The sequence below is a fragment of the Tenrec ecaudatus genome, chromosome 14 (assembly GCF_050624435.1).
Source record: "Tenrec ecaudatus isolate mTenEca1 chromosome 14, mTenEca1.hap1, whole genome shotgun sequence".
NCBI lineage: Eukaryota > Metazoa > Chordata > Mammalia > Afrosoricida > Tenrecidae > Tenrec > Tenrec ecaudatus.
Window position 1 is genome coordinate 91,261,505 of NC_134543.1, and position 288,358 is coordinate 91,549,862.

The window sequence follows — 288,358 nt, forward strand, 5'->3', positions numbered from 1 at the left end:
AGTGGTTCCCATCCTTCTTAATGCTGCGACACTTTCATACAGTTCCTCATGTGGTGGTGACCCCCAACCATAGAATTATTTTCGTTGCTACTTCATAACAGTAATCTTGTGACTGTTATGAATTGTAATGTAAATATCTGATGTGCAGGATGTATTTTCATTGTTACAAATTGAACAATTAATTAAAGCATATAGATTAATCACAAAACAATATGCAATTATATATTGTGAAATATTGATGTGTTTTCCGATGGTCTTAGGCGTCCCCTGTAACAGGGTCATTCAAACCCCAAAGGGGTCGTGCCCCGCAGGTTGAGAACCACTGCTATACAGGATTGCTATGAGTTGGAATCAACTTGATGGCTGTGCGTTTATGGGGAGAACCTTCCAGTATCTAGATTCTAGATCTTTCCATCTTTTAAATCAAACTTGAAAAAAAGCTCTGGGGTTCATTTATTCTGGCACTATCTGACTACTGAGAAAACTCTGACATTAAAAACTACTATAAACAGAAAATAAATGATCCTTATGATGAGCATAAATCCTTCTGATCAGTTGTTCCTGGGGGTGGGGGCGTTGAGGGAGAGCAGATTGACTATAGAAGCCAGAGACAACACTTGCTACAGTTTGATGGAGGTTGTGATGACCAGGTCTGTATGTTTCCAAAAGCCATTGAACTGTACCCTGAAAATGGGTGTGTCTTATAATTAAAGGTAATTTTAAACCAAAAATATATATTGAATGTGTTATGAAAGAAGAAAACCCAGGTAATCGGGATGGAGAGAGGCTGGAATGCAGCGTAAGCGAGTTGCCTGGAGAAAGCCTCTCTCTGTCTTAGCATGAAGGGGACCCACCCAGAATGAATCACACAGGTAAATGCCCCACTGATAGTGAGCATCTTTTCAATTGCAGTTTGTTGTTGTTGTTGTTGCTTTTGCCTATTTCTAGATCTTCTTTGTAAAAATATCTGTTCAAATTCTTTGCCTAGTTTTAAATTAAGTTGTTTGGTCTTTTGGTTGGTGGTGGTGGTGGTGGCTCACAGCTGAGGTCCCAGCTAAGAAATAACACCTCCTTTTTTACTGGCATTTGTCAAACCTGTCCCCTCACTTGCCACCTCCCAGACTAGTTCCTGAGCTAGATCACACATACTCAACTGTTAGAGGTCCCCTAGGGGCCTAACCTCCAAGGAAAGCCTCTTCATCCTTGAGCCAACAGAATTATTCAAAATACCCAGTTCCCAGGAAGCCCGTGAAACCTAGCTAACCCCTCCCTATTTGTACACACATGTCAGAATCTACAGTTCTAGCTTGCTGTTACCATGTCTCTGGGTACAGCCTCCTGTGTGGCCCTCCTGTCAGCTTTCTCTCACTTGGAAGTATTTGTAACAAAGAATTCTCATCGTTTAGAGTGTCTTTGTGTTGTCTCCCACCAGCTAAAGAACCAATAAGCATACATAATATCTTATCATTATTAAACATGAGTGAACTGTGAAAATATTATGCTGACTGAAAGAAACCAGACATAAAAAGCTACATATTGTATGAGTCACTTGCATGAAAAGTCAAGAATAGGCAAATCTGTAAATACAGAAACTAGGTGAGTAGTTGCTTAGGGTAGCAGATCGATAGTAGTAACTAATGGCTATGGTATTTTGAGGGGTGATGAAAATGTTTTAAAATTGACTCTGGTGCTGGCTGCATATATCTGACTACACTAAAAATCACTGAATTAGGCATTGCAAATGGGTAAAGTATATTCTATGTAAATTATATATCAATAAAGTGGAAGGGCCAGCAAACGATCCCTGAACTAACTACAAGCTTTTCTCTTGTGAACTGTTTTGTTCTGTTCTTTGTCAGTGGTTTGTTTTTGTTGTTTTGTTGTCTGGTTGTATACTGTTGCTTTGTTTTCCTCTGTCTTGTTTTCGTGCATGTTAGTGACTCCACAGGTCTGTCTGAATAGGACAGGCTGGATGAACTATCTGGAGGAAAAACAACGGGACCGACAGTTCTGGGGGGACTTGGGGTGGAGGAGTAGGGGGGTAAGGAACTGGTGTTAACAAACCCAGGGACAAGGGAAAAACATGGGACCCCAAATGGTAGAGAAGGGGGAGTGGCAGGCATGGTGGGAAATGATCAAGGGTAAGGTTGCTTAGAGAAGAGGTATACTCTAGCCCAGGTGGCGATGAAGCATGGTAGTAGGGCAGGAGGAAAGTCAAGGGAGATGGAGGAAAGAGCTAGGAGTCAAAGGGCATTCATGGAGGTCTAGACAAAGACATGTACATGCAAATATATATATGAGGATGGGGAAATAGATCTATGTGTCTATATATATAGGTCAAGTATTAAGGTGGCGGAAGGACCTTGGGCCTCTACTCAAACACTCCCTCAATGCATGAATACCTTCTTTTATTAAATTGGAACTCTATGATGCTCACTCTCCCGACACAACGGCTGGAGCCAAAGTGGGTGAACAAGTAAATGTGGTGAAGAAAGCTGATGGTGCCCGGCTATCAAAAGAGATAGTGACTGGGGTCTTAAAGGCTTGAAGATAAACAAGCGGCCATCTAGCTCAGAAGCAACAAAGTCCACATGGAAGAACACACCAGCCTGTGTGATCGAGTGGTCCCAAAGGGATCAGTTACCAGGCATCAAAGAACAAAACATCATATCATTGGCTGCACACCTCCATGATAGGATCGCTGAAGACAAATGGGTGCATAAGCAAATGTGGTGAAGAAAGCTGATGGTGCCCGGCTATCAAAAGAGATAGTGTCTGGGGTCTTAAAGGCTTGAAGGTGAACAAGCGGCCATCAAGCTCAGAAGCAAAAAAGCCCACATGGAAGAAGCACACCGGCCAGTGCGATCACGAGGTGCCAAGGGACCAGGTATAAGGCATCATGCAAAAAAACAACAACAACGATATAAGTGTATGTATGTGTATATATGTGTATATGTATATATATACCATATTAAATGAAGGGGGAAGTGCAGAGTGGAGACCCAAGGCCCAAGTGTCGGCCAATGGAGATCCCCTCATAGAGGGGTTTAGGAGAGGAGATGGGTTAATTAGGGTGTGAGGTAGTATCGATGAAGAACACAGCTTTCCCCCAGATCCTGGATGCTTCCTCCCTCCAACTACCATGATCTGAATTCTACCTTGCAGGCCTGGATAGGACAGAGGCTGTACACTGGTACATATGAGGGCTGGAGGTACAGGGAATCCAGGGTGGATGATACCTTCAGGACCAAGGGTGTGAGGGACGATGCTGGGAGAGTGGAGGATGAGTGGGTTGGAAAGGGGGAACTGATTACAAGGATCCACATGTGACCTCTTCCCTGGGAGAGGGACAGCAGAGAAGGGGGGAAGGGAGACTCCGGATAGGGCAAGATATGACAAAATAACGAGGTATAAATTACCAAGGGCACATGAGGGAGGGGGGAAAGGGGAGGGAGGGGCAAAAAAAAGAGGACCTGATGCAAGGGGCTTAAGTGGAGAGCAAATGCCTTGAGAATGATTGGGGCAGGGAATGTATGGATGTGCTTTATACAATTGATGTATGTATATGTATGGATGGTGATAAGAGTTGTATGAGTCCCTAATAAAATGTAAAAAAAAGAAAAGAAGAGAAAAAAATGATTAGGGCAAAGACTGTACAGATGTGCTTTATACAATTGATGTATGTATATGTATGAACTGTGATAAGAATTGTATGAGCCCCTAATAAATTGTTAAAATTAAAAAAAAATAATAAGTCCTGTGGTTAGCTGGTTAGGGCGTACAATTTAGCCAAAATAAATGGAATGTGACCTCCTCCCTGGGAGATGGACGGCAGAGAAGGGGGTGAAAGGAGACCCCGGATAGGGCAAGATATAACAAAATAACAATCTATAAATTACCACGGGCTCATGAAGGAGGAGGGAGTGGGGAGAGAGGGGAAAAAAAAGAGGACCTGATGCAAAGGGCTTAAGTGGAGAGAAAATGCTTTGAGAGTGATTAGGGAAAAGAATGTACGGATGTGCTTTACACAATTGATGTAAGTATATGTACGGATTGTGATAAGAGTTGTATGAGCCCCTAATAAAATGTTTAAAAAAAAAAAGTCCTGTGGTTAGCTGGTTAGGGTGTACAATTTAGCCAAAATAAATGGAATGAAATCCTTTGGTTTTATTCTTGGTTTGTTTTTCCTAGTGTCATCCAAGGGTCCCTGGTAGTGCAGTGGTTAAAGCACTACTGCTAACCTAAACCTACCCAGCTGTTCCTATCTGCCCACCCGCAGAGGTAGCAGTCTGATTCCGTAACTCTGTACTGCTTTGGAGACTCTACGGGATTGTTCGACTTCATCTTCCAGGATCACCATGTGCTGGAATGGACTCATTAGCAGTGTGTTTGGTTTGGTTGTGGAATATCATCCATGAAGAACCAACCCAATGCATGGCCTACCTGGTGTAATTTCAGGTTTTGGATTAGAGCAATAAATAATATATATAAATAATAAAATAGATAAATAGAGCAATAAATAGATAGGTGACAAACAAATAAATAAATAATACAAAACAACAGCTCCCTACCCCCAACAGGGAATAAAATTACCCAATAATTGGCAACATGGTATTTTGAATACCCTGGACAACCCTCCTAAATGAAATAAGGAAAGTTCTGGATAGCATTTATCATCAGCTGGCATGAAATTAATCTCTTTTTAAAAAGAAAACAAATTGTGAGGAAAGGGAGTGAAATGCCAGACAGTAATGGTCCAAATAGGCTGGGTCCTGCAGGGTCGGAGCTCACAGTTACTCACTCATCCATCAGCTCTGCAAGGGCCCTCCGAGCGGGTGGATGGGAGCGCCAACCCCGCATGAAAGCATGGCAAACCTTTCACCTCTCTGATCTCATAGGATGGATATATACTTTCTCTTTGGTACAGCCTCCCCATTAACATTGATATTTGGAGTAAAGACTCATCAAGTTCTTCTTGCTGAACCCCTCATCTCTTAACATCCTACGGTTTTCTTTTTAAAAACTGGAACCCTTATTCTATATTTCAGTGATGAGCGCTCCCTTTATGCATTAAAATCAAACCAGTTATTATAGCACAATGGCATTGACACTCGGCTACTGGGTATAAAAGGGGAGAGAGCTTCCCTTACTGCAAGATTTAAGCAGTTTTAGACAAGTTTCTTCCACTTGAGAGGATACTCAAGTGGTGTGAAAAGTGCTTCCTACACTAGAATTTGGGAAGTCAGTTTATATAAAAGGTCCCATAGTGTACGTCATGGTAATTATTCTTCAGACTCGTTACACCCTATATCATAAAATCGCCCATTTCTCTTACTTTGTTTAACTATTTAGGTCAGTATCTCCTTTGGAAGCTAAGGAGAAACTAGCTCTACATCTTTGGTATTTGGAGTGTTGGTCCCGGTGTCTTCTAGTTACTCATGGACTGTTAGGTTGTCTAGTCAAGACCTCCTCCTGCGTATTACTGTGGACATAACTGCTAGAATTCAACTTTGAACAGCATTTCAATGGGCCATTTCTCCTCTTAGAACACGTCTCATTTCATATCAAATCCAAATATGGATGCCTTTCAAGTTTTGCCACAACCTGGACCAAGTGACCCACAGTAATGTCACCAACCATGATTACAGTCCTTCATGAAAGTCCTACGATGTGCAAAGTCTGAACATAGTGTCAACGCTATGCATGAAATCCTAGGAGGAGGAGTTCCTGAACATCAAAAGTGGCTGAGTGGTGGAAGGTTGGTTGTTCAAACCCACCCAGACGCACCTCATCAGACAGACCTGGCAGATCTGTTATTGAAAGCGTTGTGGGTAGGTACCATCAAGTCCGTTCCGACCCATAGCGAACAATACAATGAAACCTGCCCAGCCCGGCGCCATCCTCACCACAGTTTCTATGCGAAAACCATGGTTGTGGGCGCTGTGCCAATCCATCTCTTGAGGGCCTTCCTCTTCTTCATTGCCTCTGCCACACCAAGCACGATGTCCTCTCAAGGGACTGGTCTCTCCTGACGTGCTCAGAGGACGTACGATGAGGTCTCGCCATTCTTGCCCCAAAGAACCGCCCTGGCTATACTTCTGCCAAGACGTATTTGTGGGCACTTTGCCTATTCTCCAGCAGCACTCTTTTGTCTTCCTTGGATCCACAATCAATGCTCATGGAAGCAACAGTCATGGGAGCAAAAGGTGCATTAGGTGAATCTGCTGCCCGAGACCTCTTTAGAAGATCAAAAAGCAAGGGTACTACTCTGAGGACTAAGGAGCACGTGACCCGAACCACGGTATTTTCAGTTGCCTTATACACCTGTGAAAGTTGGACCTTGAATAAAGAAGGCCAAAGAAAAGTCATTACATTTCAATGGAAAGAACACAGCTTATAAACCCTCTGGATCAGTTCTACTCTGACACACGTCGGGTCACCATGGGTAGGGGTTCACTTGCTATCAGGCAACCAGCAACAAAAATCCTATCAGCAACCTTGCACAAAAGATGCTATTATCTATCGTTCATGGTGTTTTGACAAGAACATAGCCCACCTGGGTTTCTAACCCCCAGTTCCTGTCTACCTAAGTGCTGCAACCCAACCCTCCCTTCTCAAGATGGATTGACACAGTGGCTGCATCCAGAGTCTCCAACCTAAGAACAGTTGGGAAGACGGCTCGGGCCCGGGCAGTGTTTCATTCTGTTGTACACAAGGGTCGCTGTGAGTTGTGACCGTCTCAATGGCACCTGACAACAACAGCAACAAAACCTGTTACTCTAGTCAAGTGACCGTCCACCTTGCCTGACCCCTGGCTCTGCCCACTCACACTGTTTCACACCCTCCCCCTTATCACGATGTGGTGCAAACCATGCGACACGTTTCACTGCAGATTAGTCAGCAGGCACAAGGAAGCTTGAGTTTACCTTGCTTACTGGGTATGTCCTTCCTGTCAAGGGTTGTAAATTTGAAAAGAGTCTTTGATTCTAAAAAAAAAAAAAAAAGTTCTGTGGGGCTGGGAGAGATACAGATGCCAGCTATATAGAGAAGCCAAAAAAAAAAAAAATGTATGTGGTCCAAAAAATGTGAAGTTGTTAGTAAGTTAGCACAAGTCAACCCATGCTTCCCTGGTGGATGGGGCTTATCTGAAACGGCATCCAGCCTCAGTAGTCTCTCTGCTTCCTCCCTGTTCTTCCTGCCTTAGTCCAGGTGTCCAGTGTGTACTAGTAACTACTTCTGGATCCAAGCCGTGGGTCTCACCTGCATTAGTAAAAGAGCCTTGCGAGAAGGCAGTCCTCCAGACACGTGGAGTGGCGGCGTGGCTTAGGAACCATGCAGTTTAAAGGTCGGCAAAATCAGTAGCTTAAACCCGCCAGTGGGAGAAAGATGGGGCTAAAGGCTCTGGTTGAGATCTCCAGTCTCAGAAACCCTGTCTAGTACCACTGTGAGTCAAAATCAACTTGCCGGTAGGTATGGTTTTTCTTCTGAGAAAAGCCAGGCAGCCTTGGCTTTTTGCCTCTCACTGCTCACATCTTTAGTCCTGAGAACGTCTCCGGACTCCCACCCAATTGAGACCTGATCTGTATTCACTGAAGTCAATGCCATCGAGTCCATTCTGATCCATCCAAACCTATGGACAGAGTAGAACCAGCCCTTTCTGATTCCAAGGCTGTAAGTACTGATGGCAGCAGAAAGCCTCGTCTTTCTCCCCTGGATCAGCTCGAATCCACCAGGAATCCTTGATACATGCAGTCAGGTTCTAAAGGTACAATGCTGGGCCCTCCCAAGGAAGGCAGGAGGACACGATGCAGAGGGTGTTTGTTCCCCCAAAACCCAATTACGTGGACTTGATTCCAGCTCAGAGTGACCCTACATAGCAAGGGTGGGAACATCTCGCCCACAGGCCATATAAGGCCCCCCAAATCATCAGTACCAGCTAACACGTGGCTCACCAAAGAGAAGCAGTTCCAGGCATCGCGAGGGGTGAGTTCATTAGATGTGTGATCAGTATGGCCCAAGAATGATATTATAAATAGCCAATGGCCCTCGGCAGAAAAACGAAACGTTCCCCTCCCCTGCATAGGGTTTCTAAGACTTTACAATCTTCTCAGGCGCAGATGGCCCCATTGCCCCCGCTGTTAGCAGGGTGAAAGAGAGAAACGGAGTCCACCATGGGCTGGGGCTAGGAAATAGCCGGGGTTGGACATTCTCTTGGTCATTTCTTGGTCGGCTATAGCGCTAATGGGCCACACACGTGTCATCAAGTTCACAGCGGGCCTGCATGGCCAGGGTAGACCACAGAAGGCAGCTTCTCATGGCGGCCCTCAGTCACAGCATCAGGTCGAAGGTTAGTGTGGAAGGCTTCCATGCGACAGTTTATAGAAGCCAAGGCGGAGTGGAGGTAGGGGCCCTGCTGTCTGTCCCATTTAAGGCTGTCGCCCATGGCACAAAGGGGAGTAGGCATGGAACACTTGCCACCTCTGCCCACGGTGGTTTTGAATCAGTTGGCAGGTGGGGGTTGTTGGGATGGGGGGGACTGCTTCTCTGCCTCCTTTCTTACTGTGACAAACACTCCATGTGCTGTGTGTTCTCATACAAGCCAAATTAGTGATTGGGTTCCTTTTTGTTTTTTCTTTCTAATCGCCTCTTAGCTACCTAGAAATTAGGGACAACCTGCACGGACTTAAGCCAATTTGCCGTGTTGCACCTTGGATTTAACGCAGCAGAGCTGGGTCTGGCGGGATTGTCGATCACGTCTCCGATCCGTTCTCTGAGTGGCAATCAAGAATGCAAACGCAGGCTGGACATTATTTCCGCACATCATACTTGTTAGCAAAGTCCGCCCTTTCTACTTAGAATAGAAGCCAAACTTTGTACACGGGCCATGTGATCTGCCCAAGGACAGTCACCTCTCCCAAGTCCCTCGGCCCACGCCTGCTCACCACGCATCACTCTCTGGCCACTTGATCTCTTCCCACTTCCTGGAACACCACACGCTCTCCCACGTCAGGATGCTCACACGCACTGTTTCGCCCTGCGTGTTCTGGGTTCATTTCTTTTCTTGCCATTCTTGGAGCCTCAGATTTAATGCTGCCTATTCAAAGAAGCTTTCCTAACCACCTTACCTCACCAGAATCCTCCTCTCCATTATCATCACAGGGCCCTGTTAATCCCTCCGTGGGCTCACGGCAAGTGCTGTCTGTGTTGTTTATGTACTTGGCTACCGCCTGTCCCCACACTACACTGTGAGCCACGTGAGCACGGAGGCCCTGTCTGTTTTATGTCCCCACCTTGTCCCCAGCACACAGATGACTCATCAGTTCATCAGCCAATCAAACAAACACTGCTCACAAATTGATGGGAAGGTTTTGATAAGGATCTTTAGGATGCTTTTTTCCTTCACAAAGCATCTGACCAAATACTGATCATAGGACAGGTACTGGGGTCTTAAAGGCTGGAAGGTAAACAAGCGGCCATCTAGCTCAGAAGCAACATAGCCCACATGGAAGAAGCACACCAGCCTGTGTGACCATGAGATATCAAAGAGATCAGATATCAGGCATCAAAGAACAAAAATTCATATCACTGTAAATGAGGGTGAGTGCAGAGTGGAGACCCAAAGCCCACCTGTAGGCAACTGGACACCCCCTTACTGAAGGGTCGCAGGGAGGAGACAAGCCAATCAGGTTGCAGGGTAGCAACGATGAAACATACAACTGTCCTTTTAATGCTTCCTCCCCCTCCCACTATCATGACTCCAATTCTACCTTACAAATCTGGCTATAGCAGAGGATGTACACTGGTACAGACAGGAACTGGAAACACAGGGAATCCAGGATGGATGATCCCTTCAGGACCAGTGATGAGAGTGGCGATACCTGGAGGGTTGAGGGGAGGTGGGGTAGAAAGCGGGAACCGGATTACAAGGATCTACATATAACCTTCTCCCTGGGGGATGGACAGCAGAAAAGTGGGTGAAGGGAGACATTGGACAGTGTAAGATATGACAAAATAATAATTTATGAATTATGAAGGGTAAATGGGGGAGGGAAGGGAAAAATGAGAAGTTGATATTAAGGGCTCAAGTAGAAAGCAAGTGTTTTGAGAATGATGATGGCAACAAATGTAGAAATGTGCTTGACACAATAGATGTATGTATGGATTGTGATAAGAATTGTAAGAGCCCCCAATAAAATGATTTTTTTTAAATAAGAACAGGTACTGGAAAGACAGTTCGTTCCTGGGGGATTGAATTATCGCTGAGAGTGCGTTCCCTTGAGTCTTAGACCTTCCCTTGCTGATGATGAGCCCGCTGGCCTCCTGGCAGGGAAGCAGCATGGCCTTAAGGGTGTGGGCTCGGAGCTGGAATCCTGGGTCTGCCAGTGACTAGCAGAGTGACTCCGTGTTCATCAAGAGAGGGAGGATAGTGATAAACCCAAACCCCGCCCCCATAGAGTCGATGCTGACTCCTAGTAACCATAGAAAGGGTTCTGAGACAGGGCATCTTTACAAGAGCCTCGTCTTTCTTCTGCAGAGTGACTGCTGGGTTTGAACAGCCAGCTGTGCAGTTAGCAGCCCAGTGCATACCCCACATAGCCACCGGGGTTCCCGAGGAGAGTGATAGACCCCTCCGTTGTTTTGTTGTAAAGTTGAGTCATGTCTTTGAAGGGTTTTGTATTGTACTGGCACCTAGTGAATACTCAATAACTAATCAATAATAGCATTACTGACTCCATCACCGATGAGATCAGATTGTTTGTATGTAAGGCAGTCCCTGAGAGAAGCACAACCATCTAAAAGCGACCTCCTAATAGAGAACCTCCTAAGCGACCTCCTAAGAGCGCTCCAGGAAATAGTAAAGGTTCCCACTATGTGCGAATTTTATTTCCGACTAAACGTAATACAGCAAAACATATCCTGCACACTAGCCCTAGCGGCATAGTGCTTGAGCGTTGGGTTTTGAACTGCAAGTTCAGCCATCTGAAACCACCAGCCTCTCCAAGGGGGTGCGATGGGACACTCTACTGCTGTAAAACACTACAGTCTCAGAAACTCACAAGGGCAGTTCTACCCCGTCCTACATGGTTGCTATGAGCCACAATCGACTTAATGGCTGTGAGTTTGATTTGGTTGTTGGTACACACCAGCCAGCCCAGCTAACGATGGCACTCTCTTATCAATAACCAGAGGATATGCAAGGACTTGGCCAGGACATGGTGGGATGGTAGAAGGTAGGGGTATAAAAAGAGCAATGGGTGTCATGCCTGCCCTCGATTTGTTTCCTTTCTCATCCACTCCAACTCTTCTTACAATCTGGGGGAAAGGAGAATGTCAGATGTGGTGGGGAGAACGAAAAGGGGAAAGCACCCAGGTGTCTGCCACTGGAGAATGAAACATTGCCCCCAAAGGGCCAAGTATCAATGGGCATCCAGCCACCGCAATGCTGGTGGCAGTCCGCCTGCTTTATATTTACAACTCTCCAGGAAGACAGATGGTCATTGTGTCTGACCACCTCCCGATCAGTTCAGGGAGTAGAATAACTTCCTCTTTACCCAAAAGTACAGATCATGGCCAGAGGCAAATTCACGGTTAAAAAGAACATACCTTGACACTTGGGATGAATTAAGCTAAGCAGTTCAGAATAAGATGTCAATGCACCTTGCATAAATATCTTGAATGTAATGAAGAGAGTTACAGTTTCTTGAGTCACTCAGCAAACCTCCATTGAGCAACTCACAGCACTGAATAAAGATATGAATCAGATAGTCTGTCGAGGATTCATAGGTGAACGAGCAATGATAACTGAATGTGGTAAGTGTTCGGTAGCATCAAATGCTGGGTGCCAGGGGGAAAGATGAGAGGCTCCTGATAGCTGTCCTTTCTCGATGACAGCTGATGTGTTTTCAAGTATGGATGCATGACCACCACACAGTTTGGGGTTGAGGTTCCAAGATATAAAATCTAGCCATGGAAAAAAATTAAGAAAAGATCCAAATGATAGTTAAAATATTAAACTGACCTTACTAAGAAGTGGAAGAAATCTATCCTAAAGATATCAGAAATCCTATCACAGTCACTTCATTCATGTGGAGTTGAATCAGATCCTCCAGGAGGGATGGTAGCACCAATCAGTCACATTTTAGTGTAAATACATTTTGTATTCAATTTCTGGCAGGGATATAAGACTCAGTGATGTTGTTCCAGCCAAACTCTCTCATAATAAGTACCTTATCCACACATACACACATTCCTTACACTTGAAATGAGTTTAAGTAATCATGATCATGAGTTTAACTAATGTGATCATGGTTGAGGGATATGAATAGTTCTGATACCAGACAGAATATATTAAGTTAATTATGGTGGACATAGGTTAAACTGTAATGTCTTATCATCCATCTCCCTTTTTACTTATTTTAAAGCTGCTTCCGTTTGGTTTTTTGGTTTTTTTAACAAAGTGAAGGGGAAATACCCCTGAGTTAAGCCCCTGGTGAATCCCCACTGAACATAGGCCAGGGCTGTGACTAGCCTGGCTATCATGCAGAATAGATTGGGAAGGGAATCATTGCAGAGGCGGTTCGGTTACAATTAACACCCTGTCACTTGATCTCCCTTACAATCCATTTAAATTTATTCTAGGTTTTGTTTTTGTTTTTTTACATTTTCTACTCTCTTTTTAGTTGAGGTTTTATTTGTTTTACTTTGTGGTTATTGTTATTCGTTTATTTTAATGAATGTTTTCCTGTATAAGAAATCCAGGGTAGGTAGCTTTATAGAGACAGTAGCTGGATCAATGATTCCTTGTGGGTAGGACAAGGGAGATTGTGGGGAAACAGGGAGCTAATCACAATGAACACAAGAAAGAAGAAAATATTCTAAAACTCTGGTCATTATTGTACGACTCTTCTTGATGTGATTGAACTATTGAATTGTAGGTTATGTGAATTACATCCAATAAAACTTTTGGGGGGAGATGAAATGGGTTTAAGGTCATGTATGCTTGCTTGGATGTAGCAACTTCATTTTCTAATTTCTCACTGCACGGCTTTAGGGCTGATGACACCGAAAGGGGAGGTGGGTGACACGAGGTGCAGGCAATGCTGTTATCTGTTTGTGGTGTCTGGAACTGACCTAGAGCAGAGGGTGGCGATGATGGGTCGAGGAATCAAAGAAAGTAAACATCTGCGTTTTGAAACCACCAGCCCTCCGAAGGAGAGCGACGAGGCTTTCTACTTCCACACTCAGTCACAGTCTCGGAACCCGCACAGACAGGGCTTCCCTGTCCTATGGCAGGGAGATTTTTTTTAAACGTTTTATTAGGGGCTCATACAACTCTTATCATAGTCCATACATATACATACATCAATTGTATAAAGCACATCCATACATTCCCCGCCCCAATCATTCTCAAAGCATTTGCTCTCCACTTAAGCCCTTTGCATCAGGTCCTCTTTTTTTTCCCCTCCCTCCCCGCTCCCCCCTCCCTCATGTGCCCTTTGTAATTTATACATTGTTATTTTGTCATATCTTGCCCTATCCGGAGTCTCCCTTCCCCCCCTTCCCTGCCGTCCCTCCCCCAGGGAGGAGGTCACATGTGGATCCCTGTAATCAGTTCCCCCTTTCCAACCCACTCACCCTACACTCTCGGCAGGGAGATTTTTTATGAATAGAATTATCTTATTCCCCTAGGGGATGATTGCTAATGTTCTCTAACATAAAATGACAATGATACCTCTCTAAGGTGAACCAGAGTCATATATAAACTAGAGATATGTGAGTGGATTCTAGGCCCAATCTGAGAACACTTAGTTTTTATGAGGTGGCCTGCTTGATGCTTGCTCTCATGGAGAGGTCACTGAAGAGATGGGGGCTTAGCACAGTGTAGTGAGAAACCAGATAGTGTCTGGCATTCGGAAAGAATAGCATCTTAGGTCTTACAGGCTTGTCTTCAAAAGTCACCATCTAAGTGAAGCATCAACCAAGTTCACACGCAAGAAGCACAGCAATCTGTGTGATCCAAGGATTGTAAATAACAAAATCAAAATCTGAAGAAGGGAATGGTATCAGAGTCTCAGTTTTGAACAGTTGGTGTGCAGAAGGCTATGGATGACTGTGGAAGCCCCAAATCCACGTGAAGGGTCCACACATGGATTATAATCCCCTCCGATTATAGTAGAGGGATGTGAACAGCCTAGTTATCAGACAGAGACCATTGTAAAGTCAATTCTAGCAGAAATCAACTCACTCACTGCCATCATGTCAGTGCCGACACATTGGCACCCTCCAAGACAGGGTAGAATTGCCCCTGGGCGTTTCGGAGACTGTAATTCTTTAAAGAAACAGAGAGCCCAGTCTTTGCTCAACATCGAGGCCAGCAGCCCAATGAGAAGCCACTATGCCACCAGGGCTTCTCTGATCGAAGGAGTTAGCTTCAAATGGAATACAGCATCATCTGGTCTCCATTAGACCCATTTAAAATCCAGTTGTTGATGTTTTTAAATTTTTAACCATTTTATTGGGAGCTCTTACAGATATCCTAAAAATACATAGTTCAATCACATCAAGCAGTATTGTACAATTGCTACCACAATAAGTTCCGATACATTTTCTTTCATCTTGAACTTCTTGATATCAGCTCCCCTTTTTCCCCTCCCTCCACCCACCCCCTAGAAACCCTTATTATTTTCCCCCTAAAATAGTTTTTATTTTTTGCCATATCTTACATGATCCAATATCTCCATTCACATACAATTCGGTTGCTCCGATCCTATCAAGCGGGGTATACAGTCATCAATGTTATCAGCTCCCTATTCCCCCCCTCCCTCTTTCTCTTCCCGTGCCTCTAGGGAACCATTAGGCCTGTGACTATTTCTGATGGACTCTCTCATGTACCTAACAATCTTAAGTATACAAATAAACATATGCAAATCTAGCATGATTAAGAAAGTAAAACACATAAAAACCACAATAATAAGGGAGGGAGTATTAAAAACTGGAGGATAGGTATATGATTCATCGGTGCTATTTGAAAGTTTAAAAGCTGTTCCAGTTTGAAAAGAGGTGAAGGGGAAATACGTATGGATTAAGCCTCCCGTGAATCACTCCGACGATGGACCGTGGATGTGAACAACCTTGCTCTCATGCAGCGTGCATTGGAAAGTGGATTGTTGCAGAGGCAGTTAGGTTAAAATTTAACATCTATCTATTTTGAAATTTGTCCTAGTTTTTAATATTTTCTGCTTTCTTTTTGATTGAGGGGTGTTTGTTTTATTTTGTTATTGTTATGAATTTGTTTGATGTTTTTCTGTACATGAAATCCAGGATAGGTAAAGCGGCAGCTACAATAACTGGCTTAATGGCAGAGGAGGTGGGAGGTAAGAACAATGAGTACAGAAAGAAGAAAAAGTTCTAAAATTGATTGTGGTGATGATTGCGCAACTCTCCTTGATGTGATTGAACTATTCAGTTGTTTGACAGGTGGATTATGTGCCAATAAAACTATTTTTTTTTAAGATTTTAAAAATATATATCCAGAGTCGTCTTTGCCGCCTGCTCAAGCCGGCGGCTCTGTGCGGTACCGTGCTTGTGTCCGGCTTGGCCAGCACCATGTGCGCTTCCCGTGACAATTGGTGCTGCGCGCGTTCCATGCATGAGTTTTCTGCCAAGGACATCGATGGGCGCATGGTGAACCTGGACAAGTACAGGGGTTTTGTGTGCATCGTAACCAACGTAGCCTCCCAATGAGGCAAAACGGACGTAAACTACACTCAGCTCGTCGACCTGCACGCCCGCTATGCTGAGTGCGGTTTGCTGATCCTCGATTTCCCCTGCAACCAGTTTGGGAGGCAGGAGCCAGGGAGTAATGCCGAGGTTAAAGAGTTCGCTGCCGGCTATAATGTCAAATTCGATATGTACAGCAAGGTCTGCGTGAACGGCGACGACGCCCACCCGCTGTGGAAGTGGATGAAAGTCCAACCCAAGGGGCGGGGCATCCTGGGGAACGCCATCAAGCGGAACTTCAAGTTCCTCGTGGACAAGAACGGCCGTGTGGTGAAGCGGTACGGCCCCATGGAGGAGCCCTTGGTGATCGAGAAGGACCTGCCCTGCTACCTCTAGTCCCACAAGCTCTGCCCCAACCCACTGCCCTGCATTACCTGGACCCTTCCCCTCGGCACCCACGACGGCCTGCCTGCAAACCAGCCCACTGGTGGGGCAGCCCCGAGAACCCAGCGTGCACCTCTGCCGGAGGAAGTCCCCAGGCCACGCCAGCCCCTTGCTTTGAGGGAATAAAACATTCGAATCGGATATATATATATATATATATATATATATCGGATATATATATATATATATATATATATATATATATATATATATATATATATATATATATATCCAATCTAATACACTTCCCTTTATCCAACCCCTCCAGACTCAGTCACCAAAGTCCATGCGAGGATGGATGGAAAAGGGGAGGGAAGAGAATTAAAGTGTGATACTAAACCCTTGCTTTGTGCTGGTTACGGTGATGAACGTCTTAAAGGTAGGCTGTCATTACATGCATATCACAACTTGAAGAGGATGCTTTTGGTTAGACCCTCTTTACTGAGGCTCAGAGAAGCCAAGAAATCTGCTTAAGGCCATTTAATTAGTCAGTGTCAAAATGGAGGTTTGGGCTCAAAACATTTTCACCCATAAGCCTAAGCCACATCAATATTTCAAGTTAGTCTAATAAAATATTATGTGCAGAAAAATATTGTTAAATTACACATGCGTTTTCTGGCATAACAATTTGTGCTGGTTTTTCCCCAAGAACACATATTAGGTAACTGATACCTTCATTAACATAAGCTGCTCTCAGAGGGGAGCCAGAAAAGAAAGGGAAAGTTTCAGGGTGAGGAGAGTGGTAGGGGGTGTTTGAAGCCACTGGTGTGTAGGAGTGAGAAATGCTGGGGAACCTATCACAGCAGTGGACCCTAGAGTTCAAGGTGTGTTGGGAGAGTGCTCACCTGGGGTAGATTTGCATTTCGCATCCCTACAGGAAGTCTCTGCTACCGCTGCATGATGCCTCCCCTGTCCCTGGCCTCAAACATTCAAGTTCCCCACGTTCTAAGCTAAACCTCACACGCATTAATCTACCTCCTTGCCTTCTCTACATGTACACTGGACCCCAGAGTCCATTTCTTATGTCCCACGAATGCCATCTTTATGCTCAGCTTCACCGAAACCTTTCTTTGAGTCTGTTCGTCTGTCTCCTCTCCCAACTCTGATTTCCCTGGAGGCTGCCGTAAAGCAATGCAGAAAAATAAGCCAGTGAAGATGCCGAGGGGCGTGTAGGCTCCATCACATCGTCAGCCTTCACCAAGGAGAGCAGGCCCAGACCTCTAAGACCCAGTACAGCTTCATTTGAACCGAAGCTCTTTATCCTCAAAGTCGACCTTGCTTCTATTTATCATGTCTTAGCTAGGGAAGGAACTGCAATAAACATCTTTCAGCATCAAGTTCAGGGGTCACTAGCAAAAAAAATACCTCTGCCGCCGCCTCCGATCTTTTTTTCCAAGGAGTGTTTTCCCTGTGTGAGTTTGGTTGGTATGGAAACCATCATGCTCTGCTCGGGGAGATATTCCTTATATGCAGATCCTGGAACAACTTAAGGCGAATGTAGACAACCTTTGCTGGTCTAGGTCTATTAGCTAGTAGGAAAGACCAGTGACATTTATTTAGATCACGTGAACCCTAAAGTGATCTGACTTACAAAAGGTGTTTCCTTTTGTAACGTTGGATCTCCTAGAGTCTGTGGTCTCTGGACCACACTGAGTTTTTAAAATAAAAAACGGGTCAATCACACATACCACTATCCAAAAGTTCTCCATCTTGCATCCTTGTTTTGAGGCAAGCCACTACCTTTCTCGGGGCCTAGCAAATCAGATCCATTTCTGGATTGTGCATATTGGGACCCTCCAACAGTCAGTCCCTTCCCCGCCTCCCGGCTACAGGCATACCTTCACTTTATTGCGCACTATTCTCAGAGGTTGCATTTTTTACACACGGACAGAGTATGAGAGTAAGTTTATAGCACCCTTCTCCCAATAGCATGTGCTCTCCTTGGGTCTCCATGTCATTTTTTGGCTATTCCTCCTGTATTTCATTTCTTTTGTAATGCTGTGTTCATGTCATAGATTCCACCGTTTTAAACATGCCTTTTATATATGCCTTGAAACACACACCCGGCCAAAAAAATGTGCAACCCACTTTGTCACGATATTCGTTTCATTGCGGTGGTCTGGAACCAAACCCACAATATCTCAAAAGAGAAGTCTTCTCCTGTTTTAATCCCTGGAGGGAAGGGGTGTTTGAGCCACTGTGTTCCCTTCCTTAGGAGAATCACACAGCTGACTCTCAGGAATTTTGATCACCGCCTGTGGTGGAGATGGTGTGACTCAGCCCTCGAGTCTGGCCAGGTGCAGAAACTTTGCTGTTACTTTGACCAGAACTGTATGGGAAGAGGCTCTTTCTCCCCGGGGCTGGTCAGCTGGTAGGCCACACTCTTCAACACGTGGACAGATGCCACAGAAAAAGCCAGGGGAAGAGTGGGGCAGCAATCACATTTATGAGGCCCTCGATATAGCAAATCTGCTCTCTCTCTTTCCAAATATTTCACTTACTTCAGTAATTTTCATTTCACTCTAACTGTACTCCCTTGAATATTTAAACAAAGTTGTATAATCACAATTACTTGATGAAAGAGTGGATGGTGGGGGCAGAGAGGGTCCTAGCGCCTATCAAAAACATCCTTTTGGTTAGGAAGTGAGACGAAATAGGATTGATACAGGGTTTCGTCTCTGGCATGGTAACTGGAGACACAGTACTGCGGGGTGGTGTTATTAGGTGCCGTGGAACTGATTGGGACTCATCGCTAGCCCATGTTTCAGAGGAGAATGGTCCCATGGGATTTGCTTGGCTATCCTCTTTATGAAAGCAGATGCCAAGGGTCTCTCTCTTGGAACCACTGAGCCGATTCAAACCACCAGTGTCTGCTAAGACATGCTTAAACCACTGCACCACCAAAGCTTCTTTCTACATGAACATAAGCAATTAATACAAGGAGCTTGGATGACAGAGGCAACTCATGTAGCATGTCCGGTGATCCCAGAGGACATCCTATTTTGAAGGCAAACTCCCCTCAGAAAGTGAGTGATGGAGTGCGTTAACTGTCGGTAGACTCTGAAGTTAGAAAGGATGGCTGTAGAAGCACTACTAGATTCTGTGTCAGAAAACACGGGTTCCTAGTCTGGTTACTCCACAAATTAACTGCGTGCGGGAACCTCAAAATGTTTATGAGAAAAACCCAGCAGCTTTTATTCCATTTTTTCAAGAACTTTTTGAAGCCTCCATGTCTAATACTCTGTGTTCTTTCATCTCATCAATTCCTTTATCAATAGATAAAGCTGTAGTAATAAAACCACCACCGCCACAAATATGTAGTCAGTCCCAACTTGTTAACTCATTGCAACCCTGTGGCACACAGCAGACTTGCTCCACGGGGTCTCCAAAGCTGTCAATCTTTAGGACGGCAAAGCCTCATCATCCTTCCACCGAGCACTTCGTGGGTTCAAACCACCGATGCTTGGTTAGCAATTCAGTGTTTAACTTACTCCACCACCAGGACTCCTCGGGCTCTAATAATTCGTGAACAATTCATTTACAGATGAAAGATGTTAAGGTGGATTGAAACCTCCCTTCCCAACCTGCTTTCCTAAAATTCATCAGCATGTCTTGTCTGCTCTCATCAGCCTGCTCCGGGCCCTGCACACTGGCCTCTGCCTGCGTTTCCTTCTGAGGACACCTCCTTTCTGCCCTCTCCCCTCTCTAAGTTTAAGCTATTCTTCAAGACCCAGATCGATGTCCACACATGCTGGAAGCCTGCCAGAAACCCCTGGCGCCCCAAAGGTAGCTATTTGTTAGCACATTGGAGGGCGAGGTGTTGTGGATGTGAACTGCTCAAGGGCAGAGCATGATGGATTCATGTTGACGCTGCCCCTAGTTTCCCTTTCTCCATATTCTGAGAGCCCCACACGCAGCACAATGACACGGTGACTTTCCCTCCCCTGGCTCTCTTGGCACTTCATGGTCTTCACCACACCCAGCCCAAGATTCCGACCTCTCAAAGAAATTAAAAGGTGGAAGGCTTCGGCCTCGCTGGTTAGCCAGCAGGATCTGGTGCCTGTAGATTTCTCTCACTTGTTTGAACAGACCCGCTGGTCCTAACGTGGTTAGGGGACATTTGGAATGAAGTGGCTGCAGCACTGACCTGTCAGGTGGCATCAGCATTTTCCCACTAACAGGTCTAGTCCCTAGGAAGAAGGCTGAGAAGTCCAAAAAAGTGAAAACGTAAGATAATATTTAAAATATTTGATTTTTTCATTACTGACACGTGTTTTCTGCAAAGTGGTTAGAAACAGCTGGAATGCCATTACGACAATTTTCAGCGCCATATCCAAAAGTCATTAATCTTATGACTGGTTTTTACTGGATTCCATTTCTTGCTGATATAAACTTAATCTACTTTAAAACATGAAATATAGTCTTGATTATATTCCAAAGTGTAAAATTAAAATTTAATACTGTAACTCCCAGATAAATCTCACCCGAGTTCAGCTGGAAGACCTGCTTCCATTAGAGATTGGGCTCAAAACCACCAGCAGTTCCATGGGAAAAATATACGACTCTCTCCATCCATAAAGATTTATACCCGTGGTTCCCACCCTTCCTCATGCCACAACCTAATACACTTTCTCATGTGGTGGTGACCCCCCCCAACTATAAAATTATTTTCATTGCTACTTCACAACTGTCATTTTACTACTCTTATGAATTGGGAAACCCCTGTGAAAGGGTCGCTCGACCCCCAAAGGGGTCGTGACCCACAGGTTGAGAACCGCTTCTTTACACTCTCAGAATCCCTAGGGGGAAGTACACTTCTTTGTTCTATAGGGTTGTTATGAGACAGTATTAATCCAGTGGAAGTTTTTCTGTTGGTAGTTCATCTGAGGAACGTCACAGGTCTATGATGCTCAACATTATAATACATACAATGTAATGTAATACTGCACATGGCTCATGGCATCGGAGGCATCAGTCTATGAGTTTACAATCTAAAGTAAGCAAACACCTGCCCCACATCATACCCAGGCCCCCCCCCAAAGAAACAAAAGGCTCTTGTAGGTTGCACGTCCTGGTCTGGTTTATTTATAAAGCAATAAATATTAGAAGCACAAATAAATGGCACATGTGTAAACAAACTGTACAGTGATGGATGCGAGATGAGGGAGGGTGGCTTGAGAGACTCCAAGAAGCATAACACGATCATCCTGAAGGTTAGGTCGACTAGGAGGGAAAGCACCTTCCTTAGAAGCATTTGCGGTGGACAATGGATGGGCCTGCCTCATCATATTCTTGCTTGCTGATCCACATCTGTTGGAAGGTGGACAGGGAGGCCAGGATAGAGCCCCCAATCCACACAGAGTACTTACGCTCAGGAGGAGCAATAATCTGCAGAGAGAAGGAAAAACGGGCATCCTGTGACCCTTCAGGTTCCCAAGCACCCAGCAAGCAGCGTACGGGAAAGATTCATGGAAGAAAGTATTAGCATTTAGCTCAGACTGAAATCTAATATGACCAGGTCAACTTTTATGGACCTCCCTCTAGCCCACCATTCCCATGATCAACCTGAAAGCAAACCCACGGCCTTTGAGTGGATGGCAACTTGCCACAGCCACCCTCCCTCCATCAGGTTTCCAGGACTGATGCCTTCACAGAAATAGAAAACTCCATCTCTCCCCCATGGAGGGTCTAGTCATTTCCCACTGCCAACTAAGCCGTTGGTGAGCCCACTGTGCCACCAGGGCTGCTACTGTTAATACCCAAGTCTCTACAAAATTGGGATTTTCTTAATTTCCATTCTCTGAACTAGAGAATAATGTAGCCAGGTGCTCAATGTCAGGTGAATTCTAGACCAAGTGTTGGGGACTTAATGTGTTCAAAACTCTATCTTTTTCTTCAAATACATATTTTTATCTGCTGCTTGAATGCACTTAGTTTTTTTCCATCTTGGGAATGGTGCTTGGAAACCCAGATGCCAGAAAAGTGAACAGGTGAATCGAATCACAGACAGGAAGTTAAGCGTAGGAGGAAAGGAGTTGTTTGGAATAACAGGAAGGCTTGCTTTGATTAACAGGAAGGCTTGCTTTGATTTTCCCAGGCACCGGTGTACTTTACCTTAATCTTCATGGTGCTGGGAGCCAGGGCGGTGATTTCTTTCTGCATGCGATCAGCAATGCCAGGGTACATGGTGGTGCCTCCAGACAAGACGTTATTGGCATACAGGTCCTTGCGAATATCAATGTCACACTTCATGATGCTGTTATAAGTAGTTTCATGTATGCCAGCCGATTCCATACCTAGGAACAAGATTAAGAAGAAAGAAAGAATGAAAAACGATCACGGTGTATTTGGTTGGCAGGTGTGGGGGAAGAAGATCACTGTGTCAGGGAGCTGTCATCATGGTCTCTGAAGCATATGTTCCCCTGTAAAATATACTGGACGACATTTGTGGAACAGGTGTTTCTCAAAAGTGCTGACAGCGAATCCACAACAGACGCCAAGAAAGGAGCAGCTGTGTTTAGCACTGAGACTGGAGCGAACCCTTCGGTAACCATCAGATGTCTGGGAGACACTTTGGAAAAGGACAAGACACGTATTTCAATAACCTGAGTGCGATTTCAATTTGTGGACTGAACTAAGAGCTTGGCAAGCTTCCTCTTGGAAACTTTATTCCTTATTTAAAAAAAAAAGATTTGAAAAATAAAATAAAAGGTTTGGTGGCAGCGGCAGGTCTAGTTGCTGGGAGGAATGCTATATCCTTAATGATGAGGAATTGAGAAGAAAAGTTGCCCTACTTGGTAGTTGGAGCCTATTCGAATAAGTCAGCTCTCTTAACCAACTCTGCCTCCTTCTCAAGAGATAGGTGATATTCAGCAACTACGTTGTCTGGTCCTTTATTGTGAAAGGACGTCAGTGATGTTATCTGTCATGGTGTCACTGGTGCGCGGAACACAGACTCTTCACTTAATGAGACATCGGGACTTGAGACTGAGTTGTGTGGGACTTGCCCTAGTTCAAGATCGCCTTCCTCCTTCCAGGACACCGCAGGCTGCCCCAGGAAAGCTGCCCTTGTGCTGCGGCCCCTACAACTCACCAATGAAAGAGGGCTGGAAGAGCGTCTCCGGGCAGCGGAAGCGCTCGTTGCCAATAGTGATGACTTGGCCATCAGGCAGTTCATAGCTCTTCTCCAGGGAGGACGAGGAGGCGGCGGTGGCCATCTCGTTCTCAAAATCCAGGGCGACATAGCACAGCTTCTCTTTAATGTCGCGGACGATCTCGCGCTCGGCTGCAGACAGGAAGGGGCTCACAGTCAAGCTCTGAAGAATGAAGTCAGTGGTGGGCAGGTGGGGGGGTTTGTTGAGGAGAGGAAACAACAAGCACACACAGAGACTGGCTCACCGGTGGTGACAAAGGAATAGCCCCGCTCCGTGAGGATCTTCATGAGATAGTCGGTGAGATCGCGCCCAGCTAGATCCAGACGCATGATGGCATGGGGCAAAGCGTAGCCCTCATAGATGGGGACATTGTGGGTAACTCCATCCCCAGAGTCCAGAACTATGCCTGTCAGAGGAAAGGGAGAAGAGCAAGGTTAAAGCCCGCTGCTCTAGCCAGAGCAAGGCCTGTTTCCAATCTTGACGGAGAAATCCTAGTCCTGGGCATTGATTAGGGTAAAATGAGATCCCTGCCCATCAGAGAGCACAGAAACCGAACAGCTGAGGCCAACAAAAGTCAATTCTTTTAAAGGTGGCTGTAGAGCCCCCCACCCCACCCCATGCTTCTAAATGGCCATCTACTGTATCAGGCGTGAGCGCATTTTATCTAAGCACGCAGGCCCTCTGTTGTCTAGCTTACACACATTTCTTTCCTTTTTCACTCAGCTTCTGTGAAGAATGCAGACTTTCTTGGAAGATGCTTGCCCTGCGGCTGTGATGGTGTAAATGACAGCTGCATGCTAACATTATGCAGAGCTTTTGGGGGTGACATCACATATCTTAGACAAGGGAAGACTCTAACCCCAAGTACCCTGGCTCTCTGAAATGATCTGAACTAACGTTGGGGTGCTACAGTTATGAATCTCTCAGCCAGGACAGCTGAGGAAGAGACCTTTCCTTTTTCACCTTGAGAGACCTTGAGGCAGCAATGACTTGGGAATGTGGCTAAGCTACGTCCCACAGCCCGACCATACCTGTGGTACGGCCAGAAGCATACAGGGACAGCACCGCCTGGATGGCCACATACATGGCAGGGACATTGAAGGTCTCAAACATGATTTGGGTCATCTTCTCCCTGTTGGCCTTGGGGTTCAACGGGGCCTCCGTGAGTAGGGTGGGGTGCTCCTCTGGGGCCACGCGGAGCTCATTGTAGAAGGTGTGGTGCCAGATCTTCTCCATGTCGTCCCAGTTGGTGATGATGCCATGCTCAATAGGGTACTTGAGAGTCAGGATGCCTCGCTTGCTCTGGGCCTCATCACCTACGTAGGAATCCTTCTGACCCATACCCACCATAACGCCCTGTAGGAAGAAACGAAATTCGTCCATGAAGCTTTGGACAAGTGATGCACTACCAAGTGCCCTCTAATCGCCATGCCAAGTATAAACGTATAAAGACTCCCACTAATCAAGGACTGTAGGACTTTACACCAAGTTAGAAAAAAATGCTAAGTCCTCCCCCCAACAGAGGTATATTTCTGTTGTTGAGATTGTAATCATGTGTGTGGAGGTGGGGGATAGGGAGGACCTGATTTCACCTCAGTTTTAAGATACCATGAATGCTTTTTACGGAATGTGTAATCTCACCCACGTCAATCGGAATAGAGATGGTCACATTTCAGAATGACTGGCTCAACAACACATGGTATCACTGCTAAGAGATTTTTGACATTCATCCAGTGAACATAAAAAGATGGACAGCTACGCCACGAGCACCCTGCCAGCCGGCCCAGAGTCACACTGCCTCGGGAGCCAGGCATGTCGCAAGCCTGCAGAGCCTGGCATTTCTCATGATCAACAAGGTGCTATCTCACTCTCACCATGACACTTCCTGCCTCTGGCCAGCTTACATTCTAAAAATGCACCAGCCAGGAGGGAGATGGAGTGCATCTTTTGGGAGCCCTGTGAACTGTAAGAGAGAGGAATTCCAACAGGGTACCGGTTGACTGGGAGAAGTTCTGATTGTTAGGTTTTGAACAGGACTGAAAAAGGAGGCTAGAGGAGAGACGGAGGGTTAAAAAGCCTGAAGGTTGGGAGAGGAGGGATAGCGCTGGTGGTTTTCCCAACACCGCAGCCAGACCCTTTGAGAGGTGTGTGATTGGGGTGGATAGAGGGAACGGGCACCTTCCTTGCTGGGGATTAAGTATTGCCTGTCCTGGCTTAGCCTGTCTTTTTCTTTTTTGACCGAAGTGTTCTCGGAACAGGCGAGGCAGGCAGTTGAGTCACGTCCTAGATGGCCGGGCTGAAGAGGTGCAGGTACGAGGGAAGGGACACTGAGTGGGCTGTGGTTGCTCCTGGCCCGGCAGGCCAGGCAAGGGGGGCCATTTACCTGGTGCCGAGGGCGGCCCACGATGGAAGGGAAGACGGCGCGGGGTGCGTCGTCGCCCGCGAAGCCAGCCTTCACCAGCCCAGAGCCGTTGTCGCACACCAGGGCGGTAGTCTCCTCGTCGTCGCACATCTTGACACGGCTTCAGTGGGGTCTGCAGGGTGCAGAGAGCAAAGTGGCCCGCGCTCAGTGCTGGCGGAATGGCCCTTATCTGGACTCTCAGAGGAGGGGGCCATGGGAAGCAGGTACTTGGAGCAAACGCTTGCCACCTCTCCCCGCTCAGGACCAAGTAAAGAAGAGGAAGGGGGAACCTCGGAGGGAAAGAGGTGGAAGGGAAGTCTGCCAGCAGAGAGGAACCTGCCAGGAATCTCACCCTCCATCTCAGGTGAGAGGAGGGGCCGTCCGATCTCCCGAGGAGTGATCAGCCCACTAAGGGAGCCTCCCCGGCCCTGGCCCTTCATCTTTCCGTCCTAACGAAACCACGAACAGACTGGGTTCTTGGGCCCCATCCCGCGCCCCCAGGCCCGCGCCTCTCTGCTGGAGCGCCCCGGTACCGCGACTCTGCGGACGCGCGGGGCTCTCCCGGGCGCCCGTCCCTCTGCCGAGATGGCCGAGACGCAGGGCCCGAGAAGAGGACGTCGAACAGCCTGGCGCGCCCGAGCCTGGGTGGCCCCGGAGGCCGGCGTCTGGCCCGGGGCAGGGCTCCCGCGCTGCGGGCGGGCGCTGACTCACCGCGGGCGCAGGTGGGGCTTGGCTCGGCTCGGCTCGGCTGGGCTCGGCTCCGGTGCGGCTGGCGCTGGATGTGGGGCGTGGGGCACGGGGCGCGCAGCTTTATAGTGCGCTGATGGACGGGGTCAGTTGGAATGGCCGGGGGCAGGGGTGGGGGGCCCGGGCCGGCCACCTTGCCTTATTTGGTCGCCTTCGCACCATTGAGGAGCACGGAGGCCATTCTTGGAGCCAAGGGCAGGGGAGAGGCTCAGCCCTGGGCCCCCAGACCATGTAAGGAAGGGGAGGGGGCAGCCAGGGGGATGGCCAAATAGGGAACTAGGGAGGGGCACGCCGCGAATGGTAGGGGGCAGGGGAAGACAAAGTGACGCCAGCCCACTCCCTTCCCGTCCTAGGGTCGGGTGCTCCCTGGGTGTGCTGTGGGTTTGTTCCTCCCCAGCCCACCAGCCTCTGAGAACAATGAGCCACTTACAAAGGAGTGGCAAGTCTTGGCGCCTGGCCTTGGCTTAAGGGGTCCTGGCAGCTGGGCCAGGGCAGCAGAGGAGGAGAGCAGCTTCTCCTCCTCCAGGACTGGGCGCTGCGGGAGGAACAGAACCCTGGTTGTCCTCGTGGGCACTAAGGGCACCCAGCAGCGCATTTGGGTGGCTGGAATGAGTACCGGAGTCTGGGCGCCCTCTCATTCCCACCCGCCTAATTGGCTCTCCTCGGGAAGCTGGGGCTGTGCTCTCCCAGGTGAGAAGACTTGAGATTAGTTAGCCAAGGCCACCTTAGTCCTCCACCTATGCATGGCTCGGGGTCTTGCCCACGGAAGAGGTAGAAGAGAGCTGCGTCTACCTGATTGACTTGATAGCTTGACCAGGTTTGGCTGGAGTAGGGAAACGGGTTTAGCACAGCCTAGAAATCAGCGCTGGGTGCGTCTTTGTGTCCTTCTGTCTTGCATAGGGTGGCTAGGGGTTGGGACCTTCTGATGGCGCCTAACAACAACAGACACCAGCTGTGCCTCATCCATGTTTGCTAAAACAGCCTGTGGTCCCTACAACCAAAAAGGAGCTCATGGCATTAAAGTGAATGAAGGAGCAAACATCCAAAGTAGCTGACCCACTTGCTGGCTAACACCTGAGTGTTTATCCTAGGGGCAAAACGCTTCTGTTTAAAGCAGAGACAAGACTGAATCGTCAAATATTCCCGTTGGAGTGATAGCAAAGAACCTAGCCTGCACACCTGCACCAAGTGTCGCCTGTGAACCAGCAGTAGCTACAGGTCCAGGGAATCACAGTCCCCGCCCCAGAACTGCAGAATCAGGATGTTTGTTTTAGCAAGATCTCCTCAGCCCTAGATGAGTATATGTAAATAGAAGTGTATGGAGCACTGGTATATATGACTGATATCAGCTCCTTCGTGGAGAATATATTTTGAAAGATCATGGTGCTTTTGAGGAGGGAAAGGGGAAGAGTGGGTGGAATGAGGAGGTAGAAGACAGAGGGACAGGCAAAAGCATGAGAAGGACGTAGGTCACTGGTTTGCCCTGGGGTGCCCTGTATCCTATGTTCCTACGGGTACTTTGATTTCTAAGGCTGTGGTTTTTCTCCAGTTCACACCAGTTAAAAATAGAAAACTGGGCACAGGCATAGCTCTTGAGAGTGGTCTTGGATTGATATGCTGAAGAGACCTGCTGATTAGAGCTATTTGTTCATACCAGGGAATGCTAGGCGTCCCCCTGAACTCCCCAACCATGTTTGGGTTGGTCCAGGGACAGCTTTACAGCAGGGCTGGGTGAGAGGACTGGCTGGGGTCACGCCCTGCAGCACAGTGGACATTTTGCCGCGAGTGCGCACTAAGAGAGCTTCCGTGCTACAGACAAATGTGAAGCAACAGGGAGAAAGTGGAGAGGGAGGGTATGAATGTGAGAACCAGAGAGCCATAGGTTCAAATTCTGCCTCTAACACGGTCTTTTTGGCAAGTCCCTTCTCATTCCTGAATTTTCCCTCTGAAAAGAGACACAACACCTTCTTTCTCAGATGACTGCACTGCTTACGATCAAATGATGTCACGTGTGCAGAAGACACAAAGCCAACGGTCAGTAGGACTGCAGTTCACTGGCATTGGTCCTCTCCTTGGAGACAGCAGCATGCACTTGTGAAGAATCAGGTCAACGCCCTTTATTCGAGAAGTGAGCGAATGAATCTATATGAGCCCAGAACTGAGTTAGATTAGAAAACAGAGCGGACTCAGACTCATGTGGCTACTACACCATTGAAGAGAGTGGGGAGGCGTGTGCTACCAGAGGGGGTTCGGAGGGAGGTTCAGAAAAGTCTGCCTATGAAGTGCCATTTAATTGTTTTAAAACCAGGTAGAAGTGAAATTCATGAACATTTGTATGGAAGACAGACTGTACCTTCGTGGGAACAGCTGGTGGAAAAGTCTCACATTGCCTGCCGTATGTTTCAGGAATCAATATTTATCTTTAACATATTTTTCACTGTTTTCTCACTCACTGTCTGAGTTGATTCCCACTCACAGCGACCCTAAAGGACAGAGAACTGTCCCTGTGGGTTTCCGAGATTGTAACTTTTTACAGCAGTACAAAACCTCATCTTTCTCCTGAGGAGCTGGTGGTGGTCTCCAACTACTGACCTTGCTGGTTAGCAGCAATGTGCTACCGGGGCTCCAGATGCTTTCTGTCCTGCTGAACTTGATTTTTTTTTTAATGTTCATTTCAACAAAGTGAACTGTTTAATTGCTATCAAAGTTCAGCAATGGCTCTATCATGCAGTTTAATAACCCACTGAACTAGGTGCCATCGAGCCAGTGCCAACTCACGGCAATCCATGTGTGTCAGAACAGCCCTGTGCTTCATGGGACTTTCAGTAGCAGGTCTTTTCGAAGCAGATCACCAGGTCTTACTTCCAAGGCACCTGTAGGTGGACTCGAACACCCACCATTCAGTGAGTGGGCCAAACATGTGCAATATCGAGCGTGTGATATAGACTGGCCTGCATCTCATAGCAAAGTACAAGTCTGAATCGACTGGAAGCAGTGAGTTTCTCGTTGGAGACTATGTCTTTTAAGGCAGGAAACCCTCATCCCTGCTTTGCCTGAGGTCACAGAGAAGGTAAAGTGGGTTCAAACACAGGCAACCTACCTGCTTGAAGTCCTGTACCCATCCCCACCCAAAATATCTTCCTGTTGACTTGGATGGCTCTTTCTCAGCGTCCGATGTTAGAACTTGGTCTCTGGCTCTCTCTGACTGCCATCAAGTTGAGAATTCATTACAGCCAAGTTGTCTGAGCTACCTAATGTAAATTCACATACCAAGGTTCCACCACAGAAGATTAAATCTGCTTTTTAAGTATGTCGCCCCCACCTCCTCCTCCAGGTGATTCAGACTGACAAACTTGGCCGCACTGCCTGGCTGCTCTCCCCCAGGCCACTGAGCTTTGCTGGATGCTGCCCACACCACCAGAGCCGGCAGGAGTCCAGCTTGGCTGACCTTGCACATGCCCATGGGACAGCAAAGCCAGGACGTGTTCCCAGGGCTCTCAAGGGCCAGGGAGGCCCTTCTCCTCAGGGACAGGCCATGCGGGTGACATGCGGAGGTGGGACAGTCCCCGGCGCCCTTGCCTCAGGGAAAGCCTGTTACATCCACCATCTGCTGGGGTCTGGAAAGGAACAGTCCAGTCTCCTCCCAGCACTGGACGCCTGACCGTCACGAATCTCAGCTGTTCCTGCTTTTGGAGGTGTCCTAGTCTTTACCAAGAAGCACGACACAGACCTAACCACCCTTCATTCTCCCCCCAGAGAACCCTCCTCGCCCTCTCCTGCCCCTCCTGCATTCCAAGGTCGGGGAGGGTGGGACAGACTCCTCAACTAGACCAGCCTTCTTAACCATTTCTATTTTCTTCCCCTACACATTTGTTCACCCCCACGGCCCTCTGCTGGAGCTGGGTTTCAGTTTTCATTAAAAGAAGCAAGTGACGTGACTGCGAAGGATGGAGGCCCACACACATCCTGACGCTCGAAATCTGATAGCAACGCCTGGCTAATCTCTGCCACATGCTGCCCTGTATTTCACACGCAGCCACCAAAGAGATTAACCCAGGGGGGAGAGTATTCGAACCCCACATGGATTCTATTCTCAGCAGATTCAGAGAGTCCCGGCATTCTGGCATGATAGGACCAACCACAACGGTCCATTGAATGTGTTTCAAAGAAAGAGGGTAGGAGAAGTGGGGAGGTCCAGGAGGTTCTGGGAGACTCTGCGAGCTCGTGGGTAAAAGGCTAAATGCTGCATTTTCACTATATGGGTTGGCTTTGACTCGACCGACAACTTTGGCTTTGGTTGAGCGCAGCTGCTTAAAGCAAGACCTTCTACTCCCATAAAGGGTTACAGTCTCAGAAACCCGCGGGACAGTTCTACTCTGTCCTCTGGGGTCGTTCTGAGTCAGAATGGACTTGATGGCTGTGGGTCGGGTTTGGTGAGCTGCGCAGATCACATAGGATTTCTAGGTAGACTTTTCAGTCCCTTAAAAGGAGTTCGTCCTACGAGAATGAAATGCAGATTCCTGCTCGGAAGGTATTCCTCTTAGCTCACATTTGGCTGGCTCCCCACACTGGCAGTAAGTCTATTTATGGGGTTTCCATTTTTCCGGTGTTACCTGCAGTGAGCCCGCCTCTCCTGGATGACCCATACGTGGCATTCTCCAACCGAAGCCTGACCATGTTAGGAGCTGGCGCAGGTGCTGCAGGGCGTGCGTAAGGGGGGAGCCCGGAGGCGAAGGCTGTGAGCGGAAGGTGATTGCAGACTGCCCTCTGCTCACCCGCCCCAAGTGTGAGCCTTCGGGTCCCAGTCAAACAATGGACACACGACTGCCAACACTAGTCGCAGCCACCCTGGCGCCTGACACTGTGCATCAACACGGGGTCAACTTCTAGAGTCTAGATGAAGCTGGCCTGATGGCCAGCCTCTGATCCATGTTTCTGTTCTTTCTAAACTGCCCATATTGCGGGGTTGTGCAAGAAATGGGTCTCAGCCATCATGTCAGCACATAGAATATGACGTCTTTTCTATGAGCTTCTTGGGAGACTTTTCTGCCTGGCCTTGCTACCAAGAACAGTAGCACTTCTATGAGAAACTGGCTTGTTTTCATCTGTGGACCCTGGATCAGTTGAGCGTCTGGCTTCTCTTGTATGAGTAACTAACACAAATCTTGGATAGACATTTAAGTGTCCCGAGTGTTGAGGTTATAAGTCATGGTGATCTATTTCCACACCTAACTTTTTCATTTTTCATTAGTCTTCTGTTTTTTGTTGTCTTTCTGATTTATTTTGCCTTGTTATTAAAAAGATACACAGCAGAACACACGCCAGTTCAAGAACTTCTACACCTACAATTGGTGACATGGGTGACATTCTTCAAGTTGTGCAAGCATTCCTCTTCTGAGTTGTTGCTTCCCCATTAACAGAAACTCACTGCCCTCAGAAGTTTCTTATCAAATTTTGGTGTTAGTGTGGTCAGTTTAATCCAACACAGATTGTTTCTACAAGAGCACAATGCACAACGCAGACATTCTTTTTTTTTAAATCATTTTGTTGGGGACTCTTATAGCTCTTATCACAATTCATACATCTGTCCATTGTGTCAAGCACATTTGTACATATGTTGCCATCATCATTCTCAAAACATTTTTCTTTCTACTTGAGCCCTTGGTATCAGCTCCTCATTTTTTCCTCCTCCCTCCTTCATGATCCTTTGATAATTTATAAATTTGTTTCATATCTCACACCGACTGCTGTCTCCCTTCTCTCACTTTTCTGTTGTCGGTCCCCCTGGGAGGGAATTATATGTAGATCATTATGATCGGTTCCCCCTTTCCCCCTCCCCAAACCTTCCCCATATCCTCCTGGTATCGCTACTCTCATTATTGATCCTGAAGGATTTATCTGTCCTGGATTCCCTGTCTTTCCAGCTCTTATCTCTACCCTGTGTTTCCAGCTCTTATCTGTACATTCTCTGGTCCAAATGGGTTGGTAAGGTAAAATTTGGGTCATGATAGTGGGAGGGAGTAAGCATTAAAGAACTAGAGGAAAGTTGTATGTTTCATTGGTGCTATACTGCACCCTGACTGGCTCATCTCTTCCTTGTATCCCCTCTGTAAGGGGATGTTCAATTGTCTACAGATGGACTTTGGGTCTCCACTTTAAACTCCCCCTCATTTGCAATGATATGATTTTTTGTTCTAGGTCTTTGATGCCAGCTACCTGATCCCATCGACACCTCATGATCACACAGGTTGGTATGCTTCTTCCATATGGACTTTGTTGTTTCAGAGCTAGATGGCCGCTTGTTTATCTTAAAACCTTTAAGGCTCCAGACGCAACATTTTTGATAGATGGGCACCATCAGCTTTCTTCACCACTTTTATTTATGCACTCATTTTGTCTTCAGCAATCCTGTGTGGAAGGTGAGCATCACAGAATGCTGGGTTATTAGAACAAAGTGTTCTTGCGTTGAGGGAGTACTTGAGTCGAGGCCCAATGTCTGTCTGCTACCTTAATACTAGACCTATAAATATATGCACAAAGAACTATTTCCCTATCATTAATATTAATATATTTACATATATACATGCCTGTATCTAGACCTCTATAAAAGCCCTTTGCCTCCAAGTTCTCTCCTCTATTTTCTTTTACTTTCCTCTTGTCCCACTATCATGTTCGGCTTTCATTCGGCTTTCAGTAATTCCTCTTGGCAGCATCACCCTTGATCAAGCCCCACCAGACATCCCATGCCCTCCTCACCATCGATTTCAAATCACTTGTTGTTCCCTTGTCCCTGGGTTTGTTGACACCCCACATCATTTCCTCCACCTCCCTCTCTCCTGTGTTCTGCCCGCCGGAACTGTGGGTCCCATTGTTTCTCCTCCATATTGTTTACTAGATAGACATACAGAGACAATAATATGCACAAAAACAAGACAAAGCAAAACAAGACAAGAATCCAAAACAAAACAACAAAAAAAGAAAAGCCTGTAAATTGTTTCAGGTCTGTTTGTTGACCTTTAGGAGTGTTTCCTGGTCGAATCTGATAGGGTGCCAAGCCTTGGCCTCAAAGTCCATTTCTGGGACTCGCCAGGAACATCATTGCTTTGCTCTCCTTCCTGCTCTGTTGCACGCCCTTAGTGTTTCGCCCTGGTGGGGTGGGGTCAGATCAGGCACAATCCCCGCACTGTGTCTCCACTGTTGTCTCCATATCAATATGAGTCAGTGAGGGATGTCGGGTCTCACTTGCAGTGGGGCTGGCCCCATGGTCCTCTCTGTGCATTGGCTGCTCTGAGCAGGAATATTTTCCTTGGGGTTTGATGGGTCAGGATGTATTCCACTCTCTCTCCTTCCCTCTTCGTTTGCTCCTCTGCTCTGATCAGATGTCCCCCTCTCCCTGAGCTGTAGCATCAGTGTTGTCCTCTGAAGTGCATTCTTTTTTTAATTTTTTTTTGGGGGGGCAGTTCCATTTAATTGGGATTGGGGCCGGTCCCACAGACCTCTCTATTGGTTCCCTGCTTCATGCCAATAGGTTGCATTCACATCTTGGCACATTGGGTTGAAGTCTGGTTCCTATCTCTCTCTCCTCTGGAAATATAAACAATGCCCTCCCCTTGGGTGGGTTAGTAAGGCAGACATTCTTAATTCAATTTGCTGCCATTGAATCAATTCCAACTCATAGCAATTGGTTAAGCTAAAGTATGGTTCAATTTTTTAACTCATTTTTTAGGGGCTGGGGGTTAAATGTATTTTCTTAAAATTTTTCTCAATTGTTTTACTGCATATAATTCACATATCATAAAATCACATCAAGAAGAGCTCTACATTTATCACCAAATCTTTTAAAAAATATCTTTGTACTCACTGGCTGCCGTTGAGTCAAGTCTGACTCATAGTGACCCTTTGGGCAGAGGAGTGCTACCCCTGTGGGTTCTGAGGCCATACATCTTTACAGGACAGAAAGCCTCATCTTTCTTCTTTAGAGCAGCTGGTGGTTTCAAACTGCTGACCTTGTGGTTAACGGCCCAATGCAGTAGTACCACAGGGCTCCTTATCTTTGTAAGGTGACATAAATATCTGGTGCTGTCAGGCCAGATAGCTAGAGAGAGATACAGAGATAGACAGACAGACGTGGGGAGATAGATACAGGTTGTTGAGTGCCATCCCATTGATTTGGGCTCGTAGTGACTCCATATGACAGAATAGAATTGCCTCAGAGGGGATTTTCTTCATTGTGATCTTCCGGGAACCAAATCACCAAGTCTCTCTCCCACAGAGACACTGGATGGGTTTGAAGTGCCACCCTTTTGGATACCAGCTGAACATTTAAATTTTTCACCCACCAGGGCGAGCTAGATAGATTTTTTTTTTAATTCTTGTAAAATGTCTGTTACGTCTGTTCCGACACATGGAAATACCGTGTGCTTCAAAGGGAGAGGTCTTGTGGGAAAGGTTGAGAGGCCTTTCTTCCAAGTCCTGGATGGAGTTCAAACTGCAAACTTTTTATTAGTAGCCCAATACTTACCCATCTGTGTCATTAAGAAACAGTAGATAGACAGACAGACAGAAAGATAAACTAAAACCAAACTCACTGCCATTGAGCTGATGCCAACTCATAGCGACCCTCTAGGACAGGGTAGAATTGACCTTGAGGTGGCTGTGGGAGCAGGTGCACTGTCATAGTGGCAAAATCAATCCCCTGTCTGCTACAAATTGCACATTGTTTTGTCACAAATTGTTACATAATCTTTTCAGAACCTCTAAATACAAAGCTGACTCACAATCTGACCTTGTGGAAATTAACTCCAAATGCACATTAAAAAAATAGTATCAGTTTCCCCTTATATAAAAATGAACTTATAGGAACCACGGGGGTATTCGAGATTGAAAATGATACAGTGATCACTGTATAGGGAACTGAGGGTCCAAGATGACCTGGTATATGACTGTGGGTTCTTTTCACCCCAATTACAGTGTATCAAGCCTAACGGAAGTATCCACTACCTATATAATAGCGTATCATCTTAGTTTTATCCTTAAAATCACAGCACATGTAGCTGGCAAACTACGATAACTCCCCCTATTATCTTATACCACGTGCTTCTTAGGATAAATCAGAACTACAGGATGGAAAAATACAAAGAAAACAACATAAATGAGCTAGTCTTTAAAGTCCTAGACTAGAGCTAAATGTGACAAAAAATTCATGAAACCTACTTATAGCCACTGAGCTGAGAAAAGACAAACAGCCTCCTATTCTGGTCATTTGCAAGAATGTCCACTTGTTCTTCAATGAGAGACGTGCAATGCAAGGAATCTCCGCTAAAACCATGCCGGAGCCCTGCTATGATCATCTAAATCATGTCTCCTCAACAGCTGGAACCGAAGAACACGATGCCGGGAGTGGCTTGTCCCTTGGGATTAGGACAGCCATATCTCCCTCATGCATCTCAGAGGGAGGGTTCTTGTTTCACACTCAGCTGTTGGACGCATTCAAAATTGCAGTCTGAAAACAGCAGAGGGCAATTCACAAACATAGAACTCTACCGTAGAGACACGTTGCTGGTGGCTTTGTTCTTCGGTGGGGAGTCTGTTTTAGGGAAAGACTTCCTAGCTCCTTTCTGGTCATTTTTTCCCAGCTCCTCATAGTTGGGACTAGAGGTGATCAATTCATTTGAACTTAATGGCTGCTAAATTTCACAAATTAGTAGTAATAAGGCTTTGCCTGAAGCCAGTTATCTACCTCCTCTGTAGGCAAGGGAAGCAATCCGAGATGGTGCCTCCCAAATGACACAAGTCCCAAACCTGCTCAAGCACTGAGGGAGATTTGGGCACTCACACAGAGAAGTGGGCCGATGAGGGCTTGGGGCACTCGAGAGAGAGAAGCTGGCCTTCAGGGACTGAGACTAGACTCCATCAGGGGAAAAAATCACGGTGCGGTAGAACAATATTGAATATGACCCAAAGGAGGCAATAGAGCAAGACATCACATCGTCAAATGAGTATCTCCAACGACTGGGTAGACGGAAAGTGAGGACACTCACTAGGGCTAAACAAGAAGTGCTCTCTATTCAATGAGTCCTTTTGCAAACTTTTAAAAAATATATACAACCTTCCAGGGACAGATTCTAGTTGCTTCTTAATATTTCCCAAGATTTGTGGCTCCACAAAAGACTCATGGTGCAGGCTCATCTCTCCACTAATGGGAAGAGCTCTCTTCTTTCTGTGTCCTCTGGTCAATGACAGCAGAGTTCAGAGACAGAGAGCCCCGAAACCCTAAACCCAGCTTGATCTCTTTGGCATAACTGACCACTTCTGGTGCCCAACAAAGGACCACATCACTAAGCTACTGGCTCAAGGCAGTGTGTAGGGGTGAGGAGAGGGGGTGGGAAGGCAGTGACCAACCTTAGTTAAACTATGCTCATTTGTAGGCCACCCCAGAGCTATAATAGAAAAGACAGACATAATCCAATTAGGCAGAAACCCATGTGCCTTAAGATAGCACCGATGTTGGGGTTCCTTGTGGAAGAGTCCACGGCTCAGGCTTGAATATCAAACCTTAAAATAACATTCCATAATTGATATATTTATATAATCAGGTTTCTTTGGTGATCTTTTCTGGACACGAGCCATTACTGTAATTAACGTGAAAAGTTAATTGTACAATTTGCCTACTTTCTCGCCTGGCTGGTGTGTGTGGGAACCTGGGAGAATCTGTCCTGAGTGAGCTTTCGGCTTCCTTAGTCCTACATATCATATAAATGTCATACGGCTAGATGAAGAGCAGCTTTCCCAAGCCCCTGTGCCATCACAGTCACATAGCTGTAGCTCTGGAAACCTTAAGATTAGGATTGGGCAGCAGCTCAGAGGAACAAGTAGTTCTTTTTCCCTCACATGTCTGTGAGAGTATAAGATCTCTGTAACATCTCAAAATATCACCCCGAGAATGTGACTGTATGTTCCTTTTATCAAGAGATGTGGCGCAGTAGAAAAATATAGTATGATTGTCATTTCCCAAAGTGCCCTTGACCTGCCTGGTCTCTCTGAACATTACTTAAATACTCAGCATTGACCAAGAAGACACTCATTTCTCCGTGATTGATTTTGAACGAAATCAAGGCTTGCTTTCAACTTTGGGGGAAACTCAAACATGCTCTGAGTCTCTCATTTTTCAAATAATCTCACCAAAAAATATTAAATTAGTAAACTCTTTGATTTGAAAAAATATGTTTTAAAGCTATATAGAATAAAAATAGAAAAACCAATTATGTAAATGCTGACATGAACAGCAGGAAGAATACAATTTTGTGACTAAATGTAGTTCTCTCAGAATCAAAATGTGGTTTAATTCAATCTCTTCATTCAATTGATACTTATTGAATGCTTCTTTGGGGCAAGGCATTGTTCCAGGTACAGCAGGGAATATTGGAATGAATGAGGCAATGCCTTCCTGCCAAGAAAATATTGATACTAGATTAGATAATACACAAACAAAGCAGGCATCGGCACCAAAGATCTGTGATTAGCATCATTTAAAAAAGGATTTTAAACAAAGACTGGGGAGGTTTGGGGAAAAAGAGAATCTTTCCCATCAAGGTACTTGAGCAAGACTTCATTAACTATAGATTTCCAGCTGAGCCTATAAGGATTAATGTATTAATAGGTTCCTCCCAGTCCCAGATCCCACTAATTCAGGATCATTTTGCACATAAACCAGAGAAAGAGACAGTTCTGATGAATGTAAGAGATGCTTCAAAAGTAAAAAAAACCCACGGAGAAAGTATTCACTTTGAAGGTTTTGTATGTTGTGCTTACTTACTGCAAGCAAAGAGAACTTGAAGTTCTTACTGACGAAGATCAACGATTATAAAGGGCTCTACATATTTGTGAAATTAGTTACATTTAGCATAAACATAACTTTTACACACATTGGGAACCCTTCGATACAGATTGCACCTTCATATAAGAAAATAAGCCCTTTATAAGTGGACTAATAAGAAACATCATGATAGCTGAAGAAAACATTGAAGCCGTCAGTGGCTGCATTGACTTGCATCCACAATCACGCCCCTGCAAGCATCAGTCAAGATATCAAACCACGTCACTACCTTGGGCAAATCTGCTGCCTAAGCCCTCAAAACCTCTTGAAAGTATTCAAAAGCAAGCCGTCATTTTGAGGACGAAGGAGTGCCTGCCTCAGATCATGGTATTTTCAGTTGCCTTTTACACGTGCAAAATCTCGACAATGAATCAGGAAGATTGAAGAGGAATTGGTGCCTGTAGACGATGAGGTTGGCAAAGCATATGAAGCATCTGTAGACAGCAAGAGGAAGGAACAAATCTGTCTTGGAAGAGGTACAGCCAGAATGCTCCTTAGCAATCAGGATGATGAGTACTTTGGACCCATTTTCAGGATGATCTGACCCCAGGGAAAGACATCATGCTCGGTCCAGTAGAAGGCCAGCAAAAAAAAAGAAGAATCCTTCAAAAAGATTCATTCACAGGGTGGCCACAACAAAGGGCTCCGTCATAGCAGCGCTTGTGTTGCCGCTGCGGGACGGGTTCTGGCTGCGGGACACGGGCTCACTCTGGGCTGGAGCTGACTCAATGGCATCTAACAACAGAAACATCTGTGTGAAATCAGTTTCTAAGCTTGTCTCTTCCTCTGCATGAAGGCAAAAGCAGATCTGTTGCTCCCACTTGGGGTAATTACGGTTTGTAAGGGTTACTTGTTGCATGTCCGCTGTGTCGGTCGTGTAGCGCCTGCTGCAGGTCTGAGGAGGTGACTGCGGTCCCACGTGCAGTCAGAAATGAGCGCGCTCTCGAAGGCAGCACTGCAACAGCCGTGTGCGTGAGAAGTGTGTGCGCGTGTTACTTTTCAGGAATTGAAACCTGGAAGGGGTGTGAGAGCAAGCTCTTCCCCCCTTTGCCTCCAGTGATCTCCAGGGAATGAGAGGTGTCCAGCTCACCTGCACAGGCATACCTCATTTTATTGTGACTCACAGATATCGTGTCCTTTATGCTACAAATGGAAGTCCTCTGACGAAGCTGTGTCAAGCACGTGTATTCACGCCATTTCCCCACGAGCATGTGTGCCCTGTGTGTCGCTGTGGCAGATTTTGGCAGATCTCACGATGTTTCAGACTTTTTCAGAATACAATCAGACACTGACTAGGCTCTACCGTATAAAGTACAATAGCTTTTACACGCGCTGGGAGACCAAAAGAAAAAGCGCACGTCTCGTTGGATGGTGATATTAGCTTTATTGCAAGGGTCTGGAATCAGACCCACAATTACCTCCAAGATCTGCCTGTTTCTAGGTGCTGCTGATTGCTGCAGGCTGTCACTAAAATCTCATCAGACAGGAAGAACACCCTACTGGAGAAAGTGTTAAGGGACAAGGAGAAAAAGATTGGTACTTTTTTTTTTCCTTCCATTTTATACTTATACATTGTTTGAATATTTTTCTAGATGCACATATTAATTTTTTATTGGAAGGAAGAATGTAATGTAACTTCCACTGGCTGAAGCGCCATCTGTCCTGTTGACGCAGTGGAGATTCCTACACCACAACCTCCGCACACTTGAAGGAAGATGACATCCCTGAGTGCTGTTTCGGATCTTTTTCACCAGTGGTACTATTTTTAAAATTTCATAATTGGGCTATAATCTGTCTCTGCTCCACATTTCCATGCGCAACAAAATCTCCTTTAGTCAAATTGGCTGGAGATTGGGTTTCTGGTTCAGTTGAGAATTACCATTGTGCAGAGAATTAAATTCATGTAAACACACCCACACAAAACGACAGAGAAGATTATTTAATTTTTCTTAGTTGCTTCAGAAGTTATTTAAAGAAAATTCTCACTTTGAAAACTAATTTTTGTCACACACGACGGGATAATAAACATGATGGATGTAGAACCTTAAAACTTGGGCTTAGCTAAAACTATAACATTCGAGAAAGTTGCTGATATAAATTAACTGTTGGTGTCAACATATCTGACATGTGTTTATTTCTGTTAAAAATCAAGGATAGACCAGATTTCTGTTCTAGCCAAATGGGAGGAGCCCCATCCCTCCCTTATGATGACAAAATTCCAGACATAACTCAACAGGCAAGTGCAGGAAGACTGAATGTTGGGAAGAGGTGCCTGCCTCTAGACCACAGGACTTGCCAAACAACATGGCAGTGAGTCCCTTGTTTTCTTTATTAAACGAGAAATCATCCCCAAACTGTTGCCAATGGGACCCTTTTCATCTCAGAGTTCACACAGGGTAGAGCAGCCCCTGGTGTTTTATTGACTGCTCTCTCTACATGAGCAGGTTGAGAAGACTTCCCTCCATGGCACTGCTGGGTGGGGATTGAAACAGCAACCTTTGGGTTAGTAATTCATTGCAAACTTTTTGTGCTACCCAGACTCCCATCTATCCCAGACAGGGTGCTACAGAACCCTCCAGCCAATAGGAACAAACCAAAGGCTACAAGCAACGCTCATGTCCCCTAGCCGAAGGACAACAAGAAGGACCCATCGCAACAGTCAGCTCTGAGGACAGCATCAGCCCTACTCCAGCCAAACAGTAATGGGAAGACAGTGTGACCCCTTCCCCCTGTTTTCAGTGAGGCTGAACGGGTGGGGGGGGCTGATCTTCCACCGGACCCTTGTCCCTTCACAAGCAGGTGGGGGTGTTCCTAGGCCCCAGCACAGCAGTATCAGGGGGTAGCGAACAGGGAGCTAATGTTTCATTGCCACCTCGTGGAGGAAGGCTGTGCCTGGATTATCTCACCAGGGTGGTGTCAGCAGGGCTGAGAGGTAATCTGTACCTTCACCCCCACCTGGCATCCACAAGACCTAACAAGGAGGGCAATTGAGAGTAACCAATACTTTACCCATTCCTGGTGCCAGTGGGACCTAGTGGGAAGCTGAGCACTCAAAGCCACAATCAGTTCTAAAAAGTGAGGTATTGAAAGGCAGGTCTACTTGACCTTCTGCTTTCCTCCACAGTCTCTCCCACCATTTGGGCTCTGGGCTTCTGCAAGGCCTGCAGCCACCATGTGGTGTGTGAGTCAGCCTTCTACACCCTCTCCCGGGTAACCAGGGAGCTTCGTGGGGAGCTGAACAAATAACCTCATTTGGAAGCAACAAGATGGTGCACATCAATTTCTCACTTTCCGTGAGGAAGGGCCTGCAGGGCCAATGGAGGAACTGACCTTCTTGCTCAGCCACACATCTGCAAGGAGACCATGTGAGTCCATGCTCCATGTGAGCTGGGTGTTGCTGGCAGGACCCAGAGGAAGTTAAGCATCCACACCCAACCAGCCCTCCACAGGGCAGGTACCAGCAAAAGGAAGAAGAAGCTTTCATGTGACCCAGAGTCTCAAAATATCCAAACTGTCTAGAATGTAATTATTTTTTTAAATCACAGTATGAAGGAGTAAAGAAAAGCCACAGACACCAAGACCCAATGCATCACATGTTGGAATTACCTGACAAGGACATAACGTTCAAAGAGCCGCCATGAAAATGCTCCAACGATTCATTCCACAGTCTTTTGAAGCAAATTTGAAAATGAGGACATCTCAGCAAAGAAATAGATGCTGTTTTTAAAAAGAACCAATGGAAATGATAGAACTGAAAAAAGACACGAACAAACCTTTACTAAACATTTAATGAAAGCACTGGATGAGTTATGAGGATGAAAATGGCCAAGGGTAGACTCGGTGAAAACTAAAGACAACGGAAATGAACTCTTGGAGACATCCAAGAAGAAGTGGGGGGTTAATTGTAGGGATAGAAGGAGAAGAGATGTCTCATCTGAAACCAGGAGGGCCAAAAGAAAGAACAGCAACACTTAAAAATACTGAAAGAATAGAACTGCTGTCTTCGAATCCCATAGTGCACTGTCATCAGGTCATTTCTGACTCGTAGAGACCCTATAGAACAGAGTAGACCTGCTGTTGTAGGTTTCAGAGACTGTAAACCATCGTCTTACAGGAAGAGAATACCTCATCTTTTTTTCTCTCTGCAGAGAAGCTGGTGGTTTTGAACTGCTGACCTTGTGGTCAGCAGCCCAACATGTAACCCACTCTGCCACCAAAGTTCCTTTGTGCCAATACATCCTTCAGGAAGGAGCGTGAAATAGCGATCTTTTATCATAGGTTCCGAGACTTACTGGCTTATTCGCACCCACCCCGCCTCTAACTAGCAATGAAAACACTTTTGTACAATAGCCTATAATCCAGGATAGTGTTGGTAATCTACTCTTGCGGTCTGTCTGGATCATTCCAGCCATCCCCCCACCCCAGGGGGGCAGTATCAACCACTTTGGGAATGCCAGTGAAGAGAAACTAAGAGAATTTGTTACTAGAAAACCTATCCTTAAATTAATTCAAAGAAGTTCTCAAAACAGAAAAGAAATGATAATAGAAGACAGATATCAGAAAGGTGTATTGAAAAGAGTGAATATAGTATTAAATAAATAAACTCTCCTCATGAGTTTCTTAAACAGTCTATGATGGTTAAGGCGAAAATAATAACATTATCTGATGTAGTCTCAAAACAAGTAGAGAAAATAGGTAAGACAATCATATTTTAAAAGAGGGGAAGATACAATTTAAATGGAAGTTTGATTTCTACTACACTCAATGTGGTGAATTTTCATTTGCAGTAGATGTGATAAATTATGTGTATATATTATAATACCCAAGCAACCACTAAAAACCCAACACAAAATAGTATTTCTGCAAGTGTATCTTTGGATTACAAACAAAGGACTCATCTAGAAATCCTAGGCCTCACCTCAAACCTACAGAATCACAATTTCTTGTGGACGGAGCCCCAAAATGGGGTATTTTAAAGAAGCCCTCATGGAGAGCTGGTTTCTGAGCTGTAATCTGAACCTCACACCTAAGAATGAAACACACCTTCTTATCCAACATTCCTTTCAGTGTAACAGGCAGTCTCCGGGTTCGGAAAGAAAGCTGTTTCTGAGTCTTTAAGAATTAGTAAGTAAGCTCAATTAAGTGTATACAGTTCCTATTTAGTAGTACTTTAGTGCAAGAAAAATCTCAAAGCCTATTCAATGATTTAAAAGCTGCCCAGGTAACATCTGTGATGAGGAAATTGTTGCCAGTGGGTGTTGGCACAATAGCTTCGGAGTGAGGTCAAGTTTACATAACATGAAGAGCCCCAATCTAATAACAATTAGTTCTTCTGACAGGGCCCTGCTTGATGCTTGATCTCATGAAGAGATCACAGAAAAAAAAGATGGGTACTGCAGCAAAGTGTGACAAAGAAGCTAGTTAGTACCCAGCTCTTAGAAAAAAATCATGTCTGGGGTCCTAAAGGCTTGTCTTCAACCAAACAGCCATCTGAGTGAGGTGTCAACTAAGTCCACATGGAAGAAGCACACTAGCCATTGTGATCCAAGGGCTGTACATAATAAAATCCAAATCCGAAGGAGGGAATGGTATCAACCTAAATCCTGAATACCCGTTTTCCAGAAGACGATAGCTGGCAGTGGAAGTCCCATGTCTACTTGCAGAGTTCGCACATAGCTCAGGTGAATCCCTTCTGAACGCAGTCCAGAGATATGAACAGCCTCACTACCAGACAGAGAGCATTGCAAAGTCAATTGTGGCAGATGTAGTTAGGTTTAAAGGTAATATCATTTGATTTCCCCCCCCTTTTTAAATCATCTGATTGGGGGCTCGTACAACTCATCACAATCCATCCATCCATCTATTGTCTCAAGTACAATTGTACACATGTTGCCATCATCATTTTCAAAGCATTTTTTCTCCACTTGAGCCCTTGGTATCAGCTCCTCATTTTTCTCCCCTCCCTCCTACTTTCTTCTCCTTCCCTCCCTCCCTCATGAACCCTTGATAATTTACAAATTATCATTTTTTTCATGTCTTACACTGTCCAATGTCTCCTCCCACCCCCTTGTCTGATGTCCATTCCCCTGGGAGGGGGTTATAGATAAGTCATTGTGATTGATTACCTCTTTCACCCCCCCCCCCACCACCTTCCCCTTCCCCTCCTGGTATGGCTACTCTCAATATTGGTCCTAAGGAGTTTATTTGTCCTATATTCCCTGTGGTTCCAGCTCTTATCAGTACCCATGTACATTCTCTGGTCTAGTCAGATTTGTAAGGTAGAATTAGGGTCATGATAGTTGGGGTGGGGGGCGGTGTGGAGGAAGCATTAAAGAACCAGAAGAAAGCTGTGTGTTTCATCAGTGCTACACTGCACCCTGACTGGCCCATCTCCTCCCCACAACCCTTCTCTAAGGGGATGTCCAATTGCTTACAGATTGGCTTTGGGCCTTTCACCCATTTTTAAATTGTTTCCGTTTGAAATATTTTCGGCTTTCTTTATGATTGAGGCATTTGTATGTTTTGTTTAGTCATTGTTGTTGTGTTTTGTTTGTTTATTTATTTGTTTGCTTGCTTCCTGTTTGTGTTTCATATCATTTCCTGCATGTGGAATCCAGGAAACTTAGATCTAAAGCGGCAATCACTGTATTGGCAGGGAGGCTGCTGGGAAATGGGTAGCTAACAACAAGGGGGATGAGAAGAGAGTGTTCTGAAAGTGGGTGTGGTGATGATCGCGCAAGTCTTCATAATGTGACTGAATGATTAAATTGTGTTACGTGACATCTACTCCAATAAAACTAGTTTTAAAAGCATATGTTAATGCAATTTTAAGAGTAACAACGGAAACACATGTTGAAACTACAAGTAGCTACCATTACAGATGGCTGAATGGCTAGAATTTAGGAGTGAGGCTAACAAATGTCGGACAGGAAACGCCATGTTGAAATCTTCATCCTGATGTTCTCTAGACAATTGAGAGCTTTCACCTTCAGTCTGACCTCAAAGAACCCTCTCTTCCCTGTCTCTTTCTCAACCCAGGCGCATGGTTAGACCCCTGTTCAGATGATCATCCAACCTTTCCTGCCAAATCATCTTTCTCTTTTCTTCTAATCTCTCTAGGCATCCTCACCCTGCCCACGCCCGAAACCTTTACCATGTGTTAGGATACAGAAGAGACGCCAATCTCCAACTAAGGAGAACATATAATCAGTCTTAAAAGGAGCAAGGACAACAAAAGGACACAGGCACGTTATGCGGCTCAGGGAGGCCATCAGCACAAGGTCAAATGGTGTCTGAGGAGTCAGTCAGGACACCAGCTCCATAGACTTGGAACAAAGGAATAGTCCCACATTCATGATTGGTGGCAGACCAGTACATCACAGTTACAAGGAGGACTACCCAAGCAGTAATGGGACCATGATTGGTACGTACACATTGGTAGATGGAAGGGCTGACAAGATTGGTCCAGGGCCTTCCGACCATGGTGGACATTCCACAGCATGCTAAGGACAAGACTATCTACATCCTCAGTTAATGACCAAAACAAGTTCAATGGGGGCTCAGTCCGGGTGGGGACTCTGGATTGTGTGTTGCCACTGCCAATGACGGCCTTTTGCAGACTAGGATGCTCAGAATTTAGAGTATAATAAATTGCAGGACATCAATCTGTTTCTCAACCAAATAATAAACTCCTGCCCCTCCCCAGCTCCATCTTCTAAGCATGTACAAGTTGCTTTGTTTATGTGTGAGAGGCTTTAGAAAATTTGTGGAAAAATCCAAAGAGAATTTATTTTTCCCATGAACTTTGCAAAGCTGCCCTCATAGATGGGGAGTCACAAACGGCCGAGCCGCCGCTGTCTTTCATGTCTTCTCCGTGCTTAGCTTCTCTCCTCTTTTGGAATGTGGGTTTCCAAAGACCAGAAACTAAACAGTGTTACTCCCTCACTGCCTAACAATGAGCTATAATTTTGATCGAGTGAAGCTAAGGAAAATAAAATGGTTTCATTTTTATACATTTTTGAAATGGAAGTTTGCTCTGTATGTTGATAAAGGGTGTTTTTGGGGGGCGGGGGGAGGCTGTTTAAGAATTTGGTGGACTTAAATTCAACTTACTGCCTTGACAATCTTGAAAAAAACAACATAAGAATTATGTTAGAAGAATTATAAACTTTCTGAGCAACAGACTGAGAAAGAATTCTTTTCCTAGGATAAATCATCAGGAGATCCTATTGAATCACGTTGGAGGAAACATTACTCTGTGTGTGTGTGTGTGTGTGTGTGTGTGTGCGTGTGTGTGTTGGGAGAAGGGTGAAGGGCTGTACTGTGGCTGTGTGTCCACGCAATGGAAACGAATTGAACTTGGGCTGATCCAGCAGGGGAAACCGGAGCACAAACGACCTGTGCAGTCCCTGCCGCTCTGCCTTGTCTTCAGACAGCGCTAGATTCCCTTCTTGTGCTAATTTATGGATTTTCTCTAGTAGAAAGTAGGATGTGAATCTCACCTCCAAAGTGAATTTGAGATATTTGATTTAGGACTCCACAGAACAGGGAGGAAAAAGAAAGAAAGAAAAAAAATCCAGCCAACTCATAACCAGAGTTAAAATGTCAGCGAGTCTTCAAACGTCTCCTAATGTCTCCCCGATTTCATCTAAATGAAACATCAGCGGTTGATAGGCGGCCAGGGAAACACCACAGCTGTCATTAGAAACGCTCCTTGGAGACGTGTCACGGTCATGTGTGAACCGATGCAGTCTGACTGCTTCCCGGGACACCTGGAGCCTGGAGGCATAAACGGCTCCCTTCCAGGAAAAAGCGCTGTACGCTCTGGCCCCTCTCCACCTGCCTGTGGTGTCCTGGGCGTCTGGCACTGGCCAGGGAGGGTCACCGGCAATATGTGGCCTGCTCCTGCCTCCCAGTTTTCAAAACACTCTTACCTCCTGTTCAACCAATTAGAGGGTCGTTGGAGATCATCAAGATTTTTCCTTTCTTCTGTTTATCTCAGGAAGGGGCGTCTGCCGCATTGGAAATGCTCCGTAGCCTCGATTACGTACATTAGGTTTTGTGCACTTTGAAGATCCAGAAGCAAAGGAGATTTGGGGTTGAAACCAAAGTCCTTGGAGCATTTGGGATGGCTTGAGCTGGCTGGCACCATGACATGAAGGGATCAGTGCTATTGCGGTTGCCACCCAGGTGACAAAGAGAGGCCAGAAAGCTCGCTGGCCCAGGGGAGGCAGACTCAAAAGACTATTGGGGCCCCTGGCAATGAAGACATTTGTGAAGAGGAAAAAGTGTGCACTATTTTTATTTAGTGTCCTTCTGCAGGCAGCTGTAGATTGCCTAAAGTCTCCACAGCTGGGAGTCGGCAATAGATAGATGATTTCTCCTAATATTTATGTGAAAGATGACACATCACAATTCACAATTTCAAGAATGTCATCCAGACAATCAGGGTTGAGCAGGGAGAGAGATTACTACGTGCTGGAATGGCCAAGGAAGGCTTCCTGGTCAAATCACAGAATGGAGAAAGCTTGCGATGTTTTCAATGGAAAGCAACCTGCCTGGCTCGGAGACTTGAAGGACATTGATTATTAGCTATATTTAACCATTTCTTTGTAACCAGAAAACCTATTGCCATGAGTCTGATGCATCGTGACCCCCAAGGACAGGGTAAAACTGCCCCATAGAGTTCCCAAGACAAAATCTCCACAGAAGCAGACTACCACATCTTTCTTCTAGAGAGAGGCTGGTGTGTTCAAACAGCCTCTTCTTCAACTATCTGCTGAGCTGCTAAACCACTGTCCCATCAGGATTCCCAAACACAACAATTACAGTGAAATGCAATCTACCTGTGACTACCACCTGACCCTAGAGGAGTCCACCATCGAGCGCCTTCTCTAGGCTTACATCCCGCCATTCACAACAGGTGAGGGCATCTTACCACATGGGCAAGTAGAACATCAGGACATTAGCACTGTCCAACCATCTTTGTTTCCCTAATTAGCTTCTGAGTTGGGATCCACTCAGCACAGCGTAACAACCGCAGAAGTCAGTTCATGATTTTATTCTCCACACTCGTTCACACCTTCCCCGTTCTTTTCAACCCTTCAGCGACCTCCTTCTGCAGAGCCAGGTCTGTGAACAGGAGTTTTAGAAATGAGACTAATAGATGAACCCCAGGAGCCGGATCATTTCAGTAGCATCAATCCCTAGGACTTCGTTTGTCACAGCCTTTCCTGAATTCCTCCTTCCATGCTGCGTACAAACTGACATCAGAGCTTTCTGTACGATCTCAGAGGTATGCTGGTAAACTGGTTTGCCAAAAACACAAAGCCTTGATTTGTAGCGTTCACTGATTTCTGTGGGATAAGTACTCCTGGTTTCACAACTAACTCACGAGCCCTGTAATATTTTTCCATTTTAATTCTCAGCCAAGTGTTCCCAACGGCCCCTGGGCTCTGGCCTTGGCTGGGATTTGGAGCTTGATAATAAGGTCACAGCACACCACCTGTCTGTTAGTTTGCCATATTGCAGTGGCTTGATGCTGGAAGCTCTACCAGTGGTATTTAAAATATGAGAGACATCACCCATCAGGGCAAGGTTTTGATGGCACCTCCAGACTGGAAAGAAAGGCCTGGTCTTATATTTCCAAATATTAGTCAATGAAAACTTTCTGGATCATAGCATAATACTGTCCAGTATGGTTCTGTTTGATAGCGCCATAGGTTGGAAGACATTCAAAACAGACAATGACAGCAACCATGGACCCCGCGATCAGGAAGATAGTGCAGGAATGTTTGTTTGGTTCTGTCAGACATAAGGTCAGCATGCGTCAGAGCCAGCTCAAAAATAGCCCACTAAAGCAAGCATGGCAAGCTGTTAAGACATCCTTCAGGAACGCCCACTAGAACCTCTAGGATATTGACCTACATAGTCCACTGATCACATAGTAGGGCTCACCTTCAACCTCTACGAAGTTCAATATTCTAAAAGAGCTGAGTAATGATAAGGAATCACAACAAGATGCATTCAAGAGTCTCTGTTCTCAACAAAATTCAGGTGCCTTTGTTTTGTGGCAAACATTCTGGATAACCTTGAGGATCATGGAAATCCCATAACATCTCATGGTGCTCATGTGACACGTGTCCTCGGGGCAAGAGGAAGTGTTGAACAGCAAGTCTGTCACTTTGAAGATGTACCTGCCTTATGGCATTTTCAATCATCTTGTATGCATGTGAACGTTGGACAATGAATAAGAAAGACGGCAGAAAAATGGATGCATCTCATTATGGTGTTAGCAAGAATATTGAAAACACAGTGGACTTACAGGAGAATAAGCCAATCTGTCTTGGAAGAATGACCTTTGGAGGGGAAGAAGATGAGACTTCATGGTAAGTACTTTAGACGTGTTAGCAGGAGACACCAGTCCCTGGAAAGGGATCTCATCCTGGGTAAGAGAAAGCGTCAGTGAAACAGAGGAACACAACCAAAAAGATGGATTGACACAGTGGTTACAACTGTGAACTCAAGCGAAACAGCAATGGTGAGGCGGGTGCAGGACCAGAGAGTGTCTTGCTCTATTGTACATAGGTTTCTACGAGCTGAAACCAACTCAACAGCACTTAAAACAACAGTGTTCTGCTCATTCTTCTGGCTGGAGTTATACTCCATGTAAAAGTCCTTGCATCAGTGCGCGGCACATTTTCATATATATACAATTCCCTGGTGTTATGGACTGAATGGTACCTCCAAGAATGTTATGTTGATAATCTAGTCCCTAAATGTGGCACTGTTTAGAAATAGGGTTTTTCCATTTGTCTCCTTCATGAGGAGAGGCCATCCTAAACCTAATCCTTTCTGATGTCACAGAATAGACACGGGCACCTATTGGAGGAAGATGGGCACCAGGTGGAAATACTTTTCCACGGAATAAAGAAATGTCAGAAACTGGCACAGAAAGAGAGAGAGCCTGGCTCTACCAACACCCTGAATCTAGATTCCTAAACTCCAGACCTGTGAGGCAGCAAACTCCTGTTCTCTAAGGCCGCCTGCTTGCTTTGGGGGGTTTTGTTGGTTGTTTGTTTTTGTCATAGAAACATCAGTTAACTAAGCTACCTGGGGACCCTATTAAAATGCAGTTTTCTAATTCAGGAGGGGAGAACCACTGAATGCCTTGGGCTGACGTCCTCTGGAAAAGTAAAAGCAGTGGCGCTTCGACGTGGTTATTGAGATTTATATCAAGGAAATGGTTCGCTCAGTTGTCGAGTCAGGCAAGTGCCAAGAGTGTGGGTCAGCTATCTGGCCGAAGGATTCTTTTGTCTAGAGTAACTGCAAGGGATGCTGAACCCAATACTGCAGTTCTGACAATAGGGTTCTGTTGACAGAGGCAAATAAACCCAAGGGTGGCAGGTAAAATGACAGGTCACTGACGATCGCCAGCAGCAATGGGGAATACAGTGGATCACTGGCCCAAGTTCAAAGAACAAGAGGCCAATGAGTCAGATACAGGATCCAGATCCCGCAAAGAGCAAGCAAGCTTTTCCAGAGTGTCTGCTTATATTGGAAGCAGGTCATGAGGAAATCTCATCAGAGGGAATTACTAGGTGTGAACTGCCAACCCTGGTTGCGCAGTGGTTCCACAGTGCGCTACTGACAGCAAGGTCAGCAGTTCTAAGCAAAGAGCTGCTCTGCCAGAGAAAAATGGGGCTTTCTACTCCTAACAGTTACAGTCTCAGAAGCTCACAGGGGAAGTTCTACCTGTCCCCTAGGGTCCCTGTGGGACAGTATCATCTCAATGGTAGTGAGTTTGTTTGTTTGCTTTGGTAACTGACAACCCACTGAGAATCTTGGCCCAACCTAACTAACTGACTTAAAACTTGAACTATCACAGCGAGTTTCTGCATTTTAAACACCTCCCAAAGTATTATCCGAGGATTACAATTTGAATAGCAAGGGACTATATGACCTCTAAAGCCCTTTCCCACTCTGGATGAAGAATCACCCCATGTAGTCACTATGAGTAAGACTCCACCAGTGGGATTGAGCGAGCCTCTGCCTAATATGCAGGGCTTTGTACCTACACTCAACAGTTCTGAGTTCTAGCAAAGTCTGTCAGTTCTTCACTTCCACTATAATTTCATGGATGTTGGCAGGTACTTTCAACTCAGTGCCAATCTTTTGCTATACCAAACCTGAAACACATTGCCCTCAAGTTGAGTCTCTTGGATCACTGTGATCTTTTTCCATACCTTGATTCAAGTCTTGACTGTATCCTATTCTGGGAGAGTCAACTCACCTTCTCTACTCCTTACTCAGTTCACTTTAAAATCACTTCTCCTGTCCCCTCTTCACTCCCACCCTGCCACCTCTATTCCCAGCTCACACCCTGTGATAGTTATATAATTTCAAGTCAACTTGAAGATATATTAAAGGGTAGGGATGGTATTCAGCCTGTCAATCAGGTCACAGGCTGGTGGTGTCTCCTTGTGGACATGGCCTTCTCATAAGGAGGGTCCTGGGCACCTCCTCCCATCTTTCTGCCTTCACCAATCTGCTGGCTGACCCTAATTGCTGCCAGAGCCACCGCCATTGGATTCACATGACTTTGAACTCTCTGGCCTGTGATCTTCCTTCATTCTGCATCATCGCGTGTGCCTACACAATTCAGACGTGGGACTTGGGGACTAGTGTCAGACTTATGGACTTGAGTTGGACTGAGCTGGGATGTTTCCTTGCTATACAATTCCTTCTTGATATAAATCTCTTTCTTACACATGTATGAGTGTCACTAAACTTGTTTCTCTAGTCAACCCAGCCTGACACACACCTACATCCTTGCCCAACACCCCGGTTCCGGACCCTCAGTCCAGTTTTAGCAGCACCCTGACCACCTGGGTGCTTATATTAATTTGGTCTATTTATATGATGTCATTTTCCCATTTGTGTTCTCATGCACGTCTCAGTCATATCCTTCTTTGCGTTTGCAAGGACATCTGACCCACAGACTTGGAACTTGCCCGCCTCTCCAATTGAGTAAGACAATTCCTTTTAAGCCCCTCAACAACATTTTCAACTATATCTCCCCTGAGGCAACTTAGGTAGAGCTCTCTTTACTCAGAGCCAGGTTTGTATCTTCAGGTTATAGGTGCCCTGCTGGCCAAAGGGTTGAAGTGCTAAGCTGCTCATAGAACATTTGGTGGGTAAAAACTACTAGCTGGGGGGAGGTGTGACAGTGCCTTCTACAAAGATGTACCACCTTGGAAACCATGGGGACAGTTTTACTCTGTCTCGTTGGGTCTTTTTGAGTTGGGATTTGATTTTGGTTATGTTCAGGTAGGATATTTCACCCCTTTAAAACAATGTATTCTGTTAAAAAGAAAGAGAATGAGAGAGAGTAAGATTCATAATGCCAAACTCAAGCAGTTGTTGTGAGAGGTACACGAAATAATTCATCAAGAGAACGTTATACAGTTTCTAACAAATATGTGTGACCTTCAAAAAGTTATGTAAACTCTCTGAGCCATGATTTCCTCAGGAGCCAAATAGGAATAACAGCACAGTGCGTGGGATGTTTCAACACACAGCCAAGAGCCCCTTGGTTCTCATCCTTCTCTGTGGGGGGATTTTAACATAGTCATCTAAAAATCCTATTGCTTTTTAGCTCCATTTTTCTATAAACTTGTTGAAGCCCCTCACACAGGCAGAATACTCCTGAGGTAGCCCTTGCTCCTGATGCAGTTTCTCTCCCCCACACTCATTGTCTCAGGTGCCCTTCCTTCTCTTCTTTCCCTTTACATCGGAAAGAGAACATCCTAAAATAAAGAGCGGAAGCATAGACTAAAGTCACGGGCCTCCCTTTAGTTTAGCTAGTAAAGAATGTCTCCTGAGCATTGGAGTCTTTTAAGAACTACATGAGCTCAAGTTGACAACAGGAGCTCTGAAAGTTGAGACAGAAACTTCCGGGATGTCCATGATCTCATCAGCCAGGTCCTCTCACAGAGTGGGAGGGCAGGGTGGGAGGAGAAAGCGTACATCTTTATTTCTGACCAAGGCCTATATATACTTAGGGGCATGATTACAGGTAACTGCATACGTCACAGGAAGGGGCTGTACAATGGGTATACACATCGCAGGAAGGGGGATGAGCTAGGGTGTACACTTCATAGGAAGGGGAGGGACTAAGGGATACACATGTGACAAGATGGGCAAACCCTAGACTCCATATGGCAGCCTAACATTGGTCATCCTTGAGTGGGCTTGACCTTGCCTTTAGGCTCTCCTTCAAGGAAACAATCCACTACCCGTATCAGAAGGGAGTGGGCCCTATTTAGGGTGGGACAGACTATACAGTGTGATTGCTCTAGATGGCCATCTCCCTAGATGCCCTTTTAGTTTAATTGTTCTCAACCTTGACTGCCAGGCAGGATCTCATAGGGGGATTTGTTTATATTACCAAAATCCAGGTTGGCCCCATTCTCAAAATGAAAACCAAACTCACTACTACAATGTCAACCAAAAAGACCTTATAGGACAGAGTAAAACTGCCCTCATGCATGTCAGGGACTGTAACTTTTTAAGGGGTTAGAGAGCCTCGTCTTTCTCCATCAGAACAACTGGTGGTTTCAAACTGCCAACCTTGCTGTTAGAAACCCGAGTAACCCACTATGCCACTAGGGCTTCTCTCTGGCCCCAGGCTAAACCAATTAAAACAGAATTTGGGGGTGTGAAAGCTGGATTTACCCATTTTATAAGCTGTCCTCTGCCCCAACAAAACACAACCAAATTGTTTTTTGCAATTGAGTCTTTTGGGCTCATGATGACCCCCTTGGGTTACGGATGAGAACTGCTCCATAGAGTTCCCTTGGCTTTATCCTTCATGGAAACTGATTGTTGCTAGGTGGGCTTGCTCCACTACCATGGGGATAATAGATGGATGCAAACTATTTGCATCACCCAGTGTGTCAGTCTGGGTAGACTAAAGAAACAAATCCAGAGACACTCATATCTGTATAGTAGAGAACTTTATATCAAAGAGTAATTGTATATTAAGAAAACATTCCAGCCCAGCCGAGATGAAGTCCATAAAACCAATACAAGCCCATATGTCTGATTCCAGTCTATAAATTCCTTTTTGGACTCATGCAACACATGCAATGACACCAAATGAAGGAAGATCACAGGCCTGTGGGTGGACAGTCTTGTGGATCCAGTAGTGTTGGAAGCATCTCAGCACTGCCGTGGGTCTCCATGTGGTTCCTCCAGCTCCAGGACTCTGGCTGGGATCAGTGTGACTCCAGGTGGCTTGTCAGCAGGAAGACGAAGCAGAGAGAGTACATGTCCTGCCTCCAGGGAGGAATACAGGAGTTCTGAGAATTCTCAGGAAAGGCCATGCCCACACAGCGGCCTCATTGGCTATGACCTGATTGACAGGTGAGACTCCACCCCTTTGATCAGGTTGACTGGAGATTATGTAACTGTCACACCAAGGAACCCAAAATAAACTCCTCAGGTGATGCTAATATAGATCCTAGATGGAGACACACTGATCTATCTACAAACTCCTAACCAAAAAAAACCCCCCAAACTCACTGCCATCAAGTCGATTCTGCCCTTAGCGACCTTACAGAACAGATGGAAACCCTGTGGGTTTCTGAAACTGTAACTCTTTACAGGAGTAGAAAGCCTCTCCTTTCTCCCTTAGATTAGAACGTCTGACTTTGTGGCTAGTAGCCCAATGCATACCACAAGCCAGACACCCCATCTGTTATTAAACTGGTAAAGAAAGACAGAGTCCAATGCCTCTCAGCAGTGCACGGCCAACCCTGAGCAGCCTCAAATACTAGCTAATTAGAGACCCTGGAGGGCCTCTCTTCTGATCTAAGGTGGAAGCAAGAAAAATATGACAGGGAAGCAATAACTATTTTCTTCTCCTATCAGATGAACTAACAGAAGGAGGTATTTGTTAGGTGATTACCAAGTAAGGGGAAAATTAATTCCAAGAAGGCAAAGAAGGGAGAACCTCAGAAATGCTAATAAAGGTAAATGGGTGTTACCCAGGAGGGGGAAAGTAGGGATCCGAGGTGGCACAGTGGTCAAGCACTCGGCTGCTAACCCCATCAGCTGCTAGGAGAATGAAACCGTCTGAGGGTAGCTCCACCTGCCTACAGGGATACTGTGAGTCAGAACCAACGACACCGCATTTGCTATGACTGGAAGTGGAATTACATGTATAATTACAAATGCTTGTGGGAAGGAGTTTAGTTTGTGTTTTAGGGTGTTGTCGGGGGGGAAATAGAGCAACTCTCTAAATCAGAAGTGAAAATACACTAATGAAAATATGTTTTAAAAATGTGAAATGATAAGCCAAAAGGTTCTAAATTGATGTTCAATGTTTGTTACATTAGTCATCAGTTTTAATAAAATGTTTATGTATTTTATAAGTGAGATGTTAGAAATGATCAAAATGAACATCAAAAACATTTTTCCAAGGTATTTTCCCTTAGCTAGCCATATACTCTTCTGATCTCCTCCCAGTTGCTCAGTAAGTAGGACACGCAATAACATAATTAAATTTTAGAAGCTAATACTTTTTTTTAACTATAATCCTTCCCTAAAGCCTCTCTAACTCACCCTGAAGAAATTGGCATTTGATTGGCATTTCATCATTATTTCTAGGAAGGCGGGCACTCGTCATATTTATATGTAATGTAATTATGGTGGCTAAAGAAAGTATGCCACATTTCAGCTATAACACAGAAAAATGACTGGTGTTACATGAAACTAATTTTTAAAAACAACTTTTTCAAGGGCTCAAGTAGAAAGAAAATGTTTTGGAATGTTGATGGCAACATATGTACAAGTGTCCTTAATACTACTGAATGATGGATCATTGTAAGATTTGTAATAGCCCCCCAATAAAATGATTAATTAATAAATAACCAATTTTTTTATGATGGGCAAATTGACAGTGGGTTTATTTTTTCAGCATAGAGAAGTACAGCTTTGGCTATGAAATTGTCAACAGAATAAACAAATCCTGACTATACCAGGGGTTCTTCTAAAGCTTTGTGAAGATAGGGCATTAAAAGATAATGGCATTTTCCATGAACTTCTGGAAATCCGCTGGTCTATGTATTGATGAAGTACCGAGTTTATCTTGGTCCTACATTGACTGCCATCTCCCTTGCCTTCTGGGCTGGAGAACTCCCCTGCAGTCTCTTCAGCCATTGGTTGATTCGCCCAAAAAATATTTATCAAGCACAGATGTCTCACAAGACACCACTGTAGACACGAAGGAAAACAGCCACCAGGTATGATCCCGGCCCTGTTCGTGGTGTTTATCCCTCTCGTTTCTCAAATGTCCTGTCTCCATCAGGATCATCTCGAGGGCTGAGAAAACACTAAGTAGGTCTGCTGTGGGGTTGAAGGGTGGGCATTTCCAACAAGTCCCCGTGTGTTATGACATGAGCACACTGAGGACTCCTGCTCTGTTCAGGGCATACAGGGAAGCGCTCTCACTGTCAAGTCAGTGCTGACTCAGAGTGACCCACTGTGGGTTCTGAGACTGTAACTGCTTACTGCAATGGAAAACCTCGTCTTTATCCCATGGAACTACTAGTGGTTTTGAACTGCTGACCATGCAGATTGCAGCCTAACATGTAACCACTGTAGCATCAGGGCTCCAAGGAAAACATAGATAAATTACACAATGCATTATTTGCTTGTGGCTGTGTTAAATGTGGTGGGGAGGGAGGGCACGATGAGTGTGTTAAATGTCTAGATTAGCAAAGGCTGAGCCTTGAGATCGGATGTAATACTTTATCATTTGATCTCCCTCTGCACTCATGTTAAAGTTGTTTCAGCTTTTACAATTTTCTGCTTTTTCCCCCTTTTACTATTTTCTGCGTTGGTTGAGGTTTCTCTGTGTTTTATCTAGTCACCGTTGCTGTCTCTTGCTGTGGCTCCTTGCTTCCTGTTTGCCTTCTGTTTGATTTCTTGTATATGAAATCAAGGAGAGGTAAATCCAGAGAGACAGTAACTGGATTAATAAATGTGTAGGGGCATGGCAGGGGAAGGAGGGGGAAATGGAGGGTTAACAACCATGAGTAGAAGAGGAAAATATTCTGAAATTGACTGTGGTGCTGATTGCTCCACTCTCCTTAATGTGATTGGGTTATGACATTGTATGATATGCTACAAAGAAGAGGGCTGGGTAGAGGGCTTTTGTGAAGAGTCTGGGCTATAGGGTGGGAGTTGGGTGGATGCATTTTGTAATTGAAATAAGGGTTTGGCTCAGGCACACACAGAGAGGATGTGGCCTGAGAGAAAGCTGATACTGGGCCAGCTCACTCAGAGCCTTATAAAACCCGCAAAATAATAGCCACTGCCATTGAGTTGGTTCTGACTCAACCAAGCCCAAAGGGTCTGAAGAGTAGTTGGAATACGTGTAATGATGGATTTAGGAACAGAATAGAGAGAACTAGCTAAACGACCACCCCTCAGAGGAAGGGGCAGTGCTGATGACCAATGAGAAAGGGAGGCTGAGAAGTGAGGGAGAAAGGGCCGCGATCTCTCTGGAAAGCTGGGGCAATGGAGACACTCTTCCAGCTAAAGCCCGAGTTGAGGTGGGGGCTGGGGGCTGGGGGCCGGTTGGGGGAGAGACTTGGCAACAGAGGCGTGAAGAACTGGGAATGGAGGCATGCCCTGAGAGGCACAGGAAGGCTCTGGAAAGAAAAACGAGCGTGCGTGCATTGAGGGCGGGGAGTTTGGAGCTGTGGAAGTAGAACACCAGGAACAACCCAATCGCAACAGTCTCAGGGAGGAAGGGAGGAAGGTGGGCACTGGGCCTAATGGTCGACTTCCTGGCTTGTGATATTGTCTGCCAGGCAGCTGCAGTGTCAGATGAAGTGGCTTGGGGCCCATATAATTTCTCATCATGAGGAAACCAGAGTAGTTGAGAGTTAAGCAGGACTTCTTGTTTTATGACTAGTGCCCAGATTCTGGCTTTGATTCTTGGACCCTAAGACCCCAAATCTAATACTGGTTTTCATTCTCATAAGATGGTGGCTATGCAGTGCTCTCTTCTTCTCCTTTTACTTACTGTGTACCAGGTAGTATTTCAGGAGCTTGGGTTTAAGTATTCCTCTTGAAACCGAGTCTTTCTGCCTGGCTGTCTCCTCTCTGCAGCCAGTTCTTTGATGAAAATGATCACACACAATCTTGAGTATTTTAAAGCTAAATTAGGTCTTTGGCATTATTTTATGAATTATGAATTTTGCCCATTGTCTACTGCGCAGAATTGGACTACCAGACACCAACATGCCCCATTAGTTGTCCTAACTTTATATTGCCCATGTCTTGACACTCACTGCCATCAAGTCAATGCCAACTCATAGTGACCCCTAACCCCTGTGGGTGTCTAAGACTGTAACTGTTTAAGGGACTAAAAAGCCCAGTCTTTCTCCCACAGAGCTGTGGGTGGTTTCAAACTGCTAACCATGTTGATCGCAGCAACATGTAACCACTACACCAATGTGTTGTGTCTTGACATGTCCCTGTGAATTTATCCAGTCCCCAACCATTCGGTGGTCCAGTCCACATTCAGACTCCTGGCAACCCTGTGTCAGAGCACACTTTTAGGGTTTTCACGGATTTATTTATTATTCATATGTTAAATGAGCTCAGTAGGCCTCTGATCTAAGGACTCTCTGCATGAATCAAACCTTCAACTTTGGGGCTAGCAGCCAAGCACAGTGGCTGCTTGAATGGCTCAGGGGCTCCAATCCATCCAATCACCAAGCCAACATTCTGACACTGGAGAACCTGAGTATACAAGTGAACAATGATCAGGCCAAGGAACTCTGATCTACAAGCTCTGAAGCAACCAACAGAAAATCAAACCTCAATTTCTGTGGCAATCAGCACAGAAGAGTCAAGACTTGGTCATTGACTTCCAGTTCCCCTAACCCCAATTCCAACTCAGGATCAAGTAGAGAAGCCAGCTACGCTCCCCAACAAATCACCTAAGACCTTCCCCTTCTTGTTGGCCTGCCCCTGGCTTCACACTGCCAACGACATCTGTGTGGAAGTCGCTTGAAGTCTTCTTTCTCTTTCTCTCTTTTCCCCTTTAAAGTTCTTCTCTCTCTTCCCTGGTTTTGAATCTCTGCCTAATGCAAGGGATGGTGGCAGCTCTGTTGTTCTGGCTAAAGAACTGTTGCTTTCTTTCTATTGTGCAGCCTTTGTGTTCCCTCAGTAAGCCACTTTGTTCGCTTACTAAACCCACTGCTATCAAATGGATCCCAACTCGGACCAACCCCTTTGAAGGTTTCTAGGTCTGGAAGTCTTTAAGGAGTAGAGAGAGGAGCAGCTGGTGGGTTTGAATTGCTGACCTTGACACTGGCAGCCCCATGCCTAACTCACAGTGCTAGCAAGACTCACACGCTAGTGGATAATCAATTAAAGTTAGGATCCTGTGTATCATGGATCTGCTGGAATGAAATTTATAACTAAAAAGTGTTGACAATAGGGGTCAATAGAACTGTGTTTTTAAGATGTTTAACATGTATGAAGATCTTTTTATAGTGAGATAGCCATGAAGCCCAGAACATTTCGCCAGGGCATCGGGGAAAGAGTGGAGGCATTGGGTGGTGCAAAGAGGTAATGCACTTGACGGCCAACCAAGACTTGATGGCTCCACTCCCCCAAGGACCCTGCCAAGTTACCGCTAAAACATCAACCGTGCAAAGCATGACGCTGACACACGAGGTGACCATGAGTCAGAATCAACTCGACTGCAAATGGTTTGTTGGTTGGTAAAAAGAAAAATGCCACCCTAGATCTGCAAGTCAGGCTACGCGCCTCGAAGCTAGACTAGATAAGGGTTACGTTTTTCATAATAGAGATGATGAAACTGGCAAACAAAATCTCATTAAATACGTGGCAATGAACTACCTAAGAGAAATCCAATTCGCTCAAAATAAGACAAAACACTTCGATTTTAATCTAACATTTCTCATGTGACTGCCAGGAAGGTTAATATTTAGCTCCTTAATAGCAAACTCTGGAAACTTGGTAGGAATTGAACAAGTTGAATTGAAGATTCTGCAGGTTTGCAAGCAACAGACTAGGAAAGATGGCTGGCTTCGGGCAGAGCAGTGTTTTTGTTTTTTTTTTAATGAGGTGAAGATTTACAAAGCAGATCATCAGTCTTACATTCAACAATTCATACTCATTCTGCTTCTTCTCTGGCATCGCAATCCCCTCAATGTAAACTCCCCGCCCCACCCCACCCCTAGTCCTCTTTGTCCCTGTGCTTCCTGTTTCCATGCCTCCTTCTTTTCTGACCCTCTGAATTTGCCATTGGGTAAATGCTGCCCTTTGTTTCCAAATGGCTGATTATTCCATCACAGGGGTAAGCAGGTTCCAGACTGCAGCTCACTGTTGGGATTTTAACATCCCATTTTTAATCTTATTGGGTTTTCTGCTCAAGAAGCTCCCACAAATACAAGGCAGTGAGGTCTAATGTGATATCATTTCAGCATATGGTTTTACTGCAGACATGCTCATTTTAATAGATATTTGGGGTATGTCGTGCTAAAAAATAAAATAAGAAAAGCTACCACCTACAGTCAACTACAGTTATGTTTTCTACTTAGTATTTTCCACTTGCCTACATTTCACTTTAATCAATTTTATTCTCTGTTGTCACACTATCATTTCACTGAACCAGCACTTACAGTTGATATTTATAAACAAAATGGCTAGTGATTTCAACAGCTAAGTAATCACCCTTTCTAACTGGAAAGGGCGAGACGAACCTTTGTTTGGGATGAACTTGTTAGCCACTGAAGACACCAAGGCCCTTTCAGGTTTACTTTCCTTTGGATAAAACCAGGGCTTAAACCCCCCATTGCCAAGAAGGCTATTCCAACTCATAGTGACCTTACAGGACAGAGTGAAACTGCCCCACCGGTGTCCAAGGCTGTAAACCTTTACAGAGGCCACTGTCCATCTTCTTCTCATGGATCAGCTGCTGGGTTTGAAAGAGAACCTTTCGGTTCACAGACAAATGTCTGATCACTGCTACGTGCATGCATTCCAGGATGTTCAGTGATCTTTGCACTTTAGAACTAGAAACCAATGATAGGAAGCAAAGATACCAGAAAAAGCATCTCCGTGTGTAACTATATCAGACAAATTGACAGCATCGCAATGAAATAAAATTCACTGTCCTTTGTTTTTTATTAATCAAAATACTGAAGTCATTTTATTTCTTTTTTGACAGGTAAATGCAATTCACCAAGTAGATATTTTTAGTCATTAAATAAATACATGGGGAAAATGATGCCAGGGGCTTAGGAGGAGAGCAAATGTTTTGAGAATGATGATGGCAATGAATGTACAAATGTGCTTTACACAATTGATTTATGTATGGATTTTGATAAGTTGTATGAGCCCTTAATAAAAACGATTTAAGAAAAATAACCACATCAATAAATTAAGTTTAATATGCTGAAAAATATAAATAAATAAATAAAAGACATGGATGGATACAAACTGTCACTAGATAGAAGATTAATGCTCCAAATTTCGCAAGTTTTAAAAGTTACATGGCTCGTTTCTCCCTGTGAATGCTTCCCTGGAGTCATGCGTGTATCTTCTAGAATGCCACAAAGATGGTGATGGTATTGCTCCATTAGCACAATTTTGTTTTCTTTATTAATTTAAAATATCTTTTCAAGTTTGTTCTTTCTGGATTTGGGTGATCTGAAGTGCATGCTTCAAGTATATTTCAGAAAACACAAACTGTCAAAGAAGAATATTACTCATGCAAGTAATTCTCCACAAAGTAGTTGTCTGTTTGGCCTCCCGGATCCTAATTCTATGTGTCCACACAAGAGTTTCACACTTAGGAGGCTGTTGACTGTGAGCGGCACCACTGATTCAATAACGGATACTTGGGAAAGAAGAAGGCACTCCGTAAAATACCGTCTATACTCGAATATAAGCCAACACGAGTATAAGCTGAGGTACCTAATTATTACCTGGGAAAACTGATTGACTCAAGTATAAGCCTAGGGTGGAAAATGCAGAAGCTATTGGTGAGTTTCAATAATCAAAACAAATGAAAATAAAATTACTAAAAATTGAGACATCAGTAGGGTAATGTATTTAAATACGTATTTAAAATAAAAACATAAATAAAAGGACAAGAAGTCATTTAACATTAGTAAACCAGCACAGTAAGTGGAAAATAGGCTCAACAAAAACAATAAGGTGTCAACAATGATATCTTGAGAGTACTATGCCCTGAGCTCAATCAGCAACCAAGCTAAAATGTAAAGAGTTAAAATCCTTCAAAACGGGATTCCTCATCATCATCCGTGTCCCAATGCAGAGCTTCAGCTGGGGTGAGGTCATCATAGACGCTGTCCTCAGTGAGATCGCCGTCATCACCATCACTGCTGTCATTTTCATACAAGGCGCAGTCTTCACTGCCATCCATAGCATCACTAATACTACATTTCTGGAAGACACATCGCACCATGTCTTCTGGAACGTCTTCCCATGCATCTCGAACCCACTTTGCTATTAACCTTATACCAGGCTTCATGATATTTCCTCCTTTTGTTAGTTGGGCTTGACCAGATGACATCCATTCATGCCACTGACCCATGTATAAGCCAAACCCCAGTTTTTCAGCACATTTTTTGTGCTGAAAAAAATGGCTTATACACGAGTATCTACGGTAGTTATAATGAGTACAGGTATTAAAACATTGAAAAGGTATATATTAAAATCCATTAAATAAAATTTTCTCATAGACAACATACATATGCCGGATGTATAAAATTTCTACTAAATGTGTACATTAGTACACACACATTTCAGGTCCTTATACATGCATATCTTATTTCTGATATGCTAATTCTGATAGGTATTTTGGGCATTTCATGCTCAAAAGGTGAACTGCACATATGCACAACACATCCATCAAGGTGAGAAAATCTCCACCATCTCAATAAGTATATTTTGGTCTCACATCCGGATTAGCACATCCCATTAGTGGAAGTACACATCCTACATAAGTGATGCAATTATCACGGTTTGGGTGCAATTTTCCCTTCTTTAAATATTTCAGTGCAAATGAGAATTTCAGTGTGACAATATCATGGGAAGTTTAAACTTAACCATAGTCAGGAGATTCCCAAACGGATGATCAACATTTAAATACCATGTGTGTACAAGATGGCTGATGGGGAAATAGCAGCAGTAACCCTTACTTTGATTTTCAATCAAGTTAGAAGCATTTAAAAATGCATGCACCTAACATAAAGTCTATGCCCATCAAAAGAGTGAAACGAGGATCCACAGGCTGGGAAAAAAATTGGCATCCACCTAACAAGTGACAGACTAATCTCGAAAATCTACAGAAAACTGCAACACCTCAACAAGAAAAAGATGAATAATCCAATTTCAAAATGAGAAGAGGGCATGAACACACAGTTCACCAAAGATGATACCCAGGCAGCCAGCAAACATAAGAAGAAATTCACGGAATCCCTAGCCATTCGAGAGATGCAAATCCAAATGGTGAGATAGCACCTCACCTTGATAACAAAGTTAAAAGCCAAAGTAGAGCCTAACCAATGCCGGAGAGGATGTGCAAAGATTGGAACTCATGCACTTCTGTGTGGGCCTGTAGAACTGCACAGCCGACGCAGAGAGAGAAACAGCGGGGAATATAAATAGCCTGTGAGTCAACAACCCCTGACTTGGTGAAAGCACAGCATGAGCACATCTATGCACGTCCATGTTCATCACAGTGTGATTCACAATAGCAAGAAGACAGAGATGATCTAAATGCCCATCAGTGGAGAACAAGCAAATAAATGTTGGTACAGACCCCCCCCCCCATGGAGCACTATGCATCACTGATGAATAACTGAAACTGTAAAACACTTCAAGACATGGAGGGGATTTGGGAGACATCATGCTGAGTGAAGTTAGTCACAAAAGACACATAATGCATGAGGCTATTGTCATCAATTTTTTAAAAATCAAGAAAAGGTTTTCTGGCCAAGAGAAACAGACTTTGATGGTGTGTGAAGCAAGAGGCTATAGGGTAGACAGGTGAGAACTAGCATGAAGGGGAAGATAATGCTCTGTAAGAGGGAGGAGGAGGAAAGGGGGATAGGGAAGAGCAAGCTATTGGACAGTTTGATAAGGTTGGTGTAATTATTGAAGACCAAAAAATTATGATCTGAAAAGTAAGCTCCCATGTAATACATAATAGAAAGCTTTAAAACAATGCATACTCCCATGTAAGCTACACCTCAATCAAGCCTCTTTATCGCCCAGAAACCCCCCCAGTGCCCACAGGCAACTATTCTTTTGCCATGTGTGTTTCTGCGTTTCATAGAAATGGCATAATAATTTATGTATTCTTTGGAATATAGCTTTTTATCACACAACAGATGTGTTTTTGTAAATCCATCCATGCTGTGCTGCACATCAATAATTCATTCATATTTACTTCTGAGTAATAATCCACTGTATACCCAAACCCCAAACCCAACCTTGTCTCACGAAGTGGCTGGAGGGTTGGAAACCCTGACCTTGGGCTTAGCAGCCTCCCAAGTAACTCAGTCCATGACCAGGGGTCCGTTCCATTGGAGAGATGGGAACTTTGTCTAGTAGATGACCATCTGGATTGTTCCTGTGTTTGATCTCAGTCTCATGTTCTCACTGGCTTGGAAAAAAAATATGTCTCATGGAAAAAAATATGGCCACAGCCTAATTCCTAGAACCGAAGAATATTACCATCCGTAAAGGAAGGGCCTTTGCAGATAAAATGAAGTGAGAGACCTTGAGGTGAGATTACCCCTGATGATGCATGTGGACCCTAAATCTAATAACAAGGTCAAGTTCATGTTATTAAAGAAACGGGGAGAAGGGGAGGCCAGGTGATGGTGGAGACAGAGATCTGATGGCATCCACAAACCAGGGATTCCCGAAGCCATCAAAAACGTGGAGAAGCAAAGAGGCATGTGCCCTCCTTCTATTTATGTTTAGGTTGATGCCCATCTTCATATTTTTTGTTTTCTTTTTAGGAAAATGTTGGGAGTGTGCCTCTGCACATAACTTCACTTCCGACTTTGGTCTGACGAGCTGTGTTATTCTGGGTACTTTAGAGAAAGAAATTCACAGAAACTCATGTATAAGAGAGAGTTTGATATAAAGATTAAGTGCGCATCAAGAAAACATCCCAACCCAGTGGTGCCCAAGCCCACAAGTCCAACATTAACCCATATGTCCGACACCAATCCACAAAGTCCTCCTCCATCTCACAGAGCAGACACAATGATGCCGACTGCAGGAGGAAAGCCGAGTCAGTGAATGTGTAAGCATCTCAGCGCTGGCAGGGGTCTCCACACGCTGCTCCGGCACCCAGGGCTGCAACGGAGTAGGTCCATGTGGCTTCTACTTGGGGATGTCTTGCAAGAAGTGAGCCTTGCCAGCTGAAGCAGGGGACCGGTTAAGGCAGCTGTACCCTGGTCCGACCATCAGAAAGCAAGAAACCTGAGAACTAGAAAGGCGAGGCTCACTGAGCCATGTATCCCTCCGCCCTTCAATTAACCCTACCTGTGTTTATCGGCCAGGTTGGCGCAGTAAATTAACTACCCGATGACCTGTGAGAGGATACATTTCTCTTGTTGACTCACCTGTTGCAGAAGCCCCGGAAGATCACACCTCATCCAGAAGCGGGTTGTAACCTTTGGTGGGTGTGGACAGAACACTCTTGGCTTTGTTTCCGTTTCCTGGCACCCCATCGCACACAACCTTTGCGCGGAGGCTAGCTTTTGCTTCACGGACTACAGTTGTAGGTCTGGCCTCCCTGGATGCATGTGTTGAAAGCACATGTTGTCTTCAAGTCTTGGGCTTTGACCGGCTAACTGGAACAATCCCGGAGCTTTCTGCATCTCCAGGAGCCCCAGTGGCACTGTGGGATCAACAGTGGACCTCGACCTACTGCAAGGACGGAGGTTCAAACCCACTAGCGCACCAGCGGCTCCTGAGGAGAAAGTTAGGCCATTTGCCCCTGTTAAGATTTACCATCTCAGACACCCTATGTGCATGACCGGAGTTGACTAGCTAGCAATGGGTTTTATTGGGGTTTCTGTTTCTGACCTGAGCAAGCTGGGGGTCTTCACTTGCTTTGGAGGTGGTGCGTAGGTAGGCTTCATTCTGTCTTCCTCTGACAAAGACATGGGGAAGATTTCTTTTTTATTTCATTTTAATTTTCAAAGAGAACCTTCTGAAATGGAGCAAGGACAACCACAGCAACATACCATGCAGCTGAAGGGGACCATTGCTTGAAGTCCGATGGGGTCCAGGGTTGGCTGAGATACTGGCTGCCAAAGTCGAGTCAGTGCGGACTCAGTGACCCCCTGTGGGTTTCTGAGACTGTAATTGTTTATGGGAGTAGAACGGCCAGTCTTTCTCCCTCAGAGCTGCAAGTGGTTTCGAACTGCCGAACGTGCCGATCAGCCCAATGGGTCACAGTACACCACCACGGATCCCTTCTTGGCTGAGGTACAGAGTTTTTGTGTTTTTTTTTTAACATTTTATTAGGGGCTCATACAACTCTTATCACAATCCACACATATACATACATTGATTGTATAAAGTGCATCTGTACATTGTTTGCCCTAATCACTCTCAAAGCATTTGCTCTCCACTTAAGCCCTTTGCATCAGGTCCTCTTGTTATTTTCCCCTCCCTCCCCGCTTCCCCCTCCCTCATGAGCCCTTGATAATCCATAGATTGTTATTTTGTCATATCTTGCCCTATCTGGAGTCTCCCTTCCCCCCGCCTTCTCTGCCATCCATCTCCCAGGGAGGAGGTCACATGTGGATCCTTGTAATCAGTTCCCCTTTTCCAACCCACTCACCCTCCACTCTCCCAGCGTCGCCCCTCACACCCCTGGTCCTGAAGGTATCATCCCCCTGGATTCCCTGTGCCTCCAGCTCCCATATGTACTAGTGTACAACCTCTGCCCTATACAGCCCTGCAAAGTAGAATTCGGATCATGGTAGTTGTGGGGAGGAAGCATCCAGGGTCTGGGGGAAAGCTGTGTTCTTCATCAGTACTACATCACACCCTAATTAACCCATCTCCTCTCCTAAACCCCTCTGTGAGGAGATCTCCAGTGGCCGACAAATGGACCTCGGGTCTCCACTCTGCACTTCCCCCTTCATTCACTATGGTATATATATATACTATGGTATACATATGGTACAGAGTTTTAAAAAGGACATAGAGGTCAAAGAAAAATATCACAAAAGCATGGCTAGGGGCAGATGGATACATCGTTGTTACTCATGGGACCCCTGAAGCGGGTCTGGGCTGTGATGGGGACATGTACATGAGGTTAGAAAAAGGAGCTTCCACAATTGGTCTGGGGGCTTTGGCTTAACAACCCCCAGTACCGTGATCTCTATCAAGAATCCCCCCAGGTGGGTCAGAGCACAGACCCAAACCCATCTGTAGACAATAGGATATCCCTTCGCAGAAGGGTCACAAGGCAAGGATGAGTCAACCAGGGTGCAGTCTAGCAACCATGAAACGCACAATATTCCTCTTTTTCTTTGAGGCTTTCTACCCACCCCCGTCTCCCTCCTCCCACTATCATGACCCCGGTCCTGCCTTTCAGTTCTGGCTACAGTGGAGCACGTTCACTGGAACAGATAAGAGCTCACGACAGGTCAGATAAAGCCCTCAGGAGCAGAAACAGGAGTACTGATACCAGGAGGGAGGGGAGGATGTGGGGGAGGAGAGGTGGAAGGGGAAACATCTCAATGATGGATGCATATCCCCACCCCATCCCCCACCATGGGGATGAACAACAGAAATATAGGTGAAGAGAGACGGCGGTCAGTGTAAGATATGAAAACAATAATAATTTATAATTTATCAAGGTGTCATGAGGGGGAAGAGGGAGAGAGGGAAAAAGAGGAGTTGATATCAAGGGTTCAAATAGAAAGTAAATGTTTAGAAAATGATGATGGCAGCATGTGTACAAATAAGCTTGATACAAGTGATGTATGGATTGTTATGAGCTGTAATAGCCCCCAATAAAATTATTTTTTTAAAAGAAGCCCTCCCCACCAGGAAAACCCCTAAGGGAGATTTCCCCTCCCAGGGGGGAACGCTTCAATGTGCTGTTTATTATAAAAGTTGTGTGCGGCTACGTGATACTTCCTCCAATCCATAGGAAGACAGGCCTTTCATTTAATGATATTACTGAGCCGTTATAGATAAAAATTATATAGATTTCACTAAAAGTAGTTTAGAGCCCTCAGGGGCTATGGGAGGGGCTTCTGTCTGGTTTCCTTGTCTTCTTTCTGAGGGCTTGGAGCAGCGGTTCTCAACCTTCCTAATGCTGTGACCCTTTAATACAGTTCCTCCTGTTGTGGTGACCTCACAGGTGGGCATATCTGTACGTGGGCAGACCCTCCTGGAGACGGATAGAGGATGGGGGGCTCAGTTCCTTAGACCATCGGAAATATGGTCTTAGGTGACCCCTGTGAAAGGAGGGTTTGCCTCCATCCCTCCAAGGGGTCGCGACCCACAGGTTGAGAACCGCTGGAAAGCAATCGAGCGAGGCAGGGATGCGGCAGGGCCAGGTCGTGGCCGCTTCCATCGCACGTGGGCTCAGGACGCGTCGGGGCTGACTCCATGGCGTCCAGCCACAGCAATGAGGCCCACGCGGGAAGAAGGCCCTCCACCGGCCAGTGAAGACACGGGGACTGGGATGGGCCTGAAGGTCAGTGAGCTGCTCCGGGGCCTGCCACCCTGGGAAGATGCAAGGAGAGCGACCAGAAAAAGCCAAGGAGCCTGGGCTGCGGGCCAGCAGCTGAAGCGAGGCCTTTGAGCAGCCATGACCCAGCAAGGCCGCTCCTGGGCAAATGCCCGCGGGGCCTCCCTCTTGGCCGGGGGCAGTCGCAGCTGAGCTGTGAGTCAGCATCAGGCGGCCATTCACCCGCTTTTGAAGCCAAGTGTCTAGTTATTTCTGAAGGGGGCAAGAAATAATAAATAAGTCCAACGAGGAGGAACTGCTGTGTTTCCTTCAGAGTGCATATCAAGTGAGTGACCCCATTCTGTGTTTTACTCCCACATGTGGTCCCCTGTGCCTCGGAACACTACTGTTACATTTGACAAAATGCATCCAATCGTTACCATCAACGGTGCCGGAGGGTAGCTGGAGTTCGCCCAGCGGTGCCCAGTGAGGACCGACAGTCCACTACCGCCCTCTAGACACGCGTTGAAGAAGACTCACTGACGAAGCCAGAATGAGCCAGCAAATCGACACACCTATTTCAGTAAGCGACAAAAAGGGGTCTTGTGTCACTTGAATCTTCAAGCAACCTCTAGCAGCAGCCCCCCTGGACCCCTCGAAGGCCTCCACGTGGCTTCTTGGAGCACAGAACTCTATACTGAGCCACCTCGAGCCCTTTTCCATAACCCAGAGCCTGCCCTTACGGGCAGTATTTCCATACAGGCACTCAGGCCTCGTGTTGCCTGGTGCAAATTCTGGCTCTCCCACTAAGTGACTGTGTGAACCTCGGATGTGTTCCTGGATCTCTTTATGCCTCCATTAGCGAACCTGTAAAATCAGAAATGTGCACAGGACCATGGGAAGGGGTGTCCCGGTGAGAATGAAGCACACGCCATCGTCTCTGCTGTACAGTAAGTGCCTTGTGGCTACCATTATCCTCTCCGGCCCTGGCCAGTCTGTGCCGCTCTTCTCTGACTCCGGTCTACTAAAACACCAGTCACCAAAGCAGAAGACCTGAACTGTACCAAGACTGAGAAGGGATGTCTTTGACCAAATCCTTTCAAATGTTTAAAATCATGCCAAGCTGATGAAAGATGACACACTATTGTTTTGGACAAGCTGCTGTGCCATTGGTTGGCGTCGTGAAGGGTGTGCGATATAGTACAGACGTCCTGAAGTGTTTTGACCCGATGAATGGTTCCTGGACCTTTCTGACTAGCAAGTCACACGTGTTCTCCTTCTTTCTCTCAGGTGTATCCAGACTGGCGCGGACTCTGGTCCAGAGCAGAGAGAAGAATGCATATAAGCAGCTAAGTGTATACATGGAGACACCAATGGTAATGCTACCATTCGAATAGATAATCATGTTAGAGGTATTGACGGTTATTTTTATTTATTAAGTTTTACTACATGCCTGCATATCCTCACGTATTTAATCCGCACAATACTCCTAGTGACCATGCCTTCAATTATAGAGATGAGGAAGTTAAAGCAGTGTTGTTAAAGGCCGCTCCCCGAACAAGGGAAAATCTGAGAGAGAATATGAGTCTGACGGACTCCTTGACCTCTAAGCCCCACTGGGATGCTGGACGAGGTGTGGCGGGAAAGCACGGATGAGCAGTGACCGATTTCATAAGGGAGGTAAGGAAACATCGTTGAGCAGATGCATTTGACCTTGTAAAATGAGGAGTTGCCATTCCAACAAGAGGGAGCATTTTATTACAAGAAGCCGTGTGTGAACTGAAGTATGGAAGCAGGATGTTTGGGGAAAGAGGACGGACCACCACAGAGTGATGATGGCACTGAGCTCATGGGCTGAGGCTGGGTGGTTCAGCTCTGTACCTATAAGTTGACTCATGATCATGCCTCCGTGTGAATGACATTCCCTTGGCGCACCTTGGACTACCTTTCTAAGGCTGTGCCTCCTGATATTTAATACTACCCTTCTGGACTGATCTCTGGTTTCTTTCCTTGACCATCACTTAACAGTATCCCTCCACTTGGACTGCTTCCAATAGCTCAGGACACTCGCTCGTCCTGTGCAGGCTTGAGAACTAACCTGTTACCATGAGCGAGTGGAGTCAGCCCCATCCTAGTGACGAGGCCTGAGCAAAGCTAGTCCAGGATTGTGGGTTTTACCTCCTAGCTAGGGTTCCTGAGATACTTGGATAGAATCCACAAACTCACCAATCATTACAATTCTCTGCAAAAGATATCATCAATGAATTTTTAAAGGAAGATTGGCCAGAACTCATTTTGGGTTCCCAATGGAAAATGTGACTTAAAACCCACCAAAATTCTTTGTTGTCCAGCACTGTAGCCACAAATGATACATGGCTATTGAAACTATCTAAAGTTACATTTTATTTTTTCATGCAAATAATGGTCCATGCAAATAATGAAATGTTACCTGTCTATAAAGATAAGTTAATTCTTAAAAAAAAAAAGATAAGTTAATTCCTGATGCATGCTATGTCACGAATTGACTTTGAAACATCAATCCAAGTAAAATAAACCAGGTCACTAGAGGACAAGTGCTCTAGGATTGTAGTTTAACAAAACAACTAGATTAAAAAAACAAATATATCTAGACTAGGCAACCGTAAGCAGACAGACTATCTAGAATATGCAAGTAGATGGGAGGGGGGAAGGGGACGTTGTTGCTTAGGGGACACTGAGGTCTTGTAAGGGTGTCTGAAGACTTTGGAAAAGGATAGTGCTGGCTGAAGAACGTGACGAACATAATTAATGCCCCTGAGGTGTACACCTGGTTGTTGATATGCAGATGTGTTGCTCCATGTTAGGGTGAGTAAAACATATGCTATATAATCATAGAAACCGTTATTAAACAAACATATTACATCGGGAAGGTATTGTTTCTGCACCTATCCTCCCTCGCGGTCTACACCCTTCGGATGCTGACACTGCTCTGACCTGTCCTTTGGAGAATGCTGCCTTTTTCCCCGACACCACATCAGAACGACAAGTCTTGACGCCCCGAGGGGCTCACATCACACTCCTCTTAACTGTTCTTTGGGCTTGGGGAACAAAAAGAAGTCTGAATCTCAAAGGGTCCAGATCAGGGCTGTCGGTGGATGGGGTAGTTTCCCAGAGAAATTCTTATCGCGGATAGCCTTTGCTGTACCACGTGAAGCCCTCCAGACTCCAAACCCACGGCCATTGAGTCAGTGCTGCCTCACAGCACCCCGACCCCCCAGCCCGTGGGGTTCCCAGGCCGTAACCATTGGCGGGAGTAGAGAGCCCAGTCTGTCCTCTTAGAACTGCTGGTGCCTTTGAACTTAGGACCATGCGGCCTGCAGCCCCAGGCAGCACCACGGCATCATCCGGGCTCCCGGGACGACACAGCAGTTGCGTTATCGTGATGGGAAACGAAACCTTTTTCTCTATTTTTCAGATTTCTTAAGAAACATCCACCCACGAAGCCCCTGTGATTGATCTGTTTCCTTGGAGAAAATCTATCAAGATCACCCCCTTTGACAGCTCAAAAAAAGTCGCCATGACCTTCTGAGCTGACCTTTCTCCTTGAATTTAACTGGCCCCACAAATCCCCTCGGAAGCCTCAGGTTTAACTGGATTTCTCCCCCAGCATCTCAATGACACTCAGACACGTATATGTGTATAACGGAGAGAACTTGTCTGCAGGCAGCTGTTCACCACAGACACACGTGCCAACATGATTTGTTTGAAATGAGCTTGTGCATGTAGGACCTGGATCCCCACTAGCAATATCTTGTTTCCTCTAGATATTTACCACAATAAAAGGATTCTTTGTTATCGCTACTCCCATTCCTGTTCCTGGATTCCCTATGTCAGGAGCACTTGTCTCTTATATGTATCTGTGTGCATGCTCCAGTCTAGCCTGCAGTGGAAGGCAGGCATACCAGGAGAGTTAGAGGGAAGGTGGGGAGAGGAGGGAAGGGGGAACCGATCACAATGATCGACACACAACCACCCCCCACCCCACCCCCAAGAGGATGCACAACAGAAACCATGGGGGAAGGGAGACAGCAGCTGGTGTAAGATATGAAAATAATAATAACTTATCATTTCTCAAGGGGTCATGAGGGTGGGGGAAGGAGGGTAAAAAGAGGAGCTGATACCAAGGGCTTAACAGAAAATATATGTTTAGAAAATAATGATGGCCACATATGTACAAATATGCTTGTTACAATGGATGTATGGATTATTATAAGAGCTATAAAAGCAAAAAAAAGAGCTACAAAAGCCCTCCGATAAAATGATCTTTTAATAAAATAAAAATTTCCAGGAGGGAAAAAAAAAGATTCTTTGTTTTCTGTCTCACCAGTCACATTCTCACATTCCAAACACAGACTCGGATATTGGACTGCATTTTTATGATTGCAGAAATCGTGATGGATCAGCGCTGGCATAGATAAATAGGAGGCTTTGGAGATACAGGATTTGAAAGGCTTACTGTAGCAGCAACGTGGGCAACAGACTTGGAGAGAAACAGCTCTGAGTCATGGAGACCTGCTGAGAGGAACTGAACTCTTGCAGTAGCAAGGGGGTAGAAAGGAGGTCATCCTTTTAAAGTCAAAGATCACTTGGAGGAGGCCTAGACCAGAGGATGCAGGCAGATGAAGAAGTCAAACACAACTCTCGAGCTTTCTGATCTGAACAGTGGTGTGGTAGTTACATAATCTGGCATCAACTTGCAAAGGGGTGGAGTCTAGCCTGTCAATCAGGTTGCTGCTTGATGACCTCATTTGGAGGCACCACGGAGATAAATCACTCACTGGAAGGCAGAGACAGACAGACTCTCTGCCTGTATTCCTGATGACAAGACAAGACACATGGAGCTATGCTGGAGCCCTGGAGCTGGAGAAGTCGCATGGAGACCCATGTCAGCGCTGAGATGCTTCCACTTCCACTGGATCCACAAGACTTCCCACCCACTGGCCTGTGGTCTTCCAGCATCGGTGTCATTGCATGTGTTGCATGAATCTGAAGAGGAATTTATAGATTGGTATTGGACATATGGGCTAATAGCACACTTATGGACTTGACCTGGATTGGGCCGGGATGTTTTCTCAATATTCAATTGCTCTCGTATATAAAGCTCTTTCTTATACACATAAGTGTCTATGAATTTGTTGCTCTAGTCAACCCAGACTAACACAAATGGTAAATACCATTGTTTCCTCTGCTCTCTACTGCTCTTCATCCACCTTGAACACCTGGGTCCTTACCCTGCTATTCCCTCTGCCAGGACTACTCTTCCTCCAGGTAGCCACATGCCTCTCTTCCACACCTCTTCAAGGGTTTGCTCAGTGGAGTCCTTCCCTCACAAGCTTGAGTGACGAAGAGATCAGGGTGCAATGAGCAGCCGAGGCAGGTGCGAAGGTGAGGAAGAGGATGAGACATTCTGTCAGTGCTGAGACCCATCCCTCCCAATCAAACGCCCAGGCATCACAGACCAGTGATGTGCATTTTTTACAGAAGGGCAGACTATTGACAACAGGTCTGGTCCTGGGCAGTATTTTGAAACAGGGTGAATTGCCCTTTCACACCAAGCACCCACCCATCCTTTTCCATTTTCCCTCTGGAAATGGCCTGAGCAAGGGGCTAACACGAAGTCCTGAGTGGGTGCCGTGTGTTGCCCAACCCAAGTGAGTCTCCTTTTACTGTGGGAAAGGCCCCTCAGCTAGGAGACCGAAGCTGATGAGAACACCTTCCCCCAGCCAGAGGCAGCTTTCTGACCAAAGAAAGCAATGTTTCAAAGATCACCAGCAAAAGGTAGACGCCAAGAATTCTTTAGGATGAACTGCCCGTTACTGAGAAAAAAAAAAATTGTGGGTAAGCATTCCATCCCCTCACCCTTTGAGCTTGTTGGCAATCAAAATGTTACTGTATAATGTGAAAATTCTCAAATAGAACTAAACTCAGGTCTATTAATATACATGATTCAAATTTAGCACTGCTTTATTTTCCTGGGCTATTTCTGTGTGGTGATTGCCTGGCTGGTTTGCAGCTTCGGAATACAAATGGCTTTTCTCCATAACTAATGGGGAATTTGGCAGGATGCTGCACACCCAGCCCTCACTGCGAAACCGTCAGCTAAACAGTGGTAAGTGCCCTTCTTCTGAATTACATAAGCAGGGCTGGCAGGAGGGGGGCGGACGCTCCCGGTCCTGCCAAGATGAAAGAGCGTCTGCTTGGTCTCTCTCCTGGCGCTTGAGGAATACTGAGTCTTCCTGTAGTAAATAATAAGATGATCACAAGCCCACATCACCTTGGCATTCTAAATTACACACACTCTGGCACAAATTAGGGATAAGGCTGGCCGTACAGTTCCCTGAAACTGGACTCACAGCAAATAAAAATGGTTTAAAATAATAGTCCCATAAATAAACTTATATCCATAGGGCCTGAGTCAAGGAAGATCTGCCTGAACCCAAACCTATAGCTGTCAGAAGCAAACTGCTGGCTAAAGAGCCTGATAATAGTGCCACCAAAAGAGAGGATTTTCAATCATATGTTAATCTCCCTGTGGTACAGCAACTCTTCTGATACTATCCCAGGAACCAGGGACCTCATTGGGGTCAGGCCCTCTGAGGGAAAGATTGCAAAATGGTTAGATTTCATAGCAGTTCAGAGGAGGATGGATTTGAGGGTCAAAATTCAAATCTCATTTCTCTCATTGACGGCATTTGGACCAGGAAGACTGGGAGACGTTTTCTTCTCTGAAGGATGGGGATTTAAAAGTCATGCCCGTCTCAGGACTGTTGAGAAGATTAACTGAGGTGAAACAGGGCAAGCAGAGGGCCTGGCAGATAGCTAATACTCACGGGTGTGGGACACAGTCCGTAGTGGGTCTGGAAGTTCATTGCCAGTGCCACTCATTGATTCCTAAGCATCCTCCTGGCTCCAAAGTCCCACTTGGTAGAATATCTCATGATCTTTCTTCCTGCCAATGACTTCTAAGGATATCGCCGGGCCAGGTGTGGAAGTCTGTCAGCTAGGGAAAGGACCCGAGTCCTCAGCGGAGTCCAAAGCTGGTGTTAATGAGCAAGGGCTCATGAATGGACTTCAACATGGCAAACTAAGGACCAAAAAAGGTTTAAACCTGGGTCAGAAGCAGAGTTAGTAGGAAGCCAAGAAAGGTTATATTTCAGGGCTCCTCTCTTGCATGGCCTCCTCAAAGACCTTACGTCAGATTTTGTGTTTGTACTTTTGCACTCTTTTTCTGAAAGATGGTCCTGAGAAGGTTATTTCTCAGGGAACCCCCCCCCCCCCACACACACACCTTTACCTGTCCCTAGCACACACATACGCTTGGAGCTTGACTGGTAGGAGGGACGTCCTATCACTCGGTTCACAGGGTTAGCTTTGTTTCCACATCCTCCCAACGAAACCCAGGAGCAGTCAGCAATCAGTGAGCAGGCTAGGGCTCCTAGGAGGAGAAATCCAAAGGGACTGGGGTTGAATCTGACCAAGCTGGATTTGTTGCTGCGGTGGTCAGGTGCCATCCAGTTGATTTTGACCCCGACACTGGCCGGCCCTGGGCCATCTCATCGTTGTTCCTAGGCCGGAGCCTATTGTGGCTGCCACTGCCTCCTGGAGGGCCTTCCTCTTCTTGGCTGCCCCTCCACTTCACTCAACATGATGTCCTGGTGCAGGGGCTGGCCTCCCTGATGACACATCTAAAGTATGTGCGGCAAAGTCTTGGCGTCCTTGCCTCTAAGGAGCACGCTGGCCGTACTTCTTCCAAGACAGGGTTGTTTATTCTTTTGGAAGTCTATGGTCCTTTCAACAGTCTTCACTAACGTCACACAGTTCAGATGTACCCATTTTGCGTCTGTCTTCTTTCGTCCACTTTCACCTGATAGGAGGTGACTGAAAAGAGTGTGGCGTGGAACAAGTGCAGCCTAGTCCTCAAAGCGGCCTCCTGGCTCGCCAACACTTTACAGAGATCTTGTGCAGCAGAGTCACCCAGGGCGTCTTTGGATTTCTTGACTGCTGCTGCCAGGGGTGTTGATTGTGGGTCCCAGCAAGACAAAATTCTCGTCAGCGTCTATCTTGTCGCCGTTCATCATGATGCCACTTACTGATCTACGTGTGAGCTGGGTGCTCGTTCTTCACGTTGACTTGTAATCTGTATCTGGCACCTGCTTCTTTGGACTCTTTCCCAGTTTCCAGGCTTAAAAAGGAAAATGATGCCAAATTAACACAAACTCTTCTAGTGAATAAAAGAAGAAACACGGCTCCATGCATTCATGAGGTCAGTGTCATCTACATACTCAACCTGATACAGATAATAGAATAACCACTATAATAATTATAAACCAACATCGCACAAACACAGAAGCAAGAATCCTGGTCAACATATTAGCGAATGTTATACAGCAGTGCATTTTTAAAAATCAGAAATGTACGGTTGCTTTCATAGTGGAAAAACCACTCACTGTGAGGACTCCTTCTGCAGTGCATCGTCCCATTCACTCATCCACTCACTCAGTGCCATCGAGTCCGTGCTGACTCCCTTTGGGTTGCTGAGGTTCTGCTTACAGGATGAGGAAGCCGATCTTCCTCCCGCACAGCTGCAGGTGGGTTTTGTGAGCTGCCAACCTTGCCGGTCCCAGCCTAATCCATCACTATCACACCCCTCGGCTTCCTCGTGTCTAGTCCTGATCAGTGATTCGACAAGACGCCTGAGACAACGGTGTTCAGGCCTGCTCTGAATCACAGGTAGCACCGGACTGTGATTCCCGAGAGAAAGGAAACAAGGGGGCGAGCCTGTCGAAGGGCTGCCTTCCTGCCTGAAGGTGCTGGCCAAACTGCAGCCCAGTGAGGGCGAATCTAAGTACAAGCGCCAAGCTCTCACTGGATTTGCGGCTTGGATCTAGGAAGGAAGGCTAAATTTGCTGAAATTTGTAGGGCAGTGGTTCTCAACCTTCCTAATTTTGCCACCCTTTCAAACAGTTCCTCATGTGGTGGTGACCCCCCAACCATAAAATTATTTTCGTTGCTACTTCATCACTGTCATTTTGCTACTGTTTTGATTTGGGCGACCCCTGTGAAAAGGTCGTTTGACCCCCCAAAGGGGTGCGACCCACAGGTTGAGAACCGCTGTGGTAGGGCAAAGCGTCTGGAAGGAGTTACCCGGAGGACGAACTCGAACAAATCTGAAGACATCGCCTCCAGACTTTGGTGAAATACTAATGCAGACACAATGATTGCCAGGGAGCTTTAAACTATTCCGACTTATACAAGCTGCGAAATACCTTTCCTTCCAGCCTGTGTGGACATAAGGAGCCCTGATGGTGTAGTGGGTTGCCCGTTTGACTGCTAACCACAAAGTCAGCGGTTCGAACCCATTCACCGTTCCACAGAAGAAGGAGGCTTTATGCTGCCGTAAAGAGTTGCAGCCTTGGGAACCCAAAGGGGCCCTTCTACTCGGCTTTATACAGCATGGACACAGTGCTGAAACAATGCGCTCGGTCCTAGGAATACTTCTGAGAATTCAGGAGGACCTGAATTGCAGGACCTGGCAGCGCTTCCTTCTGTTGAGTAGAGGGTCGTTCTGTGAAGATAGGCCTGGTTTTCCTTGTGGAAGTCCATGGCACTTTCGATATTCTTCACAAGCACCAGAACTCAAATGCATTATTATTCTTGGGTCCCTTGCTAAAGGTTCCATTTCCTCATAGGTAGAAGGCGATTGGAAATACCATGGCATGGGTCAGGCATACTTTAGTCCTCAAATTGACATGCATGCTTTTCAGCCCGTTGAAGAGGTCTTGTGGAGCAGACTTAACCTCAGCGGTCCGATACATAACCCTCTGGGCGAGCAGGGCCAGTTGATACCTGGTGAATGTAAAAGGCAGGTCTGGGCACCAGCACTCTTGGAAGCCTATTGGTAATTCACCGGTTCTGCCTTTGTTTAGAAACAACCTCATCAGGGTAATTAGCATTTTGTAGGCACAGATAGTAGGGCTCCTTATTAGCGTCCTTTCCCATTGTGCGTTTCCCATATCCTTTGCTAACCAAATACTAATTTGCCTTTCACCGCAAGTATAAACACTGTAAACGCTGAAGCACGCGTTTTACAGACTGGTTATTTCCTTTCCTGACTGGGGCAATCTAGGCTCCCCTCCAGTTTTCCAATCTACAGCTGAATTCTGTGTTCAATTTCCCTTATTCCCAGGGAGAAAGAAAGTGCTGTTTTCTCTACTTTGGTGTGTCTCAGACAGAGACGTCTCCTGAAGCACAGCTTGCCAACAGGCTTGCCTCCAAGTGGCTGTAGTCTCAGTCAAATATTAACGGTGGTGTCCTACAGATAGCACTCAGTCCAAAAGTCTCCCCAAAAACAAATGGGGTCACTTTGGGCATGTTGCCTGGCACCCAGTAGGTTATGAATGCACAAGAACTAGATCATTTCAAAGACCTCTTTTGACACAATTCAGTTCTGTGAAAGGGGTCAGAAAACAAAGTATCACCCAAAATAACCAGGTCTACTAGGATCCCTGGGCCATCTGAGATGGGAAGAAGCCAGCAGGTGGCGCTGTCAGAAACAAAGCAACAGTGAAAATGCAGGAACACCCAAAGTTTCAGCAGAGCTTCCAGACTGAAAATCGACTATGAGCAAGAAAGAGGCTGTCCACTTCAGAGGGATTAGCCACTAAAACCCTATGGAGAGCATCAAAACATTGTTGGGTACTGTAAACCTCATGAAAAGAAAAGAGATCACTGTGCCAGATGAGCCCCTCAGTTGAAGGTAATACAAAAAAGATTGAGGAAGAGCTGCCTTCTTAAAGTAGATTGACCATAATGGCATGAATGGAACAAAACCTTTAGGAGTAAAGCCTTCAGGACATTCATTTGCTGATGGGTGTAACTCAAAATGAGTCAAAACAGCTGCAAGCATCCATGAACAATTGGAACTTGGAATGTACAAAGTATGAGTCTAGGAAAAATAATTTTAAATGAAGTGGAAAGGATCGACATTCTAGGCACTGGTGGGCTGAAATGGACTGGTGTTGGACATTTTGAATCAGAAAATCGTATGGATCACCATGCTGCGAATGACAAAATCAAGGAATCGTGTTGCATTTATTGTCAAAAAGGACATTTCAAGAGCTGACTTGAAATACAATGCTGTCTGTGATAGGATAATGTCTATTTGCCTACAAGGAAATTCAATCAACACAACTTTTACAGATTTATACAAAAACCACTAAAGCTAGTGATGCAGAAATTAAAGAATTCTACCAATGTCTGCAGTCTGTAATTGATCAAATGTGAAATCGATATGCATTGATAAGTATTACTGATGGGAATATGAAGAAGGAATAGTAGTTGGGAAATATGCTCTTGATAATAGAAATGAAGCTGGAGATCATCTGATAGACTTTTGCAAGACCAACATATTCTTCATAGCAAATACCATTTTCTCAACAACACAAAAGGCAGTGATAATCATAAACTTATCCAGATGGAACATACAGAAATCAAACTGACTACATCTGTGAGAAGAGGCAATGGAGAAATTCAATCAGCAGCTGAAGGCAGGCCAGGTACTGAATATGGAACAGACCATCAATTGCTCATATATAAGTTCAGTTTGAAGCTGAAGAAGATTACAAGTCCATGAGAGTCAAAATATGACCTTGAGTCTATCCCACCTGGATTTCAAGAACAGATTTGATGCATGAGCTGTCAGATGACATCAAGAATGTCATTCATGGGACAAGAGGAAAGTAAAAGGAAAGAACTAGGAGGCAAAGGACATTTATAGAGGTCTACATACAGGTTACATGCACATATGTAAATATATGTATATATAACAATAGGGAGATAGATCTATGTACATATATTTATATGCTAAGTATTAAGGTAGCAGACATCGGGCCTCTACTCAAGTACTCTCTCAATGCAAGAACATTTTGTTCTAATAACCCGGCAATCTGTGATGCTCACCTTCCTGACATGATCACTGAAGACAAAATGCATATATAAGCAAATGTGGTGAAGAAAGGTGATGGTGGCTGGCTATCAAACGATATAGCATCTGGGGTCTTAAAGGCTTGAAGATAAACAAGAAGCTATCCAACTGAGAAGCAAGAAAGCCGACATGGAAGAAGTATACCAGCCTGTGTGATCATGAGATGTCGATGGGATCAGGTATCGGGCATCAAACAAAAACTGTATTATTGTGAATGAGGAGTGTGGAGTGGAGACCCCAAACCCATCTGTAGACAATTGGACAGTTCCTTACAGAAGGGTCACAAGATGAGCCAGTCAGAGTGTAATATGGCACCAATGAAATATACAACTTTCCTCTAGTTCAGTGGTTCTCGACCTTCCTAATGCTGCCACCCTTTAATACGGTTCTTCATGATGTGGTCACTCCCTACCATAAAATTATGTTCATTGATACTTCATAACTATAATTTTGCTACTGTTATGAATCAGACAACCCCTGTGAAAGGCTCATTCGACCCCCAAAGGGGTCGTGACCCATAGGTTGAGAATCACTGCTCTAGTTCTTTAATGCTTCCTCCACCGCCCTGCCCCACTATCATGACCCTAATTCGACCTTACAAATCTGGCTAGACCGGAGCTTGTACACTGGTACAGATAAAAGCTGGAAACACAGGGAATCCAGGACAGATAAATCCCTCAGGACCAATAATGAAGGGCAACGGACAACATAAAAGTGGGTGAAGGGGGACAGTAATCTGTGTAAGACATGAAAAAAAAGATAAATTATCAAGGGTTCATGAGGAGGGGAGGGGGAAATGAGCTGATAACAAGGGCTCAAGTAGAAAGAAAATATTTTGAAAATTATAATGGAAATATATGTACAAATGTGCTTGACACAATGGATGGATGTGTGGATTGTGATAAGAGCTGTAAGAGCCCACAATAAAATATTTTTTAATAAAATATATTTTTTAAAAGAATGTCATTCATGAAGAGGCAAAAGTCATTAAAATACAGGAAAGAAAAAAATCCATGTGGATGTCAGAAGAGACTCTGAAACTTGCTTAATCAGAGTAGCTAAGGTACATGGAAGAAGTGATGAAGCCAATGAGCTATACAGACAATTTCTAAGGGCAGCTGGAGATGATAAAGTAAAATATTATAATGAAATGTGCAAAGGTATAGTTAGAAAACTAAAAAGAACATGCTTAGTATGTCTTAAACAGAAAGAACTCAATAAAAAACTCAAGCCTCAAGTTCCAATATTGAAAATTGCACAGGCAAAATATTGAATACTACAAGAAACATCCAAAGAAGATAAAAAGACTACAGTCAGTGTAGCAAACAGGACTAGCTGATACTCAACCATTTCACTGGAGGCTCATGAGAAAGAGCTAATAGTGGCGCTGAAGGAAGACGTCCAAGCTGCACGGAAAGCATTAGCCAAAATCAAGGCTCCAGGACTTGATGGAGCACCAACTGAAATGTTTCCACAAGCTGATGGAGCACTGGAAGCACTCACTTGTCTGTGCTAGGAAACTTGGAAGACGGCTACTTAGCCAACTGAGTGAAAAAGATTCATATCTATATCCATTCCCAAGAAAGATGACCCGACAGAATGCTCAAATTATAGAACAATCTCACTGATGCAAGTAAACACTGTTCAAGATCATCCAGCAGTCATCGCAGCTGTGTAGTCAAAGGGGCTGCCAGAGGTTCAGGCTGGATTCAAAAGAAGACACAGAACAAAGGATGTTATTGCTGAGGTCAGATGGCTCTTGATGGAAAGCAGAGCATGCCAGAAAGGTGTTTACTTGTGTTTCATTGACTGTGCCAAGGCATTCGACTGTGTGGATCTTAAACTATGGGTAACTTTGTAAAGAATGGGAATTTCACACTTCATTGTGCTCACGGAGAAGTTGTGTGAACAGAACAAGGGAATACTGCTTGGTTTAAAACCAGGAAAGGCGTGAGACAGGGTTGTACCATCTCATTATACATATTCAATATGTATGCTGAGTAAATAACCCATGAATCTGGGTTATTTTAAGAAGAATGTGGCATCAGGTTTGGAGGAAGGGTTATTAGTAAAGTATCATATGCAGATGACACAACCTTGCTTGCTGAAAGTGAGAAATCCTTGAAGTGCTTGCTGATGAAGATCAAGATTTACAGCCCTCAGTATGGTTTACACCAAAACAATAACAACAAATCTTCGCTGTGGGCTTATAAGGAGACTTTTTCTCATCTTTGTCTCCCCCAAAGACATGCCAAACATTACATGCCAAACATGCCATTTGCCAGCATATGCTGGGAGGTCAGAAGCTTAAAGACATCCTCCCTGAAGGCAGTTGCCAGACTACTGTCTGGGTCCACCATAGGTAGAGCCTGCTCCCTGCTGTTAAGGACAATGGGCTACTTCTCCCTAAAGGCTTGAGGCGATTAGTTTGGTCTCAGTAGGTGGGGGTTACATCCTATTGATAATGGTTTCCATGGAGATCCAGAGAACAGGTCAAACCTGCTCAATGACATCCAAAGTTAGGCTGCCATCCTGAGTCCAGGATCCGCCCATCTTGTCACATGTGTGCCCCAATCCCTCACCTTCCTATTGCGTGTATATCCCTAGATTGTCCCCCTCATTGCTGTATAACCTATAGTGCAACCCCTTCCTGTGATGTATGTCTTTACCTGTAATTCATGGGCTTGCACATCCCCCAAAGATATATAAGCCTTGGTTAACAATAAAGATGATCTCTTCCCAGCCTCTCTCCCCCATCCTCCTCATCCTCACTCCCATTCCCTTTCCCCTTGTCCTCCTTCCCCTTCCCCTCTCTCCTGCCCTCTGGTCTCCCATCTCCACGTGGACCACCAAGCGGGGCTGAGGTGAGCATGCTACCATGAAAGGTGTCAGACTCCATTATTTCAATCTCTCTTCTATCTCTCATGCTCTATGACTTTATTATATATATAGCATCTACCATCTAGACCATTTTGACTCATAGCAACCCCATAGAAGAGGGCAGAATTGCCCCTGGGGTTTCTGACACTGGAACTTGCTACAGGAGTAGAAAGCCAAGTCATCTCCAGCAGAGCGGCATGTGGGTTTGAACTGCTGACTTCGTGGTTGTCCGTCCAACATGTAACCACTATGCCACCATCGCTCCTGAACTCCATGTAGAGAAAACCAAAATCCTCACAAATGGACCAAGGGGTGACATCATGAAAAATGGAGAAAAGATTGACATTGTCAAGGATTTCATCTTGCTTGATTCCACAATCAATGCTCACGGAAGCAGCAATTGAGCGATCAAAGGATGTACTGCATTAGGTAAATTTGCTGCACCACACCTTGCTGTATTGAAAAGCAGGTATGCCTGACCCAAGTCATGGATTTTCAGTCGCCTCATAGGCATGTAAAAACTGGATATTGAATACGGAAGACAGAAGGAAAAATGGATGCATTTGAACCGTGATGTTGGCAAACAATATTGAAAATATCATGGACTTCCAAAAGAATAAAGAAATCTGTGTCAAACCCCAAATTCACTGCCATCAGTCGATTCTCACACAAGCGACTGAAGTTACCAGCTCCAAGACTGTTACCTGCAATGACGGCACTGTGCCTTCCCTCTGGCTGTGCTGTTGAGTCAGCGTCTGAAGTCCACCAGAGACCTCCCAGTGTTGCAAAGCACTGGTTCAGAAGTCCCGGGTCAGTAGCACTGATCCCAAAGGAGTCCCCAAAGCATGTCTCCATCCCAAAGCATGTCTCCATCCTCCTCCAGGCTCCGTGGGCAGAGGCACAGCTAAGCATCTTTCTCATCTCTCAGAGGCCTAGCTAGCAATGCCCTACACTGTCTCAAAGTGGAGGGACAAAAATAGAGAGGAAGAAAGGTATTTACTGAGCTCCTGGGTGCCAAGCATTTTAAAACCATAACTCCATGAACAGTAAGATTTCTCACTGTTGCATAGATAACAGGAGAGGTTATAAAACTTGCTCAAGGTCAAATAGCTACCAACCACATCAGTTAAAATTTGACCCAGGTCTGGATGACCCCCATTTATCTCACAATATCACCCTGCTTCTTGCTCACAAGAAACTTCACTTTCATAGGAGCATAAAGGGCTCATTTCTGCTGTATTTTTTACTATCTAGGAAAACATCTCAACTATTTTTTAGCTACCAACTAAAACTGACAGTATCTGTAATGCAATTTACTAATTTCAACCTCTTTTTTTCTTAATTGTAAAACCCGACAAACTCTTCTCAAAGCCGAGTGTGGTGGTGTTAGGTGCCATCTGGACGGTCCATCTCAGTGCCCCTGTGTGCAACAGAAGGAACGAAGTATGGATGTGCCTCCCAGTTCTCTCATTCCAAAAACCCTAATGCTCACGTCTCCCCACTCATTTGCTCAAATCAACGACATTATATATTCTCAACTGCTGGTAATGAACTTTCTTACTCAGCATTTTGTAAAAAAAAAAAAAAAAAGTCAAGATACTTGAATCGCTTCATTTCGTGCTTATTATCTTGGCCTGCATTTGTTGTTTGCTTTTAAAAATAAACTCGGATAAAAAATAATAATTAAAAACAGGATGCAGAGCAATGGCACAAATGAGGCACACGGCCGGCTTGAGCACCTATGTCTCTGGTAATTAAATATCAAACTGTTGAGTTTGAGACAATTACAAATGTGTACTTGATTTAAAAAAGCAGAAACGAAACACAGGAAACCCAAAATGGCACTAAGTCCCAAACTTGGATTCCATTCCACGCTACCAGGGTTGTTACTCTGATCAAGCGACTTTCTGAAACATAGTTCACTGAATAAGAAATCAACCAACCTGTCCACTTGCTTATTTTGGCTACAGGTGTCATGTCTCATACATACCCTTAAAGGGTATATAAAAAAAAACTTTCTGCAGGGGCAGTAAATTATTTAATGTTACCCTTGTAGCTAAATTCTTGATTCTCTAACTTCTACCAAAAGGCCTTTCCCAGCAAGGGTCTGGCAGGAAGTCAGGGGAAGAGACTCATGGGATTCACAGGTAATTGCAAAAAGGAAGCCCTGGGGTGCTTTTCTGCTGCATAGAAAATGAGCTCTCTGAACAGCAAGAAGAGGAATCCTGATGACAGCAAGAGCCAGGAGTGCAGCAAGTTCTTTTAGACCCGAGATCTTTGCCAAGTTAAACCCTAGATCCTGAAGACAGCTTTACTATCAGAAAAGCAGCAGCAGAACTTTGAGCCGGAGCATGGAAGAGTCATGGACTCCCAACCCACAGTGCAAGTACACAAGTGCTTTTATGCAGGAGGCTGGCTTGTGGAGTGGGGTGCCTCTGGGCACTTAATTGGGAAGCTGAGTTTGCTAATCCACTCAGTTGGAGCTGAGGCTTTTGGGAGTGGGGTCTCTCTGAGCACTTAATTCAGGAGCTGGGTTTTTTGCTGACCCCTTGAGCTAAAACTGAATGACTTCTGGATGAAGCTTATAACAGAGTGGTATGCTCTTTGGGCACTGATTAGCAGACTTCACAGGACTTTGCGACGCTTTCTGACAAAACAACTGAACCCTGAGCATTGCTCAGTGGCATTACAACTTCCTTAATAAACGCTTTTATCATGACTTTTGCGTAGCCTTTGCAATGGCTATTAGAAAAAAGAAAAGTGAAATAGAGATTAAGGCAGTACACAATCTTTTCTAGGAAAAACTAATGCAGTAAGGCTTCTTCCACTGTTGCTTACTCTGACACTGTATGTTCTCAAATGAAAGTTAATAGTGTGCTACTCATACAGATGTCCACAGCCCCGCTTTCCATTTCTTAGAATGAGAAAAATGTAAAGGCTGCCTGACTAGATCGTTACTCTGAGTTGCTTCATCCCTGGGTTCCCTAGGCACATATGTCCCTGCTCTCACCGTGCATCGTTGTTCATTTCCCTCGATGCCTGTCAACATCTACACAATTGTGCTGCAGTCGGACACATAAAATGAGTCTAAACCATATCAAATAGCCTGGTAAGAGCTGAGCAAACTCCAGTCACCCCAAGTCTCACTAACTTGACCTGATGTCTTGCGTTTCGTTTATGTTATTCCTTCAAAATGTCAGGATCAGAAGCATTTCAACGATATAGGAGCTAGTTCTTTTGCTTTTATTTCTTCACAAATTCCCTGGAGACTCTCAAGTCTATAAAGAGATGTACTAGAGAAGTGGTTCTCAACCTGTGGCCGTAACCCCTTTGAGGGGCAAACAACCTTTTCACAGAGGCCGCCTGAAGCATAACAGTAGCAAAATTATGAAGAACGAACAAAAATAATTTTATGGTTGAGGGTCTGAACATGAACTATGTTAAAGGATTGTGGCATTAGGAAGGTTGAGGACCACTGTACTAGAGGGAGCCCTTCATGGGAAATGCTACCCTAAGCCATGCAGAACATCATCTTTAAAAAAAAAATTATTGAGGGCTCTTCCAGTGCTTCTCATAATCCATATATCAACTGTTTCCAACACATTTGTACATATGCTGCCATCATCATTTTCTACATATTTGCTTTCTATTGAGCCTTTGGTGTCAGCTCCTCTTCCCCTCCCAGACATCTTTTTCATAGACCTGCGTCTCCATGCCCATGGACCTTCAAGCAAAGATTCCTTGTCAGAAAGCATCTGTCTGACATCATCACCTTTTATTACCTCATTCATGGGGACAGTAATCTTGATGCAGTGCTTCTTAAACCGTATCAAGTACACATGAACCACCTGGTTACATGGCTAAAATGTAAGTTCAGAATAGGTGGGGTGGGGGCCACGCGGACTTTGGCATCAACGACACATGAGCATCAAGGCTCTAGTACCTCTGCCTCCTCTTAATTAGAAGCATCTTTTACCCAAGGATCTTGTGACTCCTGTGGAAAACTCAGAACCTCTGCACACCAGGGTTGCTTGCTGACTCTCCCTGTATACAGGACTTGATTCTACCACAACACAAGGGTTGTGGATGAGCCTCTAGAGCCTGCTTTCTGCCACATTCTTCCTGCTTAGTTGAAATCCTGACACTGCTAGGTCTGGGGAGACCTAAAATGTGCATGTCAGCAGAGCCTAAGTGACTCCATGATGAGGGGGCTTCAAAGAGCGTGGGAAAACAGCATTACTATTAATTCCATTGTCCACAAACTTTCTGCCCCCTCTGTATCTCAGGACTATTTAACTACCGTCTGGGGGAAGGAAAGGCATGGAATCTCTGATGGACTGGAGCTCTCCATGCTCTATGGCAAACAAGAGCGCACAAAAAGCTAAGGAAAAAAGGAAAAAGATCTCTAGCATCTTTTGATAAAAGCAACAATTGAGTTCCGTTTTGGACAACTGTTTAAAAGCTACTGTTCAATTTCAAAATACTCTATCTTTTGAGAAGTACCCTAAAATGTGACGTGTCTTGGATAGTCTACAGAAAATTATTTTTTTCAACACTTGATCTATTTTTATTGGCTCATAGGCATGTAAAAGTTGGATAACAAATACGCAAAATGAAAGAATTGATGCCTTTGAATTATGGTGTTGGTTAACAATTTTGAAAGAACCATAAACTACTAGAAGAACAAAGGTCTTGGAATGATCATTGGAAGCAAGGATGGCAAGATTTCCTCTCACTTGTTCAGCACCAGGCCCCGGAGAAGCACATCATGCGTGGAAGAAAGGAAGACCTGCAGCAGGATGCACGGATATCGTGGCTAGAGAATAGCTGGAGCTTAGCAACAATTGTGAGGCTGAGGCAAGCCTGGACAATGTATTCTTCTACCGTTCACAGGATCGCAGCAGGCTGGAACCAACTCAAGGGCACCTCCCAGACGGCCTTGGTCTCAGCTGCCAGGACCGCGCAGAGAGCCTAGAAAATTCTTTTAAGCGAAGGATGCCCACAGACAGAGTCGGTTAATGATGAAAACATCAAGAGGGTGGCTATTTGCTCTTCTGTGTGAACAGATAAAACGTGTGTGTGTGTGTGTGTATAAACATGACTTTAAACAATATATCCAAGAAGACAAACATTAAAATCACTTAATAAAAATAAAGAACACTGATTTTAATTAGTGCCATGGGAAAAGGCAGATGGAAATGTAAAATGCAAGAAGTAACTTTTCATAGACGTCTAAGAATAAAATGTCCTCCCCAAGGAAGTTACGGTTTGGCTACTTGGTCTCATCTGTGGCAGGTGCGCCATCCTGAGGGGCACTGGCCTCCGGGGGTGCAGTTACTGATGCTGCCACACTGGCTGTGGCCTCTACAGGAGCAGGGGTGGATTGCAACTGGCTGGCTGACGGGGGGTGGTCAACTAGATCTGGGGTGGTCTCAGTTTGGGAGGCTGAACTTTCTGGATTGGAGCTGGAATCTTCTCCAGCGGGCAGCGGGTCAGCTTGAACAGCAGTGGCCTCTTTTTCAGTTTCTACTTCTGCTTCTTGACTTTGGACTTCCTCACTTTCTTCTACCATAGCGGGAGGTAACTGCAGGAAAGTCTGATGAAAAAGAAGATCAAGTGAGTTCAAATGAGCCAGCACCCCTGGTTCACACAGCTAAGTGCTCACACTAACAGTATGTTTAGAGATTTCCCTGAAACCCTGAGTGACGACCATAGCCTAGGTTTCTCTGTGTATCATACTAATCATGAATGTATATGTCACATTTTCAGATAGGACACCTGCATGGAAAGCGGCTATGAGCTATTTTAGCAAAGAAACGTGCTGTTACATTTGTGGGCAAACACTGGCTGAGTAGGCCGACTTGCCACATGAACTCAAGCACGGAGCCCTGTGGCGAGCTGGGGAGACCAGGCACGGCGACAAGGCGCTAGCACAGAGGTAGCGGCAGTCTCTCAGTCAGAAACTGGAGCAGCTCCAGCTACTAGGCCTTCCCTCCCCCCATGGCAGCCCAGCTCTAAGGCTTGTCCTCTCTTTCCAGGGGTTATGTTGAACTTGTTGGAGATTGTAAAATAAAACGTTTTAAGATGCCATTTACAGTAGGCAATAAAAATACAAACTGCTTAGCCCAAAGATAACAAATGTGTGCAAGGTTCGTATGCTGAAAACTACAAAATATTAATGAGAAGATTCAAAGGAGACCTAAAAAAATGGAGACCATATTTTCATGATATAAGTTGAACTTCATCAAGATTTTAAAGTCTTTGAACTGATATGAAAATAAAAAGACATGTTACATAGTTGGAGAAAATATTAGTAAAACACATATTTAAATAAAAGATTTATAGCCAGGAAAACAATTCTTTAAATGTAGTAATAAAACAAACCCGTTTATAAAAATTCCCAAACACATACACAAGCTCTCTCTCTCTCATATACTTCTGACTCATAGTGACCCCAAAGGGCAGAGCAGAACTGCCCCCGCTGGATTTTCTGTGACTCTAAATCTGTACAGGAGTAAAAAGCCTCATCTTTCTCTTGAAAAGTTCTGGTGGTTTGAAATGCTGAGCTTGCAGTTAGCAGCCCAATGCGTAAACCTATTATAAACCTATTATAGGACTCCTTAAAAATTAAAAAAAAAATTGGATAGATGGATGGATGGATGGGGGGAGGGAGGGTATACAAATGGCAAATAGCCACATAAAATGATGGTCAACATCAGTAACCACTAGACAAATGCAATCACTACACATCTATTTGAAGAGCTAAAATAAATAAAGACAAACCAGTCCAAATGTAGGTAAGACTGTGGGGCTCCTACAACACTCACACCCGGGGAGATCAATGAGTACAAGCGCTTCACAAAATAGTAGGGTCATTTCTTAAAAAGGTAATAAACACCTCTGTACCATACTGCCTAGTTAAGATGGAAGCACATGTTAGTACGAAAGCTTTCCTGTTCCCGCAGGCTGACGTGAAATGGCCCACACCTGGAAAACACTCCAATGTTCCTTACGAGATGATGAGCAGGTCAACTACGGAGCATCTGTACAACGGGTGCAATAACCCAGCAAAAAAAAAACGAAGTCTCTGTTCACATAACAAATAAATGAATTTCAAAATAATTCTGCTGACTAACGGGACAGGAGGACAAATAAAACCGTATGTCTTCTATAATATGTAGGATATCATTGACATAAGTTTCCAGGAAATGTAGGCTCATCTTTTGTAACAGAAAGTGGATTGCTGGTTGCCTAGAGGCAGTGGGGAAGGTGGTGAGGACGGAAGGAGGGATTAAGGCCTAGAGGCAGTGGGGAAGGTGGTGAGGACGGAAGGAGGGATTAAGGCCTAGAGGCAGTGGGGAAGGTGGTGAGGACGGAAGGAGGGATTAAGGCCTAGAGGCAGTGGGGAAGGTGGTGAGGACGGAAGGAGGGATTAAGGCCTAGAGGCAGTGGGGAAGGAGGTGACGACGGAAGGAGGGATTACGGAGGGCACGAAGAGAATCCCGGGTAATGAACGAGCTCTTTTATCTTGAGCGTGGTGATAGTTTCATATAGAAAGACGTAGGAAAAACTTAGCAAACTGTATACTGGATAGATGTGGAATATTTGCAGGTCAAATTCCATACAAAGATATATGAAAAGTATGACTGTTATAAGCATAACAGTCGATATTAGTTTAGTTGGTTTTCCACATGGAATATTTTAAAGATTTATTATGTAAAAGAGAAGATTCTTCCTACATCAAGAAAAATAAAACAATGAATTTAGAGAAAACTCACCTGATGATAATGATGTGTTGTTTGCATTAAATGCAAGTACATGTCGTACACAAATCTTGCCATCTGGGGCATATTCTTTATTATCTGTACTTCATGAGATGGTCTCTCTCCGTTCTAGAAGGAAAACCAAAGTATAGCGTGACACACCATAGAGGCTACAACTTCAATGGAGGCTCAGGGCTCTATGTTAGGTAGACACATTGGTAAGGTTTGGAAGCCACGAGCGGGCATACGACATAACCAATATGGCCCTACAGCCAAGACTTCACAATGGGTAGGGAGCCAAGAGTCATCAGCTTTTTAATGACATTTGATGCTGGCAAACAAAAGATGGTTTCAGTCTATAAAGGTATGTACAAGAATCAATAGGAACTAAGCAATCATTTGAACAATGAGAAAAAATCAACATGGCCTAAAGTAGTGGTCACCAATACGGTTTGTGTCTTGTAAAGTCTTGTAATATACAAGACAATTTACAAACTATTCTGAACTATTTTTCCTATTTATACTTCACCATTTTATTAAAAATATTTCATAAATGGAATTTTAAACTATTTTTTAGTATTAACGCAGTCAACAAATGTTGGTGAAGAATCGTCTGAAGTGTAAACTGTGCGGTGTCCATCAGAACCACCTGTGGAGGTGGTTAAACCGCCGAGGCGTCAGCCCCGAGACTTAGCTGCGGTCCATCTGGGCTGAAATGTGACGATTCTCACAGCGCACCCTGCACTGTCAGGGTGGGCAAATGGTAAAATACGGAGGAATACACGCTCTGTACTTCTTCCTAACCTACTCTAAAATGAAAAGCCATTAAAATGTTCATAAAGTCTTCCTCTTCTTACTATAATAATTTAGAAAATCCCAAGACAAAAGATTGTACCTTAAAATGACAAATTATTTCACACACACAGCATTAGAAATAGTACATTGAATAGTACTTTGCAGAATTAAAAGGAGATTGTACTGCATGTAGCCAGAGGTCTCTTTTGCTAATTTTTGCAATCACTACAGTTTGTGCGTGTAAAGAGTGCCAGGCTAGCTATTGTTGGCTTTTTAATTTTGGACTCCCCGTGGTTCTGCTGGGCGCTCTCGGAAGCTGCAGGGCTGGCTGCTCAACCTTTCCAAGTCCCCAGCCTGCAGGCCCCAGCAGCACGGGTTAGCAGCAGGGTCCAAGGGTCTGGCCCGGAAGCCCTTCGATAGGAATCTCCGGTGAAGGAGGATGACAGGAAGACTCCAATGCTCTGTGACACACCTTCTAACCACAATCTCCTGCTTTACAGCCAGCCCGCAGAGGTTCAGAGCGTTAGGCTGTGTCCTGACCCGGGCCCGTCCCATCACTACCTTCTCACCCTTTCTCCTTACGCCCAGACCGGCAGCATTTCTTTCCTTTCCGTTGTTTTTTTTTTAAGGGAGGGAGCAATTTTTTAAAATATGAGTAGTCAGTATTACTTTATAACAAATATACATTATTTACTTTTTTTAAGGTAGCGGAGGGAAGCGTTACCGTGAACATTTAAAGATATACTATTAAATGAAAAATGCAAGGTCAAAAAGGGTGGTCCCTTCCACGTTAGTCAGAAGAGAAGAAACCACACGGTCTCTGTACTCGGTGACGGGGAAAGGAGCTCAAGGAGGGGCCTTAGAAAAGAAACTGACTCATGGACAGGATGGGAAAGCAGTGAAACCCAAAGGGCAGGCCGTGAGAACCTGGGTCTGTCTCGGCGGCCCTCCACTGCCCAGGCCGTCAGCTTCTGAGGGCAGAGGACCTAGTGGATGAGCAGGACGTTCCTGTCCAAAACCAGACTGCAGTTTATTTTTAGCATAAGGTTCTGCACCAAAACAACAACCCGTCTCTTCTCACACTTTGCTTTGTTGAAACCAACAGGAAAGTAGTAACTTTTAAGGAAACAAATGGGGTAACTTTGTGTACCCTCAACAAATGTGAGGTTACCCCGCATTCCCGGGAAACACAAGGTCTGGATGGAAAGTCATTTCCAAGGACTCTATGACAATCTAGATGTCCTCTGTGGAGGGCGCTCGCAGCGTCTCCGAAGTGGTCAGGATGTAAGCCCTTTGAGAAGACTCAGTGCACAGTTTGCTTGAAACTATCTATAATGATAGTTGACTACAATCTCACCATCAAGAATAACCAAACCAGCTGGCTCACTACTCCCAAGCCAGATGGCCGACCTTTACATTTCAAGGACTTCAAGCTGAAGCTGGTCTTATTCACAGCCGCTCATTAACCCTCTACCTTCCCTTCGTTCGCTGCAGAGGCGTCGCGAATGTGCTGGTTGACAATACTCAACGCTTATGTTTTCCCAACTCACAATTGTTTTTTAAATTTCTTACCCTTCAATAAAATGTTTTATTTTACTTTAAGCCGACTTGTGACATGCGCTCTGAACGTGTGTCTGGTTGTCAGGCGGCCTTGGGAGGTGAGAGCCAGGTAGGCCCTCCACCTCCTCAGACCCATCTGGGAGTCACTTGGGCGAGTCCCTCTTTGATTCCAGCACCTTCATCTTCTGTGGACTTTCCGAACTGTGTTGAGGATTTACTTTCTCTTTGCTGCACCTTTGTTCTTTCGTTTGACCTGTGGGTGTCGTGGGTTATGTGTAGGGCTGATAGCCACAAGGTCAGCAGATCGAACCCACCAGCTGCTGTGTGGGAGAAAGATGAGACTTTCTGCTCAGGTACAGATTGTCGGTCTCTAACCCAAGGGGCAGTTCGGCTCCGCTCTACCAAGAAGCAATCTATGAATCAGAATGGACTTGATGGCCCTGCGTTTGTTTTGTTTGACACAAGTGACTCTGTGGAGACCACGGTGATGGATCTGTGAGAAACAAAGTGGCGTTCCACTTTAGAAATCTAAAGTGCGCATCTGCCTTCTTCTGACAAGATGAATGGGGAAGGCTGCATCTAACCATGTAGAGTTTCCCTCTGGGACTCCTGATCATTATACGAATAAACTGTTTGGTCCAATAACTTCTGCATTTTTAAGTGGTTGGGACAGCTGTGTAAAGACATTAAAAACACCTGTGGCCACTTTCAAGATAATTTGACTTTGTTAAATTATATTTTCTGTGCAGTTAATTAGAAAAGAAAGGTTCTCAATCAAATAGATTCAAAGGAATGCATTTTAAAATTCATATTGGGGAGCTTTAAAATGGTAACAGGGCACTAACTTTGTATCCCTGCAAGTCATCATTTCTAAATTACAAAGTCAAAGCTGTGCTGTGCATCACCAACATTTCCTTCTCATTACTCACTCCAACTCTTTATCCCCTCTCCCTTCTCCCTCTTCTACTAAAGATCTTTCTAAACTCCCTTCCCACCTCAATGAGAAAGAAAGAATAAGCCTCTAGAGCAGTGTCTCTCCAAGTGGGTGACCCCATCCCCTGGAGTGTGCTGGCATCACCCAGAAAGGCTGCAAGAGCAGACGCCTACACTAACTGGACACAGCACACACCTGCAAACAAGATGCGACTGCATACGAGCATAGGGACTGTTCACTAGTCTGTTTGCAGTAGTGGGAGTTCAGATTACATTTATGTCTACAGTTCATATGGCCTGTGCTCAGAGTTCTCTCGAGAGTTTACAGTGAGCAGGAGTATCTCTTCCTGCATTAACTGATCCAGCATGCTGCTGTTAGGTACCCCCAGTTAGCTCCAACTCAGTGACCCCATGGATAACCGGACGCAGCACTGGTCAGTCCTGCACCAGCTCCACACTGTTGTTAACTTTGAGCCTTCTGTCGCAGCCACTATGTCAATCCCTCAGTTTGAGGATATTCACCTTTTTTATTTGCTGAACTTCAGCTTTTTTGCTGACCCCCATGATATATTTCTCTAGGGACTGGTCTCTCCTGATACCATGCCCAAAGTATGTGAGATGGAGCCTCACCATCCTCAGTCTGGTGTAGTTATAAACTACGTCAAATTTACGAACAAAAGACAGAACAAAATAAAGTAATGGTGCTGAAATCATAACAAATGCAACCACCATATCATATATAAATCTATGTATATATTTGAGCGAGGAGTGCCTAAATTTCCTGCTAAAAGTTCCAACAAACCCCAAACGAGTCATTATTGCAAAAAGCTTGGCCACTGGAAGAAAGATGGTTTTAAGTGAAAATGAAAACAAAGAACCTCCCTGGCGGGGAGTCCTCCAGCCAAGCCTGAGTGCCGAGGCTCTGGAGATAAAATTGAGGCTTTTCCTAAGGAACCCACTAAGAAACAACCCTGATTGTTAATGGAAAATACAAACACAAAATTCACTACTGTGACCATATCGGATAGAATGAATCTGCGCTCGTGCGTGTCCAAGGTTGTAAATCGTATGGGAGCAGAACGCCACATCTTCCTCCTGCAGAGCCGCTGCTGGGTTTGAACTGTGACCCCGTTAGCAGTTGCAAGAGTAACTCCTTATGCCACGCGGGCTCCTACTGCAAATGGAGTGCCTTTTAAGTTTATAGTTGACACCTGTGCCACCTTCACCCCGCAAGCCTACAAAATCGCTATAAAAACAATGGGGGTAACAAATCAGCTCAGATAGTACATCATGCACCATCTGTACCAGTGTTTCTCAGACAGTACATCATGCACCACCTGTACCAGTGTTTCTCAGACAGTACTTCATGCACCACCTGTACCAGTGTTTCTCAGACAGTACTTCATGCACCACCTGTACCAGTGTTTCTCACACAGTACATCATGCACCCCCTGTACCAGTATTTCTCAGGCTTGTCAAGATTCACACCTCTCCTCAGCCCAGAGACAACTGCTAATTTTCCCGGGAGAGAGCTTTCATCCAAACAAAACTGCCAAATTGGAATTCTATGAAAAGCGATAAATTTTCCTAAGCCTGTATACTACTTCTGAACACATTCTACTTTAGACAAAAAAAAAAAGAGGGGAGGGGAGAAGGGTGGGTGGGATGGGAGGGTATATGTTTTTCTGTAGGCATTTGCCTTACCCATTCAGGACTTGGTCCAACCTGCATCTCCCCTCACAGAAAGCCTCTCAGCAATTCTTTACACTTCGTTAGTCACCACATCTACTGAGGAGGGTCAGTTCCTGTCCACTGACCCCCGTACAGTTCAAGTGGACTCATCTAAACCCTTGGCAAAGATTCCCAATGCTCTCTCAAACAGGAAGCTCAATGTGACTTTGCTCCACTAACACGAAACTAACTTTCTTGAAGCCCTGTAATCTCTGACCTCGGCAAATCAATACCCAATTCCTTCTTGCGAAAACCAAACCAAACCAATAAACTACAGCAAAAACTAACAACGGGGTTGGAAGTTTAAGACTTGGCTATAACTAATAGATTCCTAGCTGTCCTGATCCTCAGTTGTTACTAAGGTCCCAGTGGAAGATACCCAGTTCACCACCAGAGACCCTTGTATCTTTTTCAGTATTCCTGCCCACCCAGACAGCCTGTATTCAAAAACACTTTACATGAGAAAGTCAACAGTTGGCACAATCTATAAAACATTAGGGGATACAGATTCCTCCACATACTTTCCTTGTTTTATGTGATGATTTGCATCACTTACAAATTCCAAAAAATTTTATTATGCTACAGTCCAGACAACACAAGGCTTAAGAAGGGTTCATCTGTTCCTCTTCCAAACAAGGAGGCTTGTTTAGAAGGCAGCTTTAATTTACTCAAATTTTTGGCCACAGGATGACACAAGGTATCTAAAGATAAAGTTGGAGATAGCTTAACTCATGGTTAAACACCTAGGCCATTTAATTTATACCTAAGCTATTATGAGAGAGTCAAAGAGAAGGTGTGTTATTTTGGCCTACCCACCCACTGCCATTAAGTCGATCCGACTCACAGGGTTTGCGAGGCTGTTTGTTAGCCATCCAATGCTTACCCAACGGTGCCAAAGAGAAAGAAACAATTACACAGCTCTCTAGGATTGGACGCTTTCTGCTGAATTCCGTTCCCATCTCATTCTTTTATTAGTTCATCCTTTACACGACTATGTAAAGTCTTCAGGCCCAGGTTCACTTCAAATTAACTGAAGATTGGCAAGCCTCAGAAACCTAAAAGCCTCAGGCTTTGGCTTCTGCTTTGAGTTTTCCTAATTATCAGCTTGATTTCTCCTTATTTGTTCAGGAGGTAAATAGAAATACATTAGGTTTCCTGGCCCAAATGTAGGGAGCTGTTTAAACCTGTGGGCTACTATATAATCTCCAACGTGGTCTAGTGGTTTGGATTGCCTCTGAGCAGTGGCTGCCACTAGCAGACATGCAGGATCAACTGCAGGTGCCATCCTGGCAATGTTCTTTGGCATTTACATATCAAATGCTGTGCCTGCCCGACTTAATTCTACTTGTCCATAGCACGATCCCCAGCAGGGTCACCTCTTATGAGATTATCTTACCTGAAGCTATCCTTAGGCTTCACCCTGTGACTCATTTAAGTCTCTTCTTTCTCCTGACAGAGGAACTAGTGATTTCCAGAAAAAGACTGAAAAGCAGACTCCTCTTGATAGTGAGAATTTAATTTTATCTGTGGATGATCTGTGACCTAATTCTACTAGTGGACACTCTCAAGCTGGGTATGAGGTTACAAATTCCACAGGAAATTTAGAATCAAGCTTTTCCTGAAGCAATGTTAGTCCAGCAGGCTGAATTAATTTCCTTTACCAGGGTCTACAAACCAACCAAAGAGAAGTCTGTGAATATTTTCACCGTTTCAGAGTTGTCCACATTTCTGTCCTACTGTGTCATATTGATAGCTTCTGGAACCACCATGAAAAACGGGACATTTGCCGCTGACTTTCAGATGCATCAGTACTGCCTCTGAAACTACTTCTGATAAAAATCCTTGCCCATCAGCCAATAGAAGTTGCTCACACAGAGGAAATCCAAGGCAATCGCCTTGCTGATGTGTTTGTACAGGAAGGTGCCTCTCAGACTTTAGGATCTTCATGTCCTAAAGCCCTCTTACAATGATCTCAATCGACAATCTGTTGAGAAATATCTTTTTGATGACCAACAAGCAGTCTCCCAAAAAATGAACTCATAACTTGGAAAATACTTGGCTGTTAACATCCAACCCTTATGTTTCAGGATACAACCCACTGAAGCGTACAGAAAAGGACAATCCATTCCCTGTAGTAGTAATTCTTGATATACACATTTAGTGCTTATGCAAGGCTTAGAGATCATTTAGAAATAGATGTGCTATCCATTTGTAATAACTTACTAATTGAAAATTGGTTTGAAGGATAATTGGTCTGAAAGATAAACCAAGACATTTCTTTCCCTAACAAATAAACCAAGGAGGGTCTGATTTGTTCCCCACAGTCTGAGGCGAAGGAATGTTTCTTACATCAGAGAAAATTCCCATGTTCTCTCTCTCTCTCTCTCTCACACACACACATACACACACGTGTATTAAAAATAAAAAACAAAACCCACTACTACTGAGTAGATTCCAACTCACAGTAGACCGATAGGCAAGAGCAGAACTGCTCCCTAGGGTTTCCAACATTGTAAATCTTTACAGGAGAAGATAGCCTCATCTCTCTCCTATAGAGCCACTGGTGGGTTTGAACCACCAACCTTGTGGTTAGCAGCCCGATGCTTTATTCTACTCTATCACCAGGTATATTTGAGATATGCCATGTTTAGAATGATAGAACAGGTTAGGCATAGGTAGCTATCATGACAGCCCAACACTAGTTTGTGTCTGAAATTAAGAAACAAAGGAAATAACCCATTAATAGAGACCTAGATTAGATGGTTTCTTTCATATTCTCTGGACTTTGGCTTGGTAGTCACAAACTTGATATTTGCAACTTATGCCATACTATGTCTACTACTGCTGATAGACTTGTCTATTACATCACTGCTGCACAAAAATCCTTAATCACTTCCTAATAAGTATTACTTTACAAAACAAGATAATTCCAAATTTTCTTCATGGAGCTTTGGTAGTGTAATGGGTTATTCACTGGGCTACTAATTGCAAGGTCAGCAGTTCAACAACGACCTCTTAATTTGACGTTGCTTTTGCAGTCCCCTCAAACCACCTTAGATGGTGCCTAGTTGCTCTGTCAGAACAGCGCCCATGCTCTCAATAAGCAAACAACCATTTCCAATCTCAAAGACCAAAGAAAAGCCCTTTGGAAGTTGGGTTATTCCTTTGTGGAGACTTATGACCTGCTGACCCTAATGATAAGATTCACATGTAACAAGGCGAATAATTAGTCCTGATGAAAAAGTCTCATACAGCAATTCATGATCACAAGGGGGGGATGGGAAAAGCATCTAAAACTAGCAACAAAGGTACTTGATTAATAGGAAAGAATTATGTTTACTTCCAACATCAGACTACATTTTGATTTTTAGCATAAGGTGTAGCTTCAAAACTACAACTTATCTTTTCTCTAAGTTTCCACTGCGCTTTATTGAAACCAGTAAATAAGTAACTCTTGAGAAGGAAGGAGTGAGCTTTAACGATCCTCAGCAAACAGAACGAGGAAGCCAACAATGCACTGCCAAGAAACCATATATACAGAGGTAAACAACTGTCCTCAGAGAGAATATACTCATAATTAACCAACCTGGTCGGGAAAGAAACCATTTGTGAACAATATGTACACAGCAGCTCCCAGAATCATCTCTACCCATGAATATTAAACCCCAATCCAACCCCCTGCTGTCTTGTAGATCTCTACTCACAGCGACTCTATAGGACAGAGTAGAACCCGTTCGTTGTGTTTCTGAGATGGTCAATCTTCGTGGGTCAGAGAGACTAATCTTTCTTCTGTGGTATAACTGGTGGCTTCACATAGCTGACCACACTGTTCAGCGCCCCAACGCTGAACATACCATGCCACCAGAGCTCCTCAAAATAATTCTATAGGCTGGCTCATTACCCCCAATCAGATGACCAATCATTACCAAAAAATATCAAGCCCCCAAACTGATCTTATCTATCTATACACAATTCTTAACCCTCTGCCTATCCTTTGTTTCTGCAGGTATAGAAATCTCCACCTTGACAAAGACAATGGAATACTGTCTTTCTCAATTAGCATGCTTCTTTGTTTATAATTCTACGATCAAACTCTTGGCTTTGCCCTTAAGCAGAGTCTGTGGCTTTTGCTCTACCACAGGATTCATCCAGTAGCTATGCACGTTCTCCTCCCAGAGCCAGAGAAGCAGTGCAGTACCTAATGACGACTAGCTCCACAGTGGATCTTCTATACCTACCAGACTGTGACCAACCTGTTCCATGTTTCTCATCTTTACACAACAAGAACACAAACTATGTAACAGCTGTTTCCAAGATGAAATGAGATGATGCATATAAGGTTAAATTGCCTGATACGTGCTACCTGAAATTATTTTTAGGTTAAAAAATAATCTAATTCAGTTCCTTAGTGTAAGAAGGACTTTATATGAGAGATCAGGTCGCTGATATGATGCGATGCTCCTAGCGGTCACCTGTCAGAGAATCCTGAATTGTCCCTATGGTGGATGCTATCGTATGCAATCTCTGTTAGAAGTCTTACCTTTCTCACAGTTGGGAACGGTTCGGTGGGAATTAGATGCAAATGAAGTGGACGGGCTGTGAGCTGGCTGAAGGCTGGAGTTAGTTCAAAACAGTTTTGGAAGAGGGATACTCTGGCAAAAATATAAAGTCCAAGTCTGGCTCTAGACATGGCAACCACTAAGCGACGGACATCCCTTTGGAAACAAAACAACAGCACATGTCAATGTCAGTAACATACCTACTAGCACAACGTTGTTTACTTACATATTTCACTCAGTATTTGTCAAGCTAGGGCAATAAAAACTTAATAGAAATATTCCATTATCTTTTCATTCCATTTTACCGTGAACATTTTTTTTACCATGAATTGTTTGAAGCCCCTCATACAGAAATAACTAAACCACGTAAAAAGGCAAAACTTTATTCCGAACCTCTATGGTTTTCCTTCTTTCTTCTTTTTTGGGGGGGACAGGGGCTATGATCACAAAATGCCCAATGTACTAATGAAAGGATACAGTAATCAAATCAGTACTATGTTGAAGTTTGAGTTTCAATAATCATTTTGCTTTTACTATCACCATTGGACCGATCTGAACAAGCCCTTTTTAAATTTTAAAATTCTTAGATTTCAGTTACTAAATGCCCAGGTTCTATCATCAAGGTTAATTTCTTTTTACTCATTAACTCATACCACACAGTTTACATATATGATAAAGGTACATAACAGATACACAAAAAGATAGTGTAATGGTGTATTGTGCCTTACTTTTAAATTCACTTTAACACTTAGGGCTCAATACTGGCTACCAGAGGCACTCAAGGGTTACATAAACAATGATAAACTAGTTAAACTGAATCATCTGACTGTACATGTAGCTGGCTATCTGATAAATGTCAGTTTTTTTGCACCTATCTTGAGTTTTATAAACAGTAGATGAAATAAATACACTTATGAAAGAAAGTCTATATTTTACAGTATATCTAATGTCACCTCTTACATAGAATGTTTTAGTGAGAAAAGATCATTTTAGTTTCAAATTCAGAGAACAGATTTGTTCTGTTTGCTTGCTTGAAGATTTTGGATGGCTACTGAAATGTGAGCGTCCTTTACAAATGAGCTGTCTTTCTTGAAGAAGTAAAAGTATGGTGATTACTTTAATCCCTGACGGAAGGCGCTACCAGGTTACAGAGAGATTACATTAACAAGAGGATGAATCTGTCTCGGAAGAACAATCTGCTCCCATTTGGGCTGTGTTCACAGAGACCTCGGCCCTGAACATTTTCTGGTAAGACTAATGGAAGGAATTACGGCTCGGTGACCCTGGATGGAGCTCTGGGGCATCATGGGTGGGTGGTGGGTGGGACAATATTTTAGTTATGTAAACCCAAAGAAGGGCCCCTCTGGCAGCAGCGGAAAAGGAGCTTCTTTTTAGAAAGGCTAGTCTCCAAATACATACTTGAGATTCAAATAAGTCAGCCTAGACACATCATATTTTATAATGTTGATGTCTTAAACCATGACATCTTTGCTTGCTCATACATCAGGGCAATCAGTCTAATGAAAGAGCTCACTAGGGTAAGCTGCAAATAGATCCTGACTTGATGACAACGCGACAAATGCTTTAAGAAGTTTCTTTTAAAAAAAAGTTTCTTTTCATATCCTCCAAATAAAATCATTAACTCTGCTTATAATTTTGCTAGCAAGTCAAATGAGACAAAAGTTTCTATAAAGCCAAATGACCACTTTGTAAAACTAAGATAATATTCCCATAAATCTTTAGCACACATCACAATAAATGATAAAAATAGATTATTTTCATTTAGACCATTCTTAATCCTCAAAGAACCAATGGCTCCTTTACCCTGTAACACTCAAGCTAAAAGACTGTGTGGGATGAAAAAACTCAGAAACTGAATGTAAAGAAAACTACTCCTAAGAGACTTTTCACCACTTTAACGCTCACCGTTTTTGGCATTAAGTGCCCAGCAGATGTAGGACAGACACATTAAAACTTTATGATAAAATGCTCTCTCTGATGTTGGTGAGAAGTGAATAGAGTCAGAAAGCTCAGTGGCATTATCCATGGTCAATCACACAAAGGATCTGACATTGAGCATCCTAATGGAAAGCACCCAAAGCTGTCATGGCAATTATCATTTACATGTTTCAGATTCAGTTCTCCTTACGGCAAAACTGAAGTAGGTAGTAAAGTTCAACAGTATTATGAACATTCTGCTCACTTACCGCAGGTGGCCTACTGCCCTGGTTCGAACTAGAGAAAGAAGAATATAATCATTTTGTTGACCTTGAAATCTGTCAACAGTTGTCACCTAGGAAAAAGGAAAATGTGGTTTCAAGAAACACCATAATGACGTAGGTTATTCACACGGCACTCCTGTTTCTATTTGCTTCTCTAAATGTTGATTACAGCATTATTTATGGATTTAGCACCCCCCCCCCACTCCAAGACAGCAGGGACCACGCCAACCGTATTACCAAGCATCGGAGTTGGAGGTCCACCCACAGACCCTGGCGTGTTCACTTATTAACAGATCCCTAGCATTCGCCTATGGCATTCTTCTGTCAAACATAAGCGAACAATCTCCACAGTCTTTTTGCTGATTTTGAAAAATGTGTGTATAAACAGAGAAGTTCAGGAAGGTTCTAGAATCTCCAATACTAGCACTCATTGAACACTTTTTCATGAATTCAACACACCCCAAACCTTTCTCTTTCAGTACATGTGATTTTGAGACAGGCTGCATGCAGGAGAAGGTACCGTGTTAATTGTCTGAGTCATCGGAAGCATTCTGGCAACAGCTATCAGCATAGCCGAGATTTGCGATCATCCCACAAGCACTACCCCTGTCCTTTTCTAATCACACTCTCAGGCCCAGGCCCGCACTGATCTGCTTTCCATCACATTAGTTTTAGCCAGTCCTCTCAAATTCCATAAAATGGACTAATGAAATACGAATTCTTGGGTGCCTGGCTTCTTTCACTCGCCATTTATTTTTGAGATCACCCACAGGTTGTAGGCCTTAGAAGTTTATGCCTTTCTATCGTCAAGTGGTAGTGCTTAACTGAGCCTATCACAGTTTGTTTACACATAGTCATTTAAGTTGTTGCTAGTTTAGAACTATTTTAATTAAGGCTGTAATAAATATTTTAGGAGCAAGTTTGCATTTGGAGAAATTAAATTACTAAGTGAAATGGTTAAGTGCAAGTTTAACTTCCGAAGAAGCGGTCGGCTGTTCTCCAGAGGTCTACACTGCGTTACACATACACCAGCAACGCTCCAGCCCCACTGCTTGACCTGATCCACGTTCTTGCCAACCCCCGTTACATTAAATTGCCTAGCTTGTGTATTTTAGCCATTCGACCACGTATGTTCTCAGGACTTACCTTATTTGGTCTTCCAATCAATGGAATGTAGTCGCATCGTTTGTTGATAATATCACGAATGAGATGCTTCTGTCCATTGTACGTTGTGAGAATACTGATCTTGTCAGCAGGGTAGCCAAGCAGGCGCATGTACATGAACAGTGCTACTATATACTCTGCCTCTCCAAGATTCTGTAAGGCACACAGAGCACGACTTAGCACACAACAGGAAATAAAGACTTAATAACCTAGGCAATAAAAAATAGACTTTTATAAAAAACCGAGAGAGGACTAGATACTAGTTTAACAATACAGAATGTGATAGTTCTCTTCCCTTGGCATTTACAACCTAAAGGCTCAATATTTCCTGGGGCTGTACCCAAGCGGAGAAGGATGAAGAGATTGAGGGGAGCACAAATGCCCCTTTGGAAACCAAGAGGGTTAGTGCTACTTTGTCTTGTGGGGTTGCAATGAGTCAGAATCAATTCCATGGCAGTGAGTAAGTGAGTCACAATACAATACTTTTCTTTCTTACTCACACACGCACCTTTGGTCTTGGCCCCGCGTGCGTGTCTTCTCGTACTGACGGTTGCCACCGCTCTCAAACCACTTGAAGTGGGAGGAGGATGTGCCTCAAAGCAGCCAGTGTAGCTTACTGTTACTTACATGAGAAACTCTAGTTAAAGATTGGTGGTTAAAGAGCTTAAAACCAATGGCTCAACTGAACTTGAAAGAGAAGAATCATATCCATAAGGCTGTTTAGTTTGGGTCAGTGAAAATAGATTTAAAGTACTGCCTGAGAGAAGAAATCCAAATGAGAACATAAACTGAACAGGGGCAGGGGAGAGGCAGGAAGAGGGCTTTCCTATAAAAACAGTATGAAAAGTACAGGAAGATCTTGGGAACACTCGTCTGTAGCCTGGCTCTTGATTACAGGCTCATACTCAGCCCGAGCTGTCTGTCACATAAACGTCTGGTTCTTTGGAGGCCTGGCGGCTCACATGGCAATGTGCTCAGCTGCTAACCAAAGAACTGGCAGTTCAAACCCACTCAGGAGGAGAACCCCAAACCAAACCAAACTCACCGCTGAGTCTATTCCAACTCATAGCAACCCTGTAGGGCGGGGCAGAACTGCCCCTGAGGATTTCCTAGATTGTAACTCTTTAGGGCAGTAGAAAGCCTTTTCTTTCCCCCAGGAAGAAGCTGGTGGTTTTGAACTGCTGACCTTGAATTTAGCAAGGCCATTTATTTGTGTAACCCACAGTACCCGGTGCATAACCACTACAGCCCCAGGGCTCTTGCTCCAGGAGGAGAAAGACCTGGCAATTCCCTTTCCTAAAGATTACAGCCGAGGAAACGCTGGGGCAGTTCTCCTCTGACAAATGGAGTCTATGGACGTTAACTGAAAACCAGGCCACCAGTCGAGTTCTCTGAAACACAGGGAACGGCATCCTCCCCATGTTCTACAGCTCAAGCAAACCGCATTTATCCGAGCAATAAAAGCACAAAGGAGAAAACGTGAAAATAACCACAATGAAAGCTGGGGTTGAAAATTTGTTTACAAGATGTGTGTTTTTGGCACGATGGATTTTTATTCACATGGATGCCAAATGCTGGCTAAACCGGTGCTGTGTTCAAAAGTCAGACGTGGGGTATTAACAAAACATGAAGAATGACAGTTTAACAAATATTCTAGTACTTGGCTAAAAGTCAAGTTGCCTGCAAACATGTTAAAATTATTCATCTATCCACCTATCATCCTTTCCTTTCAGACACTAACTTCTCAAACTCCGTCACTTCAATGCGGAGTACTCTTATTGCGGGGGAAGAGGGGTGTCTTCAACGCTTCAGAAATACCTCCAACAGCAGCAAATCATTTTACCATTTTCCAGAGTGAGATTTAATGAATAAGAAAACTGATTATCAATCAATATAATAATGTCAGTGGGAACATCGCGTTTAACACATCCTGACAAATTTGCCCACTAACTGACCTGTCCACTAGCAATGCATCAGTGCTGAGAGTTTACTCAGCTATACCCCAACGCTACATATTGTAAAAGACAGCCCACTGACTGATACTTGCTATCAGTCTCCATTTGTGAACGATGTATTCTTGTCTTCACATTTTTTTCTCCAGTGCTAATTTTTTAAAAATATATTCAGAGTTCAATTCACTGGTAAATGTTGATAAGAAAATTTACCCTTTTATTGGTCAATATTTTTCTATATGATTTCTGTTTTGGTAAAAAGATTAGGAAGTACTATTCTTCACTCTAACAATATATATATTCATCATTATTTTCTTCTAGTGCTTTCTATCTAGTATAGTTATAGTTCCTCTTCTTTACTGTATATACCTTTAATCCTCCTGCATCCGATCTTTCTGTGTTGTATGTGAGGAAAGGACCTAATTTTCCTTGTTTTCAACAGCTAGCCAAACAGCTTGACATTACTGACATCGCTTAGTAATGCAGTCAGGTAAATGCAAAATAAAATGACGTCTCCTGTTTTTCTTACCTGATAAAAGTAAGGATTGGGCTCGGATTCTCCAACTCCCTGGAAGTCCTCCACATTAATGAGCTGGAAGTCATGCAGCAGTCCTGCATTTGCTGTTCGAAACTCCGGCAAGAGCTGCACGTGAGGCAAGTTGCCGAGATTCTTGTATCGCCAATTGTAGAGGTTGCACAAGCTTTCCAAAATAAACGCCCCCCCAAAAGCAAATTAGCGATGTGAGTTTCCTTCTGGTATATCTTGAGCCCCCACCAAAACCCACTGTCGGCGGGGCGCGTCCGACTCCAAGCAACCCCATGGAAGGTCTCTGAGACTAGTCCCTGCACAAGCAGACAGCCTCGGTTTCCCTATGAGGGCTGCGGGGCTTGAACCGCCTCGTGGTTATCAGAAGGCCAGATGTCTAAAGCGCAGTCCCACAGGGGCTCCGGGCTCACTTAAAATACATTAAGGGATTTCACTGAAACGGTTCCCTTGTAGTGTTCTCCACATCCATTTTCCTGCTCACTCTTTTAACAAAAATCTTTTACCTGTAACCATCCTATTTCAAGTAACCTAGTGATATTTCAAAAATATTATATATGCATACGTGTGTGTGTGTGTGTGCGCGTGCGCAAAATCAAGAAAGACTGTAAGTGATGAAAACATTGGGGTAATGACAAGATGGGTCCTGTGCACGTTACACAAGGTGAATAAGAATTGATGTGTTCTCTTCTTTTTTGCTTTTGCTTTGAAAATCCTAACAACGGTGTATCTTTGGGAATGGGAAGGAATGAGAAGAGGCAGTGACGGGGGCCCTTAAATGATCCGTCACGTCGCAGAAAGTCTCAGGGAGCCAGCACCAGGAAGGGAACCGCTGGCTGGATCAACACACACCACATGTAGCTGTCCAGACGGGCACTCTGGGATATGTAGCTGAAGTGCCTGGAGAGCAAGGGATGCTAAGAGCCTACATGAGAGAGGTTTGCAACACAGGAGCCACCACACGGATGCCCTTCAGCGGGAACAGTTGACCCCTCCCTGTCTCCCTTACCTGGCTCTGGCTCTCCCTTGGGCATCGAGGTCCACCGTAGGCACTCCAACACGAACGAAGCGGGTGAAGAGAGACTGCTCCATGTTGGAGTACTTCTGGAAGGCCATGTTCTTAATGACGGGAGGTAACTGGTGATGATCACCAATCATAATCCACCGCTTCAGCCGGCTGAACCCATCCTGAGGGTTCTAGAAATGAAAAAAGAGGAAGTGGCAAACCCGTTTCGTTTTATCATCTCCTCAGTTTCCAGCCTACTGCACAGGAGTCTTATTTAGCTAACACATTCTCTATCTTCACCAGCTCCCCACAGAGGAATCTGGTAAATCTACAGAATGACTGGGCACCAACTATGGACACCACCGCACTTGACAAAGGCTGGCGGAGGGACTGAGATGGCAAGCAGGGTACCACTCGATCAGGCAAGATATCTTGAGGTCTGGGAGACTTTGGTGCAGCAGTGAGCAAGAGTGCATTGAAAGGTGCCCAAGAAGGAAAATGGAGAGATGTCAGATATTTTGTGTCCAAATTATGCCCAGGGCCTGTTCTGACTATTTGAAGCTTATTTCATATGCAATTTCAAGAATATTAGGTCTCAAATTATGAGAAACAATGTACTCAGTTCTTATCAAAAGCAAGTCTAGAAACAACACTGTCAAAAGGAATCATGAACAAAAGTGACATTCCAAAATGTTTAACAATGCAATTTTCTTGATTACAATGACTGTCTTTTCAAAACTACTTTATAAAGTATGACTTTTTAAACATTCTGTCTCAGAGACAGCACAATCTACTAAATAATTAGTAAATAGATGACAGGACATTTGCTAGCTTACAATATAATTACATCAGGATAATAAATCATTGTGGCAATTAGCACCCCAACACGGTGTAGCTTTCTGATGCTGCACCCCAAAATTCTTAGACGCCTCTTTCGATTTCACACAGGTTTTAATTTCTTACCTGTAAAAGAAGAGGGATAAAAGTTTCGATTTCCAGAATCTGAGCAGCCTCTTCCATTAATATGTTGTCATACTGAGGCAAGGAGAGAGGGGGAAACTAGTCAAGAAAACAACAGCTTACCATGCACACACACACCACCACAACCACGATCGCCAGTCAAAAGAAGTGACATAGGTTCAGATGAAAACAATATACACATTACTCAGGCAGAAAATGTCACAGTCTTGTTTAATTTGAGTTGCTTCACCAACTCAGGTCCCCTAATATACAAATTTACTTTGAGGAGAACTAATATTACTCCTTAGATTACAGGATCCACACTTTTCAATTCAATTCTTTAAGTTCTCCATAAGCAAGAATCCATTTATAATTCTATATGAGGCTGGTATCAATGGCACTCATGCTAGGTGGTGCTTTGAGACCCACCCCAACCCATGAATCCTACTCATTCTCACCACCATCAAGTCCACTCTGATTCCTAGCAGCCCTCCAGGATGGACCAGCGCTGCCACTGAGGTTTAAAAGCTGTCACTCTGGTGGCTAGCAGCCCAGTGCACAGCCCATGAGTCCTACTCGTCCTCCATAACATACTTCTCTCCCGCCTCGGGGAATTCAATCCACCACCCAACCATACCTATTCTAGCTTCAAAAACACCACGAGCCTAGTTGCACTTATTTCTACTACCACCCGCACCCCAGCCTGACTCTGACTACTCCCGAAAAGGACTTCAGAGTCCCTTCCCTTCCTGTCTTGCCTCCTCTACACCACCAACCCAGCAGTCACAAGACGATCCCTTCTAGGCTCCAAACACTACGTTGGCTTCTCAGTGTCTTGAGAATCACAGGCTCACAGTACTCCTGTCCCACCTGATCAGTTCACTGACTCTTTCCGTTTCTCAGGTCCTTCAGACACACTATTATTTTTCATTTTCTGTCTGCTTAGTTCTTTGACTAGAGCCTTGCCACGCTCTAAAACCAAACTCACTGCCATCAAGTCAATTCTGATTCACTACAACCCTACAGGACAGGATAGAACTGCCCGTGGGCTTCAGAGTCTGTAACTCTTTACAAGGGTAGACAGTCTCATTTTTCTTCCATGGAGCTGCTGGTGGTTTCAAACTGGTGACCTTCAAGAAAGATGCCCCCAGGATTGAGGTATTCTCTAAGTTCCAAGGCTAGAACACATCGCACAGCATTCTGTTCCTTTATCTCACAGCACATCACTGCCTGTGTATTTACTCAGTGTCTGCATCCGCTCACCAATCTGCAGTGTCTAGACAAGTACTAGGCACTTCACATTTCTAGGGAGAGAAAAAGTACTCAATGTTTGATTGTACTGTTCTTTTGATCTAATTTTGTTGTTGTTGTTATTGTTACTTTTCCAAAAATATTTGACCAGAATTGCTAGGAGCTAGATTAGACAAATCAGCAAGATTTTTAATCTCTTAAACTATAAGCACATGTAAGCTTGAGAAAACTAAAAATGAGAACCATAAAAAGCCTAAGGGATGTTATCAACACTTAAATGTTAGCTACGCTAGATGTTCAACAAGATATAAGTACTAAAGATGATTAATAAAAATTAGTATGTCATAAGAAATGTTGTAAGAAAATATTTGAAAGTTTGCATGAAGACAAAATGTTAATTATGACTACACTGTTTCCTTTAGTATGGGGCCGATGGAATTCAGTATTAAATGGAAGGCAGACCTCTTATGTCAGTCACAAGAGCAAAATATTTAGGTGAAAAACTCTCACAAATAACCTGCAACAGGGCAAGTTCACACCACCTTGGAAAGTTCACACTGTCTCTTAATAAATTATCGATTTTTGTGCTCCCGAGCCTTCCTTCCACGAGAACAACAATTCTAACACCTTTCATTTCTTTAGCACCTAGCTTCCAGTGAGCTCATCACATTTACACATTATCAGTTCCGTTCGTCAACAACAAACGCTGTGTCACCTTGAACCAGCACACAACCCCAATCTTAAGCAACAAACAGCTAACTCGTGCAGGGAAGCTCGATGACGTGCACTGCAGTCTGCTCGCCAGCTCTGCGAGCAAACCGCCGAGTCCGGAAACGCCACCTCACAGCGGTCCTTCCGTTCCGCTGCACGCGAGTCAGAGGCCAGCATGCACTGTGCCCGTGAGCTTCCCTTCGGTCTTTGAAAAATGGAGACATCATTTCTCTAGCCAGAATGTTCACATCTGCGTAAGGAAGACTTTTCATTTACTTTATGTCCAATTAACTTGGGGGGAATATGTGGTCAGTAAGCAAACAAGTATGGAGATGTCTAACATGAACACACATTCAAATGCTATTGTTACAGCACACAGCTCTATTTGAAAAACTTGTTAACTGGTAAATGATACTTGGTGGCCATGAATTACCATATATACTCAAGTATCAGCCGACCCGAATAGAAGCCGAGGCACCTAATTTTACCACACAAAAAACTGGGAATACTTATTGACTTGAGTATAAGCCTAGGGTGGGAAATGCAGCAGCTACTGGTAAATTTCAAAATAAAAAATAGATACCGATAAAAGTACATTAATTGAAGCATAGATTAAATATTTTTGAATATTTATTTCAAAGAAAAACAGTAAACTAGCTCTGTAAGTGGAAAAGAGGGTCAACAAAAACACTATGGTCTCAACAATAACCATGCATGCTGTGTTACTGCATGTGCTGCTTACCGCGTGTGCACACGCAGCTTGTACGGTTTGAGGCCTGACGCAGGCTGATGATGTCCCAGGATGCGATGGCATGACTGCTCACACGGAGCAGCCTGTGGTAGGGCTCATCATATACACGCTGCACTGTGTGCGCACTGCGTTACTGCAGACGCAGTGTTACCGCATGTGAACGGGAAGTGCTAACGCACCACATGCAGTAACACAGTGCACACGCAACGCAGCGTGTGTGTCGTGAGCCCTGACGCAGGCTGCTCCGTGCAAGCACAGTCAACACTGGGTCCAGGTAGGGGTTAATAAGAAACAAAATATGGCAGACTACGTAAATAAACATACTGTGTATCCAAGACCAGAGATATACCAGTACTTGTATTCAGCAATGCTTGGGCGGAGCAAGGGGGCGTGACCAATCATGGGTAAGACTGTCACAGCCCTGGAAAAGAGCGGAGAAGAGCGGCTGAATCAGACATTCATCTGACAAGGATGCGGTGCCCACAGGGACCAGCACACAGAAGCGGCAGGTTCTTGCCCGGTACGGCACAGATGGCACAGAGGCTGCAGGTGAGCAGGGAAAAGAAAAGCGGTGACATCAGCAGTCATTGGACCACGCACAGAGGATGCAGGCGCCCGCAGATGAGCTGGAGAGACCGGAGAACAGGGAAGTGGGACCCTCACGCGAATATAAGCTGAGGGAGGCTTTTCAGCATAAAAAATGTGCTGAAAAACTTGGCTTATCCATGAATATATATGGTAATCTACCTCAGTACAACTAGGTGGTTAAAAGGTTATTCAGTGAACACATAATAAATAATATAATAGTAAATTAGACTTAAGAGTTGAACAAGGACATAAACTGGGAGAAAGATGAGCTGTCTGCTTCCATAAAGATTTACAGTCTGGGAAATCCTAAGGTGTAGTTCTGCTCTGGCCAATCAGGACACTCACTAAGAGTGGAAGGAATTTGACTCCATGGTAGTAGATGTGGCTTTCTGTGTTTACAATATAAACCCTGGAATAATGATCTATTGTAAAGAGACTGTGGTGGATTGAAATTTCTTAACATGGCTCTTTTACCCCAAGTCTATAACTCCAACCAAATGACTGGGTGACACTATGCAAATAAGGTATGTGTAATACTGAGAGATCGGTTTTTATTACCACCACCACCACCACCACCACTCTGACCCTGGCTATGCAGATGAGCCATTTTTAGAGGAGAACCACCAAGGGAAGGACCTTAGAAGAGCATGCTCAAGATCCCAGTGTGAAGTGGCAGAGGCTGCTGGACCAGACTGTGTGGCCTGGAGTCTAGAGGAAAGCACCGAGACTATGGGGTGCCTCTCCTCATCTGACCTGAGACTAGAGGACTGGGACAGTGACAGGCGGGCTGGCTTCCTGGCCCATGGCAGCAACAGCCAAGGGACCATGTGGCTGAAAAACTAAGAATCAACACTTGGCTGCTGGCTGAGGAGGCCAATGACTGTACATACCCTTACCGTTTGCTGACTTGTGGTAACCTATTAACTTCCCTAATAAACCCTGTTGCTTGTAAGTATTGTCTGAGTTCTGTGTGGCGAATACAACAGATTATTGAGCCCAGCACAGCAGAGTGGTGCGGGAGGAACTGTTGGTGTCAGAACAGGTAAAGAGGGTGGGACCTTGGAGGCTTGTCTGAGCCCGGCCTCATGGCAACGGGGAAGCCAGAGGAGGGCAGAGATGGCCCTTCATCGCCGTTTATTTCAGAGACCTGTTTAAAGTAATTATAAGAGGTGGAGGGAAATGGCCCAAGGGAAATGACCTCGGTAATTTCTGGTATTATGGGGTGACCAAGAAATAATAATAATAAAAAAAAAACTGCTGAGAAGGTGATAAATTAAGGAAGCAAAATAGTAATCTTTACCTTGAAGCCTAACTTGACCAAGTCATGTCGTTTTAAGGCAGCGTGTGTACAGGTCATGGCGATGATTTTGGCTTCTTTCACCAGAAGGTACTTGGATCTGTCCAGTCCACTTCGGAGCAGCTCAGAGGCTCTGAATTCCTATGGGGACGGGGGTGGGGGTAGCCCACAGACAGGGAGAGAGAAAAGCATGAAAATCAACAGTTCATTCATCATACATTCATGTAATCCAGTCAATCAGACTTACCTCCTGGGAAACTAATATATCAACAAATCATCCACTAATCTTACTCTATCTCTTTAAGCTAAGTCTAATGAATAATAATTCTGATTCATTATAATAAGCTAGGGACTGAGTTCAAATAATAGCTGACATTGAAACTATGGTTAGGATATCTTTGGTGTAAGGTGAAATATCGACTCTATAAAAAAGAAAAATGAATGAGAGATCAATCACTACTGTGTTGCACCACCCAGGATCTCCCCAGGAAAGCAACCTATCCAATACTGTTCAATTCACTCAGAACAAATATACTCATAACAAGAGGAATGTATTGCAGGAAACTGGTTAGAGGTAATGGAGCAACTGAATGGGAAAGTTGAAGTGGCCCGAGACGAGCGCCAGCACTGGAAGGAGATGGAGCTACCAGTGCCGAAGGAGCCAGGGTCACAGCACAAGCTGGCAGCAGGTGATCCAGCACAGCCCACACTGGTGCCATGGCTGAGCTGAAAAGAAAGGCCGAGGGGGGGGGTGAAAAGACCCTCGTTCCTCTTTTTCCTCAATTCCTGCCAGGCCAGCAGTCAGCTGACATGAGAGGCTGGGAAATTCTACCTGCAGGGATCGGTACCCGCTACACCCATGGCAGGGGTCCCCCGTGGAACAGAGCAGGGAATGGAGAAAAGATGCAGGGGAGAAGTATCAGGTTCTATCAAATGTGAACATTCTATCATCTTTAAGTCATTCTTAACATTTGCATTGCTTATACATGTGAGGCCATCTGTGGCTGGCAGGACCATCTGCCACCCCTTCCAAGGGAGCCACTCTTACAAACGGAATATGCTTTTATGTTTTTGCTTTCTGCTAATGCTGTCATAAACACGATGTACGAGTGTAAGTCAAAATTTACTCTACAAGATTACAGAAATACTTATTAAACAAAAATATCAGACTGCAAAGCTCTTTTTTGGGCGGGGAGGGGGAAACACACATCCACCAGTTAGGTCCATACACTTCTGAAGGCAGTATTTCCATCTCTCTAACCCTTCTCAACGCAGAATTCTGCATTGTTCTTCAAATTGCACCACCACAAAATGCCAGCGGTGCGGTCCTCAAACACGGCCTTGGCAGGGGCACGATCGGGAGTGTCGGTGGCTGGTGTAAGCGTTCCCGGGAATTGTCTGTAGGACAGTCCTTGCTACTCGTGAAGAAATGAGCAGGTTCATTTCTGTGATTGAAAAAACTCTCAGTGCAACTATCCCGACCCTTTCCTCAATAGCGCAGTTGTAAATTTTCTTAACACTTCTTTGTCACCCCCCATGATTACCCTGTGTCCTGAGAAAAATCTATCACAGTTAACCCCGTTAGAACACAGTCCCCATAGCCGTAGGGGCGGACTTCGCTTCTCTCTGAAGGCACATGATGGGTGTATTACTGAGCGACTTTGTCGTTGGTCATACACTGATCAGAGACATGTTGAAACATTACGTTGGGAACAAACCTGTGCATGCGCTCTCATAACATTGCTTTGAATCTCTGAAACTTTTAGTCACATACTATATATCTCCCATTCTGCAGCTATCATTCCCTATCTACACTTTTATGTGTATTAAGATGTTTACTGGACATTATTAAATGCTAGACTTTTAAAATCATTTTTATTAGGGGCTCATACAACTCTTATCACAATCCATAGATACATCAATTGTGTAAAGCACATCTGTACATTCATTGCCCTCAATATACTAGATTTTAAGAAGTAGGAATACAATCAGATCTATAAGATACAGGGACAAAAGACAAACTCCCGGCCAGTTTAACCTAGAATAATCCTAGATCCTCTTCCTGAGCTGACTGAGCCTCCCCATGGGAGCCCTGTGGAACTGCTGCAGGCTTCCAAGGGCGTGTGCCAGACAGTGAGGTGTAACCTGAATGTCCCTGTATTCAAGAACTGTTCTTCCCTGCCCACCGCCCCCACCCCCAATGCCCTGGTACAACAGAAACTCTGATTTCAACTTAATAACCAGGATCAATCACCCTAGTTAACAACAAATAGTGCTTTTTGTCTACTGGTCAAGAGGCCTAAGGAATCCAGAATGGTCATGTGGCTGCCACAAATTTCTACTCAAAAAACCATTCTTGAATGCCCTGGAAGTCTATTCTTAAATACTGAGACATTTAAACCAGAAATGTCAAAATAATGAAGCTAAAAAATTCTTATCTTAGATATGAACATTTTTCATTTATTTCATCACACACACACACACACACACACACACACACACACAGAGAGAGAGAAACAAAAATAAAGTTCAAACTTTTAAAGGCAGGTAAAGCAGCTGAGATTCCTTACCTCTAGCTGAGTAAAAATTTTCTTAATATGCCTGAAACATCCCTCAGCAATTTCCATGTCTTCTTCATAAGACCTGCCTTTAAAAATGGGCCGAGGCGCATTTGCAAAGTATTCGTGAAAGGGGAAGAAAGTGGAAATGTCTGCAACATCTGGTAGCGCACTGCCTTTATTTTTCACTTTGCTGATGTATTCTTCCCAACGAGACATTACCTACACAAAGAGGACTTGAGGTTAGATTCTAATGTTTATCATGTTTAGAATGATTACATCAAACAAGGAATCTCACTGATTGTTTCTTTCATAAAAGTAACATTGTGATCATAGAAAAATAGCCTTTGGTGAAAAGTACAGAAATGTCAAAGAACCTCGGGGTAATCTCCCGTGGGGGCTCTATCGCAGATATGACAGCTTCCTTGCCTAGACTCAACATAAACTTATTATCCGCCCTATTTTCTAAACAAGCTCTCCGGACAAGAAATTCGTTTTTTTTTTTTTTTTAACTATCTCAATTTTTCTCCATAGAAGGAAACTCCAGTTGTCGCAGTTTAAAAAATCAATTTAGCTCTTTCCTGTCCCTCCCTCAGATCTTCCTGTTGCAATTCTCTTTAGCATATTTATAAAGAACTGTGGCAAAACTGAGCACGTCTTCAAACACTCACGGCGCAGCTTCTGCCATACGGTTCAGTTATCACGTTTCAGGATGTTACCTAGGAAGTCCCTGGGGCACAGCAGTTAGGTGTTCAGCAATGAACTGAAAGGTTCATGGTTTGAATCCACCGTCTACTCCAGTGGTGAAAGAGAGGGCAGCCTGCTTCCACTGAGCTTGCAGCAGGGAAACCCTGTGGCGTAGTTCTCCCCGTCTGCCCTCGGGGTGACCAGGAGTGGAATGGGCTAGCTGGCATTCCTCAGGGGTGCGAATGGTGAGCGTGCTCGGCGGCTAACTGACACGTTGGAGTCTGCCTCAGAGAAAAGCCAGCAAGAGAAAGCCTCTAGAGCACAGCTCCATGCCGACAGACTCAAGGCGGCCGTGAGCAGGGACTGGCTAGACAGTGTTAGCGGTCAATGCCGGCCAGTTTCTACGCAGCCTCCATTCTAATCCTTTCAGGCCTGCTCCTGCTCTAACTCTAGTGTTCCTCAAACTGCCTCAGTGGGCAGACATCTGAGCAGCTCAACAAAACGCAAATTTGTGCATCCCAACTCAGACATACAGAATGAGTCTCGGGGCGGGGGGGGGGGGGTCGGGTTTAGGAATTTTCCTTTACATAACTTTCTCAACGTGATTCCTAAGTACATGGGATGCTGAGAATTGCTGACCTCCACTGTAAGCCTCAAGTTTACTTTTCCCCAAACTTAGTCTAAGACTACTGCTTATAGATAATTTCCTCTACTTTTAAAGCAAGTGGCCTCTTTCAGAGAAACCAAATCAGTTCATTTCAATGACACTCAACTTTTGTGTCTACACTTAAAATGAGCAAAACCGACTCTTTCATATACATTTCAAAATTTCAGTTATAATTATACCTAAAATGCACAAATACCATTGATATGAAGAGAAAAACATCATACCAAAATTATCTTTATTTAATTACACCCTAATCTATTTAAAATTATTAGCAGATCCTTGTTAAAAGTTTCTTAGCTCCCGATTCCTAATAGGCTTTCAAACCCCAAACAGTAGCTGTAGCAAAAGTGAAAGCACACAAAATTGACATCAGAAAATTTAAAACTCACTGTACTAGTTGTAAGGAATTATTTATTCCTTAATGTTAGAAAGGACAGTATGCTTTTCTTCATTAGCTGATTAACAGAACTGTCCTTAATTACCACTGGCTAACGAGAATATTTATTTATATTTCCATACTCCAGCTCCCATACAAGCCCGATGGTGTCAAGTGAACTTTGGTTCACAGCAAGTGCTCTTATGGGATAGAATGGACCTGGCACCAGAGGCGTTCTCAGGCTGCAAACAATCTATGGGCTCAGACTGCCACATCTCCCTCCCAGGGAGCAGCTGGTGGGTTTGAACTGCCAGCCTTTGGTCAGCCTTGCTGACATTACTTTAATCACAGTGCTATAAAAATCTTTGTATTTCTATAGCAAAACAAAAATGTAAAAAGACTGGAAACTCTGCCAATAGCAAGAAAGAAATGCAAAAAAAACCAGCAACAAAACCTTTAATGTTGCAATACTGGATTTTCCAGCATGAGTCACCAAGCGAAATTACTTAGCAGAGAAAATGGAAAATAATAGAAAATACAAATATTTAACATTCATAATTACAGCTTCAGCCAACAGTTTATATTTTAATCTACTCAAGAAAAAAGGCTTTCAAGAAGAATCTCAAGAATCCATTCCAGTTTCCAATTGGGGACCAACCACAATGACTTATGACTCTAAGGCCTTTCATCTCTTACCTGGTATAAGAAAAAATAACCCGCAGTTTCACACGTGTAGGAGGCATCTCCTGGGACACCTAGACTCTTTTGCAACCGCTTCACTTCTTCTAAAAGCTCTATTCTTCGAGCTAGGACATAATTAACTCGTCCATACCTACAAATTTCAATTATGCAAAAAAGGCAAAATTGTGAAATGAAGAGACTTTTAAGGGAACTGTCTGCAAAATAATCAAGAAAAACAAACAATAAATAGAAAACAGCAGTAGAAAATTTTTTTTATTTAAAAACAATAACTTGAGTCATTTACACCAAAGTTACTTAAAATGTAGCCTATGGGCTAATCCCGATCTACATACTTTTTACTGGTTTGTGAAAGAAAGAAAATCAACTGCATCATTTAGTTTTGCCCCTCCACCCCTCTGCCCTGCATGACAAGACTTTCACAAAGAAGGAGGCAGTACAGGAAGAATAAAAATAGTAGAGAGTGGGGAAGTATTTTGTTACAGAGACTGAAATCAATAACACGCAACATGCATTACTGAATGAAAATCTGATTTGCTGTATAAACCTTTATCCTATGCTCAATTAAAAAAAATCAGAGTCCCAAATAAGTTATTATGTGCCACTATTTGCTGCCTGTCACACACTTGCCTTTTTAATAAACTATTTAAGTATTCCCGAGAACTCTGTAAATTATAGGAACTCAAGATAAATGCAACATAATAATTTAATACTTTTTTTGTTGTTGCACATTTGAGGTCTGTGATCAATTTAGTCAAAGACCATGTTCAATAGCCAAAGCCAAACTCTCTGCTGTCAAGTCAGTTATGACTCATGGTGACCCAATAAGAGAGGGTAGAAACTGCTCCCTGGGTTTCTGAGACTGTAACTCTTTATGGGAGTAGAAGGCCTCACCTTTTTCCCAAGGAATGACTGGTGGTTTTGAACTGTTGATCTCGAGGCTAGCAGCTCAATGCGTAACCACTATGCCACCAGGGCTCCTTCAATAGCATATTTCATTTAAATCTATTTTTAAAGTACATTTCAGGCCATAGGCTTAAGTAACAGCTATATATATTTACTAGTCGATGACCAAAGACAGCATTAAATATGCTATTTATGCCTATGGTCTAAGATTGTGCTTTAAAAATAGATTTAAATTTAAATAAAGCATGCCATTGTGAAGTAACTTTGAAGTTACTTTATAAAGACATGTACGCTATAAACTTATGGCTACTTTATAACATGTAATATTAAACATACAGTCCAACTAAAACTGGTTATGAACACCTGAAATAATAAAACTTCAAAGTTTATAGGGCTTTCAGTGGCTAATTCTCAGAAATGGACAGTCTACTCCTTCTTCCTGTCTGCTCTTAGTCTGGAAGCTCTGCTGAAACCTGTTCCCTTGGGGTGACCCTGCTGGTGTTTAGCACACTGGTGGCATACTTCCAGCACCACAGCGACACACAAGCCACCAGAGCACAACAAAAGCAAAGACAAGCTTACATCACCACCATCTTCAAATTGTAACTCATTAAATAAATCAACCTCTTAGTGGTCGGCTAAAATATTAGTCAGATGAAATTAATCATCTCAAGTTATACAGTTTTAAGGAACATAAATTGGCAACATTAAAAATGGCCTCACTTGTCTTAAAACAAGCAGCCTTCTAAGTGAGGTGTTAACTAATCGTCATGGAAGAAGCACAGCAGCCTGTGTGACCCAGGGATTGTTCATTCTGAGCACTTGGTTTGCAGAAGGCTATGGATACAGTGTAAGCCCAAAGTCCCTTTGCAGGGTCCCCAGATGGATTAAGCCTCCGGTGAATTATGCTCCGCCCACAGTCCCGGGGTGTGAGCAGCCTTGCTAACAGACAGAGAGCGCTGTAAAGTCGATCACGGCACATGTAGTCTGGCTAAAGGTGACACCTTATCATTCAGTCTCCCTTTTGACCCATTTTAAAGTCATGTAGTTTTAATATTTCCTGCTTCCTTTTCAATGGAAGTCTTTCTCTTTTGTTTGATCATTTTTGGTTTATTTTGTTTGATTTTCTGTATATAATATGTAGGATAAGTAAATATCAGAGACAATAACTGGCATAATCTAGGGGCATAGCAGGAGAGGTTGGGGGGAGGGAGAGATAACAATGAGTACAAGAAAGAAACTGTTCTGAAATTGATTGTGGTGATAATTGCGTAACTCTTCTTAACATGACTAAACAAGTAAAGCATTTGATATGTGAATTATATGCTAATAAAGTTATTTTTTAAAGATTTTGCAAATGAAAAAGAAAATCACCTCAAAAATCAGAAAGTAAATGACCTGTCATTTATACACATGAGCAACACAGCTAACTCTCCTCACTGAAATACAAGAGGAAACAATGGCATAAACATGCAGACGCAAAACTGAGAGGGACCATGAACCGCGTTTTCAATTAAACTATAATCTAACTAGGTTATTTTAGATGCTTTGATAACAATGCTGATTCGCAGTTTTCTTATATTGGTATTTCTGTAACAAAGACAAAACAAGAGGGGTTAAAAACTTTCAAAGCCCACCCCCATTTGCTCACCTGCTAAAATCTTTCTCGGTCTCTAGTTCCTCCTCTCCGTGACCAAGACGCAGTAGATGGCGCTCATCGATGTCCAGAGCCATGATTTTCTCAAACAGCTGGTTCAGGGCCTGGAGACAGAACACACAGGATGATGGGCTTCGAGAGATCCGCAGGCTAAAGACATCACATTCAGAAGGGTGGCAAAAAGGAGCATTATACAGCCTGATAACCATCAAAACGACAGTCTCACTCTGGACCATCTACAATTTAAACACACTAGTATTTCCATTCATTTGAGATTGCTGCTTACGTATACCTGGCCAAAGAAATAGCTAAAAGTCATAAACATCACCTAACTAGTGGTACAGTGGCTTAAAGCAGTTGGCTGCTAACCTAATAGTTAGAAGTTTGACTCTACCAGCAAGTAGTAGTCCGCTTGTGTAGAGATTTACAGCCTTAGAAACCATATTCTGGCAGCTCTATTCCATAGTCAAAGTTCACTAGGAGTCAGAATCAACTTGATAGCTGTGGATTAGGTTTTAAAATTTATAAAAAGAGGAGGGTGGAAGGAGGGGGGTGGTAGAAAGGGGGAACCAATTACAAGGATCTACATGTGACCTCCTCCCCAGGACTGGACAACAGAAGAGCGGGTAAAGGGAGAAGTCAGATAGTGTAAGATATGACAAACTAATAATTTATAAATTATCAAGGGTTCATGAGGGAGGGGGTAGTGGGGAGGGAGGGGAAAAATGAGGAGCTGATGCCAGGGGCTTAAGTGGAGAGCAAATGTTTTAAGAATGATGGGAGCAACGAATGCACAAATGTACTTTACACAAGTGAAGTATGTATGGATTATGATAAGAGTTGTATGAGCCCCAAATAAAATGATAAAAAAATTACAAAAAAAATTTATAAAAAGAAAGAGGCTTTGATTCAGCAGCGTGATTTCCAAGTAGTTATAATTCCTTAGTAATTAATACCAAAAGAACCAAAGTCACAGAGTTGATGCTGACCCACAGTGACCCTATAAGACGGGGCAGGACTGCCCTGTTTCTGAGGCTGTAATGTTTCATGGGAGTAGAAAGCCCTGTCTTTCTTTCATGGAACCGCTGGTGATTTCAAACTGCCGACCTTTTGGATCCCAACCCAACCTGTAACCACCACACCAGGCCTCCTAAAAATAATTAATAGTCACATTGTGTTTTGTTTCACGGCATTTCCATGGGTTATAGAGAACTAACGACGTTTTTTCAGTTGGCAAAAACGTTGAGGTAATAAATGTGTAGGAGGGATACACAAATATCAACAGGACCACAGTGGAGAAGGATTAAGAATATCACTCACACCTTAGGCTGCAATTCTCAAGTTGTCTATGCAATGATGAGCTGAGCACTCATTTACAACAAGCTATTCTGATGAAAGTCAATTAAGTGTCACCCCTTCTACCTATGAAATGTTCATATTTAGAATCTCCAAGTCTTCAAATTTAGAGTCCTATAATTATAAGGTTGGACAAATAGGCAAAAAGACAAGTTTCAGGATCTGGAAAGGTATACTAGTACAGGTATCATTCAATACTAAGCCTTTACTCGCACACTGCTAATTTACCACAAGTGTCCACACCTGTTTACATGCCAGTCTTCTAAACAATATGTTATGTAATATACAGATACGCTTTGTTTGAACTATTCTGGCCATTAGAACTCAGAAAGTAAGTAACAAAAATTCCCAAAAAATTCCCTGCTAGATGAACTCTTGACCTTTATATCCGAAACGAATCCAGTAGACTCAGAACACCTAGTGTTCCTCACTGTCCACTCTCACAAATATCTAAAACACACACACACAGCTAGACCAATTCAAGCAGAACTGCTTGAATTATATGCAAATATGACCTGTCAAATCCGCTTCATAAAGTGAAAAATCAACAATTTGATGACATCAAGAAGGAAGAAATGAATATCAAAGACCTAGAAGACTTGGCAACAAAAGCAATTCTTTCTTTCCTTTTTCTAATTACTTTTGCAAGATAAACTATTCTGTAATTAGGCAATTCAAATCAATCATTAAGGATATTACAGAAATCATCAAGTTAAAACAAAATTAGAAACATGTCAAAGCAATAATCAACACAAGGAAAAAACAAACACATGGTTTGTTCAATCTAAGAACTTATGTTACAATTATAGAAGAAAAAAATTTTTGCATTAATTTTTTAAAAATTTATTAAGGTAAACCAAACTGAATACATTTCATAGCAACCCTGTATTAGGAAACCATGGGAGCACCTCCACCCTGCTCTAATGGAAGTGCTCTCAAGGTAAAGTCCCTGAAACTTCCCCCCAACTTTTAGTATACTGTACGGAATATCACAACTCATTAAAAGTGTATAAAAACAGGGCAGTTGAACAGACTATACAGTATTATTTAATAATCTGCAGAGAAAGCTGATGAACAATGGAAAAACTAACTTTAAAATATGCTAAGAACTCAGTACATTTTGCAGACTAATTTTTTTTAAAAAACTGGTCAGTTGAAGTCACTATTGTTAAGACTTATCTCCTCAAAAAATATGTACCTTTGAAGGTTTAGTCTTTGCATGAAAGTTTTATAGTGTCTCTGGGTGCTCAGAGAGCTGCCAGTTGTGACTGACAGCAGGGCTCAAAAACTTTAATTACTTGTACTGACCGCATCAGAAATGACTACCACAAGAGATGGAAAGCTAATTTTATTAGCCAGTATACAAAAAAAGGGAGGGGGGCCAGTTTTTGTTGTTTTAGTCCTATTGATAAATATTTTACATGTTAGTCCTGTAACCTAAAACAGTCCTTCCAGATACTGTAGATATTCACATGTGTACTTTACAAAGGTTTTTAATTCCGTGCAATAAAGCAGTCTTTTAGGAACAGAACACTCATTAGCCTAAATTTTAAAAAAAATTACTACTACTAAAGGTTAGTGTTTCCAACATTAAAAGAAATCAAAGCTCTAGCTTACCATGGGCAATGGGCCGTAAGGGATTGTAATTTAATACAAATATTTGACCATATATTCAAAAATCTTAATTTTTCCTTATTTTCTCACTCCTCTAGGAAAACTATGAGGTTGTTTTTATAAATCTCTCACTATCATCTACTCATAATCGATGAAAATACAGGAATAACACAATAGCAAATACTACAGTCGTCAGCCTGTCGGGTATTGTGACCCCTATTAAGCAGGGAGCATACATGGAGAAATCTTTCAGGCACCCCTCCTTCCTTTCCATTCCCTCCCCCACTCCTCACACAGATGCCGCCATTTACCTGATTGGAGTGAGTCACAATTAATGTCCTCTGCTCTGGGAAATTATGGTAGATGTTGGATATGATTTGCACTGCCACATCAGTCTTTCCTGTACCAGGTGGGCCTACAACCTAAAATACAAACAAACACATAGTGAACCACTAATAAGTAAACACATTTTTAGAAAACAGAAAATTTTCAATAAAATAGCCAAAATTTAAAAACTGAATGAACTCAATAACAGAATAAAAAGAATAGAGTCTAGGGTTTTTGTTGATAGATCAATAGAAATTATTTAACTTGGAAGAGCAGACAGAAACAATGTTAAAAGAAAATAAACAAGACTATTACAAATCCGTGAGACAGTAACAAATGGTGTTGAAGGGAAAAAACCCAAAAAGCAATGAAAGTAGAAAAAAAATGAATAAAATATAGGAGGGAAATACCTGGTTAGGTAATGGATTAACATTCTCAAATATGGACCCCCAAATCCTCCATAAACCTACAAATTGAAGCAGCCCAGTGAAGCCCATTCCAAACCCAGAAAAAGTATAATCAAATGGCATAAAACTAAAGCTAATAAATCTTGAGACAACCAGAGAAAAACAACTAATTACTTATAATGAAAGGGTTTCAAATGACTGGATTTCTCATCAGTAAAAACGGAAGCCAGAAGAAGTGGAACAACATTTTTAAAGCACTAAAAGGAAAGAATCTATATCCGATGATATTATCTTTTAGGGATAAAGCTACATTAGAGACTTTTTTGGCAGAAGGACAGCAAACAGGCCTGTTCTAAAACAACTAAGAACCGAAGCTCTTCACCCAGGAAGAAACTGATCCTCCCAGAGGAAACTTCAATAGCGGAAATGAAGGCAGACCAAAAGAAGCACCGAAGTAAATAGAAGGACAGACTACTCTTCCCCTCTGCAGTGCTGGAAGGTGAGTTTGACAACATTAATTTTAAGTAAAAATTCTAACATTGCCTGATGGTGTCTTCAACAAAATAATATGTAATACAAAGGCAATGAGAGCATAAAAGAAGGTAATGCGACCTACATGGGGGCCAAGATTATTCATTCAATTTGAATTAATAAAAAACTGACTTTAAGTTGATTGTGAAACGTTACAGTAATTTCCCAGAGCAACCACTTGTAAAATAATCATACAAATAATAAGAAAGAAAGAAACAGAAGGTAAATTAAAATGGACCACTAAGAGCTGTCTGTAGTAGGATGAAATTCTTAATGCGGCCCTGCAGCCCAAGTCTCAGAGTCTTGGTGCTGGAGTGGTTATGCTTTGGGCTGCGAACCACAAGGACAGCAGTTTGAAACCACCAGCCGTTCTGAGAATGAGGGGGCTTTCTCTTCCCGTAAAGGGTTCAGTCTCAGAAACCCACAGGACAGTTCTACCCTCTCCTCTAAGGTCATTTGTTACGTGTGAGAATCAACTCAATGGCAGTGAGACCCAAATCTCTGTAACTCCTACCAAATGCTTGGGTGGAACTATGCAAATAGGGTATGTATAGCATGAAGAGTGTGGATTGGCCAGCTTTCAATATCACCTGCTGACTACACAGGGGGAGGTGAACTATCTCTGATGTGGCAACAGAAAAGAGAGGAACTCCAAGGGCCTTAGAAGGGAACTACAAGATAAGTCTGAAGTGGAGGCCACCAAGGCCAGATGCGTCTCCCACTGTGGCACAGCTACGCAGAGGGGCAGCCCCAAGAGACGATGACCTATCTTCTCCTTATCTGTCCCAAGACTGGAACAGTGGGGCAGAGTGACAGGCAAGCTGGCTTCTTGGCCCATGGAGGCAAAGGTCTAGGGACCAAGTGGCTGAGAGACTGAGAATCATAGAGAAGCTTGGAGGCTGGCTGTATCCTGTCTTGACGTAACCCACTAACTTCCCTAGTACAGCCTACTTGTAAGTATTGTCTGACAGCTCTATGTGGCCATTGCGATGAATTTTTTCAAACCCAGCAAAGATGTGGAATGGCAATGGGAGTACGGGTGGTGTTAGAAGAGGTACAGAAAGATGGATCACAGAAGCTTGTCTGACCTCTGCTCCGTGGTAATAGGGAAGCTAAAGGAGGACAGATTTAGCCGTCCGTTCCCATCAATTGCATCGTTCAAATAACCCAAACAATAAGGCAGGGAAGGAGAAACCATAAAACACCAAAATAAAAATACATTAAATATCAATGAGCTAAATATTCCAAATAAAAGAACGTCTGCCCGTGAGAGTGGACAAAACAACATACTGTCTGCAATAAACTCACTTCAAGTGTAATAAGTGGGCTGGATGTAAAGTGAGTGAAACAGACCATTCAAGTGCTAAAAACACAAAACCCCAAAACACAGTTTGGCTACATAAATGTTAGGAAAAGCAAACTTTATTATGAGATTATAAAAGAATCCATTCGCCAAGAACACATAATACTCTTGAATGTGAATGCGTCTATCTACAAAAACTTTAAAATGCATGAAGCAAAAACCTGCAGAACTGAAAGAAATACATAAATCGCAATTATAGTTGCAGACAGCAACACTTCCGTCTCAGTATTTCACGAAAATATTAGGTGGAAAGTCACCACACGTTGAGAAGAACTAAGACTATCAACCAAATGAATCTAATTGACATTTTAAAACCATTCCATCACACAACAGCAGAATGTGCACGAAACATTCACCGAGCTCATAGGACATATCATAAGGAATTTAAAAAAACAGAAACTGAAATATGTTCTCTTTTCTTTAAAAGTTAAAATTCCAACACTGTCTCATGGTGTTTTCAACGAGCTTGGATTAGAAATTAGTAATGGGAAGAGGAAAATCTCCAAATACTTGAAAACTAAACCAACAAATTCTATTATTGTCAATATACTTTTTCCTGTAAAAAATAAGATCAAACTTACTGCCATCAAGTCAATTCCAACCACATCAATCCTATGGGACTGAGTGAAATTGTCCCTGAGGGTTTCTGAGACCCTGCAGCTAGTTAGCAGTCCAACATATAAACAGCACCACACCACCAGGGTTCCGGATAGTAAATATTTTAGGCTTTGCGGACCACGCAATCTGTCACAAGTCTTCAACTCTGCTACAAAAACAGCTTTAGAGAGTTCAGAAACAAATGGATAAGCTGTGTTCCAATACAACTATATTTCTGAGCACCGAGACAAACAATTCAATTCTATCAAGTTTTAGCTTTCAATAGAACCCACTGTGGAAACTGGGTGCTTCCTTCTAGCCATGATCCTTTAAGAGTACGGAAAACAGTGACTCTTACCATAGTCAGCCCAGGCTGCATACCAGCGCGGATAGCCTCTATCTGGGTATGAGTGAACTGAATGGTGTTACTGCAAATGAATAGTAGATAAAACAGTCGTTAAAAATACAGATGACCCTAATAAAATGTAAAAAAAGAAAAGAGGAGAAAAAAAAATGATTATGGCAAAGAATGTACAGATGTGCTTTATACAATTGATGTATGTATATGTATGAACTGTGATAAGAGTTGTATGAGCCCCTAATACATTGTTAAAAAAAAAAAAGACAAAAAAAATACAGATGACCCTAGTAGCGATTGAGATAACAAATGATCAAGGTCAAAACATCTACTCTGTGGGAGGAGGCTTCAAAAATTTCAAGGATAAATAGAAGGTAGAGATTTTTCCATGTACTCTCTGAAGCTCCTTCCTATGTGTTTCAATGCTGTTCATCTCTTCTGTACGACCTCCCACTTCCTCTCCATGAACAGTTATAACGGAATAAACCTTATGAAAAGGAAGATTATGGTTTTGAATACATGCGACCTACTCCTGACCTCATTTGGAGTGGCAAAGCTTTAGTTCAATCGAGTCAAGGCTACTGCTATTTTATCGGTGATGGCACACACGTGTTGAGTGCTGCTGCTACACGTCGCACCGGACCTTGAAGTGCTCAGATTAAAGAAGTTCTCTCATAGTTATTTCTCATAAGCCAAACAAACTCACTGACATCCAGTCAATTCTCACTTGAAGTGACCCTATTTCTCATAACCCACTGCCACTGAGTCAATTCAGACTCCTCGCAGCCTATAAAACAAGACAGAGCTGCCCCTGTAACACTTTCCCATAGAGCAGCTGGTGGTTTCAAACTGCTGACCTTGCAGTGAACAGCCCAGCTCACAACCCAGATTTCTCACAGTACCCTGACTATACTTCTTTTTGAGAAATATCATGGCCACAGAACGGCCACAAATGTCTGATGTATTCAGCTGGTTAACAAGATAGGAAAAAAGGGTGGTTACAGAAACAGAAGCCTCTTGAAGTTCTCAAAAATTTAGAATTTGAAAAATATTACTAATCCATTTTAAAGAGCACTGTCTCAGTACAGGTAGTTCAATTACCGTTTGGGTTGGTTGTAGGGATAAGGCCCTCTGTTAGGAATAACATGAGGTTCAACAACTAAGGTTTTTGCTTCTTCAGTGTCTTCATCTTCCCCATCTGCATCTTTCCTTTTTTTCCCTTTTCCACTTCTGACCGGAAAAGTGATCCTGTAAGACCAAAATCCTTTTTCATTTCTGCCATTCACAGAAATCTCCCGAGCACCTACCAGATATTGTGCATGACAATCTATGGGAGATAATCCTATGAGTAGGACACAAAGCTGGCCTGAAAATTTTACTTCTCTGTACATAAACTCTGAAATAAAGCAGATTTATAAGCACTAAAATGAGTTCTGAATAGATTTAAAGGACAGTTGAATTAGAAAAAGTAACCTGATTAAGGGAGGCCCAGAGGAGAAATATTTGCATCACATGCACGGTAAGGTGCTCTACACAGCGCCAACTGTTTAATCACAAGAGGCATGATGTCTCAGGGGAGAAGAATCATCAACAATCAGCCTAGGAGAATTTAGACGAAAAAAGGATGGGAAGGGAATACACACCAGGAAGAGAGAGCAATAGCGGCTCCAGTACACGTAGTCCAGTTTTTAGGGAGTAAAACCCCCAAACCACACCTACTGACTCTGAATACATTTTGACTCATGTTGACCATAAAGGACAGAGTGGAGCTCTGTCCATAGAGTTTCCCAGGCTCTACATCTTTATAGGAGCAAGTGATTACATCTTCTTCCTAAGGAACTCACCCACTATGCCACCAGAGCTCCATAAAAACAAAAACATAATCTTTTTGTAAAGGGGGTATGCTAGAGTCTTGTTGTGACACACATAGAATGTCAAGGCTTTAAGGCAGAGGTTCTCAACCTGTGGGCCGCGACCCCTTTTGGGGTAGACTGACCATTTTACAGGGGTTGCCCGAATCATAACAGTAGCAAAATTACAGTTATGAAGTAGCAATGAAAATTTTATGGGTGGGGGGGTCACCACAACATGAAGAACTGTATTAAAGGGTCACAGCATTAGGAAGGTTGAGAACCACTGCTTTAAGGGATAGATTCTTAGCACTGCATCATAAATACTTTAGTAAGTAACTTCATACACACCCAAGGGAGGTCAATAAACTCTCAACTCTTGGAAATAAACTGAAAAATTAATTCTTTATGTAGTCTTCGGGTGATTCCATTTTTCTCTACATTCTAAAAATATACCCAGTGTCTCTGAAGCTACTCTGACTCATAGGGACCTTATATAGGGTTTCTGAGGCTATAAATCTTTACGGGAGAGAAACTTTCATCTTTTCTCCAGCGGAGTGCCTGGTGGGTTTGAACTGCCAACCTTGAGGTTGGCAAATAGGCAATATAAAAATTCCTTAAGAACCAAAATCTCAGCTCTGATTTTGGTGAGCAATTGGAACAATCGGCTCCTTAGCGGGGATGGAACAGCTCTAGCAGAACGGGATGTAGTGGGTTCAGATGAGGGTCTGGGAGGCAGGAACGACACTGTCATCGTAGGGACCGAGAGGTAGCAATCAGGAGCATTACATGAAAAGTTATGCTTTTCATGTATAATGTGACCCTATACATGGCAGAAGGAGTGAGAGATTAAAAAGTAGGAACATATAATGTAAGACTAAGTTTTGAAGGTAAAAATCACATTCTTTTAAATTATACACAATTACTGCAAGAGGGGCCTTCAAAAAGTTCATGGAAAAATTCCCTTATCTTTGAATTCCATTTTTCCATGTATTCCTTTTTTGAAGTCTCCTGTATTTCTGTTTAACAGCTGCCTGAAAATGGTATGCTTTAATTTCCAGCAGCGAAAGCCAGGCCTGGGCTACCACCCACAGACGCCGCACTGAACGCTGAGCCACTAATGCACAGGAATCAACTTTGGGGTACTGTGTTCTAGTTCTACTCAAATTTTAAAACCAAGGCTCAGTTGACATTAAATATAACTATCTTATTAATATTTAAACTTTGTGAAAGCAAGCAAAGTTAAAAAAATTTTTCCCGTTAAAAAAAGCACTCATTATCACATGGCTGTGCACTAATTAAGGAATATACCATAAAATACAAGAACCCATTTCTTCAGTCAACTGCTGCAAAGACACTCATGTATGACTTTTTAATCAACAAGCATTTACTGACCCGTCGGTAAGGCATGACACCATTTTTGTTGTGGTTTTATATAACTGCTCCAGCAAGAGTAAGTCAAAGCAGAATCCAGATTCAGGACCTCACCCTTACTGAAGGCCTGGGGCTGATGACAACATGCGTGACAAGCAGATGCAGTCGGGCTTTACCTGAAAGGGGGTATCTGTAGAGCTGGGTCGTCCACAGTGACTTTCACATTATGACCAGGAAAACTGGCCTTCAAATGTTCAATGGAGAGAAATGTGTCGTTGAAATCAAGGGTGGCAAGCTGATTGGGCATTTTTGAATAATGGGCACTGCTTGGATCTCCATAACCTAAAATGATGTCATGCAGCCAGTCAGGTACCACACAGTCCGTGTTCATCAGGTTCCGAATGGTCTCCAGCACGGCCTGTCAATAAAAGGACAGAGGCGGTTTGTCGCCGAGACAGCTCAAGCATTTGCACTTCACTGGAATGCAGAGCTGGCGGTACACTAATCCAGCATTCCTGATGGCTTCAGGGCAAGAAGCCCTTCCTGCTGACAGGTGCTTGGCTAGACTGAATCAACAGCTATATTTTCAGCTGACACCAGACAGTGAGTTAAACAAAAGACCAAACTTAGCACGGACAGTCTATCCGTTAGGAGTTCATCTAGACAGAACATCTTAAATGAGTTGACCAACTGATTGCTAGTGGGGAGGCTGGGGTTCCAACTAAGGCCAACATAACAGTAAAAAAAAAAATCATAGAAAAAGCCTTTTTCCACTAGAGCTTAATATCCTTATGAGAGGCCCCTGAGAAGTTCATGGAAAAATTCCATTTTCCCCAAAAACTCTTGGAAGATTCCTTCTATATTCTATAATCCATCCATGCTAACACACACACACACACACACACACACACACGAACCTTCATGCATATTTTGAAATCAGAAATAAACACAGTGAACAAAATAATAATTATGAAGACAATAGCAAATAAATTTCAAACAATAGAATTAAAATAATTATAGTAATTACATATACTGCCAAAAGTAATTCCCAAAGCCAAGGCAAAATTCTTAGGCTTCCCAATCACCATTTCTCCAGAGTGATCTATCTGTTCCACATATGGCAGGCAGGAGGCTAGGCTATTGATTTCAAACCATTTTTACAGCATCAATGCTTTACAATTCAATTTTCAAAAATAAAATACTTTCTTGCAACTTTACTTTTCTTGTTACTTTACAACTACTTGAAATACTCTTGTTAGCGTACCTGGTGAGGTGTTTGTCATTTGTTCAACCGCCACTAAAGTAAAACTTTCATAAGTATATGATCTAAAATGGCTTAAAAATAGATGAGTGAATGGCTGACTAGATGCTTATGTTGACAAAGCAATGATGAAAAAGATGAGGGTGTCCCCTGTAAGGAAATTACAACTCTAGCAGTGAGAAAAGATATGTCTTTCAATCTAATACACAGAAACAGATTGTAGCAGGTAGTAAGGAACATTACAAGACACAGTGGGAACACAGGTGAAAGAGATGGCTATCGATAAGCAAGACTTTTGGTTCAGGAAAGACTTCATGAAGAAAAGCGGCATTTTAATTTAGCTCAAGTACAGGATTTATGTAAGAACTTTACAGAAGTTCTTTGAGCAGAGAAAAACAATTATTGTACAGGAGGAGAAACGGTAGGGAAGACAGACTATGAGAAACCAAAGAGTAAAGATAAAGCAGGCTAGTGCAACGTCTCGCTAAGCAAGATCTACATTAAAACTCCACCTGACTGCAATTATCAGTCAATTCTGACTCAGGAAGACCTAACGGGAGAATCGAACTGCCCCTGTCGGAGTCTGAGACTACAATTCTTGCCAGGAGCTGGAAGGAGGCCGCTTCGTCTTTCTCCCAAAGAGTGGCTGATGATTTTAAATTGCTAACCTGTGGCTAGCAGCCCATGAATACCTCACTGGGCTACCAAGGCCCCTCCCAGATTAGGGGATGCTGTATCAACTAGGGTACGCTGTCCAAGAAGATAATAAAAAACACCAAGCACACCAAAAGATTAAGTCTTCCTCCCCCGAACTTCCATGACACTTTTACCTGCACCGTCTCATGGTGTTTGGCAAATTCTAATCATCCATAGCACTTCCTTGTTCCTATTTCAAATTTCCCTTATTGGTAGTCTAAACTCTGCAAAGGTTGAAATTATGTTTTCATTTGTCTTGATAAGCTACATAAAGATTAACAGAATCCAGACACATAGTATGCACTCAAAGTAGAAAGGAATGTTTTCTCTGAAAGGTGAAGCTGTCCTGGTACTGTAAAATTTGGAAACTGTTGACCTTCTCCATTCATTATTCACTGTTTAAATATGAGGGGCTTCAAACAGTTCATGGAAAAGTTGAGTCAAAAAATAACGGAAAATTTTCTAAAACCATTTTTCAAGGAAACTTTTACTGATTAAATATATACTACATATTATGGAACCACTACAAACAAAAATCACCAAACTCGCTGCCACTGAGTGAATGACAACTCCCAGCGACCCTACAGGACAGGGCAGCACTGCCCTGGGAGTGTCCGAGACCAACGGTTCACAGGAGTAGAAAGCCCATTTCTCCCCTTACCACTATAAGGGACAGTATCCATGACTCCTGTGGGGAGGTTTGCAAAACAACACTGTATCTGATTAGCACAGAATTTGCACTACTTAGTTTGAAACTCAGTTCCTTTGGCCATGAGGTTTGTTTTTGTTTGTTTTTTTTAATCATAGCAATGGATAAAAAAGGTAATAAAGTGATAAGAACTATAATAAAAACAGTGATTTTGAGAGGAGGAAAAAGAAAGGCACTCCTTTCCAAAAGCCAAATATTATAAAATGATAAAACGTGCTCAATGGATAAATTTCATACTTTCAAATAATTTCTAAAACCTTCCCTCTATTAGCATCGCTTCCTCCCCCAAAGTCAACACAAAATTAAAACTCACTTGCTCTCAGATACACATTTTTCCAACTAATGAGTCAAGTATAAAAACACCGTATCAGAGAGTAACCCAGAGCAGTGAGGTTTCTCATCTTTATTCTTAGAAGGAATTTGGAAATAAGCCTCTATTTTTCACTTATTAAAGAGGACCGAGAAAAATTAAAAGAAGACGGAGAGACAAGCAGGCAAGCCACTTTCTTCATGTCACATTGCCTCACCAACTAAGTAATACACAAAACACAAACATGAGGACTGACTTTCAGAATAAAACCTGGATTCATTTACATTTGTCTTTAAACGGATTAAGAAGACAGCTTTAGCAAATGAATTGCCCTACGTTTGTGTCTACTCTCTGTTAAGATCTCCAGCAGAATGCTCTGACGCAAAGAAAAGCAGTGGTTCTCGACAGGAGTGCCTCTTCCCCGCATCAGTGTTTCCTATCTTTCTAGCCGCTCAACCACAACACAGAGCTCAGAGCAGTGGTTCTCAACCTTTCATTCAGTCCCTCATGTTGTGGTGACCACCCCCAACCATAAAATTATTTTCCTTGTATCTCATAATGAGCTTTGTTACTGTTATGAATCGTGCGACCCCTCTCAAAGGGTTGTTCCACTCCAAAGGGGTCGCGACCCAAAGGTTGAGAACCATTGACTTAGAGTAATGTAGACCAAATATTACCTTAAAGTTATTTTCCTTCGGTTTTCTTCTCATTATTACATTGAAAGTTTCATACACATCTTCTGCTCCATTTTGGATAGTATTGGTCATATCTTGCTGATACTGGTTTGGATCCAAAAATACTCGGAATGTCCTTGACTCTCCTCTAAGATTGGGTCTGGGTTCAGGTCCTGAACATTTTGAAAAAGGATGTTAAAGGAGATACTTTCCAAATGTCACAGAAAGTAAGAGTATTCCTTTTTACGAACTGTGATACCCTCTTTCCCCATCTTTTTCAAATTCTAAATAGTGAGATTCATTGTCTCCATTCGGTAAATTCTTACTATTTCTTCCCTTCACAACCATGGGGTATTTGTTATGACTGTTTTGAACTGTGATTATTTGGCTGTACCCTCAATCGGTAGTTCTTGGGAGCCAAAGATCTTATCTTTACTTGTCAGTCATTCAAAGTTCGAACATATAGCAAGCACTCAATAAATATCACTCCAATTACGCAGCCTTACACCCAGTCCACTCGTTTTGCATTTCTTTCCTATTTCTAGTAATAAGAGTAGCCCAAACATTAACACTTCAGTGACAGTGCCATTTTTAAAGTATAGATGGTAGAAGCTAATTAAAGTTTTAAGAGGAATTTAGTGACTGAATTGTCAAATGATCACTGATCCTGGATGTTGTTATAAGAAGTATTACAAAGAGAATCAGGGTAATATAAAAGAGGATTTCAAAGGGACAAAATAGTGATAAATATAAGAAATCAAAAAGAGAGACTCAAGTAAGGGGAAACTATTCAGGGGTTTGATTAGCAGTTTAAATATAGAATACAAAAGTGAAAGATCTGAAAAGTGAACCCCCGACAATTTACAATAAAAATTTGTATTACAATATTTAATAAGTGCTGTCCATAACATAAAATTAAAAAAAAAAATCACAGAGCTGGCTAACTTCATCAAGAGAGAATTTTAAATGGGGCGATGCTGGCATCTTTGTTTGGACCGTTCCTCCTATCACAGGATGTTCCGCACCCTTGGGCCTCACCTAGCAAATACCAATGGCTCACCACTCAAGCCCATCAGTCACTGACAGCTTAACTGTATCACACATTCTCAAATACGGGACAAGCTCCTTCCCAATCGATTCACCACTATACTAAGTCAACTCAGCACAACGTGAGAAGGAAACATTAGGCAAGTATGCCCCGACTAGATAAAAGTTTGCATAATTATAAGCATCTGAGAGATGTTCTTCAAAGCAGTCTTATACAGTACAATAAAAAAGGTTTGAACATGACTTCAAAAGGCACTGTCTGTTCTATTATCTAACATAGAGACTCTGAAGCCCTATCACTTAATTCTAAAGCTGGATCAGTAAATACCCCACATAGATTTTATCCACAACACTTTGTATCTATTTAGTATAAAAGTCAACTAAAACTATCACCCAAGAAAGTAAAAATAGAAAACATTCTGAGAAACATAAATCACCATACCATCTTCAATGACACGTCCTTTATCATCCAGCATGCCCTGGATTTCACAGCCTCTGACATAAACCAGGCCAACCTGCTCGATAAAAGGTCTCTTCCGGTCAAACTTAGTGCCATAAGGTTTTGTGGGACGCACAGTAATTAAAAAGCATACATCGTGCTTACGAAGACCTGGCAAAACATACAAGATATTTACACTAATTAGAATTTCTGCTCTGTTTTTAAACAAATTTTCATCCTAATACCTTTGGCAACAGACATAAGACCTGCACTGTAACACTCTTATGGGCTTTCGTATAATCGTTAATACTCAGTTTAAGAGTAAAACTTATTTTTCATTATTGAAACAGAAGCTCTTATGCCATGAGAAGATATCTAAATAAGTCTTGAAAAGCATGCTATAACACCGACATTAAATGCTTTTCATTCTAAGTTACTAAAATTATGGTTGGAATATACCCATCTATATCATATGTCATATTTAGAGGTTTATATTCATCAGCATGATGTCAATGTCTGCCTCACTGTACAGCGCTAGAGTCCAGTGGAAAGTAACTCATCGAGGTACAAAAGCACTGCTTACAGACATCGCCCGTGGAACAGTTTCAAACACTGAAGATGTCTGTAAGTGAGAGTCAAGGGACAGGAGACCTTGTGCCAGAGTTCCCAGCTTTTCAGTTGTTACACTCAGCAATCGAGTCCACGTTATAGAATCCGACCCCGCAGCATGTAACATCACACCATGTAGCTTCATCTGCCTGACCCATTTCCATGGACTATAGATATAAATGTGCACGTGAACAATCATACCTTGAATACAAGATAACTAACTCACATTAGCAATGACAAATACTACAACAACCATTGTATAAGAGGGGGCCTCAAAAAGTTTGTGGGAAAATAAGCTTATCTTTTAATTGCAGTTTTTCAATGAACTTTTCAAAGCTCCTTCATGTTTGTGCTCATTTGGAGCAAGCTTCAAGTGGGGATAAAGCTAGGGGGTAACTCTGAATCATACTATTGTCCTATTTCCCAGAAAATTCTATGCAAAAAAGAAGCACGAAAGCCAATGAGGTAAGAGAAATAGCTGAAGTGATTGCTTGATGTCTCAGCTGCAGAGCGCCTCAGAGCTGAGAACTGCTCCTGACAAGCCCTTGACTCCCGACCAATCACTGTAGGAGTCACTTTTTGGAAATACCAAAAAGACTGTCTTCCCTTTGCTTAAGTGATAATTTCATGTGACACATTTTAATGACATAAAAAGGCCTGTATTATAATGTGCTCTACTTTCCTCCTTTCAACCACCTACACCCACCTTGTTCTAGACGTGCCTTGTGGAACTGAATCTGGCATTTTGGTTTCCTTAATTCTTAATTGGAGGTAATACAAAAGATAAGGAAGGACTCAAGCTTCATTCTTCTCTGAAGGGACAAGACTGTCCAAAACTACTGTTTTTATAATATTCACCACTATTGACAGAATCGCTCTTTATTTTGGATCATTACATTCATTCTTAACTTGTCACTCCACTTGTGATCAGTACAGGGCCAGAACTTGCACACTGGCTTTCCAGAAAACATCCCTCTCCCCACCATGCTCCATCACAATCATACAGCCCACAACGCGCTGTGGATCCCTATCCTGCCCACCAGAATGTATCCATGCTGCTTCTCCTACTGCCAGGGGACCTGTGTTTAAAAGAAAAGGAACACAAAAAACAAAAACAGATGTCCCAGCAGCTTCCTCAGTTATAGAGGAGTCGGTCCCCAGTTAGTATTTTACGTGCTGTAGGCTGTCAATTCCTTTAAGAGGTTGTGGTAGTCACCAAATTTGGTGTCAATTTAAGGATTGAGAGTGGAGGGCTGGAGTCTAGGCTGTCAATCTGGAGATAGCCAATGAGACTTCCGTGTGGGCCTGGCCTTCTCCTGAGAATTCTAGGAAATTTGGTATTTCCTTCTTGGGGGCAGGAACAACTATCTCTGTCGGTTCACTCCCTTGGAGACTGTCTACTGACAAGGCTGACTTCCTGCGAGGCGTCCCTTGAGGAGATGCCACATGGACGCAACCAGACCTCGGAAGATGGAGAAGCCATGTGGAGACCCCTGCCAGCTCTGAGATGCTTACACTGCCTCTGCATCCAAAGACCTTCCACTCCCTGGCCTGTGATCGTTCTACATTCGGCATCATTGCATGTGTTTCATGAGTCCGGAGAGGACTTTATGGACTGCGGTCGGACATATGGGCTAATGTCGGACTGATGGACTTGATCTGGACTGGGCTGGGATGTTTTCTCAATGTTCAATTGCTCTTGTACATAAACCTCTCCCTTACACACGTGTGGCTATGATTTTGTTTCTCTAGTCCACCCGGATGAACACAAGGGTCTTCTGTTTTGCATTTATTTCCAACCAGTACTACCTCAGGGGATGGTAGATAATTATCGCAGCTTGTTGTCCACTGTGCGAAATAATGTTTACTTTAGTGCCTCCTTAAGCATCATGCTCAGCTCCGAATTCCTGGAAGCTCAAGAATAATAAAAACCACATCTACTTCCCACTCCGAGTGACCCTGTGTCATAAAATGGATCTGCCCCACAGGGCTTCCACGGCTACCAATCTTCACAGAAGGCGACTGCTGTACCTTTCTCCTGGGGACTGGCTCATTCCCACTGCCGAGCTTTCATGAGCTCGAGCCCCGAGCCACGGGGGCACCAGGGCTCCCTCGTAATGGATTAATAAAGATATACCTTATTCTAGATGTGTGATTTATCAGACTGTAACTCTTTCTGGGCGTCACAACAACAATCTGTCACAAGCTCAACCCCCCACGGCGACCACTGGTTAAACACGTGGCCAGTTTTGGAGGGCTATAAACAACTTCATCAGGAGCAGTCATTTTAGAAAACGGGTACATTGAGGCCTATCCTTTCCCTTCTGGAATGCCAGGAGGGTGGGAAGGATTAAAACCTACCAGCACTGTTTCTCACAGCAGGGCACCAACAAGAGCTCTCAGACAGCTGGGAGAAAAATATAAAAATGCTCATTAAAAATCCGTTCATGTGCTGCTTCGGGCACATGTGTGATCCATAGTTCTACTGATGCCAGGCGACAGTGACCGTGGATAGGTCTGCTCCTGAGAGAAACCGCGGCACGGCCCTTGCCGCCATAAAGGCTGCTTGGGAAGTTCCTCCACAGTGTAGTTTATGCTCCCGTACACTGGAATTCGACCTCATCGAGTCTCTCATTTCCTTCCTCTGGCGCAAAGAAACTGCTATTTCTTTCTGAGTTGTTTTACTAGGCCCCCCCGACCCCCCTAAAAATCCCCTTCAAAGTTGTTCAATTTCAATATTTGCACCTTTATTAGCACAAATTGTATCCATCCCTATTTTCTTCACTTTGGCTGTTTTCATCATTTGAAAAGTGCAATTTGCCCTACTTTCTTGGCATGTGCACATTATCTGTTATTATTTTGGGGGGTGTTGTTAATAGGGTGGTGCTTTTGAGTTCCTTTCATTGACCTTCTACTTTATCAAAAATGATGTTGTTTTCCTGACAACATGTTGAAAGTTTTTGAGACAAAGTCTCACCACCTTGCTTTTAAGAGCATCCTGGCTGTACTTCTTCAGCGATAGAGCTGTTCATTCTCCTGTTTTCAGTGACCCTACAAATTCCTAAATGTTAATTTAAAAACATTGACGACCCAAACTACTGCAACAGTTCTATAAAAGGAGCGTGGTGTGATGGGTTGCTTACTGGGCTGGGCTGCCAACCACAAGGTCAGCAGTTGTCTGTGGAAGGAAAACGAGACGTTCTGCTCCTGTCACGATGCATAGCCTTGGAAGGCCCAGGGCAGCGCTAGCCGGTCCTGTAGGACAGCGCTGAGAAGTAGTGACTCCCTAGGAGTAGTTTGGGCTCTGGCTTATCAGCTCTGCCAGCTGAAGCTTTCAAAACAATCACTTGCATGATAGTTTTCCTTCTTATTCCAGCATTAAGGCATTTACTCTTGTATGATCCTTGGTATTTTTAGTAGCAACAATTAGAAGAGCAATTGACATTTTCACATAAGATTTTAAGGATAAAATTTAATAAAAGTTTTAAAAGGTATGACATTTAGTAAAAGTGCTTTGCTGAGGCTCTAAGTGAAAGACTATTTAAAAGAAGGCAAGAGGTGACTTCACTGTTGAAATAGGAAATTACCTTCCCATTCATCTTTGATGTGATCCCTGACATTCAGATTGATGGTAACATCAGCACGGACTCGCGTTGGCCAGTTTTCGCCTATGTTGGGCTTGGCAACCTCAACGACGGTGAAAGCCACGATGGGCTGGGCCATTCTCGCCCAGCCACCAAACACGACACCGCCATATTCCGACTGCCTGAAAGCCGAAAACAGACACGAGACAGAAATAACTCTCTCCATCTTCGCACATGTGAAACGAGCCAGTAATAACACATGCTTAGAGTATTCACACCTTAATGTTAGTAACATGTATTTCACATCTATTTCAGAACTTAAAAGGAAAAATCTAAGCCTCAATATATAGGGAGTACAGGCAGCTCATAGTACAAAAAAGGAAGCAAATAGAGAGGAATATAGTCCCTGGAAAAAATGTTTAAACACTTTGAATGCAAGTTCATTCTGGAGGTGAATCCCTTTATCAAAGAAAGAAATAATACAGGACTATTAATAAGATGTTTGGGTTTCTATCTTTGTTTCTCTTTACCAGTAAAATCGCAACTGTTTGGATTTTTATCTTATTGTCATGTATTTCTATAATCTGATTTAAAATACATCTGAAAATAAATAAAAACCAGCAAGCACCTTGATTTGGAGGACAATGTTTAAGCTATGTACAGATGCTGTCATGGACCGGAAGAGGAGAATCAAACTTGCTATGTAACTAAACTCAGAGCATCCCGAAGTCCTTCCTTTCTCCTTCAGTCAGGGTTGAACCAGTGACACTGTTTTTACATCAAATAGCGCATTGGGAACATCCACATCAAAACACTCAGCAACACCACAGAACTGGAAGCAATGTCACAGGCAGCAAGTTTAGCATGAGTAAGCAAAGAAAAGGAAATTACATTCTAAGGAAAAGGCTGTTTGTGTCACAATAAAAAACTGGAGAAATTACTATCACTGAAATGAAAGCCATTAAAAAACAAGTCAGCCTGGCTCTTTCATGCCTCATGATTTTTAGCAGGTTTAAATGAGGGTCTATCAGGAACAAGGATTTTTTTTTAAAGCTTTATTAAAATCTGCGAGGGTTAACACCAAAAGTGTCGTTTTCTCCACTCTACTGAAAATGGTGTAACAAAAAATTTTTTTTTGTTGTTTCATAACAGATTAGATGGAATTTTGGTTTTATTTGGCTGTTAAGAAAAATATAAGTGAGCTGTATTTGAATTGCTAATTAATAAACTCCCAATTTCTAAAATGGCCAAAATTAGGCTAAGGATCTGGACATATCAATTTAAGGTAACCAACTTATGCAAGTTTCCTGATTAAGCAAGCACTCCCCAAACAATTGGCAGTAATTTGAGCAGAACTGTGGGCAGTGATGCTCACCAGTGGTATACAAATTTCATTCTGCTAGCCAGCTTACTGACTCAACTAATTACTAAGTCAAAAATAAACTCCCTTCAATGTTGTGCTTCAGAACCTCACCCGAAATAACTTTTCACATAATAATTAAAAAATAGAACTATATATGAAATAAAATTTAGGAGAGAAAAAATAGACCATAATCATAGTATCCATGTAGCTCTCTGTAATTAGTAATGAGAGAAGCCTGGAAGATACCTGAGTCATTTCACATTCACAATACAGTCAGTCTCTCAAGAGAAGGCAGCGTAATGGAGTATTTATGCCTGGTGTGATAAAAAAATCACTTCATAGAATAAAATGCATCCGTTTGTGGTCACTCCTGATAGATAGCAACTTATTTACATCAATTCATATTTAGACTGAATTTGGGAATGAAGAGCATTTGCCGACAAAAAGTCAAATTAGTGTTCACAAATCTTGTAATGTCCAGATGCCTACAAAAACTAACGAAAATGAAAGATCTTTTTTAACTAAAGGAATGGTAGACATCAGCTAGCAGGTGGGGAGTCGAGATTAAACAGTAGTTCCTGAAATAAATGCATCTACTTAACTGGCCCCCAAAATAATTCTGGCCAATTTGTCTCGTCAAGGCCATCTGGGTGTGTCCATGTAATGCTCTCCGTGCGCATCCTCCCCGGCTGACAAGTCCTTTTAGAAAGGTGCAGGAAACTATTGCCATCGTTACCAGAACAGCTGGGGTGGGAGGAAACCCAGTTACCGTAAGCTTCGCCCACTACTGAACTGTCCTACCCCATGCTGGTCGGCGGCAGGCCAACCCACTCCCCTCTTTCTCTCTCGATACTTTTCACAAATATCCAACCGACTTCTTTTGACATTGTCTCTTCCCCCACTGCCCTAGCCCAGTGACCTTTCTCCTTGGACTCCCGGTCTTGCAGGCCCACCCCAAACAGCTTATATTCGCATTTAATATTGTAACTCTTGTGAAATTTTAATTCACGTGAAATCCTTTCTCAAGTGGCAGGTGTCTGGTATGCCAGAGGGCAGCGTCATGTCAGGTGCGTTACACTGAGGTGGTTTCTGGGAACAGCATGTCCAGCACTGCTTGCACGGAGTGTGCTCACCATGGCTTCATTCTGCTAACACTGTCCTCGATGTCCTGTCTGATTTCATAGGTCGACTCCAAGCGGAAGAGATTGAAGTTCCTGAGGAGGTAGTCATGAAGAGTCAAAAACTGCAAATTCAACTTGGGAAGCGCAAGACAACCTGAAAATGAAAATAACACCCATATTTGAATCATCATTTTAATCACACAACTGTTCTATTTATTTAAAAACTGGCACCACAAATTTGATAGGAATCTAATTTAATGGTACCTGAACTACAGCAATAGGAGGGGTCTTCAAAAAAAGTTCACGGAAAAATTCCATCCTTCTATTCTGCTTTTCCATGAAATTCTCAGCGCCCACTACCATTTGATAATTATTAGCTTTCTTTTCACACAAAAACTAGAACACAACTTTTATTTTCACACAAAAATGTTCATTTTATGTGAAAAATTCAGCATACATCAGACTGGGAAATCCGTCTTTTTTCATTACCCTTACCCATATCTTCTAGAGTCAGACACAACACTGACCTGTGGGAAACTGAGAACCTGGATGAAAATGTAAGTGGCCTAATTACACTCATGACCCCAGGGCTTGGAAGATGCACTCAGGTGAAAGAAGACTTCCACAGAGAGAGAGAGAGAGAGAGAGAGAGAGAGAGAGAGAGAGAGAGAGAGAGAGAGAGAGAGAGAGAGAGAGAGATATTCCTCTCCACACTGCCTTCCTTTAAGACGCTAGTGCAAAGCTATTGTTAAGGGTGCTCACTACTCAGCTGAAAGACGCCTATCTTTGAAAGCAGTCGCTCTCCATTTCCTTATCACCAGCAGTCAGCTTCTCCTTTGTCCCTGGGCTGCCCAGTACTTATAGTGACTGCACATGCACATACTTCTCCAGGAAGCAGCTTCTTCACACATCCCTCTGCAAGGGGGCAGGTTCTCCCCTGGTTTCTCACACACACTGGTAAGAGAAAGAGGATGCTCACCTCTAGTAGCATGTGTTCCTGCTCTGTTTACTACTCTTGAGGAGTGATTGGCACCACCTGACACCATGGTTCACTCGCCTGCCACATACTTCCTCTGAGGTGTTCTCCTAAAAGGACACCAGGTATCTCAGACTCCCTTTGCCCTATCGACTGTAGATGTGTCTAATGATGCCGTGCATGCCTCGCCACTATACAGACTCACTGTAAAATAACTAGCTCGCTTACTCTTATCCCAACATCGAAGATGAGCCCCTGTGCCTATTTATTTACATGTTTTCTGTCCCATGTATTTTTCCTTAATCGCACACGTCCTTCCTAAGGACCCATTCGTTTGTGGGACTGGATCCCACAATATACCTAAGAACAAGAACACTAATATACAAAATGCTACATAATTTACCTGGGTAAATTCTGATTTGTAAGCTAACTCTCTTTTTGAGGTCTGAGGTTGATGGATCTTAGATAAGAAATAAGGCTCCCTGTGGACTCACACACCCGTGTGAAAGTATACATACCCAAAAGCCATGAGTGTGCTTAACTCAAATGTGTAGAATAACCCCAAAATTACTCTGGGTGCCTACAGCTGTTTGAAGCACACCCATAAAAAATACCCAGGATAAGTTCTGTGGTGGTAAAAGAAGCAATTCTGGTCAAAGACTATCAATTTCTTCTCCAACTTACAGAAGTGAACTCAATGACATGCATTCTAACGAAAGAAACACGAACGAGTGCTCAGCTTGCGGCAACACATCACAGAATGGCCGGATTAATCATTAGGGAGTAATCGTGATCGCTCTAGATGGCGTCCAACACAACTCAAGAACAGTTTCGTGAGCAGCCAAGAAAGTTTAGCATCATAGGAAAAGGGTCACTTGGGCTACAGACATGGCTGTTTTTATAGTGCTGAACGGAAATAGTGCTTTTCCTCTAGGTTGTAACACTCGAGGAATTACTGAGTCTAAGCATTTGGCACCAAAGGCCACTGAAAAAAAGAGAAATAAGAAGATATTTTTTGCCTCTAAGTGACTGAATGTTCCACCATCTAACATCTCGCCAAAAATACTGAGCCTCAGCCTGATCAAGCCTCTCTATCTGGTTGCCAATTTTCAAGAAACAATGGAGAATGGAGGGATATGCTGAAATACACAATTAGCAGTTAACCAGAAACATCTAGACCGTGGGAAACCTGCAGGCAAACAACACAGGTTCTTCAACAGATGAAACCAGAATGATGAGGGGATGTACCTGTAAAACAAACGGGGTTCAAAAAGCAAAAGTCAGATTGACTGGGGCATCAAAGGACACATACTTGGGTAATAAATTAACAAGAAACGTTAGAGAAGCCAGGAAGGAGTCACGTTCAGGTTCAGGTGAGAGGACAAGGGCTGTTCTTTGGGAGAAGGCAGGGTGGGGCTCTGGGTCAGATGATGCAAAGGTTTCTCGGTGATCTACTCAGTAAGCTCTACGCATTGTAGGGCTTTCTGCATCTTCCTTATCTTGTTTTAAAAGGTGAAACACAGTGAACATTAAAAAAAATCATTTTATTGGGGGCACTTACAGTTCTTATCACAATCCAATACCTATTTCCATTGTGTCAGGCACATTAGTACGTATGTTGCCATCACCATTTTCAAAACATTTTCTTTCTACTTGAGCCTTTGGTATCAGCTGCCCCACTCCCACCCCCATCCCAGGTGAACCCTTGATAATTTATAAATTACTGGTTTTTCTTCTTCTTTTTTTTCCTGTCTTATACTGACTGCAGTCTCCCTTGCCCACTTTTCTGTTGTCCATGCCCCTGGGAAGGTGGTTATATGTCAATCATCGTGATTGATTCCCCCTTATAGTGCCCCCTTCCCTTACCCTCCTGGTATCGCTGCTCTCATGCTCGGTCCTACGGGGTTTGTCTGTCCTGGATTTCCTGTGTTAAGAGCGCTGAGCTGTACCTGTGTGCATGCTCTGGGCTGGCAGATTTGTAAGGTAGAATTGGGGCTAAGCTGGTGGCAGGGAGGGAAGCATTAAAAAACTAGGAGAGTTGTGTTTCGTCAGTGCCACAGTAAACATTTTTTCACAGAGCTCCTTAAACTGTTTTTACTTAAAATTTGCACATCTGTCCTAATTTCACACTTTCCTAGGACGCTGGCAAACAGCTGCAGAAGCTACCATATTAGCTTTGATCTCGCCTCCTTCACGACATCAGAAATTGGGCCCCACCACGACCACCACCACCCAGCCCCATGGTGAAGAAAGAGTAGCGGCCCCACAGCCATGTTTCAGGCAAGCCACCGGCAAGGGCATCAGTCTGCGGTGCTGTTGTTCCACCATGCGGCCAGCCGGCCCTTCCCACGGAACTGCATCAATCAGAGGACTGGAGAAAGGTGGTACTTGGTACGAAGCAAAAGAGGTTTGAAGCTTAGATCAGCAGTACAGGACAATACCAAAAAGTAGATATTAAGACAACATTTTTTCTTTAAAGGATTTCTGAGTTTCTTAATTATTAAAAAGACAACATATCCCAAAGGGGTGTTTTGCCTTTTAGAGACCTACTTAAGATTCCATCAAAGGTCTTCCAAATATGTCAGAATGTACTTTCTCATATACTTAACTGTGAGGATTTAGAACCAAATTTAGTGCATTAAGGAGGCAAAAAACGACAAGAATGGCTTGAACAAAACGGTATCTGTGTTCCATAGCATACCTTCTCCAGAACAATATTTTCATCCCAGTATTTTCTCAGTTGGATACAAAACAAAGGTTTATTATCAACTGACAATGCCTTTTCGTGAGGGTCGCTAGCCGAGACTGCAGTATAACATGCTACCAAACACCACCCCTCACAGAGGCACATGAATGTTCCTCTTTGTGCTGACTCCACTCCCACTGCCACCAAGTCCACCTCAGGCACCGACGACTTTGCACTGCAGGGGAGAGTGTTCCTCAGGGTCCCCAGACGGCACACCTTTACAGGAGTGAATAAACTGCCTCACTTTCTTCAACGGGCCTACTGGTTTGGGCGGCCGACCTTCAGCTTAGCTGTCCACAGGGGCTCCTTCCTTGAATTATTAGGTCTCTTAAAAACAATTATTGGAGAGCAATGAATGTACAGATGTGCTTTACACAATTGATGTATGTATGGATTGTGATAAGAGTTATAGGAGCCCCTAATTAAACGTTTAAAAAAATTATTGGAGGAGAAAACCATGGGACTGACAATTCCAGGGGGACATGGGAGCGGGAGAGGTGGGGGTAAAGGTAGTGGTGTTAACAAACCCAGGGACAAGGGAACAAGTGATCCAAATCGGTGGTGTGGAGGGTGTAGGAGGCCTGGTAGGATGTGATCAAGGGTAATGTAACCAAGAGGAATTACTGAAACCCAAATGAAGACAGAGCATGACAGTGGGCCAAGAGGAACGTCAAAGGAAATAGAGGAAAGAGCTAGGAGGCAAAGGGCATTTATAGAGGTCTAAATAAAGGCATCCTCATATATATTATAGATCTAGGTGCATATATTTATAAGTTTAGTATTAGGTAGCAGAAGGACATTGGGCCTCCACTCAAGTACTCTCTCAATACAAGAATACTTTCTTCTATTAAATTGGCATTCTATGATGCTCAACTTCCTGACATAAACGCTGAAGACAAAGTGGTGAATAAGCAAATGTGGTGAAGAAAGCTGAAGGTGCCCAGCTATAAAAAGATATAGCATCTGGGGTCTTAAAAGCTTAAAGATAAACAAGTGGCCATCTAGCTCAGAAGCAACAAAGCCCACATGGAAGAAGCACACCAGCCTGTGTGATCATGAGGTGCCGAAGGGATCAGTTATCAGGCATCAAAGAACAAAAAATCATTTCATTGTGTGCTCACCTTCATGATACGACCACTGAAGACAAATGGGTGTATAAGCAAATGTGGTGAAGAAAGCTGATGGTGCCTGGCTATCAAACGGTATAGCATCTGGGGTCTTAAAGGCTTGAAGGTAAACAAGCAGCCATCTAGCACAGAAGAAAAACAAAGCCCACGTGGAAGAAGCACACCAGCCTGTGCAATCACGAGGTGTTGAAGGGATCAGGTATCAGGCATCATCAGAACAAAAAATCGTATCATTATGAATGAGGGGGGAGTGTGGAGTGGAGACCCAAAGCCCATTTGTATGCCACTGGACATCCCCTTACAGAAGGGTCCCAGAGAGGAGACAAGCCAGTCAGAGTACGTTGTAGCAATGATGAAACATGTAACTTTCCTCTAGTTCTTAAATGCTTCCTCCCTCCCCACTATTATGATCCCAATTCTACTTCACACATCTGGCTAGACCAGAGGATGTACACTGGGTAAAGATAGAAACTGGAAACACAGGGAATCCAGGGCGGATGATCCTTTCAGGACCATTGGTGAGAGTGTCGGTACCAAGAGGGTAGAGGAAGGTGGGTTGGAAAGGGGGAACCAATTACAAGGTTCTACATATAACCCCTTCCCTGGAGGATGGACAACAGAAAAGTGGGTAAAGGGAGATGTCAGACAGTGCAAGAAATGCCAAAATAATAACTTATAAATTATCAAGGGTTTATGAGGGAGGGGAGGGAGGGGGAAAACGAGGAGCTGACGCCAGGGGCTTAAGTGGAAAGCAAATGTTTTCAGAATGATGAGGGCAATGAATGCACAAATGTGCTTTACACAACTGATGTATGTATGGATTGTGGACCCCTAATAAAATGATTTAAAAAAAAACCCAAACAACAACAATTCTAATTGCTTTCTGGACTTATTTTATACAGTGAGAATATGAAGGTTCTTCAGAAAGTCTGTGGGAAATGTCTATTATGGAAAGATATTTCTGGATTTCAAATTATTTTATACCAAAATACACTCATACTGACTTTTCGTTGTCTGAACAGGGTCAAGTCTGAGGCACTAAGAAGGATAAAACCTCAGTTTGAAAAGAGTCCCTTCTCAGAGCAACACGAATCCTGCTAAATTTGAAGCAAAACAAGTTACTAATTTATGGTGAAGCATGGAAAGAAGAAAGGGCCAATCATTTATGCTTCCCAAGTTTAGAGAGTCAGTATTCCCAGAGAAAGCAGTTTACCAACAAATACCTTGTTTTCGGAAGATGTGGAAGATGAAGCCTGGCATCCACATCAGTATGTGAAGAGAATACTAATTTCACTTGGGCTCGAATTGAAGAGGTTCAGTAATTAACAGCAGAGGAAAAGCCACCACCACAAACATTTCCATTGGTTCCACTGACACAGTGCTGACTAACAAATTAAAGTTGAGCAAACCTTCTGCTACAGCCAAGCGCAGAGCTGCCAAAGAGAATTTCAAACAAGTGGCATCCAGACGCGGGAGCACTTCTTGAAAGAACTGAACAACAGGGAGTGAAACATAGCTTTACCAGTAAAATCTGGAGAGAAAATACAATCAAGGCAATGGCTACCAGGAGGTGGGAGTGGTCCTGTCAATGCAAAAGCAGCCTGGTCAAGAGCAAGAACACCGCAACGGCGTGGAGGGATGCTCTAGGTGTTGTGACAGCTCACTATCTGGAGGAGCGCGGACCGACACCACTGCTCGTTTGTGTACTCTGAGCAGTTTCGTTAAAGCTTTAACTGCAAACACCAGGACTCCTTCTCCACAAAGCTCACGCTCCAGCTTATTCCTCTAAGCAAACACGTTTTATTTCTTAAAGGTAAACTAAATGCTAACCTTCTCCAGAGTAATACTCAGTTGGGACAATGTTTTCATCCCATATTATTTTCTCAGTCGGATATAAAGGCATTTGGTTTAGCTGCTGAATCTGAGAAATTCGACGTTCATGACGAGATACCTGAAAGAAAGAAAACAGGTCCAGGTAGAAAGTTAGAGGCATTCATTGCCAACCAAAGCAATTTCTCAGAAAACACACCATGAAGAATGAGATGAGATGTTTCACGCCTTTAACAGTTCCTGTAGCACTTAAATTATTTTTCTTTTCTTTCCCCTACTCTGCATCAATGACAGAGTGAAAAGTGGGGTGGGCTTTGGAATCAGACTGACGTTCAAATCCCAGGTCTTCCACTTTCGAACTATGTGAAACCTGGGGAGGTGATCTTGGGGTCCTTTTCAGTAAGATACATACAATGCCACTCACATCCCAGGTCCTCACGAAAATGAAACAGCACGTTCAAACAGTGCCTGAGACTTGCAGACGGAGAGCTTCAACCTCAGTCCTGGGCTACAGCTTTCAGTCCTTCACTCACTGCCATCCAATCCAGGAAGGGCCCCTCATGCCAGGCCTCGGCTTTCTACTAAGCAAAACGAGGGACCTGAACTTGCTGATCTATAGACGCTTCCACCGCTAACAGTTTAACCATCTATCTTCAGTAAGATAAAAATAATATCATCTAATTAACAGAAACCAGAATAATATATATGGGAAACTGTGTCAAGCTCTCTTCAGCACTGATATCATCTTAGGGGAAAAAATGTTACTGAGATAACATCCTAGTAATATATACATTTCAAACTTTTCATTGCAATTTTAATTTAGAAGGCTGCCAAGTCCTAATGAAACCTGTGAAAAAGAAGGAAATGAAGGATGTGGTTACACTATAGATTCTTAAAGATATTTTCTTTTGGTAAAACAAAAAAAGAACTTATCCATAAGATCTTAAAAGGCACAGGATCAACTTTATCTTCCATTAGAAAGAGTCTGGGAAAATCCTTATTTCTTTCTATAGTCAGGATGCTATGGATTCCAAACTCATGAGCGGGGTTTGATTTAGGAGAGATTTTATGTTGTCAGAAAATACCACACGGGATTTTTAAGAGAGCACCTGTGCTCCGAGACAATGAGCCATGAGTCATAAAAAGACAGGCAATCTGAGCCATATATTTCATGCACTGACTACTGTGATAAAAATAGGACTTTTCTACTTGAATTAATTTTACAGCCCTTCCTAAGGATTTCTCTCCAGCCATTAAACACCTGTTACTAGGCTTAAACATCTGCTACACATGGTGTCTTGTCACTGGCCCCAAATTAGCACACCACTGTCTATCTTCTGGTGAAGGATTGCACTTCACACCCTGTATTCAACGTATCCGCCTGGAAAGTAAGTCACAAACCTGTGTGCCTTGTATGGTTTTGCATGTGCACAAAAAATGCATGAAAGGGCTCTAAAAAATTAGTTGGACAAACTTGTTAGGGTGCATTGGGTTCAAGTTTACAGACAGATCAGTTTCCCATTCGACAATTCATAAACGTGCTCTTATGTCACGTGCTACCATCCCTACAATGTCAGGTCACCTAAAAACATACAAAAAGCCGACCAACCTAATAGCAGTCAGAAAACAAAACAGTAAAACTGGCTATCTCCCTGCCCACCCACCAACCCCCTCCATTCACTGTCAAAAAATGGGGGAAATTAAAATATCCTACGCTGTGAAAGACTTAGATAAAATATGTATCATGTTGGTAGAAATATATACCTTTTGTAGGTTAACTTGGGAGCATCTTATATATTATACACAATGCCATTCCCTTGGTGCAAGATGGGGCCTGCTACTCACATAAGGAATTACAGTCCCGGAAACCCACAGGGCCAGTCCATCCCTGTCCTACAGGGCCACTATGAGTTGGAATCAATTGGATGGCAGTGAGTTCGGGTTTGTGGATACTGCCCCAGGAGTCCTTGGGTGGTTCACTGGTGACGAGCTAGACGACAAACACACCCACAAAAAGGGATAATGGTTCAAGACCACCCAGCAGTGAGGTGGGGCAATCTGCTTCTAAAAGGCCCCAGCTTTGAAAACCCCAAGGAGTGCAGTCCCACTCAGCACACACCCATACACCAGGTTGCACCGGTCAGAATGGACTTAAGGCAACTACCAACAATGTATTACTCAAACGACTGACCCCGAGAGTGGAGCCCCACATGGGGGCAAGGGGAGGCCACAAAACTACTAAGTATGACCCAGTTTGTTTACAAAATACACACAAAACTGGATTACTCGATGATGTGTACTTGCAGGTAAATCCATATTAAAAAGTCCTATAAGTATGTGCATTTTGGTGTATTCATTTCCATAGTGTAGTTTTGATAGTACTCATGCATTATATATAATTGAAGAGAGGGACATAAATTAAAAAAATAATAATTAAAAAACATCAGGAGGGAAAGAGATACAACTGTTATCTATAGGGGACAAAATTAAAGTCAAAAGGGTAAGATTTCCACTTTTTAACTTTATATGCCTCAGTAATTGGGTTTTATTTCTAAAATGATATATTACTTTAATTTTAAAACGAATACCAAAAAAAGTATTAGTTTGGGAGCTAGAGGCCCTCATCTCCAACAATGATTCAGAAAATCCCTTAGATTACTTAAACAGGATTCCTGAGATTTGCTAATGATTATAGTATTCAAGGTACTCACTGTAAGTGACTGATCTTTAAAAGCAGCATTTCGATGTGTGAATTTATATGGATTGTGAGTTGTGGTGGGTGGTGGTGGAGGGGGCTGCCTTAAAAGCAGGAATGCTCAGCTATCCGTACCCTCAATGCCCCAGTCTAGCATCTGACACACAGACTGCTCAAAAAGACTCCCCAAAAGGTCAATGTCATCAAGCACTTCAAGGGGCGAAGGGCTCCATCAGCCAACGTTCAAGAGATTGGGGGAAGGGGGACCCCTGACCAGATCCAAATGATAATGCCATTCCAAAGGAGGTGGGAATGCTTTGATCTAGACTAGAGCAGGGGCTCTCAACCTTCCTAATGCCGAAACCCCTTAATAATCAGGTCCTGGTGACCCCCAACCATAAGATTATTTTCGTTGCTACTTCATAACTATAATTTAGCTACTGTTATAAATCGGGCGACCCCTGTGAAGGGTCATTTGACACCCCCCCCCCAAAGGGGTTGCGACCCCCAGGTTGAGAAGCGCTGCTCTAGAAGAAAGCTGTTCCAGACCTACAGCTTCAAGATGACTCAAAAAGAAAGGCAGGTTAAACACACACACACACACACACACACACACACACACACGTTAAATAATAATGGTATTTACCAACAATTCCAATAGAAATCCTTTATCAAATGTTGTGTCTTCATTTTTAGGAAGGGTTGGCAGCAAGCAGAGGTATGATGCCACCTGGTGGAGTGTGTTTGAACTGCAAAAAAAGAACATTCAGGCAAAAATATTTCTTAACCTACTTGACTTCAAGTATGAAGCATGGCAACTTGCCAGTAGTTCAAGAGTCTCCTAATCTTCCCCAAATTGCTCTTTTAATATCCAGCCCACTGCCCATCCCAACCCCTGGAAATCACTGATCTGTTTCCTAACTCTAGAAGGTATCCCTTCCTGATGATTAAATAGTTGGGATCATTTTTCACAGAGTGTAATGCATGTGAGAGTCTCCTATCCTGTTGGGCTCCTCTTTATTGCTGAGTAACATTCTACTATGAAAATGCATCACGGTTTATTTATCCGATCAGCACTTAAAGGTATTTGTGTTGTTCCCAGCATTTAACGTTTATAAATAAAGCCCTGATATACATTTTTAAAAATCTTTTATTAAGGGCTCGTACAATTCTTATCACAATCCATACATACATCCATTGTGTCAAGAACATATGTACATTTGTTGCCATCATCATTCGCAAAACATTTGCCTTCTACTTGAGCCTTTAATATCAGCTTTTTCCCCCTCCCTCCCCATAGCCCCCTACCTCATGAAACCTTCAGCATTCATAAATTATTTTTTTGTCATATATTACACTGTCCGATGTCTCCCCCGCCTTCTTCTTTGCTGTCCATCCCCCAGGGAGGAGGCTATACGTAGATTCTTGTAATCAGTTCCCGCTTTCTACCCCACATTCTCTCCACCCTCCAGGCATTGCCACTCTCACTATTGGTCCTGAAGGAGTCATCTGTCCTGGATTCCGTTTCCAGTTGCCATCTGTGCCTTATGTACATCCTCTGGTCTAGCCAGATTTGTAAGGCAGAATTGGGATCATGATAGTGGGGGGAGGAAGCATTTAAGAGCTAGAGGAAAGTTATGTTTCATCGTTGCTACTCTGAACCCTGACTGGCTAATCTCCTCCCCACAACACTTCAGTAAGGGGGTGTCCATTTGGACACCAATAAACTGAGTCTCCACTCTGCACTCACCCACATTTACAATGATACCTGATCCCTTCGACAGCTCATGGTCACACAGGCTGGTGTGTTTCTTCCATGTGGGCTTTGTTGCTTCTGAGCTAGATGGTCACTTGTTTATCTTCGAGCCTTTAAGACCCCAGACACTATATCTTTTGATAGCTGGGCACGATCAGCTTCCTTCACCACATTTGCTTATGCACTCGTTTGTCTTCATTGATCGTATCCGGGAGGTTGGCACCCATTGATATGATTTTGAGTTCTTTGATGTCTGATAACTGGTCCCTTCTGCACCTTGTGGTCAGACAGGCTGGTGTGCTTCTTCCATGTGGGCTTTGATGCTTCTGGGCTAGATGGCCGCTTGTTTATCTTCAAGTCTTTAAGACCCCAGATGCTGTATCTTTTGGTAGCCGGGCACCATTAGCTTTCTTCACCACATTTATGCACACATTTTTATAGATTTCTATGAGAATACTACTTTTCACGGGGACATCTGTATTTGTTGGGTTGTATAAAGTGTATGTATAATTTTACAAGCCACTCTCAAAATTTTCCAAGGAGGCTATCAGTTTTAATTCCCACCAGCAATGTATGACTTCCAATTTCTCTTTATCTGCAAAGAGTCAATACCGTCCCCTTTGTTTTTCCACGAGCAATTCTAATAAGTGTAGCGTAACGGTACACGCCTCGTGTGACTTTAGTTTGCATGTCCCTAATAAGAATGCTGAGGAAAGCCCTAGTGGAGCTGCAGGGTCGGCGCTGGGCTATTTGTGTGATCGGCAATTTACGCCGCCAGCTGCTCCACAGGAGCGAGAGGATCCAGCTCTCGTACAAATATATAGTCTAAGAGAGTCTGTTGAGGGTCGCCATGAACCCTAACTGACCAAACAGCAGTGAGGGGTGGCAGGAGGGGTCACACTGCCATCATTACTTGTCTGTCAGTCTGTCATTGTGGTGGCTTTCTTCTGGCTGGGATGCTGGAAGCAAACCACCAAAATTTCATTTACCAGCAGGGTCACCTGCGACAGGCAGGTTTCAGTGAGCTCCCAGCGTACAGACCAGAGGAGGAGGAGAAAGTTCTCTTCCCAGGGACCGTTGTTAAGTGCTTTCCGGTCATTGCTGACTCACAGTGTACAACAGAATGAGACACTGAGGGATAAGTCGCTGAAAACCTTATGAGCGCTGTCTGATACCCTCCTGGAAGATGGGCCCCTGCGGTGGAAAGCACTTAAAACATGGCTGAGGAGAAGCTGCCTCCTCCGTGCAGAACGACTTATGCTTTAAACACATGACTTTAAGGAAGGGAAGGAGCAAAGCTTCTGTAATCTCCATTTGTTGATGAGCCCTAACTCAAAATGAAAAGAGCTGCAAGCCTCCTGTGGCAGTTATATAATCTGCTGGAGTCTAGCCTGTCAATCAGGTTGCAGCTTGATGACCTCATTTGGAGACGCCACAGAGAAAAAGAGCTCACTGGAGGCCGGATACACACAGCTCTCTGCTTCGTCTTCCTGCTCATAAGCCACATAGAGCCACACTGAAGCAGCCAGAGGTGCATGTGTTTTACAAACACATCACGGTGCTTTTATAACCTTATGGTTAGTCTAAAACCCCAACCAACCATGCTGCCTTTGTGTGGGTTCTAGTTCTAAGCACCCCTAAAGGGCAGGACTTCCAGAGGTCCCTCTTTACGCCCACAGCTTTCTCCCACAAAGCAGCAGAGGGGGTCAAGCACGGCCTGTCTGTCTGTCAGCAGCTGGGGCTTTCACCACCGAGCCCCCAGGCTCACCCTTCCACCTAAGGACAGCAGCGCAGACTAAAGGAAATTAGACAACAGCTATAATTCCAAAAGAAACCATAAACACAATTTAAAAAGAAGTGAGAAACGAAGACAAAATGTACACCACACAAACTAGGTAAAGGACTAGTATCCAGGACACGAAAAGACTCCTAAAAAAAAATCTATTTTTAAGACAAGGCAATCCAAACAGAAAAGGATAGTGTGAGAAATTCACACAGAAATGCCAATGACTTGAAGAGCAGGAGCTGGTCCATTTCTGAGCAAACTCAGAGCATGCTGAGGAAACGGTTTTTTTCTGGTTGTTGATGTTCTTGACTTGCCAATGCTGATGCGCCACTGACCTCGTGATAGCACCCCTGGTGCAGTGTCAATGAGGGAACGAGGGGAGCCTCTTCTGAAGGAGGGTTAGTAACAGGCAGCACATTGTAATCCCTTATTTCCATTGACTACCTGTTCCACGGCATCAAACCAAGTTTTAGACATGAAAACATAGAGGATCCTTGTTGCAGATTGTTCACAATAGGAAAATATCAATATTCATTGATTAAAAAAACAGTTCACAGAATTGTATGCGGTTGATTTATGTGGTATTATGTAACAGTTGATTTATGTGGTATTATTTAAGAGTTACTGAATCCTCTTAATAAAAAGAACAAACCAACCAACCACCCTCAGTTGGTTGCATTCTAAATGGCCAATAAACTTAACGCAATTATTTCTTCTAAAGATGAGAAGAAAGCATAAGGGAGCTCCGAAATGTCTGTGGAGAAATGGAGTGGAAGGATAATGGAAATTTTTCCACAAACTTTTTTTGGGTTTTGGAAATGATGATGGCACCATATGTATAAGAGTGCTTGAAACAACTGAATAATAGACTGTTCTAAGTTTGTAAGAGCCCCCCCCCTCCTAAAAATGCTTTAAAAGCTTGTTTAGGAGCACCCTTATACAACATAATCATTAAATTCTGAGGTTTAGAATCCAGACAGCCTGGGTTCAAAGCTTGTCTCTACCAGTTGCTTGCTTTGTGACCTAGGCAAATTATTTACCGATTCTATGCCTCAGTTTCCTTATATATAGAGTGGTACCAACTACTCACAGGAGTGTTTTGAGGATTAAATAATTTTATGCTTAACCGAATACTATCCCAGAGTAAATAAACCTTTGCTGTTACTGATTTTTTGAAAGAGCAGGTTGACAACTATGTGCCGGGGGATTATTACTGATTTCATATATTATAAACACATGAAACTGTAAGCTACATCTCTTCATATCACATATAATAATATGCCATTAGTTTTGGGCGTGCAGTGTTGATGACTCATGAAGTCCCATGTAAGCTGTACTCTAAGAAAAACATTAAGATGACAAAATAATAATAATTTATAAATTATCAAGGGTTCATGAGGGGAGGGAGTGAGGAGGGAGGGCGAAAATGAAGAGCTGATACCAAGGGCTCAAGTAGAAGGCAAATGTTTTGAGAATGATGATGGCAACAAATGTACAAATGTGCTTGACACATGGATATATGTATGGATTGTGATAAGAGTTGTACGAGCCCCCTATAAAATGGTTAAAAAGTTAAATAAGCCACTTAAAAATTCAAATTTTACAAATAGAGAAAAAGTGGTTTCACATAAGTGATTTAATCCTATAACGCCGAGCGCGACATTTTCATAACATTTAATTAAAACGAGTCTGGTACAGAAATTATAGTTTTTGGAGACGCCGCCGCCAATGACATCAACGAAATCATCGCACTTTACTGGTACAAATGCATACCGCATGTGTTTCAGCGGCAAACTGCCTGACTAGTGGTGCATGTTTTGACCGATGGTGCCTTTGAGGTTAAGTGGTCATTGGTGTGCACTGCATTTTATGATAATTTTCAATCTAGTGAAGTTTTGGTGTTTGACATTTTTTGTATATGTTCATAAAACTGTAGTTTTTATATCAAAAGTGTAATACTCATAAAAAACATTATATTTATTATATTTTTCCTGTTTTTCAAAATGTAACGACTTCATTACATGCGTCTTTTGAATCAACGGTGACAAAAATTACCACAGCATGGATTGTGATTTGTTTTATGGAAAACAGCGAATTTATGACCTAGATGGAAGCGGTAGAGACTCAGACAAGGAATCAGATGCTAATATGGATGAAATTGGTATACAAAATGTGTACTATATTTAAAATTTTTTATTTTACCATATAAAATTTTAATTATATTGCTATTCAAACTATTTTGATAACAATATTTTTTCCCATGATCGGAAGTGAATATACGCCCGGTTATTCTGACTTGGATGAATTAGAAGACCTCGTAGTTAGTAATGACAATGCTAGTGAAGATGAGTTAGATGAGTTAGAAACTTCAGTTGGTGACATTGAAGATTCAATCCCAATAACTACAAGTTCAAAGCCATCTACATCAAGAAATTCTTCTTCTTGAGGGAAAAAGTAGTAGACCAACAGAAAGAGGCAGACCTTCCACTAGCTGTACCGGTGTTGCGCTTGCTAACAAAGAGAGAAGAGGTCCTGCTACCAAAAGTATCCCTGGAAGGGATACCCGTTTGGCTGGTCTTCACCATTATTACCCCGAGGTCACAAACAGAGGAAGATGCAATTGCAAGAGTGCACCAGTATTTTTTTGCAGCAAATGCAGAGTTCATCTTTTATCACAAAGGAAAAAAAATTGTTTTGTTCAATTTCACACGAACTAAAATTATACACAAATACATTTTGTATTATATTTTATAAATAAAATAAGTTTGTTTTTTAATTTAATAATAAAATAAGATGAAAAATAATATAGAAATTAAGGTGCTTTTTTATTCTTGTATTATAAATCTATGGACAAATGTGAAAATTTGGTTACATTTTAAAAACATTGCAAATTTTATATTTTTAAAATATATTTTGGTTGTTATATATATCGATAACTATGAAAGTAAAGAATAAAAGCAAAGAAATTTTTTTCCCTGAAATTAAAAATTCAGGCATTGTAGGTAGGGTTAAAGCAACCCAACTACCAGAGAGCACTCTAATTGCAGACATCAATAAAGAGTATCCTCCCTCCAGCAGTGCAATTCATTATAAAGGTGATTAAAAACAACAGTGGGGTCAAGTGCTAGGACCCCAAGGGAAAGCACCGTTGGCCTGTCATGCTATCCTTACCTCAGAGGGCCGAAATACTTCACCAGGGATCCCCGCGTATCGACTTCAGCCACATTAGAGAGGGCAAAATCATAGAGCTCCGGAAAATGTGCAAAAGCAGCTCTCTGGAAAAGACCAGCAATGAATCACAGCAATTACTACCTACACATGAAGGCCACCAGCTGGAAGCATAGGACTGGCAGGCTTCTCCTGGGTGGCCAGAGACTCCAGTATATTAGGAACAAGGGGTCTGGCAGTAAGACAATACAAAATATCAGTGTCCCGTTTCTTACTTCAAAAACCGGATTTGAAATGTACAGAAAAAGGACCACAAAGGCCACTTTAATGAACAGGACAGAAAAAAAGCTGATGATCTCCTCTCCCCCAAAGAAAACAAAACACCCAGTGAGACTGAGCCCCCCCCCCCCCCCCCCCCCCCAGAAAACACCACTGGAGAAGTGTGAGGAGGAGCCTCCAAACCAAAGGGTGCTGGGTCCTTTCTGTCTGGGACTCCATGAACAGAGCACCTGGCAGGGTACCACCCCCAAAGAACGAAGGGTAAACTGTAAGACAGGAGAAGTAGTGGAACAGGGTGACTTCACATCCCTGGTCTTTTCTGATGTCAAGGAGGCATAGGAATGTTCCAGACGATTCCCTGTGTCCTATGGTAGATGACACGGAAGGAAACCAAGGCTATGTATGTGTGAGCGTGCCCCAACTGATTCAGACTTGTGGGATTATAGACAGCGACAAATTGGGCCTGCAACCTAAGTCTGAAATCAGGCTGCCCAAGCCACAGAGTGAATGGGAGGCAGAATTCAGGCTTCAACACCAACAAGCAGGGGAGACGGTCACGGTGTTTGGGGCAATTTTCATGCCTTGCTTGTCCTAAGAGAACCAGTCAGAAGCTACATCAGCTGTGGTCACTTCAAGGCCAGAGGCAGAAGGCCAAAATGGTTATTACGGAGAAAAGCAGGAAAAGACATCTACACTAGGCAGTATACAGAGCATCCTCCTTCTAACTGTGTGGCTCTGTTAAGGTCTGCACGGGCTCAGGTGCCATTTTGAGAAAAAAAGAGAAAGCAGACTCCTCGCGAGTGAAAGTCAGCCTGAGAATTCAGACTCAAGCTTGACTGAGTCTGCGCCTCAGAAAGACTCTTGTCAAACAGGGTGGCTTACTTAAATTGGCATTGAAAAGCTTCTATCTACCACAGAAGAAATGAAGTTCAAAAGCAAGACAATGTCAGTTAACAGAAAACAAAGGTACGTGTATGGTATATGTGATCAAAACTAGCACATTTCAGTCCCGCTACATGTGGGTATCTTAAAATAGGCAAAATACTTATCTACACCTGGATGGACAGATGTTGACATAAACTTTCATAAAAATATGTAAATATATTTATATATAATGATAGAGAAATAGATCTATGTACATATTTTATATGCTAAATATTAAGGTAGCAGATGCACATTGGGCCTCAAGTATTCCTTCAACGCAAGAACACTTTGTTCTAATAACCTGGCATTGGGTCATGCTAACCTTCCCGACACGATCACTGAAGACAAAGTGGGTGCATAAGCAAATGTGAAGAAAGCTGATGATGGCTGGCTATCAAAAGATATAACATCTGGGATCTTAAAGGTGTGAAGATAAACAAGTGGTCATCTACTTGAGAAGCAACAAAGCCCACATGGAAAAAGCACACCAGCCTGTGTGATCATGAGGTTTCGATGGGATCAGATATCAAACATCAAAGACCCAGAATAAAAGAATCATATCATTGTGAATGAGTGGGAGTGAGGAGTGGAGACCCAAAGCCCATCTGGAGACAATTGGACATCCCTTACAGAAGGGTCACAAGGAAGAGACATGGCGCAGTGTAGCACCAATGAAACATACAACTGTCCTCTAGTTCTTTAATGCCCCACCCATGCCCGCACGATCATGACCTCAAGTCTACCTTACACATCTGACTAGACAGGAACATGCACACTACTACAGATAAAAGCCCACAACTCAGGGAATCCAGACCAGATGAACCCCTCAGGACCAATGATGAAAACAGAGATGCCAGGAGGGTAAGGAAAAGGTGAGGGGAGAAATGGGAAATCGATCTCAAGGATAAACACATTCAGGGGGCGAACAACAGAAAGTGGGTGAAGGGAGATAGTGGATAGTATAAGATGAAAATAATATTTCATAAATTATCAAAGGTTCTTAGGGAGCGAGGGTGAGGGAGGGAGGGAGGGAAAAATGAGGAGCTGATATCAAGGGGTCAAATAGAAAGAAACTGCTTTGAAAATGATGATGGCAACATAGGTGCAAATGTGTTTGACACATGAATGTATGTATATGGATTGTGATAAGAGCTGTAAGAGCCCCCAATATAAATATTTAATTTTAAAAAGTTGACCCAGAAACTAGTATTTTTGAGTATCAAATATCAATATACTGATTCTCAGGAGTGAGAGGGGCTGTGAAAGAAAGCCTTCTTCTTTTTTCCATGAATTCTTCAGAATTGGCAACATTAAAAACATGGTGAATATTCTATTCAATATCGTTTTGGAGGTTCTGGCTAACAACATAAGACAGCGGAAGGACATCAAAGGGATCCAGTTGGGAGAGGAGGAGGTGAAACTATCGTTATTTGCAGATGACATGATCCTATACATTGAAGACCCCCAAAACTCCACAGTTGGAATACTTACAGCAATAGAGGAATACGGAAGAGTAGCAGGATACAAGATCAATAAACAGAAGTCGGTAGGGTTTCTATACACATCGGACAGGGCCATGGAAGAGGCGATTAAGAGGGAAGTACCCTTCACAGTAGCCAAGAACAAACTGAAATAACTAGGAATATACTTAACAAAAAATACTAAAGACCTTTATAAGCATAATTATAAAACCCTATTACAGGAAACCAAAAGTGACCTTTACAAATGGATGAAGCTCCCCTGCTCATGGTTAGGTAGGCTGAACATAGTAAAGATGACAGTTCTTCCTAAAGCACTCTACAAGTTCAATGCTATACCAATCCAATTACCATCAACCTTCTTCAAAGAATTGGAAAAACTGACCACCAACTTCATATGGAGAGGGAAGAAACCCAGAATTAGCAGAGAACTCCTCAAGAAGAAGGACACAATTGGAGGACTCGCCCTACCTGATTTTAATGCCTACTACACAGCTACAGTGGTCAAAACAGCACGGTACTGGCACAATGATAGACACTCAGACCAGTGGAAAAGAATAGAAAGCCCAGGAGTAAAATCATCAGCATATAGACAACTGATCTTCAACAAGGGTCCCAAAAACGTCAAGTGGGAAGCAGATGCCTTCTTTAATAAGTGGTGCTGGAAACAATGGATATCCACATGTAGAAAGTTGAAACAAGACGTCTACCTCACCCCATGCACAAGAATACACTCAAGGTGGATCACAGATCTAGAAGTCAAACCCCAAACCATCAGGACCATTAAGGAGGGAATCGGGACTAATCTCAGAGCACTGGCCCAGGGAGCACATAGGCTCACTGCAACAGGGAAGGGGACACACACACGTGATCTGGAAATCGACAAATGGGATCTAATAAGAATAAAACACCTGTGCACCTCGAAAGACTTTGCCAAGAGGGTGACAAGGCAACCCACAGACTGGGAGAAGATTTTTAGTAATGACAAGTCAGACAAAGGGCTCATTACTAAAATCTACAACACCATCATGACCTGCAAAAAGAGGAAAACAGTTAACCCCTAAGGAAGTGGGCAAAAGAAATGAGAAGAACTTTCACTAGAGAGATCAATATGGCCAATAAATATATGAGAAAGTGCTCGAAGTCCCTTGCCCTAAGAGAAATGCAAATCAAAACAACCATGAGATACCACCTAACACCCCTGAGGCTAGCCCAGATCAGTAAATCAGAGAGCAACAAGTGTTGGAGGGGCTGTGGTGAAGTAGGAACCCTCCTCCACTGCTGGTGGGCGTGCAGATTTGTACAGACACTGTGGAAAGCAATCTGGCGATACCTAAAGAAAATGGAAATTGATCTACCTTACGACCCAGCCATCCCTCTACTGGGCATATACCCGGTTGAAGCAGCAAATAAAACACGACCAGTCATATACGCTCCAATGTTTATTGTGGCACAATTCACAATAGCAAAGACTTGGAAACAGCCTAAGTTTCCATCGATAGACGAGTGGATTAGCAAACTTTGGCACATACACACAATGGAGTATTATGCAGCACTAAAAAGCACCGATGAGCACATGAAACACGTTATTTCATGGGAAGAACTGGAAGGAATTATGTTAAGCGAGGTAAGCCAGACCCAAAGGGACAGGTACAACATGAGTCCCCTGAGGTAAGTACAATCAGCATGACAGAAATGGGGCATTAATCCACCCAAGAGGAGGGTATGGTTTATATCTCCACAGGGAAAGTGGGACCAGACTTCAACACAGTGTCGCAAGGTGTGAATGCAATATCCCGGCATGGAGGAGGGAACCGGTGGAGAGGTCTGGGAGGCTGGCCCCAGCACCATAAATTAAGTGGATTCCTGCCCCTCCCCCGAAAAGAATTTGTTCCAAAGGACGACATTGACTCTGCAGCTATGGGAGATGGACATATTTGATCACTCCACAGAGAGAACAACATGGCTGGCCCTACTATGAGACATAATGCCCCCTCAGTGACTAAGGGCGATACAGGGGACAGCACCGGAGACACAGTGTGGGAATTGCACCTGACCTGATTCCACCACACCGAGGCAAATCACTGGGGGAGTGCAGCGGAACAGCAAGGGAATGGAGTGGCAAGGTCCCCAGGGAATGCTGAAAGTGGACTTTGGGGCCAGGGCGTGGTGCCCCAACAGACTGGACTGGAAAACGCTCCTAAGGGCCAGCAAACGATCCCTGAACTAACTACAAGCTTTTCTCTTGTGAACTGTTTTGTTCTGTTCTTTTTCGGTGGTTTGTTTTGGTTGTTTTGTTGTCTGGTTGTATACTGTTGCTTTGTGTTCCTCTGTCTAGTTTTCGTGCATGTTAGTGACTCCACAGGTCTGTCTGAATAGGACAGGCTGGATGAACTATCTGGAGGAAAAACAACGGGACCGACAGTTCTGGGGGGACTTGGGGTGGGGGGGTTGGGGGGGGGTAAGGAAGTGGTGTTAACAAACCCAGGGACAAGGGAAAAACATGGGACCCCAAATGGTAGAGAAGGGGGTGTGGCAGGCCTGGTGGGAAATGATCAAGGGTAAGGTTGCTTAGAGAAGAGGTATACTCTAGCCCAGGTGGCGATGAAGCATGGTAGTAGGGCAGGAGGAAGGTCAAGGGAGATGGAGGAAAGAGCTGGGAGTCAAAGGGCATTCATGGAGGTCTAGACAAAGACATGTACATGCAAATATATATAGGAGGATGGGGAAATAGATCTATGTGTCTGTATTTATAGGTCAAGTATTAAGGTGGCAGAAGGACCTTGGGCCTCTACTCAAACACTCCCTCAATGCATGAATACCTTCTTTTATTAAATTGGAACTCTATGATGCTCACTCTCCCGACACAACGGCTGGAGCCAAAGTGGGTGAACAAGTAAATGTGGTGAAGAAAGCTGATGGTGCCCGGCTATCAAAAGAGATAGTGTCTGGGGTCTTAAAGGCTTGAAGGTGAACAAGCGGCCATCTCGCTCAGAAGCAAATAAGCCCACATGGAAGAAGCACACCGGCCAGTGCGATCACGAGGTGCCCAAGGGACCAGATATAAGGCATCATGCAAAAAAAAAAAAAGATATAAGTGTGTGTATGTATGTGTATATATGTGTATATGTATATATGTATGTGTATATATATATTATATTAAATGAAGGGGGAAGTGCAGAGTGGAGACCCAAGGCCCAAGTGTCGGCCAATGGAGATCCCCTCATAGAGGGGTTTAGGAGAGGAGATGGGTTAATTAGGGTGTGAGGTAGTATCAATGAAGAACACAGCTTTCCCCCAGATCCTGGATGCTTCCTCCCCCCAACTACCATGATCCGAATTCTACCTTGCAGGGCTGGATAGGACAGAGGCTGTACACTGGTACATATGAGGGTTGGAGGTACAGGGAATCCAGGGTGGATGATACCTTCAGGACCAAGGGTGTGAGGGACGATGCTGGGAGAGTGGAGGGTGAGTGGGTTGGAAAGGGGGAACTGATTACAAGGATCCACATGTCACCTCTTCCCTGGGAGAGGGACAGCAGAGAAGGGGGGAAGGGAGACTCCGGATAGGGCAAGATATGACAAAATAACGATGTATAAATTACCAAGGGCTCATGAGGGAGGGGGGAAAGGGGAGGGAGGGAAAAAAAAAAAGAGGACCTGATGCAAGGGGCTTAAGTGGAGAGCAAATGCCTTGAGAATGATTGGGGCAGGGAATGTATGGATGTGCTTTATACAATTGATGTATGTATATGTATGGATTGTGGTAAGAGTTGTTGGAGTCCCTAATAAAATGTAAAAGAAGAAAAGAGAAAAAAATGATTAGGGCAAAGACTGTACAGATGTGCTTTATACAATTGATGTATGTATATGTATGAACTGTGAAAAGAATTGTATCAGCCCCAATAAATTGTTAAAATAAAAAAAAAAAAAAAAACCATGGTGAATATATTACTAAATTGGCACTTTTTCCTGTCTGTACTAATCAAATAGATGAACCTTGGGAATATAAACAAAGACTATCATTCATTTCGGTTACCTGCAGAGAAGTAATTCTGTCGTAGTGAATGGTCGTCATTTCATTCTCAGTCAGAGCGTTTCCTGTCTGGTCATTGATTTCAAAGCCAGTGTAGAATTTAAGCATGTCCAAAAGCTGAAAGGATACATTTAAATTAATACACTTCAGAACATAATACAATAAAAAAAAACTGAACAAACATTGCTTAATATAAAATAATAAGTGACTAAATCCATCTATCGCCTCAAAGATGGTGAAAAATTTTGGAGAGTGAACATAACAAAACATATTTATGTAAAGTAACGACATACACAAACCAAGTAGATGTCTTAAAAACAAATTGTGAATAGTCTATTGCATTCATGTGGTTTCTTCCAACAGAAAAGAATTGAAATGGAAATCTCAGTGCTTTGGTATTGAAGCCTCAAAGCAAAGGAAGCCACGTATTTCATTTGAAGAGGAGAAAAACTCTTTACATCACTGCCAGTTCATAAAATCATTGTGCCACTAGAGGGCACTCTTGAGGGCTTTTACTTAGGCCACTAAGGAAAAGCAATTTCTGAGCGACGGTTTTGGAATTCATGAGAGAGATTCAGATGCACTTCAGTCCTCAAAATGACATCTTTGCTCTTCAACATTTTAAAGGGACCTTGTGCAGCAAGTTATCCCAATGTTTTGACTATTACCTCTGAGAGCATTAATTGTGGATCCAAGTAAAATGAAATCTTTAACAACATTAAGCTTTTCTCCATTTACCAGTGTTGTCTACTGGTACAGTGGTGAGGATTTTGGTTTTCTTTACCTGAGTTCTAAATCCATAATCCATACTGAAGCTGGCCTCATCAGGCTCTTCATCAGGAAGTGCATCGAGCCATCTTTCAGGAAGCAAGGCTGAGTCACCTGCCTGTCACAGGTTGGTAATGAGCCTTTCTCCAAACCTGGTGCTGTTCTTCATGTACTCTAGAGCTCAGATTATTTGCTCAGCATACAAACTGAAAAACACAGTGAAAGGATACCACCCTACCACACACCTTTCCTGATCTTAAACTGTCCATGTTCTGCTTCAGCAAATGCCTCTTGATGCTTGCACTGGTGTTTATGCAAAACGAGCACAACGAAGTGTTATGGACTCCCATTCAGCTCAAGGCTACCCATAGTTTGTCACGATGGACAGTTGAAGCCTTTGCACAATGAAACCCAAGCAAACACCTGTCTGGGATTCTCTGTGAAGAGGGCTGTCATCGGCGCCGGTATCCCTCGCTCTCTGTCCCCTCTGCATCTGGCTTGAATTTCGGAAGCTCCCTGTTGCCGCACTGCTACAATTGTTTTGGAATTACTGCATCTTCAGGAAAACTCTACTTGCTTGTGACATTAATACTGGTCAAGATTTACACATCCTGTTGGGTCACAGTTCTTTGGAATGGACACAATAGGAAGCTTTTCCAGTCAGTTGGCCAGGTAGCTGCCTTCTAAATGTCTTGCCACAGACCAGTGAGTGCTTCCACCACTGCATCTGTTGGCTGACACAATTGTTTGTACTCCATCGGTTCCTGGAGCCTTATTTTAGCGCAATGGCTTCAACACAGCTTGGATTTCTTCTTTCAACTTCATTAGCTCTTAATCAAAGAGCACTTCTTGAAATAAATGAGTAGCGACCATTTCTTTCTGAACTAATGATTCTGTATTCCTTCCATTTCTTTTGGTGTGTCCTGCATCGCTCACTGTTTTGTGCATAGAATCCTTTGGTATTGTAATGCAAGCCTTACTTTGTCCCTAGGTCCCCAAGCTTCAGATTCGCTGAGTGCGCTCTTCCCTTTTGGCTTTCCCACTTTGGACCTTTCATTATAATTGTTTGCTTTTGTCTTCTCGAGCTACCTTCTGAGGTTTTTGGTTAGCTCATTTACTTCATTTCTTCCATTCACTTTAGCGACTGTACATTCAAGAGCAAGCGTCAGTCTATTCTGACATCTGAAAAGACATCTGGTCTTGTCTTTGTCTTTTTTAGCGATATTTTGCTTTCTTTGTATATGATGTTCTTGATGTCACCCCGCAATTCATTTCATCTTATATCATCAGTACTAAATGAGTCAAATCTGTTCTTGAGAAAATGTGTTCTGGCTCTCGTGGACTTGTTTTCATTTCCTCCAGCTCAAGTCTAAGTTTGTCGAAGAGCAATGGTATGTTCCCCAGCCTTGTTTAGCTGCTGACATTGAAATTCTGAAATATCGTTCGTTATTTCCCACAGATGTAGCCAATTGGATTTCTTTGTATTCCCTCCAGTAAGGTCGACCTGTAAGGTCACTGTTCAGATTGTTGAAAAGGGGTAATGTGCAGTGAATCAGTTAGCTACAGTCTCTGCAACTCCCATCAACACCTTGTCCTGATGGGTCCAGGGAAAAGAAGGTGGGGAAGGCCCTGATATGGTTCAACTCTGAGTGATAATGTTAACGGGGTTAATTGTGGGTGCTCCTGCTGGGTATAAAATGAACCATCTCTGAAGCAGGAAGAGGGATGTCAAAACCAGTTAAGAGAAGAGTCCGGGGTAGAGTGTGCCCTGTTGACTCAGAGAACCCTGCACATTGAAGCTCCCTGATCCAAGAAACAGCTGCCGGACTAGAATAATCACAGAGGAGGGGCAGCAGTGAGACCAAAAGCCAAAGCACGAGACAGAGCACTAGACTGAATGCTGAGTGCTTTAGGGCAGGAGGCTGGCTTGTGGAATAGGGTGCCTCTTGGCAGCTAATTGGCAGAGCTGGGTGCCTTTGGCTTGAGGTCTATGGTGGCAAAGTATGCTCTTGGGCATTGAAAGGCAGCCCTAAAAAGAGCTTTGTAACATTGCACAAGGAGAGGAGAGACCAAGCCAAGTGGCTGAGGGCCACAGAGAGGCCTGCTTGCAGACACGGGAGAGAAGACACTGTCCTGAAGAAACGTCTCCTGAGCATCTGAATGAGAACCTGTTAATGGCCCTAGTAAACCTCCTAATCATGAGCACTGAGTTCTGTGCGGCCACTGGGATGCGCTAATGAGCCCAGCGACCAAAGTGGATGGGAGTTATGGTTACAGTGAGAACAGAGTAAACACGGATGGAAGGTGAGGCACCCTGACCCCAGTGTTGGGGCAATCGGCTTCTGGAGCCAGAAGAGCTCAGATGTGGCCTCAATGCTGTTTTAACAAGATATATTGGCAGTGAAGAAATCATGCAAAATTCTCTCAGGCAAGCTCCAATTTTGTTTGTTACCAAGGTGTGGGAAACAGAAAAGTTATTCCCCAGACTGTCCCCCATAATAGATGCCAAGCCTAAGGTGCTATTTGCAAACCCATGGTCACTGACTATACACTTGGAGGTCAACTGCTGAAAGGTTATCTCTGATAGTCTGTCCCACCCCGGGTAGAGCCCAGTCCCTTCTGGTAAGGATGATTTTTTCCCGGAAGGAGAGTCCAAAGACACCTAAGGTCAAGCCAACTCAGGGATGACCAAGGTTATGCTACCATCTTGTTACGTATGAACCTTCCTGTGACATGTATGCCTCTAGTGCAACCCCTAACTGTAAAGTATGTGGTTACCTTGCATGCCTCCTGAGTGGATAGAAGCCTTGGTGGGAAATATAGTCTCTCTCCGAGCAAACCTGGCTCCTGAAATCACGGTGGTCCTGGAGGTGAGCGCTTGCGTGCTTTAACTCGTCTGATGTCTCCTTAATTTTACCCCTCAATTACACAACCGCCCCGTGGACCCATTCGATTGTGGAGGCTGATACCCCACACCCAGGTCTTCTTTTCTAACTATTAATCTTTCTACAGTTTCCAACTTTTCCATTGAAATTACCACTAATTATCAATGCAACCTGTTTGCATTTTTTATCAACAACCCTGTGTCACAGCCCAGTGCACCAGTTGCATGGCAAATAAAAGATCAATTTAGAAACTAAAACAATACCTATGTTCAGGTACATCAAAACTCACTTGGGAAAAAAGATGACCATCCTCTTCCCGACGAACAAGATTGGAAAGGTAACAGTGAACCAGAAGGTGGGAGTCATCCAGGATGGTGTTAAACCAGCGCCGTGTGGGAAGTAAGGCCTAGGAGACAAAGCACCACAGCGGTAAGGTGGAATGTATTCTGTGCAGCGAGACAGGAGTCTGCTGATCACTGAAGTCCCCAGTGCTTATTATACGAACGTACTCTCTACCCTTTCAAAAGACACACAATGAACAAAGCAAGGGGCCTGGTGTGTGCTGTACCCAAAGTCACCAATAATTTGAACCGGTCACAACAGCAGAACCTTGTCTAAGCTAAAGCTGAACATCAGCACTGAAAGGTCTCACAGATCATCTCAGCCTGCACCTTTAAATACAGTCTTTATGAAACCCTACTCTATATTGAGTGTCAGTTCCAAACAGAACTATTTGGGGATAAGAGTAAGGGGGACCTCAGTGGAGACTCCTTGCTCCCCACCCTCCCTGACAGTAAGTCAATACTGAGAAATTCTGAGACCGCGGCAATCCCCATTTCAAAAACTTCAGGCAAATCAAATGTCCTTATTTTTTATCAGTGATATTATTGCTATAGTTACTAGCCGCGAAAAAGCTGAATCAAGATGTCAAGACAGGCTGCTAATCCATTTCACAAAACCACCCACCCTCCCTCTCCAGAAAAGGAACAGACAGGTGTGTCTGTGAATCTCCTACACCGGGAAGGGACAGAAGGAAATGAACTCCGTCTGTGCCCTGTATCTGAACTTTCCATTAAAGTCCTGCACCTAACTCATTAGGAAAGCCTATTCTGAAAGACTATTTTTTTTTTCCTGAAGGGCTATTAAGGAAAAAAAAATGACAATAGCAACTATCTCTTCACCAAGAATATTAAGCACATTTAGAAAAGCAAGACTGCTAAAGTGATGGTCATAACCCCATGAAATGGGTCACTATTAAAACTCTTAGGAAGAGGTATTAAATTATGATAGAAAATAAGTTGTCAATGCTGGACTCATTTAACAACTGCGCTAAGCAGTTTTTTTTCCACAAACGGCAGCCCAGGTTGGAAAAGACAATCAGGTGAAAATCACCAGGGCCAATTACTCATGGCTTCCTTTCCTAGATGACACCTGGAAACGGACTCCAAGGGCAGTATGAGGCGATGAGAGGCTATTCCAAAGCAGCCAGATGCTTTGTCTTAACACTGCTTGTCTCTTACCTCTAGATCAATCATTAGTTCTATGAATCTTTCGCAGTAATGAACTTTATCCATCGTGACAGGCTCTAGACAGGAGAGAAAACAGGTTAGGATTCTCTATAAGCCAGCTGGTGTGCTAGATCATAAAGTGGGTAGTTACTTAATTACTTACATCATTACTGCACTGTGATCCAGAGTAAAGACTTCATATGTATCATTATATTTAGTTCTTTGTATGAATTTTTAAAAATAGCATTTCATGCCTGATATTTAAAATGGGCTTCTAACCCAAGCTGAGATTTTTGTCAGTTTAAAAATATACACTTATCAGAATTTGAAAAAAGTGGGCCCCAAAAACTACAGTTTTTGTTTTAGCTTTCCTTACGTACTGTCTTCACAGACCAAACTCCTGCGCGTTCGGCCATACATACCTAATCTCACACATAAACGTGTGCACATGTAAACACACACAAGCCTTAAAAATGCAGAGGAAAAGTGCTGAAGAGATAATCATCAACCAAGATTTTACTTTACAAAATAAGGTTATGCCCCAGTGACTTGATGTAGCATGAATGTTTTCAGAATTTGGTGCCAGCTTACTTGTTGCTGAGAACCCAAACATAAGTCATTTTAATGGCAGAAGACAAATCGTTTACCACTCTCTACTCTACACAGTGCCTAACCGTGTCTATCTATATGAAGCACTCAGATGGTTCTTCACTTGATTATTGATTATCTCTGGGATCTTTTAATACAAATCTTTCAGATTGGAAAAATTCTACCGAAAGGATTAAGAGCACATTAAACCTCAGAGTAACATAAAAACAAAGTAAGAATATGGATAATCTCCTTTTACATTCTTCCCAAACTTCCAGCGTCAGTTCACTAGGAACATCATATACCACATTGTCATGATTCCAAAATAAACACCAAAATAGTACTATCACAAAAATAAATTTGAAATAATTTGAGAAAAAAAAAGATATTCATCCAATGACTCAGACATTTTTCTCAGTGAATTAATATCACTGTAGACACTAAAATGCCAGTGGTATCCAGAGCAACAGAATCATTTTAAAGATCCCTGTCTTACTTTATGCTACTTAAGAGGTTTCCCTAGTGTACGACTTTTAAAAACATTTTTGTTTTCAAGTTATTACAACTTTGTAAGATGACTTGACATATGTCCAGAGTACAGGATTGTTAATTTTATTTCCTCTCCCAATAAAAGAAAATGATCTACCACTTTATCAGCTAAAACTTCCCTGACATGATCATTTTGATTAAAATGGAGAAAAAATATAAGGTCCTTGTTGCTGCTTGGCCTGTGGACTTCCAACAGGGACCAACAGAGTGTCAGACCTATAGAAAGCACCCAATAAATGCTTAACTAAATTCATTTATCCCTAATGCACTAGAAAATGAAAGGCTTCGTGTGAATATTTTTGTGACTAATAGAATGTTGATTTAGAGCTTCCCAGGCTTTGGATTCGCCCACAATCCAGGTTTGTAAAAAATAGAACCACAGAATTTCAATAGTTGGAAAAGACCTTAGAGAAGGAACGTCCTTTCCACACAATGAGCACTGTCCAGGTGAGAAAATGAGAGAAAGAGACGTGAGGAAAGCGCAGAGGCATTTCATGGTTAAGTTAGAACTGAAACCCCAGCCGATCTTAAGGGCTCGAGTAGAAGGCAAATGTTTTGAGAATGATGACTGCAACATATGTGCTTGACACAATGGATGGATGGATGGATTGTGGTAAGAGTTGTACGAGCCCCCAATAAAATGATTTAAAAATTTTTTTAAAAGAACTAAAACCCAAGTTTCCTGGGTAGCTACAAAGTCAGGTCAGACAGCTGTTTAAACAAATGAAAAGAGTAACTTTTTAATTAAATCCTGTCAAGCCAGCCCTCTGCTGTTATCTTTTTTCTTTGTTACAGTCAAAAGAAAATATTCCTGTTGAAACAAAAGCAAAAATGAACTAATTCTACATGCTCTCTTTTTAACTTGACAGAAGTACTGGCAACAGACTAAGCTCTAATGTTGACAGGGTTTCACGTTGCCTTTGTTCCGGATGTTCGTGTCTAGACTGCATATGAGTGAGTGCTGCAGAGCAAAGCCATTAGCCACAGGGCTGATTCTGACTCGAGGCTACCCTGTAGGACAAGGTAGAACTGATCCTTAGGGTTTCTGAGACTGTAAATCTTTTTCTGTTTTTTAGAGTAAGGGATTTGGAACTATAATAAGTCTATGGGACACAATTCAAAATTAGAAAACACAACTACAGATATTATTAATAATCAGAACTTGGAATGTATGAAGTATGGATCTAGGTAAATTGGGTGTCAACAAAAATGAAATGGAACGCATAAACCTATATCCTTGGCATTAGTGCGCTGCAGTGGACGTGTATTGGTCATTTTGAATCACACAAGTATCTAGTGTACTATGTCGGATTGATAATTCAAGAAGAATGGCTGCATTCATCATTAAAAAAGTATTTCAAGGTATATCTTGAAATACAATGCTGTCTATAATATATATATATGTATATATACATAAGGACATTCAGTTAATGACTATTATTAAATTTTATAAATCACTAAAGATAGTAATAGAAAAATTGTAGAATTCTATCAACTTCTTCAGTCTGAAACTGAGCAAAAATGAACTCAAGATGCACTGGTGAGTATTGGTTACTGAAATGCAAAAGCTGGAAACAAAGAGGAAGGAACAGCACATTTTTATCAATACGAGACTGTAAATCTTAATGGGAAGAGACAGTCTCATCTTTCTCCCTCTATGCAACTGGTGGGATTGAACATCCAGCCTTGCAGTTAGCAACCCAGTGTCTAACCCACAATACCACCAGGCCTCCTTAAGCAAATACCACAGGGGCACCAGAGAGATAGCTTCACAGATGAACTGAATACCGAACAGTTACCTGAGAGTGGGACTGATTTCAGTACAGAGATAAACTTCTGGATGAGTTGTGAAAGAAATCTTCTTTCTTGATAAGCCCTAAAATCAGATTACATTGACCACATTACTTTTTATCTTTATCTCTTCCTTCCCTTTTTCCACAAAATATTTGCAGTCTCCTCTGTCCCAGACTACCCTCACAGATATCAACAACTACTCATGATCTCTTTTTGATAGTTTACAATGCACCTAAAACATAACACGAATATCCAACATCAGACTCGTGAACACTGTCCCTACTTTTATCTTCTAGTCTCCCTTATCTTGGTATCCCACAATCCCATTTCCCAACCACTCAAGTTGGATATCTGGAGTGATTCTTGAGTCTTCTCTTTCTTGCATAGTCTACATCTGACCCAATAGCAAACCCTGTCAAAAATACAGTCACAATCTAGTCACTTCTCCCAATCTCCACTCTTGTATCTACTCTTTCCCTGGTCTATTCCCTATCTTCTCAACTGATCTACCTGCTTCCTGTCCCGCCAATCTTTGTTCTCCACACGGCAGCTGGGTGATCGCCTGCTACAATCATTACAGCCCCCCTCTAAATAAACCCTTCAATAGCTTCCGTGTTACTCGGAGATTTCATTGCAAGGTCCTTTCAAAGGTCTACGCAGCACAAATACAATTTCTATGATACCTCTCTGATCTCATCTTGTTTACTCTGCTCCAGCCTTGTTTTCCATAACACTAGCATGAGTAAACAAAGGAGGTGTGATCAAAGAGGTATCAGAGAAATTTATTGCATTTGTACTTGCTGCTCTCTCAATCTGAAAAGCTCATTCCTCAGGTAGCTCATGACCAACTCACCTCCAGTCATTTCTCGTATGTTCTCAGTGCAATAAGGGCTTCTTGGTCTTTCGATCTAAAATCTAACCCTTATACCGCCCTACATATACACACACCATTATTTGTTGCTTTGGTCTCTATACCTGAGATATTTTTCTCATTAGTACTGATCCTCTAATATAACATAACTCTCCTGTTTATTGCTGTCTCTCCAACTAGACTATAAGCTCCAGAAGAGCAGAAATTATTTTTCTTTTCTGCTACATCCCCAATGTCTAGTATCTGGCAAAAATAATAAACACACACAATTGTTTAGTGGGTGAATAAATGATGGTTGAAGGGTGTCACAGTCACTGTCAGAGAGTGAGGAAGAAAAGTCGGACTGGTGGCCTGAAGAGTCTGGAGAAGATTGAGAACTATCTATAAGGGCTAGACCTTGGAGGATAAGCCTGGGAGAATAAGCATGGAGAAAAATAATGGTCACATACATATGCATTCTCTTCACTTATCAACTATCTCAGCAGCCTTCATTTGATAATTACAACAATAGCAAAAAAAACCCTCTGTCATGCATTATCAGTGTACATCCTGCGTACTAGTGCCCAGGTGTAAAGTGAGACCACCACCGGCTGGGAGGGTGGAGGTTCTAGACGTCAGCTGGGCTGGGCCATGATTCTCAGTGGTGTGGCAGTCATAGAATGACTCAGTCATCCTGCATTTCTGCAGAACGAGTCCCCGCAGCCTAAGCATGCTGGCGGAGCAAGGAGAAGCGTATACACGGCATCCCTGTGCAAAAGCCAAGGAAGCACTCGGCACTTGTTTAGTGAATATATAAAAATGGCTGGATCGTGGGCAAGTCACTGTTCAGAGTGAGGGAGAAAGAGAATGAAAAGTTGGCTCTGGTGCCAGGAGATGTGAGATTAAGGTAGTAGTGTGCCTTCTCCTTTAGACCTCCGGGGCTAAACTCACCGGACAGCCGTAAGTAAGAGCATTTACTAACATTCATTTGAGCTCAACTACATATAAAAGAAACCGACAACCCAGCACAATAAATCAACAAGGTGTGAAGCATTTCAACGTACTGTTCTCTTGCTTCTGGCTCCATCTTTTCATCATTCTTTTTAATTAAGTTCCAGAATTTCCTTAGCTTGCGTGTCTTTTTTAATTCTAATTCCAATCGTGCCTAACAGAGAGACATGACATGAAAACCAGTAACCTCATCTTTTACAAGGTAGACAGCATGACAGCTACTAACTCGATCTCTAATACGAGGATGCTTCAAAACGGTTGTGGAAAAGTACCATTATCCTGCAATTCCAATACTCTGACGCTCTCGTATATATTAACATGACAGCACAATGTCACAAAACCTGAAAACAGCATGACAAAGCTAAAAGCTTAGAAACTAATAACCATACTCTGAAAAACTAATCAACTTTAATACTTGTTAATAGAAAAAAATCAAAATAAACTTCTAGTCAAGATTCTAAGGACAATAATCAATTAAAGATATTTTTATTTTCAGTATCAAAAATTTACATCTCTAAAAATGTGAGCATTAAGCTTATGAACATAACATTTAAGCCTTAAAATGTTTGAAAAATAAATATTGAATAATTACCACATGTGAAAATACACACATCAATATATTTTTCTCACATGGTAGTGGATCATTTATCAATTACTATTCATTATTTATAATGAATTTAGCACATTAGGTTTTCATTCTCATCAACTGTGATCCATAAATGTGCTTGCATAGTTGGGTGTGTGCAGAAAATATCATTCTGAAGAAAGCATACTATGGAAACGTGAGTTTTAACTTTACTCCCTAAGAACTGTGCATGTGACTCTAGCACAGAAACATCGTTCAACACAAATTTGCTACGGTGGAAACAGACCACGCTTACTGTCAGAGAATGGCAGGACCTCTCCATAAGCCTCAATCCCCTGCAGGGATGGCTCCATTTTCAGTCAAACATTGAGGAACAAGGCACCAGAGAACAACACACACTTAAGAATGACCATTTAAGATCAAAAGGGCAGCATTTTCCCAAGAACAATATTCATACCGGTATTAAAGAAGGGGATGGGGCAACAAGTGTACAAATGTGCTTGATGCAATGGATGTACACATGAATTGCAATAAGAGTTGTACGAGCCCCCAATAAAATAACTTAAATTTTAAAATTTGTTTAAATGTTTCCAAAATGACGATGGCAACATATGTACAAATATGCTTGTCACGGTGGATGTATGTATGGATTGTTGTAAGAGCCCCAATAAAATTATTATAAATAAAAAAGAATGGGAAATGGAAACAGGAATTACAGGGAACAAACACTATCATGAAACAAAATGTATACAATAAACAGATGAATGGAAAACTGATCTGCTCTGTAACACCATCATGGAATTGACAGTAAAAATTCTTAAAAAAAAAAAGTCTAGATGAAAAAAAAGTTGTTAATATTAAACATGCTGCAGAACTCCTTCGTGGCTTATAAACCTCAAAGTAAATACAGTAAGTCAGTATTTAGTCTCATCCAAAGAACTGTGTGAGGACAATACGTACTCTCCCTATATTATCCCCTCTCTTCAATAAACAACACTTGAATTCTTGTTCTCTATCTATCTACATATATCACTCATACATGTATGTATATATTTCAGCTTACAATAATGTTACTGGGTGAAGTATTCAAAGGGGCTCCAAAAAGTTCGTGGAAAAATCACATTATCTTTTAATTCCGTTTTAAAACTAAAAAAAGAATTACATCTATAATAAAAATAATATAGAGTAACTTCGAATTTCCAAGCAGGAAAGAGAACTTTTAGCTACCATATTTACCTTCATATTCAAAGTATAGACTCTGAACCCAATAGTCCACATTTCTAAAATTCGATACTTACAGGTTGCAAACCCATCCACATCGGAAGGGAGATGAGCTGCTGCACTTGACTCCGGATCAAGTCTACTTCCTGTTGAAAGCATTCAGGAAGCAAGGTTAGGGCGTCCCCAGTACTTCTATTTCAATCCTTACAGAAAGCACACTTTTACTTATTTACATCCTGGGTGGGGAACATGACACCAATAGTTTCAAATTAATGCTATTTTAATATTAAGAAGTTCAACACTTTAAGAAGGGTCCCATTCTAATACTAAATAAAGTTGGCAAAGTGGGAAGCTTAATGTCCTGGGATTGTTATGGGGCTGCCCTCCGGAGCTCTGGCTGTACAATGGCTAAGGAGTTGGCTGCTAAGCGGAAAGGTTGGGGTTCTGAGTCCACTCTGCGGCTGTGGAAGAAAAGGGGCTGGCCATCTGCTTCTCCCAAGATCGCAGCTTTAGGAACCCAGGGAGCAGCATGCCCTGACACGCTGGACCATGGGCGAAAGGACGTCGGACAGTGTAAGACATGACAAAATAATGCCCTGATGAGGGCAACAAATGTGCTTGACACAATGGATGGGTGTATGGATGGTGGTAAGAACTGTACGAGCCCCAGTAAAATGTAAAAAAAAAAAAACACAAAAAAACCTGACTCAAAAGCAACTAACAACAGCAAGGCTGGCTAAACCTAACACCAAACTACTAATCAAACCTAGTTACATTTCTGACAAGACCCACATCTATTGACATTAATTTACACTGGTTCTCTTTCTTTTAATAAATGTTTAAGAGGTAAGAGCGACCTCCAAAATTCTAACTTACTAGAGGTAAATTTTATTTATTTTTTAACCAAATATCCCTCTAAGGTGGTACATGTTACAAACAGGAAACAGCAAACTATCTTTCTGATACTGACAATTAACATTTAAGTCTTCTGAGTAAAAAAGAATTGCATTCATTTTACTGCACAGGTCCAAGTGTATTATCAATTCTGAAGCACTATCTTTAAATAAACATGGGCATACTTTCACAGAACCACAGCAGGGAAGCACAAATGAAATATTACTTACTGTAAGTATTCACTGCTTTAGAAGAGAATCTTTTTAAGGATGAAAATCTATCAGTACACAACACTTTCAAAGATAATCCACAACTGGCCTTAATCAGTCAACTCAAGGTAACTCCTCTGTTGGGTAGATGGCCTGCGCATTAAGCACAAATACAAACTAACCAAGACATGTGCAGCTTCTAGCCCAGATCTTGCTAATCCAACTTCATATGAACCACTCTTTGCTGCTTCTCATTTTCCTGCTCTACCTTAGAGATTTCAGTTCTTAATATCATTTTCCTTACAATTTGGGTAGACAAGAGAGAGAAAGTCCAAAGCAAGAAGGAAACAAGTCTTATAAAATCTCTCCTCCTATAGATACAAGGGGTTGGCTACAAAGACAATTTTATTTAATAGCAAGCTGGGAAACAAGAGAATTTGTAAATTATCTCAAACGATAAGGTAAAATTACCAAACTATTGAAGCAGTGGTCAAGAAAAAGCAGTAAGACGGTCTGCTCATGAAGTGAGAATTCCCCATCAGTTTCGGCTAGTGCTGCCTTCAAGATGCACTTGAAAAAGAACGGAAAGTGGTCTGGTTTCTTCTTAAACGTCTGAAAAGAGAAAAAATAAATTTCTTTTTGAATTGACTTGCTCATGTAATTTGGGCAGATTTTAATAGTATGCTAACAAATGAAAAAATCTTTTCACCTGTATAAAAAACATTACTTATGATTAACAGTAGTGGCTCAAGTACCGGTTGCTGGCAGGAAAAAGAGAGCTGCAGAAACCTTCAACAAATGAACCAATGGCTCTAATTTATTTCATTTTTCTATGGTGAAATACAGATGTCTTTTTCTTATACTTTATTACCAATCTCCTGAAGCGATATATAGGTGTGAGGCCCAAAGGAGTCTTATTAACTCTCAACATCTTCTCATTGTGTTCATGTCTCCACGACTTCACTCCCCACAAAATCAACTCATTGTCATCGAGTCAATTCTGACTCAGAGCATCTTTACAGAGTGGGTAGAATTGTCCCTGTGAGCTTCTGAGACTGTAATTCTTTACAGGAGTACAAAACTTCATCTCTGCCGCAGGGATAGCTGGTGGATCTGAACTGCTAACCCTTCCGGTTAGCGGCCCCACAGGTAACCACTATGCCTCCAGAGTTACTTACACGGCAGTGTTCTCAATTCTATCCTCATTCTTCTTGGTCCCTTGCCATGATGTCAGCACCCATATGCTGATTCTACCTACATACCATCAGTCTAGATCTCTCCTTAGCTTTAAATCAAAGTTCCCAAGCTTATTTGGCTTACCCCCCCCCTTTTCAGAAAAAGAGCAAATTGACTCAGCACCCCTGTGGCAACTTAAAATTTTATATAATACCCAATAAACCAGAATAAAATGTATGTATTTTTGCAGCCCCCCACCCCCAGATCATCCCAGTGCTCCCTGGGGATGAAAGGACCCCCTTAGGGAAGCACTGATCTAAATCCGTAGATTCTGCTGTCCACCACATAAATCATCCAGCTATTCCAACGCAACTTAAACTCAGTTTGTCCAAAATGCGACACACGCTTGGCACCTCCAAAATCTTCTTCTATTCTTTCTCTATTACCGATCTCAGCAAATGAATGGCTCCTTCACTGATTTTATTCGGATGCCCACCCCGGGAAGGTTATTGAAAACAACACCCTTCCCTTCAGTTACCGACTCCAATCAGTTCCAGTTTGGAAATCCACGTGTTTCCTCTTCTCTTAATGTTGTTTGTATCTCTTTCAAGCCCTAATCATCCAAGTGCTTTTTATTAACATGCAATGAGAATGATCAGGTCATTCTCTGACTCAACAGTTTCTCCCTCTCACCTACATTAGCTTGAAGCAACTACAAGAAATTCCCGAAAACTCTCAATAATAAACACAGCTGAGTTTGGGCTGTCATCTGCCCTGAGATTTCCACCACTTAAAGAACTCGAGAGAGCAGTCCAGTTTTATCAGAAACAGTCTACCACCTTCCCACACTGGAGAACACCGCCTACACCGGATGAGAAGTGCCACGGCTTTCCTCCATCCACGTAACGTGGTGGGCGGGAGAGACTTGGATGAGCTGACCACTTTAAGGTGAGCAGGGAAAGTTAGATGCTGGCCCTCAACTGACCACGCCTCTGTTGCAACAACACAAAGACAGGGGCAGAGCGACAACATAAACTATACCATAGACACCTGCTGTCTTGACTTGGAAACGCTACGCAGACAAAACTACAAATATATGTTCCCTGCTTAAAACAATATATTATTTCATTCTAGTACAACCTGCTTGTAATTATTAATGCAAACTTCATTTGGCCAGCTCCAGATGTAGCAGTTAAGTCTTTACAACTTATGCTATTTTTAATTCAAAGCACAAAAATAACTCTACATGGAAAATTCCTGATTTCATAGTAAATTAATTTGAAGGAAATATTGGAAACAAAAGACCGATACTGTCTTTCCTACAGCCATTCTTTTCTCAAAATCTACTTTAGCAAGGGACAACGTGCTGCTCCTAAAAGCACTACTTATTGTCAGCAACAAGTTCTGCTACTTTGCAATGGCCGAGGTGGCACAGTATGAAAGCCATAAAGTAATTTCAGTCTGTTACCTCCCATGCAGGGACATTTTCTCTGAACTTCTCATTCACCATACAGCAGATTGACATTAAGTAGGCCTTGCTGGACACCTCCGGGGAATAATTCATCCAGAGGTAATTTTCGAGATACTGGCTGTGAAGTGGGAAAAAAAGCCCAGAACATGTCATTTGTAACCACTTCCCTCTGCAATGTGCCACTCACTTGGAAAAGCAATTATTCAAAACTTTCAAAATACATTTTGAAATCTGATATTTATTATTTGAGAATGATTCAACATTGATCTGCCATCTAGATCATGGGTTCCTGCAGCAAATGCGGCTTTATAAAATGAGAGACTTTTTTTTGTTTAAATGAGAGTCTTATACTCACAACTTGGCAGGCTACAAAAATTACTGACATACATGATTATTACCACACACCACCAGATATTTCCTCCCCTAAGGTGCTTCGGGATGTGAAAGCAAGAAAAACATCAACAAAACTATCTGCTAACAGATCTAAAGCAAAATGAAATGATGGCATTTTCCGCGTTAAATGAATCTGAGACATTCATGCTGACTCACATCACGACCAAAAGACTCACAGAAACTTAGAGACGTAATCAAAAAGAAGCTTTTAATATTTAATTCACAAGGTAGTCAACGTAAGTTGGTTTTCATGGTACTGGCTTTTTCCGCTAAGGTGCCAAAGTTCTCATTTTAACTTTCAGTGAAAATAAAAGCCTTTTTAATTCTTCACTAAATTAACCCGCATGCCTAACCTTTCAACTACTTCACACACACACACACACACCACCTGCTAAGGATTGTAGACACTTTTATAATACAGAGAAGACTGATGGCATCATGCGTTAGGTGAGGAGCTGATGGCTGTAAGGTTGGTGGTTAAGACCCACAGGCTGCTCTGCACGAAGAAGATGAAACTGTGCTCTGGAAAAGGTTTGCAGTCTCACAATTTTGTGTTTTGGTGATTTATAGTACTATTGCTTTTCTACTTCCTCTAATGATTCTGCTCTCACGGGTGTTTGCATGGGTCTATCATTGATCGTCTTTCTCACAATAAAATAAATAAAATTTTGTCTGAAACAATGATCAAAATGCTCCACATGACACTTCAGTACTCTTTACACTAAGTGAACTGGGTTTTATCTCGAATTCACCTGTAGTCACCGGGCTTCAGGCTGAAATGCCCTCATGTGACAAGCAGCAGTGAACTACCAGCCCAAGCCCACGAACACAGACTTGGTAGACTTTTGTTTGACTCTTACCTGAAGAGTGCCCAATGAATGGTGGTCTGGAACTACATATACTTACTATTTTAATGCCCTCCTCACTTCATTATGATATGTATTGACATGGAAGGTGTGGCTCTGCTGTTGTAAATGAATATTGTTGGAAGATTTATCACCAACCACCATTGTGTGTGTAAACAGTATCCAGTCCTTTAAGAGTTCAATCTGTTCAAGTCAGTAATTCATGTATTGTGGTTCATTGCTGGCCTGTACTTGTGAAAATTTCCTTTTCTCAACAGTGTTTTAAATCATATACCATTGGCTAACTCATGACACTATCAGTGTGTAGTGGTTACACATTGGCCTGCTAACCATAAGGTCAGTAGTTCAAAACCACCAGCCAGCTCCACAGGGGAAAGATGAGGTTTTCTACTCCAGTAAAGATCTGCAGGCTTAGAGACTGAAGGGGCAGTTCTACCCTTCCCTACAGGATCACTACACGTTACCACTGATTTGATGCCAGTGGAAGGGATGCACTATAATATTGTGCGTTGATAATATTCTCTAACATAAAATGACAATGATGTCTCTAAGTTGAACCAGGGACATATTTAAACCATAGGTTCATGAATGGGTTTTGGGCTTGCATATAATTCTAGGCCCAATGTAGGAACAATTGGCTTGTATGGCATGGCTCTGTTGGCTGCTTGTCCTCATGAAGGGATCAGTTTAGACAGGGAAGCTATAGCAAAGTGTAGTGAAGAAACTAGATGGTGACTGCCTATCAAAAGAATACCATCGAGGGTCTTAAAGGCGTTGTTTTCTTTTTCCCAAACAAGCAGCCAACTAAGTGCGGTGTCAACTAAGTCCATATGAAAGAAGCACACTAGCCTGTGTGATCCAAGGATTAGACGTAATATAATCCAAATCTAAAGGAGGGAATGATACCAGAGCTTAAAATTGTGAACAACTGGTCTGCAGAAGGCTATGGAGGACAAAATCCATTTGAAAGGCCCACACCTGGGTTAAGCCTCTGGTGATTCCCCTCTGAACATAGCTAAAGGATGGAAAAGCCCTGTTATCAGACAGAGCATTATGAAGTCTGTTATGGCAGATGTAGTTCGGTAAAAATGTTGTATCTTATTATTTGATCTCCCCTTTGACTCATTTTAAAGCTGCTTCAGCTAAATGAAAGAAAGAAAAGTCAAAGGGGAGATCAAATAAGATACTCCATTTTTACCTAACTACATCTGCCATAACAGACTTCATAATGCTCTGAATATACATGGATTAAGACCCTATACTCATGGACCAAAGATATGAAAAACCCGGCTAACATGCAGAATGCAGTGAAAAGTGAATTGTCATAGATGCAGTTAGATTAAAATTTAGCAATCTATCACTTGATCTCCCTTATGATCCATTTAAATGTGTTCTAGATTTTACTATTTTCTACTTTTCAGTTGAAGTTTTTCTCTATTTTGTGTTATTAGTTTGATTTATCGTTGCATGCTTTTCGGTATATGAAGTCCAGGACAGTCATTGGATGAATGGTTCCTTGCAGTTAGAACAGGGAAGGTTAGAGGCAAGTGGGGAGCTAATAACAGCAAGTATAAGAATGAAGAAATGTTCCAAAAATGGTGGTGGTGAAAACTGTACAACTCTCCTTGATGTGAATAAACTACTGAACTATAGGATATGTGAATTAAATGCCAATGAAACTATTGGGGGAAAGAGTAAAAATTCCTTCCTGAGTTATGTAATTGTCCTTTCATTAGCAAGTCTGGTAATGTGAATTCAGCTGTCCTAAAGGTGCTCTACTTCATAAAATTTAACTAAGTATAGAATTCTAATTTAATATTGGTTGTTATCGCTGTACTGATTTGGTTCCATTATCTCTTCTACTATTATAATGGACAATATAGCTTAGCAGAGAGAAAAAAAAGGAAATTGTTTCACTTTAAATGCCGCTGATCACTAAAGGAAGAGTTTATAATTCAATCACTAGATTCAAGTAAGAGTTTATAAATTGCTCAGCACAATTTCTTAACTAGTAAGAAACAACTCCAAAGACAAGTTATACTGATAAGACCAAATCTTTGAAAACAAACATTCCAGACAATATTCCAAACATTCCAAACAATATTCCATACAGTATCATACACACATTCCAAAATAAGTTGACATAAAAAATACTAACCTTTACAACTTTTAAATCATTTTCCTCTCAGTCAAACACATTGCCATCGAGTCGTTTACAACTCATAGCGACCCTACAGGCAGAGTGGGACTGCCCGTGTGGCTTCCTGAGACTGAATTCTTCACAAGAATAGAAAGCCTCATCTTTCTCCCACAGAGTGGATGGTGGTTTCGAGCTGCTGACCTCTCAGCCAAAACCCAACATGTAAACACTACATCAAACTATGCAGAAAGTATAACTAAAAAATAAATCACATGATCATCTTTACCCTCATCAAAGTATACTTGAGTATATGGATACTCACCTAAATTCCAGAAGCATTATCTTTCGAATGGCAAATCTAAATTATAAAAATAATAAAATCATTTTAATAGCACATGTAGATATTACAGTTATCAATGCCAATGCATACTGAAACCTTTTAACATTAATTCACACATGAGAACAAGGACATTTTAATATGCACTAAAAATAAAGTTACTTTTTTTAATATGTTTCCATTTTGTTCCAGGGTCGCTTTGCTTATTTTTAAAGTTGTCCAAGAATATGTACTTAAGTGAAATTACATCCTACTTATTTAACAAATTCAATCAGCAGTATTACAAAGTGGGGAAACAAGCATCTTGATGAATAAATCTAGACAATTTAAACCAAATCACGGATATTTATCCATGTTCACCAGACAGTCACAGTGGTCAAGACAGCCAGTTTCAACTTCCAAACCCACTGCCACTGAGCAGACACGGCAAATCTCTATGAGACCAGTTAAGACTTATCTTTCTGACTGGCAGCCTTGAACCAGTGACCGTGCAGTTAGCAGTCCAAGGCTTAGCTGATATGTTTTAACTTACGTACTAGCAAACATATTTTTCATTAGTACTCAAATGAAATATCCTGCTGTACAGCCTTGCTCTCCTAAAAGTACACCAGACATGTGTATCTGAATTGCGAATGTGGGAATAATTTTATAGGGTTCCTAGTCTCAATATTAAACCTAAAAGATTAGAAAATTGAAAAGGGAATATAAGTTATTTTACTTCATTACTGTCTCTTTTTAATAGAAATACTTTGCTTAACACAAATACATGACTTGGCAGTCAAGGAGTATTGATCCAAAGTCAGGTTCAATTGTCAGACACTTTTCTCATTTTGTGTACTAGAAATAGAGTAGCCAGACCAGAAGACTGCCACTAGATAATAGTCATCGGCTTTGAAAATTAAACACAGGCATTATGAATTTATAATCCCCAGGAAACCATGATCCTGTCCAAATCTTTTCCCACTGACTTCTGATCTCTGAAACAGTTTCAGCGAGGATGCACTGTCACAGAACTGTAAGGAGAATGAAATCGTGGTTTTGATCAGGCAAAAGCACAAGGACAGCACTTCTCAATGTACTAGCTTGTAGGTCAGCCAGGCCAAAGAGTGGACAGGTCATCTGCAGTGACACTCCTCGCTCTCCATCCGTAGACAGCACTTTAATTACATGGTCACGCAATGCCCAGTGTGTACAGAACAGCTTCTGGGCGCTTATAACTAACTTTGTTTCCCTAATTCAGTATCATACTCTACTGGCTGCTAAGGCAATGAATACATGATTATGACAAGGAGCCAGAACTTTTCTTTATCTAAACAAGAGTGGGAACCGCACAGGCCTGCCTTGTTTTCCCGGGTCTCGCTCACTGCTCTTTAGAACTCTCTAGGCCCAAACATTTTTGTGTGTTTGTTTCTATTGTGAGTTTACACAAATTGTTTTTATACTTAAAAAGAGAAGGGAAGCTCTCTTATAAAGCAATTTACTTTTGCCACTGTATTATATTTTTATTCTAAATATTTTAATTAATCATATTGAAATATAGCACACAAAAGGAATTAAATGGGTAGGTATGGCCTTTGGAATTATTTTCAGCTCAACACCTGTGAACTGACCACCCAGGCCCCAAACCCCCAGGGCACTGCCCACAATCCAGGAGCCCCTGCTTGCCTCTTTCCTCATCTATGCAAGTAGTCAGATATGAACACTGTCATTTACTTTTGTTTCTTTTTGAATTTGAAATAAATGGAATCACACAATACATACTCATTTGTGCCTGATTTTTTTCTGTTCACTATTATTGTTGGTTATTTTTTAATCATCTATTTAAAGAGTGCATTTGGAAGTAGGTAGTTCAAAAGTTTATAATGTCAGAACCCGTGTCAGCTTCTCAGCAAAATTTTTGACAAGTTGCTTCAAAAAAGTCACAGCCTGAATGAAACACCCTTACCCTGCACACAAAGGGTGGCCATCAGTCAGAATTCAACGAGATGGCAACGAACAATACTTCTACCTACTGGGAAGCATCCTGGACAAGTTACTTAACCTTTCTCTCTCTCTATCTCAAGTTCTTCATCCGTAAAATGACTCAGCGTGGTTGGGAAGTTATATGTGTTAATATGTACAAGGTGCTCCGAATAGATTCTGGCATATAGTAAGCACTCAATATAAAAAAAAAATTTAAGTATTTTAGTTTTAAATTTGGAATAAAAATATGTAAGGTACACCTGCCAATTCTTATAATGTAAGGTAAACCTGCTAATTCTGATAATGGCAAGGGCAGCAAATATTAATCATTCATGTAATATGCTACTCATTACTAGGGTAATTGGCAATGTTATAAAATGATTTAAAAAAACAACAACTGTAGAACCACCCCCCCCCCAAAATAAAAAGAGTACTCATTTATCTGTAGATTTAATATGGATGTAGCTGATGTAGACTAGAATCGCCTGTGGTAAACGGGTCAGGAAGGTGTTCTTTGACTTAATATTTATCTTCTCTAATTTTTGACCATGAACTGACTCAAGTACACATTGTGTGTGTGTACATGCCTGTGCATGGAAATGGCAAGTACGCTACAGGGTAAGCCAAAGAATTATAGCTTTCTGAAATCTGTCTCTAGGCTCAGAATAGGCACACTGTAACTTTTACCTTATTCAATTGGACAAATCAAGGGGTAAGATAACAGATTTGGCCCAGAGTATAGACAAGGGGTCGTGAGACATATTTGTTCGTTTATGAACAAAACTATGAAGTCACATGGGCAAGGGCATATATTCAAGTAGAATGGGGGGAAAAAAAGAGTCAATCATGCAATATGCCCAGAGTTTGTTTTCCTAAATTTGTGTATGAATTTGCCTCTATTTATAATAAAGTACATTTTCCAGGTTAAAAAAAAGAATATGAACTCTGACAATGTGAAATAGATATTCCTTTAAAAATGAAATATATGCTATACAACTTACTTCCTCTAGTCTTAAGCAAACTTAAAAAGGGAGAGAAATAACTTATGGCTCTTTAACATTTAGATATAAATTCTTTCTTGTCACCAGATAGTCACCAACTGAGAAGAGAAGGGACAAAAATAAGTCCCAAATTATAAAAGTTCACAGAAAATCTAGTTGGGTCCAACCCGAATCCCAACATAAGATAAACAGGTTCCTACCTTGATTTGACAATTTCTTTCTCATATATGTCTTCAATTACCTGTCATCAAAAGCATAACAATGTTTCAGATTTCAAACAACTTTAGATCCTAAATTTTTTCAACCTTAGTTACTGAGATTACACATAATATTCTGGTTTAAGAAAGCTTTACTACTGTTGATATAATACTAATGGGTTCTCTAAACATTCTCATTATACTACTCAAAATATGAAATAAAAGAAGAAAACTATATATATCTAAACAAAAACAAAGACTGAAAAAACACACCATGAATATGGCATGTCTATAATAAGGAAAATTAAAACCCCCAAGATCAGAGTACGTTCAGAAAACGTCAAATCCATAAATGCTATCAGACGATACCTGAAGGTCACTAATAATGTGCTATCAAAAACAAGACAGAATGTTAAAAATATGAAGACACAGTAAAGTGAAATACAGATCATTATATCTAACTGTTATACACAGGATCTGAGAAAGCTTCAAGACTTCCCGTCTTCTACATTAGGGCTGGTCTAAGTGCTGCACCTGGGAGCCTGGTTGAAATCATCCACCTGCAGTGCTGCTGGCTAGGCCCCTTGGGCAAGTGCGTGAGCTAAGACTCAGTTTCCCAATCCACAAAAGGGATCTAATAATACAAATAGCCCACAGCTGGGTGCTTACACTGTGCCACTAGGGTTCCTTAAAGACATCATTCTCTTTAAGTATCAACCCATAACTAGAACTATAAGAATGATCTGCATATGACTTCAATCTCTAAACTCCACACCAGCAGATTTTATTCAATCTGATCCTACCATCTGGATTTTGTCAATGGAAAATGACCCAATACACACAAATACAAATAGACATAAACAGAAGATAGTAAAATAGAGCGATATTGCTGCTAATTAAGACTAACAATGTATTCCATGTTTACAAATATACTCTTAATAAATAATAAAATGGGATTAAATGGCAAAACAAATGACACATTCAAACTCAAATCATGTAAAACTTACAGGTTAAGAATCCATTTAATGGGAGGGAGGGGAATAAAATGAGTTGATAGCAAGGGCTCAAGTAGAAAGAAAATGTTTAAAAAAACGTTTTTTAAAATAGAAAAAAAACATTTTGAGAATGACAATGGCAACAAATGTACAAATGTGCTTGACACAATGGATGGATGTATGGATTCTGTCTGATAAGAGCTGTATGAGCCCCCAATAAAATGATTTTAAAAAAAGAAGCAGCTGTTTCACAACGGCAGCAAAAGTACCACGATTCACTTCACACAGCAGCACTTACCTGTGGTCTTCCTTACTTGTTTAATGGCACGCTCTGTAGCACCTACAGTTAACCCTGAACAACACAGGCTTGAACTGCCAAGGGCCACTTATACAGACTACTTTTTCGTGCCTGTAGCAGCTATCTCTTCGGTAAATTGTTCATCACGGGGAAAAGTGACCTTGTGTAGTTCTCGTGCAAGTTCCATCGTGTTCAGTGGCACATCTTACACATTAAATAACACCACAGGTGGGACCCATCGGAAGTGTGTGCCACGAGTGATGCTGGAATAGGTGCCCTAGTGGTATCGTGGCTTACCTGTAGGGCTGCTGACGGCAAGGTCAGCAGTTTGAAATCACTAGCTGCTCTACAAGAGAAAGATGAGGATTTCTAACCCAGTTAGTCTTGGAAACCCACAGGGGCTGTTCTACTCTGTCCCACAAGGTCAGAATCATTCTAGGGCAGTGAGGTTTGGAGTGAGTGATGTTGGAAAGGGTCCTCAGTAGAGAAGAGTCATGACCTGACAGGAAGTTATTGAATTGCTTGATATATACCGAAGTTTGAGGTTAGCCGCTGTGGTTGTCCAACATTTAAAGATAAATGAATCTAGCATTAGGGACCGTTTTAAAAACAGAAAAGAAAATTCATACAGTGGTATCTGCATTTACTACACCAGTAGAGGCAAAAACGTGGCACTTTGTAAAATACCTTTCTTATCTCCTATTGAAAGTGCAGCTTAGGCGGGTGAAGTAAGCCATAATGTAACGCACAAAATCACCTGCTGTCCGTAATGCTGCTGGTCAACAGTGGGCTTCGTGGTTAAGTGTCTGGTGGAGTCAAAAGTTATACGTAGAGGGCATAGGAGCACATGCCGCTAAACGTTACTTTGTTTAATGGTCAACTGTCTTTCCCTTAGACTCAGCTAGTAAGAATTTTCCCTTTCATTTATTTTAAATTGTTTCAACTGACCCATAAATCCACTCCCTAACAAGGTCTTACTGGTCCTTAGTCACCTAAACCCCAACAGGGTTACCATTATTACAATGTTTGCGACCAGTTCAACAGAACTAAAATTACCAGGGAAAACAAAAGGATCTACCCTAAATGAACTGTTGAAAACGTATAAACGACAATCTCCATGTATCTGTAAGGATTCGCAAGGGGTCACTAACAAGAGAAATAAATTTAAAATAGTTTGACTATTAAAAAATAGATACTAAAACATACCCTTTCCAAAAGTATGCTTTTGAAATGATTGAAACATACTTACTTTTATATCAAAAGGTGATTTGTTCTTGATGTGGGGAGCCCAGTATTTGCAAGCCAACTGCAAAGTAAGAGTAGAAACTATAAGAAACGGATTCAAACCACTGGAAGACTAAGATCATTTAGTGACAAGCATTTCTAATCATGGGCAACTGGCACTGGAGAAGAGAGTTGGGTTTGGGGCCCCAAACAACTAAATGTCAGTGGTACTTCCAAGTCCATTTTCCCACTTCCAGTCCATTATGATAAAAACAAACGTGCTTTCCAACCGCTCCTACGGAAGTCACAGTGCTGGTTAATACCAACGAGGCCATATCCTTAGCATGACAAGCACTATTTGGACCAATATTAAAAACCAGCCCCCAAACCTTCACGAAGGTTGCTGTATAAAACAATAAGCCTTTAAGTGATTAGTACTCAGCCCCTAGTCTCCTTCCCCCATAAAAACAAACCCTAAAACTTTAGTCTATCAGCTGGTCACCTACACTAGGTTTTACCTGCAAATTTTGAATGTTACATACATATACACAGTCTCCAGACACTTAGATGAATTGTCTAAGGAACAACATGGCTTTGCCAATTTTTTAAAAACTGAATGTCTTTAAAAATGGAAAACTAACAAGCACAAAGATGCATTAGTATATTTATGAAAAGGTAAACTTTCACTCTACCTGGCACACTTTGTGGCCCTCAACTAAAACTAAACCCATTAGCACTGGGTTGCATCAAACTGACCCAAACCACCCAAGACAGAATAGAACTGTCCCCAGGGCTGAACCCTATTGCTGGTAAGCTAATTCTGACTCACGGCGATCTTCCAAGGCAATGCATCTTTACAGAAACCGATGGCCACATCTCGTTCCTGCGGTGCAGCTACTACACGGGTTCCCAGCCTTCCTCACACCGTGACCCTTTCAGACAGTTCCACATGTGGTGGGGACCCCCAACCATCACATTATTGTCGTTGCTACTTCATAACTGTCATTTTGTTACTGTTATGAATAGTAATGTAAATACTTGGTATGCAGGATGAATTTTCACTGTTACAAATTGAACATAATTAAACCTGATTAAAGCACAGTGATTAACCACAAAACAGCATGTAATTATATCTTGTGAAATATTTGTGTGTTTTCTGATGGTCCTAGGCAACCCCTGAGAAAGGGTAGTTCACCCCCAAAGGGGTCATGACCCACAGGCAGAGAACCGCTGAACTACTAGGTTTAAACCAAGCACTTAGTCACTATATTGTCAGGGATTTTGGAATGAAGTAAAATAAAAAGCATTACCTTTAGCTGTTAGGCTTTCCTCAACCCTACATGGTGGTAATCATTTCTCCCTTCTCTTCTTTTTGTACAGAGCTCCAATATAGTGTAATTTTTCTGAATTAAAATTACCTGATTGCTCCCCTATTTCTGTTGCCCTCTGAATTGCAATGCTTAAGAAGAAGTGAGACCAATGTCTTATTTGCACCTATGGCTCAGCATCTAACACAGCACCCTATTTTTTACATATAATAGGCCCTTATAAATAACAAGCATGTGCATTAATGCACGTAGCACACACATGAAAATAATGTGCAAGGGGCGATGCAGCAAACTGTATCATGTGCACATGGTGTAAAATTACGATAAACATACTCAAATAGGCTCTCAAGCAATAGCCTTTGAGACACAGAGAAAATGCTTCTCAAAACATTGTAGGAATTGCTCACTTATTTCCCAATTTACCAATCACTCTCCAACCAACTTGATCCCCAATTATTCTGTGGTGTCATTCCTAACCCTGCCCCCTCTGAGCACAAAGTCTCAAACATCATCTCACTTTATCACACCCTTAAGAGAACTGAGCCTGGTTCAAACCATTTACTGTGCATGTCTGCTCCATTAGCGATCTAGCAAACATGTATTAAGCATCCACCATGCAGCTTTTTACTCCTGAGTACTGGGGTTCTAACCTGTGACTGCTCAAACACCACTTAACTTGTGTCCTCTCACTCAAATAGCACTTCCCACCAGAGTTCTCCATAACAAAAAATTTCCATTCCACCCAATATAGCATAAGCTTTTTTCAAAATAAACTTTACTGACACACACATAAGAAATAGATCTAATGGCATTAAAAAACAAATATAAAAACATCACCCGTATAGTTTTTCGTGCTGTGATAGCTAGATGCTGGAAGTTAGGCCCAATGCAAGCCAATGAACAATTTCGAATGAATGTTCTCGTCTCTTCAGCTAAAGCAGTGGTTCTCAACTTTCCTAATGCCGCGGCCCTTTCATACAGCTCATGTTGTGCTGACCCTCCAACCATAAAATTATTTTCGCTGCTACTTTATCACTGTCATTTTGCTACTGTGATGAATCGGGCGACCCCTGTGAATGGGTCATTCGATCCCCTAAGGGGTCGCGACCCACAGGTTGAGAACCGCTGATCTATAGATGTATTTGGAGATGTCTTGTCGCATTCCTCAAACACTTAAATGACCCTACTGCCCCATCCACCCCAAAATGCCTGTTCTTCTGAAGAGTCGATTCAGCATCACCTCTACTGAGCAGCCTTTTCAATCCAAGCTAAGTGTTCCTTTTTCTCTGAACGCAGTGTTCCTGCGACCAACTCCAAATTAAATCTCGCGGAGTTATCTTCGTGTTCGGCGTCTGTCTTCCCTAAATCGTGAATTCCTTAGAAAACTCGGGATGCTTCCCGAGGGGGAAGGGGGGCAGTCTTACTGCCCGACCCTCAGGGACTCGCTTTGAACTCACCTGGGTCACAAACTCCGCGTTGATTTGTGACACTGTGGGAGCCACGATTTTCTTGGGCTGCGCAGGGGTCGCCATGGCAGCACACGCTCTCCGTTCAGCTGAGAACCAAAGAACCGCTCAGGACGGCGGTGAGTCCGCTGCACTGTCCCTAAGCGCGGTCTGCAGTCGCGAAATCCGCGCGGCAGAAGCCACCGGCTCGAGTTCCCTCAGCTCTCGGAAGCGGAACCGAGGGAAACCGGAAGTCCTCGCCGGCCTGGTATCTGAGATAGACAAACGCATCGGCCTCCCCCGACACTGCCCCCTAGTGGGCAGAAGAAAAGAGAAACCAAAGTGGCAGGATAGAGGTCGCTGGAAGGTCCCTGGCGGGTGGGTTACTTCCTGTGAATGAGCAGGTCGAGTTGATGTTCTATTCAACCCTCCAAAGAGCTGCATTTAAAAAAATAGACCAGGCATCTAGAGGTTGGTTTTAATTATTTGTTTTTATAGCTTGTGGAAATAGAACTCGACAAACAATAATTAAATATTTAGTACTTTTTCTGAATCAAAGGATTTTAACTTATTCTTCTGCCAATCATAACTGATTTTCATCGATAGTTATTTTTCAGGTAAGGCACAGAAGGTCAACTGAAGTAGTAGCCGCGACTTTGAGCTATGGAACTAACTTTCACATTTCCGCTGCCTGATAATGTAGAGGTTGCCTAGCTGGGGAGGCGCTCCTCACGGTTGGCCTTTGCAGCAGTGAATGGGTGCAGCAGTGAATGGGTGCAGCTTTGGCTTGTCTTCTCCAGACATGTCAGACACTGCTGGTACACAGGCTCGTGCGTTCCCCAAACAGGGATCTTCAATATTGAGTTGTTTTGTGGCTCAGAGCTTCCAGGTAGCTCTGTTGCTTTTAACTTGATTACCTGTTCTAGCTCTCAGAATGTTTTCATCCACCTGTGGAATATAATCCAATGCGGCAAAGTTTTCTTTGGTAATCTGCCGGGCAGCGTGGTTCATGGGGATACTGGCTTCTTCATGCAGTTGGCCCTCGATAATCAGGAGAGTTTCCTGTGGCCTCTGTGGGTGTTGCTGCACTCGTATTCTCCACTGATTTTAAAGGTTTTAATCGGTTACAAGTTTTCTGAAAATGGCTCTGCAATAGGTGATCCATAAATGTCATCCAGGCAAGCAGACCGAATGGACTGGACTTGGGGGCCTGCGCTGCCATCTTCTTACACAGAGATAAAAATGCATTTAGTACAAATTGATACTTTTTTTTACATTTTATTAGGGACTCATACAACTCTTATCACAATCCATACATATACATACATCAACTATATAAAGCACATCCATACATTCCCTGCCCCAATCATTCTCAAAGCATTTGCTCTCCACTTAAGCCCCCTGCATCAAGTCCTCTTTTTTTTTCCCCTACCTCCCCTTTCTCCCCTCCCTCACAAATTGATACTTTTTGACCTACACAGTATTACGTGTTTCCCTACTGTCTTTCATTCAGCATGATTTTGTCATTCGTCCATATTATATATCATCTTAATTGATTTCTTTTTTATTGATGGGTAGTATTCCATAGCACATTCTACACCGTGCTTTAGCAATCCATTCATCTGTTGAAAGATATTTGGGTTGTGGAAATTACATAATTTTTTGTCAACTTGATAAATAAGTGTAGGGGTGGGGCCTAGCCTGCCAATCAAGTCATAGTCTGAGGATGGCTCCTTGTGGGCGTGGCCTTTCCATGAGGATTCTGGGAACTTCCTCTTTCTCCTCCAGAGCCTCTCTCTGCTTCACCCTGTGTTTCCCCTTCTTGTGGACAAGCCACTTAGATCCAAGCTGATGACGGCCAGAGCCCTGGAGACCACCATTGAATCTACAAGACATTGCACCCATTAGCCTTTGATCTCCCTGCATTCTACATCATTGCATGTGGCTGCATGAGTCTGGAGAGGGATTTATGGACTAGGCTAATGTTGGACTTATGGACTTGATCTGAACGGGGCTGGAATATTTCCTCAATATATAATTCTTTGATATAAAGCTCTCTTACACATGTAGGAGTGTATCTGGATTTGTTTCTCGGGTCAACCTGGCCTAACAGGGTTGTTTCGGAGCAATTACAAATAATACTTCTATGCAAAGAATATACAGATGTGCTTTATACAACTGATGTATGTATATGTATGGATTGTGATAAGAGTTGTATGAGCCCCAAATAAATTTTTTTAAAAAAATGCTTCTATGAGCATTTGTGCGTTTGACTCCATGTGGACATGACTCTATGAGGGCAAGTCAAAGAGTATTGCTGCTAGGATTCTAGTTCATATTTTGTTTGAAACAATTTCTTCCAAACAAAACAAATTTTGAATGTGTCTCAGTGGTCAGTTGGTACTACAGACAAATTCTCTCCATAATACACATGCGTGAGTCTTGACTTAATACCTTTACACATAAGAATACTTTTGTGCCATGATATTTTTAATGTTTTAGAGAAGGTGAGTACATTTCTGTTTAGCAATACTTATGACAGATATTATAATAATCCGTAGTTCAATCACATCAAGCAGTATTGTACAATTGTTACCACATTCACTTTCAATACATTTTCTTTCTTCGTGAACTCCTTGATATCAGTTCCCCTTTATCCCCTCCTACCCCCACCCAATCCCCCAGGAACCCTTATTACTTTTTCCCTATAATAGGTTTTTGGCATTTTGTTGTTGGTGTTGTTTTCTTTTAGCCATATCTTACAAGATAAAACAATCCATCCACATACCATTCTATTGTTCAATTCCATCAAATGGGGTTATCCAATCACCAATTCAAGCAGCTCCCTATCACCCCTTCTCCACTCCTTTCGTCCCTACCACCCGGGAACCATTACTCCTGTTACTGTTTCTGAAGGGTTATCTATCTTGGCTTTCATTTACCAAGCAATCTTAAATGTACAAATGAACATACACAAGTTTCACATGGTTAATGGGGTAAAACAAATAAAAAGCATAACAGTAAAGAGAAGAAATATTAAAGAATTAAAGGAGAGTTATGTGGCTCATCAGTGCTATACTGATCCCTGGATTTTTCATCCCTTCTGTGTGGCCCTTCTGAGAGGAAATGTTCGATTATCTTACAGGTGAGTTTTGGGCCTACACTACATCCACACCCCTTCACATAGATTTGGTTGCTTGCTTTTGAACTTCTGATACCTCTTCCAGTTGGCAACCTCATGATCATACAAGCTGGTGTGCTTCTTCCATGTGGGCTTTGTTGTTTCCCTGCTAGATGCCTGCTAGTTTTACTACAAGCCTTTAAGTCCCTGGACACTATATCTTTTAATAGCTGGGGACCATCAGCTTTCTTCTCCACATTTTATTTTTCACCCATTTTATGAAGAAGATGAGTATCATACAATGCCACATTATTAGAATAACCCATTCTTGAACTGAAGTAAGATTTAAGTAGAGGCCCAGGGTCCTCCTTATGAGAAGGCTACACCCCAAAGAGTCACCATCAGTCTGCGTGCCTTGATTGACAACCTGGATACCACCCCTCACTTATATATTGTTTTAAGTTGACATATAATTATCTAACGACCTACAACTGAAATTCCCTAGTGTGAGAAGAAGCAAATGACTGTCATACAAGGAATACAGAACTGCTGGTCGTGGGACATTGATTCCAATCTCTCACCTTCAGTTTACCTAATCAACAGTGGGCTTTGACTCATGTACTATTTTATGTCCTCCTTGCTTTATTATGACATGTATAATCTGATAGGCATGGTTTTGATGGAGTGAATAAATAGTTTTTAAAGTTTTGTCTTATCACCAACCCCCATTGTTTGTGTAGTGGCCAGTCACTTAAGAGCTTAAACTGTACACGTTAATAATTCATGTAGTGTGGGTTGTAGCTGGCCTATATTTGTATAATGTCATTTTCTCAACAGTGCTTTAAATTCTATCCCATTGGTTAAATTAATGACACTATCACTAGAATTCTCTTAGGCCCCAAGGAGAAGATGGTTAAATGTTTTCTAACATAAGATGACAATGATGTCTCTAAAGTGAACCAGAGATAGATACAAACCATAGATAGGTGACTGACTGAACTTTGGGCTGGCATTTCCGTCTAACTCCAGCCCAGGAACAGTTAGTTCTGACGGCATAGCCCTGTGCTGATGCTCGCCCTCAAGAAGAGATCACTGAAGAAACGGGTGATACAGCAAAGTGTCACAGAGAAACTAGATGGTACCCAGTTATCAGAAGGTACTTTAGGGTCTTAAAGGCTTGTCTTCATACAAGCAGCCATATAAGTAAGGTCTCAACTAAGTCCACATGGAAGAAGCACACCAGCCTGTGTGAGCCACTCACTCATTGCCATCAAATCAAGGCTGACCCACAGTGACTCCCATGAGATTCCGGGACTGTGACAATTCACAGGAGTAAAAAGCCCAGTCTTTCTCCCGAGGACTGGTGGTTCCGAACTGCTGACTGTGAGGATAGCAGTCCAACTCTTAACCACTACGCCACCAGGGCACCTCTTAGTGATCCAAAGACTATAAATAATGAATTCAAACCTGCAGAAGGGAATGGTGCCCGAGCTCAAATTGTGACTGCCTGGTTCACAGAAGGTTATCAATGACAGTAGAAGCCCCAAATCCATTTGATTTGGATCACATATAGTTTAAGCCTCTGGTAAATAATCCCTGATGACAGATGACGGATGTATAAATCTTGTTATCAGATGCAAAGCATTGTAGTCAACTAAGGCAGACAGGTTTAGATTAAAATGTAATATCTTACCACTTGATCTTTTAATGCATTTTAAAGTTGTCTCAGTAAAAAGAAAAAAGTGAAGGGGAAACACGTGGATTAAATCTCCCTGGCCACAGATTAGGGATGTGGATAGCCCTGCTACCATGCACACTGCATTGGAATGTGGATTGTTCCATACAGTTAGGTTAAAATTTAATATCTGATCATTTGATCTCCCTCCTGACTTGTTTTTAATTTATTCTAGATTTTACTATTTTCTTTTTGTAAGGTAAATTTGGCGACGGAAAGAAAGAATAGCTCCCGGGCAAGGTCCAAGGGTCCCTAATTAGGGCCAGAGAAGTAGCGCCACAGGGAGGAGGGGAGTACAGAGAAAGGGATGAAAGCATGGTGAGGTTCATGGGTCCCCAGCTGGGGGCCCCAGTCTTAGAGGTGAAGAGTTTTATAGCCTGTGTCTTTGGGGAGGTAGTAGCTGGGGAATTTTCCATTGCAACTTTGTTGTCTGCAGATTCAGGGCTAAGCAACAAGGTTCAAAGTTCAAAGCCTTCTGCACCTGGGCTGGATGGCCACCAAAGGGGAGGGGAATCTGGCCTCTTGCAGCGACCTTGAAGTGTTTGCACCAGCGCCAGGTATCTCTTCACTCATCTGCCCTGCCAACTCCGGCTTCCGCCTGACGCTTTTTGATTGAGGTTTTTCTGTTTTATTTTGTTACTGTTAGATTTTTTCCCCATTCTGTATATGAAATCTAGGATAGGTAAATCTATAGAGACAGTAACTGGATTAGTAGCTTTAGAGGATTACGATGGTGTGAGACTGACTGGGGGAAGGAGGCGCTAATAACAATGAGCACAACACAGAAGGAAATGTTCTAAAATTGATTGTGGTGATGATTGTACAACCCTTATTAATATGAGTTAACTATTGAATTGTATGATATGTGAATTATATAGGTCACAAAAATGGTTAAATTCTTTCTGAGGTTTGAATTAATATCAATTTTAAAAAAATCATTTTATTTGTGGCGTGTGCAGCTTTTATCACAATCCATACGTATATCCATTGTGTCAAGCACATTTCTACATATGTTGCCATCATTTTCAAAACATTTTCTTTCTACTTGAGCCTTTGGTATTAGCTCCTTATTTTCCCCCTCCCCGATCCCTCTCCCTCATGAACCCTGGATAATTTATATACATATATATTTTTTCATCTTTAAAAATATCATTTTATTAGGGGCTCATACAACTCTAATCACAACCCATACATACATCAATTGTGTAAAGCACATTTGTGCATTCATTGCCCTCATCATTCTCAAAACATTTGCTCTCCACTTAAGCCCCTGGCATCAGCTCCTCATTTTTCCCCTCCTTCCCTGCTTCCCCCTCCCTCATGAACCCTTGATAATTTATATATTATCATTTTGTCATAGCTTGCACTGTCCGACATCTCCCTTCACCCACTTTTCTGTTGTCCGTCCCCCAGGGAGGAGGTCACATGTAGATCCTTCTAATCAGTTCCCCCTTTCCAACACACCCTCCCGGTATTGCCACTCGCACCATTGGTCCTGAAGGGATCATCTGTCCTGGATTCCCTGTGTTTCCAGTTCCTATCTGTACCAGTGTACATCCTCTGGTCTAGCCAGATTTGTAAGGTAAAATTGGGATCATAATGGGGGGTAGGGGTGGTAGGAAGCATTTAGGACCTAAAGGAAAGTTGTATGTTTCTTCATTGCTACATTGCACCCTGAGTGGCTCATCTCCTCTGCGAGACCCTTCTGTAAGATGATGTCCAGTGTCCTACCAATGAGCTTTGGGAATCCTCTCCACAATCCCCATTTCTTCATGTCAAACACTGACCGATGTCTCTCTTCATCCACTTTTCTGTTGTTCATCCCCCTGAGAGGGGGTTATATGTAGATCATTGTGATCGGTTCCCCCTTTCTCCCCCCCCCCCATCAATATTAAAGTTTTAGCAAAACTCTAGTGGACATCTTTCCAAATCACTAAAGCTTTGCAATAAGTTTACAGGAATGTTGCTCCACATAAAGAAGTTTTTTAGATGGATCAAGCATTTTAAGGAAGCTGGCAAAGACCTGAAAGTGCCAAAATAGGAAAAGCTGTCAACTTGCAAATCAAGAAATTCTGCTGAAGTCCAGGAAGTGGTGGAAGAAGACCACAGTTTTCCTGGATTCAATAGGTATTGAAGATGTGATCTCACCTTATTTGGCATTTTCAATTTTAAGCAAACATCTTGGCCTCAGCAAGCTTTCAGGTCTAGGAGTGTGGAAAGTCTTGTGTTAAAATCAGCCAGCTTAAAGACCCCATCTTTTCATCTTTCTTTTAAGCAAAATCAAAGCTAATGAAGACAACCTTGTGGAGTGAAATGTACTAGATGCAGCTTGAATTCAACAATATGACCCGGAGAGCGAGGCTCAATCAGAATGGGAACAGGATTTTCTGTGCCAGCCAAATTCAAGTCAGTAGTTAGCTAAGGTTATGGAAAGTGTTCTTTTGGATTTCGAAGGTAAACTCTTAATAGATTTTCTTGAAAGACAGAGGAGGATCATGGGAGCTTATGATGAGGAAAGTCTTGAGTACATGGACTTATATTGGTGTATTGTTGAGGAAAAGGTCAAGAAAGCATCTTCACCAAGAAATGTTTTGCATCATGATGTGTGTCTACTTATTCTTTGAAGGCAGAGAGGACTGCCCTATAAGAATTTCACTGGGAAAACTAGCCCCATTCACCGTGCAGCCTGATTTGGTCCCTTCAGACATCTTTACATTGCACAAACTCCCAGAACAGTGCAAGGGCATGCAGCTTGAGGCCCTTGAGGATGCCAGAGCCGCCATTTTGGCATGCTGTGGCGCAAGCAGAATTCCTCAAGGAGGGCGAGCTGGAAACACCATGTTCGGAAGTGTACACACCCAGAGAGAAGAGACATGAAGAAACAGAAGCTTCACGTTGATATTTTTGCTTTGCAAATCTTTCTGCGATTTTGTACCACTACTTTTTTACTTCCCTTTATATCTCCTTTTCGCTTAATAAATATCTTGGTGTGGAATGGCTGGGTCATATGGTAGGTTAACTTAAGAGAACCAACAAAAACTTCACATTTGTTTTTGTTTTACTAATCTGATTCGGGAGCAAAACTTTTTGCAAAGTCCCACACGACCAGAAACTGACTTCTCGCCTTCTCTGCTACCACCTAGTGCAGGCCACCAGCATCTCTTGTCTAGATTGTTGCCTTGCCTCCCAGGAGGACAAGTTCTACAAGTCTAAGAAAACTGTCAAATGCAATTCAGATAAAATCCGTTGTCTGGATGAAGCACTCCAGGAGCTATTTTACTCATAGTAAAAACTAACATCCTGAAAATGGGTAGGTTTAACATATTTCAATATCAACAAACTAGAAAGTAGGCTCATTCTCTGAGAGGGCAAGGATCTAAATGAAGTTTGGAATAGTCGCTTCACAGTTCCTCAACAGTTGTAGAATGAATATATACCAGACCCTTTTTGAGCATCAAGTGCTCTGTATGCATCTTCTACATTAAGGCATACAGTCCAGCTCAACATCGGTTCGGTGTAGCTTCACTAATCCATCAAGTGTCTCCTGAGGATGTAAAATAAACCTGAATTCTCAGCTTAACCCTGGAGCCATCCTCAGAAGCTCTGAGGATGAAGGCCAGTAAGCTAGCAAATTCTCAAAGGATTTTGATGCACAGTGAAATTTGCAAACCACTGGTCTGATGGAAGATGAGCAGTAACAATTGGTCTGTGAACAAAAGGTAGTGGAAGCCCAGGGTGTGGGTAAAACAAAAAGGCTTCCAGAAAAATTAGAATCTATGTGCACACTTCAAAGAATTGATTAGTGTTTGCCACTGTGGATGCAAAGTATTACTTCCATATTTCTTTTAATGTCATTCTACCATTTTTATTCCGTTGTCTTTTTTCTCTTAGCACTGAAATTCCAAGTCCTTCTAATGGGCAAGAAGGGACATCTCAACAACAATGAGTCTGTCTTTCCCTGCAGCTCCTGAAAAGCAGATGGTATTCTACAATATCAAAATCCTTGCAAATGTTACATTGAAAAGGTCTTTTATTTTTGCAGGTTAGTGTTGGATCAATCGTGGGCGCTTGTCTTTTCTGATAGTCATGGAAGAGAGGTAAATGAAATTTTTCTAAATCATCTCATTGGTGTCTCTTAAAGCTCCTGTAACAATCCATACATCCTTTGTGTTAAGCATATTTGTACATGTTGTCATGATCCTTTTCAAAACATTTTTCTACTTGAGCCCTCAGTATCAGCCCATTTTCCCCTCCCTCATGAACGCTTGATCATTTATAAATTAGTATTTTCATCTTACACCAACCGCTGTCTCCCTTCACATTTTTGTTCATCCTCAAGGAGGGCGAGGGGAGGTTATATTGCAATCATTGTGATAGGTTCTGTTCTCCCCCCACCTTCCTCCTACCCCCATGGTACCACTACTCCCATTATTGTTCTTGAGGGGCTTGTCTGTCCTGGATTCCTTATGTTGAGAGCTCTTATCTGTACCAGTGTGCATCCTCTGGTCTAGCTTTATTTGTAAGGTAGAATTGGAGTCATGAGAGTGGGGTGGGGAAGCATTAAAGAACTAGAGAGCGGAGGGAGGAAGCCCTAGCTGGAGCTAGTAAATAAACTTTTGCCAAAAAAAAAAAAAAAACACTAGAGGAATGTTGTATGCTTTGTTGTTGCTCTACTGCACCCTGGTTGGCTCGTCCCTTCATTTGTGGCCCTTCTGTGAGGAGGATGTCCAATTGTGTAGATAGGCTTTGGGTTTTCGCTCCCCCCGCCCCTCCGCCCCTTTGCCTTGATGTTTTTATTCTGGGTCTTTTGGTGCCTGATATGATCCGACACCTTGAGATCACACAGGCTGGTGATTCTTCCATGTGTGCTTTGTCGCTCCTCAGTTAGATGGCTGCTTGTTTATCTCCCAGCTTTTAAGACTTCAGCCGATATATCTTTTGATAGCCAAGCACCATCAGCTTTCTTCACATTAGCTTATGCACCCATTTTGTGTTCAGAAGGCGAGCATCACAGGATACCATGTTATTAGAACAAAGTGTCCTTGCGTTGAACACTTGAGTACTTGAATAGAGGCCCAATACTGTCTGCTTCCTTAATATTTAACATACATGTACATAGATCCATGTCCATTATATATTAACATATGTACATGCCTGTATTTACACCTCTATAAATGTTTTTCTTTGAGCAGTGTGAACATCAGCCAAACTTACATTAATGTAGGGTAGTAATGATGGAAGGTGTACTGGTGGTGACATCGTTGAGCATTCCGCTGACTGAAAGTGGGTTGTTTAATCTAAACCAACCAGTGGGAGACCTAGCAAATACTCCTGTGAAGATTGATGACCTGGGGAACCATATGGAGGTATTCTACTTTGGTCACTGAGTCAGAATTGACTCAATGGCACACCACAGCAAAAATAGAGACAAAAAGAAAGAACATACCGGGGGAACGCCCCCACACAAAAAAATCCAGAATTTTTTCAATGTATTAAAATTTTTTTTTTACAAAACCACCATATCACCATCAAAGTACTCTCCATTACATTTAATATATTTGTCAAATCTGCAATATCACTCTTGAAAACATTTTTCAAACTCATGTGTTTGGATAGCTGACAGCACCTCCCTCATTTTGTCCTTTACCTCTTCTAGGTTGTCAAATCGCTGTCCTTGCATGTCCCTCTTCATTAGTGAAAAACAGTCACACAGAGAGGTCAGGTGAGTCAGGTGCGTGGGCTAGAGGCATGCTGTTTATTGCCACAAAGTGGAACACTGAGATGGCTGTGTAAGCATGTGCAGTCCCTTGTCTGTCAGAAATCAGGCCTCTTTTGTCAGTTAACAATCTTTACAGAACTCTAAGTAGAGAGGCTTGATTAGCAGTCTGACCTAGTGGAATGAACTCCAAATGCATTATTACAAGTTGACATTTCCCCTTCAGGAAGTTGATGACATCCAGAACCAGATTTGTCATCAACGGGCATTTCACCTTTCCTCAAAGGAGGAAATCACTTGTATACTTGACTTTTTCTCACCTGTGGTCCTTGTGAGCTATGTTCAACATCACAACAGTTTCTGTGGCATTTCCCCCAAGCAGGAAACAAAACTTCACAGCACCATGCTGTTCTGTTAAATAGATCATCACAAAAAACAAGGTTCACGCAAAACTGCTTTTACAAAAAACTCAGTGACCAGAGAACCTTCCCCGGTGACACCACTGGGGCACTAACTCAGAGGGAGTTGCTCAGTGCACACCTAGAGGAGAAGAATGCTTCTTATGAACGCTCTGCCCAGCAGAACATTTTCCCGTGTTTTTTTTTTTTGGGGGGGGGCGTGCTCCCTCTTAAGCATTATAAGAACAAATTCTATATTTCTTCAACAGAAATCTGGAAATCCAGAGAGGATGAAGGGGTAGGAAAAGCATAAGGCATGCAATACAGTTCACATGTTCTCTTGTAGGTGATAAGAAATAGTCAAAGAAATGTATTGTGAAGCAAGTACAATATATCCAGTAGGAAAGTCAGTGTGGAAGATGGATTGGAGTGAGCAAGAGTTTGCAACCAGTACCATGTCCCAGGATTATTTCTAATTAACTTGCCTCCCCAGCTCTACCACCTCTAATAAAATACATCCAAAATGCACACTTGAAATTTTATTTTAAAAAAAATTTGAAATTTGAATTTTTCAAGAATTTAACCACCATCTATGGTTCCCTTTAACATAGCACATTAGAATCATAAATGATAAGCAAATTCCAGTACAAAACATGAAGCAATAATTCCACTAACTCAGCCAATCAAGCTCTTTTAGTAAATAATCATGCTGTGGCCTGGAAGCACCCAAAAACATTCTACTCGCTCTCTTCAAATACATTTATGAAGTTTAAGCTTTCAAAAACCAAAGTAACTGATTCAACAATACTAACAGTTCTAACACGCAGCACTGTTATTTAATACATAATTTTAGTCTTCATAATGTGTAGTTTGCTTGTATTCCTATCAAGTTTCCACAAGAAGTTTGTAATAATAACGGTAAATAAGTATCTTTTTACAGGTACTCAAATAGCACTACAGTACATCTTGGACAATTTTTTTACAGTAGTCCAACTTCCGATATGAAACAGCTTACAAGGCCATGGACAAAAAAAAGTTTAATAGAATCACTTAAGCAAATGAAGTCTCATAATCATATAGACTTCTGTCATTTGGAAAAAGACATTTCCTTCAATAAAATTATATAAATAGCTTAGGAAAATATAATTTCAAGCATTCTAATGGAAAAAATCCTTGTATATTTCTGTAAATATTCTTAGGAAAATAAACTCTTCCCTCTTGCTTTATGTTATAGATGTGTTCTGTAAGGGTTTGCATAAAGCGAACCCTAAACACCATCATCTTGCTTATTCTGGAGAGGCATATTTTGAGAAAACCCAAGAGATATTCTTTTGCAAAGCTATTAATTCTTTCTCTTCTGCTTTAGCTGGACGCCTTTGTCTGAATACTTTAAAAAGAAAAGGTGCATTTCACATGTTTGGGTATTTTACCTGTGTCCTAATTGTTTATGCAAATTAAACTCATTACTTAAAGTAAATTTATATTAAAAATAAGATGACCACACCCATCCCCCAAATTTGCTCATTTATCCACATTCTAATAAAGGTTTTCCCTATATTTAAGGGTGCTAGGAAAAATACTTATCGGTAGCTAGTCTTCCTTTTATATAAATACAATGGTTAATTTATTTTATGTAAATAAATTCTCATTAAAGATTTTACATATAATGACATATAGGAAAGACAGTTTGTGCTTGTAAGATAAACCATTTTTAGCTTAGGATTAAATATTTCACAAATACTTGTGTAGAATGATATTTCTTCAATATGAGCATCTTACTTATACACATCTACTGCCACTGAGTCCAGTCCAACTCACAGAGTCACCAGGAAACGAAATCTTGACAGGAGCAGACAGCCTCATCTTTTCCCCACACAACAGCCATGTGGGCTTGAAATGCCAACCTACCACTTAACAGTGCAATGCCCAACCCACACGAGCCAATAGCGCTATTGCTATATAGAAATAATTACTTTTAACCCTAAAATAACTTAGTAAGAATAAAAATAACATTTCTAAAAAGCATATATTTTTAATAAAAACTAATACTAGGTCATTGCTATTGATCCACTGGATAGTATAGGTTTAGGTGTCATAGGACTACTCAATTAAAAAGGCATCAAACATTGCATGGAAGTCTGTCTCATGAGTATGCAGGTCTCTAGATGAGTCAAGACTGCAGCTACTGCTGTCAACCACGTAAATACACGACTTATGCCTCTGACCAACATTAAGCTGCACACACATTAGCAAAACGATGAAGACATCTGGAACCTTTCTGGCATGTGAAGGAGGTAACTAGGGTACATCCTCGTCTCTCTGTTGCTCTGAGGAGTCTTTTGTTAAAGAAAACAGCAGTGAGGGACGAGCCTGAGGTGGGGAAACCCAAACTATTTCTTCATCTGACAAACAGGAGGTGAAACCACAGTTGTAAACATAAATGGCTTTCAAGACACTCATGAAGAATGCTATCAATTTCGCATACATTTTTATTATTTTCTTTTTCCAAAGTTACAAGAAAAAGAATCTGTATCAGAATCAAATTCACATATGGACAAAATTATACTTTCATGATAAAATAGATGGGGGCTGTTATGAATTTTTGCTTCCGTCTTCTGAATACATCCTACAGATGACTTATCTTATGGAATTTTTAAGAAACAAATGAGATTGTATCACTTATGCACCAACATGGATTTATCATACAAAGTGTATGCTTACAATCTTCAAGTAAATAAATGGTTGCTTTAGAGCATCAGACCATGTACTTCCCTCTAGAAATTAATTTAGCTAGCCCTAAAAACTGTGTTATATTTTCTGTATATGACCTCCTTATCACGCAGGTCAAGCCACTGCCTGTGAAACCATCCACTGCAATGTGGGCTTTTTTTGATAAGAATACATCATCGACGATAAAGCTTTTAAGAACAAGATTGCCATTGACCATGGCTGTGTTGATTGTGCTGTTACATAACTGCACTTAAGGCAACCATGTTCTCTTGCGGCCGTTGTTTAAAGTGAGTGAGCTGATGCCTCTTCCAGTGAGGAGCCTGTCTGAAGGTTTTGCCACAAACTGTGCATTCAAAAGGCTTCTGCCCAGCATGAATCAGATAGTGTCTTTCCAGTTTCGATGGCGATCTGAAACTTTTAGAGCAAACGCTGCACTGGTAAAGGAGGCCGTCATTTCTCTCAGCTTGCCCGGAGTAGCCGCGATGATGACTTCGATGACTCTGCTCGGACTCCAGGCGCGCACCAGAGAGGGAGGTTGCTCTGCTCCCACAGTGGGGGCCAACGATCAATTCCTCAGACTCTGCCTTCACATTCGCTTCCGATGGTTGATCTGGTTCGGAGCCCTTATGTTTTTGAACCCCAAGAGCCTGATGTGGTCGGGAAGAGCTACAGCTACGCGTGTCACCTGGACGGCCGAAACGTTTGTTCAAATGTTCAAATTCTACTTGGCAAAGAGACCGCCTGTAAGGAATCTTTTCCACGTGAGTCAATTTGTGTCTTTTCAGATGAGCCGACTGTCTAAAAGACCTCCCACATGTAGTACAGCCAAAGGGCCTCTGCCCAGTGTGAATCAAATAATGCCTTTGTAGTTTGGATGCAGAAGGAAACACTTTCTCACATTTGTCACAAGCACACATTTTATGTCCAATGTGGCTGTTGTCACTTGGAACTGAAAAGCCAAAAGGAAGTGTTTTACACTTACCCACGAGCTCCTCGCTTCGTGAGCCACACATAGCTACATCGTTATTATTCACCGAGTTATCCATCGGTAACTTGCTTTGCGTCGTCAGGACACTTTTCACGTTTTTCCCCACATGTTGGCTCTGGAATTGCTTTTGCCAAGAAAATGGCAACACCGGTGATTTTTTCTTCTTATTGCCAACTGTCTTATAGGTTCCATGTTTGCCAAGAGGACCCATGAATGTCCTCTGCGTTTGCTCAGAACTTAGATCACCAGAAATAAGATCACGATTTCTCAAGAAATTGGTTTTAAATACGTTTTTCTCTGATGGCAAGTTATCTAATTTCTTACCCCCGGTACGTTTAAGCCTGGTCAAGATTTTCCTAACACCACTTTTATAGTTGTGGCTTCTTTTGAGCCTGCCGGGAACTTTGCCACCTCTGGGAGGGTAACACTTGTGTCCATTGAGAATCTGCTCTGATTCAAAGCATTCTTCACACTCAGGACATTGAAAAGGGACTATATAAATAGAGTGGACATCAAGTAGATTATTCTCCTCAGATTCACCCACAGCACCGGTTTCAAAGCCACCCTGCTTTGCACTAAGTTTACTAGGCACGGAACATGGTTCGGGACTCTCTACCTTTAATGACAGAGTCTGGAAAGTCTTATTTCCGACATGGATTTGTTTATGCTTCAGAAGTTTGCTCTGGATCTTAAATCCCTTCCGACAAACACAGCACTGAAAAGGCCTTTCTTCTGAATGTGTGAGTTGGTGAATTTTTAAATGGGTGGACTGTCGGAATGATTTACTGCACAGGATGCATTTGAAAGGTCTCTGACCAGTGTGGATCAGCGCGTGCCTGTCGAGTTTGGACTGTGACGGAAACACCTTGCCACAGATGGCACAAGTACGAACATACTTTCTTTTCTTTGCAGGGTGGGATGTGGGCTCAGGCTTAATGCCGGGATGGGATGCCCGTCTCTCCTCTGTGGTAAAAGTTCGATACACTCCGTAAACTGGCTTTTCTTGCTTGGCCTCCACCAGCCTTCTGATCTGCTTAACTTCATTCTGGTAGGTTTCATTGTGAAGCTGTTGGTGCTTCACAAATGTCTTCAGATTTTTAAAGTGGTGCTGACAAATACTACATTTAAAAGGCAGATTGTGAGTTAACTGATGTCTCTCCAGATGAACTTGTTGCCTGAAAGTTTTCTGACACACTTCACATTCAAATGGTTTCTGGCCAGTGTGAATGAGATAATGCCGAGCTAACTTTGATGGTGTTTCAAAGTGCTTGCAGCAAATATTGCAAACATACGGCCTGTTTCTGGGTACTTTGCTGGCTACACCGCACTGTTGAATCTTGAGCATCTTTACATTGCTTTCGGCCATCACAGCCTTCAGTGGCACACTCTGATGAGCTCCATCACCTTCTTAAACGCCAGATGTCTAAAAATGAGAAATAAATAAGTTTTAACTTAATGACTATAGGAAATTTTATTCACATGAAAATAATTTAAGTTATTCTTTAGTTTAAGATATTAAGAGTAAAGCAAAATTAGTACTTTTCCTGGGTCTATGTCAGCAACTATTTGAGAAGAATTCTTTAGAATTAAAAAGCAATTTCACACAAATAAGAGTCTATTAAAGAAAGACCTAAAAACATATGTAGCTTTAAAGCAAGATTCTAATTGACATGTGTTGTTAAATGGGGACTCAGTTGAATTTACTGATATTAAATAAATGTTTTATTCCAATTTAATTAAGTGGAATGACCAATATTTAACTGCTTTGTCCTATTAATAGCATATTAGGGTCATAATCTGAAGTAAACGGAACATTTCATTTGACAGAGATCTTCCTAGCTCCGTTAATACAATTCACTCTGAATTACAGCTTCTTTAGACTAACAAGGGCAATTGGGAAGATCTGAGTTCCAATGATGAATTTGTCAATTTTTGATCTTAGTAATAGAAGGGAATAAAAACACAAAATAGAGATTCTTCATCTATAAAATGCCTCTTGGCTGGCTTACTAGATCAGGAGGCTGTGAGAATGGGGAAAATACTGAAAAACTGTAAAGCAATATGTAAATGTAAGGTGTGATTTTCAGCTCAACACTAACATTTAAAAGTTTACTCCCTATCTACTTAGTAACATGCTTAGGATTCCTAACTAAGACATACAGAACTGACTAAATTTACAATTACTTTTATTTCTCCCTCCTACATTTTTGTAGAAACCCCAAGAGGCAAGTATTGGCTCAATGGAGTAGACAAGGAACTATCATATATACTCGTGTATAAGCCTAGTTTTTCAGCACAAAGAATGTGCTGAAAAACTGGGGTTCGGCTTATACATGGGTCAGTGATACCCCAGCAAGGTGTAACATGTCGCTGGGCCCCCTCCCCCAGGTAACGGGACAATTGCCCGTTATCTCACAGGTGATTGCCCCGCTGACACTGCAGGGCTTTGAATGTTTGTTTACTTACATCTAACCAATCAGAGCCGTCCTATGACGTGTATCTTTGAATAAGCCTTTTAAAGACCGTGTGTGCGAAGGATGTGGCATGAATGGATGTCATCTGGTCAAACCCGACTAACAAAAGGAGGAAATCTCATGAAGCCTGACATAGAGTTAATAGCAAAGTGGGTTCGAGATGCATGGGAAGGCATTCCAGAAGACATGGTGCGACATGCCTTCCAGAAATGTAGTATTAGTAAAGCTATGGATGGCAGTGAAGACTGCACTTTGTATGAAAATGACAGCAGTGATGGTGATGACGGTGATCTCAGTGAGGGCAGCGTCTATGATGACCTCACACCAGCTGAAGCTCCGCATTGGGATACGGATGATGATGAGGAATCCAGTTTTGAAGGATTTTAACTCTTTACATTTTAGCTTGGTTGCTGATTGAGCTCAGGGAATAGTACTTTTAAGGTATCATTGTTGATACCTTATTGTTTTTGTTGAACCTATTTTCTACTTACTGTGCTGGTTTACTAATGTTAGATGACTTGTTGTCCTTTTATTTATGTTTTTAATTTAAAATAAATATTTAAATACATTACCCCACTAATGTCTCAATTTTTAGTAATTTTATTTTCATTTGTTTTGATTATTGAAACTCACCCATAACTTTAGTATTTTCCACCCTAGGCTTATACTAAAGTCAATCAGTTTTTCTGGTTTCCCAGGTAATAATTAGGTACCTCGGCTTATACTCGGGTCAGCTTATATTCGAGTGTATACGGTAAGTAACTGAGAGCTGACTGAGTCCACGCCTTGGGACACAGTAGCTACAATAATAGCTCAAACATAACAATTGTAAGGATAGAGTAGGGCAGCGAAGTGTTTTATATTTGTGTGCAACTCAGAGAATCACCCTGAGTTGAAATCAACTCAATAGCACTAAACAAAACGAAGCAACAAATGATACAAGGATCATTTGGTCTCAGAGTTAATGCAAAGATAAAAATGCCTTCCCTATACACTTTTTGTAAGGAGAGCTAGTGGCACTGTGGGTTAAGCATTATGTTGTTAATGGAAAGGTTGACCATTCAAACTCATCAGCTGTGGTGCTGGAGTAAGGCAAGGCCATCTGCTTCTATTAAGGTCTACAGCTTCGGAGATTTTACTCTGCCCTGCCGGGTTACTGAATCGGAACTAAACCCTTTGTATAGGGCACATACAAAAATTACCAGTGCTCTCACAAGACAGCCTACCCTCTTTTATCTGAAAAGCCCCTTTCCCTCTTATCACTCCCCGCTTCCTGCACTGCTCTTAAGATGTCAGAGATTAAAACAAAATATCCTCTGCTAGCTTGTTCACTGTGATATTGTCTCTCCTAGGGAAGATCAGAGAGTTGACAAGTCTACTAGAAACCAGATTTCCTTGCCAGGTAGATGATTTGGCAAATATCCAACATATTTTCACTATCCTTCTTAGATGACACCTTAAACACAAAATCACAAACACATCCACTGCGGTCCTCTTCGGCCACCTGAATGAAAACAAAAAAACTTTCAGTTTAGTTAACGGGCAGCTAGCTATCATTGACCCTATCTTTCACACAGTGGCTGCAACAATGGACTCAAACATACCAACGAGGGTGGGGATGGCACAGGCTCGGGTGAAGTTTGTGCTCTGCTGAATATAGGGTCGCTATGAGTAGGAACTGACTCGATGGCATCTAATAACTACTTTTACTAGTGGCCACCCCATTGCAGTGTTTTCCAGATTGCAGCCAACTATCAATTAACAAATTGTGAAATTAACTTAGTGGATCATGATCACCATTTTTTGTTTAATAAAATAGAACAGAATATAAAATATTGGAAAGCATAACATACTGTAAATATTGAGATAGTTATCGGCCAAACTGGCCAATAAACACATGTGGGATTCATTGAAGGGCGGAGAGATAAATGGCTCAGAGAGCCTCGCCTTTCTAGTTCCCGGTCTCTTGCTTTCTGAGGGTCGGACCAGGGTGCCTTAGCCAGTTCCCTGCTTCAGCTAGCCAGGCTCACTTCCTGCAAGACATCCCTGAGAAGCCACTTGACCTACCCAGATGCAGCCCTGGGTGCTGGAACAACCACGTGGAGAGCCCTGCCAGCGCAGAGATCCTTACACACTCCCTGATTCGGCTTTCCTCCTGCAAGTGGCACCATTGCGTGTAAGATGGAGGAGGCCTTGGTAGATCCGTGTCGGCCATATGGGCTAGTGTTGGACTTAAGGGCTTGGCCAGCACTGGGTTGAGATGCTTTCTTAATGTACATTTACCCTTTATATAAAACTCTCTCTTATACATGAGTTTCTGTGAATTTGTTTCTCAGTCTACCCAGACTAACACAGGACAAATACTGTTTTGTGGCGCTTCTGTAGGAAGAAGCTAGGTTTAAAAATGCTGTTAACAGCATACCTTTTGACACAACACTAGACCAAGGAACTCAAACAAATCCAAGGTGGTCACGTAACTAACCTATTGAGTAAATAAAGATTCTGACCCTTGGGATGACTAAGGAAAGCAGGTGTTTCGATTTGTTCAATTGGCCCGTGTTATTTCAATATCCTGGTTCTTCTAAAGCAGTAATTAGAATAATATGTCATGCAAATACACATAACAAAACAATCTTGACTACAGGTATTCCACTCTTCATAAAAAGTTCTATTTCCACTACTTTGCTTTTATGAAAGACCTATGTTAGTACCACTTTAAGCTAACCTAAAGAAATTTGAAAAGGATTTTTGCTTTTACCAAAAGAGGTGAAAAGCTAGATTAGCATTTAGCATTTTACAGCCTTTAAAGAGTCAGGGCATGCCTGAGCATCAAGAGTACTGTCACCACGCTCCTTCCTGAAAACTACACTCAGCATCATGTGATCACGGTTTTGAACTGTGTCTGTGAACAGCATGCATCAGTGCTAGTTTATAGTTTGTGTGTTATTTGGCAGTTTTTAGTTAGGTACTTTTTGGGATGGCTCAAAACAATTTCACATATAAATTAATATTGCTTCTCCTCTTTATGGCACTTTGGCTTGTGAAAGTTTCACAGGAACACTAACTACTTTTGGATAGTGATGGAAACCCATGTTATCACTTTATAAAAACACATTTTAAGAACCAAATGCCCATTTTATCAACAACCAGCTGCTGGTGCTATGAATATGCTTTTTTCCCCCATTAAAATGAGCTTCAGAAATTACTGAACAACTTCCAAAATCTTTAACAAGCGGACCCAGAACAAGTCCCTAAAGAAACAACATGAGTGCGAGAATGAGAATGGGAGTGAGAGTGAGTGAGTGAGTGAGTGAGTGAGAGAGAGAGAGAGAGAGAGAGAGAGAGAGAGAGAGAGAGAGAGAGACCTCTAGAGTGCTACATATCTTGGTCACACTTCCAAGTGTGGTCATCAGGCTGCCACCTGATTGACAGGCTAAGCTCTACCCTACACTTTTATCTATCTTCGAGTTGCCATGAAATTATGTAAGTACCACAGTTTAAAATTAAAACATGCATTCAGTTACCTGCCAAGAACTTGGCAATTTACTTAATTCCTGCCGTACCATTAGGTGTTGAGGGGATCACTAAGGACCAAAAGTCAAATGGAAAGCAAGTATCCAAGTATTTATGTTCATTCACTTGCTGTGGATATGAAAGCAGGTGGCAAAACACAACAAAACCAAAATAACAACGACAAGGGATGCGCTCCCCAGTCTTTCACATTTCTCCCAAAGAACAGCACAGATCAAGATCATCTCACGACGAGGGGCCCTCCTTAAGGAGCAATGTGATTAATGTGCAGCCTAAGATTAAGCTCCAATGTTTGGCATCTGATAAACTCAGGAAGGCCTGGAGTGGCCAAACAGCCAAGCCCCCTTCCCTACTCCGCTCCTGTGCAAACAACCCCCGGTGCAGCCTCCCGTTTACGTTTACTTCAGTGCTAGGTTCCAGTTCCCCAGTGCCTGCAGAATGATTCAAACAAGCTGTGAACTCACATCTCACCGGCTCACCTGGAGGCCCGCCATCGCGATATTATAAAGTCGGCTTTCTCAGCAGCCCCTGGTTGTTCCCTCTGTTCCCAAGGGCCACCCTTGTGTGGTCTGTTGGTGTCCTTAATCCCTGAGCTGTGAGTCTATGTGACTAATAATACTGAACCCCTGGGACCGCGCCAATGTCGGGCGTCACGTGTCCAGTCATTTAAAGGGCAAACCGAAGAACAAAACTGAAACACACACACGGTGTACATCTGTTTAAAGGGCTCAACCAGAAAATCACGACAACAGGGAGATTACAAAAAAAAAGTAGCCTCAATGAACACCAATACCGACTTAAAATGGTATTCTCAAAGTCCATGCACGGGAAACCAAAAGATGGCGGGAAACTTCGCCAACTTTCCGTTGGGGCGCCGTCTGCGGCCCTTCCCACAGCCTTTCCCGCTCCCTGGGTGCCTCCACTCCACTCTCCTCGTCGCTCTCTGGGCCCAGAGCCTCCACGGCTCCCTCCCGAGGGCTGCGCGGGCCGGCGGACCCACAGCCGGCGGCCACCCCCCCCCACCCAATACGCAGCAGGGACCTCCAAATCCCGTCCCAGGAAAGGTAGGTCTAGGGTGAAAACGGGTGGGGCCGCGGCCAGGGCAACGAAACTGCCGCCGGTGACAGGACCTCCCCGGGGCAAATCGGCGGGCCCTCTGCGCCTTCCCCTCCCGGACCCCGCGCTCTGAGGAGGGAGAGAAGCTGAGGTCCGGACTCCGCGCTCTGAGGAGGGAGAGAAGCTGAGGTCCTGGCACCCCGATTCTGGGCCGCCGGGCACCTTGGCAGGGTCGAGCTAGCTCCGACGTTCCCCAGAGGGGTGCCCCACCTGGTGCTGGCTTCCGGAACCCCTCCGCACACACGTGAAGCCGGCAGGGACTCGGCAGCAGCGCAGCTCCAGGACCCGGCGCCGGGGAGGCGCGGCGAGCGTCCGCGGGGCGGGGCGGGGCGGGGCGGGCGCGCGCAGGCGCGGTTGGCAGGGGCGTTGGAAACGTTGTCCGGCTGGAAACACACTCCCCGCCCACCTGCGGGCCGCCAGCGCGGCGGCGCGGCTCCCGGACGCAGGGGGACGGTGTTGAGGGGCGCGCTGTGCACCCCGCCTTACTCAGCCCGCACCGGCGTGGCGGGTGGTTGGCCTGATGAACGGAGTATTTGTCATCTCACCTCCGAACCTGAACTACCCTGGAGCAGTGGGCTCAAGGCCCGGATGGAAAACCCAGTCAAAACGCCCTTAGCTAGTTCTGCCTAGCACAAAGAACTGGTGATAAATAAAATGACATTTATTAGGGGCTTTCTGTACCAGAACTGACTTAAGTACGAGGACAGCCTGAATAAATATTACAGTGGTTGGTGGGCAAACAAAAGTATACTCCACTCCTGCCTCTACCAATAGCCTGTCGCTATGGATCTTGCTATCTACAATGTCCAGGGTTCGGCATCTTAGTTTCTTCGAATTTTCCAGATAATAACTGTTGGGTAGCTAGCTTAGGGACAAGGCACAGGAGGTTGTCTCTCTCATGCCTGCAAAGGCCCCCATAGGGGAGGTTGCAAAGAAATCAGGCAACCATTGAACACCTACGAAGACCCCAATCTGAGCATGCGCATACTCAAGCCCCCAACCAGATGGGAGGTACACTTGGACGCCCAAACTAGTCCAGGCTCATGACATCCAATGGGGGCCTAATAGCCAGTGGGGTCCACTAATACCATCAACCACGCTGCCTTCCCCAGCCAGAGGTTTGAAATATTCTGGCTGTGGGAATCATCACAATGATCTACTATAACCCCCTCCCAGGGGGATGGACAACAGAAAAGTGGGGGAAGGGAGACAATTATCAAAGGTTCATGAGGTTGGGGGAGGGAAAAACGAGCTGATACCAAGGGCTCAAGTAGAAAGAAAATGTTTTGAAAATGATGAGGGAAACATGTACAAATCTGTTTGACACAATGGATAAATGGATGGATTGTGATAAGAGTTGAAAGAGCTCCCAATCAAATGATTAAAAGAAAGAAATAAATATCCTGGCTGTAGGAAGGCCTCTCTCTTCTACCTTGTCTGGTCCAGTGACAGTTTGGAGGGTGGGGACGCACCCCTCAGGGCTCACTCCGGGCTTGCCTGGGGCCCACATGCGCTGGGGCTCCTAGGCTCTTGCTCTCTTGTGGGGGAAAGGCCAGCCCCCCAAGAACTAACCATAGGTACGATAGGCGCAATTGTTCGGTTAAGATATAGAGATTATAACAAAGTCATAGAGAATAATAGGAGAGAGTAAAATAAAGAAGCCAGACATTTAATAGTAGCATGCTCACCTCAGCCCTGCTTGGTAGTCTACGTGGAGAGAGCGTGAGCATGGGCGGAACTTTATTGCTAACCCACTTAGGGGGTATGATTACAGGTAACCACACGTCACAGGAAGGGGCTGTACAATAGGCAACACAAGCAGTGGGAGGGGGTTATACAACGGGTATAAGCTTAACAGGAAGGGAATGAGCTAGGGGTGTACACATGATAGGAAGGGGAGGGACTAATGGTTTACATGTGACAAGAAGGGTGGACCCTAGACTCAATATGGCGGCCTAACCTTGGTCACCCTTGAGTGAGCTTGACCTCCCTGTGCTCTCCTTCAGGGAAACAATCTACTACTCTCCTTATCAGAAGGAAGTGGGCTCTACTTGTTGTGGGATAAACAGTGGGGTCTGCTTGCTCTTGATGGCTGGTAACCCTTTAGGGAGACTAACCCCTGACTTACTTCTGTTGACCACCAAGTATATAGTCATTCCCCATGTGTAGCAAGCAGCTAAGTGTGACATATATTTGGGGGACAACTTGGAAGAAATCTTTCTGTTTCCCACACTCTCTTGCCCTCTTGATCCCTTGCTTTCTCTTTTACTCTACTCCTAGCCAGCGGCAGGTGGAGAGTGAGGGTCTCCCTCCCATGCACAGGTGCACATGCACCAGCTCAGGGCCTACAGCCTCTTGGCCCACACGCGCTTAGCCTTTATGGTTCTTGGGCTTCTGGCCTTCTGAGATCCCCCCAAGGTCCTCACATGTGAGTGCTCTTTTCCATGTGGTTGTTTGTGCCCAGTTTTTCTTCTTCATGTCCACTTGTGAACCCCAGCGTGGCTTGGCCCTCTTCCCAGAAGTAGCATGAGCCCTTTTGAGACTGTAACACCTGAAACTTGTCCTGTCCTTCATAAAAGCCCACTTGGATCACACCACATGTCTCAGCGAGAATTCTTTCGGTGTGCGAAGCAAAGAACTGAGGTCTAACTCACTCCAGAAACCTAACATAAGGAATAGATAAAGTGCATGTTTCAATGTTGGCTGCTGCTACATTATTACTATGTTAAAAACTCATAACTTCGTGTCTCATGACATTAAGGAAGAAGAATAGAGAGGATAAAGATGAGATTTGAACACAGGAGCCCTAGTGGCGTAGTGGGTACATGTTGGGCAGCTAAGTGTAATTTCAGCAGTTTGAAAACACCTGCTCGCTCCGTGGGGGAGAGAGGCTTTCTACTCTTGTAGAGACTTATAGTCTCAGAAACCCACAGGGGCAGTTCTACTATGCCCTATAGGGTTACTGTGAGTTGGCATCAACTCGATGGAGTTTTGAGTCTGATATCAAGAGTCCGGAAGTTGGAAATGATCCTCTGCTCCAGGATAGAAAGACAAACCTTTCTACTACTGTAAAGAACCCACAGGGGCAGTTCTACAGTCTTGTGCATGGTAGTCCGAATCTTGATACCACGGCAATGAGTTTTGTTTGTGCTTTTTTGAATCTGATACCGACCCTGCACTTTAATTCACTGCTGTTGTTGTTGCAGCTCTGAAATAAAATGTAACGAGGGAATTGTATGACATTGCCTTGATTTCCCCTAAACGCTATTTCCTTCATAATAATTTTTTCTACTTTCATTCTATTTCAGAGAATCGTGAGCCACCAATTTGACACCCCTGCTCTTGAGCATTGTTGCAGCCACTGTGTCAATCTGTCTTGTCTAGGGCCTTCCTCTTTTTTGCTGCTCCTCTATTTTAACAAACATGGTGTCCTTCTCCAGGGACTGGTTTCTCTGGACACTATGTCCAAGGCATGTGACAGGAAGTCTTGCCATCCTTGCCTCTAAGGAGTGTTCTTGTTGTACTACTTCCAGTACAGGTTTGTTAGTTCTTCCGCAGTCCATGGGACTTTCAATATTTCCCCCCAAGACCATAATTTAAATACATCGATTCTTCCTCGGTCTTCCTTATTCAGTGTCTAATTTTCACATGTACATAAGGCAATTGAAAATAACATGGTTTGGATCAGGTAATACCTGAATCCTCAAAGTAACCTCCTTGCTTTTCAGCACCTTTTTTTAATCATTGTATTGGGGGCTCATACAACTCTTATCACAATCCATACATACATCAATTGTATAAACCGCATTTGTGCATTCGTTACCCTCAACATTCTCAAAACATTTGCTCTCCATGTAAGCCCCTGGCATCAGCTCCTCATTTTACCCCCTCCCTCCCTGCTCTCCCTTCTCTCATGAACCCTTGATAATTTATAATTTATGATTATTTCATCATATCTTTCACTGTCCAGCATCTCCCTTCAGACACATTTCCCCCAGGGAGGAGGTTATATGTAGACCCTTATAATCAGTTCCCTCTCTCTACCCCACTCTCCCTTGCCCCTCCTGGTATCACCACTCTCACCACTGGTCCTGAAAGGATCATCTGTCCTGGATTCCCTGTCTTTCCAGTTCCTATATTTACCACTGTACATTCTCTGGTCTAGCCATATTTGTAAGGTAGAATTGGGATCATGATAGTGGGTGGGGAAGAAACATTTAGGAACTAGAGGAAAATTGTATGTTCCATCGTTGCTACACTGTACCCTGACTGGCTCATCTCCTCCCTGCAACTCTTCTAATAAAGGGATGTCCAGTTGCCTACAGATGGGCTTTGGGTCTCCAGTCTGCACTCCCCCTTATTCACAGTGATATGATTTTTTTTTCTTTAGTGCCTGATATATCATCCCTTCGGCAGCTCATGATCACACAGGCTGGAGTGCTTCTTCCATGTGGGTTTTGTTGCTTCTCAGCTAGATGGCTGCTTGTTTACCTTCAAGCCTTTAAGACCCCAGACGCCAAGGGATCCATATTTGTATCCATTCCAAAGTAAAGCTGAGCCAACAAGTATCTAGTCCAGTCAGTAGTTGTCTTCCAAATTTTCTAGCATGGACAAGTCAGTGCTTCCAGTGCTTCGAAATATTTTAATTCACTATTCCATCAATTCCTGGAACCTTGTATTTGGTTGATGCTTTAAGCGCAGCTTGAACTTTTATCTTCAGTACCATTGGTTCCTGCTCATATGCTACCTCTGGAAATGGTGGGATGGCAACGTGTTCCTTTTGGTACAATGACTGTGTATTCTTCCCAACTTCCTTTTGTGCTTCTTCCATCATTCAATATTTTCCCCACAGATTCTTTCCATATTTTATCTCAAGGCTTGAGTTCTTTTTAAGTTCTCTCAGTTTAAAATATACTGTGTGTTCTTTACTTTTGGTTTTCTAAGTGTAGATCTTTGTACATTTCATTATATTTTACTCTGTCTTCTCCAGCTGCCTCTGAAATTTTCTGTTCCACTCATTGACTTTATCATTTCTTCCATGTTCTTTTATCTATTCAACCATTGTGTTAGTCCTGGTAGACTCGAAACAAATGCAGGGAGACCTACATATGCATAGGAAAAAACTTTATATCAAAGAGTAATTATATATTGAGAAAACATCCCAGCCTAGTTCAAATCAAGTCCATAAGTCCGATATTAGCCCTTATGTCCAATACTAGTCCATAAATTCCTCTTTAGACTCACGCAGCACATGCAATGATGACAAATGCAGGAAGATAACAGGCCAGTGGGCAGAAGGTCTTGCAGATCCAGTGGTGTGAGTGTTGGTGTGGGTCTCCAAGTGCCTCCTATAGCTCCAGGGCTCTGGTTCCATCAGTGTAGCTCTATGTGTCTTGTCAGCAGGAAGACGAACCAGAGTGTGGGTCTGGTGAGTTATTTATCTCTATAGTGCCTCCAAATGAGGTCATCAGCCTGCGACCTGATGGACAGGCTAAACTCCACCCCTTCACACTTAGTAGTATCAAGTCGACACCAGATTATGTAACTACCACAAACATTAGATGTAAATTTCAGAGTCTCTTCTGACATCTACTTTAATCTTTCCTTTCTTACTTGTCTTTTTTTTTTCCTTTCAATAATTTTACTGGGGCTCATACAACTTTTATCACAACCCATACATACATCCATTGTCTCAAGCACATTTGTACATTTGTTGCCATCATCATTATAAAAACATTTTCTTTCTACTTGAGCCCTTGGTATCAGCTTCTCATTTCCCTCTCCCTCTCCCTTCCTCATGAAGCCTGATAATTTATCATTTTTTTCATGTCATACACTGTCTGATGTCTCCCTTCACCCACTTTTCTGTTGTCTGTCCCCCAGGGAGGGGGTTATATGTAGATCATTATGATTAGTTCCCCCTTCTTCCCCAAACTTCCCCCTACCCTTCTGGTATCTCTACTCTCATTATTGGTCCTACAGATTATCTGTCCTGGATTCCCTGTGATTCAAGCTTTGATCTCTACCAGTGTACATCCTCTGGTCTAGCCGGATCTGTAAGGTAGAATTGGGGTCATGATAGTTGGGGGGAGGAAGCATTAAAGAATTAGAAGAAAGTTGTATGCTTCATCAGTGCTATCCTGCACTCTGAACTGGCTCCTACTACTGTAAGGGGATGTCCAGTTGCCTACAGATGGGCTTTTGATATCCACTCCTTACTCTCCCTCATTCACAATGATATGATTTTTTTTTGTTCTTTGATGCTTGATACCCCATCCCTTCAACACCTCGTGATCACACAGACTGGTGTTTATCTTCAAGCCTTTAAGACCCCAGATGCTATATCTTTTGATAGCCGGGCACCATTAGCTTTCTTCACCACATTTGCTCATGCACCTGCTTTGTCTTCAGCAATCATGTCGGGAAGGTGAGCATCATGGAATGTTAGTTTAATAGAACAAAATGTTCTTGCATTGATGGAGTACTTGAGTAGAGGCCCAAAGCTACCTAAATACTAAACCTACCCTTTTCTTTCATTATGAATGATGTTCCTTATGTCTTCACACCACCCACCAGACCTTCTGTCATCCGTGTTCAATATGTCAAATCTGTTCTTGAGATGTTTTCAGCATTCAGATGAGAGAGACTCAAGGTTGTATATTGGCTTCTGTGGATGTGTTTTAATTTTCTTCAGCTTCCACCTGAAGCTACATACGAGTAATTAATGGTCTGTGCCACACCCAGCCCCTTGCCTGGTTTTAGCTCCTCTTATTGAGCTTCTCCATCATTTTCCCCCACAGATGTAGTCAGTTTGATTTCTATGTATCCCTTCTGGAGAAGTCATATATATAGTTGCTGTTTATGTTGTAAAAAGGTATGTGCTATGAACAAGTTGTTGGTCTTACAAAATTCTGTCATGTGATCTTCAGCTTCATTTCTTGCACCAAGACCACTTGTATCACCATGATGAACTACTGTTCTTCCCTCTTTGTTTCCAACTTTTGTATTCTAATTGCCAATAATTATCAATGCATCTAGATTGCATGTTTGATCAATTTCAGACAAAAGTCATTGATAGATTCTTCAATTTCTACATCACTAGCACGGGTTGGTGCATAAATGTGAATCATAGTTGTATTGATTGAATTTCCTTGAATGGGGATAGATATAATACTATCACAGCCAGAATTGTACTTCAAGGGAGATCTTGAAATATTATTTTTAAAGATAAATGCAATGCAATTCCTCTTGAGCTGGGTAATTCTCAGCATAGTAAACCATATGGTTTTCTGACTCGAAATGACCAATACCTGTCTATTTTAGTTCTTTCATGCCTAAAATATTGATCTTTATGCATTCATTTTTGAAGACTTGCAATTTTCCTATATTCATACTTTGTACATTCTAGGTTCCCATTGTTAGATCCCCCACCCAGTTCTTTCTTCTCTTTTGAGTCGTGTTCTATCAGCAAATGAAGGCCCCAAAGGCTTCGCTTCCATAGGATTTAGTCCATTCATGTCGTTATGGACAATTCTACTTTGAGAAGGCAGCTTGTCCTCAGTCATATTTTGAGTGCTTTCTGACCTGTGGGGCGTATCTTCTGGCACTGTCTCTGATAATGCTCTCTGTCTGTTAGTCCTGCAGTCTCTGACAATGTTTGGTTTCTAAGCATATGATTTTCAGCTGCTAATTCCTATGAAGTGGACAGCGGATTCCTTCTTCATAGTCTGTTCTTAGCCTGGAAGCTCCACTAAACCCTGTTCACATTAGGTACCCCAGCGGGCATTTGTAATACCAGTGACATCGCTTCCAGCACCAGAGCAACACACATGACACCAAGTGCTAGGCAAATTACAGCTATGTCTCAATATTTCATGTAACACAAAACCCAATACCAACCGTGCTGCTGTTGTAACACTTCCAACTCAAAGTTGACTCTGTGAATTACGGAGTAGGGCTGCTCCATCAGGAAGCCATTCCCCAGGTCTTGGTTCCATGAGAATGGTGGGTGGGTTAGGCTAGCAGGTCACTGCAGTTTGTGCCACCCATGAACCTAGGCAGACACAAAACCAGTTGCCCTTAAGTAAAATCGTACTCCTATTTTCCAAAGAATGTGGCCAATTGAGCTATTTTATGTGGCCGTTTGTCTTGCTTCTTTGGAGAAACAGCTTGACACATTTTGACCCTAAAGCCCCAGAGGAGCTTCTCTGCACACATTTTTCTACCCCAAAGTGTTTGTTACTTTTGTTCAAGTTGATTGACCTTTTCAAGGTGAACTGTAAACAATTTGAGGTTTAATGGTTTTTGTCCCTGGTCAGCAGACTGCCCTGTGATTGGTCTATTTATTTATGCTAATGATAAAACTGTAACCTACTATGTAAATGAAATATCTGTGACCTCTAGAGAGGTGATTGGTCAATTTATGCCCCTGGTGGAAGGGCCCTGCCTTGAAACGACCAGGGATTTTCTTATATCATGTACCACATACTTCCTGTTCAGGTAATATTCATATACACACGTCAGTAGCCTCATGAGGTTATAGCAGAGTTTAGAAATACTGGTCTGAGATAGTATTTCTACCTCTTTAAAGAGGTGGAAAATCTAATTATGAGCTTTATATAGCAAGGAAAGGAACTCTGGGTAATCCAATCATTGTTAGGAAAGACAAAGTAGGATGCCTTGCAATCCTGATCTCAAGATGTTGGGACACAGCGTGGTGTCAGTGCAGTGACAGACACATAGACCTAGGGAACAAGACTGAGACCCCAGAGGGGAATTCATCCATCTATCCAAAGCTCACCTTTGACAAAGGGCTGAAAAGCACTAAATGGGGAGAGAGTCTCTTTAACAAATGGTGCTGGAAACGCTAGATATTCATCTGCAGGAAAATTAAGTAGGACTCATATCTCACACACCATGTACAAAAACAAACAAACAAAGAATCTGAAGACCTAAATGTGAAAGCTTAAACAATAAAGATCATCAGTGCAAATCAGGGACACATTTAGGGGCTGGACACATTAGGCTACTAACCACAAGGTCAGCAGTTCAAACTCACTAGCACTTCTGAGGGAGAAGGATGAAGCTTCATACTCCCATAAATAAGATTCACAGCCTCTAAACCCAAAGGGGCAGGCACACTCTGTCCTATAAGGTTTCTCTGAGTTGGAATTGATACTCAGTGACAATGAGTTATTATTTTTTTTTCTTCTTTTACATTTTATTAGGGACTCCAACAACTCTTACCACAATCCATACATATACATACATCAATTGTACAAAGCACACCCATACACTCCCTGTCCCAATCACTCTCAAGGCATTTGCTCTTCACCCAAGCCCCTTGCATCAGGTCCTCTTTTTTTTCCCCCCTCCCTCCCTTTTCCCCCCTCCCTCATATGCCCTTGGTAATCCATACCTCGTTATTTTGTCATATCTTGCCCTATTCGGGGTCTCCCTTCCCCCCTTCTCTGCTGTCCCTCTCCCAGGGAAGAGGTCACATGTGGCTCCTTGATGAGTTATTAATATATTGCATAAATACACTATCAAGCATCCCTGAAAATACACAAGCAATAGAAAACAGACTAGATGACTGGGACCTCCTAAAATTCCACGTATTTCACCAAGAAGTGAAAAGAGAACCCACAGACTAAGAAAGACATTTTAGCAGTAACTTATCAGACAAAAGACATCTCTAAAATGTATCAAAAGCTATAATGCCTCAACCAGACAAAGGCAAATAACCTAAGAATAAGTGAGAGAGAACATGAGCAGGTAGTTCACCAAAGAAGACATTCAGGCATCCAATAATAAACCTGTGAAGAAATGCTCCCCATCATTAGCCAGTAGCGAGATGCCAATCAAAACAACAATGATCATCCCCTCATACCAGCATTAATAATAAAGCTCAGAAAGGCAGAAAAGAACAAGTGGTGGCAGGTGTATGGAGAGACGGGAGCCCCCAGACACTGCTGGTGGGACTGCAGAATGGAGCAACCACTCAGGAAAACATCTGGCTTCCCTAACAAGGGGGAAACAGAAACACCTGGTGGCCCATCAACTCTAATAGTTGCTATGCATCCTGGAGGAACAAGAGTTGTGACAGGAATAGATACAGGAGGGGGTTCAAAACGTTTGTGAAAAAAAAAGGAAGGTAAAGGCAATGGAGATGTTCAACGTTGGGAAGCCCCCCTTTGTATGTGCACATCACTGCACTCTTCACCACAGCAAACAGACAGAAGCCGCCTAGATGCCCATCGAAGGGAGAGTGCGTAAACAAACTGGTACACACACACACACACAGATACTACACAGCATTAAAGAATAATGACTGATGTCCGAAATACCTCTTAACCCAAATGAACCGAGAGAACATTCTGCCGAGTGAAATCAATCAACCCCAATGGGAAGCTACTGTATGGGTTGGTCATTATAGAAAGACAGGAAAAGGATGTCACACTACACCGAAATGTTCTTTGATGGCCAGAACGAGTGGGGAGGGAAGGACAATCACTAGTTAAGTGTCAACCCTCAAGTCCACTGCCATCAAGTTGATTCTGACTCATTGTGACCACATATTAATTTGGGTGAAGAGGAGTAAAAATACACACATACACACACACACACACACACACACACAAGGCCATGCAGAGGAGACAGCAAATATAGATCAGTATTTCAAAAGAGAAAGCCATTCAAAGATACCATTAGAAAGCAAATGCATATGATATAGGGATTCTACAATCTGGTTGCCTCAGCTCTGGTTCCCTCAGCGGGGCGGAGGGTTATGGCATGCCAGGGTGGTGGTTCAAACCCACCAGAAGTCCAGCCCCATGGGAGAAGCACAGGTGTTCTGCTTCCTAGAGACTTGCCGTCTGGGAAACCCACATTTCTGCTCTGTCCTACAGGTTTCAATTGACTTGATGGTAGTGTATTTGCTTTCAGTTTAGGGAGAATGTATTTCCCCCTCCAGACTGAGAAAGGCTGGCTTTCAAAAACAAGAATTCCGTGTGATTAAAATAATCATAGTTCACAAAAACATGCCAGGTGCTTTTTGCTTTTTTTATAGACAGTGTTTCAGAAGAAAATCTGCAAGATACCCAAGTCCTCTCTGTTAAGGAAATTATTTTATATCCCCAGACAATTACACACACACACACACACACACACACACACACACACACACACACACACCTACACATATTCAAATGAAAGATCAATATTAAGAAAACAAAAACAAAAGGCTCAAAGCCTTTTCAAGGATTTAAAATTTGTACCTGCAGCAAGTGAGGGGACTGTAGTTCTGAATTTGTTGAGAGTAGAGGTTAAGACTTGATGTCACTTGATGTAACAGCATTTGGGCTGTTAACTGTAAGGTTGGCAGTTCAAATCCCTACAGCCCATCTATAGGAGAACTTGGGTCACTATGAATTGATGGCCGTGGGCTTGGTTACTTAGAGGCAGTGCTCACTGTAAAGCAAGAGAGCAAATTGACATAACCTTACAGGGTAAGTAGGAGTTGTTCTTGGTGCTTAATCTGAGACTGCCTGTCATAACTTTCCTTACAGCACCAGGCTTTTTCTGGTGTGCCCCTTACCGAAGGTAAGAAACCCAGTCACCCCATATGTGAACTCAGGTAGCTGTCTAAACGCAGGGGGTTTTACCTCCGCCATGGCTAGCACTTGTACGTGGGGCTGATGGTGGAACAGTTCCCTGAAGAGTCAGTTTTCCCTTGTTTCTTTTCTTGACTACTGCCTTTAAGACAGCACGCGTGGAGACGCTCTGAAGAGTTCACAGGAGCTTCCGAGCTTCCCCTATTCTGCTTTCCTCTAAAAGCCTCTTACAGCACTTGCACCAACAACCTTAATTCTTCCCAAGTAGTTTTCCACAGCCATGTGGAACGGTTTGTTGCAAACATTTCTGAAGGGCTAACACAAACACAGAGGTCATTTCTCCTTTCAGCTATTACCTTGTCAAATGATTTACAAATGTGAATAATATACCGCCTTGCCAACTCTTGTCAAGCGTTCAGCTACACCGTGCATCCAGGGAGACACACTGGTGCCTTTGAGGCCATGTGCATTCCTGATTCTCGATCCTGGAAACCTTTCAGTAATTGTTATTCTTCACAGCCTGACTGCCATTCCTCTAGCATTTAAGCAGATGTCAAACCCTTCTTGTTGCATCCCCTAAAACAATGTCTTTGTTTCTGGTGGAATGCAGCACTCACCTAATTGTTATTGTTAGTTACCGTCCAGTTGTGCGGATCCTGAACCAAGCACCGCCTCATCTGTCCTTCGCCATCTTCCTGGCCATTGTTTGCTTGAGTTCATTCCTGTGGCTGTCACCACCCTCTCGCATCGAGGGTTCTTGTCATTTTAGCTCGCCCTCTACTTTCCCAAATATGAGGTCCTTTTGAGGGGATTGATCGTTCCTGGTGACAGGTCCTAATTTGGCATCAACTCCCTGAGGGATCTTATCTAAATAGAAGTAAGCATGACAGAGGTTGGTAATCAATCCAGATATTTTTATTTATCTTTAAACCAATATCGATTAAGACTATCATGTTTCATGTAGGGAAACATGTCAGGCAAAATCAATTTCTGCTCTACTGGAACCGCATTCTGATAGCAGTCCTGGTGGGAGCGATAGAAAATAAGCCAGATGTAAACAATATGATATGTGAGAGAATACAGTGTTGGCCCCTTTAGGATCTGTAGCCTTGGAAGAAGGATGCCAAGACATCCTTGAACTGAGACCTGAATGAAAAGAAGCTACTCGTTACCTTTTCAGCAACTACACATAGAATGTCGAATTTAGCGTCTTCACCCTCCCCTAGAGAAGCTGATCCCATCTGGAGATTTGAAGGTCTGTGGGCACATTGTTTCTGGTGGATGGACCAGCGAGTGAAAGGCGCTCAGGTTGAAATGCCCTGTGTGTGAGAACCAGGTGGAACGGCCGTGGCTCAGGAGTGGTACCCAAGAGGTAAGTGGTGCAACAGGCGATGAGCATAGAGTGGGTCATAGTGGCCGGATCCTGTGCAGCTTTGGAAACCACAGCGCCAGGTTGAGATTTCGTTCGAGATGCAAGGGGATGCACGTGGGAGGCCTTCAGAGGGACTGTTGCTGCTGCCATGTTGGGTGGAGAGAATGGTAGGAAAGTGGAGGTTCGTCCAGTGCCAAGTTAACTAAGCCAGAATTCTTTTTCCTAGGATGCACTTCCCTGCTGTGCTCAGGGTTTGTGAACATCGCTAGAGGCATTGAAAAAACAACGGTGGTGCTAATTGTCCATCAGGTGGGGTTTTCATTTCAGATCATCATTTTTGTGTGTTTAACACATTGACCAATTTATCTAACTTCCTTATGCTTGCCCTGCTCCCTCTGTCGCCACCCCCTTCTCCTTCTTGTAGGATATTGTCTTCCCCTTACTCAGGTTAACACCTGTCTACCCTTCCAGACATGTTATTGCAGGCTATTTGGGAGGCATAAATGAAGCAGTAGCTGATTGTTTTTATACTTGGAAGGGTGGAGCTTGGAGACAAACCATTGCGGTAAGCTGCTGCCCAAGCTTGCTGAGCTGGGGTGACATCCTGTCCTAGCTCCTTCAGTCCAGCCAAAGTTTTTGCTTCAGTTGCTCAGATTCCTGAACCAGGAGCATATTTAGTTCCATGACTAAGAACTACACAAAGTGTGTAAAGTCAAAGCCCTATAATGAATTCATCCATACATTTGAGAATACACACACACACACACACACACACACACACACAATCCCAATGTGCTGTAGCCCTTTAGGACCCAGTATAACAGCCTTACAAGATTTCCTAGACTGTCAATGTCACAGATGCACTTGACCTAGTCTTTTCTCTTGCAGGACCACTGGTAGGTTCAAAGCGCTGACTTTCGGTTAGTGGTCAAACATTTAACTATTGTACTATTAGAGTCTGAAGCTGAACAAATAAACGTGAACATATACTTGTATACATACACACATACATGTCACAACCCCCTACAGATGCATCTATTTATATGATTATCTATAAGAATCTAGTGATCTAAGAATGTATTATGTACCTGTGTCTAGGTAACATGTTCTTGTAACTAAATGAATTTACTACAGGGCTTTGAGCTTACACATCTGCAGAAATCACAGGACATGTATATTTGTGGAAGAAACAACTATCGTTGCTCAGTTGCTCTCCTTGCCATCGTCCTGTGTAAGAGACCTTCCACGTTCCAGATAAGCACTTGGTCTCCTGAGATAAAAGACTACACTCCACAGCCTTCCATGTGACTGAGAACAGTCCTGCAGTTCCATTCTGTTCAATGGGTTCTAAGGAGAAATGTTGGCCATCATTTCCCGGACAGGTCCTTAAAGGAAGGAGGCATGCCCTGGGTGTTGCCTTCCTTCTGATTGAGAGTAGCATGTTGTACAAAATGATCCTGGTCTTCTGGTATTACTGGGTCATGTCAGTTCAGGATCACCTCCCTCTGGATTTTACAAGGACGATTAAAAGCTACTTTATTTAGAGTGATAGAATTATTTTATTTGAAGCAATAGCTATTTTACTTAATCCACCACTCTTTGCAATTTCTATGACATGCAGCCAACTTTAATCCTAAACGAGATAATATCCATATAGTTAACTCTTTTTTTTCCTTTAAAGAACATCAAATGAAAAACTGTTGGCCAAATACAAGAGTCTAAAGAGAATGCTTTTTCTCCTTTACTCAGGCCATGTGCCGTTTGACACACTTTCTCTCACACACACAGACACACAGACATGCAACTTAACTCATAATTTCCTTGAGTTTTAAAGTCCTGAAAGAAATATAGACATGACGAGACTCTATTATGAAAATTACCACAACCTCCTCTAGGGAACCAATCGTTGATCCACATGTTTCTGGCACCAGCTCACATATCATAAATCCTGGTTAAAATTAACCAGGATCATTAAATAACAGAAAAAATTCTTTTTAAAATTACACAATAAATCTACCTTCTGAGAAACTGGAAGTGAGTTTACATGTAATCTCAAATAAGGTGACCAAATACCCCAAATTGGCTAAGACAGTCTCAATTCCCCAATTGCAACTGCTCTGGCTTCTGTCTCAACGCACGTCCTTTGGCTCCAACCAGATGTCATCCGTCTTAAGGATGGGAATTCCCGCCCCTTTGCAGGAGAACAAGTCACTGAAAGTGGGAAGAAGCAACATGAAAAGTGTGATTGGCAAAAATCAAAACTCCAGTTCCATTTTGATTTAATGTCTTTGTAGCTTTGCGTGTCTAATTTCAGAGCCTCGATGAGCAGGTATTTTCTGGCTTGGCACCTTTCACATTTTCTGTGGTCTGACTATTCCTGGGGTGTGAGATCTATTATTGGGTTATGATCAACATTTAAAAAACGTGATGTCGACTAGAATAGAAAGGACAGTTCCAGAGTGCATCACACGTTTTGTTTGGTAAGTGCTGGCCAGGTGGTTCTTATTCACGGCGACCTTCTGGACAACAGAACAGAGCACTATTTGGACTTGGGCTATTCTCAATAGTTTGAGCCCATTATTGTAGCCACTTGGGCACTCTGTCTCACTGAGGGGCATTTTAAGCCGCCTTCTATTTCCCTGAGCTTGACGTCCTTCTTCTCCCGAGGGCATGTCCAAAGCCCGTGAAAGGGCGTTTCCTCTTCCTTGCTGATATACAGCATCCTGAATTTATTTTGCTCATAGACAGATTTTGATGGTTGCACCTATAAGGGGGAGAATACAACTGGGCAGCAAGAGGAGCACAGTAACCAAGTCCCCAAGGAATCCTGAAAATACACTTCTGACTTGGGGGACAGGGCGTGGCACCTCATCAGACTTGGTCCAAAAACATACATAAGGATCAGCAGAGAGACCTGGAACTATTTTTTTTCCTTGTTCTGTTTTGTTTGTTTTATTATGTTTTGTTTGTTTATCCTTTTCTTTCGCCCTATGTCTACCTAGTTTCTGAATACTTCCTCCCGCCACTCCCATGACCCAGCTCTACCTTACAAATCTGGCTAGACCAGAGAACACATATTGGTACAGATAAGAGCTCTGGACACATGGAATTCAGGACAGATAAAGCCCTCAGGAACAGTAGGGGAGTCGTGAGAGCCTGAGGGTAGGGGTATGGTCAGGGAGGGGGAAGGGGGAGGAAGAGGGAACCCATCACAAGACTGCATATATAGCTTCCCCCTCCCAAAGGGGATGAATAACAGAAATGTGGGTGAAGGGAAACAATGGACAGTGTAAGGTATGAAATAATAATAACAATATATAATTGATCAAGGATTTACGAGGGTGGGTGGAGGGGAAAAGAGAGGAGCTTATACCAGGGCTCAAGTAGAAAATGTTTTGGAAACGATGATTGCAACATCTTTGACAATATGCTTGATCCAATGGATGTATGGAATGTTGTAAGAGCCCCCAATAAAATGACTTTAAAACAGAAAAGTCGAGCAGCAGCAGGAGGCGCCGGCCAGCGACTCCGAAGGTGTTAACTGCCCAGTTACAATGAAACCATTATGGCCCAGCAGGACCGAATCCATCAAGAGATGGCTGTGCAAAACCCACTGGTCTCTGAGCGTCTGGAGCTCTCCGTCCTCCACAAGGAGCAGGCTGAGGATGACAACATCTACCAGCAGAAGATCCAGGTGGGGGCCTGGCCCACAGGACCTCCCCAAAAAGTACTCGTACATGCGGAAGACCCGGCCCGACTGGAACTGCTTCTACCCGGCCTTTGGGGCCTCCCACCTGGAGGCGCTGCTGGATGACAGTAAGGCGTTGCAGCGGTTCAAGGCCATGTCGGCCAAGAGCAAAGAGCAGCTGGTGCCCCAGGGCTTCACCAAGTTCACAATTGAGGATTTCCACAACACGTGCATGGACCTGATCGAGCAGGTGGAGAAGCAGACCTCTGTGGCCGACCTGCTGGTGTCCTTCAGCGCCCACAGCACCTCGGACCACCTGGTGGTCTACCTGCGGTTGCTTACCTGCGGCTGCTCACCTCCGGCTTCCTGCAGCGCCAGAGCAAGCTCTAGGAGCACTTCATCGAGGGGGGCGACTGTCGAGGAGTTCCGCCAGCAGGAGGGGGAGCCCATGTGTAAAGAGAGCTGACCACCTTCCCATCATCGCAGGCCCTGCGCTCAGTGTCTCCATCCAGGTGGAGTCCGTGGACCTTGGCGAGGGCGGCACCACCAACCCCCACGTTTTCCCCGAGGGCTCCGAGCCCACAGGTCCCTTCTCTACAGTGCGGGCCGCTACGTCGTCCTCTACAAGCAGGGCTGCCGGGCCACCATGTACAGAGGGTTTTCGTGCTTGTAAATGGTTATATCTCATCCCCATGCCCCTGTTTGTCCCACCACCTCCCGTGTTTTATTAAAGAGTATGTTGGTAATGAAAAATAAAATAAAATTTTAAAAAACGTTATTTAAATTGTTTCTGTGAATCTGGGGGTGTGGGGTGGCGGGGAGGAACAATCAAAAGGAGTTTTAAAGTGACTGATTTTAGTCATGTATTGTTCAGAAAAACCCATTGTTTTTCTGAACAATGCCCAAGAAAGGTTAAGTCTTCCATTCAACATATCCTTAATATATGCATAGTAATAGTACTATGAGTCCCTTTTGTGGGTGGAATTTCTTCTTCCAGACCCTTTCTCGGGAGTTTTCCAGGTCTTGTAGAAGGATCTAGGACTGTTGAGTGGTAGGCAGTCCACAGGGGTTTTGTCAGTGAGCGAATGCTGCATTCACCCTTGAAGGTAGCTGAACAGATGTTTTAAATGGCTAAATGGGAGTTAGTCTAGTCGGTGAGGAAAGGGAGGGCAATTTAGGGTTAGGGTGCTACCTGCATTAACTTATTGGCCATCTAGTTGAGAAGCAGCAAAGTCCCCATGGAAGAAGCTCACCAGCCTGTGTGATCACGAGGGGTCCATGGGATCAGGTATCAGGCATCAAAGACCTAGAACAAAAAAATCATATCGATGTGAATGGGGGCAGTGCAGAGTGGAGACCCAAAGCCCATCTGTAGGCAACTGGACATCCCCTTAGAGAAGGGTCACAAGGAAGAGATGAGCCAGGCAGGGTACAGTGTAGCACCAATGAAACATACAGCTAGTTTCCTTTAATGCTTCCTCCCCCATCCCCCATCCACTATCATGTCCCCAATTCTACCTTACCAATCATGCTAGGCCAGGACATGTACACTGGTACAGATAAGAGCTGGAAATATGGAGAACCCAGGGCAGGTAAACCACTCAGGACCAATAATGAGAGTAGATGTTATATTATCATATGTTATCACCGTACATATGTCACCACCTAACACGGTGAGAAGGAGTCCTGGTGGTGCTGCTGAGTATGTGCTGGACTGCTAACCACAAAGTCGGTAGGTTCAAACCCACCAGCCTCCCGGAAGGAGAAAGATAGGGTTGTCTACTTAGCCTCAGAAGCCCTATAGAGGGGTGTTATGAGTCAGAATCAACTCAATGATCATGGGTTTGGGTTTGATTTTGGAATATGATTAGATTTCCAATGCAAGCCAAATATCTCACTTCTTTACCTGGAAGAATCAGGGATAAAGGAGCCACTCTTGCAAGGGGACACCTATATTCTCTAAGCCAATTTAACTAGATCATGTGATTGAATACATGCTCTTTTCTGCTGTCTCGTGATTTAGTTTCACAATGAAATTGTGTTGCGCATCATACTTTCTCCTATTGTCACTCACAGGATTTGGAAGCTGGACACCAACTATCAAACACAGTTTCCCACAAGGCTCAAACTTGGCGGACTTTGTGGGAGATTCCTGATGCTGAACGAGGGGATAAAAATTCGCAACGTTGTAGGGATTATCACCAAATAGCCCTTGGACAGTTGGCACTCCAACTTCCAGGCTTTGATGAAAACATGAGGAAAGGGCCCGTGACAGATTTATAATTGTGTACTTCATATGTTGGCTTATTTGATGTCTGACTTTGTTCCAGATAGTCAGGAAAAGCTCTCAAATGATTCTTCTTCTTGGGCAGCGACAGAAAAAGATGGAGCCTCATTTCTGGTCCCTCACTCTGATCTGAAAAAGCCTGCATTTATTCTATAATAATTCCTTTTCAAAGTCGAGTTGCTCAGGCAGCTACCCTCTTTGCTCTGTAGCTTGACCCCATTTGCTGATGAATGGTCTTTTCGTTTCTTCACTAAGTCCTAAAGGTTTTCACATTCTGCAATTTTCTCAGCTAAATAGCTCTAGGCATAACTGCTTATAAAGCCATAGACGATCATATAACTTTAGATTTGGAAAGAACCTGAGAGACCACCTAATCCAACCCCTTCATTTTACTGCTAGAGAAATTGAGTCCTCCAGAGGGCATGTAACTTGTTCAATGTCATCCAGTTAATTTGTAGACTGGGCAGAATTTTCCCAAGCTAATTTTTTGACCTGGGTAGAACCACGATGAAAACCATTTTAAAAATGCACTTATTTCCCAATCTGAATCTTTTTGAAATGCCACGTGAATATGCAACATAACACCAAATTTATAACTCCCAATCCTAAGGGGAGAAAAAAAATTATAACTGAAAAAAAATCTGTAATGTGAGAAATAGTTAAGTTAGGTTTGGGATCAGCATGCTTTTTAATCTGGGGTTTGAGCTAGTTTACTCCAATACTTGCTTATTACTTCCATTTACTTGCTTATAATTTGCATTTTCTGGCCAGATATACTGAATCAGAATGTACATTCTAATAAGATCCCTATTTACATTTAACAAGATCTTATGTATACATAAGAATCGCCTTGGGAATAAACTGAATTGAAACCTTGTTGTTAATTGACCATTTATTACAACCCAGGCTTGTTAATTGAAGGTTGGCAAGGTTAATCCTAAGAGATGGCTTTGTTTTAACTAACGACTTTTGTTTTTTAACTGATCTTTAGGGAAAATGGACCAACCTAAACATCCTCAATTCACTCACTTCCACTGAGTCCTGTCCAACATATAGGGTGACTGTGGGTCAGAATTGACTCAATGCCTGGGAGTCCAACACAAATTGGGTGGGGGGGAGTCAGCACGGGAATCAGGGGAGGCTCAATACGATGTTGTTATTTTTGTTATTATTGCTCACACCATACTTTGTGCCTGCCAGGTCAGAACAGGACTCAGGATGGAAGCTCTGATTGACTGGGTCCAGAGAAGTACTGCCTGCAAGGAAACCAAGGAATGGGACCTTCCAATAGGTTGGGTTTATACCAGGAATGCAGACCAAAATAGTTGGTGCTTAGAAAGAGACAAATTTAAAAGAAGTTATTTTTTAAAATAGGATACCTTCAAGAGATGTTCCAGAAGTAAACGAGCTGGTCTGTTTTAAAAGTATGTCATGTTGAAACTGGAAGGGACTGTCAAGAGTTTCTAATAAAGAAGGGAAGAGGCCATAGAAATAAGCAACTTGCTAACGTTTTCACTGAAAGTTAGGACTAGCACTTAGCCCAAACTCTGGACTTCCAGACTCTCAGGACTAGGCTTTTTGCATGGTCTGGTGTTGGATCCCTTTGAAATACAACTTCAAGGCCCTAAGAAAAAGGATAGCCAAGCTGTGGTACTTATATTGTGTTTCTATTCTTTCTTTTTTGTTATCTCTCTTTAAAAAAATCATTTTATTGGGGGCACATACAACTCATCACAATCCACACATTCATCCATTGTGTCAAGCACATTTGTACATTTGTTGCCATCATCATTCTCAAAATGTTTTCTTTCTACTTAAGCCCTTTATGTCAGCTCCTCATTTCCCCCCTCCCTCACTGCTCCCCCTCCCTCATAAACCCTTGATAATTTGTAAATTATTATTTTATCATATCTTACACTTTACCCACTTTTCTGTTGTCCGTCCCCCAGGGAGGAGGTTATATGTAGACCCTTGTAATCGGTTGCCCCTTTCTACCCCACCTTTCCTCCACCCCCCTCCAGGTATTGCCACTCTCACCACAGGTCCTGAAGGGATCATCTGTCATAGATTCCCTATGTTTCCAGTTCCTATCTGTACTAATGTACAACCTCTGGTCTAGCCAGATTTGTAAGGTAGAATTGGGATCATGATAGTGGGGGTAGGAAGCATTTAAAAACTAGAGGAAAGTTGTATGTTTCATCATTGATACCCTGCACCCTGACTGGCTTGTCTCCTCCCCATGACACTTCTGTAAGTGGGTGTCCAGATGGGTTACAGATGGGCTACAGATTGACCTACAGATGGGCTTTGGGTCTCCACTCTGCACTCACCCTCATTTACAATTATATGATTTTTTGTTCTTTGCTGCCTGATACCTGATCCCTTCGACATCTCATGGTCACACAGGCTGGTGTGCTTCTTCCACGCGGGCTTTGTTGCTTCTGATCTAGATGGCTGCTTGTTTACCTGCAAGCCCCCAGATGCTGTATCTTTTGATAGCTGGGCACCATCAGCTTTCTTCACCACATTTGCTTATGCACACATTTGTCTTCAGCGAGCATGTCAGGAATGTGTGCATCATGGAATGCCAATTGAATAGAACAAAGTGTTCTTGCATTGAGTAAATACTTGATTGGAGGTCCATTGTCCATCTGCTGCCTTAATTCTAAACCTATAAATATATGCACGTAGATCTACTTCTCCCCATCCTATATAACTATATTTACATATGTACATGCCTGTATTTAGACCCATATAAATACCCTTTGCCTCCTAGTTCTTTCATCTATTTCCTTTTACTTTCCTTTTGTCCCACTATCAGCCATCATTTTCAAAGTACTTTCTTTCTACTTGAGCCCTTGATATCAGCTCCTCATTGTTTTTCCTCCCTCCCAGCACCACCCTCCTTCCCTCCCACACAAACCCTCGATAATTTGTAAATTATTATTTTGTCATGTCTTACACTGACCCATGTCTCCCGTCATCCACTTTCATGCTGTCCATTCCCCTGGGAGGGGTTTATATAGAGATCATTGTGATCGGTTCCTCCCTTTTCCCCCTCACTTTCCCCTTACCTCCTGGTATCGATACTCTGAGTATTGGTCCTGAGGGGCTTATCTGTCCTGGATTCCCTGCATTTCCAGCTCTTAGCTGTACCCATGTACATGGTCTGGTCTAGCCAGATTTGTAAGGTAGAATTGGGATCATGATAGTCGGGGGGATGGGGTGGACATTAAAGAACTAGAGGAAAGTTCTATGTTTCCTTGGTGCTATACTGAACCCTGACTGGCTCATCTCTTCCATGTGACCCTTCCTTGTGACCCTTCTATAAGGGGATGTCCAATTGTATACACATGGGTTTTGGGTCTCCACTCTGCAGTCCCCTCATTCACATCAATATGATTTTTTGTTGTAGATCTTTGATGCCTGATACATGATCCCATTGACACCTAATGATCACAAAGTCTTCCATATGGACTTTGTTGTTTCTCAGCTAGATGGCCAATGTTTATATTCAAGTCTTTAAGACCCCAGATGCTATATCTTTTGGTAGTTGGGCACCATTCGCTTTATTCAACACATTAGGTATGCACCAATTTTGTTTTCAGTGATCTTGCCCAGAAAGTGGGCATCACAAAATGTCAGGTTATTAGAACAAAGTATTCTTGGATTGAGGGAGTACTTGAGTAGAGACCCAATGTTTGTCTGCTACATTGATACTTAACATATAAATATGTGTACATAAATCTATTTCCCTATCATTATATGTAAATATATTTACATATGTACATGCCTGTATTTAGACCTCTATAAATGCCCTTTGCCTCCTAGTTCTGTCCTCTATTTCCTTTTACATTCCTCTTGTCCCACTACCATGTTCAGCTTTCATTTGGGTGTCAGTAATTTCTCTCAGTTACATTGCCCTTAATCAAGCCCTACCAGGCATCCTACATCCTCACCGCCATCAATTTTAGATCACTTGTTGCTCCCTTGTCCCTGGGTTTGTTAACACTCCCTTCCTTTCCCCACCATCCCTCTCCAACGTACCCCCTCCTTTCCCCTCAGAACTGTTGTTCCTGTGTTTTCTTCTCTGGATTGTTTAATCCCACCTATCATATCTAGATAGACATGCAGAAACAATAATAAGCACAAAAACAAGGCAGAGCAAAACAAACCAATAAATGAAAACTAATAAAAACAAACAACAACAAAAAGAAAAGAAAAGAAAGAAAGAAAGAAAAAGAAATGTCTATAAATAGTTCCAGGTCTGTTTGTTGACCTGTAGAGTGTTTTCTGGCTGAGTCTGATGGGGTTCCATGCCCTGGCCCCAAACTCTATTTTGGGGCTTCATTGCTTTGCTCCCCTTGCTGCTCTGTTGCATGCCCTTAGCATTTCGCCCCAGTGTTTTGGGGTCAGATTGGGCATAATTCCCACACTGTGTCTCCAGTGTTGTTCCTTGTGTCAGTGTTTTTTTTCAATGATGCAATAGAGCAAAGCTGCAACTACAAAAAACTTCAGTTGAAACTGAAAATCAAAGGTCTCTCATATGTGTGTATGTCTATACACATGCTCACGAGAAAGTGATAGATGAATAGGAAATCCGTTGAGGAAAAGGAGGTAAAGTATTAGGCAGAGACCCCTGTCCTAGTAGAGATGTTGAGAATTAGAGAAACGGATTTTTTTTCTTATGAATAAAAATGAGTAAGCGATGTTATCAGTGCCTTTGGGAAGAGGTAGAGATGAGAAAGGGGGCTGGTGTGGGATGGGATGGAGATAGAGTGAGGATGGAGGAGGGAATGGCACTGAATCACCCCATTCCATCCCATCCATCTCCACTTTGGACTGATGTATACATCAGCTCCATATTATTCGTTGTTTTTAGGTGTCATTGAATCAAGTCTAATCCAGCTGGACTCTCTGGACTACAAAATGAAGCACTTCCTGATCCTACGTCATCCCCATGATTGTCGTTGTGTTTGAATAGAAAGTCCAGGAAATTAAATGTATTGAATTGGTAAGTATGGTCTAAGCATTGAATGATAGTGTTAAAACAAACTAATCTTTGTGATCTATGAAAAAATGTAGACTGGAATTTATAGCCCAATCTTAGCTTTGTAGTAAGTCATTTAACCTCTCTGTCAGTTGTCCAAAGGTAAAATACAAATAAGAAAACTAGTACTTAATATTTATAGCACAAATGGGAAAAACCAAAATGTCCTACAGCAGTGAAGTAAATAATGCAATATTTATATACTAGAATCTTGTCAACCCATTATAAATGATGGTTTAGAAGAAATTTAGCAACACACTAAAATTTTACAGTGTAATAAAGTAAAAAAGGCATGAAAATAAAACTTTCTATTGAATTCTATCGATTTCATACAAACAACATACATGTATACAAACTACTTGAAAAGAAAACATCAAAATGGTGATTTTCCATGTGGGCTTTGTTGGTTCCCTGCTAGATGGTCACTTGTTTGACTATAAGCCTTTCAGACTCCAGACACTATCCTTTAATAGCTGGGCACCATCAGCTTTCTTCATCACATTTGCCTATGCAACCATATTGTCTTCAGCCATCACGTAGGGAAGGTGAGTATCATACAGTGCCACATGATTAGAACAAACCATTCTTCTACTGAAGTAAGATTTAGGTAGAGGCCCAAAGTCTATCTGCTTCTTTGTTGCATTTGTATATATACAAACAGATATACTTATATTTAAATAATTATATCTTTATATATTCACAAACATGTTTTTTCTTCTTTCCTTCTGTCCCCCTATGATCTTTACCCATTGTTCACCTCTCAGTAATTCCTCTCAAATGCAATTCTATTGATCAGACACAACCAGAAAAATGACATCCTCCTCACCATCCATTTTAGAACCCATACTATTCCCCTGGACCTGTTTTTGGCTCACCGCTCTTCTCCTCCTACCTCGCCTCCTTCCCTTCCATGACCCCCAGGAACCATCGGTCCTTTTGCTCTCTCTGTAGAATGGCCTATCCTGCCTATCTTGTATAGATAACCGCCCCCCCCCACACACAACATACAAGTAGTCACAAGTCTATCAGGGATCCTGACACAGCACATGAACCGCTCTCTGTTAAATACAGAGAAGGACATGTTATAATCCATCAGCACAGTCCTCCTTTCTTTCAGGGTTCAATATCCAGTTCCCACTTACCTGACAACACATACAACACATACCTAACAATCTTTGAGTTTTCAGCATTTGTGTCTGAAAGACATGCATCCTAAAAGTCTCCATTGCCATTCTTGCAGTCAGAGATGAAGCTGTCCAGTACCCCTCCCCATTATGCCTTTACACTTCCAGTGTGATCCCTTGTAACTCCCAACCAGTTCAGATGGAGTGCCAAATGCTGCTCCTGAGTCAAAAGTCTATATTTGGGATTCCTCGGGGACTTCTTAGCTTTGCTCCCATCACTGGTCTGTTGCACTTCCCTCTTGACATGTGCCCCCAAGTGGGTGAGTCTTCTGTCGCACACATAGAAGAAGCACCCGTGCTTGTGTGATCATGAGGTGCCGAAGGGAAAAGGTATCAAAAGTTCAAAACCAAGAAACCAAATCGATGTGAAGGGGTGGGGAGATAGTGGAGACCCCAAACCCATCTGCAAGTTAATTGGACAACCCCTCTCAGTAGGGCCACACAGAAGGGTTGAAAAATCCAGGGTGTGGTATCACACTGGTGAACCATATAACTGTCCTTTAGTTCGTTAATATTTCCTCCCCTTACACTTATGGATTTTATTTGTTTTACCTCATTAATCGTATTAGACTTGTGCATGTTCATTTATATAATTAAGATCATTTGATACATGAAAGCCAAGATAGATAACCCTTCAGAAACAGTAACAGGAGTAATGATCCCCTGAGGGAACGGGAAGTGTGGGGGGAGTGGGGAGGGGGAGCAGCTGATAGCACTGATGACTGTATAACCCCACTGGAGGGGAGTAGACAACAGAATTATATGTAAATGGATATATTGGATGGTGTAAGGTGTACGATGCAACAAAGAAAGAAAGAAAGAAGAAAAGAAAGAAAGAGAGAAAGAAAGAAAGAAAGAAAGAAAGAAAGAAAGAAAGAAAGAAAGAAATGTACTGTGGGGTGAGGGGGGTAAATGGGAGCTTAAATCAAGGAGTTCAAGAAGAAAGAAAATTTTTTTGAAACTGTGGTAGCAATTGTACAATACAGCTTGATGTGATTCAACTATGGGATGTTATGAAATATGTAAAAGCTCAAAGTAAAATAATTTTTAAATGGTGACCTTACTATGGGTAGAAAATTAGAGATAAAGTTTAGCTGTAATATTTTCCACTATTTCTTTAATTGTGTTGAACGGACATGTGAGACAGCTTCAAAAAGTTCATGGAAAAATCCCATTGTCTTTTCCCACCGACTTTTTGAAGCTTCTTCACCTACTAATTTTGCAACCAGGAAAAGATGTTGTTAGTAGAAATACGGCATGCTAATCCATAATGATGTTGTGAAGAAAATGGAAATATGTGGGTTTAAAACTCTGTGTCTGGGGTCATTGTTCTAATCACTGGAGGAACACACTGTGTGTGACACTGCACTTCAGAACCTCCTCTGTGTGTCGAGCTTAGTGTTCAAGGGAAAATCCAATAGACCCTGATCGTCATGGAAGCAGCCTTATCCAGCCCTTGGGAGGAATGCTCTGTGTTTGGGGAAGGCCTTTGTGCTTGGAGGTGGGACCTAGGGAAGGGGTGGGAAATACAGAGACAGATCCTGGTTCCTGGAGTATGAGTGGGGCTGACCACCACAGGTCAGCCGTTCGAAACCACCAGCTGCTCCTGGAGGAAAAGTAAGTCTTTCTAATCATGTACAGAGTTACCATCTCAGAAACCTTGAGGGGCAGTTCTGCCCCACAGGGTTGCTAGGAGTCAGAAAGAACTCGATGGCAGTGAGCTAAGACATTCTGAATTTTCTTCACAGGCAGGAACCCTGGTGGCTCAATGCTTAAATGCTTGGCTGCTAACAGAAAGGTTGGCAGTTTGAACACAGCAGCTACTCCATTGGAGAAAGGACTAGCATTCTATCTCTGTGACTATCACAGCCGTGGAAACCCGGTGGGACAGTTCTCCTCGGTCCTATAGGGTCCCTGTGAGTTGGGATCTACTCTGTGGTGGTGATTTCTGTTGCCCCCTTCTCTCTCAACAGGGAGTGTCCACACACTTGTGTTTCTCGTGGAAGCAGCTGATATATTAGGGAATCGGGAAGCAGGATTCTCTGGAAATAACATCAGGTAAGAAGCAGGAATGGAGACAGAGCTGGTGTCAGAACTCAACTCAGCACTCTCACAATTGAGTAAATAAATACTCCCTCTGTGAACCTCTGTGCCAAGTCTTTAGTTTTTGTGACTCATGTAATCCCCCTCCCCCCCCTTTTTTAATGGAGAAACTGAAGTGCAGAGAGGGGCAGCAATCTGAGCACACAATTAATAAATGCTGGAGCCATGGTTTGAAACCCAGTTTTACTGGTCCTGAAATTTATGGTTTTTCCAGCAATGTCCAATGAGTCCCGGAAACATTTAACATCAGATTCACCCAAGGAGAATTGTGAAAATTCGCATTTGTAAAATTCCATTCTTAGAAATTCTGAGTTGGTACATCAGAAACGGGGCCAAGGAATTTGCAATTTTGAAAGCATTTTTGCTTTTCAGGTCAGAAAGCTTCAGGGACCCCTGTGCCACCCCATATTGCCCCTCCCATTTCCACAGGGACAGGGTGGGTGCTGATCCACGGTCCCAAAGGATTCGGCGGCGGGAGTGAGGCTGGGGAAGCTGCTTGTAAACTTTGCCTGCTGCCCACAACTCCTCCTTCTTGGTCTCAGCCAATTTGTTAGCTTCACCCCTACCTCCCAGAAATGGAGAATGTTAGACAACCAGAAAAAGTGCTGAAACCGAAATGCAACTAGACCAAGACAGAGGAATTTGTTCTCAGTAGCACTCCTGACCAAAAATTCTGTCTGTAATTGGTTACCAAGAAGCAGCTTCTGACAGTGAAGACTGAGAGGTGATGACTACCCATCTTTCTGCCTCCCAAGTAGTTTGGTTTCATAATAATACTGATAAAAATAATAAATACTTGACAGTACGTCTAGTGCTACTCTGCTCTTATTAGTTTGCTAGCTTCAGCTTCAGCATCCTTATCTTAGAGCAGTATCAGCAACATAAAGATCGAAATCTCTTAGTTTATGCAAGGATAATATATTCTCATAGCATTTATCACGTTTCATTGTTATTACGTCTCTAATGGCCTACTTCCCCTTATGCTATGAGCTCTCTGAAAGCACGGACCTTTTATTTTATTTATTTACTTATTTAAATTTCTTTCCGACCTTTCCTTTCTTGTCCATCCCTGCTTCTCACAGCATGCCCAATGCTCTTTAAATACGTATTGAGTGATTGAATGAATTGCAAGTCTAAGGCTATGTGCATAGTTTGTTTCCCACTTAAAGGGCCAAAGGCTTGGGCTGAAACTGAGATCAGTTCACAGTTCACAGAACCCCAGTGTACCCAGGTCACAGGAATCCCCAGGGTCTCCAACGTCAAGTCTCAACCTCGGTTACAGGATCGTGCTGGGACTTAAGGATGGGAATCCGAGTGCAAAGGTAACCAGGTATGCGGACTTTAGTCAGCTGCCTAACTTCACCATCTCTCAGAGCCTTTCCGAGTAACAAAGTACAGGGGGGTAGAGATGCCCTTGAGCTGTTGTGCAGTTCTTGGTTTAGTTGTTCGTTTTTGTAACATTACTGCTTATACGTATATGCCTTACTGGTTACAATTCTTGTTCCGGTTTAATTCAATTGGCAACCCTTATTTTCTGGATTATCTTTAGTTGGTTTTTTTTTTTCACCATGGCTAAAATCACTTTCAAAGTAGGTCTGAAGGAGCCTCCCTGACCACTGACCCAGAGCTGGGGGGATGAGCATCAGGGCCCCAGACAGGTCCTGAGGTCAGGTGACCTGCCAAGCAGGACTGCCCATAGCTACAGCTGTTGTCTGGGATCTTGGAATGAAGGGAAAGTTAAGAAGGGAAAGACTTCAAATGGCAGTCAGGTGGTTTAGGGTCCTTGATTTCAGTTCTAAGCCTCAGCAGTAAGTCAAGGGCAATGAAAAGGACCAAGGAATCCCTCTCACTCACGTCAGAGTGGCTGCATCCCAAATCTGGCTGCATAGGGCCTGGCCTACTGCAGTCCCAGCATGCACAGACCGATGGCTGCAGGGTACAAGTGCATGACCCACACCGAGCGGGTAAAGGGCCCTGTGCTGCCAGTGGGACACGTGGTGTCACAGCACGTGTGATTGGTCAGTTCCTCAACTAGGGATGCCCTCTGTGTAGTCTTCATCTGTCATCGTGCATCATAGAAACTGGGAGGGCCACAACCCTACAAAAATTCTGTGTCTGTAGAAACTGACAAATGCATTGGTTTTGCAAAAAATGGAAACATTTTACTTATGAGGTAATTTTAAATGTAAATTTTTAAAAATGTAAATGTTTTGAATGAAAATCAGTGTGCATTTTTACTTAGGAAGTTGGATTGCTTTAGAACTTGTCATAAATAAAAACTCGCTTTACCACTGTAAGATATGCTTTCTCCTGTGAGCATGTTTTTTCAAAATAAATACTTTATGAGTTGCAAAAAAAGAAAAGGAAGGAAACAGTGCAAATCTGAGTTGCCATGAGTGGAGACATAGAAGCGATATGGTCATCTTGAAAGGGCTGTGGTCAGCATGGAAGGGCTGCATGCCTGCTGGTTCCTGTTTTCTGCACCTCAGGCCAGACGTCTAGTGGAGTCAGCACAGTCAATACCAAAGAGCCCTGCATCCGCTCCCACTCACCACCGCCGTTATCTGGCTGATGGATGCAGTTTGGGTGTTATTCTAAGGAAAATGGGCGGAGAGGAGAACAGAAGAAGCAGCCTGTGCTGGTTCAAGTGTGCAGTGGATCTGTCAAGAACACTTTCCAGATTCTTATTTCTCTAGGGAATAATTTCTGCGGGTCTTTTGAAATCTCAAAATTAAATACCTGTAGAAGAACGGCCTTCTCTGAGTTGACAATGGCTAGAAATCTCCCCCGACTTCTTAACCTGAGACGTTTTCAGGAATAGTTGCCTTAATGAAGTGGCATGTGGATAGTTTTTAAGAACAGGTGGTACAATGGTGGTAAGAAGAAGAGAGAGCACAGAACAACCACAAAAGCAAGTGAAAGAATTGGAAGCACAGCTGCCAGGGTGAGCAAATAAAACTAATCTGGGACAGACTTACAATTCAGAAACCCAGGATTGATGAACTTATAGGGGACAGCAAGTAGAATAAGGGTTTGCTGGGGGCGGGGGTGGCTACAGTGGTGTGAGGGCTAAAAAGGGAGCCGGTGTCATGGAGCCCAGAAAGGAAAAGAACATTTGGAATCGGATGTGGTAGCAATTGTACAATACAGCTTGACGTGATTGAACCGTGGAATGATATGATATAGGTATTAACTCCCAACTAAACTAAATAAATTAAAAAAATTATCTGCTATCTGAAATTCAGTTTTACCTGCATGTCCTGCTTTCTTTTTTTAAATTTTTAAAAAACATTTTATTAGGGACTCATACAACTCTTATCACAATTCATACATATACATACATCAATTGTATAAAGCACATCTGTACATTCTTTGCCCTAATCATTTTCTTTTTTTTCTCCTCTTTTCTTTTTTTACATTTTATTAGGGGCTCATACAACTCTTATCACAATTCATACAGACATACATCAATTGTATAAAGCACATCTGTACATTCTTTGCCCTCATCATTTTCTTTTTTTCTCCTCTTTTCTTTTTTTACATTTTATTAGGGGCTCATACAACTCTTATCACAATCCATACATATACATATATCAGTTGTATAAAGCACATCTGCACATTCCCTGCCCCAATCATTCTCAAAGCATTTGCTCTCCACTTAAGCCCTTTGCATCAGGCCCTCTTTTTTTCCCCCCTCCCTTCCCGCTCCCCCCTCCCTCATGTGCCCTTGGTAATTTATACATCGTTATTTTGTCATATCTTGCCCTATCCGGAGTCTCCCTTCCCCCCCTTCTCTGCCGTCCATCTCCCAGGGAGGAGGTCACATGTGGATCCTTGTAATCAGTTCCCCCTTTCCAACCCACTCACCCTCCACTCTCCCAGCATCGCCCCTCACACCACTGGTCCTGAAGGTATCATCCACCCTGGACTCCCTGTGCCTCCAGCCCCCATATGCACCAGTGTACAACCTCTGCCCTATCCAGCCCTGCAAGGTAGAATTCAGATCATGGTAGTTGGGGGGAGGAAGCATCCAGGATCTGGGGGAAAGCTGTGTTCTTCGCATGTCCTGCTTTCTACTTGGTAACTCAGACCAGAAGGTCCTTCTAGTGCTGCTCTTATTATTCTCTAGTGAAAAAATAAGATGTTATTTTAAAGAAACTGTCATTCTATAGAATTTTAAAGCAAATATTGCTTAAGTGCGTTGGGTGTTACCATCTAGTTTCTTTAAAATCTTATCTCCCATTAAAATAGTCTTTCTTTTCCCACTCATATTTTTACGTGGTAGTTTAGAATTTAGTTTACCATCTCAATTATTCCCTGTCTTTCTTCAGGTGTTCTGTGTTCGACGTTACTGTGTTTGCAGCTCAGACCCACATACATTGTTGTTAGATGTGGCTGAGTGGGTTCCAACGCATCACATTGCTCTGTCGCTGAAACACCAGCTGGTCCCCCGTGGTCCCCACAATGCTTGTTGTGCTCAAGCCCAATGCTGTGGCAACCCACCTGGTCGAGGGCCTTCCTCTGTTCTCCGTACCTCTACTTTTCTGAGCAATGTGTTCTTTTCCACGACTGGTCTCTCCTGATAATATATCCAAAGCATGAGAGATAAGTCCCTCCATCTTTGCTCCTAAGAAGCATCATTCTGCTGTACTTCTTTCAAGGCAGACTTGTTTGTTCTTTCGGCAATACCTCAACATTCCCGGTACCTTCAATAGTCTTTGCCAGCACGGTAACTAAAACCCATCGATTCTTCTTCTGTCTTCCTTATTCAGTGTCCAACTTTCACATGCAGGCGAGACCATTGAAAACACCATGGCTTGAATCAAGTGCCTCTTAGTCCTCCAAGTACCACCCTTCCTTTTCCACCCTCTGGTCTAAAGAGATCCTGTGCATCAGGTTAACTCAATAAAGCGCGTTGCTTCAACTCGTAACTGCTGCTTAGAGGATCATTGATTGTGAATCCAAGCAAGATGAAATCCTTGACATCTTCAATTTTTTAGAACATATCTACATAATCACATCTGGGAAAAGTTAACATCAGTTTTTTAATATCATTAAATATATAATGAGGGTTCAAATTTCCCTGATTATGTCATATTATTTTTAAAGTTTTTATTTGATTAGAAGCCAGGTAAGGTCTTAAAATTTTTTTTAGTGGGGGCTTTTATAGCTCTTATCACAATCTATACACCCATCCATTGTGTCAAGCTCATTTATACATATGTTGCCATCATCATTTTCAAAACATTTTCTTTCTACTTGAGCCCTTGGTATCAGTTCATCTTCCCCCCTCTCCCACCCTCCCTCCTTCATGAACCCTTGATAATTTATAAATATTTTCCCCATATTTTACACTGACTAATGTCTCCCTTCCCCTATTTTTCTGTGGTCCATTCCCCTGGGAGGGGGTTATATGTAGATCATTGTGATCGGTTTCCCCTTTCTCCCCCCACCCTCCCCTACCCTTCTGGTATCACTACTCTCATTATTGGTCCTGAGGTGTTTATCTGTTCTGGATTCTTTGTGTTGCAAGCTCTTATTTGTAAGGAATGATTGAGGTCATGACAGTGGTGGGGGTTAGGTGGGGTAGGGAGGAAACACTGAAAAACTAGAGGAAAGTGTGTTTTGTCGGTGCTATACTTCATCCTGACTGGCTCGTCTCTTCCTTGTGACCGTTCTGTAAGATGTCCAATTGTCTACAAATGGGCTTTGGGTCTCTACTCTGTGCTCCACCTTATTCAAATTGATATGATTTTTTGTTCTGGGTCTTTGATGCCTAATACTTGATCCCAACTGAAACCTCATGAGCACATAGGCTGGTGTGCCTCTTCCATGTGGGATTGGTTGCTTCTCAGCTAAATGGCCACTTTTTTATTTTCAAGCCTTTAAGACCCCAGATGCTTTATCTTTTGATAGCTGGGCACCATCAGCTTTCTTCATCACATTTGCTTATGCACCCGCTTTGTCTTCCACCATCTTGTTGGGAAGGTGAGCATCACTGAATGCTGGGTTATTAGAACAAAGTGTTCTTGGATTGAGGGGGTACTTGAGTGGAGGCCCAATGCCTGTCTGCTGACTTAGTATTTAACAAATACATATATGTACGTAGATCTATTTCCCTATCATTATATGTAAATATATTTATATAAGTACATGCCTGTATTTAGATCTCTATAAATGCCCTTTGCCTCCTAGTTCTTTCCTCTATTTCCTTGTACTCTCCTCTTGTCCCACTATTGTTTTAGGCTTCATTTAGGTTTCAGTAATTCCTCTCAGCTATATTGCCCTTGATCAAGCCCCACCAGGTATCCCATGACCTCTTCGCCATCAATTTTAGTTTATCTGTTGCTCTCTTGTCCCTAGATTTGTTGGCATATACTTCCTTTCCCCCCGCCTCTCCCTCTACCATGTTTCTTCGAAACCATCATTCCCATTGTTTTCTCTCTGGATTAGTTATTCCGCCTATCTTATGCAGATAGACATACAGCAACAACAATGAGCACAAAAACAAGACAGAGAAAAACATAACAACAAAAGAAAACAAAAAACAAAACAGCAACAATAACAACAATTAAAAAATCAACAGCAAAAAAGATGAAAACCTATAAATTATTCCAGGTCTGACTGTTGACCTTTAGGAATGTTTTCCAGTCAAGTCTGATGGGGTGCATGCCCTGGCCCCAAAGTCTATTTTTGGTATTCCTCAGGCACTTTGTTGTTTTGCACCCCTTGCTGCTCTGCTGCACACCCTTAACATTTGACCCTGGTTCCTTCCCTCTTTAAAAAGAAAAATAAAATCACAAGCAATTATTTGCTGAATACATTGAGATTGTTTGTCTAGTTGAATCTCTTAAGATGTGGAGTTTGCTAAGTATATGCAAGGTCTTCAGAAACTTCCTGGAAAAATTCCATTTTCCTTAAATATTTTAAAGCATTTTGTGTTTCTATCATATAATTTAAATGATCTCTTGTCTTCACATTTCCTATAAATTTTTACTTAGCAATTTCATCTGATTCTGGTTAACATCTTTTGACCAAACAAAGGAGCAAACAAAAGGACAGTATAGGGACATCCATTAGGAGGCACTTAGAGCTGCTCCTCTTTGTGATGTTAACATTCATTGATGACATTGCTTAGATCCATAATTTAATTAGAAATGTGCAAGATATAAAAAAGGAAAAAAAGAAGAAATTCACAAGATGCTCTGCTTCTTGTTCTAACATTCCTTCTCCATTTAATATTACCAAAAAATTAATTTTGTCACCCTGAGCTATACTTCTAATGGGAAAGTCAATTCCCTGGAATACCGGCTCTGGTGATTGGATCCCAGTGGCTGAAGAGGGAGACGTGTGAGGAGCCACACTGGTGGGACATTGATGGCAGCAAGACCTTGGCACAGGGAGGAGATGAATTGCCCTGGAATGCCAATAAAAAAATGCAGCCAACGTCACAAGGAATATTGAGTCAAGGACAGCCTTTCAAAGTTGGGTGGTCCCTTTCTAGACCCCCTCATCACCATTTGTGAGCTGTGCCTGGGGTGAGGGTGTCCTCTTGGAGAGCCAGCTTTCCATTCTGGCCATCCTGGAGCTTCACTCACCAGCCTTACAGTGAACACTGCTGGCAGTTGGGAAAAACAGCATCTCAGGTCTGAAGAGAGAGACCTGGGTGGTGGGTGCACTGCAGTATCCGGTACAGAGACAAGTTAAATGCTTGGCTTGTTTACCAGATACAGGAACCATGAATTAGCCCCCATTATTCCTCTGTTTCTCAATTTTGTCTCATTCATTTCTGTGAATTTTAACTTTCTGCAATAGAAAATGCCCTGTTTTTATCTTTCTGGTTACCAGTTTAATCTTTAGTACTCTACATTTTGTTTCTCAGACATTTGAATCTTACTACTTATAGTCTTTATTGAGTTAACATTTTTAAAATGATATATGTTTGACTTCCTCACGTACTATGTTGTTGATTTCTGATTTCTTAAAAATATTCTTTTTCCATAGCAGCTTGTTCTTGGTAAATGGACTCAATGCTTTCTTGGCTTTCTCTGATCATGCCAATTAGAATTTTTTAAAAGCAATTTTTATTTTGAGGTAATTATAGACTCTCAGATATCTTAGGCTGGGTTCTCCAGAGAAGCAAAACCAGTGAAACATATATATGTTGTAGCCAGAATTATTGCTTGTTGGCTTGTTTGCTTCCTCTTGGTGTTCGTAGGACTTTCTGTCCATGAAATGCAGGACAGGGACATCTAGAGACTGTAATTGGATTGCCAATTGCCTAGGGGCATGGCAGGGAGGTTGGGGGAAATGGGGAGCTAACAATGAGTAGGAGAAAATGTTCTGAAATTGATTGTGGTGATTAAATTGCAAGATGTATGAAATCTAGGCCAATAAAGCCTTTTTTTTTTTTTTTTAAACAAGATGGCTTACATGTTTTCTTGTGAATTGTAGGAGGGGACAAATCCAAGTTGTAGAACAAGGTAAGTCTAAGTCTAGGCAGGTTCCAACTCAGTGGGTTAGATGTTAGGCTGGAGGCTTTGTAAGATCTCTCTCACCTGGCTCGTTACACCTCGGTCCTTGGCTCCGCACGAGAAAGAATTCATGCCGAAGCCGGGCTCGTGATCCAAGTGAATTTAGTGAGAGTTAAAAGAAGCTTCAGGTTTTACGCTGAATTTAATGAGAGTTAAAAGAAGCTTCAGGTTTTACGCTGCACCCATAGGATTCCTTTTGACCCTGCAGCTTGGCAGTGACTGCTCGGGGTCACGCAAAGATCTCTCTCCCAAGTTTTCCTCCGGAAAAGAGAGTATCTCAAGTTCTTTCTCAAGTTCTCTCCCCAGTTCCTCTCGTTTCTTCCCCTTACTCCCCCTGGCTCCTGCCTTTTCAAGGGATTCCCTGGGGAGGCGTGGTGAACGACCCCAGGTCGATCCCATTGACTGAATTGCAATCACCTGGCCCAGGTGGGCAGATCCAGGATTAGTGCCCACCCCTGCCCACCTGCGGGAAAACATAGGCCTTTGTTCTATGCTTGACTCTCTTGGGCATGCATCAATGGACATCCCATCCCTGCTTCACCTACTATGGACAGTAACAACACAGTAGTATCTCACCTCTGAATTCTCCGCCCCCCCCTCTTTAACTCTTAATTAATTAAGGCAGCTGAAGGCTTATATGGACCTCAAACTTCAAGTCATGATTCCTGTGTTTTCAGAATCTGAGTGTAGAGAATAGTTTTAATTTAATATCATGAGAAGCTAGGTTATGGGATATGTAGAAGTCATTCAGATAAAGTTGTTTTACTGGTACCAGGGGAATAAAAATTTGCAAACAAGGAGAGATTGCAAGGAAATGTTACATGGGTCAGGATACTCACCAGCCATTTTCATCCCAGCAAATGATAAACCAGATGCAAATACGCTTAAACGGAAGCCAGAAGGCTTTACAAAGAACTTTCTGGAAGAATGAGGATCTTAATGTTGAAGAGAGTTTTAATAACTTTCTCTAGATTTTGGAAAGGTTCTCATCTGTATGGGCCATAGATTCTTATCTGGGGGATGGGTTCAATAGCTAATAGCTTCTCAGAGTACTTTCCAGCCCCTGGAGTCAGTAATTTAGCATACTTAAGGAGGGATTTCCCCGACAGTTTGCATTGAATAGCAGAACAAATAGGCCCTAACATATCCATACAACGTGCTAACTTGCCATTTAGGCCGCCTGAGGGCTGCAGTCAATTGCTCTGCCACCTTTTAAAGTGAGCATACAGATGCTCAGCATCAGTGATAAGATCATCTTGTTTTATTTTATTATAACCCCTCCCCTCTGGTGCTGAGAAATGAATTGCTCACAGGAGGGAAAGGGGGTATTGGCTTAATAACTTATAATCAGATGTGCCACACAATAAATGTGAACTTCCCATTTCCCTGTGTTAGCCCTTCTCCCCCTGCCCCCAAAGAACAATTGCATCTCACAATGTGAAAAAGGAGTGTAGAAATCTTTGAACATAAAGCAAAAAAGTGAGACTAATGCAATGGAGTAAACCAGAGATTAGCGACTATCTTATTGCTCTTTCTAAAAATCGTGCCAAGACAATATTAATGGTATTAACAGAGTTTATAATCATTGCTATAGCTACTTCATAAATGTTAACTTACTCAATATTTGCAACAATGCCATGAAGCAGGTATGACTATCACATTCATTTTATGTAAGAGGGAAATGAAGCCTAGAGTTTAAGTGATCCATCCCACACTGGTATGGATGGTACACTGCTAAACTGCCCCTGGTGAATTACTGAATCCCTGATAATTTAGTTTATTCAATACTGTGTTTCTAGGGAAGACTCAATCAGATTTGTTTTTGTTTTTTCCTGAGAAACACCTTTCAGTCCAATTTCAAATTAGGAAGAATCTTTGGCTTAATTTCTTTAGCCTCTAAAAGCCCCTCAGAGCCTTAACTTGGATAATTAGTTGTGAACAGTATAAATTATATCTAAGTGGACAAATTTAATTACTACAGAAGAGTAATTGATTTTTTTAATTATCATTGATTGCTCAATGGTTATCTCAGTGTAAAGATTGGCACATTCTGAATCTTCAATTTAATTGGTTTAAGGTGGACAAGATATTAAGAGAGGTGAAAATTTCCCCTGCTCCCTTGATTCCCACTGAAGGGTAAACATCATGGAAACCTAAGACAGTCAACATTCAATAACAGCATCAATAATAAAAATTACTATTAAATCATCAGTAGGTTCTGGGGTGATTTTCCACAGTTTGGGGGTATAATGACACCTTTGTTTTTGTAATGGTGGGGGAAGAACTTGCCATATTAGCAGCGTCACTGGGGACCAAGATGCTGATATTTTTAATTCTGGGAGTCAAATGTTATAATCTACAATGGAGACTTTAGATAGGCGGTTCTCAACCTGTGGGTCACGACCCCCTTGGGGACAAACAACTCTTTCACAGGGGTCACCCAATTCATAACAGTAGGAAAATGACAGTAGCAAAAAGAACAAAATAATGTTATGGTTGGGGTTGTCTCTACAACATAAGGAACTGTATTAGAGGGTGGTGGCCTTAGGACAGTTGAGAACCACTGCTTTAGATCAGAACGTGATGCAAAATTCACATGGATTCAGAGAGGAAAGGGGACAGGAATCTTTGATCTGCTCTTATTCCTTGCTTCAGTGATATCTGGCAGGGTGATTTAATTTTTCTGTACCTGAATTTCTGGTCTTTAAAATAAGGGCAACGATACCTCTCTACCTTCAATATATTCCAAATTTGCGCTAGTGTTGTGAAATGTATTAAGTGCACATTCCAGATCAGCATTTTGATACAATCACACTATTTGCATGAACTTTTGTTATGAAAATTTGGCCTGGCACTAGCAGCTGTCGGTTGCTTCCTTACAGCCATTTATTATGGCCCGTACAGCCACCAGTCAGCTTGGAGGTGCTGCTGGTCTGCGCCAGATTCAGTTGTCTGGTCAGGCTTGTGTGCCCAGCTGTGGTTTGCTGGGGACAAGCTAGGAGGCTTTGGCTCTCTGTACACATCCTCTTACCCTTCAGCAGGTCTATTCATGGGGAAGGGAGAGAAGCCACAGTGCATGTGTAGAGTCTTGGCTCAGAACTGGCGGTCTGTTTGTCTACCACACTGTACTGGCCAAGGCCAGCTACGAGTCGGCCTGATTCCAGGATGGGAGTTGAGCACAAAGAAAGTCCACATCTTGATCGGAGGTGGTGTCCAGACACATTGTATGGAGGGGAAGCAATTGGAGCTCTTTTGGTAACCAATCTACTTCTTTAATTGGCTCACTTAATTCCAATTTAAACCGTGGTTGTGTTTAATCTACTTTAGCAGTGATTTTTGACAATTTCCATTTTAAAAGGAGCCCTATGGCACAGTGGGTTAAGTGTTGTGCTGCTGACTGAAAGGCTGATGGTTCAAACCCACCAGGCACTCCATGAGACAAAGCAGAGGCAGTCTGCCACACTAAATATTGATAGCCTCGGAAATGTGGACAGCAAGGGTCACTCTAAGTCAGCGTTGACTCGATGACAGTGGGCTTGCTTTCTTGGGGTCCTATCAGTATATCTTTTTATTATTTTTAATTTTTTGCATGTGTTCATATCCACAGTTTGCTGCCTATAAATGCAACCAAACTCACTGCCATCAAGTCAGTGCTGACTCATATTGACCCCCTGTGGGTTTCTGAGACTGTCACTGTTTACAGGACTAGAAAACCCAGTCTTTCTCCTGCAGAGCTTTTTGGTGGTTTCGAACTGCTGACCATGCCGATCGCCGCCCAACTTGTGATCCCTACACCACATAGGTTTCTATATGTACACTTAAAATAAGACATCCAAATATATTTTCAAATATCCCAGTCATCTCTTACCTGGAAAACAATTCTGATATATTTTCACTTAATTGTTAACTCATGTCCTATGTCGGTACATGTACAAGAAAATAAAACAGCCAGCAGATCAGATGGAAACTGCTGTTGGGATCGAAGGCATGCCCGTGATGTGGTTTATAGTACTGGGTTCTCGCTTGCCTCTCCTTACGAGTCTGATGAACAGTCAGATTAAATGGAGGATTGAGGCAATACTAATAGAAAACTCAGGGCTCCAACTCTGCTGTTGAGAAAGAAGAGATGGATTGTGGTTTTGTTTAATTCGATTTGAGCTACCCTGAGCTCAACATTGATTCAACTCCCTGAATATGTGTCTAACTCTCAATTTCACTTGGATTTCGACATAGACTTGAGGTTGTGTCTATATAATGCCAAACATCTGGATGTTTTTCCTCAACTGTGCCAAATGTACATAGATGTATGAAGGACGCATCCAACTTTACGGTTACTTGGCAACCTTAGAGATGCTCCTCGGCGAGATGCACCGCACCGCAGGGACAACTCCAGAAGATTGGAACCAAAAGGCTTATTTCTGATTATATTTAATCTAAGAACTGTAAATATAAACTATCGAAATTACACAACACATACTTGGCAATATCTTGTAGAGCCTAACATCTCTCTGTGTTGGCATCTTGTTCAGAAACCTTTAAAACATATTGCCATAACATTTTCTAAATGACTGTATTATCATATAATGCTATATTTGGAAAACACAACCTACAATACAGTAGCTAATAGTAAAAGCTCGTTTTATTTGCATACCATTGTTAACCACCCTCGTGTAGTACTTACCAAATGTGTCAGCTTATTAAGATCTATTTAATGACTTAATGGATGAGCTACATTGTTCTTAAATTCAATTACACCCTTTACACCTCTGGAATTCAGGTCATGTCAGCATTTCTATTATGTAAGTGCCTGGGTTTAGCCATTGATAACTGAGTTATATACAAATTGGCTTCCAGCTCAAAGCTAGGTGATTCAGGTCGCTGCCTGCCTGGCATGAATTCCCATCCCCACTGTCCAACTTTTAGCACGTAGGGCTTTTTTTGTGTGTGCATCTCCTGCTTTCTAAAATATTTTTTTCAAGAAAAAAAATTCTATTGAGGTTCTCATATGACAGCAGGGAAATATTTTTAATTTCCTGATTGCTTCATAAGACGAGGCTTTTGCCCTCTTCTTGCTGAGTCACAATCACCTCTCAGACATCCTGGCTTTGACACTGCTTCTTACTGGTTCTGTGACCTTGAGCCGTCACTTAGTCTCCATGAGCTCCACTTAACTCATCTGCCAAGCGGGCCATTACTAGCAGTGAATCCCTCACAGAGTTTCTATGAGGCTTTACTGAGATAATTTATGCTCTGCGCTTAGAAAAATACATACTAATTGCTCAACCATTGACTTTTATTACTATGTGATATGAGATTTAGTATCGGCTCGTTCAACAATAGAGAAATATCAGAGAAGAACAGGATATTGCGGTGAGAATGGGCAAGTAAGAGTGGCCTGAACGCTGTGACTTTAAGACAATCATCCCTTGGTCAATAAATAAGTAGTTTTCTTTTTTAGAAATTATGATTTTCATCGCTTTTCTTAGGAAGGGAATACGATTTCTTGAGGCAGTTGTAGGGATAGGCCCCTACTGGTCTCTGGTGTGTGTAATGAACTACTCTACTCCAGGTAGCCATCCTCATCTATAAACCCAAGAACATGAACATAGTCTTCCTGGATGTGGGAAGTAAATGCTGCTCTTTCATCGACTGTTTTCTTTTGCGTCAGTCACGGATAGATCCCACTTTGCATTAACCAAGGACTCAGTAACTAGTATGGAACCTCTCAGAAAATTGGGAGGAGGTGGCTTCATCGACCCAAACTCTGCTTTCTGTTCTGAGCATTAACAGCAGAGGTGCTGCCACGATCACGGGTTTCTGCAGGGGGGAGGCCACGGTGGGAGGGAGTCACACAGGGTCGTTGCAGTGGTGTGATGGCAAAGGGGGAACCCTGAACCCTGGAGACGGGCAAGGATTCCAGAAATCAGGTAAATGTGAAGGAAACCCAAATCCTTAGAAGGATCCTTATTCTTTTTTTTTTTTGAAGGAACCCCTTCTTTCACGATATGATGTTTAAACGCCCAACACTGGACTTTCTAATTCATTTCACTAAGTTTTCACCTCTGGGAAATCTTTGGGCTCTTCTACTTGGTCTGACTCAGGATGAATGTGCTGTTTTTCTCCCCCACGTAATACAGATGGCACTCCTCCAACCAGTATCTGCTGCTTTTCCGGTGTCATTTTACAAACAGAATCTTCGAGTGGAAAGGCCTTCAGAACTCACCTAGCTCTGAATTCTCACACATGGATATCGGATGTGTTGTGTCAGTCTGGGTAAACTGGAGAAACAAATTCATAGCCCTCTCATGTGTATAGGAAAGAGCTTTATCTACAAGAGTAGTGGAAAATTGAGAAAACATCCCAACCCAGTCCAGATCAAATCCATAAGTGAAATATTAGCCTATATGTCTGATACCAATTCATAAAGTCCTCTCCAGACTCACGGAACACATGCAATAACACCAAATGCAGGAAGATCACAGGCCAGTGGATGCAAAGTCTCGTGGCTCCAGTAGCAGTAGAAGCATCTCAGTGCTGGCAGGTGTTTCCATCTCAGTGCTGGCAGGGCTCCTTCAGTTCCCAGGGCATGGGGTCTCTCAGCGTAGTGCCATGTGTCTTTTCAGTAGAGCATCTTTCAGGGAGTGAGCCGAGAAAGAGTGTCTTCCACCTCCAAGGAGGAAATCCAGGAGTTCCCAGAATCCTCCTATGACCCGATTGACAGACTAGACTCCACCACCTCACTCTTAATCCTCTCAAGTCCCAAATTGACATCAGATTATGTAACTACCACATATGTGCACTATTCTCTGCTCACATGAGCGCCTTGTATTTTCTTCAAGGGAAAAACAGGCTTCAAAGGCATGAAAAAGAGTTAGGATTTTAAAACTTTGAAAAAGCCAGGAAGGTGGTACAGAAGCATGAGTACTGTGGTCTTTTATCTATTTGTTTCTAGGATGTAAAAAAACAAAACAGAAAACTAAGCTAACCCTGACATGTTTATAAATGAAGAACAAGGAAGGCAGATGCCATTCAGAAGTCTAAACATAAAGGCCATTTATGATCTCATTGTGAAAAAAGAAAAATGATAGAGAAATAACAAAATCCTTTTCAAAATTCAACTAACATTTAAAAGAGAACCCACAGAATAGTGTTCTGCTTACTGCCATCAAGTCAGTTCTGACTCATGGTGACCCTGGAGGACCCGGTAGAACTGCCTCTGGGTTTCTGAGACTGGAATTAAAAAAAATCTTTTTATTGGGGCTCGTACAATTCTTATCACAATCCATACATCCATCCATTGTGTCAAGCACACACGCACACTTGTTGCCATCATCATTCTCAAAACATTTGCCTTCCACTTGAGCCCTTAATATCGGCTCCTCATTTTTCCCCTTCCTCCCCTCTCCCCACTCCCTCATGAACCCTTCATAATTCATAAATTATTATTATTTAAGACTGGAATTGTTTATGGGCGTAGAGCGCTTCATCTTTCTTCCATGGAGCTGCTGGTAGCTTTAAATTGTCCACCTGTGTTTAACAGCCCAGTTTGTGTTCCATCAAGTTACCCGGGCCCCTAAACAGTAGATTAGTAACCTTAAAACTGCTATGAATTATGAATAAGCTTGGCATCTATCAACTGACCACAAATGTCAATGCAAACCCTACAATGATGATGACATCGTTCACTGAACCCACCGCAATGAATGTCGACACAAGTATGTTGTCCCATCTTTGTCCTGTGGAGCAGCTAGTGAGTTCAAACCACTGACCTTTCTGTTGGCAGTCCAACACTTAACTCACTGCACTACCAGGCGTCCTTGCTTAGTGATCCATGTAACATGTACACCAGTCAGAGATTCAGACAGGGCGATGGTGCAGTATCTTAGAGAGTCATTAGTACCCCTTTAGAAATTCTATTTAGCCAAATGAACTGGGGAAGCGAATTGCACAGATAACAAGCAGCGATTTTCCTTGTCTCCTTAGTAGACCTATTCTAGGTGTAGTTCACAGAGGAAATGCAATGCAGCAGTTAAAGGAGCATCGTGGAGGATGTAGTTGGAGACAAATGTCTTCAAGCGGAACGGAGAGGCAGAGCATTGTCCCAATCCCTGGTGACCAGTGTCCCCCTGAATGCACCTGCTGGAGCTAGGCATCCACGCAGCAGTGAATTGATCAGGGAGCTAACTTCTATTGCCCATTAATGGATTGCTATCTATCCGTTCAACAGCAGGCACAGTGAAAGATGATAGACAGTTTGACCCATTAAGAGAATGCAGTATAAGAGCCCCCAAGAAAATGATCTTTAATAAATAAGTAAAGAGAATGCAGACTTTATCGAAGGATGATGAACTGGCTAAGGAATCTAAAAGACATTTTCAATGTTACACTCACAGAATCTGTGATATGATGCATGTCTACTATTAACTGAGAAAAAACAGCCATAAAGCTAGGGACAAAGTACTATATGTACATAAACCTTCCAGATTTTATTCCTTGTGAAAAAATTTTCATCTTTTTCGTACCATCTCAGGTGACGGCATTGCTTTCTCTTACTCACTGAGCCCAAATGATGAACTCTTGTGACCCCTGAGTATGTGCATATTCTTCCATTGTCGTCATATGTTTATGTATTAGCTTCTCCGTTGGTTAATAAAATGGGAGTGCCCCAATGTTGGACAATGCTTTATTTTTGTAGTAATGAGTTCATGACAAGCCCATATAAATGTATATTGACTGCATGAGAGCAAAGGGTGTTCATGATGTCCTTGATGCTTATAATTCCAGGGGGAGAAGGGCTTGCAGGCAAAATGAATCCTCTAACTAGATTTTTGTTTACCCTCCACACCTACTTGTCAGATCAAATTTCTCTGAGCTCAGGCAAAGACAAAGGTCTCAGGTATCTTAAGCAGTAGGAAAAAGCATCTATTATAACTCAAGGTGATATTTAATAAACACAAGAGATGACAATGTCGATATATAATAGATATTCTTATCTTAAAAAATCTTTTTATTTGGTGCTCTTATAGCTCTTATCGCAATCAATACATCCATCCATTGTATGTACATATGTGGCCAAACATTTTCTTTCTACTTGATCCCTTGGTATCAGCTCATTAAAAAAAAATCTTTTATCAGATCCTATGTCCAAAAACAATAAAGCAATGAAAATTTAGGGAACAAGGAAAAAAATCTACACTAACATCCCTTCCCCCACATTGTAATTCCAAGATTTAATTTGGGAATACATGGCTTTTCTCCTTGTTTCTTAATAAGCTATGTGATGGTGGAGAGGGTGATGCTAAATTATTGAAAGTGTACTCAGTTCCCACAGCTGGACAACTGGTCCTATATTTCCTCCCTTCGGGGATGGCCTTTGATTTACCTATTTATTGAGAACTGTTATGAGAATAAGTTGTTTAAAAATATTTTGATATTTTTGGTATTCCCCAGGGACTTCATTGCGTTGCTCCCCTTGCTGCTCGGTTGCACACCCTTAGTGTTTGGCCTCTGTGTGGTGGGGTCATATGGGGCACAATTCCCGCACCGCATCTCCAGTGTTGACCCCCATAGCGCTATGGGTCAGTGAGGGATGTCTTGTCTTGTGGTGGGACCGGCCCTATGGTCCTCTCTGTGTATTTGTTGCTCCCAGCTGGAATATTGTCCTCGGGACTTGGTGGGCCAGCATGTGTTCCTCTTTCTATCCTTCCCTCTTCATTTGCTCCTGATCAGAAGCTCCCCTCTCCCCAGGGGATACCAAAATTAGACTTTTTGGCCAGGGTGTGGCACCCCATCAGACTCAGCCGAAAAACACGCATAAAGGTCAACAAAAAGACCCGGAACAATTTATAGGTTTTTTCCTTTAAAAAAAATAATTTTATCAGGGACTCATACAACTCATCAGACATCCATTGTGTCAAGCACGTTTGTACATTTTGTGCTGTGATCATTCTCAAAACATTTGCTCTCCACATAAGCCCCTGGCGTCAGCTCCTCAATTTTCCCCTTGCTCCCCACTCCCTCATGAACCCTTGATTGGCTGTTCCTTTTGTGTCGTTGGTTTTTTTGTTGTTTTCTTTTGTAGCTTTTTTTGGGTTCTCTCTGTGTTTGTGCCGATTATTATCTCTGCATGTCTATCTAGATAAGATAGGTAGGGCAAACAATCTGGAGACAAAAACAATGGGACTGATGGTGGGGGTGGGTGGGACACGTAGAGAGGGGGAGGTGGGTGAAAGGGATTCTAAACTTGATGGTGAGGAGGGCATAGGATGTCTGGTGGGACTTGAGCAGGGCAATGTTGCCAAGCGGAATTATTGAAACCCAAATGATAGTGGGACAAGAGGAAAGTAAAAGGAAATAGAGGAATGAATTAGGAGGCAAAGGACATTTATAGAGGTCTAAATACAGGCATGCACATATGTAAATATATTTATATATAATGATAGGGGAATAGTTCTATGTACATATATTTATTTGTTAAGTAGTAAGGTAGCAGATGGACATTGGGTCTGTTCTCAAGTACTCCTTCAATGCAAGAACACTTTGTGATGCCCAACTTCCCGACCCAATCACTGAAGACAAATGGGTGCATAAACAAATGTGGTGAAGAAAGCTGATGGTGCCTGGCTATCAAAAGATATAGCATCTGGGGTCTTAAAGCCTTGAAGATAAACTGTAAGGTCTCTCTCTCTCTCCGGCCTAAATTTCAGCCTCGGTTCTTGGCTCCGCGCGAGAAAGATTTCACGCCGAAGCCGGGCTCGTGATCCAAGTGAATTTAATGAGAGTTAAAAGAACTTTCAGGTTTTCCGCAGCAACCATAGGATTCCATTGACCATGCGGCCTGGCAGAGACTGCCCCAGGTCACGCAAGGATCTCTCTCCTCCCACGAAGACGACCAGACCAGCAAGACCCCTCTCCCTCTCGGTCCCTGCCTTTTCAAGGGTTCCCGGGGGAGGCATGGTGAACGACCCCAGGTTGATCCCATTGGCTGAATTGCAGTCACCTGGCCCAGGTGGGCTGCTCCAGGTGTAACGCCAATCAGGGCCCACCGGCGGGAAAATCCAGCTTTGTCCTTTGCTGGCTCTCCTGGGCATGCGTAAATGAACTTCCCAATTCCCTAGACTAAGCTACCTAACAAAACAAGCAACCACCTAGCGGAGAAGCAACAAATCCCACATGGAAGAAGCACAACAGCCCGTGTGATCACGAGGTGTCCATGGGATCAGGTATCAGGCATCAAAGACCCAGAACAAAAAATCATATGATGGGATCAGGTATCAGGCATCAAAGACCCAGAACAAAAAATCATATCGATATGAATGAGGGGAAGTATGGAGTGGAGATCTAAAGCCCATCTCTAGACAATTGGACATCTCCTTACAAAATGGTCACAAGGAAGAGACAAGCCAATCAGGGTGCAGTATCACACCAATAAAACATACAACTTTCCTCTAGTTCTTTAATGCTTCCCCCCCTCCCCCCACTATCATGATCCCAATTCTACCTTACCAATCGGGCTAGACCAGAGCATGTACACAGGAGAGTTAGAGGAAGGTGGGGGGAGCAAGGGGAAATGGATCACAATGATCTACATATAACCCTCTCCCAGGGGGATGGACAACAGAAAAGTGGGTGAATGGAGACATCAGTCAGTGTAAGACATGAAAAAAAAGATAAATTATCAAAGGTTCATGAGAGAGGGAGAGAGGGAGAGTGGGGGAGGAGGGAAAATGAGTTGATACCTAGGGCTCAAGTAGAAAGAAAATATTTTGAGAATGATGATGGCAACAAATGTACAAATGTACTTGACACAATGGATGTATGTATGGATTGTGATAAGACCTGTAAGATCCCCCAATAAAATGATTTAAAAAAGAAAAAGATTAAAGTTCCTGCTTATTAAAAAATGTTTTGCTATGCTAAATATTTTTATATGCAACTTAATTTATTTTTCCTTGTCTTTTTATATCTAAACCAGAGACCAACTGTTCATCTTTCCAGATTTTACCTGACAAAATCGACAGGTGTCAAGTGTTTTTTAGCCTTCTTTTCTTTAGCTTCAGCATTTTTAGCTTTACAGACTATCCTTGTGGGTGCTCCATTCCAATTATTTAGTAGATCACACTTGTTGAAACTCCTCTTTAGCAAAGAAGCATAGCAGGGAACAAGAGGGTCAGCTTAGAGCTGAAATTGGGGCTTCATTATTTTCATTTTTCACATTCAGCTTCACGCTTGACTATATTGCCAGCACCAGAGCCTCCACTGCCTTATATCCTGCACACATCATATCAATAGAGTTTCGGCAAGGAGTTATGGGCTTGGAATTATGTCCTGCTTCCCCTTCTAGTCAATTCTGTCACCTTGGGCAGTGATTTAATCCACCAAGTTCTCACAAATGAAATGAGCATACTCAACAATTTCACAAGGTTGTTGTGTCAGGGAAACCATGTATGTGAAAGCACTTGCTAACTGGAAAAATACCATATAATAATGGTTATGATTATGACTTGGTCTACCATAACACCTTGAAGACATGTTACTGTGGAATATGGGGAACCTATTTCTTCTTTTTTCCCCCCCAAATGTGTTCCTCTTCAATTAAAATGTGGTTGTTGGCAGGTGTGGTAGAATTGGTTCTTATTTATGGTCACCCAATGCACAACAGAATGGAACACCACCCCTGGGACTTATAGTGGAGACTTATTACATTTGCTACCTTATTTTTTTAGGGTAATTTGGAATTATAATATTGCCTCACAAAAATGTCACTGCCAACAAGAAATATAATGGTGATAATCCCAATTGGACCTGCTACCGCCACTGCTTTTGGTTCTCAGGGTGAAAAGTCAGATGATGTCGTGAGGATATACTGTGATAGTGTGTATTGTGGCTGTTCATTGTCCTCAGTTATCCCTGACATATGATGCAGAAGGGAGTGACATGCTACCTGATCCTACACTATATGCATGATTATTTATAGATCAGACCCATTGTGATCCATAGATTTTTCATTAGCTGATTATTGGAAGTAGATCATCATTTCTGTCTTCCGAGTTCATCTTAGTCTGGAAAAGGCCTTGCTATTTATTTTAAAACCAGTGGATCCAGCCATTCATTTGAAAATGTCTCCTAAGTGAGTAGCTAGGGATGTATTCAAAGAGAAGTCATATACTATTAACAAAATTGTAAATAGGCATCCTTATTGTTCATCAATTGAAGATCAGTTTAAAAGTTAGTGGTATGTACACATGAGTACGATGTATACCATGGAACTTTCAAATTATATAGAGAAGAATAGTTGAAGATATGGTGATTATTGTAAATGGAAAAGGAAAAGGATACCTACCCCTTTCCTTTGTAGCGATTCTCCTCGTGACGCAATAAGAAGAGCACACATCTACGATGTATCTAGGTAGATCAGCTAGAAGGGAGACAGAAAGATATTAGGGGCAAATCTCTGGGGGGAAGAATTCCTAGTGATTTTAATTTGTTAATTGTAATACTTTGTACTTGGCCATTCCCCCCCACCCCCAATGGCCATATATTACTTTTATAATCAGCAGCAAGATATAATTAAATAAAACCTCAAGCACAGGCCACCTGCCGAGCAAGCCCAGCCGTGAACTCTGAAGCATTTCAGCTGTGAACACTTATGTAATTGGAAATTGGGAGGACCATAAACAGTGGTCACTGGGGGCTAGTATTTGAATGAAAAACCCAAAGAACTAGTTTTGGACCATGTTAACTTTCTCATCACTGATGTAATTAAAGCGAGTAAATCAGTGGGGGCAACACGCCACTCACGCTTCAGACACACGTCACAGCTGTCTGCATGACCATGATCTTCACCTTGCTCGGCTTTTACAGTTTGTAATATGAATATCAATTCCCTTTTTTTTTTTTCATAAACCTAACCTATAAATGCCACAACCCTTCGGAGGGATTTCCCCAGCCTTCATTTTAGGCTCCACAGGAAAGGATGTAAAAGAGACCTTTCTTTTGTAAAGCGATTTTATAATTCTGTCCAATATCCATCATTTTCAAAGCCAAGTAATCATATTTAATAGACCCTAAATTACATTTTGTCAGGCACGGATTCCCGGGATGGTATTAACCAGAGCGGAGGGCTGACGGGGCGAGCTCTGAAAGGAAGACGTTGCTCTAAAAGGGCTCACAAGCTTTCTTCTGCAGGGGTACACAGGGTGCCTTCTTCACATACCTCAACTTTTGTCCAGTTACCGTCCCCCCCCAGCCCTGCCCCCCCCCCCCCAAACAACAACAACAACACCACAACCAGCCCTTGACTTTCTGTCTAAAGTCACTTTTATAAATGAAATTACTGGGTACAACTTTTGATTCTTTTCTTTGTGGAAATTGCCACTTCAGATTTTATTTTTTTTATGACAAAACCGGCAGGCTGCCCCAGGTTACCAACACGAACCTTTCCTAACTGTGTCTGTAAGTCTCGAGGTCGAATTACTTGGTATGGGATTATAAAGAGACTTTTCCCCAGCTTTGTCTCCCCCAAAGACATGCCAAATATTGGGGGCTTTTTGCCAGCATATAGTGGAAGGTCAGATGCTTAGAGACATCCTCCCTGAAGGCAGTCAGTTGCCAGACAACTGACTGGTACCACCAAGGTAGGGCCTGCTCCCTGCTGTTAAGGACAATGGGCTACTTCTCCCTAAAGGCTTGGTTCCTGTAGGTGGGCTTTACACCCTACTGATAATGGTTTCTATAGTTGAGCCAGAGAACTGGTCAAACCGGCTCAGAGACATCCAAAGTTAAGCTGCCATCCTGAATCTAGGACCTACCCATCTTGTCACATGTGTGCCCCCAATCCCTCCTCTTCCTTTTCTGTGTATACCCTTAGATTGTTCCCCTCTCATGGCTGTATAACCTATATTGCAACCCCTTTCTATGATGTATGTTTACCTGTAATTAGGGGGCTTGCATGCCACCCCCTGGAAGTATATAGACCTGGGTTAGCAATAAAGTTCCCTCACCAGTCCTCTTTCCCCTGTTCCCTCTCCCTTTGTCCTCCTTCCCCTCCCCCTCTCTCCTGCCCTCTGGTCTCTCTCTCTTCATGTGGACCACCAAGTGAGGCTGAGGTGAGTATGCTACCATGAATTGTGTCTGACTCCATTATTTCAATCTCTCTTCTATCTCTCATGCTATGACTTTACTATAATCTTTACTTATTATCTCTGTACAATTGTGCCTACTGGACCCGTGATGATGTGTTAGGGGCTGGTATACCCAGACAAGTTGATGCGTGGGATATAAGTGGTTTTTTTTTTTTTAACATTTTATTAGGGGCTCATACAACTCTTATCACAATCCACACATATACATACATCAATTGTATAAAGCACATCCGTACATTCTTTGCCCTAATCACTCTCAAAGCATTTGCTCTCCACTTAAGCCCTCTGCATCAGGTCCTCTTTATTTATTTTCCCCTCCCTCCCCGCTCCTCCCTCCCTCATGTGCCCTTGATAATCCACAGATTGTCATTTTGTCATATCTTGCCCTATCTGGAGTCTCCCTTCCCCCACTTCTCTGCCGTCCATCTCCCAGGGAGGAGGTCACATGTGGATCCTTGTAATCAGTTCCCCCTTTCTAACCCACTCACCCTCCACTCTCCCAGCTTCGCCCCTCATACCCCTGGTCCTGAAGGTATCGTCCACCCTGGATTCCCTGTGCCTCCAGCTCCCATATGCACCAGTGTACAATCTCTGCCCTATCCAGTCCTGCAATGTAGAATTTGGATCATGGTAGTTGGGGGAAGGAAGCATCCAGGATCTGGGGGAAAGCTGTGTTCTTCATCGGTACTACATTGCACCCTGACTGACCCGTCTCCTCTCCTAAACCCCTCTATGAGGGGATCTCCAGTGGTCGACACTTAGGCCTCAGGTCTCCACTCTGCACTTCCCCCTTCATTCACTATGGTATATATATATACCATATATATATATACACATACACACACACATATATATACATATACACACACATATATACACATATACACACATACACACACACATATATATATTCTTCTTTTTTTTTGCATGATGCCTTATACCTGGTCCCTTTGGCACCTCGTGATCACACAGGCTGGCATGCTTCTTTTTTTTTTTTAATTTTAACAATTTATTGGGGCTCATACAATTCTTTTCACAGTTCATGCATATACATACATCAATTGTATAAAGCACATCTGTACAGTCTTTGCCCTAATCATTTTTTTCTCTTTTCTTCTTTTACATTTTATTAGGGACTCATACAACTCTTACCACAATCCATACATATACATACATCAATTGTATAAAGCACATCCATACATTCCCTGCCCCAATCATTCTCAAGGCATTTGCTCTCCACTTAAGCCCCTTGCATCAGGTCCTCTTTTTTTTTCCCCCCCTCCCTCCCCACTGGCATGCTTCTTCCATGCAGGCTTTATTGCTTCTGAGCTAGATGGCCGCTTGTTCACCTTCAAGCCTTTAAGACCCCAGACACTATCTCTTTTGATAGCCAGGCACCATCAGCTTTCTTCGCCACATTTACTTATGCACCCGTTTATCTTTGGTGATCGTATCATGGAGGTGTGCAGCCAATGATATGATTTTTTGTTCTTTGATGCCTGATAACTGATCCCTTTGGGACCACATAATCACACAGGTTGGTGTGTTCTTCCATGTGGGCTTTGTTGCTTCTGAGCTAGATGGCCGCTTGTTTATCTTTAAGCCTTTAAGACCCCAGACACTATTTCTTTTGATAGCCGGGCACCATCAGCTTTCTTCACCACATTTACTTGTTCACCCGCTTTGGCTTCAGCAGTTGTGTCGGGAGAGTGATCATCATGGAGTGCAAATTTAATAAAAGAAAGTATTCATACATTAAGGGAGTGCTTGAGTAGAGGCCCAAGGTCCTTCCGCCACCTTAATACTAAACCTATAAATATAGACACATAGATATATTTCCCCATCCTCATATATATATTTGCATGTACATGTCTTTGTCTAGATCTCCATAAATGCCCCTTGACACCCAACTCCTTCCTCCATCTCCCTTGACTTTCCTCCTGCCCCACTATCATGCTCCGTCCCCACCTGGGTTATAGCTATACCTCTTCTCTACGCAACCTTACCCTTGATCATTCCCCACCAGGCCTGCCACTCCCCCCTTACTACCACTTTGGGTCCCATGTTGTTCCCTTGTCCCTGTGTTTGTTAACACCACTTCCTTACCCCCCTCCCCTCCCCCACCCCAAGTCCCCCCCGGAACTGTCGGTCTCGTTGTTTTTCCTCCAGATAGTTCATCCAGCCTGTCCTATTCAGACAGACTTGTGGAGACACTAACATGCATGAAAACAAGACAGAGGAAAACAAAGCAATAGTATACAACCAGACAACAAAACAACAAAAACAAACCACTGACAAAGAACAAAACAAAACACTTCACAAAAGAAAAGTTTGTAGTTAGTTCAGGGATCGTTTGTTGGCCCTTAGGAGTGTTTTCCAGTCCAGTCTGTTGGGCACCATGCCCTGGCCCCAAAGTCCACTTTCAGCATTCCCTGGGGACCTTGCCACTCCATTCCCTTGCTGTTCCACTGCACTCCCCCAGTGCTTTGCCTCGGTGTGGTGGGATCAGGTCAGGTGCAATTCCCACACCGTGTCTCCAGTGCTGTCCCCTGTATCGCCCTTAGTCACTGAGGGGCATCATGTCTCATAGTGGGGCCAGCCATATTGTTCTCTCTGTGGACTGGCTGCTCTACTCAGGAACATCATCCTCACGGCCTGGATAAGTGGGTCTTATTTGCTGGACTTTACTGAAAGAAAAGGCCCAAGGCCTTTCAATTCTATACAATCTTCACATAAGCAAAGAGAGATAATTGGAGGGAAGAATTTGTTGTCAAAGTTAGGTCCCCTCTATGTAACATTAAAGAACAAGTAGGGATTGGCTGTCAATTTGATGTTCCCCGTTGAGTATTGCCTACTCTAGCATGGTTCTTAGGTATGTAAGCATCTAACAAATTCAAACTTATTGACATCAATTTGATTCCTACTGTACCATCTATTTCTCCTATATTCAGGAGTTGCTGGGTGGTGCAAAAGGTTAACTCACTCAACTGCTACCTGGAGGGCTGTGGTTGGAGTCTACCCAGAGAATCTCAGAAGAAAACAAACAAACAGCCACTGATACCCTATGGAGCATAGACTGACTCTGATACACCTAAAGCCCCATTAGTCAGCAGGATTCTGTGACAAGTGGTACCTACCCACCCTTCCTTCCCTGGTTTTGTGGGAAGACTGAGAAACACTGGAGAGCTGTTGTCTTAACGTGTGCAGTTTTTATGATTATTACCAAGAATAAGGTTTGCGATCTTTTCTTGGCGAAAGAGACGACAGGGTCAGGAAGCCAGCAATTGGTTGCAAGGACAGGGTTTCCTTCCAATGGGGAGGTGATCTTGGACGAGGTTTCCTCTTGGAGCCATTGGGCCCCTCACTCCTTTGAATATCTTTATTGAAGTGACGTTTATCTTGTGGATTTTCACATCTCTATGATGACGGTCTATCAGTTATCCCCAACATAGTTTTGATATTTTAGTTATTAAAAATAATTTAAGTACATTCTTTAAAGTGGAATCTTCATTTAAAAATACAACTACTGCGCTTTTCCCAGTGTGGTGCTTTACATGCATTTGTTCATTTTATGCTTACGAAGCCTCTATGACCCACAGACACTTTAATCCCAATTTTAGACTGGATGCCTACAAGTCAACCATTTCTTTTCATTTCTAAAATCCTAAGATGGCTCGAACCCCAACTGTTTGGGTGGGCCTCTCTCAATTTTTGATGACTCGTATCACTACATAGAATTAGTTGTTCTTGTGAGCCCTGGTAGCACAGGGGTTACACTCTGGGCTGCGATCTGAAAGGCCAGCAGTTTGAAACCACCGGCTGCTCTGAGAGAGAAACATGAGGCTTTCTATGCGTGTAAAGAATTAGTTATTCTTGTTCTGAAAAATTAATTTCAACCTAGTTGTGTCAGTGTAGGTAGACTAGCGAAACAAATCCAGAGACACTGATATGTGTATAAGAGATAACTTTATATCAAAGAGCAATTATCCATTAAGAAAACATCCCACCCCTGTCCAGGTTAAGTCCATAAATCCAATAATAGCCCCTATGTCTGTTACCAGTCTATAAATTCCTCTGCAGACTCATGAAACACATGCAATGATGCCAAATTCAGGCCAATCACCAGCCAGTTGATGGAAAGTCTTGTGGATCCAGTGGCAGTGTAAGCATCTCAGTGCTGGCCTGGGTCTCCACTTGGCTCCTCCAGCTCCAGGGCTCTAGCTTAGTTCCATGTGTCTTGTCATCAGGAATACGAAGCAGAGTGTATGTATCTGGTCTCCAATGAGCTATTTATCTTTGTGGCGCCCCCAAATGAGGTCACCAAGCAGTGACCCGATTGACAGGCTAGACTCCACCCCTTTGCAAGTTGACACCAGATTATGTAACCACCACACCAGATTATGTACCAAACTTTAATTTATATGGTTCTCTGGGTGGTTTGGTTAGCCTGTTTTAAGTGAGCCAATTCTCGAGACAGGGGGAGATGGGGGGGAGGGGGAGAGTAAGAGTATTTATTGAGTGATAGCACCCAATAAAGACAAGTAGATGTTGTACATCAGTTGCTTCCTCTAAAAACAGGCTAAAGGATGTTTTTATAGGCAGGGGCCTTCTGCAGCAGTTTGGCCTCTCTTGCGCTCAGATTCTTCTCTTTGCCTGATGTGGCCAGTCTGCATTCCAGCTGCAGGCTTTGTTTAGTCCGCTCTGTCTTTTAGATGGGGATGGGTTAATCTGAACTTTTAAAGGGATTGGAGGAAGGCTTATTAACAACATATGGCATGCAGATGACACAACCTTGCTTGCTGAAAGCGAGGAGAAATTGATTCACTTGCTGATGAAGGATTGTAGCCTTCAGTATGGATTACAACTCAATGTAAAGAAGACCCAAATCCTCACAACTGGACCAATAGGTAACATCTTGATAAATGGAGAAAAGGTAAAAGTTGTCAAGGATTTTGTCTTTGTTGGATCCGCAATCAATTCTCATGGAAGCAGCAATGAAGAGATCAGCATATGTGTTGCACTAGGTAAATCTGCTGCACAAGACACCCTTAGAATATTGAAGAGCAAGGATGTTACTTTGAGGACTAAGGTACTCCTTGACCCAAGCCATGGTATTTTCAATTGCTTCATATGCATGTGAAAGTTGGACGTTGAATAAAGAAGATTTGAGGCCTTTAAATGATGGTGCTGAAGAAGAATATTGAACATGCTGTGGACGACTAAAGAACAAACTGATCTGTGTTGGAAGAAGTAAGAGCAGAGTGCTCCTTAGAGGCAAGGGTGGCAAGAATTTGTCTTACATCCTTCGGACATGTCAGGTGAGACCAGTCCCTGGAGAAGGACACTATGCTTGGTAAAGTGAATGGGCATCTAAACAGAGGAAGGCCCTCGAGAAGATGGATTGGCACAGAGGCTGCATCAATGTCTTCAGGCACAGGAACACCTGTGAGGATGGCACAGGACCACGCGGTGTTTTGTTCTGTTGTGCAGAGGGTCGCTGTGGTTTGGAACTGGCTCGATGGCACCTAACAACAACAGCAACAAAGGGAACCAGCAAAGGTGTTTTTTTTAACAGAATGGCAAGATTGAAACAAAAAGGGGGCAAAGTACAGGAAGCCCCAGTGAAATGCTGTGGCCCATTGCAGTACCAGTTCTTGAAATTCTTGTCTTAAAAAAAGCCACTAAAATGCTGAAGGGAAAAGTAGGAAGAAAAGACAAATGATGGTCCGTGTTTGACATTTCAGAGCCCACCGATGAGCCTTAGGCTGCATCCCTGGATGGTCCAAATAGGCGTGGCCGCTAACGGAATGATCAAACGTTCAAGTCCATCCAGAGCACCTCGGAAAAAAGGGCTGGAGATTTACTGCCCAAACCCCACCTTTTTAAAAACCTACTGAGTAGAGTCCTCTTCTGACACACATGGGGTTGCCAGGAGTTAGAACTGACCTGGCCGCAACCATAGTTGCAACTGATTGTTTTGTTTGATTTTGATTCGGTCAAGCTATTGGTTTTATGATTTTGAAGGACAAAAATGCGTTTACACAAAAGAATAGACACATCCCATCTCCTCCTTGGCTTTCCCTCCTCCTGGCACATGTTCTTACTTCTCTTCCTCCTGTTTCTGTTTCTTTCCCTTGCTCTTCTTTACCAAGTATTACATTTTTACTTATATCCCTCCTGTTTCTATCTGACCATAATTCGTTCTCCTCTCCCTTTATTCCCTTTCTGTGCACCCCTCCCCCCCCAAGCAAATGCCTCTTTTGTGCTCTCCCTTTACCTGTAATAAAACACAGGTGCAAACACTGAAGAAGGGAATTGGCTGGCTTCATGATCGCTTCATCAGTCTTTCATCATCATTAACTCCTCTCACTACTCTCTTCTTCTGTACTTCCTCCTTTCCAATAAGTCACTTCCGTCTTTTCAATAAATCACCCAAGCTGAGATTTAAAAAGCACTTTACCATATTCGGATACACTACAGTGGCTTAATTTTCATCTCGGTCTAACCCAAATTGGCTTCTCATTGACAGAGCTCAGCTGCTCCCTCCTCGCCTGCTGTTTCTGCCAAATGGAAAGTCTCAGGAAAACCTCTATTATCATTTATTTCCACGGTGGAAATATTTAAGCAGACTGGAAGGTGGTGATTTCTTAAATTCTTTTTTTATCATAACACAATTATTAGAATAATAAAGAGCTCACCATTTTCCTGGTTGGCTTCCAGAGGAGATGATCATTGAAAATCTGATAAAAAAAAAAAAGAAAATCTGATCACTCAGTTATAAAGTTGATGACTTTTTTTGCCTGGACATGTTAATTTACTAACAACTTTTTTTTCCTTTTCAGTGGTGGTATTATTAAAATAAGAGTTGGCACACTTTTAAACATCTTTCCATGGACTATTTTAAAATGGATTTCCCTATATGCCTAACTCCACCAAGAGAAGAGTAATACTTGCCTGTTTTTGTCATTTTTCATATATTTTTAGAACACTTTCATAACATTATCTATTTAATAATCATTAAACACTGGGTATTGTGGTTCAGATGGCACATTTGCTGTGAATTTCTTGAGAGGCTTAAGGAGAGCTGGTGGAGAGACATGTACCATATACCAGGTGGCTTAAGAAAATTCACAGAAAAGTGGAATGAAGGGATAATGGAAAATTTCTACAAACTTTTGGAAGCACTCTTGTCTATGAGTTTCAATAATTATCTCTGTGTATGTTTGTGTGTGCTTGCCCAGTACTGCCAAATTTCAGATGTAACATGATTAAACTGGAGGGAGATTAGCATCAACCTTGGTCCATTGGCAGGGGCTGTAGTGAGAAAGGATTTGTAACCTGCTCTACTCTTATTTGAAGACGGTGAACTGACACCTCTAAGAGGCCACCGCCAGTGTACATCCTTCGATCCAGCAGGGTTTGTAAGGTTGAATTGGGTACAGAGAGGAACTGGAAACACAGGGAATCCAGGACAGATGAACCCCTCAGGACCAGGGGTGAGAATGGCAATACTAGGTGGGGTAGGTGGGGGAGAAAGGGGAAACAGATTGCAAGGATCTACATATATCCTCCTTCCTGGGGGACGGACAGAGAAGAAGTGGGTGAAGGGAGACTTCAGATGGTGTAAGATATGACAAAATAATAATAAGTTATAAATTATCAAGGGCTCATGAGCGCAGGGGTAGCGGGGAGGAAGGGGGAAATGAGGAGCTGATATCAAGGGCTCAAGTAGAAAGCAAATGTTTTGAGAATGATGAGGGAAACAAATGTACAAAAGTGCTTGACACAATGGATGTATGTGTGGATTGTGATAAGAATTGTACGAGCCCCTAATAAAATTACTTAATTTAAAAAGTTTAAAAAAGAGGCCACCACCTACATCTGATAGCTTTCTCTTGGAGTCCTACAGGGTTGAGACCCCCTCCTCAATCTAGTTCACCACGTGTAACATTGCAAATTCCACAGCTTGCCTTTAGGATATGAGGCGTTGCCATAAGATACTAGAATATATACCTCTCATATGGCTTTAATTAATCTGTGCTTTCTTTCCTGATAACCTGTCTCTGTTGAAACTCTTTCCTCCTGAGGAACCATATACCACCACATAAGCCTGGCCAGACCTGGCTCGCTGAATGTGCTTAGAAAGGACAGTTATAACCTCAAGGTGAACCTGGAACAAAAGAACTTTAGTCAAGGGACCAAAAGTTGTTGGAAAGCCATCAACAGATCACGTTGGAAAACATTGGAAACTGAGAGATATATAGCCTATCAAGAATCATGGCCCTGCCCTAATGCATATGCATGACTCTTCCTGGGAAATCTATTATATATTAATAACATCCCCCCCACCACCAATTTACTTGGCGTCCATGGATGAAACGGTAACCCCAGGTTTTGCGATCTTGCATCAGTGACTCTAGCCCTGGCTTGCGCTTTGCTTGATCCATCAGACGACAACTTTCCCCTTCTGAGTTCCTCCAGTCTCCATCTCTCAGCTGCCCTGAGTGAGGCCTGGGTGGTAACCGTATGTGCTTAGCAGTATGTTTCCAACTGTTCTGAAGGTTAATCTGTTTTCTTTCTTTTTTTCAAATTTATCTATCTATTTATTTATTTTAACAATTTATTGGGGCTCATACAATTCTTTTCACAGTTCATACATATACATACATCAATTGTATAAAGCACATCTGTACAGTCTTTGCCCTAATCATTTTTTTCTCTTTTCTTCTTTTACATTTTATTAGGGACTCATACAACTCTTACCACAATCCATACATATACATACATCAATTGTATAAAGCACATCCATACATTCCCTGCCCCAATCATTCTCAAGGCATTTGCTCTCCACTTAAGCCCCTTGCATCAGGTCCTCTTTTTTTTTTCCCCTCCCTCCCCATTCCCCCCTCCCTCATGTGCCCCTGGTAATTTATACATCGTTATTTTGTCATATCTTGCCCTATCCGGAGCCTCCCTTCCCCCCTTCTCTGCTGTCCCTCTCCCAGGGAAGAGGTCACATGTGGATCCTTGTAATCAGTTCCCCCTTTCCAACCCACTCACCCTCCACTCTCCCAGCATCGTCCCTCACACCCTTGGTCCTGAAGGTATCATCCACCCTGGATTCCCTGTACCGCCAGCCCTCAAATGTACCAGTGTACAGCCTCTGTCCTATCCAGCCCTGCAAGGTAGAATTCGGATCATGGTAGTTGGGGGGAGGAAGCATCCAGGATCTGGGGGAAAGCTGTGTTCTTCATCGATACTACCTCACACCCTAATTAACCCATCTCCTCTCCTAAACCCCTCTATGAGGGGATCTCCATTGGCCGACACTTGGGCCTTGGGTCTCCACTCTGCACTTCCCCCTTCATTTAATATGATATATATACATATACATATATACATATACACATATATACACATACATACACACACTTATATCTTTTTTTTTTTGCATGATGCCTTATACCTGGTCCCTTGGGCACCTCGCGATCGCACCGGCCGGTGTGCTTCTTCCATGTGGGCTTATTTGCTTCTGAGCTAGATGGCCGCTTGTTCACCTTCAAGCCTTTAAGACCCCAGACACTATCTCTTTTGATAGCCGGTTTTCTTTGTGGCACTCTTGGTGGATAGGGTTTGGTGTTCATGTCTTTTGGGGAATTAGGATGACCAACTTGTCTAGTTTGCCCTGGTCTTTCCTAGTGTCAGTGTTATGTCCAGGCTCACTGCTTCCCCCCACTCCCCCTGCCTCCCTACTTGCAACCTTCTTATACTGGGAAATGTGGAGGAGGACCTGAACTGTAACCGGACACACCTGAGACCGAGAATCCTGAAGGTCAGACCTTCACAAGGAACATCGGGGGACTGAGTCCTTTTGGGGTGTGGATGTCATATCCCGTCTCTCTCCATGAGGTCCCAAGAGATCACTTGGTGTAGTTGTGGGTGAGCTGAGTCGAGTCGTTCCTGTTAAGGCTTCTTGTAGATTGTAAACCACTAGCGAGTTAATCAGTTGCTGTCATGGTGGGCTCACGCCAGGGAAAACTGCGCCCCATGGGGTTTTCAACAGGTGCTGGTACTGTGTGGTAGATCGCAAGGGCTTTCTCACGAGTAACCTCTGGGTGGACTCGAAGTACCATCCTCTTGGTTAACAGCCGAGCACTAACGGTTTGCACCACAAAGATAATTATTTTGGTTATATCGAGCTTTCTTCCTAGGTAACTACTGATCCACAGCACATGTGGCTCTCTTGGCTATGAAAACGATAAGGAATACATGGGATTAATTTAGAATCATAAACAGCATTTTAATAATTATTTGACATATTAAAAATAAAATCATGTCCCAGTGAATTTTGCATTGATTACGTCATATCCATTAGTGTTTTCGTCCTCCAACAATCCTGTAATTACCCTTGATTGTCCTGAGAGTCTAGTTCCTGCGTGCCAGATTCATGTTCTCTTTTGGTGTAGACCCCAGACTGATGAAAGCAGATGAACCGTGTGGCTAGCAGCCCTTTACGTGACCCACCACAGCCCTAGGGCTCCTTCAACTGCATAAAGGAGTTAAGGGAAACAATGACAGCATTTCTTCCTAAATGAACCACAAGGTCCGTGGTTTGATACTCATCAGCTGCTCCATGGGAGGCGCATGATGAGGCTTTTTTGTTCCCATAAAGATTTCTAATCTAGGGAAGCTTGGGGGGCAGTTCACCTCTGCTCTGTAGGGGTGCTTTGAGTCAGACATTGGCCCAATGGTAATGGGTTTGGTTGTTAAAACAACTTCTTAGACAAATAGATTATAAGCGTGAGTAAAAATTTTATTTCAAGCTAGCTACAAGGGATGAGGTCTTTAGGCATGCCAATTCAAGATTCCCTTTGGAGATGTTAAAGGAAAAGTGAATGGTTAATCATCGTTAAAAGAGTACAAGAAAAAATAAAGCCTAGTTAAAGATTATTAGGCTAACCAGTCAGCTGGGTGGATGACCCTGACTCCCGGAAGGCCTTAATCTCATTTGAGTCTATCAGAAAATTTCTCAAGCACGTTAACAGCAATGCCATTTACATCCCAGACAGAAGGCATGAATTAGATCATGAAGAAAGGTCTTCCCCAGACCTGCGATGGGACAGTTTTTTTGTTTTCTACTATGAGTATAACTTTTTATCCTTCATCCAAAAATTATCATTATTTGGGGGAGGGGGAGGATAAAAGTTTGCTTAAAAATGAATTATTGTTAATCCCCCACCCCTGAATATAATAGCATTTCCTAATACTTGATTTGAGGTGGGTAGACCTTTGGAAGGGAGCTCTGGTAGTGTAGTGGTTGTGAACTGGGCTGCAATCCATATGGTCGAGAGTTCGAAACCACCCACAGCATTGAGGGATGAAAGACTGGGCTTTCTATTCCAGTAAAAAGTTCCAGTCTGGGAAACTCACAGTGGGGTTGCTATGGGTCAGATTAACTTGAGGGGAGGGGGCAAAATGAACGGATACCAAGGGCTAAGAAGAAAGAAAATGTTTTGAGACTGATGATGGCAATGAATGTACAGATGTGCCTGTCACAATAGATGGATGTATGGATTCTGAGAAGAGCTGTGTGCTCCCCCAGTGAAATGATTTACAAAAAAGAAGAATTAACTCGATGGCAATGAGTTTGAGTTTTGGTTTTAGTCCTTTGGAAGCCCCACAGGGGCAGTTCAAACCTGTAGGTTCACTGTGAGTCAGAATGACTACCTGACAGTGAACTGTCTTTGGGGAATAAAGCTATCAACTTTTTCTTACTTTAAAAGACTGGTGCAAGATTTGAGAAACATGGAAATCAGACAAGCACAACATTACTGATTACATAATGGAAGACAATAAAACCCAAATCGAACTCACTTCCACTGTGTCTATTCAAACTCCCAGCGACCCCATGTAGGGTTTACACAGCTGTAAGTGTTTATGGGAACATGAAGCCTCATCTTTCTCCTGGAGTGGCAGAAGGGCTTGAACCGCCAACTTTGAGGTTACCAGTCCAAGGCTTATATGACAGCGTCACCAAGGCTTGTTTACAATGGAAATAGCCATCCCAAATGTAAACTGTCAATTTGATTTTAAAACAGTGCCACTGGCTCCTAGATCTATCTATCTATTAATTTATTAGAAGCACATGAAAAACTTCCCAAGAAGTGAGCTCTCTTTTCGGGATGGCCCACATTTCCCACTACCAGCTTCTTCATCAGTATCACCTCAGGGAGCTTCAATACTGGGGACCGCAGAAGGTAGCTCAGCATCAAATGTATCAAGCACGTAGAGGGCCCAGTGCAGGACGTGCCATGTGGTAAAGGCTCCGTGGCTGTCAATTTCCTTTATTTTTCTCCTGCACTAATGAGAAACAAACAACAGATCCTTTGCTCTTTGATAAACAAATGACAGATCCTTTGCTCATTGATTTAGTCTAATTTGTTCACAATCCATTGACTTTATTGTTTGGTGGGATCATCCAGATTGAAGTAGTAATGTTTAAAGAAAGCAGAAACCAAATGTACTAAACCCACTGAGGTATGTTCAAAATTGCCAGTCATCAGTTCTTCCTCTTGGTACCAAACAACAACAACAATAACAACAAGCAAACCTACTGCCATTAAGTCAATTCAGACTCAGAGCAGCCCTATGCAGGGTTCTTGTTCAACCCCGCATTCCTCTCCTTGCCCGGGACTCAGCCTCTGGAGGTAGATTGATTCTTCTTTTCCATCTCCGTGTTTCTTCCTCAGCCCTTCAGGTTACTCATCTGGGATGTTCTCCACCTTCCAAACCTTGAAACCACCCACACATGCAGCCGTCTCTCGTCTCAATTTGAAATCATTGACTCAAAGGGCTCCCCTGCTCAGTCCCTTTTTTACCCTTTTTACTTAAAAGGGTAAAAAAAAATTAAGAGCAAATTAAGCAGGCACCTGAACGAGAGCTCTCTGTCTTGAGAAGGAAGGGCTAGACTTTCCACGGAGAAGGGAAGTCACGGGAGAGGTAGTCAACTTCGATCACTTTTCATAACCATTATTACTAAGGTTGTCAAATCTGTCCTAGTGATTTGTGTGTGTCGATGTGTGGTTCGTGCACTTGAGTGATAACATAAAGGTTGGGAGTTTGAACGCGCCCAGGGAAAGGATAGTCAGGCAAGGTGATTTGGTAAAGATCACAACCGGAAAAATCGAATGGAGCAGTTCCATTCTGTAAGCCTGAGGGTCACCATGACCACAAGCGTTTTTGTGTGTGGCTGTGAGGCAGAGCGAGCCAGTGGGAACACACTGTTGTTGCAGCCCAAACTAGTCTGTGCTCTGTGGAAAGAGAGGCCAGCGCCACCCTTCCTCTGTGATGGTTTTTTCAAAACTCTTTTTTAGGGCCAGACTTCTAGTACATTCTGTTGTTGGGTTTTCCGGTCACAGCTTAAGCAGCATGTGTGTTCATGCTTGGAAGGGAATCGGCCACTGGACGGCCTGATTCACTGTCCTTGTGTTGAAGGTCATTAAGACTCAGCCTTGAAATGGCTGAGAAGTCTCATGACCTATGTGTCAGTATTTGCTGATTTCTTCTGTGACTCTACGTTTTGAACAGACTGTCAAGGACCAGAAAGTATGCAAGGTCTGGGAAAAACAGGTTCTTTAATTTTCCTCAAGGATGGCTAGTTTGGCAGAAGATAGAGTTGCTATGTGTATCAAATGTGCTTGCTTAACAACGAGATAATTAACCCCGGGTTGTTCCTGCATGGATAGAAGGAGTGGGTAGAATAAACTCGGGCGCTTCAGTCCATCAGACTGTTGCCCTCCCAATACTTTCTGTCTCTCTTTTTTTCCTTAATCCTCGCTCCCCCTTTCAGGACTGTTCGACTCCTCGGCTGGCTCCGACATTCTTGTTAGCAGTTCAGCAGGAGGTTCTGGGGTTGAAGGGCTCCCTCCCTTCAGAAGAGCTTCTCCTCATCTCTCCTGGTTGGGAGCCTGGGCCATCAACGCACCGTAAGCCTTTTGACAAAGAGTCTGCTATATGTCTCCTGGCAGAAGGAATGCTCAGGCTGACAGTGAAGGTGGACAAACCTGGTAAAAGACAGAGCAGAGTCAGTAGGAGATGACTCTTCACCTAAACCCTTCTTGTGTATTAGTTTCCTAGTTCTGTCATAGCACAATACCACAACGGAGGTGTCTTCTAAGAACAGACACTTACTATTTCAAATTCCAGAGGCTTGAAGGCCAGGCTAGCAGCTCTGCTAATTCCTCCTGAGGTCTCCGAGGGAACAGTGTTCCATGTCTGTCTCCTAGCATCTGGAGAGGGCTGAAGAATCATGACATTACTTGGATCATAGTCTCTTCACTTGGCTGTTCTCTCTCTGCCTCTTTCTTCTTTTCATGGTTGGATTCGGGCCCGCCGTACTCTGGGATGACCTTATGTGGTATCTTCAAAAATCTATTTCCAAACAAAGTCTTATTTATAACTACAGGGCCTGACTTCAGTGTATCTATTTGAGGATGCAATCCAATCTATAACATGTATGTCTCAGCTGTGTTATGTCTTTGTGTGCCCAGCATGCAGCGTAGTGTGATCATAGAACGATTTGCTGAAGGACTGGACTTGAATAAATGCATTTAAGTGTCATTGCCACCGAAGACAGCAAACAGCTATCTCGGGGCGGCACAAAAGCAGTCTTTTGAGAGAATCCCGAGCCTTATTCATTTATCAATCAAGTTAATTGATACAAGGGAGGTTTTAAAAAGTTTGTGGGAAATTTTGTGATTATCTAATTCCATTTTCCACGAACTGTTTGAAGCCTCCTCGTATTACCAGGCATCTTTTGAGGTGCCACCTCGCAATCTATTTGAAATCGGTTCCTTTATTCTATGAATCCCTCTACACCAGTGGTTCTCAACCTGCCTCATGCCGGGACCCTTTCATACAGTTGTGGTAACCCTCCAACCATAAAATTATTTTCGTTGCTATTTCATCACTGTCATTTTGGTACTGTTATGAATCGGGCGACCCCTGTGAAAGGGTCTTTCTGCCCCCAAAGGGGTCGTGACCCACAGGTTGAGAATGGCTGCTCTACACCAAAGTAGGCCTTAGCCTGTAAGTACTAGGAGAGCAGTGGCCCCCTATCCTGATCACTGCTCTATTCTTAGTGCCTTGGACAGAGCGTCAAAGGAGCCCTGATGGCTTAGTGGTTCTCAGTGGGGCTGCGATCCAATCCGCAGGTATGCAGTTCAAAACCACCAATCGCACTGTGGGAGAAAGACGGGGCTTTCTACTCCCATTAAAAAATTGCAGAGCCCACAGGGGCAGTTCTACCCAGTGCCATTGGGTCACTATGAGTCGGCCTCAAGTAGATGGCTTCAGGGATGGAAGGGGAGGAGCTTTCAGAATGTGCCAGATTGAATTATGATAGTTCCCCTCTCTTAAACTAGCTGTGGCTATTTGGCTGGGTAGTGGCTCCAAATGGTTCCGTGTGCTAACATCCGGGTAGATGGCCCTTGGGTTGGACTTGAGGTCTTCCCTCCTCCGCAGCCACGTTGCCATCTGTTCATCTGCCTGCGTTCCGGCCCCGCGCGGCCTCTGCTGATCCCTCACCGCGTGGCGGCTCCTTTTATTAGAGCTGACAGGCAAAGCCCAAAGGTTCTCTGTGTCTTCTCAAAGTTCAGTTTTTAAGATATTGGGTCTGGCGTTGTTTTATTTTAGTCATTTCTGTTCTTACCGTATTTCATATAATCCATAAAATGCTGGAGGTGAAAGGTGCACCTTTGCGCTAGCAGAGACTTGAGTAATGCCTTTGGCAAACGTATTCTCTCTGTTCTGCCAGGAGAGGATGGCTCTCATAAACCTCCCAGACTTCAGGCTAGGAAAGAATCACTCTCAGGCTGAAGGCTGGCTGCAAGAATTTTCCCAGCTCCTTTCTTCTACAGTTGATTTCCAAGTCTCTCTCCTGAAACCTCCTTTCCATTACAGAGTGGGGAGAAGGCTGGGGGGGAAAGATAATTGTACAGCACTGGGTAGTTCACAACGCTCTTTTATATGCTCCCCCTCTCTCAAATCTTTGTTTTAAGCTGTGAAATGTATGGTATCCAGTTTTACAGATGAGGAAATAGAGTCTTAGAGAAGCTCACGAACGTTCCAGCCAGGAATGCAGCTGTTATTACAACGTAAGTGCCCTTATTATGAGTCCGAAGCATTTTTTCAAACCAAGTCATAATGGCTCTATCTCTCAAGTTTGCCATTTAAAAAATTGTGTGGGGTGAGTGTTGTTGTTTTAACATTTTCTGGTCAATACCCATAAACCATTATGGTTTCTCAATCTTGGTACGGTGGTTCACATCTTCAAACTTTGTGCAATGTTGTACCTTAGGCTTCGAAAAACATAACCTTGCCTTTTGTTTGTTTAGGAAATTCAGATCTGAACTTAGGAGATATGGAGGAGCACAGTGGTAAGAATGGGCTTTGGAGTGATGTTGGCCTTGATATGTGCCATTTATTGCTGCTCATGGAAGGAGTCGTGGTAGCACCATGGACTAAGTAGAGGGCTTCTGATGGCAAGGCCAGAAGTTCAAAGCCACCAACCACTCCTCCGGATAAAGATGACGCTGTCTGCTCCTATAAAGATTTACATTTTCCGAAACCCTAAAGAGCAATTCTACTCTGCCCTATATTGTCACTCTGCGTTGGACTGACTTCATAGCAGGGAGGGGACCTTTCATGAGTTCTTTACCCTCTCGGATCAGTTTCCCCACCAAGATGACAGGGATAACTGGGATGCTTATCTTCACAGTCTGGCAAAGAAGGACTGAAAATATGATGTTGCTTAAAGAATACTTGTCTTGTTATTTATTGGTATTTTCCAATTTAGAGCCTCTTTTTTTAAAAACCAGGGAAGAGAAGGACCAAATTAAAGGGGAGGCGGGAAGAAACGACGAAGCAGAGAAAATGACAGCACATACAGCAAACCACAAAGAGCAAACAAACAGAACTATCTGTCAGCTGAAGGGAAAGAAGGAATAAGTATTCATGTTGTTGGGGGAGGGTTTGGAAGGAGAGGAGAAATGGAGCTAAAGATGGCAGTGCTTGCCCTTGCAGACGGGTCCTGGCTCTGAAAGACCTGCCTGGAACCAGGAATGGGCATGGTCCACTGGGGTCTGGACCTCGTGTTTGCAGTTCTGAGGGAGGAGGTGGAAATCAAAGGAGAGCTAGCTTGGAAGGAAGAAAGACAGGTGCCGTCTCTGTATAAATTCAAGTGGCAGTTGGGATGTATTTATGTTTAAGAATTTTTGTGGGTTTGTTTTAAGGACAACAAGCTCTTTATATACTTTTTTTTTTGCTTCACAACCAGGGCTACAAAAGGCATGCATTTAGTCAGAGTATCCACTGCTCAGCTCATTTAAAATATTAAGGGCACACTGGTGACAACGATATAGCACCTGCCAAAATGTGTCTTTCCGCGCACAGCAAAGGGGGTCAAACACTTCTTGGTACTTTATGTTTTTCCCCACCGCAGACTTCGGGGGAGCTTCTTGTCCATGAACCGTGGACAACACGGGTGCCGCACTTGAGGGCACGGTGTTTCAGTGTTTCGCACATCCACCGGGGCTCCTCAAGCCACGTTCCAAAGCTCCTTCCCGATCACACAAAACGTGGGAATCCTAAGTGTCCTCCAGCCAGGCACCGCTGTACGACATGACTATTGCTTATGAACAAACATCGGTGGACTGAGAAGTTGATGGCAAGGCACGGTTATGTACGTTACCTGCCCTTGGACACACGTACGTGTAAACAGAAAGCCCTAATCTACATGACGAGCGTTCTACTGCTGGGATCGCAGGCCCAGATACAGTTTCGTTATTGTGACCCTCCCATGGGGCATCAGTATGTCATCAACGTACCCCTTAGGTGTATCATAACTACAGTTAACCTTGGAGCTGTTGTGCTGTTAGCGGCCACGGCATCTGTTCCAACTCATGCGTACCCTCTGTCCAACGGAACAAGACACCGTCCTCACAGCTCTTATCTTTGAGCCTCTGCTGCAGCCACAGGGTGCTCACTGTTGCTAGGCACGCTCAGGTTGGTTGTGATCCATTGCGACCCTAGGCACAACGGAACCAAACAGCACCTGATTCTGCACCAACATCACAGTTGGCACGTTGTAGCCACTGTGTCGATCTATCTCGTCAAGGGGCTTTCTTGTTTTCACCACCCTTTGATGTTACCAGGTTATGGGGTTCTTCTCCAGGGACTGGTCTTTCCTGACGACATGTCCCAAGTATGTGAGACAGCGCCTCAATACCCTTGCTTCTCAGGAGCAGTCTGATTGTACCTATTCCGTCAGATTTGCTTGTTCTTCTGGAAGGCAGTTGTGGCAGTTATATAATCTGCGGTAAAGCTGGGTATTAAGAGTGAATGGGGTGGAGTTTAGCGTGTCAGTCAGGTAGCAGTTTGATGACCTCATTTGGCGGTGCTCAGGAGATAAATAGGTCGCTGGAGGCAGGACATACACATTCCTTGCGAGACATTCCTGAGGACAAGACACATGGAGCTCTGGAGCTGAAGGTGCCACGTGGAGACCCCTACCAGCACTGAGATACTTCCACTGTCACTGGATCCATATGACTTTCCACCCACTGGTCTGTGATCTTCCTGCATTCAGTGTCATTGTATGTGTTGCATGAGTCTGAAGAACAATCTCTAGATTAGTATCGGACATATGGGCTAATATCGGACTTAGGGACTTGAGCTGGACTGGGCTGGGATGTTTTCTCAAAATTCAATTGCTCTTGTATATAAAGCTCCTTCTTATACACATAGGAGTCTCCCTGGATTTGTTTCTCTAGTCAACCTGGACTCACACTGCAGTCCACGGTACTTTCTTGGCCAGCACCACAATTCAAATGCATCCGTTTTCTTCAGTCTTCCTTGTTTCATGCCTAACTTTCATATATATATATGAGGCCATTGAAAAGACCATGGCTTGGGTCAGGCACACCTCAGTCCTCAAAGTAACATCTTTGCTCTTCAACACGTTAAGAGCTCAACAATGCAACACATCAGTTGATTTCTTGACTGCTGCTGTCATGAGCATTAATTGCGGATCCAAGCAAGATGAAATCCTTTACAAGGTCAATCTTGTTTTTCTATTTATCATGCTATTACCTCTTGTTACAGAAGCGACGATTTTGGTTTTCTTTACATTGAGTTGTAATCCATAATGAGGGCTGCAGTCTTTGACCTTCATCAGCAAGTGCTTCGATTCCTCTTCAATGTCAGCACGCAAGGTCGTGCCATCTGCATATTGCAGGTTGTTGGTAAACCTTCCGTCGGTTCCGATGTCACACACTTCTTCATGCAGCCTGGCTTCTTGGATTACTTGCTGAGCATACAATATAGTGAAAACTATGATCATGAACTACGAATTTAAGTTTAAAAAATAAAGACATTGAATTTTAAAATCTTATCAGTTGCCACAAATGTGACGGTTCTGACATTTTGTTCTGAAGGATGGATGCTGGCAGAAGGTTCCCTAGTCAAAGTCCCAAGACTTTGTTGCTCCTGGCTCAGCGAGGAGCGTGAGCATGGGGACATTTGTGTGATCCCTGGAAGTAAAGCCAGTGGGATCAGATGAACACCAGCAAAATGCAGCAGATAGGGTATCGCACAGGAGCCACGAGTCATGGGAATCTGAGTCTTTCATAAGGAGGGGGAAGGGGACCTCCTCTCTTGCGATGCAGGGAGACCTGATATCTCCCAAGACTGTGTGCTACAGACGTCCTGGGACAAAAGGCAGTTAGTGTGCTCTTGCAAGACATGCGGCGACATCTCCCACGTACAACAATAGTGAAAAACAAACTACTATCCTACTGGTTTGTGCCTTAGTGATGTCAGTCCGGCAGTTTGAAAACCGAGGTGTGAGCTGAGAAGAATGCTGTCTGTGATCGTGGAAGCTTTGGCGGTGATTCTCGGTGGATTGGATGCTGTGTAATGATGTAATTTGGCAGTTTGCTGATGACACAGCCCGACAGTTATGTAAGTGGACAGTCTCCATTTTGTGACCTGATGTGATCGTCCTCTCTCTTCTAATAATTCCAGTTGTTTATTTATTTGCTTTTCCCCCATAATGTCTTTGGAACCTAACAATGTTGAGAAGAGAGGAGCGGTTATCATGGTGCATGTGCACTGACTTCTTGGGCTGAACAATTTGCGTGCAGAATACAGGCATTTACTCTAGATCCTCCCGAGCTGAATCTAAGATAAGAACTTGGGTACAGGTAGGTTTGTTAGGAGATATGTAGGTAGGCATTAAGGGCTTCTCAGACTTCTCATGTCTGAAAAGCACTCCTCACCTACTTCTCCCTTGGAAACCGTGTGTCACTGAGCTAAAGCAAATGAGGGCCCAGACTGGGGAGTTTTGGGTTAAAAAAGTTGACCTCCGCTGTACAATTTTGCATATACCGCATATACTCAAGTATACGCCAACCCGCATATCAGCTGAGACACCTAATTTTACCACAAAACTGCATAAAAATGTGCTGAAAAACTCGGCTTATACAGAGTAGATCTCATTTCAGTTCCATCTCCCATTTAAAAAAAATTCCTTAATTCTTCAATCTATACTATAGCATTTTTGGCTAAACCTACAAAAGATACAAAAGGATTCATTTACTTCCTCAAGAATATTATTTGCAATGACTATTCAGGTGAGAAATACCAACTCAGACTAAGTTGGAAATAATTTTTTAAATTAGAAATGTGAAGTATGGGAGGGAAGATCGATATTTTTGCAATTGGGTTTATTTACATGTTGTCATGGTATGCTGAGTTTTTAAGAGATTGCTTTAGCACCAGAAAGAATTGTAAAGATATATCATATAACTGATATTCATATGTGAAATCAGCTGTCATTTTGAGAGCAATTTATGCTTTACTTTCTTTTTTTAAAGTCATTTTATTGGGGGCTCGTACAACTCTTATCACAATCCATCCATCCATCCATTGTGTCAGCACATTATGCTTTACTTTCTAACTCCAAATCTTCCCCAAACCAAGTGAAAGTGCCATGAGAAATAGAATGAAGGACTACAAAGACCTCCGCATGCCTGATATGAGTCAGCTGATGCGAGACACAGATCCTGTCCCTTCACTCTCTTGGCCATTTCAAAGGCGCCAGAATAGACATACACATCCCTAATGCTATTTGACATATGCTGCGGATCCAGGAAATTCTGAAAAGTATACTATATCTACAATTGAATGGCTTTCCCTGTCTCAATGTAGTTAAGAACAAGGCCTTTGGAACCTGACAGACCTGTTTGAATACTGGCTCTGTTGGTTATGTGACTTTCTTGGCTGTGGTTGTTAGGTGCCAGAGGGTTGGTTTTGGCTTACAGCCACGCTGTGGATACCGGTATGAAGCACTGCCAGGTCACTTGCCAGTCTCACAACTGTTGCCGTGTGTGAACCCATTGTTGCAGCCACGATGTCAACCCTTCTTCTTGAGCATCTTCTTCCTTTTCACCTCCTTTCTTTTTTAAAAAATCATTTTATTGGGGGCTCGTGCAATTCTTATCGCAATCCATACATACATCCATTGTGTCAAGCACATATGTACATTTGTTGCCATCATCATTCTCAAAACATTTTCCTTCTACTTGAGCCCTTAATATCAGCTGCTCATTTTCCCCCTCCTTCCTCATTCCCCCCTACCTCGTGAACCCTTCATAATTAATAAATTATTATTTTATCATGTTACACTGTCCAATGTCTCCCCCGTCCTCTTCTCTGCTGTCCATTCCCTAGGGAGGAGGCTCTACATAGATTCTTGTGATCGGTTCCCCCTTTCTACCCCACATTCCCTCCACCCTCTAGGCGTCACCACTCTCACCACCCACTGGTCTTTCGGAGTCATCTGTCCTGGATTTCCTGTGTTTCCAGTTACTATCTGTACCAATGGTCTAGCCAGATTTGTAAGTAGAATTGGGATCATGATATTGGGGGGGGCGGGTAGAGGAAGCATTTAAGAACTAGAGGAAAGTTATATGTTTCATCGTTGCTACCCTGCACCCTGACTGGCTCATCTCCTCCCCACAACCCTTCAGTAAAGGGGTGTCCAGTTGCCTAC

General features: G+C 43.0%; 3 protein-coding genes and 2 pseudogenes across 3 annotated transcripts; 2 read left to right on the forward strand and 3 right to left on the reverse strand.

The window, feature by feature from the left end:
- The first annotated feature begins 15,591 nt into the window (after positions 1-15,591).
- On the forward strand, positions 15,592-16,229 carry LOC142425698 (phospholipid hydroperoxide glutathione peroxidase pseudogene; annotated as a pseudogene).
- Positions 16,230-21,238: 5,009 nt separating this feature from the next.
- Positions 21,239-25,830, reverse strand: ACTC1 (actin alpha cardiac muscle 1). Its single transcript, XM_075530823.1, has 6 exons — positions 25,702-25,830; positions 24,350-24,674; positions 23,563-23,724; positions 23,258-23,449; positions 22,279-22,460; positions 21,239-21,552 (listed from the first exon to the last, which is right to left on the reverse strand). The coding sequence occupies exons 1-6, from the start codon at positions 25,828-25,830 to the stop codon at positions 21,409-21,411; spliced, it is 1,134 nt and encodes a 377-aa protein (XP_075386938.1). The 3' UTR covers positions 21,239-21,408.
- Positions 25,831-89,176: 63,346 nt separating this feature from the next.
- On the reverse strand, positions 89,177-193,693 carry AQR (aquarius intron-binding spliceosomal factor). Its single transcript, XM_075530610.1, has 35 exons — positions 193,478-193,693; positions 190,718-190,774; positions 188,179-188,219; positions 185,001-185,036; positions 181,277-181,397; positions 179,104-179,244; positions 177,607-177,675; positions 175,776-175,876; positions 173,867-173,943; positions 170,943-171,007; positions 169,712-169,828; positions 165,773-165,886; positions 159,054-159,157; positions 152,987-153,089; positions 149,646-149,766; positions 142,979-143,120; positions 140,486-140,664; positions 136,293-136,460; positions 134,807-134,976; positions 131,330-131,571; positions 129,031-129,177; positions 127,930-127,999; positions 124,658-124,768; positions 121,371-121,480; positions 118,811-118,946; positions 116,397-116,606; positions 113,830-113,967; positions 109,232-109,303; positions 108,272-108,459; positions 107,248-107,419; positions 104,749-104,919; positions 103,588-103,673; positions 101,362-101,536; positions 91,818-91,931; positions 89,177-89,635 (listed from the first exon to the last, which is right to left on the reverse strand). Exons 1-35 carry the CDS (start codon positions 193,550-193,552, stop codon positions 89,312-89,314), a joined length of 4,467 nt encoding a protein of 1,488 aa, XP_075386725.1. The 5' UTR covers positions 193,553-193,693; the 3' UTR covers positions 89,177-89,311.
- Positions 193,694-204,726: 11,033 nt separating this feature from the next.
- Positions 204,727-215,606, reverse strand: ZNF770 (zinc finger protein 770). Its single transcript, XM_075531071.1, has 2 exons — positions 215,485-215,606; positions 204,727-209,576 (listed from the first exon to the last, which is right to left on the reverse strand). The coding sequence occupies exon 2, from the start codon at positions 209,517-209,519 to the stop codon at positions 207,402-207,404; it is 2,118 nt and encodes a 705-aa protein (XP_075387186.1). The 5' UTR covers positions 209,520-209,576; positions 215,485-215,606; the 3' UTR covers positions 204,727-207,401.
- Positions 215,607-225,523: 9,917 nt separating this feature from the next.
- Positions 225,524-234,155, forward strand: LOC142426712 (ubiquitin thioesterase OTUB1-like; annotated as a pseudogene).
- Positions 234,156-288,358: the final 54,203 nt, after the last annotated feature.

What these genes read in the sequence shown, in the direction of transcription:
- ZNF770 (XM_075531071.1), bottom strand. Translation starts at nt 209,519, where the DNA reads ATGGCCGAAAGCAATGTAAAGATGCTCAAGATTCAACAGTGCGGTGTA.
- ACTC1 (XM_075530823.1), bottom strand. Translation starts at nt 25,830, where the DNA reads ATGTGCGACGACGAGGAGACTACCGCCCTGGTGTGCGACAACGGCTCT. An exon ending in CTTCCAGCCCTCTTTCATTG is followed by an intron (nt 22,461 to 23,257) that starts GTGAGTTGTAGG and finishes TCTTGTTCCTAG; the next exon opens with GTATGGAATCGGCTGGCATA. An exon ending in CCAGCACCATGAAGATTAAG is followed by an intron (nt 21,553 to 22,278) that starts GTAAAGTACACC and finishes TTCTCTCTGCAG; the next exon opens with ATTATTGCTCCTCCTGAGCG.
- AQR (XM_075530610.1), bottom strand. Translation starts at nt 193,552, where the DNA reads ATGGCGACCCCTGCGCAGCCCAAGAAAATCGTGGCTCCCACAGTGTCA. An exon ending in AATCACCTTTTGATATAAAA is followed by an intron (nt 188,220 to 190,717) that starts GTAAGTATGTTT and finishes TTTTGATGACAG; the next exon opens with GTAATTGAAGACATATATGA. An exon ending in TTGTGACTCACTCCAATCAG is followed by an intron (nt 121,481 to 124,657) that starts GTAAATGGCGGC and finishes TTCTGTCTCCAG; the next exon opens with GCCCTGAACCAGCTGTTTGA.